This window comes from Mus caroli, unplaced genomic scaffold (assembly GCF_978045245.1).
Source record: "Mus caroli unplaced genomic scaffold, Mus_caroli_1 scaffold_13, whole genome shotgun sequence".
Lineage (NCBI taxonomy): Eukaryota > Metazoa > Chordata > Mammalia > Rodentia > Muridae > Mus > Mus caroli.
In genome coordinates this window covers 92,633,504-92,921,861 of record NW_028227268.1, presented here as the reverse complement: position 1 = coordinate 92,921,861, position 288,358 = coordinate 92,633,504, and the positions used below count along the sequence as shown (strand labels likewise).

Here is a 288,358-nt window from a genome sequence, read left to right as displayed (position 1 = left end):
ATAAAATTCAAGGGTTTTATTGGGAGATACATGAGGATAAATCCACAATAGAGGACCTGACTGCCACAACACTCCTGTTGGTTGACGGAATGTCTTCAAAATGCATAAGGGGATGTCCTCTCCCTCTTTCCATCTATACAGTTTGGCCTTTTCTAAACACCTTTCTACCTTTTCTAATGCTACTCGGGCCTCAGGGGTGAGAGCACGAGGTGACGAAAGCTGTGGATCACCTTTCAATATATCAAAAAAAGGGATTAATTCAAAATTTGATAGCCTCATATATGGATGAATCCAATTTATATCACCTAGCAATTTCTGGAAATCATTTAATGTTTTTAAATGATCTTTCTGTAATTCTATCTTTTGAGGTGTAATAAAATGTGGAGTAATTCGAGCACCCAAGAACTCTCCTAAATTTCCCATTTGAACTTTATCAGGAGCTATAAATAATTGTTTCATTTCTAATTCTTTTACTAGCTTAATATAGGCTTCATCTAAACTTTCTTTATTCTTTGAGGCAAGAAGGACATCATCTACATAATGTACTATCCTTAACTTTGGGAATGCATCACGGACAGGTTGTAGGGCTTCTCCTATAAAACGTTGACACATAGTAGGACTGTTTGCCATCCCTTGAGGTAAAACTATCCATTGATACCGTTTATCAGGCTCTTCATTATTTACAGAAGGAAGAGTAAAGGCAAAGCGCTCACTATCACACAATGCAAGGGGAATAGAGAAAAAACAATCTTTAATATCAATGATTATAATAGGCCACTCTTTGGGCAAACTAGAAAGTAGGGGTAGACCCCTCTGTATGGGGCCCATAATCTGCATTTGATTATTAATGGCTCGAAGATCCTGCAGGAGCCTCCATTTGCCTGATTTTTTCTTAATCACGAATATGGGTGTATTCCAAGGTGACTGGGAAGGTTGAATATGTCCTAATTTCAATTGTTCCTCTACTAATTCTCTGGCAGCTACTAATTTTTCAGAGGAAAGAGGCCATTGAGGAACCCATACAGGCTCCTCTGTTTTCCAAGTAATGGGTATACCACCCTCAATGGCCCCTAGGAAAAACCCAATCCCTTTCTATCTTGTTTGAACTTTGTGGGCACTAACCTAGTCCTGCCTTGTAATGACTTTCCTAACCCTTTTCCTGGGATGTAGCCCATATTAGACATAATTTCTCGGGCCTGTGGGGAATACTCATTAGTTAATATAAGATCCATTTGGGTTAAGACATCCCTACCCCATAGGGTCACAGGAATATCCACAATATAAGGAAAACATTTCCCTGACTTACCTTCCTCATGTTTCCAAGTTAATTCCTTAGCACTTATAAGGGGAGCAGTCTTATAACCTAGACTGTGGAAGCTTTGAGATGATGTTTGCGAAGGCCATTTTGGTGGCCAATCATGAGCGGAGATAATACTGCGATCTGCACCTGTGTCTAGCAACCCCAGAAAGGATCGTCCTTCAACCTCCAAAGTTAACATGGGGCGATCTCCTAATTCCATTGATAAGAAAGTGAACCGAGAACCTGTAGAACCTAGTCCACTCTCTCCTCTTATTTTATTATTTGCTGGAAAATGTTTATGCAAACTTGGCAATAGTAATAATTGAGCAATTCTATCTCCTGGAGAGATAGCTGAAATACCACTGGGGGAGGCCACTAAGATTTTCACAACCCCCGTATAATCTGGATCAATCACTCCAGGGGTAATTTGTAATCCTTTTAAAGCAGAAGATGAACGGCTAAGCAATAGTCCTACAGTATCTTTGGGAAGGGGGCCTTTAAAATCTGTATCTATGGGTTGTACCCCCATCTGTGGGGTTAATACGAGTCTGGTGGTGGAGTGGAGGTCCAATCCTGCGGAGCCAGTAGTGGCTCTCCGTGGTCTCTCGGATGACGGAGAGACGGCCAAGATCTCGTCTGGTCTTTCTGAAGAGCCCCATATATTTGAGAGCCCTGGGGACGTGGGCCCCGCTGTCTGTTTTTTGGCCTAGTGCCATTATATCTTGCTTGTAATGGTCGGCCTTCTATGTCCTTAGTATATCCTGCTTGTAATGGTCGGCCTTCTATGTCCTTTATTGATCTGCACTCATTAGCCCAATGTTTTCCTTTTCTACATTTATGGCATATTCCTGGCTGTCTAGGTTTATCTAATGGAGTCCTTTTCTCATTTTCGGGGCATTGTCTTCTAAAATGTCCTCTCTGGCCACATTTATAACAAGTATCAGTATTAGATCTACCCAATTGTACCACAGCTGCCGCCAGGCCTGCATTGGTTAACGGGCCCCCTAGTTCTCTGCAAACCTTCATCCAAACTTCTAAACCTTTATGTTTATAGGGTGTAATAGCTGCTCTACACTCCTTAGTACATTGCTCATACACTAGCTGTTTTACCAAAGGCATAGCTATATCAGGATCTCCAAAAATTCTAGCGGCTGCTTCAATGAGGCATGCTGCAAAGTCTGAAAATGATTCTGTGGGACCCTGCAAGATTTTCATAAGATTGCCTGAGACTGTGCCTTTGTTCGGCAATGCCTTCCATGCTTTGGTAGCTACCTCATTTATTTGAGCATAGACTGCTTCAGGATAATTAGTTTGATCTAAAGCAAAACGTCCTAAACCTAGAAGCATATCTGCATCCCAATGTCTCTGAGGATCTTGTCCTGTGGCTAAATTTGCTGCTGCCTGACTGTTTGCATATTCATAGGACAAGGACTTCCAATCTAAACACTGTCCGGATGACAAACAAGCCCAAGCAATATTATTCCAGTCCCCCGGGGTGAGGCAATATCTAGCAAGCCTCAACCTGTGCAACTACAAAAGCTGCACTCACCCCATAGGTACGGACTGACTCAGCCAGCTGCTTAATAGTTTTAAAATCTATTGGCTCATGATACCGTCGTCCCTGGCCATCTAAGAATACAGGGAAAGTCAGTTCAGCTTCCTTCCAAACCTCTGGGCACAATGAGGTACCTTGTTTACCAGCTTTTGTGGATTCCTTTTTTCCTGTATACTCAGGGTTAAGAGGTGCAGCGGTCGGCACTTTACTCCTTTGCCAGCCGACCCCCCTTTTTTCGTACCTATCCCTCTCATACCGAGCTGCCTCTTCTTCTAGGTCAGCTTCCTCATCTTTATCAAGCTCTGAGTCACTGGAGTCAGAACTTGCTGAACTTATTGTTAAGTCTTTTAATGAGGGATATCCTTTTGCTATTTCCTTTCCTTTCTCATTAATTCCTTTTCCCTTTAAATTTTCCTTTCCTCCCTTTTCCTTTTCTCTCTCTTTTTCGCCCCCTTTCTTTCTTTTACTTATATGTTTCCTATCTTCCTCTGACATACTTTCTTGTTCCATAAAAATTTTCTGTCCTGCCTTAACTGCTCCTATCACCCAAAAGCAGAGGCCAGAAATTACAAAAAACAAAACAAAAACACTAAGAGCTACCCACACTGGGTCTATGGGCAAGAGAATCATATCCCTCCTTTTAACCAAGGATCAATTTTGGGAGACTTACCGGTACTGCCGTTCCTCAGCTGAAGAGTTCTGAATCCTGCAATCCTCGTTCCCCGTACGGGCCACCACTTTGTTGTGCTCACCTTGTACAGCAAGAAAAGATGCAACACGGTCGGATTCTTCTCAACAGCTCTCTTTATTTCTGGAACACCTCCATGCTACTCGGGAACTCTGGAAACCCCCGGGAGGACATCTATCTCCACCCCAGCACTGGGGAGAGCTATGTGTCCTCCTGGGATTTGTTAGTCTGTCGGCCCCTTTGATATGTAACGCCCACTCAGGAGGGGTTGGCGCCAGATTCGGGCTGGCGCCTGCGCAATGGCGTTGTTTACTGCGCCAGTGTACCGGAGCTCGGCGCCATCTTTTGGGCATGTGGCTGCCTACAACTGTGTTGCTAGATTAGCCTCAAATTTATGAGTAGCCTGTGTCTAGTACTTGAGGTTACAGACAAGCCACACTGTAACAGGCCTGCTAAATATAAAACTATGGGTTGATGTTGGGAACATAGCTGGAATTTATTTGATTATTTTTATTAGTCAATTGTTTTCAATTGATATATATATATATAATTTTCTACTTCTCTTTCTTTCCTCTAGCTCCTCCACTGTCAAAATGATAGTGAGTTTGCCTTGATTATTATTGTTACACACATAAACACACACAAACACACACTCATGCGTGTTACACATGTATGACTGCAGTCACATGCACACATAAGCACACACACATGTATGCACACATGCATACACACAGAGACAAATATACACTCATGCACACATGCATGAAGACATACACAGTTACATATTTAAATACAAGCTTCGGAGTCCATCTTTGTATATGATTTGGGAGCTAACTGCTTTGTATTGGATAATCAATCATTGGAGAATTTAATTTGCTCTCTTTCACCAGTCATTAGTTGCCTATAGCTTTCCATCTTCCATGTTATCAAGTCTCTTGTTATTGTCATTGCTCAGGTCTTGTTTATGAAGTCAATTATTTTCTTTTTAAGTTTTAATTAGATATTTTCTTTATTTACATTTCAAATGTTATCCCTTTTCCTAGTTTCCTCTCCGAAAATCCCCTGTCCCCTCCCTGCTTCCCCTGCTCCCTAACCAACCCACTCCCATTCCTGGTCCTGGCATTCCCTTATACTGAGGCATAGAGCCTTCACCAGACCAAGAGCCTCTCCTCCCATTGATGACTGACTAGGTCATCTTCTGCTGCATATACAGCTAGAGCCACAAGTTGCAACATGTGTTTTTGGGTTTTTGTTTATTTGTTTGTTTGTTTGTTTGTTTGTTTTTTATTGATGGCATAGTTCCAAGGAGCTCTGGGGGTACTGGTTAGTTCATATTGATGTTCTTCCTATGGGGCTACAGACCCCTTCAGCTTTCTGGGTCCTTTCTCTAGCTCCTTCATTGGGGACCTTGTGCCCCATCCTATGGATGATTATGAGCATCCACTTCTGTATTTGCCAGTTACTGGCAGAGACTCACAAGAGACAGCTATATCAGGCTCCTGTGAGCAGGCTCTTGTTGGCATCTGCCATAGAGTCTGGATTTGGTGGTTGTTTATGGGATGGATCCCCAAGTGTGGCAATCTCTGGATGGTAGTTCCTTCAGTCTATAATCCGAACTTTGTCTCTGTAACTCCTTCCATGGGTACTTTGTTCCCCCTTCTAAAAAGGATTCTGAGCTTCTGGGCTAATATCCACTTATCAGTGAGTGCATATCATGTGTGTTCTTTTGTGATTGAGTTACCTCACTCAAGAAGATATCCTCCAAATCCATCCATTTGTCAAAGAATTTCATAAATTTATTGTTTTTAACAGCGGCATAGTACTCCATTGTGTAAATGTACCATATTTTCTGTACCAATCCTCTATTGAGGGACATCTGGGTTCTTTCCAGCTTCTGGCTATTATAAATAAGGCTGTTACAAACATAATGGAGCATATGTCCTTATTACATGTTGGAGCATCTTCTGGGTATATGCATGAGAGTGGTATTGCTGGATTTTCCAGTAGAACTACATCAAATTTTCTGAGGAACCACCAAACTGATTTCCAGAGAGGTTGGTTGTACTGGCTTGCAATTCCACCAGCAATGGAGGAGTGTTCTTCTTTCTCGACATCCTTGCCAGCATCTGCTGTCACCTGAGTTTTTGATCTTAACCATTCTGACTGGTGTGAGATGGAATCTCAGTGTTGTTTTGATTTGCATTTCCCTGATGATTAAGGTTGTTGAACATTGTTTTAAGTGCTTCTCAGCCATTCAGTATTCCTCAGTTGAGAATTCTTTGTTTAGCTCGGTACCCCATTTTTTAATAGGGATGTTTAGTTTTCTGGGGTCCAACTTCTTGATATATATGTATTGGATATTAGTGCCCTATCAGGATTTAGGATTGGTAAAGATATTTTCCCAATCTGTTGGTTGCCTTTTGATCTTAATGACAGTGTCCTTTGCCTTACAGGAGCTTTGTAATTTTATGGGGTCTCATTTGTCAATCCTTGATCTTACAGCACAAGCCATTGGTGTTCTGTTAAGGAATCTTTCCCCTGTGACCATATCTTCGAGGCTCTTTTTCATTTTCTCCTCTATAAGTTTCAGTGTCTCTGGTTTTATGTGGAGTTTGATCCACTTAGACTTGAGCTTTGTACAATGAGATAAGAATGGTTCAATTTGCATCCTTCTACATGCTAACCACCAGTTCAGCCAGCACCATTTATTAACGATGCTGTCTTCTTTCCACTGGATGGTTTTAGCTCCTTTGTCAAAGATCAAGTGACCATAGGTGTGTGAGTTCATTTCTGGGTCTTCAATTCTGTTCCATTGATCTACCTGTCTGTTGCTGTACCAGTACCATGCAGTTTTGTTTGTTTCTTTGCTTTTTGTTTGTTTGGTTTTTTTTTTAAATCACAATTGCTCTGTAGTACAGCTTGAGGTCAGGCATGGTGATTCCACCAGAGGTTCTTTTATTGTTGAGAATAGTTTTTGCTATCCTAGGATTATTGTTATTCCAGATGAATTTGCAAATTGCCCTTTCTAACTCTGTGAAGAATTGAGTTGGAATTTTGATGGGGATTGCATTGAATCTATAGATTGCTTTCAGCAAGATAGCCATTTTGACTTTATGGATCCTGCCAATCCATGAACATGGGAGATCTTTCCATCTTCTGAGATCTTCATTGATTTCTTTCTTCAGACTTAAAGTTTTTATCATACAGATCTCTCACATCCTTAGTTAGAGTCACACCAAGGTATTTTATATTATTTGTTACTATTTTGAAGGGTGTTATTTTCCTAATTTTTTTCTCAGCCTGTTTATCCATTTTGTAGAGAAAGGCCTCTGATTTGTTTGAGGTAATTTTATATCCATCTAACTGCACTGAAGCTGTTCATCAGGTTTAGGAGTTATCTGGTGGAATTTTTGGGGTCACTTATATATACTATCATATCATCTGTGATATGTGTAAAAATAGTGATATTTTTACTTCTTCCTTTCCAATTTGTATACCCTTGACCTCCTTTTGTTGTCTTATTGCTCTGACTAGGACTTCAAGTACTATATTGACTAGGTAGGGAGAAAGTGGGCAGCCTGTCTATTCCCTTATTTTAGTGGGATGGCTTCCAGTTTCTCACTATTTAGTTTGATGTTGGCTACTGGTCTGCTGTATATTGCTTTTATTATGTTTAGGTATGGGCCTTGAATTCCTGATCTTTCCAAGACTTTTATCGTGAAGGGGTGTTGTTCTTTGTCACATGCTTTCTCAGCACCTAATGAGATGATCATGTGGTTTTTGTCTTTGAGTTTGTTTATATAGTGGACTACGTTGATGGATTTCTGTATATTGAACCATCCTTGCATCCCTGAGATGAAGCCTACTTGATCATGATGGATGATCTTTTTGATGTGTTCTTGGATTCAGTTTGAAAGAATTTTATTGAGTACTTTTGCATCGATATTCATAAAGGAAATTGGTCTGAAGTTATCTGTTGCGGCCCGCCCGCGGTCCACAACACGAACGGTTCACTGAGAATGGCAGTTCCCTGCAAAGAGAGGAATCTAGACGGGGTGGAAGAAACAATGGAGTCAAGACAAGACTCTGATCAAGACTCAATTTAATATTTCCAGACACTCAGTTTATAAAGGAAGGGGGAGGGAACCCAATTTCCCGCCAAGTAACTCAGGGTCCAGTAGCAGGACGAACACGTGTGTGACTCCAGGCAGCAGAGGCAGGTTCCAGCAGTGGGCGTGGCAGGACGAATGAGCCAGTAGCTCCACCCTTGAGCAGGCAGGTTCCAGGCTGGGGGGAAGGGAGGCCACATTTCCCCCCATTAGATAACAAAACAAAAATAAAATAAAAAAAAAAAAAGGGGGTGGCCTGTGGCAGAAAAATTATCTATGTTCAATAGTTCTGCCTGAGTTCCTAGGGCTAAAGAAAAAAAAACTGTATCTGGCTAAGACTGTCTTAAAAGCACTGACTGAATAGCAGCATTGGGCTGTAGGCTCTGACTTTATAATGCTAATTAGTGCTGAATAGGTAGCTACCTGTTTGCCTTTTAAGTAGGGCGTTGGAACCCTGGCTGAGTTTAACTAAACAATTTAGAATAACACTGAACTGATAATTATCCACAATTTTGGGTGACAGGCAGGGGAACAGTGAGAAGGGGTTAAGACCAGCTCTTTAGTACAAGGCCAATTGGCTTTTTTATTATTTGGGTGGGAGGCAGTGAAGGGCTTGCCCTTACGACAGCAAGGTCTCCAATCTCTCTCCCCCCTATTAATTAAGTTTAAATAGGCAATGCTTAACAGAGGTGATCAAATGATTTTCTCATCCGTAGATGAGTGGGCCTTTAACCTTGACTTGGGTGGACATTAGCCTGATTCCTCCCGTGAGCATTGTAACGACTCACATCTGTGGCTCTTGGTATCTTTTGGGGAGGGGAGGCAGAGCCTTAAGTATTTTTGGTTTTTAGCTGGAATCGGATACCAACCTCCGTCAAATCAGGTGTGTCCCACAGGGAACTCAGAAACGGTCAAACTGGACCTTCCCTCCGCAGTAATCTCCTGCGCCAAGCGGTACCCATACCGTATTCATATGATTATGAATCAGTATCGCAATTCTGAGTTATTGCGAGGTCTCTATATGAGACTTGTCAACCTCAGATTTAGCAAGGCCTAGACAAGAATTATGTCAGTATTAACACCATTAATTTTGGTTAAAATAGGAGCTGAAAGTCTTTCCTCTTCATCTCTGTTATTCCCAGTAGCCTGAGGAACTAAGGACACCTTGCAGTAACAGCAAGGTTGAAAAGCCAGAGGCTAGCTAAGGGACTAAGCCTATATCTATCAAAATAAGAACTAATCTTTGTAAATATATATGAAATTTCTACTTCCCTAGCTCTCCTGGTAAATCTAAATCTTATCTTAGACTGAAAAGCCACATGCTGGGATGTCCCTGGAAGGGAGATTAGCAGAACCACCTGTTTGCTCGTAGGGGCGGGGCGGAGAACCGGAGAATGTAGATTGACCTGCTTGAGAGAAGGAAGAATTCTAAACAATGAGAGTGTAGCAATGTAAATTTTCTGTTTGGAGAAGTCAAGGTACTTTATTTAGATGCAAATTGTAAAGCTAAAGTTAATCTCTGGCCTCTTGTAGGGGAATTGGCTTAGAGGAAACAGTGTTTTTTGAGAGCTTCCACTCCCAGCTCAAGAGGAATTTTAGTCTTTAGAATGATACTTACGAGGAGAGACAGAATCTGTGTTTACCTGACGAATTAATCTCTCTGGTAGCCACCGTGCTTCATCTTCATCTCGTGAAAAAACACAAACCGAGCCTCTTCCCCAGATTAGAACTGGATCTGGACCCTTCCATTTATTAGTCAGGGCGTCCTTCCATTTTACCAATGCATAAGAATTAGAAGTAACTGGGTGCCAGTGGCGTTCCGCTGCAGACTGACCTTTAATGTCAGTTTGCAAAAAGTTTAGGACAAATAAGGTAAAGGCAAGGTGAGCCTTTGGTGACCTTGGGGCAAATGCTCTGAATTAACTTTGGTAGGTAATTTAGAATATAGGAATCTCTAATAATTGAACTGAATATTAGACCAGTCTAAGATTGAGTTAGAATGGCTGGTCACACTGAAGAAGAGTGAAAAATCATTATGACTCTATTAAATGACTAATTTTACTAAGTCTGAATATACAGTCTCTGATGTACTATTGCCATAAAGTTAAAAGGCTAGAAGCTAGTCTAAACTGGAAAAATGACAAGCAAGGATGGATCTAAAACATGAATTTAATCTTTTAGTCCTTTTAATCAGGACACTGAGTTAACTTACCTGTCAGCTCAGCACACGAATTACCAATATGCTTCTGTAGAGTTCTGTGGAGAGAACCTGTTTTTCCCTTTCCTAATAAGGTAGCTGTTTTAGGATCAATCTATAAGCCAATAAGTAGATCCTTTTAAGATACTAAAAAGCATTTATTAAATTTGACATTTTAATCTCAAATTTTGAAAATAAAGGTATGTTTTAAATAGTGTGCATGGAAATGCACTAAATAGTATATATGGGGATACAATTTCTCTCTTTTGTCTTTTAAGAGGTTAAAGTTTAAAATTTTACAATATCTAACCTTTTGAATTAATAACTTTTTGGACAAAACATTTTAAATATTTGGCTGTAAAGGGGCAGTGACTAATTGTACTTTTAATTATTTTTCTTAAGGAACGGTTGTAACTAGAAGGCTAGAAAAGTTATTAAGAGTCACACGTGCATAATTTATTTATTTATTAACTAGAAATATGTATAAGCAATTGTAAATTTGAGAATTAGTAGTATCTGAGGGACGAACAATTTTAAGTAATTATGAGCTCAGAGATATAGCATTGACTATCAATATATAAATTAAGGTTTGATTGTTCAGCATTTTAAAACACCATCTACAGCACACAACCAGATTATTTGTGCTGGAATAGGGGCAACTGTGTGTCTTAAGACTCCGCTCCACAGCAGCTAGTTGGGCCCACGTGGGCTAACGATTGGCTGGGAGGATGAGAAAAATGACTTTACAATAATGTTTTTTCTGGCCAAAGAATTGTCTTGGGCACAACTAATTTTCAATTACCAATTAACAACAATTATAAAAGCTTTCTTTATTTTTTGTAAAACCTTTTGCAGCAAACCAAAACACCAAATAACAAAAGGATACTGTCTCTGAATCTTTTGGGTGAGAGCAAGGATTTAAGGTAAACTTCCCTTGAGAAGCATTAGTTAATAAAATACTTTCCACTTAGGAAACAATATATACTGAAAGATTAAAACTTTTGGCTTCTTGTAAAGAAGCAGAAACAATAAACATTTTTCTTACATAATGTAAAGCTATATTAGCCATACATAGAGGCAAAATTTTCTAGTGATTACCAGTTTACTAGAAGCAAAAATCTTTGAATTTAAGCATTATTTTAAACATCTGAATAGATCTGTAACACTGTTAAAAGGAAATTTTCTTGAACACAGGGAAAAACTTTTTTAGGCATTGTTTGCAAAACAAAAGAAAAGGCCACAAGCCGCTCTGGGACTGCCCAGAGCCCTGTATTGACTCAAAGGTAAAATACTTTTTAATCTGAGCATTAATCTTAAATTTGCAATCAAACTGCAAGCTGCAGTCAATGGAACAATGGCAGTTTTAACCATAATTTTTAAGTTTTTGTGCAAGGTTAGGATAATACCTACAACTTTGGGAAAGCAAAACCTATGTTTAAAACAATTTATCACTGTTAAAATCAATATTAGAAGCATTACTATCATATTACGAAGTTTGGATATCAATTAATACCTATGAATACCTATTAAAGCAAGCTTTAACGCTTTAATAAAGAGGCATTGCTTTATATCTTGTCTTAAATTTTACTATTTAGGATAGGAACCACATTAATCATTATCTAAACTAGAAATATCTTAAGAGACTCAGCCTCTGAAGCTTAATCTCAAACTTTAACTTGCTTCAGGGCCTCACCAACTTTCTCCCAGGTTCCACAATCTATCGTTTCTTCTTCTTTGAACCATGGACAACAGCTATCTATCTTATCTAAAAAATTTCTGACTTTGAACCCTTCCTTCTTCCACCTAAGCAGTTTTCTAAAAAACTGCTGCACACCGCCTGTCTCCGTATCTAGTTCCGATTAACGAAACTGCTGACCCCAAGCAGAAACAGTGTTGGGTCAGCACTGCTTCAAACTTGTTCGTATCCTACCGCATCCTCAGCAACACTTTACAAAACTGAAATTTTTTAGGCTAGCGCTAGCATGTGTACCTGTCCGTTGCTCCGATGCTCCTCCGATACGAAGATTCTTTCCTTTCTTGTGGAGCTCCACACAGCAGTCGTTTCTCTTAACATCCCTCTGCCATTCTTCAGGTCCCAGTTCTGGCGCCAACTGTTGCGGCCCGCCCGCGGTCCACAACACGAACGGTTCACTGAGAATGGCAGTTCCCTGCAAAGAGAGGAATCTAGACGGGGCGGAAGAAACAATGGAGTCAAGACAAGACTCTGATCAAGACTCAATTTAATATTTCCAGACACTCAGTTTATAAAGGAAGGGGGAGGGAACCCAATTTCCCGCCAAGTAACTCAGGGTCCAGTAGCAGGACGAACACGTGTGTGACTCCAGGCAGCAGAGGCAGGTTCCAGCAGTGGGCGTGGCAGGACGAATGAGCCGGTAGCTCCACCCTTGAGCAGGCAGGTTCCAGGCTGGGGGGAAGGGAGGCCACAGTTATCTTTCTTTGTTGGGTCTTTGTGTGGTTTAGGTATCAGAGTAATTGTGCCTTCATAGAATGAATTGGGTAGAGTACCTTCTGTTTCTATTTTGTGGAACAGTTTGAGGAGTATTAGAATTAGGTCTTCTTTGAAGGTCTTAACTAAACCCCTCTGGTCCTGGGCTTTTTTTGGTGGGGAGACTATTAATGACTGCTTCTACTTCTTTAGGGAATATGGGACTGTTTAGATCATTAATCTGATCCTGATTTAACTTTGGTACCTGGTATTTGACAAGAAAATTGTCAATTTCATACAGGTTTTCCAATATTGTTGAGTATAGGGTTTTGTAGTAGGATCTGATGATACTTTTGGATATCCTCTGTTTCTCTTGTTATATCTCCCTTTTCATTTCTGATTTCGTCAATTAGGATACTGTCCCTGTGCCCTGTAGTTAGTTTTGCTAGGGGTTTATCTATCTTGTTGATTTCCTCAAAGAACCAGCTCCTGGTTTGGTTGATTCTTTTTATAGTTCTTTTTGTTTCCTCTTTGGTTGATTTCAGCCCTCAGTTTGATTATATCCTGCCATCTACTTATTCCTCTTGGGTGAATTTGCTTCCTTTTGTTCTAAAGCTTTTAGGTGTGCTGTCAAGCTGCTAGTGTATGCTAGCTCCCGCTTCTTTTTGGAGGCACACAGAGCTATGTGTTGTCCTCTTAGGAATGCTTTCATTGTGTCCAATAAGTTTGGGTATATTGTGGCTTCATTTTTATTAAACTCTAAAAAGTCTTTAATTTCTTCATTTCTTCCTTGACCAAGTTTTCATTGAGTAGAGTGTTGTTCAGCTTCCTTGTTTATGTGCGTTTTCTATTGTTTATGTTGTTATTGAAGATCAGCCTTAGTCCATGGTGATCTGATATTGTGCATGGGATTGTTTCAATATTTTTGCATCTTCTGAGGCCTGTTTCATGGTCAGTTTTGGAGAAGGTACAATGAGGTGCTGAGAAGAAGGTATATCCTTTTGTTTTAGGATAAAATGTTCTGTAGATATGTGTTAAATCCATTTGATTCATAACTTCTGTTATTTTCATTGTGTCTCTGTTTAGTTTCTGTTTCCAGGATCTGTCCATTGATGAGACTGGGGTATTGAAGTCTCCCACTATTATTGTGTGAGGTGTAATGTGTGCTTTGAGTTTTAGCAAAGTTTCTTTAATGAATGAGGATGCCTTTTTATATGGAGCATAGATGTTCAGAATTGAGAGTTCATCTTGGTAAATTTAACCTTTGATGAGTAAGAAGTGTCCCTCCTTATCTTTTTTGAGAACTTTTGGTTGAAAGTTGATTTTATTTGATATTAGAATGGCTACTCCAGCTTGTTTCTTGGGATCATTTGCTTGGAAAATTGTTTTCCAGCCTTTTACTCTAAGGCAGTGTCTGTCTTTGTCCCTGAGGTGGGTTTCCTGTATGCAACAAAAATTTGGGTTCTGTGTACATATCCAGGCTGTTAGTCTTTGTCTTTTTATTGGGGAATTGATTCCATTGGTAGTAAGAGATATTAAGGAAAAGTCATTGCTTCCTGTTATTTTTGTTGTTGTTTGAGTTGGAATTCTGTTCATGTGGCTATCTTCTTTAGGTTTGTTGAAAGATTACTTCCTAGCTTTTTGTTGAGCTTAGTTTCCCTCATTGTGTTGGAGTTTTCCCTTTTTTATCCTTTGGAGATCTGGATTTGTGGAAAGATATTGTGTAAATTTGGTTTTGTCATGGAATACCTTAATTTCTCCACATATGGTAATTGAGAGTTTTGCTGGGAATAGTAGCCTGAGCTGGTATTTGTGTTCTCTTAGGGTCTGTATGACATCTGCCCAGGATCTTCTGCCTTTCATAGTCTCTGGGGAGAAGTCAGGTGTAATTCTAATAGGTTTGCCTTTATATGTTTCTTGACCTTTACCCCCTTACTGCTTTTAATATTCTTTCTTTGTTTTGTACATTTGGAGTTTTGATTATTATGTGTTGGGAGGAATTTCTTTTGTGGTTGAGTCTATTTGAAGTTTTGTTGGCTTCTTGTATGTTCATGGCCATCTCTTTCATTAGGTTGGGGAAGTTTTCTTCTATAATTTTGTTGAAGATATTTACTGGCCCTTTAAGTTGGAAATCTTCCTTCTCGTCAATATCTATTATCCTTAGGATTGGTCTTCTTATTGTGTCCTGGATTTCCTGATATTTTGTGTTAGGATCTTTTTGCATTTTCTTTGATTGTTGTGTCTATGTTTTCTATGGAATCTTCTGCACCTGAGATTCTCTCTTCTATCTCTTGTATTCTGTTGGTTATGCTTGCATGAATGTCTCCTCACTTCTTTCCTAGGTTTTCTTTTCTATTTTTGGAGTGGTTTCCCTTTGTGATTTCTTGTTTCTACTTACATTTTTAGATCCTGGTTGGTTTTGTTCAGTTCTTTCACCTGATTGGATGTGTTCTCCTATATTTCTTTAAGAAAGTTATTTATTTTCTTTTATAGTACTCCATCATCATCATCATAAGCAGTGACTTTAGATCCATATCTTGCTTTTCTGGTGTGATGGTGTATCCAGGACTTGCTATGGTGGGAGAATTTGCTTCTGATGATGCCAAGTAACCTTGGTATTTGTTGCTTCTGTTCTTATGCTTGCCTTCTGCCATCTGATTATCTCAAGTGCTTGCCTCCCTCAATATATCTGATTGGAGCCTGTCCTTCCTATAATACCAGTTGATTCAGGACTCCCCAGAGTCCAGCTCTCTCTGTGATCCTATGACTCTGGGATCCTGTGAACCTGAGATTCTGGATGTATCAGAGTTCTTGGCAGTCACGCTTCCTCTGAGACCCTGAGATTCTGGTGTGACCAATCTCCTGGGATCCTGGGATCCTGGAATCCTAAGATTTTGGGCGTGTCACAGCACCTGGATATGGTATGTCCTTTGGGGACCGTGAAACCAAGGTAGACCAACACAGACCAGAAAGAACCCGAGCCGCTGGTCAGGCCAGGCTCCTGTGTCCCCTGCTCCTGCTGGCCCAGGCCTGTCACAATTGTTTTGGAACAGATGTTGCATTCCACTCACCAGTGATCCTAAGATCCTGGGTGTGCTAGGGGGACTCTCCACTGAGTTTACGCCCAAGGTGGCCCATGAAGTCAATTCTTTTTTTTTTTTTTTTTTTTTTTAACTTTTTAAAAGATTTGTTTATTATTATATCTAAGTACACTGTAGCTGTCTTCAAATGCACCAGAACAAGATGTCAGATCTCATTACGGATGGTTGTGAGCCACCATGTGGTTGCTGGGCTTTGAACTCAGGACCTTCAGAAGAGCAGTCGGTGCTCTTAACCACTAAACCATCTCTCCAGCCCTCGAAGTCAATTCTTAAACAAGAAAGGCAAACAGCAGAATTCCTGGTATGCTTAAAATTTAAAGGTATTAAATCAATCCATGTCACTGTAAAAAAAAAAAACAATTTTGAAGCAATGATCTAGCCTTGTTTTGAATACAGTACTCAGATTGTACCATAATGTAGTTCAAGTTCCTTGCTACAGAACATTAAAGTTTTCTTTAATTAGTTGCAATTAATGTGACACAGCAAGTAGATGTCCTTGATTACTTGTAGTTATTTCTATAATTAGCATATAGTAGAGTGAATTTACAAATCTGATAATTTTTATGACTTTGCCTTCTGAAAATTTGCTCCTGGATTATAACAAATTATTTCCCCATCCTTACCAATACATACATCCTTGCCAATGTGTATGAACAATGTTATTTTTAAAACTGAGATGAGTTTGACATATAAACTTAGCTGGGTTGAAACTCACTGTCTAAATCAGGCTGTCCTTAATTTGTGATCTTTCTGTTTTATTTGTCATTCTGAAAACTGTCTTGTTTGCTTACTAAGATTATCTTCATATATTCTTGAGATCTTAATCAAAAGTCTCAAAATAAAAAAAATCAGTGAGGGTGTTTCACTGATCTGTAGCTCTGGCTGGCTAGATTAAGTGGTCAGTGAGCTCCAGGGAACCACTGGTCTCTGCTACATCTCTTGCCCTCAAGGTAATGCAGCTACAGATACAGGCAATGTGGCTGGCTCTTACGTAATTGTACTCATGTTTGTGTAGTTGCCATTTTACCAATTGATCCATCTTCCAAAACTCCTATAAAAAAAGTGTTTGCTTATTGCAAACATGAGTATAATTGTTTCCCTGATTTCTTTCTCAGCATGTTTGTGGTTACTGTATCAGAAAGCTACTGATTTTTGTATGTAAGTTTTGTATCCTGCTTTTTTCTTTTTCAGAAAGAGTTAAATTTTAAGAGTTTTCTGGTGGAGGCTTTATGGTCTCATGAATAAAATCATTTTATTTGCAAAAATTATATACTTTTAAGTCCTTCATTTCTTATTTATGTCCTTTGATTTCTTTCTCTTGTTTAATGGTTCCAATTAAGTCTTCAAGCATTATATTGGGCAAGAATATCCCTGTTTTGTTCCTGGTTTTAATGGGAATACTTTGAATTTTTTGATATTTATTATCACATAGGCTAGGTTGGTCATATAGAGCTTTTAAAAAAATTTGTTTTTAAATTCATTTAATTTTCAAATGTTAGCCCTGTTTTCCTTCCACAAACCCTTTCCCCTCTCCCCTCTGCCCCTGCCTCTATTAGGGTGTTCCCTAATAGGGTGACCAACCCACTGCTGACTCAGCACCCTAGCATTCCCCTACCCTGGGTCATCGAGCCTCCACAGGACCAAGGGGCTCCTTTCCCAGGGATGCCAGATAAGGCAATCCTCTATTCATATCCAGCTATAGCCATGGAACCTCCTATGTTGGTAGTTTAGTCCATGTGAGCTTCGGGGGTGTGTCTGGTTGGTTGATATTGTTGTTGGTTTATTTTTCTTGGATATTTTATTTATTTACATTTCAAATGTTATCTCCTTTCCCAGTTTCCCCTCTGGAAACCCCCATCCTATGCTCCCTCTCCCCCCCCCAGTTTCTATGAGGGGGCTTCCCCCCTCCTGCCTCTCCACTGTGGCTTTCCCCTACACTGGGACATCAAGCCTTCATAAGACCAAGGGGTGCTCCTCCCATTGATGTCTGACAAGGCCATCTGCTACATATGTGACTGAAGCCATGGATCAGTCCCTGTGTACTCTTTGGTTGGTGGTTTAGTCCCAGGGAGCTCTGGGGTGGGGGGTGGGGGTTCTGGCTGGTTGATTGTTGTCATTTCTATGGGTTGCAAACCCCTTCAGCTCCTTTTGTCATTTCTCTAACTCTTCCATTGGGACCCCATGCTTAGTCCAATGGTTGGCTGCAACCATCAGCCTCTGTATTTGTCAGGCTCTGGAAGAGCCTCTCAGGAGACAGCTATATCAGGCTCCTGTCAACAAACACTTCTTGGCATCTGCAATAGTGTCTGGGTTTGGTGTCTGTATCCAGGGAAGTCTCTTGATGGCCTTTCCTTCAATCTCTACTCTACACTTCGTCTACATATTTCCTTCTGTGAGTATTTTGTTCCCCCTTCTAAGAAGGACCGAAACATCCACACTGGCTTTCCTTCTTCTTGAGCTTCATGTGGTCTGTGAATTGTATCTTGGGTATTTTGAGCTTTTGGACTAATATCTACTCATCAGTGAGTGCATACCGTGTGTGTCCTTTTGTGACTGGGTTACCTCACTCAGGATATTTTCTAGTTCCATCCATTTGCCCAAGAATTTCATGAATTCATTTTTAATAGCTGAGTAGTACTCCATTGTGTAAATATACCACATTTTCTGTATCCATTCCTCTGTTGAAGGACATCTGGGCTCTTTCTATCTTCTGGCAATTATAAATAAAACTGCTATTGTTGTATTAGAGTCGCAGCTCATGGCCATACAGACTACCCCAGGCAAATACAGTTACATGTGGAGTTTATTGTGGGAGAAGAGGGCAAAGGTGGTGGTGAAGACGAAGGGGAAACGGGGGGGGGAGAGAGAGAGAGAGAGAGAGAGAGAGAGAGAGAGAGAGAGAGAGAGAGAGGTCAGAGGGTTCTACCTTCTATTTGGATTGTGAAGTAGCTGCTCTCAGCTGCTCTCAGGTAGAGGTGGGAGGTGAGCAAAGTGGATTCTGGGAATGTATGGCAGTTGCCATAGCAACACATACATCGGTCCCTGTCACCTATGTGTGATGTCACTGGATTTAGAGACGATCTGCCTTGCTGGTTCCTGATACCAACATACCCTCCCTTTTCTTATCATAAAGAGAAGGAAAAAAGGAGGGAGCATTTTGGAATAGGGGAATAGGGGAATAGGGGCATTTTGTCTTTTAAACTGCTTCCTGCTGTCTAGGAGCATTGTCAACTTTGGGGTGTAGCTGATTTCACTATTGGGGTCCACCTGGTAAACTTTTGCATTAGGTTCCTCCGTGAACAGCATCTGGTAATCCTGTAACAGGAACTGATTAATAGTTTGGTTAGAATTTTTTTTTTTTTTGTATTTGTCACTGAAGAAATGTAGAAACAAGATTTATGAGGCAGGGAGCAAGTAACATCAGGAAGATGACTAGGAGAGGTGTTATGAAAGGAAGTGTTCACTTCCATATAGGGTTTTCAAAAATCCCAGATCTGGAGGTCTCATGTTCCCTGAAATTCTTTGTCTGATTGTAACTCCTGGAGTTTATTTTTCACTATCTTGGATTTGTTGATGTAGAAACAGTATTCGTCTTGGAGGAACAGGCAAAGACCACCTTCTTTAGCTATTAGGACATCAAGCCCCTGTCAGTTCTGAAGCACCACAGTGCCAAAGAATAGATCTGTTTGTGGATAGTAAGCATGGTTTCAGACATTTTTTGAAAACTGCTGTCAAACTTGGAAGTGAACTCATTATATTGGGTCATGGAAGTTTGTTATCCCCACAATTCCAGTACCAGTACCTATGGCTACTCCCGCAGCGACTAAAGTGGTACAACTTGAACTGTCCTCTTATGTTGGGCAGCTTTCATATCTACAACTGGGATTGGAAGGGGCTCATTTCCCTGGATTACTCCTAGTTCAGGGAAAAGAAGTACAAACATGCAAACTCCTGACCAGAAGGCAGGTAGGCGATGATATAACTGAGTGTCACAAAGAATTGATGTATTTTAGACTGCAGGGCATTGTGGTAGAGTTTAGAGAGCTTAGCATTCCTAGAGAACAAGTCCTAGAGGTCTTAAAACAGTTTGCCATGCCAAAAAGAGGGATAGAGGAAAGGTTAGGAGTCATGGCAACATTTGAGTCAGGGCAACTGACAAATGGTGAGGTAAGGTTACTTGGCAGTATCACCAGAGAGGCTGTAAGTGGCAATTGTTAGTTAGTTGCAGGGAAGACTCATAGCCAACAATCTTTGAAGTGACCAGGTCTGGTAACATTAAGGAGTTGGTAGGCTATGAGGTAAGGACCTTGGAGAGGAATGTTTGATTACTTCCTCTACTTTTCTGATATCTGAAGGTTAGGCAATTGAGACATATTTTCTCTGGATGCGGGTAGTACTTACTGTGGACTGAGAATGACATTTTCTAGTTCCATCCATTTGCCTGTGAATTTCATGAAGTCATTGTTCTTAAGAGCTGAATAAATGTATAAATGTGCAACATTTTCTGTATTTATTCCTCTGTTGAGGGACATTTGGGTTCTTTCCAGTTCCTGCTATTAAAAATAAGGCTGCTATGAACATACTGAACATGTGTCCTTGTTATATGTTGGAGCATATTCTGGGTATATGCCCAAGAGTGGTATAGCAGGATCCTCAGGTAGAACTATTTCCAGTTTTCTGAGGAACCATCAGACTGATTTCCAGAGTGGTTGTACCAGCTTGCCATCTCACCAGCAATGGAGGAGTATTCCTCTTTCTCCACATCCACACCAGCATCTGCTGTCATCTGAGTTTTTGATCTTAGCCATTCTGATTGGTGTGAGGTAGAATCTCAGGGTTGTTTTGATTTACATTTCCCTGATGACTAAGGATGTTGAACATCTCTTTAGGTGCTTCTTGGTCATTCGATATTCCTTAGTCGAGACTTCTTCGTTTAGCTCTGTACCCCATTTTTAATAGGGATATTTGGTTCTCTGGAGTTTAACTTCTTGAGTTCTTTGTATGTATTGGATATCAAATCTTTTTCCAATATGTAGGTTGAAGTTTTGTCCTGATGACTGTCCTTTTCCTTATAGAAGCTTTTCAATTTTATGAGATCTCATTTGTCTATAGTTGATCTTAGAGCCTGACCATTAAAGTTCTGGTCAGAAAAATTTCCCCTGTGCCAATGTTTTTGAGGTTCTTTCCCACTTTCTCCCCAATTAGATTCATCATATCTGGTTTTATGTGGAGGTCCTTGATCCACTTGTACTTGAGCTTTGTACAAGGAGATAAGAATGAATCAATTTGTATTCTTCTACTTGTTGACCACCAGTTGAAACAGCACCATTTGTTGAAAATGCTGTCTTTTTTCCACTGGATGGTTTTGGTTCCTTTGTCAAACATCAAGTGATCAAATATGTGTGGGTTCATTTGTGCATCTTCAATTCTATCCCACTGATCTACCTGCATGTCTCTGTACCAATACCATAGAAGGAATTAGTCTTGTTCCCTCTGTTTCTATTTTATGAAATAGTTTAAGAAGTATTGGTATTAGGTCTTCTTTGAAGGTCTAACATAATTCTGTACTTAAACTATCTGGTCCTGGGTAGTCCTTGATAGTACTCAAACTATCTGATACTGTCTCTGTGCCCTCTGGTTAGTCTGGCTAAGGGTTTTGTTGATTCTTTGTATAGTTCTGTTTCTACTTGGTTGATTTCAGTCCAGAGTTTTATTATTTCCTGCTATCTGCTTCTCTTGGGTGTATTTGCTTCCTTTTGTTCTAGAGCTTTCAGATGTGATGTTAAGCTGCTATTGTATGCTCCCTCCAATTTCTTTATGGAGGCACTCATAGCTATGAGTTTTCCGCTTAGGACTGCTTTCATTGTGTCCCATAAGTTTGGCTATGTTGTGGCTTCATTTTCATTATATTCTAAAAAGTAATGTTTCTTTTACAAATGTGGGTCCCCTTGCATTTGGCCATATGTGTTCAGAATTGAGAGGTCCTCTTGGCTGATTTTTTTGATGAGTATGTAGTGTCCTTCATTATACTTTTTAATACCTTTTTGTTGAAATTCAATTTTTTGGATACTTGAATTGCTACTTCAGCTTGTTTCTTGGGGCCATTTTCTTGGACATTTTTTTTTTCTAGTCTTTTACTTTGAGGTAGTATCTGTTTTTGTCACTGATATGTGTTTGCTATATGCAGCAAAGTGCTGGGTCCTGTTTACATATCCAGACTGTTAGTCTATGTATTTTTATTAGGAAATTGAGTCCATTGATGTTGAGAGATATTAAGGACAAATGATTGTTGATTCCTGTTATTCTTGTTGTTAGAGGTGGAATTATGCCTGTTTGGTTCTCTTCTTTTAAGGTTGTTGTGAGATTAGTTTCTTGCTTTTTCTTGGTATAGTTGCCTTCCTTGTGTTGGAGTTTTCCTTCTATTATCCTTTGTAGGACAGGATTGGTGGAAAGATAGTGTTTAAATTTGGTTTTGTCATGGAATATCTTGGTATCTCCCTTCATGGCAATTGAGAATTTTGCTGGGTATAGTACTTGGGATGGCATGTTTGTTCTCTTAGGGTCTGTATGACATTTTCCCATTATCTTCTGGCTTTTTAGAATCTCTGTTGAGACGTCTGATGTTACTTGACCTTTTCCCCTTACCACTTTCAATATTCTTTGTTTTGTGCATTTGGTGTTTTGACTATTATGTAACAGGAGAAATTTCTTTTCTGGTCCAATCTATTTGGAGTTCTGTAGGCTTCTAGTATGCTCATGGGCATCTCTTTCTTCAGGCTAGGGAAGTTTTCTTCTATAATTTTGTTGATGACATTTACTGACCCTTTAAGTTGGGATTTTTGCTCTCTTCTATACCTATTATCTTTAGATTTGATCTTCTCATTGTGTCCTGGATTTCCTGGATGTTTTCAGTTAGGAGCCTTTTGCATTTTGCATTTTCTTTGACTGTTGTGTCAATGTTTTCTATAGTATCTTCTGCACCTGAGATTCTCTCTTGTGTCTCTTGTATTCTGTTGGTGATGCTTGCATCTATGACTCCTGATCTCTTTCCTAGATTTTCTATCTCTAGTGTTGTCTCCCTTTGTGATTTCTTTATTGTTTCTATTCCATTTTTAGATCCTGTACAGTTTTGTTCATTTCCTTCACCTATTTATTGTGTTTTCTAGTATTTCTTTAAGAGATTTATGTGTTTCCTCTTTAAGGGCTCATACTTGTTTACCTGTGTTCTCTTGTATTTCTTAAGGGAGATATTTATGTCCTTCTTAACATCTTCTATCATATTCATGAGATAGGATTTTAGATCTGAATCTTGATTGTCTCATGTGTTTTGGTATCCAGGGCTTGGTATGGTGGGAGAACTGGTTTCTGATGTTGACAAGTAGCATTGCTTTTTGTTGCTTATGTTCTTGTGCTTGCCTCTCATTATCTGGTTATCCCTAGTGCTAACTGCCCTTGCTATTGCTGACTGGATCCTGTCCCTTCTGTGATCTTCGCTGTGTCTGAACTCCTGGGAATCAAGCTGTCTCTGTGATACTGTGATCCTGAGGTCCTGGGTGTGGCAGAATTCCTGGGAGTCAAGCTGCCTCTGGGATCCTGAGATCTGTTGTGTCAAAGCTCCTGGGAGTGAAGCTTTCTCTGGGTGTTGCAGGAGTTGGTGGGTCTGCTCTAGGCAGAGGTGCAAGCTGGAAAGTATGTGTGCCTCTGGCTGGGTGTGGGGTCCTGCTTCCCTGTTTTCCATTGGAGGGGGAGTTCCAGTTTCACTGGGTGTTGGGGCAGATGTTGTGGCTTCAACTGTAATCTTGGGTGTATTAGAGCTCCAATGATCCTGGGTGTGTCAGATCTCCTGAGAGTTGAGCTTCCTCTGGGTGTTGTAGTAGTGGATGGGGAGCCAGAAACCCTGGTAGGCTCTGGGCAAACATTCAAACCACCATATGGAGCTTTAATATGTTGAAATATGTTCCTTTTATACACAGTCTCTTTTAGGGCTTTTTTTTTTTTTAAATCAGGAGAAGATACTGGATCTTGTCAAATCCTTTTCTGTGAGATGAACATGTGATTTCAGTCCTTGCATCCATTATGTGATGTATTGCATCTATTGATTTGCATATATTGAACCATCCCTGTATCTCTGGAATGAAGTCAACTTAATCATGAGGACCTTTTTGGTGTGTTCTTGAATCTGGTTGACATCTCTTTTATTGGGAATTTTTCAACTATGTTCATGAGGGAAATTGGTCAGTTATTTTCTTTTCCCCACATGCTTTTATTTGAATATTACTGCCTTTTCCAAGTGGGTCTACAATTTGATAGAAACTATTTTTGCAAATAGAGTTCCATTCTCAGAGGAGAGCCTCATGCTGCCTACACCAATCTAGAAGAGGAAAATGATACCTTAACTCTATATTACAACAGGGGCTTTGATCTTAGCATGACTGACTGCATGATGGAAGTACCATTCAGGCTGTAAAGCTCAGCATGTAGACAGCAAAACAAAGACCTAATTTATTAGAGTTCATAGTTCTGGGAATGTCTCTAAATGTACTCTGCTTCTGGCTCTGTTCTTGTTAACTGAAGTATGTCAGTCCAGGATATTTGTATGTGTGTGAGTGTGTGTGTGTGTGTGTGTGTGTGTGCTTAAAAACTCATCTTGAGAAAGGCTTGAGGCAATTTTGGGCAAGGGAGAATGAAAATATAGAGGAAAAGAAATTCAGTCAGGGGTCCAAACAGTCACAGCTCTGATAAGGTTGAGACATAGTTGACCTATTAAGTAAAAGACAAAAAAATGTGAAGGACTGAGAGCTGGATGAGGTCTAGGATCCAAATGCTGTATTATTGGCTGTTTTCAGTCTTGGCTCTCAGCCACCTGACAGCCTCATAAGTGCTTTGTGAGGATGAGTCACAGAGGCTGTCCCCATTTCTGGGTATTCCTTTGTGAGTTAGGTCTTAGGTGCTCACCGTCCTGTATGTGGTCCTTCAGGTGTATGGTTTTGAATGCTGACCTCAATACTAGTTGGCCATTTCCAGTGTTGGGCATGGAACCTGTACTGATGTTCCCTTGAAGACTCTGGCTCCTACCAGGTTTCCAACTCATTGGATACTGTGTGGTTCTAATTTAAAGCTTATGCCTGTAATCTCAGCTTGATCTAGAATGAGATCTTATCAGAGAGAGAGAGAGAGAGAGAGAGAGAGAGAGAGAGAGAGAGAGAGAGAGAGAGAACGTCAAATATTTTTTTTCTTTTTCCAATTTTTTATTAGGTATTTTCATGATTTACATTTCAAATGCTATCCCGAAAGTCCCCTATGCCCTCCTCCCCCTGCTCCCTACCCACCCACTCCCACTTCTTAGACCTGGTCTTCCCCTGTACTGGGGCATATAAAATTTGCAATGCCAAGGGGCCTCTCTTCCCAGTGATGGCCAACTAGGCCATCTTCTGCTACATATGCAGCTAGAGACACAAGCTCTGGGGGTAGGGGGTACTGGTTAGTTCATATTGTTGTTCCACTTATAGGGATGCAGACCCCTTTAGCTCCTTGGGTGCTTTCTCTAGCTTCTCCATTGGGGGCCCTGTGTTCCATCTAATAGCTGACTGTGAGCATCCACTTCTGTGTTTGCCAGGCACTGGCATAGCCTCACAGGAGGCAGCTATATCAGGGCCCTTTCAGCAAAATCTTCCTGGCCTATGCAATAGTGTCTGCATTTGGTGGCTGATTATGGGATGGATCCCCGGGTGGGGCAGTCTCTGGATGGTCCATCCTTTAATCTCAGCTCCAAACTTTGTCTCTGTAACTCCTCCTGTAGGTGTTTTGTTCCCAATTCTAAGAAGGGGCAAAGTGTCCACACTTTGTTCTTCATTCTTGAGTTTCATATAATTGCAAATTGTATTTGGGTATTCTAAGTTTCTGAGCTAACATCCATTTATCAGTGATTACATATGATGTGAGTTCTTTTATGACTGGGTTACCTCACTCTGGATGATGCCCTCCAGATCCATCCATTTGCCTAGGAATTTCATAAATTCATTGTTGTTAATAGCTGAGTAGTACTCCTTTGGGTAAATGTACCTCATTTTCTGTAATCATTCCTATGTTGAGGGGCATCTGGGTTCTTTCCAGCTTCTGGCTATTATAAATAAGGCTGCTATGAACATAGTGGAGCATGTGTCCTTATTACTAGTTGGAACATCTTCTGGATATATGCCCAGGAGAGGTATTGCTGGATCTTCCAGTAGTACTATGTCCAATTTTCTGAGGAACTGGCATACTGATTTCCAGAGTGGTTGTACTAACTTGCAATCCCACCAACAATAGAGGAGTGTTCCTCTTTCTCCACGTCCTCGCCAGCATCTGCTGTCACATGAATTTTTTATTTTAGCCATTCTGACTAGAGTGAGAATCTCACGGTTGTTTTGATTTGCATTTCCCTGATGATTAAGGATGTTGAACATTTTTTCAGGTGCTTCTCAGCCATTCGATATTCCTCAGTTGAGAATTCTTTGGTTAACTCTGTACCCCATTTTAATGGGGTTATTTGATTTTCTGGAGTCTACCTTCTTAAGTTCTTTATAATTATTGGATATTAGACCCCTATCTGATTTAGGACTGGTAAGGATCCTTTCCCAGTCTGTTGGTAGCCTTTTTGTTTTATTGACAGTATCTTTTGCCTCACAGAAGCTTTGTAATTTTATAAGGTCCCATTTGTCAATCTCAATCTTACAGCACAAGCCATTGCTGTTCTACTCAGGAATTTTCCCCTGTGCCCATATCTTCGAGGATTTCCCCCACTTTCTCCTCTATAATTTCAGTGTCTCTGGTTTTATTTGGAGTTCCTTGATCCACTTAGACTTGACCTTAGTACAAGGAGATAAGAATGGATCAATTTGCATTCTTCTACATGATAACCACCAGTTTTGTCAGCACCATTTGTTGAAAATGCACTCTTTTTTCCACTGGATGGTTTTAGATACATTGTCAAAGATCAAGTGACCAGAGGTTTGTGGGTTCATTTCTGGGTCTTCAGTTCTATTATGTTGATCTACCTGTCTGTGGCTATACCAGTACCATGCAGTTTTTAATCACAATTGCTCTGTAGTACAGCTTGAGATCAGGCATAGTGATTTCACAAGAGATTCTTTTATCATTGAGAAGAGTTTTTGCTATCCTAGGTTTCTTGTTATTCCAGATTGCAAATTGCCCTTTCTAATTCGTTGAAGAATTGAGTTGGAATTTTGATAGGGATTGCATTGAATCTGTAGATTGCTTTCGGCAAGATAGCCATTTTTTATTATATTGATCCTGCCAATCCATGAGCATGGGAGATCTTTCCATCTTCTGAGTTCTTCATTGATTTCTTTCTTCAGAGACTTGAAGTTCTTATCATACAGATCTTTCACTTCCTTAGAGTCACACCAAAGTATTTTATATTATTTGTTTCCCTAATTTCTTTCTCAGCCTGTTTATGCTTTTTGTAGAGAAAGGCCATTGACTTGTTTGAGTTAATCTTATATCCAGCTACTGCACTGAAGCTGTTTCTCAGGTTTAGGAGTTCTCTGGTGGAATTTTTAGGGTCACTTATATATGTTATCATATCATCTGCAAATAGTGATATTTTGACTTCTTCCTTACCAATTTGTATCCCCTTGACCTCCTTTTGTTGTCTAATTGCTCTGGCTTGTACTTTAATTAATGTTTTGAATAGGTTAGGAGAAAGTGGGCAGCCTTGTCTTGTCCCTGATTTTAGTGGGATTGCTTCCAGCTTCTCTCCATTTACTTTGATGTTGGCTACTGGTTTGCTGTAGATTGCTTTTATTATGTTTAGGTATAGGCCTTGAATTCCTGATCTTTCCCAGATTTTATCATGGAGAGTTGTTGGATTTTGTCAAATGCTTTCTCAGCATCTAATGAGATGATCATGTGGTTTTTGTCTTTGAGTTTATGTAGTGGATTATGTTGATGGATTTCCATATATTAAACCATCCCTGCATCCCTAGAATAAAGCATACTTGGTCATGGTGGATGATTGTTTTGAAATGTTCTTGGATTTGGTTAGCGAGAATTTTATTGAGGATTTTTGTATCGATATTCATAAGGGAAATTGGTCTGAAGTTCTCTATCTTTGTTGGGTCTTTCTGTGGTTTAGGTATCAGAGTAATTGTGGCTTCATAGAATGAATTGGGTAGAGTACCTCCTGTTTCTATTTTGTGAAATGGTTTGAGGAGAGTTTGAATTAGGTCTTCTTTGAAGGTCTGATAGAACTCTGCACTAAACTCAGCTGGCCTGGGCTTTTTTTAGTTGGGAAACTATTAATGACTGCTTCTATTTCTTTAGGGGATATGGGGTCGTTTAAGTCATTAATCTGATCCTGATTTAACTTTGGTACCTGGTATCTTTCTAGAAATTTATGCATTTCATCCAGGTTTCCCAGTTTTGTTGAGTATAGCCTTTTGTATAAGGATCTGATGGTGTTTTGGATTTTCTCAGGTTCTATTGTTATGTCTCCCTTTTCATTTTTGATTTTGTTAAGTAGGATGCTGTCCCTGTGCCCTCTAGTTAGTCTGGCTAAGGGTTTATCTATCTTGTTGATTTTCTCAAAGAACCAGCTCCTTGATTGGTTGATTCTTTGAATAGTTCTTCTTGTTTCCACTTGATTGATTTTGCCCCTGAGTTTGATTATTTCCTGCTGTCTACTCCTCTTGGGTGAATTTGCTTCCTTTTGTTCTAGTGATTTTAGGTGTGTTGTCAAGCTGCTAATGTGTGCTCTCTCTAGTTTCTTTTTGGAGGCACTCAGAGCTATGAGTTTTCCTCTTAGAAATGCTTTCATTGCGTCCCATAAGTTTGGGTATGTTGTGGCTTCATTTTCATTGAACTCTAAAAAGTCCTTAATTTCTTTCTTTATTCCTTCCTTGACCAAGGTATCATTGAGAAGAGTGTTGTTCAGTTTCCACGTGAAGGTTGGCTTTCTATTATTTTGTTATTGAAGATCAGCCTTAGTCCATGGTGATCTGATAGGATGCATGGGACAATTTCAATATTTTTGTATCTGTTGAGGCCTGTTTTTGACCAATTATATCCTCAGTTTTGGAGAAGGTACCATGAGACGCTGAGAAAGGTATATCCTTTTGTTTTAGAATTAAATGTTCTGTAGATATCTGTTAAGTCCATTTGTTTCATAACTTCTGTTAGTTTCACTGTGTCTCTGCTTAGTTTCTGTTTCCAGGATCTGTCCATTGATGAGAGTGGGGTATTGAAGTCTCCCACTATTATTGTGTGAGGTGCAATGTGTGCTTTGAGCTGTACTAAAGTTTCTTTAATGAATGTGGCTGCTCTTGCCTTTGGAGCATATTCAGAATTGAGAGTTCATCTTGGAAGATTTTACCTTTGATGAGTAGGAAGTATCCCTCCTTGTCTTTTTTGATAACTTTGGGTGGGAAGTCAATTTTATTCGATATTAGAATGGCTACTCCAGCTTGGTTCTTCAGACTGTTTGCTTGGAAAACTGTTTTCCAGCGTTTCACTCTGAGGTATGTTTTTTTCCCTGAGATGGGTTTCCTGTAAGCAGCAAAATGTTGGGTTCTGTTTGTGTAGCCAGTCTGTTAGTCTATGTCTTTTTTTTTTTTTTCTTTCCGTTTTTCGAGACAGGGTTTCTCTGTATAGCCTGGCTGTCCTGGAACTCACTTTGTAGACCAAGCTGGCCTTGAACTCAGAAATCTGCCTGCCTCTGCCTCCCGAGTGCTGAGATTAAAGGCATGGGCCACCATTCCCAGCTAGTCTATGTCTTTTTATTGAGGAATTGGGTCCATTGATATTAAGAGATATTAAGGAAAAGTAATTTTTGCTTCCTGTTATTTTCGTTGTTAGAGTTGGTATTCTGTTCTTGTGGTTGTCTTCTTTTAGGTTTGTTGAAGGATTACTTTCTTGCTTTTTCTAGGGCATAGTTTCTGTCCTTGTTTTGGTGTTATTTTGTTATCTTTTGAAGGGCTGGATTCATGGAAAGATATTGTGTGAATTTGGTTTTGTCATGGAATACTTTGGTTTCTCCATCTATTTTAATCTAGAGTTTTGCTGGGTATAGTAGCCTGGGCTGGCATTTGTGTTCTCTTAGTGTCTGTATAACATCTGTCCAGGATCTTCTGGCTTTCATAGTCTCTGGTGAGAAGTCTGGAGTAATTCTAATAATCCTGCCTTTATGTATTACTTGACCTTTTTACCTTACTGCTTTTAATAGTCTGTCTTTTTTTAGTGCATTTGTTGTTGTTGCATCTCTAAGGGATTTTTGTGTTTCTTCTTTAAAGGCTTCTAGCTGTTTACCTGTGTTTTCCTGTATTTCCTTCTTAAAGTCCTCCATCATCATCATGAGAAGTGACTTTAGATCCATGTTTTGCCTTTCTGGTGGGAGAGTTTGGTTCTGATGATGCCAAGTATCCTTGGTTTCTGTTGCTTCTGTTCTTATGCTTGCCTCCTGCCATCTTATCTCATGTGCTTGCTGCCCTCAATATATCTGATTGTAGCCTGTCCTTCTTATAATCCCAGTTGATTTAGGACTCCTCAGAGTTCAGCTTTCCTTGAGATCCTTTGATTGTGGGCTCCTGTGAACCTGTGATTCTGGGTGTGTCAGAGTTCTTGGCAGTCAAGCTCCTCTGAGACCCTGAAATACTTTTGTGACCCAGCTCCTGTTATCTTGGGATCCTGTTGTCCTAAGATCCTGGGCCTGTTACATTGCTTGGAAATGGTATCTCCTTTGAGGACTATGGAGCTGTGTGGTCTGTTCGAAACCAAGGTAAACCAAAACTGATCAAAAGAAACCTGAGACTCTGGTCAGGAATGGCTCTGGTGTCCTTATTCCTGCTTTCATAGGCCCATCACAATTGGATTGGAACTAATGTTGTGTTCCACTTACCAGTGATCCTAAGATCCCGTGGAGAGTCCTGTAGGGACAGTGGGGGTGTCTGCCGACTCTGCGCCCAAGCTGACTCGGTGCTGGTGCCGACTGGAAGGTACTTGTCATCAAATATTTTATTAACTATTTTAGTAAGCAAAAACTAGAATGGTTTTTGCTGACAAGGGAGAAACCAATGCAGAAGCTACATTGAACTGTGAGCACTACAACATGAAAGGTAGAGAGTGAGGAAGACAACAAGACACAGGAAGGATGACAAGTATGTTTTATCATGGAATCTATGTGCAAAATTCAGCACTCTTACCTTGCCTTTATTTACCATATGAAAAAGAAAAAAGGATAATTACAAGTGTCCTGAATGCTTTATGTTGGAAAGGTGACTGACAGCAATCAAGTTCAGGCCAATATGACATTTTTCCTGATGCACATTTAAAGTGAATATATATTCATTTTATTCTCTATCTATCTATCTATCTATCTATCTATCTATCTATCTATCTATCTCAGCATGTGCACATGGTAGGAAAGTACACTGCAACTGAGCTACATGTTCAGCTGATTAATTTATTTTAATGGGAACAAACTATCCTGTTATTGTGAAAGAACTTTACCACTCCTTGACCGTCAGTGCATACTTAGTTTTTTTCTAAGCAATATTGAATTGTGGCTTAAAATAATGAAATCTTTATGGTTCTATTTCCTCGTGATTGTTTTTCATATTGTTTCAAAGAAATGAGGCAGAGTATTTGAGGACACCCAATACTCTATGACCTTCCCATCCCTGCATAGGTTGCCTTGTTTGCAGACACATGCATATAGCATACATGAATACACATGATGCACACAGACTGTCGCTGTTGCTCTTAGATGCCCATCAGAACTAGGATGGTGAGACTGACCTCAGCAATACACTTTGGTTGCAGGACATAAAGAAATCAAGCAAGAATTGAACCAGATGTTTCCACCCTTTAGAATAGCTTTTGTAGTACCTCATGGTGCTATGATAGAAGCTCGGGGAGAAAAGTCATCAGCAGTCTACCCAGCAGGAACCCTCTTATGTTGTGATACTGACTTGCCAGACAAGATGTGCCCACTACTGTAATAGTGACATGACAACTATAGAGGAAATTAATTGCCCTCTGATTGGACTTGAGAATCACTCCAAAGGAGTTAATTCATGCCTGATACTGTGAACATAGTCAAAAGTTCACAGCTAGGAAGGTGGGGGTGGGTAGGTGGATAGTATTGCTAAATGGCTAAATGAACATGGTGTCAAACTTGTTTCTAAACATATATAAATAAGTGCTACCCACAACTTTGATCCTAGACATATTTATTTATTTACTTATTGCAGTAAATGATGGTGAGTGCAGAGACTCATAGTTGGTCAAGGTGCTGAGAACTAGTCATTACTGAGTGCTCAGTCCTACATGGGGCATTTATATCATCCTTACTAATGCTAAGGAAACATCATGAAAGAAGGGTAGAAATAATATAAGAGCTGGCTGATGAGAAAGAAGGGCTATTATAGGGAGGGGGCTATGTTGGAGAGGAGAGCTATTTTCTGGGCATGACATGCTGTCACAGTCATGAGTCCATAGCAGCTATGGTTGCTTACAATAGACCAGTGGCAGGCTGAGCTAGTTAGTGTTCAGTCATTGACAGAATAGAGGCTCATACCCTCCTTAAGGAACTTTATTGTTGGCTGCTGTTGATGGCTGCTAGGAGAGGATCCTTGTCTTCAGTGGTGTAGTCCTAATTGTCTTTCTGTGCTCCAGTAGACAGCTACATGTCTATGTCCATGCTCACATAGACTTCTTTGGCTACACACAAGAGATATGAACATGAGAGGGGGACTGTAGGAAAGAGGACTGGTTAGTGAATGCAGGAGGGGACAAAGAGGGTAAAAATGAGGGATGACTAGGTAGTCAGAGCTGGACAGTGAGCTACAAGAGCCTCTGTGGGCTTAGTACTTGGGTGGGGAAGATGAGAATCCTGAACTAACTGGACCAGCACTGCTGGGTGAGAGACTCACATGTGCCCTTTCCACCTCAGCAGCCTCAGGGGAGTAATTTCCCACAGAGTCTGTAAGAACATGTACTGAAAGCATGTAAAGTGACCTGACATTAGAAGTCTTAAATGATTGTTTCTAACTGACTCTGTTGTTCTAAGCAGTCACAAAGCTTGCATGATTATAAAGGAGGCCCAAAGCCTCCATAATTCAGAAGTGTCAGAAGGTTCAGTGTTTTCAAGCTACCACAGTATGTGGGAATAAAGGACAGCTAAGAGATCCAAACAGACTTCAAAGGTCTCAGAAACCAGCATTGGGCTAAGGAGGAGGGAGCCTGAGGTGAATTAGGACATGTTACATTGCTGGTGTGATGGAGTTTTGGGTAGCTGACTTCACTGCCCCTCTTACCCACTGCCACATCTTAATGAGTACAAGAGTAAGCTACTTCACACGTTGATCAGGATTTTTGTTAAGATATAAGGCTTCTAATACAGCACCAGACATTGCCCCAGTGAATACACTTAAGCAAATTTTGTTTACAATGCACTTCCATAAACATTAGCTCATTTATTTCTCACCGGACACATCTGTTGCAGCTGTTCAAATTACCATCGTGTAACAGATGAAGGACTGTGACCCTGAGAGGTCAGGTAACATTTTGAATGTCACACAGCTGGGGGCTGTGGATAGTGATAGTAATAGTGGAGGCTTGGAAACTTGTTTTCCTACTCTCCAGAGTCAACCCTTCCCATGGCTGTGCAGCTGCTTCCCAAATAGGAGCATGCTTTGAGACCACTCCTGTGCCCACCCACACTGTGGGACCAGGCTCCTGGCAAAACCACTGTATTGTTGACATTTCGGCTGTTCTCCCAGCAGATGCCACTGAAGCTGCCTCCACCCTCACCCACCATGGGCATGTCTGAAATGTATTAGCTGTGATAGCAGGAGTGTGCCTGCAGGCACCCAGCTGCCATGCTGGAGATGTAGAGACTGCTGCTTTTGTTCTGGAAAAGAGGAGTATGTATGACCTTTTCTCCGTGGCTAAGAACAACACACAAGTCAGACACATCAACGTACCGCTATTCTCTAGAAGAATATACCAGGCCCAGCTGTGCCTGCCCCAGACAGCTGCTAGAAATCCTGAAGAAGGACATGCCTGACTTTCCTGTGATCAACAAAGCTCTTCTCACTTCCTGGGAGTTCCATCTCAACCTTCCTCAATTTTCTGTTCTGGGAAGAGGGGTTCAAAATTTACAAGGAAATATTCAAACTGACATTTTTGCTTCCTGAACAGCCCCCCAAACTGACTAATATGAGAATAGTCATCAATTGACCCATCGGAGACTGCAAATGCCCAGAAAGGACTAGCATGTTTGCTGCTTCTGATTAAAGGTCATCCCCACCCCAGGCTCTGAGGAATTTTTTCTGAATCCTGAAGAAGGAAAAGATCTAATTCCTGTCATAACACACTTCAGAAAGCAAGGGGCAGCCAGAAATTCTCATTCATCAGAGGGATCTTTGAAAATCCTGCTTTGGGTGGAGTGACATTTGCTAACAATGACAACAGTGAGGTTGGCAGGCAGCCCTGGGTGCAGCCAGAGAAATCCAAGCATACTGTTTCTTTGGGGTCTGTGTTTCAACACTTCCAGGAAGTTCCTGAGATCAGCAGGAACTCTGTCCTGGCTTGGGGAATCACCCCACCCCCAGGCTTCCTTTGCAACTACACCACAACAGAACTTTGTTCTAAAAAAAGCCCAGTGGGGCCTCTTGACCTTGCCACAGCTAATGAGGAATCTGTGTGCACAACCACTCACAACCAAGTTCACTTCGCTCCTTCCCAGTATATAATGGGAGGAATAGGAGCCTTAGACAGTAAAACCAAATCCATCCTATTAACTGTGCTATGATAGGTCTGCATTTGCAATTTACTAGTTTTTACACATTTTAATAACTAAAAATGAGTAATATACACAATACAACTTAAAAGGATTTTCAAAGCATTTTTAGAATTAACAATGCATAATTTCCACAACACTCCTTCCTCCTATGAAAATGTAATTTCAACATAATAAAATAAAACTGTAGCTGACAATATACACATTGTAAGCTAAATTATGGAACTACTGCTCTGTGCTATGGTGAAGTCAACAACTGTGCTGGAAGCAAGGTGAAAGGACAAGCCACTCATCATTGTTCATGCAAGCAAACGTCCACAGCTCTCAAGAACTCTGGCATCATTTTCTGATTGGCACCAGGACAAACATCAGCTTGACATTGATGCACAAACTACCCAGGGGCCTGGGAAGGCAAATACTACATATTAGAAAAACAGAAAACAAACACACTTCAGGGGTATGCCTTTCCTGTCCTTCAAAACAGTGTTTCTCCAGAACCAGTTTTTGCTATCCTAGGTTTTTTGTTATCCCAGTTGAATTTGCAAATTGCCCTTTTTAATTCGTTGAAGAATTGAGTTGGAACTTTGATGGCGATTGCATTGAATCTGTAGATTGCTTTTGGCAAGATAGCCATTTTTACTATGTTGATTCTGCCAATCCATGAGCATGGGAGATCTTTCCATTTTCTGAGATATTCTTTAATTTCTTTCTTCAGAGACTTGAAGTTCTTATCATACAGATCTTTCACTTCCTTAGAGTCACACCAAGGTATTTTATATTATTTGTGACTATTGAGAAGGGTGTTGTTTCCCTAATTTCTTTCTCAGCCTGTTTATTCTTTGAGTACAGAAAGGCCATTGACTTGTTTGAGTTAATTTTATATCCAGCTACTTCATTGAAGCTGTTTATCAGGTTTAGGAGTTCTCTGGTGGAATTTTTAGGGTCACTTATATATACTATCATATCATCTGCAAAAAGTGATATTTTGAATTGTTCCTTTCCAATTTGTTTCCTCTTAATCTCCTCTTGTTGTCGAATTGCTCTAGCTAGGACTTCAAGTACAATGTTGAATAGGTAGGGAGAAAGTGGGCAGTCTTGTCTACTCCCTGATTTTAGTGGGATTCCTTTGAATTACTCTCCATTTAGTTTGATGTTGGCTACTGGTTTGCTGTAGATTGCTTTTATTATGTTTAGGTATGGGCCTTGAATTCCCGATCTTTCCAAGACTTTTATCATGAATGGGTGTTGGATTTTGTCAAATGTTTTCTCAGCATCTAACGAGATGATCATGTGGTTTTTGTCTTTGAGTTTGTTTATATAATGGATTATGTTGATGGATTTCTGTATATTGAATCATCCCTGCATCACTGGGATGAACCTACATGGTCAGGATGGATGATTGTTTTGATGTGTTCCTGGATTCAGTTAGCGAGCACTTTATTGAGGATTTTTGCATCGATATTCATAAGGGAAATTGGTCTGAAGTTCTCTATCTTTGTTGGGTCTTTCTGTGGTTTAGGTATCAGAGTATTTGTGGCTTCATAGAATAAGTTGGGTAGAGTACCTTCTGCTTCTATTTTGTGGAATAGTTTGTGAAGAACTGGAATTAGATCTTCTTTGAAGGTCTGATAGAACTCTGCACTAAACCCATCTAGTCCTGGGCTTTTTTTGGTTGGGAGACTATTAATGACTGCTTCTATTTCTTTAGGGGATATAGGACTGGCTAGATCATTAACCTGATCTTGATTTACCTTTGGTACCTCGTATCTGTCTAGAAATTTGTCCATTTCATCCAGGTTCTCCAGTTTTGTTAAGTATAGCCTTTTGTAGAAGGATCTGATGGTGTTTTGGATTACTTCAGGATCTGTTGTTATGTCTCCCTTTTCACTTTTGATTTTGTTAAGTAGGATGCTTTCCCTGTGCCCTCTAGTGAGTCTGGCTAAGGGTTTATCTAACTTGTTGATTTTCTGAAGAACCAGCTCCTAGTTTGGTTGATTCTTTGAATAGTTCTTCTTGTTTCCACTTGGTTGATTTCGCCCCTGAGTTTGATTATTTCCTGCCCTCTACTCCTCTTGGGTGAATATGCTTCCTTTTGTTCTAGAGCTTTTAGGTTGTTGTCAAGCTCCTAGTGTGTACTCTCTCTAGTTTCTTTTTGGAGGCACTCAGGGCTATGAGTTTTCCTCTTAGAAATGCTTTCATTGTGTGCCATAAGTTTGGGTATGTTGTGGCTTCATTTTCATTAAACTCTAAAAAGTACTTAATTTCTTTCTTTATTCCTTCCTTGACCAAGGTATCATTGAGAAGAGTGTTGTTCAGTTTCCACGTGAATGTTGGCTTTCTACTATTTATTTTATTATTGAAGATCAGCCTTAGTCCATGGTGATCTGATAGGATGCATGGGACAATTTCAATATTTTTGTATCTGTTGAGGCCTGTTTTTGACCAATTATATCCTCAGTTTTGGAGAAGGTACCATGAGGTGCTAAGAAGAAGGTGTATCCTTTTGTTTTAGGATAAAATGTTCTGTAGATATCTGTTAAGTCCATTTGTTTCATAACTTCTGTTAGTTTCACTGTGTCCCTGTTTAGTTTCTGTTTCCATGATATGTCCATTGGTGAAAGTGGTGTGTTGAAGTCTCCCACTATTATTGTGTGAGGTGCAATGTGTGCTTTGAGCTGTACTAAAGTTTCTTTAATGAATGTGGCTGCCCTTGTATTTGAAGCATAGATATTCAGAATTGAGAGTTCCTCTTGGAAGATTTTACCTTTGATGAGTATGAAGTGCCCCTCCTTGTCTTTTTTGATGACTTTGGATTGGAAGTCGATTTTATTAGATATTAGAATGGCTACTCCAGCTTGTTTCTTCAGACCATTTGCTTGGAAAATTGTTTTCCAGCCTTTCACTCTGAGGTAGTGTCTGTCTTTTTCCCTGAGATGGGTTTCCTGTAAGCAGCAAAATTTTGGGTCCTGTTTGTGTAGCCAGTCTGTTAGTCTATGTCTTTTTATTGGGGAGGTGAGTTCCCAATTGTTAATTGATATTAACAGATATTAAGGAAAAGTAATTGTTGCTTCCTATTATTTTTGTTGTTAAGTTTGGCATTCTGTTCTTGTGGCTCTCTTCTTGTAGGTTTGTTCAAGGATTACTTTCTTGCTTTTTCTAGGTCGTGGTTTTCGTCCTTGTATTTTTTTTTCTGTTATTATCCTTTGAAGAGCTGGATTTGTGGAAAGAGAATGTGTGAATTTGGTTTTGTTGTGGAATACTTTGGTTTCTCCATCTATGGTAATTGAAAGTTTGGCTGGGTATAGTAGCCTTGGCTGGAATTTGTGTTCTCTTAGTGTCTGTATAACATCTGTCCAGGCCCTTCTGGCTTTCATAGTCTCTGGTGAAAAATCTGGTGTAATTCTGATAGGCTTGCCTTTATATGTTACTTGACCTTTTTCCCTTACTGCCTTTAATATTCTATCTTTATTTAGTGCATTTGTTGTTATGTTTATTATGTGTCGGGAGGAATTTCTTTTCTTGTCCAGTCTATTTGGAGTTCTGTAGGCTTCTTGTATGTTCATGGGCATCTCTTTCTTTAGGTTTGGGAATTTTTCTTCTATAATTTTGTTGAAGATATTTGCTGGCCCTTTGAGTTGAAAATCTTCATTCTCATCTACTCCTATTATCTGTAGGTTTGGTCTTCTCATTGTGTCCTGGATTTCCTGGATGTTTTGACTTAGGATCTTTTTGCATTTTGCATTTTCTTTGATTGTTTTGCAGGTGTTCTCTTTGGAATCTTCTGTACCTGAGATTCTCTTTTCCATCTCTTGTATTCTGTTGCTGATGCTTGCTTCTATGGTTTCAGATTTCTTTCCTAGGGTTTCTATCTCCAGTGTTGCCTCACTTTGGGTGTTCTTTATTGTGTCTACTTCCCTTTTTAGGTATAGTATGGTTTTGTTCATTTCCATCACCTGTTTGGATGTGTTTTCCTGTTTTTCTATAAGGACTTGTAACTCTTTAGCAGTGTTCTCCTGTATTTCTTTAAGTGAGTTATTAAAGTCCTTCTTGATGTCCTCTACAATCATCATGAGATATGCCTTTAAATCTGGGTCTAGGTTTTCGGGTGTGTTGGGGTGCCCTGGACTGGCTGAGGTGGGAGGGCTGGGTTGTGATGATGGTTCATGTTTTTGGTTTCTGTTAGTAAGATTCTTACATCTGCCTTTCGCCATCTGGTAAACTCTGGAGTCAGTTGTTATAGTTGTCTCTGGTTAGAGCTTGTTCTTCTGATGATTCTGTTATTCTCTACCAGCAGACCTGGGAGACTAGCTCTCTCTTGAGTTTCAGTGGTCAGAGCACTCTTTGCAGGCAGGCTCTCCTCTTTCAGGGAAGCTGCACAGATATATGGTGTTCAGACTTGCCTCCTGGCAGAAGATGAAGGCCTGAAACAGGACCTGTCCCAGAATCTGTTAGCTTCTGTAGTCCACACTCTCACCTGTGCAAGACTAGTCTCGGTGGAGTCCGGGAACCAAGATGTCTCCCGCAGATGCTCAGGCAAAGCCCTTCCAGGCCGGGTGGACACCTCTTCTGGCAGGGAAGGTGCCCGGATGTCTGGAGCCCGAAAAGGGCGCTGCCTCAGAAGCTCTGTGGCTCCCGCCTGTCCCAGAAGCTGTTAGCTTCTGCAATCCACACTCTCACCTGTGCAGACTATGCTCGGTGGAGTGGGATTCTGTTCTTCTGGCTATCTTCATTTAGGTTTGTTGAAGGATTACTTTATTGCATTTTCTAGGGTGTAGTTTCCCTGTTAGTGTTGGAATTTTCCATTTATTATCTTTTGAAGGGCTGGAATCATGGACAGATATTGTGTAAATTTGGTTTTGTCATGGAATATCTTCATTTCTCCATCTATGTTAATTGAGGGTTTTGCTGGATATAGTAGCCTGGGTTGGCATTTGTGTTCTCTTAGGGCTTGTGTAACATCTGTCCAGGATCTTCTGGCTTTCATAGTCTCTGGTGAGAAGTCTGGTGTAATTCTGATAGGTCTGCCTTTATGTGTTACTTGACCTTTCTCAATTACTGCTTTTAATATTCTATCTTTATTTAGTGCATTTGGTGTTTTGATTACTATGTGATTGGAGGAATTTCTTTTCTGACCCAATCTATTTGGTGTTCTGTAGGCTTCCTGTATGTTCATGGGCATCTCTTTCTTTAGGTTAGGGAAGATGTCTTCTATAATTTTGTTGAAGATATTTACTGGTCCTTTAAGTTGGGAATCTTTGCTCTCTTCTATATCTATTATCCATAGGTTTGTCATTGTGTCCTGGATTTCTTGGATGTTTTGAGTTCGGATCGTTTTGCATTTTCTTTGATTGCTGTGTCAATGTTTTGTATATTATCTTCTGTGCCTGAGATTCTCTCTTCCATTTCTTGTATTCTATTGGTGATGCTCACATCTATGGCTTCTAATCTCTTTCCTAGGTTTTCTATCTCTAAGAGAAAGAGCTGTTTCCCATTGTGGTTTCTTTATTGTTTCTACTTCCAGTTTTAGATCCTGGATGGTTTTGTTCAATTCCATCACCTTTTTGGTTGTATTTTCTTGTAATTCTTTAAGGGATTTTTGTGTTTCCACTTTAAAGGCTTCTACCCATTTTCCTGTGTTCTCCTGTAATCCTTTAAGTGATTTTCATGCTTCCTCTTTAAGGACTTCTACCTGTTTGCCTGTGTTCTCCTTTATTTCTTTAAGGGATTTAAAAAAAATGTCCTTAAAATACTCTATCAGCATCATGAAATATGATTTTAAATCCACATCTTGCTTTTCCAGTGTATTGTGGAATCCTGGACTTGCTCTGGTGGGAGCATAGGGTTCTGATGGTGCCAAGTAGTCTTGGTCTCTGTTGATAAGATTCTTGCATTTGCCTTTTGTCATCTGGTAATCTCTGGTGTTAGATGGTGTTGCTGTCTCTGTCTGAGCTTGTCCCTCCTGTGGGTTTGTAAGTGTGTGTCAGCAGTCCTGGGAGACTAGCTTTCTCCTGGTTGAATTTGTATACAAATGGCTCTGGAACTGCCCAAGTTCTGGGTGCAGATGGTGATTGGAAGGATCCTGTCCCAGCTGTTCCACTGATCTTGGGCCTAGTGTACTCCTGGCCAGGCCCACTCCATACAGTTATTGGAGAGAAAGTGTCTATCTCACCTCTGATCCCAAGAGTGAAAACACTCCCAGGAAATGAGCTCTCTCCTGGTGGGACTTGTGTACAGAGGGCTGTGGAACAGCCTCAGCTCACAGGTGTAGATGGCAGACCCATGAACCATTCTTTTATATTTTGTCAATATAAAAGCATTTCACCGGGTGGTGGTGGCGTACGCCTTTAATCCCAGCACTTGGGAGGCAGAGGCAGGCGGATTTCTGAGTTCGAGGCCAGCCTTGTCTACAAAGTAAGTTCCAGGACAGCCATGGCTAAAAGAGAAACCCTGTCTTGAAAAAAACAAAACAACAACAACAACAAAAAAGCATTTCATCCATAAATCTTAAATGAGTTGTCAGTAGATCTCTGTGCTGTTATGTTTCTCATTCGCCTTTCGTACATTCTGACTGACAGCATTTCTTTGTAGGGCCCAAATGCAGCTCCCCAAAGACTAAATGCAGCTTTTCTCTGTTGGGTCATGAATACAAATCTCAACAAAATGTCCTATTATCAATAAATGCTTATTTTGTATTAATTTTTAATTTATTAATTTTAAATTAATTTATTAATTATTAACTTACTAATTTATCTTGCAAATCTACTTTTAGAGACCTTTATTATATAATAGGTCCAATATTTTCCAGATTTTTGGAGACATCTACACAGACTAACCAGTCTAACAGACTAACCAAATATTTTGATGGGTCTAACAGAACGGTTAACTCTTGTCAAAAATACAACTGCAGGGGCTGGATAGATGGCTCAGCTGTTAAGAGCACTGGCTGCTCTTCTGAAGGTCCTGAGTTCAAATTCTAGCAACCACATGGTGGCTCACAACCATCCAAAATGAAATCTGATGCCCTTGTCTGGTGTGTCTGAAGACAGCTACTGTGTACTTACATATAATAATAAATAAATCTTTAAAAAATACAACTGCAAGTGGGAGAAAACTTAAAATCTATTATATGAATTGTTTCATAAATGAATATTTTCATAGATATCATACAAGTTAATACATATGATATCCTGATTACTCTAACTTATTTTTCTCTTGTCCCCTATTTTTGTCTAGATTAATTTCAATCCCCCCCCCTTTGGTTTTGAGATCAGGTTTCTCTATTGGCTGTTCTGGAATTAATTTTTAGACCAGGCTGGCCTCAAACTCATCTGCCTCCCAAGTGCTGGGATTAAAGGTGTCCACCACTATGCCTGGCCCTAATCTCAGTCTTTTAAATATCATCCTAGGATATTTGCCCCAGTGGAGACTTGTAGATTGTTCTATTTTGGTCATGGAGGTGGCATAGCATAGTAAATAGGCATGACTATAGAGCATTCCACTTCGGCCTAAATCCCAAATGACCACATGATAGCTGTGTGACCTTGGTTAAGTCACTTCTTGATGCATTAGTTTCATCCTCCCTAAGACTATCAGATGGGTAGTATCTATTTCATAGGGTTGTTGAGGGATTGGTAAGATAAAATAGGCAAAGTTGTTTAGAAGTTCTTTGTTCCACTGTTTCAGAGATGTGCATGGTGTGACTTCAAATGTTAACACTTTGCCCTCATTCATGCATGCACTTTGGTGTTGGCCATTGTCTTCATCATTGTTAATATTATTCCATTATATTTACATATATTGTTCTGGATAAAAAGTCTCCCAAAACTGTGATCCTTTCTTTAAAGCTAAGAATTTTGGAAGGATTACTCTTTATATTTAATGTTCTGTGCTTTCAGTATTATTTGTATATCATATTCTAGTGCTTATTTGCATATTTAAAATGCATTTGTTGTACCCCCCCTCCTGCCCCCGCCATCTATGTGTGTTAGAAATGGTGAGTTCCTCATGTGGTAGTTTGAATAATCCCCATAGGCTCATATATATTTGTTTGCTTAGTACCTCCCCGCCCCATTGAATTGCTTGGAAGGATTAGGAGGTGTGTCATTGTTGAAGGAAGTGGTCACTGGTGTAGATTTAAGGTTTCAAAGGCTCATGTTAGGCCAGGCCAAGTGTTTTTCTTTCTGTCTGCTGCCTGCAAATCAGGGCATCAATGCTCTCAGCTACTTGCTCCAGTGCCATGCCTGTTTGCTTTCGACCATGATAATGAACTAACCCTCCCAAACTGTAAGCAATCCTCCAACTAAATGCTTTCTTTTATAAGAGTCACCTCGGTCATGGTATCTCAGTTGCGAGTGCTTCTTTGGTTATGAGATTGGCAATCATCAGTATAATGTTTCAGTACTATAGCTAGCTTTGGAACGGGTTGAGATACACAGGTGAAATCTGAGGATGATTTGACTAATGGGTACTGTATATGTAGTCAGCTTTACCCTGACTCTAGAGCTGTTAAGATGATGAGGTAATTTATGTGTTTTGACACCAAAGTTCATCCTCACTTACCCTGACTTTTTTTATTAGTGATTTAAAGGCCCGTGCCTGGTGAAAAGAGCTTGCCCTACAGTTGAGAACAACACTCTTCCAGTCATCTCCCATACCCAGGCTTCTGGGCTGGGCTGCCTTCTTGTTCTGATAAGCTGTTCTAAGTCTCCAGCAACTCTTGGGAATTCTGTTGGCACAGGCCTGGTGAGGTCACTTTGTCTCCTGATGAATTTCCTTTGTCTGTTTTTTGGGCTGTTCTGATGAACCTGACTCTAGAGTGTTCAATAATACCTCCGGTGCCTTAGGAACTATTGGCATAGTCCCTAGCTTTATCTCTCTCTGCACGAAGGTTCCGTGTTTCTGGAAAGGAAAACAAAGATGACATTAACCAGGGAAACAAGAACTGTAGCTGAGTGTATGGGGTTGTTCAAGTTCTGCGGATGGAACTTGTTTCCCTGCCACTTCAGCCCCACTCTAAAGACAGCACCAGAATGTCAAGCCTGTAAACAGGGAGAACAAAATTGAAAGCAGGGAAGTAAAAAAGTCAGAGAAGAGCCTGTGCTTTTCTATTGCTGGAGTGCACGCAATGGTTTTTATCAAGTTTTATTTTTATTTTTTGGCTTTGTAGGTTGCTATGACTGCAAATGATAGAATTGATGATTGTGTTCAGGGTCCAAAAGGATTACTCACAATAAGCTATAAGGACAAGCATCTGGACAAGAGAAAGCACTTCAGCAATTCCGATTCAATCCTGTTCTTATAAACCTCACATATATTAGTTAGGGAAGCAGAAACCTGCCTGAGTAGGGCCACAGGCCTCATCCAGCCAGATCAGCGCCAGGGTAGCAGGAGCGCAGGGTTGCCTGACACCCGCCAGCTACCCACGACCCCCGCCGCAGGATTTTGGGACTGCTGGTGAGTGGAACACAGCTTCTGCTCCAATCCAATTGCGCGGGACCTGAGACTGCATTAGTTAGGGAAGCAGAAACCGGCCTGAGTAGGGCCACAGGCCTCATCCGGCCGGATCAGCGCCCGGGTAGCACAGGGTTGCCTGACACCCGCCAGCTACCCACGACCCCCGCCGCAGGATTTTGGGACTGCTGGTGAGTGGAACACAGCTTCTGCTCCAATCCAATTGCGCGGGACCTGAGACTGCATTAGTTAGGGAAGCAGAAACCGGCCTGAGTAGGGCCACAGGCCTCATCCGGCCAGATCAGCGCCGGGGTAGCACAGGGTTGCCTGACACCCGCCAGCTACCCACGACCCCCGCCGCAGGATTTTGGGACTGCTGGTGAGTGGAACACAGCTTCGGTTCCAGTCCAATCACGCGGGACCTGAGACTGCTCTGGTTGGGGAGAGAGAAATCCGGCCTACATAGGGCCACAACCCTCTTCCGGTCAGAAAAGCACCGGGGCAGCTGGCGCGCAGGGTCTGCTGACACTCGCCAGCTACCCACAACACCCACCACAGGATCTTAAGACTTCTGGAGAGTGGAACACAGCTTCTGCTCCAATCCAATTGCACGCAGGACCAGAGACTGCATTAGTTAGGGAAGCAGAAAAACGGCCTGTGTAGGACCACAGGCCTCTTCCGGCTGGACCAGCACCGGGGTACCGTCAGCTACCCACGACCCCCTCCGCAGGATTTAGAGACTGCTGGTGAGTGGAACACAGCTTCTGCTCCAATCTTTAAACAGTGACAACAATAACAACTAACCCCAGAGATTACCAGATGGCGAAAGGTAAACGTAATAATCTTACTAACAGAAACCAAGACCACTCACCATCATCAGAACCCAGCACCCCCACTTCGCCCAGTCCAGGGCACCCCAACACACCGGAAAAGCTAGACACGGATTTAAAAGCATATCTCCTGATGATGATAGAGAACTTCAAGAAGGACTTTAATAACACACTTAAAGAAATGCAGAACACTGCTAAACAGGCAGAAGACGATAAAGAGAAAGCACAAAAATCCCTTAAAGAATGGCAGGAGAACACTGCTAAAGAATTACAAATCCTTAAAGAAAAACACGATAACATAATCAAACAGGTAGAAGTCCTTACAGAAAAACAGGAAAACACATCCAAACAGATGATGGAAATGAACAAAACCATACTAGACCTAAAAAGGGAAGTAGACACAATAAAGAAAACCCAAAATGAGGCAACACTGGAGATAGAAACCCTAGGAAAGAAATCTGGAACCATAGATACCAGCATCAGCAACAGAATACAAGAGATGGAAGAGAGAATCTCAGGTGCAGAAGATTCCATAGAGAACATCGGCACAACAATCAAGGAAAATGTAAAATGCAAAAAGATCCTAACTCAAAACATCCAAGAAATACAGGACACAATGAGAAGACCAAATCTACGGATAATAGGAGTGGATGAGAATGAAGATTTTCAACTCAAAGGACCAGCAAACATCTTCAACAAAATTATAGAAGAAAACTTCCCAAATCTAAAGAAAGAGATGCCCATGAACATACAAGAAGCCTACAGAACTCCAAATAGACTGGACCAGAAAAGAAATACCTCCCGACACATAATAATCAGAGCAACAAATGCTCTAAATAAAGATAGAATACTAAAAGCAGTAAGAGAAAAAGGCCAAGTAACATATAAAGGCAAGCCTATCAGAATTACACCAGACTTTTCACCAGAGACTATGAAAGCCAGAAGATCCTGGACGGATGTTATACAGACACTAAAAGAACACAAATTCCAGCCCAGGCTACTATACCCAGCCAAACTCTCAATTAACATAGATGGAGAAACCAAAGTATTCCACGACAAAACCAAATTCACACATTATCTCTCCACGAATCCAGCCCTTCAAAGGATAATAACAGAAAAAAACCAATACAAGGACAGGAACCACGCCCTAGAAACAACAAAAAGGTAATCCCTCAACAAACCTAAAAGAAGACAGCCACAAGAACAAAATGCCAACTTTAACAACAAAAATAACAGGAAACAACAATTACTTTTCCTTAATATCTCTTAATATCAATGGACTCAACTCCCCGATAAAAAGACATAGACTAACAAACTGGCTACACAAACAAGACCCAACATTTTGCTGCTTACAGGAAACTCATCTCAGAGAAAAGGATAGACACTACCTCAGAATGAAAGGCTGGAAAACAATTTTCCAAGCAAATGGCATGAAGAAACAAGCTGGAGTAGCCATTCTAATATCTGATAAGATTGACTTCCAACCCAAAGTCATTAAAAAAGACAGGGAGGGACACTTCATACTCATCAAAGGTAAAATCCTCCAAGAGGAACTATCAATCCTGAATATCTATGCTCCAAATACAAAGGCAGCCACATTCATTAAAGAAACTTTAGTAAAGCTCAAAGCACACATTGCACCTCATACAATAATAGTGGGAGACTTCAACACACCACTATCACCAATGGACAGATCATGGAAACAGAAAATAAACAGGGACACAGTGAAACTAAGAGAAATTATGAATCAAATGGATCTGGCAGATATCTACAGAACATTCTATCCTAAAACAAAAGGATATACCTTCTTCTCAGCACCTCATGGTACCTTCTCCAAAATTGACCACATAATTGGTCACAAAGCAGGCCTCAACAGATATAAAAATATTGAAATTATCCCATGCATCCTATCAGATAACCATGGACTAAGGCTGATCTTCAATAACAAAATAAATAATAGAAAGCCAACCTTCACGTGGAAACTGAACAACACTCTTCTCAATGATACCTTGGTCAAGGAAGGAATAAAGAAAGAAATTAAGGACTTTTTAGAGTTCAATGAAAATGAAGCCACAACATACCCAAACTTATGGGACGCAATGAAAGCATTTCTAAGAGGAAAACTCATAGCTCTGAGTGCCTCCAAAAGGAAACTAGAGAGAGCACACATTAGCAGCTTGACAACACACCTAAAAGCACTAGAACAAGAGGAAGCAAATTCACCCAAGAGGAGTAGACGGCAGGAAATAATCAAACTCAGGGGTGAAATCAACCAAGTGGAAACAAGAAAAACTATTCAAAGAATCAACCAATCAAGGAGCTGGTTCTTTGAGAAAATCAACAAGATAGATAAACCCTTAGCCAGACTCACTAGAGGGCACAGGGAAAGCATCCTAATTAACAAAATCAGAAATGAAAAAGGAGACATAACAACAGATCCTGAAGACATCCAAAACACCATCAGATCCTTCTACCAAAGGCTATACTCAACAAAACTGGAGAACCTGGATGAAATGGAGAAGTTCCTAGACAGATACCAGGTACCAAAGTTGAATCAAGATCAGGTTAATGATCTAAACAGCCCTATATCCCCCAAAGAAATAGAAGCAGTCATTAATAGTCTCCCAACTAAAAAAAGCCCAGGACCAGATGGGTTTAGTGCAGAGTTCTATCAGACCTTCAAAGAAGATCTAATCCCAGTTCTTCACAAACTATTCCACAAAATAGAAACAGAAGGTACTCTACCCAACTCATTCTATGAAGCCACAATTACTCTGATACCTAAACCACAAAAAGACCCAACAAAGATAGAAAACTTCAGACCAATATCCCTTATGAATATTGATGCAAAAATCCTCAATAAAGTTCTTGCTAACCGAATCCAAGAACACATCAAAACAATCATCCATCCTGACCAAGTAGGTTTCATCCCAGGGATGCAAGGATGGTTCAATATACGGAAATCCATCAACGTAATCCAGTATATAAACAAACTCAAAGACAAAAACCACATGGTCATCTCCTTAGATGCGGAAAAAGCATTTGACAAGATCCAACACCCATTCATGATAAAAGTCTTGGAAAGATCAGGAATTCAAGGCCCATACCTAAACATGATAAAAGCAATCTACAGCAAACCAGTAGCCAACATCAAAGTAAATGGTGAGAAGCTTGAAGCAATCCCTCTAAAATCAGGGACTAGACAAGGCTGTCCACTTTCTCCATACCTATTCAACATTGTACTTGAAGTCCTAGCCAGAGCAATTCGACAACAAAAGGAGATCAAAGGGATACAAATTGGAAAAGATGAAGTCAAAATATCACTTTTTGCAGATGATATGATAGTATATATAAGTGACCCTAAAAATTCCACCAGAGAACTCCTAAGCCTGATAAACAGCTTCGGTGAAGTAGCTGGATATAAAATTAACTCAAACAAATCAATGGCCTTTCTCTACACAAAGAATAAACAGGCTGAGAAAGAAGTTAGGGAAACAACACCCTTCTCAATAGTCACAAATAATATAAAATATCTTGGCGTGACTCTAACTAAGGAAGTGAAAGATCTGTATAATAAAAACTTCAAGTCTCTGAAGAAAGAAATTATAGAAGATCTCAGAAGATGGAAAGATCTCCCATGCTCATGGATTGGCAGGATCAACATTGTAAAAATGGCTATCTTGCCAAAAGCAATCTACAGATTCAATGCAATCCCCATCAAAATTCCAAATCAATTCTTCAACGAATTAGAAAGTGCAATCTGCAAATTCATCTGGAATAACAAAAAACCTAGGATAGCAAAAACTCTTCTCAAGGATAAAAGAACCTCTGGTGGAATCACCATGCCGGACCTAAAGCTCTACTACAGAGCAATTGTGATAAAAACTGCATGGTACTGGTATAGTGACAGACAAATAGACCAATGGAATAGAATTGAAGACCCAGAAATGAAACCACACACCTATGGTCACTTGATCTTCGACAAGGGAGCTAAAAACATCCAGTGGAAGAAAGACAGCATTTTCAACAAATGGTGCTGGCACAACTGGTTGTTAACATGTAGAAGAATGCGAATCGATCCATTCCTATCTCCTTGTACTAAGGTCAAGTCTAAGTGGATCAAGGAACTTCACATAAAACCAGAGACACTGAAACTTATAGAGGAGAAAGTGGGGAAAAGCCTTGAAGATATGGGCACAGGGGAAAAATTCCTGAATAGAACAGTAATGGCTTGTGCTGTAAGATCGAGAATTGACAAGTGGGACCTCATGAAACTACAAAGCTTCTGCAAGGCTAAAGACACCATCAATAAGACAAAAAAACCACCAACAGATTGGGAAAGGATCTTCACCTATCCTAAATCAGATAAGGGACTAATATCCAATATATATAAAGAACTCAAGAAGGTGGACTCCAGAAAGTCAAATAACCCCATTAAAAAATGGGGCTCAGAACTGAACAAAGAATTCTCACCTGAGGAATACCGAATGGCAGAGAAGCACCTGAAAAAATGTTCAACATCCTTAATCATCAGGGAAATGCAAATCAAAACAACCCTGAGATTCCACCTCACACCAGTCAGAATGGCTAAGATCAAAAATTCAGGTGACAGCAGATGCTGGCGAGGATGTGGAGAAAGAGGAACACTTCTCCATTGTTGGTGGGATTGCAAGCTTGTACAACCACTCTGGAAATCAGTCTGGTGGTTCCTCAGAAAATTGGACATAGTACTACCGGAGGATCCAGCAATACCTCTCCTGGGCATATATCCAGAAGATGTCCCAACCGGTAAAAAGGACACATGCTCCACTATGTTCATAGCAGCCCTATTTATAATAGCCAGAAGCTGGAAAGAACCCAGATGTCCCTCAACAGAGGAATGGATACAGAAATTATGGTACATTTACACAATGGAGTACTACTCAGCTATTAAAAAGAATGAATTTATGAAATTCCTAGCCAAATGGATGGACCTGGAGGGCATCATCTTGAGTGAAGTAACACAATCACAAAAGAACTCACACAATATGTATTCATTGATAAGTGGATATTAGCCCAAAACTTAGGATACCCAAGATATAAGATACAATTTGATAAACGCATGAAACTCAAGAAGAATGAAGACCAAAGTGTGGACACTGTGCACCTTCTTAGAATTGGGAACAAAACACCCAGGGAAGGAGTTACAGAGACAAAGTTCGTAGCTGTGATGAAAGGATGGACCATTTAGAGACTGCTGTATCCAGGGATCCGTCACATAATCAGCTTCTAAACGCTGACACCATTGCATACACTAGCAAGATTTTGCTGAAAGGACCCAAATATAGCTGTCTCTTGTGAGACGATGCCGGGGCCTAGCAAACACAGGAGTGGATGTTCACAGTCAGCTATTGGATGTATCACAGGGCTCCCAATGGAGAAGCTAGAGAAAGTACCCAAGGAGCTAAAGGGATCTGCAACCCTATTGTTGGAACAACATGATGTACTAACCGGAACCCTGGAGCTCTTGTCTCTAGCTGCATATGTATCGAAAGATGGTCTAGTCGGCCATCAATGGAAAGAGAGGCCCATTGGACTTGCAAACTTTATATGCCCCAATATAGGGGAATGCCAGGGCCAAAAGAATGGGAATGGGTGGGTAGGGAAGTGGGGGGCGCTATGGGGGACTTTTGGGAAAGTATTGGAAATGTAATTGAGGAAAATATGTAATAAAAATATATATATAAAAAAAAAATAAACCTCACATATGCCTTCCTGGCACACATAAATCAAAAACATCTAAAAGTTTATCAATATTACTTTAGTAAGTGCTTTCAGGAAATAGATTTAAAACCCTTGCAGTTCAAAATCATGATGCCATTCCTTGTTTTTTATGACACGTTGCTAAGTTTAGTCTACTTATGACTATATTTGTTTAGATGAACTTTTAGAAAAGTGAGCATGACTTAAAAGGCTTAAAAGTTCTCCCATAAATCTATTCCGTTCCACAGCACTGAATAATTAGTTTGGAACAATGCCTTACCTTTCCTTGGATGGGTTCATTGGGAGTTCTCCTGGCATCATATTGATGTATAAAAGAGATGTATTCTACAAAATTGTTCTCATGTTCTCCTGATACATCCAGACTGGTAAGTGGAACTAAGAAAAGCAAGAGATAGTTCAGTGAAATCACTACAATTATTAGATTTGTGTATGGAAATATAAATATTGTAATATTTATGCTTTATGAAACCACCAACAAAATGTCAGGCATACTAGTAGACTCCTATCATCCCAGAGTTCAGAAGGCAGAGGCAAACACCTCTGTGAGTTTGAGGACAGTGAGGACAGCCTGCTCTACATAGTGAGTCCCAGACCTGCAAGGTGAGACCCTTTCTCAAAGGAAAAAAAAATCAAGAGAAATTCCAAAAGTTATCTCCCCATAAGTGTGTATTCTAAATTTGGATTCAGCATTTATTCTGCACAAAAAAAATCTAAATCAAAACAGCTCAAATTAGCTCCATATATGCACTTTGTACTTTAAAAATATTTTTAAGAATTTTATATGTCTGAGTATTTTACCTGAATGTATGTATACGTACCCACGTGCCTGATGATTTCAAAGGCTAGACAAGGGCATCAGATCCCCGAGGACTGGAGTTACAGAAGGTTGTGAGCTGCTATGTGGTGCTGAGAATAAAATCTAGGCAGTGTTCTTAACCATTCAGCCATTCCTTTAGCTTCTATTAGATATGCTTATTACACAGATAGCAATATGCCTTAATAAAAACAGAAGTTATTTGTCAAATTATTTTTGACAGCTAGAAAGGGTATGAAAAAGTTTCTTCTGGATGTCTGGTCCTGACTGAGTAATTAAGAGGGTGGCCAAAGAAGTCTGTGCTGAAGTCACTGCAGCACCCAGTGTGGCTGGCATTGATGAACACAGATTCTTTACACGTCAGCCTAAGTAACAGAGGTTCTACCCACTTGCAAGAGCAGTAAACCTCTAACAAGCACCTAAGCTTATCTTCCACAGTTTGGGTGATGGGTATGTAGTGTTCACTGTGAGTGGCTCTCTAATGCATGTGGGTTTAAAATAACTAGAACTTTACTGGCCTTACTATCAAAAGCGGTTAAAGAAAAAGAGCAGTGTTCACCTGCTTTGAATTCTGTCAAAGAAAATACTCTCGATTCTCCCTTTTACAAATATACACACAGACATAATATTTGCATATCCTTGGCATCTCTATGTAATAATATGTAAGAAATTGATTCCGGTGTTTCCTAAGGGGAGAGAATTGTGTGGAAATGTGAGGAAAGAGGTAGATTAAATTTTTATTATATATTTTTATAGCACTTAAATTATATAAATTATATATAAACTATTAAAATGTAACAAAACATAATTTTTGCAAATGACACTTTTTGCTGGAAGTGGTGGTATATGCCTTAATCCCAGCAGTCAGACAGGAGGACTAACACAAGTTTAAGGCCAGCCTGTTCTATATGATGAATTTAAGGTCAGCCTGGGATATATAGTGATATTCTTCCTCAAACAGAACAGAACAAAACAAGATAAAATAACACATGTTTTTTCCAGTGTGACATATTGTTGCCTAATGTGGTAGTACACACCTTTAAGCACTCAGGAGGCAGAGGCAGAGGCAGATGTAGCTCATGAGTATGAGGCTAGCCTGATCTTCATGACAAGTTTCAGACCAGCAAAGATGACATAAAAAGACCCTGTCTAAATAGTAAATAAATAAACATGATCTAAGTTAGGGGAATAAATAAGAATGAAAAATACATTATAAATATATACTTATTAAGCATTCATAAATTTGATTTTGTATGTTGACATAATTTTTTCTAGTAGGGATGAATATTCAAGTACTTATAATAATAGATGATATAGTTCCCCACTTAGCAGACTAGAATGTAAAGTGATAAAAATTTCTTGATTTCTAACTGAGATCAGCACTAATTTCTCCTTAGTAGTTACCATTCTTGAAGGACTTATGGGCACACCAATGAAGAGCAGGTGCCAACGGCATAGTAACTGCAGGACTGAGAAAAATCCAGTAATTTATATTTTTCTTATAAATTAAGAAAAGAAAACTATCTTTTTATGAAGATCATATTTTCACTATCAGAACATTGATACCTTCTTAGATAAAATGAAGCACCTCTACATTTTAGAATTAACCAGGGGAGTTAGTGGAGAGGTCAAAGCGTAAGCGGTAGAGGACAGACACATTTTCAAATTCAGTCTCTACCACATATAGAGGACATGTGTGACTTTGGTGGAGGTCATTTAATTTTTTTGAGGATAAAATTTCTCCTTTCTAAAATGTACATAATATGTGTCCTAGTTTTATTTCTGTTACTTTGCTAAAAGTACTTCAAACAACTTTAGGGCTTGCTCAGTTTACAATCCTGGGTCACAGCCCATTGTTGCAAAGAGGTCATGGTGGCTGCAACTTAAAATGCTAATCACATCTCACCCACAGGTAGAGCAGAGAGAACTTAGTCCACAGCAGGTTTTAGTATTTAGCTCACTTTCTTGCCTCTTAGTCCATGACCACAAGCCCAGGGGATGGCGCTGCCCACTGTGGGTTGAATTTCCCCATACTGATTAGCATTACCAAGATGATCTGATATAGACATACCATGGTTTAACTTGATTTAGACAGTCCTTTTCTGAGACTTAACTTTTCAGGTGATTCTAGATTGTTCCATATTGACAATTAAAAAACTAAAATCAGAATTTGCTTTCAGGATTATGGGATCAATGGGTAATGTTCATATTTTTATAAGATGCTGGGATCAAAATTTGGTGGAAAAACCATAGATGGGAGAAAGATAGGAATCTGATTCCCTTACTGTGAGAAACTGGTATGAAGAGTTTAGTAAGCTGATTAAAGGATTGATGACCAACCTAGGGTGGAGGAAAAAAAAAATCATATCAGCTAAAAAAAGAACAGGTTGGGAGACAGCTTTTTTGTTTGTTTGACTGGTTTGTTTGAAACAGAGTTTTACTATGTAGGTCTGGCTGTCCTGGAACTCACTGTGTAGATCAGGCTGGATTTGAACTCTGCTTCCTGAGTGCTGGGATTAAAGCCATACCATACACCACCATGCCTGACTAGAAGACAGCTTTTAAACCTTCTTTTGATGTTTCCCCACACTGAATCTGGAAGATCACTGTGACCCACGGCCATCAACCACCTGCTAACACCTGTCAACAGAGTAACAACACCATGGAAATACCTTCAGAGGGTTTGTGGGAGAGCACAGAGTATAAAGGCACTTAGTGAGGAGCATGGTGACATTAATTTGGTCGCTGGGACATATACTGTGAAGGGAAAGAACAGTCTCCTATAATTGTCCTCTTAATTTCACATATGTGCTGTGGCATGCCCCAAATAAACAGATACATAAATAGGTAGATCGGTAGATAGGTAGATAGATAGATAAATGTAATAAAAACTTGTAAGTTCTTCCAGAACAAATTATTGATATAAATGCTGCCTACTGTCCTCCTGGGCAACTTCTCTATAGCCCACTCCAGCAAATATTAGTGTTGTTCTTATTTAAAATATAAGAGGTTGCCTTCTGATGGTATTCCTTTTCACTTTAAGGATGGTGGGGGTAAGCCCTTCAGTGGACTGGCCTGGTAGAGCAACAGCAACTGCTAATGATCACAACTAGCTTTGTGGGCTGGAAAAGCAGCTCAGTCACTGGAGTGTTCACTTAGTATGCACAAAGCCTGGGTTTGATCCTCAGCATCACACAAATGGCCTTCTTGAAGGTATGTCACTAGAATGGGGCTTTGATGTTTAAAGAGCCCTCTGCAGGCTCAGTCTTTCTCTCTGCCTCCTACTTATGGATCAGGATGTGAGCTCTCAACTCCAGCTCCAGTGCCATGCCACCCTTCCTGCCACCACTCTCCCTGCCATGATGATTATGTACTAATTCTCTGAAACTGAAACCAAGCTTTCAATGAAGTGCTTTCCTTTTTTATAAGCTTCCTTAGTTGTGGTGTTTCTTCACAGCTATAGAACAGTGATCAAGACAGTAGGGAATGCATGAAAAGAGGCTGGGGAGGCACAGACCAGGCAAGACTTAAGGTGGTGCCTGCATGGCATAGTGGAAAAGCCTTCTTAAATTTCATCCAATGTTTCTTGTTTCTCTCTTATTTCACTTTCCACCCAGTCCTGGGAGGTATAGAAGGGAAAGGTAGCATCTCTTCAGAGAAATCTAAGACTTCCCAAGAAAAAAGCAAATTACAAAAGCTGTTGAAGAGACATGTTATTCTCAAATATAGTAGAGCAACATCACATGTTTCAAAAGCAACACTGGACACAAGATGACTGAGCAATACTTCAAAATATTAAAAAGAGAAGAATTAAGCATTAAAGTTTTATAGTTGATAAAATTTTCAATAAATTATTAATTCAAATAAAAAAATTCTTGGGAGGCAAGAAAAATCTGAAAAGGTTTTCCTATAAAACAGATCACTTTTTCAAGTAAGCATTCAGATAAAACTACAAATAAATCAAGGAGAAAGCCTAAGAGTTTTCTATCTATGAATCTGTCTGTCTGTCTTTTCTATCTATGAATCTGTCTGTCTGTCTGTCTGTCTGTCTGTCTGTCTGTCTGTCTGTCTGTCAGTCTGTCTGTCTGTCTGTCTGTCTGTCTGTCTGTCAGTCTGTCTGTCTGTCTGTCTGTCAGTCAGTCTGTCTATCCATCCATCCATCCCCAAAGAGACAAGATCTAAAGAATGGAAAAGCAAGTATTATTTCTATGAAAAGCCAGAACATAGTTTCAATAAGACTGGGCAGGTCTTGTGATTAGATGTGACCAATATGATGCTGCAGGAGGGACATGATGCAAACTCCCAATGTAAACCTCAAGGAAGCTTTGCAGTTTTTGCCCTTTGCATTCTGGGAAACTTGAGGTGCCAAGTAGGAAGTCCAGACACCTTGGTGAACAAACTACATGAAGAGACCATAGAAGAGGGCCAGCAATCCCAGGTTGCCAGCGGAGTGTGATTCTCAAGCCTGTTTCTGCCAACTGAATGTTACCACACAACCCAGGCCCAGATTGCAGAGCACTGAGCAAATAAGATGAGTGCTCTTTTAGGAAACTAAATTTAATGTAGCTTGTTATGGAGATACTGAAATAAAAATACATCAGAAGAAAGTAAATTGAATTAATTAGAATGAATCACCTTGTGTCCTACTTTGCTTTTTATTGCTATGGTAAAGACCATTACCAAAAGCAACTCGGGGAAGACAGGGTTTATTTGGCCCATATGTCCTGATCATAGTCCATCTTGAAGGGAAGCCAAGGCAGGAAATCAAGCTGGGCAGGAACTGAAGCAGAGACCATGGAGGAATATTGTTTACTGACATTGCTTTCCGTAGGCTGCTCAAGACTATTTTCTTACACTGCACATTGTGGACTGTGATGGGCCTAACCACACCAATCATTGATCAAGAAAATGCCCACAGATTTGCCTACAGGCCAACCTATTGGAGGCAATTTCTCTGTTGAGGTTTTCTTGTCTCAGACAACCCTAGCTTGTGTCGAGGTGACAAAAAAACTAACCCAGGCCACCTTGTAAATTGTGATCTAGAGTGTTTCATAGCTACAAAATAATGAGTTTAGAAAGTATCCATTTAACCATAGGGACCAATAAAGGACTGTCATTTTATCTATTATAGAGGGACATCTAGTACTCAAACATTATACTTATTAAAACTATACATAATTATCAGTCTCAACTGTGTGAACATGAGACTTTCTAAAAATTCACACAGTGGGCAAAACTTAAGTGAGAGAAAAGGAGAGAAGACTTTCAGGTTCTTGGTGGTTGTGCCATTTTATGAGTGAAAATGGAGGGCTGAAGAGATGACTTCAAGGTTAAGAGCACTTACTGCTCTTGTAGAGGACCTGAGTTTAGTTCCCAGCATCCATGTCGTGAGTTACAAGTATCCGTAACTCCAGCTCAGGGGATGTATAAACTCATGATGGTGCACCTAAACTCACATAAGCAAACATGCATAACATAAATAAAATACACTTAAAAAAAAAAGAATTCAAGAGGGCTGGAGAGATTGCTCAGTGGTTCAGAGCACTCACTGTTCTCCCAGTGAATCTGGTTTTGGGTCCCAGTACCTAAATCAAGAGGCTCACAATCCTCTATAAGTTCAACTCCAGAGTATCTGAGGATACTGGCCTCTGTGGGTACTCGCACTTACATACCCCAAAGCAGAAAAATCACACCTGCATATAATTTAAAATAATAAATTAAATTGAATCCAACTAATTGCTTAAATGAAGCCTTATTAAATAAGAACTACCAACATGTTAAAGTCTATGAAAAATGTTTGAAATCCACTTTTAGAAACTTAATTAAAATAGGAATTTTCTAAGCAAATTGGTATCTAGCCATTGGTATTTTCACCAACAAAATATGAATTACATATTCCAATACGTAATGTGTCCCTTACATTGGTGTGAGGTTAGCAGTTTTAATTTGAGAACATTTTTAACTTTTTATTGCTATGTAGAAAATACCAATAAATATTTTCCTCTTAGAAATTGTACTTTTCTCAGTAGAATTCCCTTGAGTCTAATATAAAAACTGTAACTCTCATAATATATTTTGAATATTTTAATTTTAATGTGTGTGTATGTAGATATGTATCTTTGTATCTTTGTGTGTATCTGTGTATATGTGTGTTTGTATGGTGTGTCAGAGTGTGTGTCAGTGTGTTTGTTAGTGTGTGTATGTATATATATGTGTATATATATGTACATATATATATGTGTGTGTGTATGTATATATATATGTATATATGTGTATGTGTGTGTGTGTGTGTGTGTGTGTATAGGGGTTGGGGGCATATGTTTGCAGGTGTCTATGGAGGTCAGAAGGGTTTCAGATTCCATGGGTGCTGAAGTTGCAGGTGGTTATGAGTGCAGAATATGGACAGTAGAAGCTGAATTCAGGTCCTCTATAATACTAGTAAGTGTTTTTAACTGCGGAGCCATCTCTCCAGCTCCATGTAGTGGTTTGAATAAAATTACCCTTAATATGCTCATATATTTGAATACTTGGTGAATAACTGTTTGGGAAGAATTAGTGGGTATAGCTTTGTTGGCTGGCAGAGGTATATTACTGGGGACTAGCTTTGAGTTTTCAAAAGCCCAAGGCATTTCCTCTTAGCCTCTTGCAGCTTTGTGGTAGATGTCTTAACATGTAAGCTCTCAGCTACTGCCCCAGCACCACATCTGCCTGTCTGCTGCCATGCCACCACAGCGATACGTTGCCTTGATCATGATTTTTCTTTACAGCTATAGAAAAGTAACTAAAATACTCCATATGTCAGATATAAATAAATAAATAAATAAATAAATAAATAAATAAATAAATAAATACAGCAAGAAAGCATACCCCTCGGTACAAAAGAAACAACAAACTAAAATCCATCTTAGAAAAGTAATTTTTACCACTGGGTCTGAATCTGTAACTCAAAGGAACATTAAAATACAAACCTTAGTAGGTTAGCAGCCAAGATTTCCTTTCAACTTTAAACATCATCCTTCATCAATTAAATCGACCTTTCCAAATTACAAATTCTTATGATATAAATCCAAATATGATTGGTTTTTAGAAAGACTCAGATACTATGAAGCATGCCATATGTTAGCTAACTGTGGCATCCAGGAAACTGTGTGGTGGTATGAGACATAAAGGGCACGTTTATTGTTCACAGAAGATAATACTGTTGAAATGCTAACAATGAGACGGAATTGAGTGGGCTCATGGAACAGAATGACTTTTAATTGGCCTTAATACATGCTGGTATAGTTTGTATTCTATAAATGGCTGGTACATAGCTGAATTTTACACAGCCTAAAATCTTACAGTAAAATATTTTTTAAAATAATTTTAATTTAATATCAAAACATTACATAGGAATTATTTCAGGCCAATGTTGGAGCTTTTTCTTTGTTAGTCTAAATTAGATTATGACTTTGAATTAAACTTAGAGTAATTCTTTTTTTGTTTTTGTTTTTGTTTTTTTGTTTTTTGATGCAGGGTTTCTCTGTGTAGCCCTGGCTGTCCTGGAACTCGTTCCGTAGACCAGGCTGGCCTTGAACTCAGAAATTCGCCTTCCTCTGCCTCCCAAGTGCTGGGATTAAAGTCAAGCGCCACCACACCCGGCATACTTAGAGTAATTTTTTTTGTTTGTTTGTTTTGGTTTGGTTTGGTTTGGTTTTTCGAGACAGGGTTTCTCTGTGTAGCCCTGGCTGTCCTGGAACTTGTAGACCACTCTGTAGACCAAGCTGGCCTTGAACTCAGAACATTTGAGACTGCCATTCATTTGGTTATTCAAGCTCTTACTGAGTTTCATCATTATAGTAGATCTGAGGTTATAATAATGAAGTTAGTAATGGGAAATACTGATAGAAGAGAGAGAGGGAGGGAGAGAGATAAAAGACACACACGCGCTCGCGTGCACACACACACACACACACACACACACACACACACACACACACATATACACACGGAGACCGGGAAACAGAGCGACAGAGACAGAGAGACAGAGACAGATAATATGACAGGTTTTAAAAACCAAACTCTAACTTAGTGCCTAACAGTACAATACAGTGGTTAATAATTCAAATACACTATGACTTACTATTACTCTATATAAGCAGTGTGGTATAACTTTAAATGTTTTATTTAGTTCTAGATACAATGCTACAATATTATCTAATAAGATTTTTGTTCACTTATGAGCCAAATAACTTCATTTCTTTCTTATTAAGTTCAGTGTCCACTGCCCCTGGAGAAAGTGCTCAGTGTCCAAGCCACACAAACCCACTAGGTTAAAAAATTATTTTCCCTAAGAATCTATAGGGCTTATTTTACACTTACACCAGAGCTGATTGAGTGCACATGGATTGTTTCATAATTGGTGACATTTCTCATTTCTCTCTCTCTCTCTCTCTCTCTCTCTCTCTCTCTCTCTTTTAATGGAAAGTTTGAGGATCTTCTCTTTGAACTGTTGTTTTACTGTTTCATGATAGGCAGGTATGTGCCTTTTTTCATATCTGGATATACTCAATGGGTCCTTTTCAATGCCCTTTAGGGAGATTTTTCTTACCATTTTAGAGACTGAACAGAGGGTTACATATGAGCATGGACACTAGAGCCAGCTATCTGGGTTCAAATGCTAATCACCTGTCCTGTGATAGCTGAAGGTGCCATCCTGAAAAACGCCGTCCTACTATATTTTTATTTAATTGAGCCTGAAGAACAGTAGACACTATGCAAATCATTATGGAGGGGTCAGGAAAATTAAAAATGGAGATGTCATATGACCCAGCTGTACCAAACTTGGACATTTACCCTACGTTCTCTGAATCAGCATGGCATGGAGACACTTGCATGCTCATGTTTATTGCTGCACTTCACAATAATCAGGAAGTCATCGAACCTGTTTAGCTATCTACAGATGAATGCATGATTGTGTAGTTCATATACACAAAGAAATATTATGGCCCATACAAATGAAATCATGACATTTTCAGGAAAATGGCCAGTATAAAAAAAAATCATTAAGTGAAATGACCCAAACTCAGAAAGAAAAATACTATATGCTTTCTTTCACATGAGTAACCCAAATTTAAATTTTTATGTGCATGAGTACGTAAATGTGTGTGTATATGTAAATCATAAAGTGAGAAAAGGGGTGATGAAAGAAGACACCTTGAGGGTGGGAGTGGAGGAGGGGTGGATTGGTTTAAAGCAGAAGGTTGGAACTATTTGGGAGAAAGAGAACTGGCTAGAGGGAGTGAAGGGGGAGGGAGTGAAATGAAGGAGATTAGTCAGAACAAAATGACATAACCTCTCTCCATATTGTATGATGGATGCAAGAAAAACATTCTGAGCTTCCTAACGCAGATTATTAAATATTTTTAGATCTAAAATGATTTTACCTGACAATGTCATTCTAGTAAACTGAGTTACATTTTTATCAAAACCACAGCTCTATTAAGAGTCAACAAAAGATTTCTTTTAGAAATCACTGATGCTCCAACCTCTGTGATTTGGTCAGTCTAGTTGAAGATAGATATCAGCCAGACCAAAGGTCATGACATTAGAAGATAGAAAGTGATAGGATGCAGCATGAGATAAAATTACATTGTAAAGGGGGTCATCCATCAACCAGGTGGAAAGTCTAGTTCGCATTGTCACTCTTGGAAATGGGGCCCAGAGGGTATCTTTACAGGGAAGCCTCATTAACCTAACCCTTTCCTACCTATTACTAGCGTCTCCACCCAGTTAACCCTTTGCCTGTTCTCGTCTTCACAGTTTACAGCTCTGTCCAACTCAGAACACTGAGAATGTTATATGTCCCTGGATCTTCATCTTATGAGACTCTAAGGTGCCACAAAAAGTGCTTTTAAAATTTGTTATGCTTCTCTCTTGTTGATCTTCATGTTAATTCCATTCGTAGGCCCAACAAAAGACCCCAGCAGGGTAAGATAAAATTTTGCAGTATTTTATTTTCTTACTTGAAAACTGAGAATGTCAATTGTATCACTGCATCCCTACACTCTATAGCAGTGGTTCTCAGCCTTCCAAATGCTGTGATCCTTTAACACAGGTCCTCATGTTGTAGTGACCTCCAATCATAAATACTTGGTATTCAGGATATCTGATATGTGACCCTTGTGAAAGGGTCACTTGACCTCCAACCTCAAAGGATCATGAGTCACATGTTGAGAACCACTGCTATATACAGTTAATTTAAGAATAAAATGAGTTTATATTTGGAAAGTTTCATAAAGTATGCTTGAAATAAATGTTATGTTTTAGTCACTATCTCATCTTCATTTTATCCTTTTCAGAAAAGAGCCCTAGAGAGAATGGACCTCCCAATGTCTTCTCTACCTGGCTCTTCTTCTCTCAAAGTTTCAAGGTTTTTGTTTTGTTTTAAGGTCACAATGCTTCCTTGCCTTGGCATAATTCTACTTTTTGGCTGTCCATTCATGATTAAAAATAGGATAAAGACCAGAATAATTTTCCAAAATAACTACTGTGGTAGTTATCATTTGGCTACAAATCTAGGCTGTAACTGTCTTCATTTTTAAAAAAGATTCCTCTATTCCTCTATGTGTGTGCCTATGTGAGTTTATATGAACCAACAAGCCAGAAGATGGTGTCAGGTCTCTGACGGTGGATGCTACAAGTGTTTGTGAACTGCCAGGTGAGTGCTAGGAGCCAAACTAGTGTCTTCTACAAGAGAAACAAGTGCTCCTTAGCCACTGCACCATCTCTCCAGCTATTAGTAGTCTGTCTCTCCATCCCTCCCTTCGTTCCTCCCTCCTTTGCTCTCTTCCGTCCTCCCTCATTCTCTTTTTTCCTTTCTTTATTTATTTTGAGATGGAGTCTCACTACATGGTTCCAGTTGGCCAGGAACTTCCTATGTTCACCAAGATGGCCTCTAATTCAGAGATCCACCTGCTTCTAACTTCTAAGTGTTGGGATTAAAAAAGTGTGCCATTGCCATCATGTCTGGCTCTTTGGTCATTTATAACGTTAAGACAGGGTGGAAATTGCTGTTAGTGAAACCCTGACTTGGAGCAATGTTTTTCTGTTCTCTTCATTCTTGCCCTCACCTGTGTCTGCTGATATGCCTGAGGGTCTATTACAAAGGTCATGTTGTCTTTGTTATGTTTCTTTCTAGGCATTTCTTTATTCTCTTTGGCCTACCTTCAGAATTTCTCCCACATGCTCCAGAAAAAAATTTCTTCTCTTGTTTTCATCTTATTATTGCTTATTTCTCTGCTACTATTCCATAGACTATTTGTAGAGTCTTAGGAGGCAGAAAATCTCTGCACTTGTTCTACAACATCAATCATAAGCACAAAATTTCTTTCTAAAGGAGAGGCCATGGTCATTGATGGCTTGTTAGCCTTTTTCATGAACCCTTACCCTCAAGGTAGGAATCATGCTGCATATTATTATTTTCTATTTTTCTAATGCCATGACCTTCAGTCTAGCTAAGAGTCAACTAGACTGGTTAAATCACAGGGGTCAGAGCATTAATGATTTCTATGGAGTCATTTGTTGACTGTTATTAGCACTGTGATTATAAGAGAATATAATTCAATTTACTAGAAAGCCATGGTCAGGTAAAATCATTATAGATCTGAAAATATTTAACAATTTGTGTAATATTATTTCTCAAGTTATGTATTTTAAGACAGTAATTTGGAGACACAATCTAAAAATAAGAGTGAGATGATAAAAAAAGAGAAGATATCTTTTGGAAATCATGCTTATTCTTAGAATAAGGCTATTCTACAGGTCAACTTTTGTATTTAACTTTTAAATTCATGTTGCACAAAACTTACTTGACTATTTTTTTCTTTTGAAAAGCACTATATACAAAGATAATTAACAATTAGCATCTTAGTTTCCTTTTCTGGTATTGTGACAAAATACTCCAAAGTAAGAGAAAAAGGATTCATTTTGGTTGACAGTTCCAGAAGAATGGAGCCCATCATGGCAGGGAAATCATGCTGGCAGATATTTGACGCTAGATAGTCACACTGTATTGACAGGAGGTAGAAAAAGAACAGGAAGAGAGATTGGGCTATCCTAAGTGTGGGATAGTGTGCAATGTAAAGGCTCTACAAACATATGACTGGCTGGAGATCCAGTGGCTTCCGAGGGACATTTCACAAACCACAGCAATCAGTGCCCCTCAGAGTATACTTTGAGATACTGCCAGTTAGAGTCAGATTCTATTTTAATAGTTACAGTTTTTATAATTTGATGGGAAAGCTGAGCAGATTTCTCCTAAGTTTCTGACTTTGAAGTTGGTGTAATCAATGGTTTGTACAGTATCTAGAGCTACTGGACTGGAGAGACTTCCGCTGGGAAGAAATAACAGGCTTTTAGAGGACTATATATGTTGTGTATGTGTTTTCAACTTCTATAGAGAAGTCTTTTTTCTCAGGAGGTGCATATGCACTGAATGTATCTTAATTCAATAGCAGGAAAGAGAGTAATAAAGTTTTTGCATGGATAACCTTACCTATTCCACAAGAAGGCTTTTGCATCCGGCTGTGTTTGACTGGCAAAACCAGTGGGCATGCTGGCTTCTGGAAGTCACTCCGCTGGACACTCTTGGTGTCATAAGATGGTTGGGAGACATGTTTTGGTGCTTCACTATGGAACCACCATTTTCTCTTCACAGAAAAAAATGGAAATGCACTGTCAAATAATGATGGAAATTTTCATTTGATGCTTAAAGTCTATGAATATTCAGTGATTTAATGTAACAAGATATTAGTATAGAATTATTATTCACTTTGTGTATGGTTCGTTCATATGACGTATATGTGCATGCAATACTCATGAAGAGGACATGCCATAGGGTACCTTCCTCAGCTGCACTTCCATTTTGTTTATTGCGACAGGGTCTACCACTGAACCTGAAGCTAACCAATCCAGCCCAGCTGGGTGTCTAGTGAGCTCCAGGGATCTGCTTATCTCTGCCTCCTCCTCTCATTACGTTCCCATCCTAGTCCCCCAGCAGTGTTATTACAAGCATTTCTATCTTGCGGATCCAAGCTCAGATTCTCGTGGTAACACACAGGTTACTGAGGAAATGTTCCCCCTGGCTCAGGAGTTTGAACACTTGGTTCCAGTTGGTGTTGCTGTTTGGGGAGATTGAGGAAGCAAGACCTTGCTGGAGCTGTTCTGTGTTGTGGTAACATTGAAGCCTCTCAGCTTCTTATTCTTGCCACCCTGACTGCCCCTTGATGCCCCTGCTTCTCTTCCTACAATAGATTCATATCTTTAAAAACTTAAGCCAAAATAAATTCTTCCATAAGTTGCTTTTGGTTGTGATGTTTTGTCACAGCAACAGAAAAATAACTATGAAGCAAGCAAGCCTAGAAATCTGAGTTTCATCTCCGGAACCCACAGTGTAGGGATAGAACTGTCCCCTGAAATTGTCTTCTGAGCTCCATAAATGCATTGTAGCACTCTAACCTGCTCACACATACAAATAATAAAATAAATGTCTTTAAAAAAAAATCAGCTCTGACTCTGTAGTAAGAGATGTCTGTAATATGATTTAAGAGGAATGGGTACATATATTACAATAATAAATTCTGACAATTGAGGCTCCATTGATACACAATGGGAGAGGTATTCCTAGGGTCACCCCACAGAGCTGCACAGAACCTCTTAAATGAGCTCAGCTTCTCGAAAGACAAGCAAGGAGCCGGGCGTGGTGGCGCACGCCTTTAATCCCAGCACTCGGGAGGCAGAGGCAGGTGGATTTCTGAGTTCGAGGCCAGCCTGGTCTACAGAGTGAATTCCAGGACAGCCAGGGCTATACGTGAGAAATAACTGTATACTGTATGTCTAACAAGGTCAACTTATTGATAGAGACTGTTGATAAGCTTAGAAATAGAGTAAATTTGTGAAAAGGCCAAAGAGAGCAAAAGTATCTTGTGGGGATGGGAAGCAAGAAATCAAGAAATGATGAAAATAAGGAATGCGAACATTGTTCTAGGCTGAAGGCACAGCTACTAATCCTGGTGGATTGTAAGAAGTATTCTTAGACTGGACAAGATGGGATGCACAGAAAACAGAGGATCAAGAACTGAACAAGGGAAGCAGATCTCAGCTTGTTAAATCAGCACCAGTTTTAGGCCAACAACTTGCAGCCAAGAATAATAAAACAAAGGGCAATTATAAACACATTTCACAGAAATTGAGCAACTAGGAAATTCAGGACAAGACTGAAATTGACTAATGTTTTATATTTCCAGAATGAGCTATAACATGGATTTTTAAGTGGACTACTTGCTCTGGGTCTTAAGAAAATTCTAGAACAGATTACTAAACAGATGGTATCTTCTCACTATCTGGCTAAAAAGTCGTTTGCTACTGGTCTTGGATTGCCTGCTTTCTCACAGCTCTCTATCCCATAATTATGACAATGCTTATTATGGCAAACTAGAATATGCTTTCTTTTACTTTAAGAATAATTCTGAAGTGGGCACATCCCTTTACAGACAAGAAACATATAGAGATTAAGAAATACCTCCAGGTACAGTGCTGTGGCAGCCACCAACACCTACCTACCTGTACATGCCCCAAATTCTGTGTTCTGTTGTCACTGGCTAGGGCAAATAAGCACAGGTTTAACCACACCATCTCAAAGTGCTAAGTGTCTTCGTCCATACTGTGTAGGTGGACTCTCATGGATGGGGCAATTCATAATGTAAGTTCATTGACTTTCAATTCTGGAGCCTATGAAATGTAATAAGAAAACAGCCAGGCTCCAGCAGGTTTGGCAACTCTAATTCAACAAGAACCTCCACTCCTCAATGTGGCAGGGGTGGGAGAGGTAAAATAGAGGCCTGATAATGATAGGCTTGCCCTTTTATGCCAGAATTGAGCTCATCATGAGGCAGTGCCTTCAAGGCCTAGGTCACATCTCTCAACACAGACAGCGGCTTTTAAATTTCAATATACATTTTAGAGGAAACAAACTTTGAAACCATAACTGTAAGTGCCTCGAGGAAGTTTTCCTATATAAAGGTTATCAGGCATATACTTAAACCATAGACTCTTTGAGGAGAAGGAGCTTATTTTGCTAATACTCAAGTAACTGAAAAAGTAACTTTGGGCAAGGGAACCATTAGGGAATGTCTTGGGCCTTGATGTTGTCTCCTATAGTATAATGCAAGCAGAGATCTTGAGTTCACCTTAAAGAAAACTTCTGTAATTTCACAAGAATGAAGTATGATTGAATTAGGTCTCTGTAGTTAGATTGCTCCATGAACATTAAACATGGATACGTGTTCTTCCCTGTTACTTTCCTGTTTGGGGCCTTCCTCCTCATATCTGCAAAGTGTGCTCTTGAGAACACATGTTCACGTATGAAGGATCCATGCCTTCCGATCCAGGTGTTTTCTTACAAGACACTATGACACCAATGAAACAGAGGCTTCTTGTCTCACTTATGTGGTTTTATCTCACTCTCAGGTGAAAAGCTAATAGAAAAAGTCACTGTTCCATGGCTCACTCTAGTGTTCATTGATTGGCTTTGCCATGAAAATTAGTTTATGGCAAAATAAACCAAACGGGAGAAGTAGCAGGGTGTGATGGTTTTGTCTGGGCTTTGGAGGGTGGGCTCCATTTTGCAGGTTGTAAACGGAGTACTGCCTAAAAAAAATGTAACTATTTCTTTTTCTTATTCTGAGGCCTATCTCTTATTATGTCTGTCCAAGGACACTATTCTCTGGGGCTCCTTTTAAGGGAAATGCCTATATATTCTCGACAGCAACAATCTCCCTAACTCTGACCTGGAGAGCTTCATGACTGTTGTCCTATGAACCCACTGGTCACACTTAGAAGTAATTCTAAGGAAATGACTGTGTTATATACCTATTAACCTATTAACTGGGACATAACTCACACTATGGAGGAGGTTGTTGTGATACAGGCCTTTAATCTCAACTCTTAGGAGTCAGAGCCAGACAGGTCTCTGTGAGTTCAAGGATAGCTAGCCAGCCAGATATAAGCAGCAATTTCCTGTCTAAAACCATCGCCTCCACCACTACCACTATCACTACAACTACCATCACATCACTTCCACAACCACCTCCACCACCATCTCTACAATCACCACCTCCACCCCCATTTCTACAAACACATCTACCACCACCTCCACCAATACCACCACCATCACATCACCTCCTCTACTACCACCACCATCTCCACAACTACCATCACACCATCTCTACTTCTAACTCTACCACATCCAACTCCACATCACAATCTCTACAAGCAAATCTACTACCACCTCTATCAATACCACCACCACCTATACCATCTCATCCACCACCACCACCACCACTACCACCTCCATCACCAACATCCACCACCACCACTACCACATTCTGGGGATTCCCAAGGACACGGATTTCTGCCAAAACTTTACACAGACCATGGAATTTAATTTGTAGAGCTCAGTGGCTTAAAAAAAAAAAGTGGAAGTTTTATCACAATGATTAGGCAGTCAAGGTCATGTGAGTTACAATGTTCTCAAACTGGTATCTCAATGATACCAGGGATGCGGAAAATTTGCTTTTTAAAAGCAACTCTTAAAGTCTCTTATGACAGTTACTTCTAAGCTGTGTTCTGTGGAACAACAGTTCTCTGGCCTATTTATTAATAGATGTTATTCAGAAGAAGTTCTATGGATAAAGCTATCTTGGAAACGAATATTTTCAAGCAAATTCAAGCATGCTTATCCCAAGATTTCTCAAAACTGATATAAATGGTGACTCTCTGAAAAAGGTATTTGGAAATAAACCTTTGACTTAACTTTGGAAATGTATTTTTTCAAGGAGATGAACAATGGCTAGTGTTCTGAAACTATACGTTGGAAATATGTTTTAGTAAACACTAGAAAGAAGGGTCACTGTGGGAGGGATGGGAGGGGGCAGCATTGGAATGTAAATAAATAAATCAGTATTAAAAAAAGAAAGTACCTGAAGGGACCCTGGTTAGCTAAGAGTATGGCAAGCATAGCTCTGGCAGGCCACGCCCTCTTTCCCATCATTCCCTCTGTGTTTCTAAAAATTCTTAGATTACATTCCTGAACCTAATCACCAAGGTCTATTCCCTTATTTGTCTTCTTTCTCCTCTTGAAACTGTCTACCAGCTATCAAAGTATTGAAGTACAGCAATTAAAAGACCCCTTTGACTGCCCTAATTAACATGCCTAATCAAAATTAAATACTTCACCCACACACAGGGTTTTCCCCCTTGTACCTTTATAAACCACCCTTTGCCTGCGGGCCACATCTGTCTCCTATCTATCCAGAGGCAGTCCTTTGTCCCTTGGGACAAATACCCCTCCTCCCTCTTCTTTGTTCTTTACCCCTTCTCTCTCCTGTCTTTGACTCTTATTCCCTGACCTCTTTTCTGCTGAAGCAAATGAATCTTCTTTGTACTGAGTACTTGGTCTTGGAGGTCAAGGGCTGATAATTTTTCTTTTAATACCAATTGTTCCTGTTAGATTAGCTTTTAACAAAATTAAACAAACAGCAGCAGCAGAAAACTAGCTTTACTTTTTCTAGCACCCAAATTTTATGACATTAGGTAGAAATGCATATATGATCATTTCATTTAAAAAAAAAAATCTTGTAAACCAATAAAACTAAAAGCCAGGTGTGGGAACACACTCCCATGATTCCAGTACTCAGGAATCTGAGGAAGAAGGCTTGGGCTACCCACATAGGAAGATACTACCCTACGTAGGGGTCCTACCAGACTAACCAACCAACCAAAGAAAACATATCTTGAGATCTCAGTGTACAATCATACCAGTAAACAGCAGTTAAAATATTTAGGCAGCTTAATTTTACTTGAAAGCCAGTATTACTATATTTTAACTAACCTAACTTTTAAAAAGAAATGTCATCTTGAATAAAGGAACAAATTTTACACATGTGAAATAAAAATGAGCATTTTTTAGGTTCCTGGAAATGAAGGCATTAGCAAGTTCATTGTTGCTTTCCTTTTATTTTTGAAATACGAATATTCCCTTCATCCCTTCATGTGTACACCAATCCCTCTGTAACTGTGATGCATCTTGCTCATGTCTGTCCTACTCAGCTTCACACTTCCTTGGCCTGGCTCTCATTGGTCTAGTGAGTGTGTAACAACTGTCAGCTAGCCTTCCGGATGGCAGTGGCTAATTTTTGTTGTTGTTTTCCACAATATTTATAATACAAACTATAGTAAGTCATTTTGGATTAAGTTTTCAAGCTTCAACCTTTCCATTTTCCGAACTAGTTTCACCCTCTTAGTGTCTCCACCGTGCAGAGAAATGACTTAAGATATAAATCTGAACTAACACTTGTTCACTGTTAACAGAGGAATGTTAGATGGTGTTAGTATGGAGGACCCCACAGACAATTTACATTTAAATATGTGAGAGCAGAACTCCACCTAACCATCCATGGGAAAGTAATGGAACAGGGTGAGGTGTCTGAGACCATTCACATGACACACCTCTCCTTCCACAAAAGTCATACTGGAAAACACTTATGTGAGAAAATGCAATGGCAGATTATGTTGTTCAGTTCCTAGACTCAACACTGTGTTAGGTCTCCTACTTTAGAATCCAGCTTTAAGTAGGATACAGTGATATCCTCAGGCCCACAGCTGTGCAGATCAGCAAAATGTGCTACTAAGAACAATTGCTTCTAACATGCTTCCTTTGTGAACCAAGAATGTTCAATATGGTAGTCACTTCCTCACTTAGAACCTTATTCATGTGACTTTCTCTGATCACCTATTCAGAACTACAACTCTGGGCCAGCAAGAGGGCTCAGAAAGTACATGCACTTGCCACTAAGTCTGATGACCCAGGTTTGCTCCCCACAGCACTGACACATGGAAGAGAATAGGTTCTTGCAACACACACACACACACACACACACACACACACACACAGAGAGAGAGAGAAACAAAATTAAAAGAATAAGGTTGCAATTCTAGCACCAGCAGTCTTCCCTGTCCTCCATGCAAGCCCATACCATTCAGCATCCTAATTAGTTTACTTCTGTTGCCCATTCCTCCATTAGAATATGAGCAGCCTAAGACCAGAGCATTTCCACCATTTATTTGACTCAGTGCTGAATCTCTAGCATCTAGAAAAGGACTTGACCAAAAGTATCTATTTTAAGCCTGCTGCATAACAGTTTCCTCAGAGACTAAACAGGAAACTCCTAGGGCAGGAAGGTATATAACTCAAAATAGCTCCAGGAAGTCCCTGAAATTGATGAGATTCACTAGGTCCCTCTTGCCTGAGTAACTAATAAAGACTGAGGTGAAGTCCCTTTCAGAAGGAAAGAAGCTGAGCTGCAAAACAACAGAACAAAACAAACAAAATACAAGACAAAATAATTAAAACATCAACCTCTGAGATCAGACTAGCTGCCTAGAAGAAGCAGAAATTAGCCTTGTTGACTGGAAGAGGTTTAGGCCAGAGTCACTTGAGAGGGACACTCCAACCTGTTGAGCTGCCTGCAGGCTGTGTACTATGTTCCATGTTTTCTAGTTGTATTTTGGTTTTGGGGTTTTTTTTTGGGGGGGGGGTTGTTTGTTTGTTTGTTTGTTTGTTGTTTTTGTATTTTGCTGTCACCCCATGCTGGGGTGGACCTTGGTGATGAAGCTGTCTCTGAGTCTTTCCGGTAAGTAAGCCCAATAGAACTCATCGATACACTAAGTTGGTTTTTCATGGGATCCCTACTGTGGTTTGTCACGAGATCCCTATGTGGGATGAGTAGATATGCATGCTGCATCTCCACAAGAAACATTTTGTTACACAACAAATCCTCACAATAAACTATCCTCACTCTATAGATAAGGAAGCCGAAGCTCATTTGACCAGAGTCATGAAAAATATACAGTGGCAGAGAAAGGGTGAAAAAAACGAGAATGCAGCAGAGAACAGAACTGTAAATGCATTTTTTCCCCTGAGAGGATTTTCTTTAAAGCCACAAACTATATTAATTAATTTCTATGGCTCCCTAGAAAAGGATAAAACTATAGAAAACAGGTCAGTTTGGCAACTGTCATTCTGTAGCGAGAGAAAAGGTTGTGTACAAAGGAGCTCAGGGGAAGTTTGCAGGATGAAGGCAAAATTCCACAGTTGGCTTTGTGTGGCTGACATAAGAATTTTTGTGTGGCACCTTTGGCAAATGGATAGGACTACACACTTGAATTGGTGAAATTCACAGTGTAGACAGAAACATGTTCCTCTGACCAGCCAAATACATTTTGTCTTAACCTCTGAGCTTGTGAATAGTTGTGCCACACTGCAAAGGGGCATTGTTGGCAGGAATTTTGAGATGTGGGGTAGGGTGGGTTATCCTGGAGTATAGGATGGGCCTACAGTAATTTCAAGGGTCCTTCTATGGGAAGGGCTTGAAAATTGTCCAGAGGAAAGAGGTGAAGGTGTGCTGCTGCTGACTCCGAAGAGGAAGATGCCTTGAGTCAAGATCTAGAGGTAGCTTCTTCATGCTGGGAAAGGCAAGAAACAAGTTCCCCCTTAAGACCCCTGCTGAGAACCAGTGAGGCTGTCTTGGAACTTCCAAGCTTCAGGACAGCCTGAGAGTAGACCTGTGTTTCTTTAAGTCAGTACTGAAGCTTGTAACTGAAAACAGCAGCAATAGGAGATGACTACAACTATCTAACAAATCTGACTCAAAAAATAATGTACTATATTTATTATGGTAGATAGAGTGAGAGGAGCTTGGCTTACCCAATAGTCCTGGGCCAGAAAGAAGACTGTAATATTTGTTTACTATGTAACCACCCAGGAGTATTATCTATAAAATATTTTAAATACCATTTTATACAGATTGTAAAGATTAAAGAATACAATTTACATAAAATTTAACTTATTCCTAGCAGTGGAAGCTAGTCTTTTGTAGAAAGGCAGAATTTCGGAACATCATGGGAAGTGCTATGTTAGCACATGACAGAAACACAACCCTACAGAGAATGCTGTTCAGCAGTCCTCAGGCAGCACTTACTGGCTACAGACTGATGCTCTAGAAACATTAGCTGGATTCTTCCTTCCATCCCCCTACCCACCCACAGAGAGCTTAGATGCCATGGTTCTCTACTAAACCCTAGGTTACTGCTTTAACTACTTGTAACAACAGCAATGCTCTGAGATGTGTCATGACCTTTAAATAGACTGTAATCAAATTGCCCTGCAAAACAGCTTCCGAATCTAATTCTACATTTATATATAGTAAGCGTCAGTCCAACCTGCTTTTCTGGCCCTTTATTATCAATGTAGGGAACTGGCTCGTTGTATGTTCTTGCATTTGTGTATATGAATTTAGCATAATTTACACGTCTTCTGTCCACACATGGTTTTGGGTGTTGTGTGCTTTTCCCAGGACTTTTTTCATTTTTGATTTCTACTTTTCTTTCAGCTACACATGCTATACCAGCATCTTCTGTTTCATGCTGTCTGAAAAACATAAGTGGTAAATCGTTTATCCCAATAAGCATCTCAGTAATTATAACTAAATGAGATAAGATATAGATATATTTCAAGCATTTGGTAGAGTTATGCTATTAAAATTTGAAATTGGGGTATCTTCTCACTCTAAATCCTGCAGCAATGAAAGGAGTCTGTGTTAATAGTGATTATTATCATGGCATACTAGTATACTGAACAAACTATCATTTTTTGAAGTAAAGAGTAATGACTTGATTGTGCTTATAAATCATGAAGTATTTATGCACATGGGTAGTTACATGCTAATCTGAACATATCTTTTTTAAAAGTTTTATTATTGGGCTGAGGTGATGGCTCAGTTGACAAGAACAGGTAAAATATGTTGCCTCACATGTACCTGAGTTCAAATCTCAGCACCCATGTAAAAATCAGGGTATGGCTGCAAGTGTCTGCAGCCTCAGAGCTGTGGGAGATAGAGACAGGAGGATCACTGGGGATTTCTGATAGCCAGCCTAGTTATAGGTTCAGGGAGAGACTTTTCTCAAGGGAATAAGGCAGAGAATGGTAGAACAGTGTACGCCAATATCACTCCCACATTAGCACATGTAGATAGATAAATAGATAGATAGATAGATAGATAGATAGATAGATAGATAGATAAGATAGATGGAAAAGTTCCGGTTAGCAGCTTTTTACACTGTATGCCTAGATAATTCAAGCTTCTTTTTAAAAATTATTTATTTATTTATTTATTTATTTATTTATTTATTGCACTCTAGATTTTATTCCCTTGCTCCTGTCTAGCCTATGACTGTTCCACCCCCCATACCTCCTCCCCACACCCTGTCTCCACAAGTATGTCCCTATAACCTACCCCCCACACAACTAGACCTCTAAACTCCCTGGGGCCTCCAGTCTCTTGAGGGTTAAGTGTATCTTCTCTGACTGAACCCAGACCTATCAGTCTTCTGCTATATATGTGTTGGGAGCTTCATATCAGCTGGTGTATGCTGCATGGTTGGTGGTCCAGTGTTTGAGAGATCTCAGGGGTCCAGGTTAGCTGAGACTACTGGACCAGGATCACCCTCCTCCTCAGCTTCTTCCAGACTTTCCCTAATTCAACCACAGGGGTCATCAGCTCTGTCCATTGGTTAGGTACAAATATCGGCATCTCCATTGGTTAGGTACAAATATCGGCATCTGACTCTTTTAGCTGCTTGTTGGATTTTCCAAAGGGCAGTCATGATAGGTCCCTTTTTGTGAGTGCTCCACAGCTTCAGTAATAGTGTCAGGCCTTGGGACCTCCCCTTGAGCTGGATCCCACTTTAGGCCTGTCACTGGACCTTCTTTTCCTCAGGCTCCTCTCCATTTCCATCCTTGTTCTTTCAGACAGGAACAATTATGAGTTAGAGTTTTGACCATGGGATGGCAATCCCCTCCCTTACTTGATGCCCTGTCCCAAGATACAGTCCACAGAACTCAAAAAAGTCAGCAAGCTGAAGAGCCCAAGTGAGGATGCCTCAGTCCCACTTGGGAGGGAGAAGAAAGCAATCACAAGGGGGGAGAGAGGGATGAACCTGGGAGGGAAAGTGGACAGGTGTGGGGTTTGGAGGAGGGGAACCTGAAGACCTAGGAAACAAACAGCAGAAGAAATCATGAAAACAATTGAAGATATGAAGAGAAAACTGAATAAGAAGATAGAATATCTGAAGAACAAACTTAAATAAAGCTTTAAAACTCAGGAATCCAAACAAAAGGCTCTAAGGAAAGTGTCACCCATGGATCATGTGGAAAAGAGAATATCTGGTCTTGAAGACATGGCAGGGACTCTGGGTCACTATATATAGACAAAATTTATGAATAATAGGTATAGAACAGTAGTTCTCAGCCTAATGCTATGACCATTTAATACAATTCCTCATGTGTGGTTTCCCTTCCCCAACCCTGGAACCTGCTTGCTCAAGGGTGGAGTTTCCTGCTCATTCTTTCTGCCACGCCCACTGCTGGACCCTGTCGCTTTGCTGCTTGGAGACACACACGTGTTCATTCCTGCTACTGGACCCCGGGTTACTTGGCGGGAAATCGGGTTCCCTCCCCCTTCCTTTATAACTGAGTGTCTAAAGAAGTAAAATGGAGCTTTGATCAGAATGCTGTCTTAGCTACATTTCTTTCTCTCGCCGCCTAGCCCCTCTTCTCTTCCAGGTTTCCAAAATGCCTTTCCAGGCTAGAACCCAGGCTGTGATCTGCTGGCAGGACACAACAGATCTGCTGGCCGGACACAACACTCATGTTGTAGTTACCCCTAACCATAAACCTATTTTCATTGCTACTTCATAACTTTAACTTTGCTACTGTTATGAATCATAATGTAAATATCTGTATTTTCTGGTGATCTTAGAAGACCCCTGTGAAAGGGTTGTTCAACTTCCAAAGGGGTCATGACTCATGGTTGAGAACTCCTGGATACAAAAGAATGAGAAGAAACCCAGAACAGGGACATAGAAAACATTTCAACAAAATCATAAAAACATTTACTAAATTTAAGAAAAGAGATGGGGCAGAATCGGTGGGAGATAGGAGAGAAACCAAGAGGGTTAGGAGAATGAAAGGAAACATGTATATTTGGGGGGTGGGAGAAAGTGGGGGAGGCCTCTAGAAAGTCCCAGAGATCTGGGACATGGGAGGCTTCCAGAACTCAATGTGGGTGACCATAGCCAAAACTCCCAATAGTGGGGAGATAGAACCTGAAGGGACTACCTCCAGTAGTTAGACAGGGCCCCCAGTGAAGGGATGGGGACATAAACCCACCTTGAAAATTTTTGATCCAAAATTGTTCCTATCCAAAAGTAGTGCAGGGACAAAAACTTGAGCAGAAACTGAAGGAAAGGCCAAATAGTGACCTGCTCAATGTGGGATATATATTTAAGCTATCAAAGTTAAATCAAATGAAGTAAATAATTTAAGTAGATATACAACAACCATTGAGAGATAAAGTAATTAAGGATCTAACTGAAAAACAACAACAACAAAAAAAAAAACCAGTAACATTTTGATACAGATTAAAAGTTCACCAGAACTTCAAAAATGAATTGACTCCCAAATTATTCTGTAAAAAAGAAAAGGAGGGAATTATTCTAAATTATTTTTAAAATCCAGTATTACTCTTGCATAAAAAGACAAAAAGGAGTCAAAGACTTAACAACAACAACAAAAAAAAAAGAAAGAAAGAAAGAAAAGAAAAAAGAAATATGTAAACATCTGTATTTTCTGATGGTCTTAGAAGACCCCTGTGAAAGGGTTGTTCAACTTCCAAAGGGGTCATGACCCATGGTTGAGAACTGCTGGATACAGAAGAATGAGAAGAAATTATAGGCCAATCTGATGAATATAGACACATAAATAAAATTTCTCAATAAAATATTTCAAAACAAAATCTAAAAGCACATAAAAAAGATCATCTTCCATGATCAAGTTAGCTTTATTCCAGAAAGAGGCAGGAATGGGTCAACATACAGAAATTACTAGATGTAATCTGAGCCAGGCAAGGGGGCACACAACTTTAGTGAAGCTAGAGGTAGGTATATCTCTGAGATTGAAACCAATCTAGTCATCATAAAGAGTTCCAGGTAAAACAGAACTACACAGTAAGACTCTATTTCATAAAAGCATAATACAGAGATAAATGAATAAATGTACTCCATATTTTCCATATTTTATGTGTCCACCACATAAAAAAGATTCAAGTAGATCCGTTCCGGTCGGGGTGAGCCCCACCATCTTCTGCCTGAACCAGGCGGAGGCCACCAAGGGCTCCATAGTACCTCCCACGCCACAGGACCTGGGGATCACCTCGAGATCAAGAATCGCAGAGGGTCTTGTGCCAGCAGAAACAGGGACAAAGGAACCCCGCCCAACCAGAGGCTGGGATTCTTTCCAGTCGGGGCCAGCCCGGACATCTTCTGCATGAACCTGGACAAGGGCATCAAGGGCCTCAGAGGACACTCTATGACTCTCCACACCGCAGGACCCCTAGCATACCCAGGACCTCATAATCACGGGAGAGAACATGGGCGACAGAAGCAACAGAACTTCTTTGACAGGGTCCCTTCTGGCCTTCATCCTCAGCCAGGAGGCAGATCTGAGACACCTTCCTTGCCAGAGGAGAGTCAGCCTACAGGTAGGGCTCTGACACCAGGACTCAGGAGGTAGATCAGAGCTCCAGACTTCTGGACACCTGCCCCATAAGAGGAGAGCTTGCCTGCAGAAAGTGCTTGGACCCACTGGGACTCAGGTGAGAGTTGGACTTCCAAGAGTGCTGACAGAGGCTAACAGAATCACAGGAGGAACAAGCTCCAGCCAGAGACAGCTAGAACATTAACACCAGAGATTACCAGATGGCGAAAGGCAAATGTAAGACTCTTACTAACAGAAACCAAGAACACTGTGGATCATTAGAAACCAGTACACCCACCACAGCAAGTCCTGGATACACCAACACACCCAAAAAGCAAGACTCAGATTTAAAATCATATCTCATGATGGTGGTAGAAGATTTTAAGAAGGGCATTAATAACTCACTTAAAGAAATATGGGAGAACACTGCTAAACAGGTTGAAGGCCTTAAAGAATAATAGGAAAACACTGCTAAAGAGGTAGAAGTCCTTAAAGAATTACAGGAAAACACTGCTAAACAGGTAGAAGTCCTTAAATAATTACAGGAAAACACAACCAAACAGGTGATGGAATTGAAAAAAAAAACATTCAGAACTAAACAAAAAATTCTCACCTGAGGAATATGAAATGGCTGAGAAGCACCTGAAAAAATGTTCAACATCCTTAATCATCAGGGAAATTCAAATCAAAACAGCCCTGAGATTCCATCTCACACCAGTCAGAATGGCTAAGATCAAAAATTCAGGTGACAGCAGATGCTGGCGAGGATGTGGAGAAAGAGGAACACTCCTCCATTGTTGGTGGGATTGCAAGCTTGTACAACCACTCTGGAAATCAGTCTGGCGATTCCTCAGAAAATTGGACATAGTACTACCAGAAGATCCAGCAATACCTCTCCTGGGCATATATCCAGAAGATGTCCCAACCGGTAAGAAGGACACATGCTCCACTATGTTCATAGCAGCCCTATTTATAATAGCCAGAAGCTGGAAAGAACCCAGATGTCCCTCAACAGAGTAATGGATACAGAAATTATGGTACATTTACACAATGGAGTACTACTCAGCTATTAAAAAGAATGAATTTATGAAATTCCTAGCCAAATGGATGGACCTGGAGGGCATCATCTTGTGTGAGGTAACACAATCACAAAGGAACTCACACAATATGTATTCACTGATAAGTGGATGTTAGCCTAAAACTTAGGATACCCAAGATATAAGATACAATTTGCTAAACGCATGAAACTCAAGAAGAATGAAGACCAAAGTGTGGACACTGTGCACCTTCTTAGAATTGGGAACAAAACACCCAGGGAAGGAGTTACAGAGACAAAGTTCGTAGCTGTGATGAAAGGATGGACCATTTAGAGACTGCCGTATCCAGGGATCCATCCCATAATCAGCTTCTAAACGCTGACACCATTGCATACACTAGCAAGATTTTGCTGAAAGGACCCAAATATAGCTGTCTCTTGTGAGACGATGTCGGGGCCTAGCAAACACAGGAGTGGATGTTCACAGTCAGCTATTGGATGTATCACAGGGCTCCCAATGGAGAAGCTAGAGAAAGTACCCAAGGAGCTAAAGGTATCTGCAGCCCTATTGTTGGAACAACATGATGTACTAACCAGAACCCCGGAGCTCTTGTCTGTAGCTGCATATGTATCAAAAGATGGCCTAGTCGGCCATCACTGGAAAGAGAGTCCCATTGGACTTGCAAACTTTATATGCCCCAATATAGGGGAATGCCAGGGCCAAAAGAATGGGAATGGGTGGGTAGGGAAGTGGGAGGCTCTATGGGGGACTTTTGGGATAGCATTGGAAATGTAATTGAGGAAAATATGTAATAAAAATATTAAAAATTAAAAAAAAATTCAGGTGACAGCAGATGCTGGCGAGGATGTGGAGAAAGAAGAACACTCCTCCATTGCTGGTGGGATTGCAAGCTTGTACAACCACTCTGGAAATCAGTCTGGTGGTTCCTCAGAAAATTGGACATAGTACTATAGGAGGATCCCGCAATACCTCTCCTGGGCATATATCCAGAAGATGTTCCAATCGGTAATAAGGACACATGCTCCACTATGTTCATAGCAGCCTATTTATAATAGCCAGAAGCTGGAAAGAACCCAGATGCCCCTCAACAGAGGAATGGATACAGAAAATGTGGTACATTTACACAATGGAGTACTACTCAGCTATTAAAAAGATTGAATTTATGAAATTCCTAGGCAAATGGATTGACCTGGAGGGCATCATCCTGAGTGAGGTAACCCAATCACAAAAGAACTCACATGATATGTACTCACTGATAAGTGGATATTAGCCCAGAAACTTAGAATACCCAAGATACAAGATACAAGGCACATGAAACTCAAGAAGAAAGAGGACCAAAGTGTGGACACTTTTCCCCTTCTTAGAATTGGGAACAAAACACCCATGGAAGAAGTTACAGAGACAAAGTTTGGAGCTGAGACAAAAGGATGGACCATTTAGAGACTACCATATCCTGGGATCCATCCCATAATCAGCCGCCAAACGCAGACACCATTGCAGACACTAGCAAGATTTTGCTGAAAGGACCCTGATATAGCTATCTCTTGTGAGACTATGCCGGGGCCTAGCAAACACAGAAGTGGATGCTCACAGTCAGCTATTGGATGGATCACAGGGCCCCCAATAAAGGAGCTAGAGAAAGTATCCAAGGAGCTAAAGGGATCTGCAACCCTATAGGTGGAACAACAATATGAACTAACCAGTACCCCCTGGAGCTCGTGTCTCTAGCTGCATATGTATCAGAAGATGGCCTAGCCGGCCATCAGTGGAAAGAGAGGCCCATTGGTCATGGAAACTTTATATGCCTCATTACTGGGGAACGCCAGGGCCAATAAGTAGTAGTGGGTGGGTAGGGGAGTGGGGGGGAGGAGGGTATGGGGAACTTTTGGGATAGCATTGGAAATGTAAATGAGGAAAATACCTAATTTAAAAAAAAAAAAAAGAAAGAAAGTCAGAAGATACTGGACAGATGTTATGCAAACCCTAAGAGAACAAAAATGCCAGCCCAGTCTACTATACCCAGCAAAACTCTCAATTACCATAGATAGGAAACCAAAATATTCCATGACAAAACCAAATTCTCACAATATCTTTCAACGAATATAGCCCTTCAGAGGATAAAAAAGGGAAAACACCAACACAACGATGGAAACTACGCCCTAGAAAAAGCACGAAAGTAATCCTTCAATAAAAGTAAAAGAAGACAGCCGTAAGAACAGAATCCCAACTTTAACAACAAAAATGACAAGAAACAACAATTACTTTTCTTTAATTCTCTTAACGTCAATGGACTCAATTCCCAAATAAAAAGACATAGACTAACAGACTGGCTACATAAACAGGACCCAACATTTTGTTGCTTACAGGAAACCCACCTCAGGTCCAAAGACAGACACTACCTCAGAGTAAAAGGCTGGAAAACAATTTTCCAAGCAAATGGTCCCAAGAAACAAGCTGGAGTAGCCATTCTAATATCTAATAAAATCGACTTGCAACCCAAAGTTATCAAAAAAGACAAGCAGGGGCACTTCATACTCATCAAATGTGAAATCTACCAAGATGAACTCTCAATTCTGAACAGTTATGCTCCAAATGCAAGGGTAGCCACATTCAATAAAGAAACTTTAGTAAAGCTCAAAGCACACATTGCACCTCACACAGTAATAGTGGGAGACTTCAAGAACCCACTCTCACCAGTGCACAGATCCTGGAAAAAGAAACTAAACAGAGACATATGGACACTAACAGAAGTTATGAAACAAATGGATTTAACAGAAAGCTACAGAACATTTTATCCTAAAACCAAAGGATATAGCTTCTTCTCAGCACCTCATGGTATCTCCTCCAAAATTGACCATATAATTGGTCACAAAACAGGCCTCAATAGATACATAAATATTGAAATTATCCGATGCATCCTATCAGATCACCATGGACTAAGGCTGATCTTCAATAACAGCATAAATAATAGAAAGCCAATATTCACGTCAAAACTGAACAACACTCTACTCAATGATACCTTGGTCAAGGAAGAAATAAAGAAAGAAATTAAAGACTTTTTAAGAGTTTAATGAAAATGAAGCCACAACATACCCAAACTTATGGGACACAATGAAAGCAGTCTTAAGAGGAAAACTCATAGCCCTGAGTGCCTCCAAAAAAAAAAAAAAAAAAAAAAAAAGAAAGAAAGAAAGAAAGAAAGAAAGAAAGAAAGGAAGAAGGAAAAAATTAGAGAGAGCATACACTAGCAGCCTGACAGCACACCTTGAAGCTCTTGAAAAAAAAGGAGGCAAAATCACCCAAGAGGAGTATACAGCAGGAAATAATCAAACCTAGTGCTGATATCAACCAAGTGGAAACAAAAAGAACTATTCAAAGAATCAACCAAACCAGGAGCTGGTTCTTTGAGAAAATCAACAAGATAGATAAACCTTTAGGCAGGCTAATTAGAGGGCACAGGGAAAGGATCCTAATTAACAAAATTAGAAATGAAAAGGGAGACATAAAAACAGAACTTGAGGAAATCCAAAACATCATTAGATCTTACTACAAAAGGCTATATTCAACAAAACTGGAAAACCTGGATGATATGAACAACTTCCTAGACAGATACCAGGTACCAAAGTTAAATCAGGATCAGATTAATGAAATAAACAGTCCCATTTCTCCTAAAGAAATAGAAGCAGTCATCAATAGTCTCCCAACCAAAAGAAGCCCAGGATCAGATGGGTTTAGTGCAGAGTTATATCAGACCTTCAGAGAACACCTAATTCCAACTCTCCTAAAAGTATTCTACAAAATAGAAACAAAAGGTACTCTGCCCAATTTATTTTTATGAAGCCACAATTACTTTGATACCTAAACCACACAAAGATCCAACAAAGAAAGAGAACGTCAGAACAATTTCCCTTATGAATATCGATGCAAAAATACTCAATAAAGTTCTCACAAACCAAAACCAAGAGCACATCAAAAGATCATCCATAATGACCAAGGAGACTTCATCCCAGGGATGCAGGGATGATTCAACATACGGAAATCCATCAACGTAATCCACTATATAAACAAACTGAAAGACACATGATCATCATGTTAGATACTGAGAAAGCATTTGACAAAATCCAACACCCCTTCATGATAAAAGTCTTGGAAACATAAGGAATTCAAGGCCCATACCTAAACATAATAAAAGCAATCTACAGCAAACCAGTAGCCAACATCAAACTAAATGGAGAGAAATTCGAAGCAATCCCACTAAAATCAGGGACTAGACAAGACTGTCCACTTTCTCTCTACCTACTCAATATAGTACTTGAAGTACCAGGCAGAGCAATTCGACAACAAAAGGAGATCAAGGGGATACAAATTGGAAAGCAAGAAGTCAAAATATCACTATTTGCAGATGATATGATAGTATATATAAGTGACCCTAAGAATTCCACCAGAGAACTCCTAAACCTGATAAACACCTTCAGTGAAGTAGCTGGTATAAAATTAAGTCAAACAAATCTGTGACCTTTTTCTACACAAAGGATAAACATGATGATAAAGAAATTAGGGAAACAACACCCTTCACGATAGTCACAAACAATATAAAATACCTTGGTGTGTGACTCTAAGGAAATGAAATATCCGTATGACAAGAACTTCAAGTCTCTGAAGAAAGAAATAGAAGAAGATCTCAGAAGATGGAAAGATCTCCCATGCTCATGAATTGACAGGATTAATATAGTCAAAACGTCTATCCTGCAGAAAGCAATCTTCAGATTTAATGCAATCCCCATCAAAATTCCAACTCAATTCTTCACTGAGTTAGAAAGGGCAATTTGCAAATTCATCTGGAATAACAAAAAACCTAGAATAGCAAAAACTATCCTCAACAATAAAAGAACCTCTGGTGGAATCACCATGCCTGACCTCAAGCTGCACTACAGAGCAATTGTGATAAAAACTGCATGGTACTGGTACAGGGACAGACAGGTAGATCAATGGAATAGAATTGAAGAACCAGAAATGAACCCACACATCTATGGTCACTTGATCTTTGACAAAGTCCCTAAAACCATCCAGTGGAAAAAAGACAGCATTTTCAACAAATGGTGCTGGCACAACTGGCAGTTATGATGTAGAGGAATATTAATTGATCCATTCTTATCTCCTTGTACAAAGTTCAAGTCTAAGTGGATCAAAAAACTCCACATAAAACCAGAAACACTGAAACTTATAGAGGAGAAAGTGAGGAAAAGCCTTGAAAATATGGGCAGAGGGGAAAAATTCCTAAACCAAACAGCAATGGCTTGTACTGTAAGGTCAAGAGTCAACAAATGGGACCTCATATAATCCCAAAGCTTCTGTAAGGCAAAAGAAATTGTCAATAAGACAAAAAGGCCACCAACAGTTTGGGAAGGGATATTTACCAATCCTAAATCTGATATGCGACTATTATCCAATATATACAAAGAGCTCAAGAAGCTGAACTCCAGAAATTCAAGTAACCCCATTAAAAATGGGGTACAGAGCTAAACAAAGAATTCTCAACTGAGGAAAACCGGAGGGCTGAGAATCACTTGAAAGAATGTTCAACATCCTTAATCATCAGGTAAATGCATTTCAAAACAACTCTGAGATTCCACCTCACACCAGTCAGAATGGCTAGGATCAAAAATTCAGGTGACAGCAGATGTGGAGAAAGGGGAACACTTCTCCATTGTTGGTGGGATTGCAAGCTTGTATAACCACTCTGGAAATTAGTTTGGAGGTTGCTCAGAAAATTGGACATAGTACTACTGGAAGGTCCAGCAATACCTCCCCCGGGCCTATACCCAGAAAATGTTCCAACTGGTAATAATAACACATGCTCCAGTATGTTCATAGCAGCCTTATTTATAATAGCCAGAAGCTGGAAAGAACCCAGATGTCTGTCAACAGATAAATGGATACAGAAAGTGTGGTACATTTACACAATGGAATACTACTCAGATATTAAAAACAATGAATTTATGAAATTCTTGGACATATGGATGGATCTGGGAGATATCATCCTGAGTGAGGTAACCCAATAACAAAAGAAGTCATTTGATATGCACTCACTGATAAGTGGATATTAGCCCAGAAACCTAGAATACCCAAGATACAATTTACAAAACACAAGAAAATCAAGAAGGAAGACCAACGCATGAATACTTCAGTCCTCTCTAGAATAGGGAACAAAATCACCATGGAAGGAGTTACAGAGACAAAGTTTGGAGTTAAGACGAAAGGATGGACCATCCGGAGAGTGCCTCACCCAGGGATCCATCCCATAATCAGCCACCAAATGCAGATACTATTGCATATGCCAGCAATATTATGCTGAAAAGATCCTGATATAGCTGTCTCTCGTGAGGCTATGCCAGTGCCTGGCAAATACAGAAGTGGATGCTCACAGTCATCTATAGGATCGAACATAGGGCTCCTAATGCAGGAGCTAGAGAAAGCACTCAAGGAGCTGAAGGGGTCTGCAACCCTATAGGTGGAACAACAATATGAACTAACCAGTACTCCCAGAGCTCGTGTCTCTAGTTGCATATGTATCAGAAGATGACCTAGTCGGCCATCACTGGAAGAGAGGCCCCTTGGTTTTGCAAACTTTATATGCCCCAGTACAGGGGAATGCCAGGGCCAAGAATTGGGAATGGGTGCATTGGGGAGCATGGCAGGGAGAGGGTATAGGGGACTTTTGGGATAGCATTTGAAATGTAAACGAAGAAAATATCTAATAAAAATTTTTAAAAAGTTTCAAGTACAAAAGAAATACACAATTATCTCATTGGATTCAGAAATGGCCTTTGACAAAATTCAAAATTCATTCATGACAAAACTTTTGGAGACTCTAGGATAAATGGACCTATCTCAACATATTAAAGGTAATCTATAACAAGCCTTCCCAATATCAAGAACACAAGGATGACTACTTTCTCTATCACTATTGAATATAAGGCTTGACATCTAAGCTACAGCAATAATACAAGTGAAAAGATGATATGAAAGAAAGTCAGTGTTTTCTTACTTGCATATATGATTCTATATATGAAAGATTCTAAAGACTCCACCAGAAAACTTCTAAAACTGATGAACACATTTTTAATTAACACACAAAAAATCAGAACACATACCAAAAAGGAAATCAGGGAAGCAATCACATTTCATCAACTATGTGTCTGTGTATGTGTGTGTCTGTGTGTGTGTGTAGAATAATATATATGAATAAATTTAACTAAGGAAGTGAAAGACTGAAAATACAAGAAGATGGACATATCTGCCATGACTGGAGATTGGCATAACTAATATTTTGAAAAAGGCCACCTTAGCAAAAACAATTTACAGATTAAATGTAATCTCCTTCATAATTCCAACCCAATTCTTTTAAAAAAATTGAAAAAGAATCTTAAAGTTTACATAAACACACACACACACACACACCAGAAAAGTTAAAAGAATTCTGAACAATAAAAAAATGACTGGAGGAATTAGCACCCCTAATTTTAAACTATAGTCAAAGCTATATTAATAAAAACAGTATAGCACTACTATAAAAACAAACATAATCGATGGAATAGAATTGAGGAACACAATATAAGTCCACACACCTATAGGCATGTGACATGTAGCTGATAAAGATTTTTTTTCTCCATTCTGTAAGCTGCCTCTTAGCACCATCAGAAACAAACAAAACAAAACAAAACAAAACAAAACAAAACAAAACACAAACCTGTGCTGAGCCAGACATTGGTGCCTGAGTCTGATAGAAGAAAAATCGAGTACTAGGTTTGAACTTAGTGGCACTGGAAAGGACTTTCTGAACAGGGCTGAGATAGCACAGGCACTAAAATCAGCAATTGATAAATAGAACATGAACACCATTAATTATTGATGAGGCAGCTTACAGAATGGGGAAAAAATCTTTACCAGCTACACATATGACAGAGGATTTTTATCTAGAACATACAAAGAACTAAAAGCTAAATATAAGGAAAATAAACAATCCAATTAAACAATAGAACATGGGATTTAATAGTTCTCAAAAGATGAAACACAAGTGACTGAGAAACATTGCAAAAAATAGTCCAACATCCTTAGAGATTTAAAAGTACATTGCGATACTCTCTCAACACAGTCATAATGGCTAATGTCAAAGAGCAAAGGGCAGAAGAACTGTTTATAAATGTTGAGACAAGAGGACAATGAACTGCCAGTGCGAGTGGGAAATGGCAATGCCATTATGGAAACCACTGTAGAGTTTTCTCAAAAAGTGAGAAATCCACCTACCACACAACTCAGTTCTAGCACTCTTGAGCATTTCTCATACAAAGTACCCTGTATCTTACCACTGCATCACCTGCTAATCCATAGTCAATGCTGTTCTATTCATAATAGCTTAGATTCTAGAAGGTTGCCTTTTAGAAAAGTCATATGAACACATATTAGTTTGCTTTTCTATTGCTGCAATAAGAAATTCTGACTAAAACTAGCCTGGGGAGGAAAATGTTTATTTCAGCTTACACATCACAGTTCATCACTAAGGGAAGGCAGAAACCTGGTGGTAGGAACTGTGAAGGAATGCTGCTTATACTACATGGTCAGATCTGTCACAGCAATACCCTATCATTTCTGGTACAGATTTGTCTTCATTAGGGTTTCTATTGCTTTGAACTAACACCATGACCAAAAGGCAAGTTGGAGAGGAAATGAATATGGCTTACACTTCCAGATCATAGTCCATCACTGGAGGAACTCAAATAGGGCTGGACCTGTACGCGGGAGCTGATGCAGAGGCCATGGAGCAGTGCTGTTTATTGGCTTGTTTCACATGGCTTGCTCAGACTGCTTTCTAATAGAACCTAGGACCACCAGTCCAGAGATGGTATTGCCAGCAATAGGCTGTACCCTTCCCCATTGATGACTGAGAAAATACTCTATAGCTGGAACTCATGGAGACATTTCCTCAACTGAGGCTCCTTCCTCTCTGATGACACTATCTTGTGTCAAGTTGACACACAAAACCAGCCAGTACAGGGAGTGAAGACTCTGGGACTTTTAACATTATTTATGTTTTTAATGTGAGATCTTTGGGATGTATAAGAAAATGTCTGTGTGTCAAATAGACTAGGGGTCAGTTGTACTAGACACTCCTTTTCTTGCTCAGTTTGATTTCTTATACAACCCAGGAACAACTGCCCAAAAATGGTATCACCCACAGTGAACTGAAAGAAAATGCTCCTACATAAAGAAAATGCTTAATGAACATCCCTACACGCCAGTTGATGGAAGCAACTCCTCAATTAAGGTACCCTCTTCATACATGAATCTATTTGAAACAAGTTGGCAAAACTAACCAGCACACTACCATTGTGGAAGCATCCAAAAATATATGCATATACAAATCTAGTAAAAGTTTAAATGAATTTGCCTGATAATGGTAGAGAAATACACAAACTAGACACAGGCTACCAAAGAAAATTTCAGCACCAATAATGAATTATCTTTAAAACATTTTTTTCTTTGTGGCCAGTGGGATTTCATAGACCTTCAAGCATCATGGGTTATTGTTTTTACTTGGTTACCTCCTAGATCTTGATGGCAAGACCCTATTGCTCAAGACATCACATACTTGAGTCATAAAACATAAAGCAATTAAGCTCATATTGACTTGGAAGCTTTGTCCATGGACTAGCTAGCTTTTATAGTGCTGAAAATTGCCATATACGATACTAGAGGAGAACAGTAATCATGAGTATTATTCATTGCAATTTCTTTTTTTGTTGGTTTTTTTTGTTTGTTTGTTTGTTTGTTTTGTTTTGTTTTCAAGACAGGGTTTCTCTGTATAGCCCTGGCTGTCCTGGAACTCACTTTGTAGACCAGGCTGGCCTTGAACTCAGAAATCTGCCTGCCTCTGCCTCCCAAGTGCTGGGATTAAAGGCATGTGCCACCATTGCCCGGCCTCATTGCAAATTCTTTGAGTTAACATAATGGCTGTCTTGTTAAGTTATACACATGGGTTCAGGGGTATATATGTTACAAGAGGGTGTTAGTTTAAATGTGAGTGGCTTCAATAGTGAATTCAAAACTCATATGTTTGAATACTTTTTCTACAGTTGTTTGGCGTTGTTTGGAAAGGATTAAAAGGTGTGGTCTTATTGAAGAACAGGTGTTACTTGGGTCAGACTTTGGGGTTTCAAAAGACTTGTTCCATTCCCACTGTGCTATTGTTCTGCCTCCTACTTGTGGGTCAAGCTATGAATTCTCAGCTGTTTCTGCTACTATGCCTTTACTCTGCCATCAGTGACTAACCATCTGAAACTCTAATCCTAACTAAATGCTTTGTTGTCTAAGTTCATTTTTGTGTTCTGTCACAGCAATAGAAAGATGACTAATATAAGGAGCTTACTGACTACTTTCTAATTAGATTTAATCCTCACTCCATGAATTGGAAGCCATACCTGGCACCATTAATGGGGCTAAGAACATGTAACCAGATACGTTAGAGGCTCTGGAGAACCTATTATTTTGCTAAGTGGGCATAATATTAAAATGATTCCTAATGATTAATTGCTATACCTATAGATCTTTGCATCTCTCATAAGAGAACTACCTCTTGCAATACCAGGCAGTTAACAGAGACCCACAATTGGCCTATGTGCTGTGAATCAGAGACGTCAAAATAATCAGTTCTAAGTGGGACATCTGTACTGAAGTTTCAGAGATTTGAAAGTTATCAACAACAAGAAGTGTTAGGTGACTACAAGGAAAGAATGTTTCTTGGACACACCTGGAGAACTACACATATGAACTCACAGTGATTCTGACAGCATGCACAAGACCTGTGCAAACTCAACCAGACAAATCCCAGCATGGAAGGGGCTAAATGGGCACAAAGTCCCACCCCTACCCAAGGAGCTATTGGTAAACGAGAGTTGCTAGGCTCAAAAAGTCGGGTTTTGTTTTTGTTTGTTTGTTTTGTTTTGTTTTGTTTTGTTTTGTTTTGTTTTAATGGTGTGACCCTGGTAGGATGACCATGCTCCAGGGCAGGCCCCACACCCAAGAGTATTTGGGTGACAGTAACTGGACTCAACGGGTTAAAAAAGAGGAGAAAAGGAATCAGTGAGAGCCCATGAAGCTGGGTAGATAGGAAGGAGAGGGTGGATTTGGCAGGAATTAGGGTGGGGGAAAATATGATCTAAATACATTGTATGGTATCTTCAAAAGAATAATAACGTGGTTAAAACAATAACAACAAAGATTCTAGATTTATACTGACAAATGGGTAGTTTTGTTTCGCCTTATCCACAACCCTTAAAATACACCTATTACCTTACTTCAAAATGAATCCAGTCATTTCTGAGTTCGAGGCCAGCCTGGTCTACAAAGTGAGCTCCAGGACAGCCAGAGCTATAAAGAGAAACCCTGTCTCAAAAAACCAAAAACAAAAAACAAAACAAAAAAAAAACCAAAAAACAAACAAACAAACAAAAAACCAAAATGAATCCAGTCTATCATTTCTATTGTAATTTTTCAGTTAACATCTCGGATAGCTTTCCATTACACTTATAGTAAAACCTAGTCTCCTGATTATATTGAGTGTGCACTGAGGCAGCTCATCTCTTCAATCTCATTCAAGCTTCTTCCCTGTTTTCACTTCTTTTCTCCTCAGGCCACCCGCTCATGCTCTTCCTTCTCCAGCACCACTGGTCTTTCCCAGCTCCCTAGCATCACTTGGGTATCAGTTGAAAAATCATTTCCCAGACACTTCCTAGAGTCCCCTCCCCATGATGCTCTAGGCTTGTACATCCTTTTGTGGCTCTAACTATAACTCAAATTGCATGCATCTAGCTCTTTGTCTTTACTAAGCACCAGAAGCACCCTTATGGATCAATATAAGTTCCATGCAGTGGTGACTATTAGTTCATCGATCACTGCGTGCCTGACACCCATGTTCTGTTCAGCTTAGGTAAATGCTTTGTGTTGTACTCTTTATACACTTCAGTGAATGTCCTAGACTTATTTTTCCACTCTGCCTTTGCTTTAGCTGAACACCCTTAACCCTCACTCCATTCCACAGAGAAACATTTTTCAGGTTCTTTGTGATCTTATTGCCTTGATTTGTAACAAAAATTGCTGCTTTGCAAAGGATTTAGAAGAACGGATTACTAGAAAAGTGTAAGCAACTTCTAAGATGTTTCTATTATATTCTCAGATCTGTGTATTTACTTAAAAGCTGTAACTTTCTGGTCTGAACTCCTTGGTCTCGGCTTTCTCCATCTGTTTCTCATGGTTGAACACCAACACATCTCTATCAGATCCTTGAAGGAAAGGACTGTAGATGTTGGTTTACACGTTTATGCATTTACTTGGTCCTGTATTTCAAGGTGTGGATAGCTACAGATAAATAAATGTGAAATGCCTGATTCTGTAGAAACATCTTTGTACAATGAAACACCTTATACAGACAAATCACTAATGTGCCTGAGACCCTAGGTTCTATATCAGCAATGCAAACAGTAGCAACAAAACAGAAAGCAGTCAGGCTTGGCTTGGAACCTCTGCCACTTAATATCTAAGGTTCCATTCCTTGATTTATATGAAAGAACAATAGCTACTGTAATTGATGTGAAAGAAAGAGCACTGCTAATGCATTCAGCGGGTCTCTACATGCCAGGTGCTACATGAGGCTCTGAGGATTCAGCAGGGAAACAGATGAAAACTCCTGTCTTCATGGGGATTACATTCTAGGGAAGGCAGAGAAGAAATGAAATGGGGCATACACACTCTATTAGATGGTGCCACATGATAAGGACAATTTCCAGGGAGGGAGAGGCATGTAGGTATGTGGGAGGAGAGGCTACGTTTGGGGCAGGGTATTGTGAAGGTGGTAATTGAAAAAAGCAAGGGAGGGATGGGTACAAATTAAGGATATTTGAGAAAGGAACATTCCAGCCGAGCCAACTGTAACTGTCAAACTCTTATCAGAAATGTGTCCATCTTTAGACATAAAGCATGGTCTCCAAAATTATCAGTCAACCAAATCTAAAGGTATCAAGTAGTAATCTTTGAGGCTTGTTCTTAGGAACTTGTTTCAACCAGTTCTCTAGCTGGCCTACAGTAAGAGCCACTGTTCTGACAAGAATACCACTTTGGAAGCAGGTGTCCCTGGCACCATGTCACTCCTTGTAGCTGTCCTATCTCCATTCCACAGTTCACCAAAAGTGAACCACCTGGGCCTTATCAAACCACAGATTATCGGGGTCCCAGAGTTTCTGATTCAGTGTTTCATGTGGGGGACATCCTGAGAGTTTTTGTTTTTATGTGTTCTTAAGTGGTGCTGATACATGTCTGGGGGTCACTCTGAGGGTCCCTACAGATGATTGCTTGTGGCTGTATGCAGGTGCCAGGGTGATCTAGAGGGCTGTAGCAGGTGTGGTGCGGCAGGAGGAGCCTTGGCTTTACTGTATGTATCCTGTGGAAAACATATTTTTCCCCCTTTTAAAAAGAGGCCATGTTGAAAAGGCTGCAGAGATTAGGGAAGCAAAGTGATGGCTGTATCCATGAGAAGCTGGTACTTGAGACTGAGTGAGGACAAGAGAGGAAGCAATGAATTCAACACTGGAGCCGACAGGATTTGCTGATGAGTTAAATGTGGGGTATGAAGAGTGATTATTTCACGATGGCTTCAAGAATGCTCAGTAAACGCTGCATTAGGGAAAAAAAAAAAAAAGATACCGTAATCACTCAAACCTTGGAAAGCAGGGGAGGAAACCTATTGGATGTATGTGGCCTGGATCTTACGTGCTGAGCCACGCCCTTAATCTTTTGCAAGAAATAGAAAAGGTTTTCAGAAGGGGAAACAGAAAGCTGAACCCTGGCACTTACTGCTGCTTCTCCTCTCCCTCCATGGCCCCCTCCAGCCTGCCACGTGGCAGCTAGGAGTGTCAAGAGAGAACACTGACCTATTCTTGCTAGAAAGGGGCTCCAGAGCGCTGCCACTGTGACTCCAGTGTTGCTAGGCGACTGAGAGCTCAGGAAGAAAAACACAAGCGGCTGGGGACTGTGCGCAAGCGCAGTAAGGGTGCTCTGTTGGGCTTTCGCAGCTGGGAGTGGCTTGCTTCAATCCGGGAGGGAAAGAGTCCCTTGTTTTTTAACTACAGCCTTAGGTTGGACAGTGAGTTTGAAGTTGTAGATCCCTAAACCTAGTGGGGAGTCAGCCCTGTTGGGTTTGAGGAGTGAGCAAGGAAGGCTTCCAGGTCTCCCCCGCTGCCTGTGGAAACCTGTTTTCCATGAGCACTTCAGAGCTGTGCAAGTCCCGATTCTCGTGGGGAAGCTTGGCTATCACATTTTGACAGAATCTCAAGCTTTAAAATAGAACAAAAGAACGCTGCTCTGCAAATGAGTCTACCTGTAGTTTGTCTGAGCGAGGGTTCAGGAGACTGCAGGTTTAGGCAGACTCCCAGCTTGCATGGCTGCACTTTTCCAAAAGCCCAAGCTCCAGGGAAAAGACCTGGACGATCATCTAGCACCTTGAGCCTGGAAATTTTTACTCCATTTTCCAGTTTCCACTACCAGAGCCAAATGCCCTTGGCACGTGTGATAACTAAACCGTTTTTCTGTATAGGAAAGGAAATGGGATTAGAGATGTTTCTGTTGAACTGAACTCTGCTGTGTATGAGGAATGTGCATAAGCATGGTAAGCCAAAGTCATTTTGTAAATTTATATTCGCGTGGGACAGATGTGGTGTACTGAAGGCTGGCCTTTGTACTCAGGTCCTAAAGTCCTGTTAGGGAGAAGAGATTGTGGATAAATTTGACATCCAGCAACCTACTTACTTGAGTGTGGAATGTATGTGTCTCTGGATAGGGAGTTATGGGTCACCAAATATGAGGGAAATGGCTTGGAGAACCAGAAAGCTAGGAAGGGAGGGGACGGCATGCATGTTTGCTGAGCCAAGCATTCATTGGACCCACTATCCACAGGGAGAAACGTAGTTGAATCCTAACCATCAAACTGAGTATGCACATAGGCCCTGGGAGCAGCTGGTGTTTGCCTTGTGGATTCACCTCTCGCTAGCTTGTACATAAGGGAGACATTTAGTATCTCAGAGCCCAAAGTTCTTCATTCACAAAATCTGAAAACGCCTAGGGAACTGGCTGGTTTTGTGGTTAACTGTACACAAGCTAGAGCCATTAGACAGGAAGGAGCTTCAGTTGACATGCTTCCATGAGATCTAGCTATAAGGCATTTTCTCAGTTAGTGATCAGTGGGGGAGGGAACAGCCCATTATGGGTGGTGCCATTCCTGGGCTGGTGGTCCTGGGTTCTGTAGGAAAGAAGACTAAATAAGCCTTGTGAAACAAGCCAGTAAACAGCACCCTTTATGGCCTCTGCATCAGCTCCTACTTCCAGGTTCCTGCCCTGCTTGAGTTCTTGTCCTGACTTCCTTTGGTGATAAACAGTGATGTGGACGTGTAAACCAAATAAACCCTTTCCCCACCAACTTGCTTTATGGTTATGGTGTATTGTGTGATAAGACCACAACTGAGAGATCCAGAGTTACTGTCAAGTATAGATGGTTTAATAGATACAGTGTTCTAAGAGCAGTGGCTTACTGCTTTATTTTATGACCTTCATGCCACATGCCAATGAAACTTTTCAGTCATAAAGAAGAATGAGGTTGTGGCTGAAGAGATGGCTCAGAGGTTAAGGGCACTGGTTGCTCTTCCAGAAGTCCTAAGTTCAATTCCCAGCAACCACATGGTGGCTCACGACCATCTGTGAAGGGATCTGATGCCCTGTTCTGGTGTGTCTGAGGACAGCTGCAGTGTACTCATATACCTAAAATAAATGAATAATTCTTTTTTAAAAAGTTCTTTTAAAAAATGAATGAGTGAGGTTATGTTGTTTGAAAGAAAAATGGATGCAAGTAAAGAGAATCACTTACTATAAGCTAGTCTCCGATAAAAATTATATATATATACACACACACATCACACACAGATATATATATATATATATATATATATATATATATATATATATATCAAAAGTAGAATAGTCTAGAGATCAACAGCGTGGGGATGAGGAAAATGGAGGGTGGGGAGGCCCAGGGGAGTATGCTCACTATGCAATATAAACCAGAACAAATTGTGGGTGGGGTGGGTGGGTGGGGTGGGGAGGCCCAGGGGAGTATGCTCACTATGCAATATAGACCAGAACAAATTGTGGGTGGGTAGGTGGGTGAGTGCCATCTTACATTCATGAAGGGACCAGAGAAGCACATCATGTATATTCCTCTCCCATACCCTCCTGCCTTCTTGCCTGGACACAGGGTCTTTCATTGAGTAAGAAGAAACTTACTGATTTGGAGTTGGCTAGCCAGAAGGCTCACAGGATCTGCTAGTCTCCACCTTTCAGTACTAAAGAGGTTAAAGGCATGTATAGTCATGTCTGATTTTTTTATGTGGGGGCTAGCAATTTGAACTCAAATTTCATTTACATAAGAAGCATCCTTGCCCACTGAGGCATCTCCCTCAGGCCCACTGTATGAAAAACAAATAAATACACCATGCCTACCACAAGGTTGTCATAGTCTTGGGTATCTAAACCTTTCAGATAGGAAAACTTTGACTACAAAATAGTATTGTATAATCAATTGACAGTTATGGGTATTGCATTTAGTGTTGATAATAATATAATATTCCAGTTACCCTTGGTGTGTTCTCTATAGGGCATTGCATATTATAGATTTGATAATTACTGACTTTTTATACAGAAAAAGCACTGAGTAGCTGTTACTGGTTTTTCCTTATAATGATTTGGAGAGAAACATCAATCTCGGTTATAAATACAGAAGTAGCCAGATTGCCATCCTTACAATCTTTTTATATGCAAATCAATTTTCTGGAAATCAATGACCATTAGCCTAAATGACAGATGTCTCATTCAGGATAGGAGATTCTTTTCAACAACAAACCATCCAAATCCATCTATTCACCAGCAGTGTCAAGTTAAAGACACCAGAACTAACAGCATATGCGTGGGACCACAGGAAGGAGGAAACTCCTCATCCACAATTTTAGAGATGCAGAAAACTATTGATAATTTTTAAACCACAGCAAAGGGCTAAAAATTTTCAATGATGCTATATCACATCCTTATATTAAACCTGCAGCTGAAGGAGACACACTTCCTTTTCTCCATCAGTGTGCTTGTGATAGAGGAGAGGGTCTCAAACACACGACTCAAACAATTGCCAGTCTAGATTCTATTTTTTAAAGTCTAGGTAACTTATTTGCCTTATACACATGTGGTATAGAACTTGACCGAGAAGATGGCGATACTCATCAAGAGCTAGCTGTCAATATTCTTCTTATATTTATGGATTAGTGAGATAGATTTTTTTTGAGTATATGCACCACCTGGTGTTTACTAAAGTAAACTTGGACTATAAGAGTTTTATGACTAAAACATACTAATTTTAAAGCAATGGAAATAAATGATATGTTGGCTTATCTTTGAGAATAGACTAACTCAAACGAGTCACAGGTAGGAAAGTATCCCTGAGGCTTCCTCTGGATCAGGTTCAAACTTATATGAGATGTACTGGCTAGTTTTGTGTCAACTTGACACAGCTGCAGTTATCACAGAAAAAGGAGCTTCAGTTGAGGAAATGCCTCCATGAGATCCAACTGTAAGGCATTTTCTCAATTAGTGATCAAGGGGGAAAGGCCCCTTGTGGGTGGGACCATCTCTGGGCTGGTAGTCTTGGGTTCTATAAGAGAGCAGGCTGAGCAAGCCAGGGGAAGCAAGCAAGCCAGTAAAGAACATTCCTCCATGGCTTCTGCTTCAGCTCCTGCTTTCTGACCTGCTTGAGTTCCAGTCCTGACATCCTTTCCACAGCAATGTGGAAGAGTAAGCTGAATAAACCCTTTCCTCCCCAACTTGCTTCTTGGTCATGATGTTTGTGCAGGAATAGAAACCCTGACTAAGACATGAGATATGAGATATTGCCTGCCTGCCTGCCTGCCTTTCTTCCTTCCTTCCTTCCTTCCTTCCTTCCTTCCTTCCTTCCTTCCTTCCTTCCTTCTTTCCTTCCTTCTTCCTTTCTTCCTTCCTTCCTTCTTCCTTCTTTCCTTTCATCTTTCCACCTCCTCTCTCCCTCCCTCCTTCCCTCCCTCCCTCCACCCCTCCCTTCCTCTCTCTCCCTCTCTGGGTTTTTGAGACAGGGTTTCTCTGTCTAGCACTAGCTGTCCTGGAATTCACTCTTTTTGGCCAGGCTGACCCTGAACTCAGAGATTTGTCTGCCTGTACCTCCCAAGTGCTGGGATTTAAGGTGTGTACCATCACTGGCTGGCCAAGATGTTACATTTCTTAAAAGCTGAACTTCCTGGGTAAATTAGATCAGTTCTTGCACAATGGTCTTCTGTGTATACATGTGATAGGCATGTAGGTAAATAAAGAATAAAATCTTTTATGAATTTCCCAGAAATGGAACTACCATCCATGGGTCACTGAGGAAATAATTGCTAGTTTGGAAATTCATCATATTGAGGAGAGAAACTTGCATTTATAAACTTGGATGGTTCTAGATACTTCTATGATTCCATGACTCAAAATCCATATAAAAATAATACTAACTACAATTACTTATACACAATCCATAAATAACCCAAAGACAAAGGAAAAACTGGTCTCTGATGGACAGAACTGTGAAAGGCCATTGGGTGGCATGGGTAAGTAGAGTGCTGTTGTACAGATTGCCTGAAAGAATGACTATATCTGACCTCTTTGAGGGAGGGATTTTGTAAATGAATCCTACTATAAATTTTATCATCCTCAAAAAGGCTGGGGTTCACTGAAGTTTTGAAGGTATTTTACATCTTCTAGTTTCTTTTTAAGGCTTTTTTAAAACAAACAAACAAATAAACAAACAGTTATTCCTGTAGAATCCCCAAGGTCTAATCATCTTCCACACAGTGGTTAGACCTTATTGTCTAATTACTGAGCAATTTCTGTATTCTGACCTATTATTTCTGGACTGAATAGATAAACATTTATTTATTTATCTGAGCCGCAAGGGCCTAGAAATGAAGTCTCTGTGTAATGGCTATTCCTGGTTTTCAATTTGACTATATATGGAATGAATTACAATCTAGAATTGGAGGGCTCAACTGTGATCCTGATCTTGAGGATGGAAGACACAAGTGTCTGACCTGGATCTTGGGATATAGATCTTGAGGCATAGTGGCCATGAAAAGCTTAGACCCAGTCAAGATAGTACACACCTTTAATCCCAGTAGACTAAGGTAGGGAGATCTCTTTCAAGGTCAGCCTGGGACAAAGCAAGTCCCAGATCCAGGCAAGGTGGCACATACCTTTAATCTCGGCCACACCTTCTGCTGGAGACCTACATCAGGACATTGGAGAAGGAAGACTCACTCTTCTTCACCCGTTTGCATTTACTCGCCACGCATCTGTTGGAACCTAATTTTATAGACTTGATCAGATGAATCAACTAGCCTAGTGGGACTGAGCAACTACTAGATTCTTGGGCTTCCCAGACACAGCTGACCATTGTTGGGATAGTTGGACTATAGACTGTAAGTCATCACAATCAATTCCCTCAGTATAGAGAGACATTCCCTAAATTCCGTGATCCTAGAGAACCCTGACTAATACACTCTATAATAACAAAACCTTGAATGAGATTGACATAGAAAATCCTTTCTTTTGCAAATACTTATTTTTTCATTTTATTTACTTTGTAGGAAACTATGTTAGCCTATTAAATCTATACTACTTCTAAATTTTCAGTGTTTTTTGTAGTCACACATAAAAACCATTATGGTATTCCTTAGAGAGTCTCCACATTTTAAACATGATAACTAAACGTTCTTTTAAGCTGAACACTTAAGTCTTTGACACCTGCCCATAAATTTTACTTAGATCCCTGTCTTTGATGGTGCAACTCGCCATCTCTGTAATTTCCAGGGGAGGAGTACGATTATTATTTTTTTTTTTTGAGATTAGACCCATGTTGAAATCCTTGTTTTGTGTGTTTGAAGAACCTGTTTAAATTCTTCCAGCCTTCAACTTTGAATATTTTGGTTGTTAATTAAAAAAAAATTATCTGAACTCAGTGGTTCATTCCTTTAATCCAAACATCAGGAGGTCAAGGCAGAAGATTCAAGGACAGGCTGAGCTGTCTGGTGGCATCTTCAAGGCCAGCCTGAGCTAAGTGCACCTTCTCTCAAAAAATCAAGGACTGAGGTTAGAGTGCTCATTCAGCAACCAAAAAATAACCTTAAAATGAAATATATTAATAGACTATTTAGGATTAGTTGGTGGGCAATGCTCTTATAACCACTAGAACAAGAAAGGACCATACACTGGCCGTGAGTCTTCTGCCTGAAATGCAGGGTTCAGAACATTAGCTAGAAGACTCGGAAGCTAAGCTCACGGGGACTACAGAGCTTCAGGCTAGCCTGTGCTATACAGACAACAGATCATCCTCTGCCTCTCTCACACACACCATGGAACAAGCTTGGGTAGGTGCAAAACCACCCACTCAAAATGTTATAAAAATTATTTTTAAAAACGTACACCCCCAAACCCAAATAAGCATGCAGTAAGTATTTCTTTCTGTCACCCTCACTCCCCTCACCTGGTCTAAAGGTGGAGGTGGCCAGCTAGAAAGTGAAGCTGCAGTCATTTGCTTTGTGCCAACTTTCTTCCTTTCAGACTTCATGGCCTCTCACTTACACTTGCTACCTCTTGCTCTAAATCCTGTGAATAACAATGGGACATGATATCCCCAGCAAGGCCTTTCTCATGTATACTAGATTGGAATGATTAGGAGCACTGTGTTGTGAGATTCAGTTTTAAATCAGTTTAGTCATAGAGTTAGAAAGTTAAAATCAAATTGTGTGATGAATGAATGGTGAGTGAGGTCTGAGGCCTGAAGGCCTTGACAATGGAGATTGTTAGCTATTTGGTAATGGCTGCAAAGGGTTAATTAAGTGTGCTGCATCCACTGTGGAAAGCCTGAGTTCACAGTGTGCTCTGATGAATATACAGGTGCTGAGGTCAGCTGAAAAGAAGCAATGATAATTCAAGAATAAGTATGTAATCGCAAAGGCTATAACTTCAGTTTGTGAATTTGTCATGCCACAGTTTGACACTTGGCCACTGAGCTGATGAACAGTAGTGACTATTTTGATATGGGTGGATCGATACTTTTCTTCTGTAACACAAGTAAAGTTGAGAGATAACAAGATTCCCTTAAAGGAAAAAAAAAAAAAAAAGAGACTAAAAGTATGAGCATGCCTAAAGAATTACAATTGAGAGCTTCAAGAAGACAGGGAGCTGCTTGATTGACAGCATAGTTTACCTCTGATGCCTCCTATGCCAATGCCATTCTTTGGAAACTCCTACTGCAAATTAAGCTTCCACCAGTCTTTTAAACTATTAGTCTATCCCATCCTTCTTCTTTATATAATTGTGTGTTTCGGGTTGACATTAATCACTGCAGCCTTTATTTGTCTCTCCAGATTTTGGAAACTCGGCTACAGGTTGAATCCTGTTATAATAGGCCTGAGGTGAACTACGTAACCGATTTAAGTTTCCCTTTTAGTTGCTTTCTCTTCCAACTGATGAGGATTGAATAATTGGCTATAAACTCAGGAAAAGAAATCTTAGGAGCTTTTCTTATATTTTAAGAGAAGAAGAGCTGGGCATGGTGGCTCATGCCTTTGATTCCAGCACTCAGGAGGCAGAGGCAGGCTGATCTCTGAGTTTGAGACCAGCCTGGGCTACAGAGTGAATTCTAGGACAGCCAGAGCTGTTACACAGAGAAATTCTGTCAGGAAACCAATGCCAAAACCCAAAATCCAAAGACCACTGAAGAAGAAGAAAAAGAAGAGGAGGAGGAGTTGTGATATTTCTATGCTTTTCCTTTTTTGTTACCCAAAGAATAGCTTTGGGGAGTGTCATGGATGATCATCGCTCCTGTGTTAGCAATGGTCAAGTGGGTCTGCAGGGAAGCTTCAGTCAGCAGCCAGAGTAAAGGAGAGTATGTGCTTCCCTGATGGACATGCTAATTCAGACCACTCTTTTTGTTTGTTCTTCCTGAGACCACTGGAAAACCTGACCCCTCTGAGCCTCTGGCTTTACTGTCCACAGGGGTATCATCATTTAACCTGACCGTTGGGTAAAGTTTAGGAAATAGTTCCATGGGAAAGAGCTTTGTGAAACTGCTACAAAAATTCCTTTCCTGTGGGGGGTATGTAAGTAACCCTCCTCTCTTCAAGGTCCCAAGGACAGACAAATCAAGGCATGATTCCAACACATTTCCCCCTGATGGGAACAATAAGTTCATTAGATTTACAGGATAGTGGGTGAGAGTTACAGGCTGGAGCAGCCACAGGAAGGTCTGCACTCAGCATGGACAATGAGTCCCACAATGCCTCATAGAAGTAACCATCCTCTCTAGTCCTTCCCAGCCTATGTGCTCTGGTCCCTGCTCCAGACAATGAGCAATTAAGGCAGAATTGCATATGAAACTGGTCCAGAGGAGTGACTGAACACTCCTGCCAAGATCCATGACTCTCCCCACTCCTTCTATGACAGAATGTTGACCTTCAGCAAGGAATGCTGGGATGATCCTTTGTGAGCAGACCCAGCTGCACTCCTGAAGGTGGCCACAGTTTGGCTGGGAAGATAATGCTGCAGAACAGACACTGGCTTTGTTTAAGAACATATATCATTTATTCAGTCTAATGTAGGTTGTTCTAGTGTCCTAACGTCATCCTCCTGGCAGGAGTTTCAGAATGAGTGCTCCCCAAGTTTGTGTCCATTGATGTGTACTTTGATGGGCAGTTGCCCTGCAAAACTAGTATTTCCTTATTGTTTATACTTTAGGTTCTATTTGCTCACTGAGCTTGTGACTAATGTTCATTTAAAGTAGATATCACTTCTGCAAGAATCTTAGGCTGAGGACAGTCTAATCTACTTCAGACTCATATTTATCTCTTTAAACATGAGCCTGAGTCATATAAAAGATGGACCCAAATAATTCATTTTAGATTTTTGTTTTAGTTTCAATATGGGTTTCATTAGTTTGGATGAGAACAGAATAGAAATATATAATGATTCTAAGTATATTACTTTCCTAATGAATGCTTGAGGTTTTTGGAATACATGAAGGGCATATAATTTCATTTTAGGCACGATTTACAGCTGTCACACAAACTTTTTTCTATCACTTTTGTTCATATGTGGTAATTTGAAATTTGTGTTACAATCCATGATTACTGCTCTCCATACTTTTTATGTTCTCATTCTCTGAAGAAATCTATGCTTATTTTGCTTAAATGAGGTACAGACAGAACTGAAACCTTGTTCTGTATTTTTAATATTCTCCATTGCTTCTCATTGAGCATAGCAGTTACACACTGGGTCCTTTAAACAATGTCTTTTAGGCATTGTCTTATCTGCCAGTTGATCCTGACTACAGACCTTTCCTCATAGGGTTTTCTTGAAGCTCAGGCATGGTGGCCTTGGTGTGCTAACTGGTAAATAGTAAGCACCACCAGATGCTGTTTTCAAAAATGTTTGAAAGCCTACAGGGTCTCTTTATCCCTGAGGGGCCCAGCTCCAGGAATAGTACTGGTCTCAGTGGTTAGTTCCTATGTAAATGAAGTTTTACACAATACTCTCCTTTTCTACTAGACCACTGGTATCTCCCTCTTTCTGGAATTTTTCTCAAGGAGTTATAGTTACTAGATATGCTAAGGTCTTTGGTGATAGGCAAAAATTTGTTTTTTCTTTTCCCACAGGCTGTATCTATTTTCTTGGCTGCTGTTCAGCCTCTTTTGTCTTGAACTTCCCAGAAAGGCCCACACATCTCCAGATCAGATCCTTTGCTCCAGATGATGTGTTCTTTTCCCATAAACAGCACTCATTCGAGTTTTACACTGCCGGTCTGATTAAACCTATTTTGAATACTTTCAATATAAGTTGAGAAGAGAAACTCGTTTTAGCCTTAGTTGTATTGGAAAGAAACTGGGGCTTCTTTTTCTAGCACCCCTCTCACCACCTATACTTTTACTTGTTTAAGGTCTCATGTGGTCTTCATACTCCTGCCTCGACCTCCCACGCTCTGGGATTATAGGTCTATACCATCACACCAAATTTGATGCTGTGCTAGAGATTTAACTAAAGCTGTGAGCTATGCCCCCAACCCCTGGCTACTTTATCTATTGGAAACAAACTTGCTAATAAATTTGACAGCATTAGACTCTGACAGGGAGAGTACTAGAGAGTACTACCAGCTCAGAGGCAGCACACACCCTTACCCTGTTCTTTCTAAAGGGATTGTCAGGACCCTACTAAGATGGTGATCTTAGTTCTGTTTACTGGTGTCATCAGGGAGCCAAATTCAAGCAGCTAGAGATCTGGATGGAGAGAGCAGGTCACAGAAGAGAAGTTCACTCATTCCTCTCCTAACTCAGAGTCTGTCATCACTTCATCTGAATCTCTATAGCCCAGCTAAGGAAATCATAGCTTTGTTTGCTATTTGACTATAATTTCTAGTTTATACAATTCTTTGGCAAAGAATTCTAGAAGACAGAATTTACATGTAAAAACAAATCCCTAGTACTGTTCTCCACTCAGGCTAACCTATTTTATGAGAGCTATGAATCTTTTTCCTAAACTTGTCACAATGTGAACAGAAAAGTCCTGATTCTGATAGTCTGTGCTCTCCTGTTGGTGAATGAAAGATTTCTACTGTGGAGTTATGAGACAGCCAAATACATGCCTTGTAGGCACTGGGCAGATGAGATTGGCTCCGTTTACAGCCACAGGCACTAGTAGTGGTGTGGATGAGGGCACTACTTGGGGGGTGGTGCATGAGAGCTGGATGAACAACCAGAGGCTGTGCAAAGCAGGGTGGGTATTAAGAGAGTGAGGTGACTTCAGGTTTCTAATACAGGATCTGGTTAGCTTGTTCCAGTGACTCTCAAGGCTAACAAGGAGCCAAAGCCAGCTATATAGTGAGAAGCAAGCAGCACAACCAGGCCTTTGATAAGGAGGACTGTTTGGTTTAGGGGACCTTTTCTCCTCCACGAACAGATTTAGAGGGAAGAAAACTTTAGGCCTTTGAGGCCTTCCTGATTTCCCCAGATAGCAAAGCAATGCATTAATTTAAGATTCATGCCACATGGATGGCAGTCTATAGCATCATCTATTTGTTATTGCCTTAGAGTTTTACTTGAGATGTGCCTGTCAATATTTTATTTTCTAAACTGTGGGCTACTCAGGTATAGACAATATTTAAATTCTCTACTTTAATATAATCACCTTTCTGATTTTTAAAGACATAATTAGCAACAAAATGATCCATTTTAACACATTTTCAAGAGATGTTTCAAAATGTGAATATGAATAGCATTTCCTATACTGAAGTTTTGTCACTATAAAAAGTAGTTACATTGTTAGTTCTAAAGGGTGTGTGAGGCAGTATTTAACCTACATTTATAGACTCTGCATGCTTGGATGGCAGTGATGCTCATGAGCACCCATACTAGTTTAAATCCTATGATGTGCTGTGGATTGCCAGCTCAGAACAGATAATGTTGCCAAGGTTTGCTTTGCTGGCATCTGAGAATAGCAAAAATTTCCAACACTCTGCTTTTAAACTACTGGCCAAACAATAAAAGGATGGAATGTTGACATTCCTTCTTTAGTCAGAGTAAGCTACAGCCTGAATAGAGTATGCTGATACCTCAAATGTGTTGTGCACACTGAATACTGTAAGCCCTAATGGGGCCTCTGAAGAGACTCCTTACTGTTGCTAAATTCAAACAAATTGGTTTGGGGGAAGACCAGTAAGAAAGAGGTCATAAACAAATCAGAGCATTTATTGTATGACCTCTCTGCCTCCTAAATCATCTAATTCTATATCTTTTATTTATTTCAACTTCTATTCATTTGATTGTGTTTTCTGTTTAGTGATATATTTGTTAAGTGGTATAATATCATAAAGCCAAATCTCTTTCTGTTAACATTAACACAGACAATGAATGAAAGTTTCAACATTTTAATTTACTTTCTTTTTTTCCTTTAGAATAATCGATTATGTTCTTAAGATGAGAGATCATGTCTAATTTATAATCCTATCTAGATTTATCCCACTAAAATGTTGTTATGGACAAATGAGATGGCTCAGCACATAAGGGTGCTTGTTATTAAGCCTGGCAACCCCAGTTTCAAGCCCAGGATCGATATGGTAGAAGAAAGCCACAAAGTTGTTCTTTGACCTCTCTACATGTGTTCTCTCTCTCTCTCTCTCTCTCTCTCTCTCTCTCTCGCTCCCTCTCCCTCTCTCTCTCGCTCCCTCTCTCTCACACACATACTCACTTCAAATGTTAAAAATGAAAACTTCCAAAAAAAAAGTCTTAACAATGAAAGAAATGACCAATTTCAACCCAACATGAAAACTTAAAACCAATTTACTTAATTTAAATGAATTTAAGTAAAATGATTCAAAAGGTTTCGTAAGGAAACATCTAGAGTAAACGCAGCTTTGAAGGATTATGTGCTAATTAGGTTTATATTCTGGTAGGATTACTTTTTTAAAATTCTAGTGAAATTATTACTTTCAAATTAGGCAGCAGGATTTAGTGAACAGTTTACAATAAGTTATTTTTCTATTATAAAGAAATACATGAACTATCCCTGCTGGACCACCATTCTCCCTACACCTTTCTGCCCACCTTCATCAGATCCTGAACCATAGAGGTTAGCTTCCCTTCCACAACCCATCTTCCCTGCTTGTTGAGTCTTCTAGGGCACCACAAGCTGCCCTAAGCAGCCTGCTATCCCCACTGGATAACATTCCCCCTCAATGTCACCACTGGACTTCATCAGATGTGGAGTTCCTGAACCATACAGACCTCCTAATCTGGAAGCATACAGCTCAAGGATTATGCATCAGAGGCCTGCCATTCCAGGACCATCAAGGTTAACCCCCTTCCTAATACTACTACTACAGGACCATTCAGGAGCCAAAGCCATGAAGATGGCCTAAGGCCCTTTGAAAGATGCAGTCAACTAAATTGAGGGCAATATGACACTTTCAGAGCACAGCTACTTTACCCTGGATAACCACACAACCAAAGCGCGTGTGCGCGCGCGCGCGCGCGCACGCGCGCACACACACACACACACACCTTAAATCCATTCTTATAAAGATGATAGAGTCCCTTAAAGAAGAAATAAATATATCTATTAAAGAAATATAGGAAAATACATTCAAACAGGTAGAGGTATTTAAAAGAGGACCAAATAAACCCCTAAAGGGACCTGGGTTATCTTGCAGCCTCTAAAACCACAGATGTCAACTTAGACCAGTATACCCAGCAAAACCCATTCAGCTCCTTGAGTACTTTCTCTAGCTCCTTCATTGGGGACCCCTATGCTCTGTCCAATGGATGACTGTGAGCATCCACTTCTGTATTTGCCAGGCACTGGCAAAGCCACTCAGAAGACAGCTTTATCAGGCTCCTGTCAGCATCTTGTTGGCATCTGCAATAGTGTCTGCGTTTGGTGGTTGTTTATGGGATGGATCCCTAGGTGGGGCAGTCTCTGGATGGTCATTCCTTCAGTCTCTGCTCTGAACTTTGTCTCTGTAACTCCTTCCATGGGTATTTTGGGGAACCTATAACTGTAAAACAAGCATTGCTAAAACTTAAATTGCACATTGAACCCCACACATTAATAGTGGGAGACTTCAACTCTCCACTCCCACCAAATGACGTGTCACTAGTCAAAAACTAAACAGAGAAGCAATAAAACTAATAGACATTATGAATCAAATGTAGCTAACATACATCTATAGAGTATTTCACCCTAACACAAAAGAATCTACCTTCTTCTCAGCACCTCAGGGGTCTTGTATCTTATTAGACAACCATGGATTAAAGTTGGACCTCAACAACAACAAATTAAAAGGTCAATTCAAGTAAATGCCAAGGTAATTTTTGACTGGTGACCAAGTGAAATGGGGGGAAAAAGCATCCTTAAGATCTAGGACAGAGAAATTGGAGGCCTCTGAGGCATGGTGGAGAGGATAGGGGTGGGATACTGTCTTAGGGTTTTACTGCTGTGAACAGACACCATGATCAAAGCAAATCTTATAAAAACATTTAATTGGGGCTAGCTTACAGATTCAGAGGTTCAGTCCATTATCATCAAGGTTGGAGCATGGCAGCATCTAGGCTGTCATGGCGCAGGCAGAGCTGAGAGTTCTATGTCTTCATCCAAAAGCTGCTAGTGGAAGACTGACTTCCAGGCAACTAGGGTGAGGATCTTATGCCCACACCCACAGTGACACACCTACTCCAACCAGGCCACACCTCCAAATGGTGCCACTCCCTGGTCCAAGAATATACAAACCACCACAGATACTATGGGATGAAGAGGAACCACTACTGAGTTGGGGAGGCTGAGATCCTGAACCGATTGGAAAATTTCACCTCAGGTATGGGAATGTTGAAGGGGGAAGAAGTGGGATGCAGATGACTTTTTCTTAAGAGTTTGTCACAGGCTTTGAAGAGAAAGTGGGTATGGAGCCTGGGTGATACATTTGGTAAGGTTTTATAGTTGAATGATGTGAGATGGATGTGGTGTCTAACTATAGAATGTTTTTGGGTGTTCCATACGCATGGATCCACCTGGGCAGTTGGTAAAGGAAGAGGTGAGTCAGATTGTGTGATTTTTGAAGAGGAGGATGGGAATGGCTGGTACATCTGAGGTCAAGCCTATGGGGAGAGTAAAGGAAATAGAGGCTCTGAGGTCCCTTTTCAGCAAGGGAACTAGCAAGTGGTGGAGTTTGGTGAGTGTGGTAAAGTGTGCTGACATTAGGGGAAGGATAAGGAGAGGTGTGTCCCTAAAACTCTGTCAGGACCCAAAAAGTGTCCTCAATATCCAGAGAAAGATGGATTGCTCTGATACTGTGATGGCTACCTGAGGATTACTGTTGGAGATGGTAGTGGTTAGGCCAAGGGAGTTCAAGCTCCCTCAGCCACCCATGGCCAGACATGGAAGGGCTTGATGTTCCCATGTCATGAAGGACATAGGGGTGGTCAATGCCCCAATATACCTCCTGATGGCATCTTGGATGAGGTGGCTTACACAGGCTTGGACAGATTCAGGTCCAGTGATCCTTTTTCCAGATTTGAAATAAGGAACCAGAGGTTCTCAGGCTTTGGCAGTCCAAGGAACATGGACAGCTTCTGTGACCAGTCAAAAGGCCTTTGTTAGCATCAGGTATTTTTGTTTGGGGGCTTTTTTCATCTCTCTCATGGTATACCATAAAGACCACAGCTAGGAGCTCTGCCTGTGGCCTTTCTCTAGAAATTTAAGGGTTCCTTTCTCCAGACATTTAATTTTGGCCCTAATATTATGGAAACTCTGGGAGAATAGGTCAAAAGGACTTGTTTCCCATCTGGAGTCTTGGGATCCAGAGGGCCTTTGTAAGGTAATCTAGAGATTGAGGCAGGTTTTCATGTTTTTCTTGGATGACTTCTTGGATATTTTTAAGGACAGTTAACTACTTTTAGGACAGCCTTACAGAGGCTGGCCAGGAGGTAAGTTATAAATCGGTCTCTAGTGAAAATGCCCCAAGAATTGTAGCCTCACTCAGGGTCCTAGTTAGAGACTGCCTCAGCCCAAAATGGGTAGATGGCATTAATTTGGTGGATCTTATCTGCCTGTGGGCCAGTCAGTGGGAAGTAAAGGTGGCACCGTGGCAGAGCAGGAGTAAGTAGTAGTAGTAGGAGAAGTAGGAGGAGGCTGCTGGTAGGCTGAAAGTAGGCATCAGCGAGGGTTGATGGGAAATCTATCACTGAGAAGAGAGAGGAGAACCAGAAAAAGAAACCAGGAGAGGGGGTTGTCAGGGGAGGCTTATTAGCTTGATTAAAAGTAGTGGAGGAATGATTTTGTTCAGACTTCATGGCTAGAAAAAACTGAGTAGGGAATACAAATAATTACAATGTGGGTGTTTATGAACCCACAACTTTAGTGAAGAAGTGGAAGCTCCTAGATGGCAGGGATGGGTAAGGCTTTCTGTTTACCTGTTCTGGACAAAACCCACTCCTATAGTCTGGACATAACCACTGTCCTTGTTTTGCAACAAGAACCCATTGCTTTTCTTTACTTCTATTTCTGTTGCCAACATCCTTCAACACAGTTTCTCCTACACTCTGCCACTGAGGCTCTTTTCTTTGCCTGAATGCCATGCTTTCACAAAATATCACCCATTATATTACCATTGGGTCTTCTTCCTTGGGTGCTACATCCATTCCAGTGCAGTCTTCTTGGTAGGCCTAAGGGCCTAAAAGCAGTCACAAGGCAAAGGGTTTCAAGGAAACTATGCCTCCTGGAACCTTGGCATTCCCATAGCCCATATACTTAAACCCTGTCTCCGTGTTAGCCTGATGTATGGATCTGAGTGCTTTCTTGTATTATAGGTGCTTCCAAGAAATGATTTTACAAGTACTTAATCAGGTTAAATTTTACTCCCTGGTTTTCATCACTGTCCTAGACAGCCCTTGAACCTACCCTGAGCTTGGAATTCAGTAAGAATATTACCTATTCAGTAACATTCAAATTCACTTCTAGTAGAGACTTTGAAACTAAATAAGCATTACAAAGAACAGAGCTAGAAAAGCTCAGTCCTAGTCTGCATAGTAATTACTTAGGACAATAGCTGAGTCACACCCAAACACAGGAATACACAATGGCCTAGCAAATAGGTGGGTTCTCGCATGAAAGGGTGGAAGGGAATTCCCCTGGTACAGGTTTCTTCACTAGGCCCAGAGGAATAGCATAATCAGGTATTTACTAAAGAACCCCTGGTGGTGGGTTTAACAATAGACTAGCATTGCATCAGAGCATTCACCTGGCTCCATTTTAAGTGGTAAGCACAGCCTGGTCCCCACCCCACCATAATTTTATGTATGCATTCTTTTTTTGTTTTGTGTCAATGTAACTTGGCAGAAGTGTTCGCCTGGCTTTTCTTGGTTTTCTTCTGTATTACAAGTCTGGTGTTCGTTTGGACAAAATACATTCAGAGCCACACTCCCTTGTGTCGTGTCTGTTTGTCACCCCCTTCTCACCGACTCTATGTCCACCTGCTGGAACCTGATTCCCACTGATTGAGGGGGGCCAACGAGGCCCGGTCCGTGGCACTTGGGTGCTGTGATTTAGGTGATCAAACTGTGGTGCTTAGGATCAGTAAAGAAATAGCTGATTCTTCTATTACTTCCTTGAAAAATCATCTCTCACAAAGATCCTTTTTTTTTTTTTTTTTTTTTTTGGTTTTTCGAGACAGGGTTTCTCTGTAGCCCTGGCTGTTCAGGGACTCACTTTGTAGACCAGGCTTGCCTCGAACTCAGAAATCTGCCTGCCTCTGCCTCCCAAGTGCTGGGATTAAAGGCGTGCTCCACCACGCCCAGCACATAGATACTTTTGCTTTAGTGTTTCCCTTCTGTAGTGTTGATATCTACACTATATTTCTAAAGAATTAGCACACAATATACTCTCTGTACAGATTTCTTAATAGAGTTTTGTATGCATGTTCTTCATCCAGGTTGACCTGTAAAAAACTTCCTAGAAATGTTGCATTTGTCCTTGCAGAGAAAAACAATGGTAATTCTCACTTTTTAAAAAGTCTGAAATAGAAAGTCCATCTTTAAGACAGTGGATCTACTGAATCTTATAATCTTCCTCATCTTCCTCCCAACAACATCTAACATTTGTGACAAATGATGAGAGGAAAGGAAGAAAGGGAGAAAGACTGCATTTGTTGATACTTTAAGAATCTATCAGGGAAATTGGAAATAAACATGTACTTTGAAGATAAAAGATGCATCTGGGACATCCAACCAAGAATGCACTCTGATTTTTTTTTTTTCCTAGCAGAGGAGAAAGGGTAATATACATTCCCTGGAAAGAGGAAAGCAAGCCACTTCCCATCTGCTGGTAAGCTCATTTAAGAACCAGATATTTACATTTTAATTTTAAAAATTATCAGAACTTGGTTCTATTCTCAATCACAAACCAAAGCCAGAGGTATGATTCAGTGGTAGAAAGCTTACCTAACATGTGCATGGAATAAAACAAACAGAAAAAAAAATCAATATTTCTCACCAAGATCTGTGAGTTAATTAAGGAAAAGTTACCTTCTATCCAGGATTCTAAATATTAGGAATCACTATGACATTTAAAAACATTTAAATTAACATTTAAAATATTTAAAATTTAATTACTAATTATATATTTGTATTTCTCCTTACATAATCTCCACCTTTGTTAAAATAAAAACAGAAATAAGAGAACAGAAAAACAACCTTGGGGACATGAGTCTTTATGATGGCTACCATAAGACATAAGAATTTGTTGGCACAGTGCTTTTTGTATTGCGTGTTCTTGATGCAAATGACTATGGTTCAGTTTACATACCATGCCAGTCTGACAGAAGGAAAACTCAGAAAATACCCATGTTACTAAGCCCCAGTGTCTGGAGGCTAAGATTTTTCAAAACTGATTTTAATCATGGTTCTTTAATGCTTGAACCTCCCTTTTAGCCACCCCCCCACACCTCCAAGAGGTAGGGAGAAAGAATCGTTAATAGGAAATAGGGGGTTGTGGACCGGTTTTGAAATAGTATTTTGTGGGTTATTTCAATCATTCTTGTCAGCAGGCCAGTACACAGCAAAACACCAAACAGGAATCATCAATGGCAGTCTAGTACTCAGCAAACATGAATCAGTAGCAGCAGCTTTATCCAGAAGAAACCAAGAGGCTCCACTGATTCTCACAAGTCCATGGAAGTGGCAAGAACCAGCCAGAATAACCAGAAATTCTTTGGTGTGTTTCTCTCCACAAAGTCATGGCACACAACGCAAGAGTATCATCCCTAAAGACCAGCATCAGGGAAGCCCAATCATGACCAGCAAAGAGTGGCAAGGTGAACCAATGCAAGAATGTCTGTTGGGTTATACTTATACTCTTTCCAAACATCATATGCCCTTTCACCAGGCAGCTTCCAGAAGAACACCACATGCGTCTGTTCTCAGCAGAACATTCTTTCATGTATCTGCTTCAGCAAAACATCCTCTCATGAGACAGTTTCCAGAAAAAACATCAAATGACACAATTGAGTCTCCAACAAAACCAGAAATTCCCACTTCAGGTGTCTTGTTTTGGGTTTTGTTTGCTTCTCTGAAGTACTGGAGATGGGGTTCAGGCCCACACATGCTGGGCAAGTGTTCTACCTGAGCTTCACCCCTACGCCCAGGATTGGCTTACAAGATGTCAGGAGCAATCCTAACATGTGGATAGGATGAGAAGTGGTGCTGCTCTGGTTTTATCAGCCCAGGGACCAAGTACCAACCTGTACATGTCTTTGGCATAGAACTTCTGTGGATATCTCTTATCACCCCTGGGTTGTCCCCTGGTTACCTGCATCTGGTAAATATGTAACTTCTGGACTCTGCAGCTGAGGATCCCAGGACATTGCTAACTAGTTTTGGACTGAGCCCAGAATGCAGGTCTCATGACTCACTTGCTCTCTGCATTTAGTTCCTTGAATGAGTTACAGTTATGAGGAATCTTCCTTTTTATGTAGAAGTGAACATCTTTGATACCTGTATCTGCTGTCATGGGGGAAATATAAAATATATACCATATTGGTCACATATACTTCCAAAAAATCATAATGTATTTTATGGAATATCAGTTAATAAAAAAGAGGTCATAGGTTTAAAAAGGTGAGCAAGGGGATATATGGGAGGATTTAGACTGAGAAAAGAGGGAAATGATGTAATTAGTGTCAAAAGTAGAATAACTTTAAAAAGCCATAATGGTCAGCAGATTCCAACAAAATCAAATTAATGGACATTGTTGCCTGGCTTCTCCACTCTTGCTAGTTCTCTCTTTTGCTGTGTATTTGTCCAGCTACAAGACCTTCTCTGATCTTGAGATCCAGTTTTAGGTGAACTTTGAGTTTATTGAAACTCTTATGATTAGACACCTAATGTCCATAATAGAAGCATTCTTTCTCAGTTCTTGGTTATTCCCTGTTAGGTAAGATCCATTCATTACCATTTTTCCTCCTATTAACAAGGTCCTACTGAGCTTTCCTTGGTTTATGTATTTGAGTGTCCTGTCCATATGTCCCTGGAACTGAAGGTACAGCCAATTGTGAGTTGCCATGTGTGGGTTGAGAGCTGAAACTAGATCTTCTGCAGGAGTACTAAGTGCTGAGCTAATGCTATGGCTACAGACCATTGACTAAGTTTCTTTTTAAAGGTAGAAACTTTTATATGAATACATAAACATTATTTCAATTCTTCTGTCAGTCATACTGCTCAGGATTCTGGTTGCTTAAGGGACAGAGAGTGTGGATATGAGGAGTGTTGAGGCACCAGTTGATAGTCACTTAATTAAATATCTTTCCCTTAGAACTTTTTAGGTTTATAAAATGTCTAATTCTGACAAAACTTTTCTTATTACAATATTTAAATAATGTATATATGTGCCCTCCCCAGCCTTAAGCAGTTTTTTTTTTTTCCAGTCCTGAGCAGGCTGAATAGACCTTAAGTGCTTGCCACAATGGACCTTAAAGATCTAGGTGGAGTCATCTGCCCTGGTTACTTGGGCAGCTTCCTACAGGAACTTAGAAGAATAGACCATCTGCTGAGCTTGCTTTGCTACATTATCCAGCTGAAACAAAGGATGAGTTTTGTGGTTTTACCTTTATAAGCTGGAGCTACATAGTTAAACTTTGAGCCTTGATCAGAACCTTGTCTTGGCTTCATCCTTCTCTCACACCCTGTCCTTTTCATTTCCATCCCTTCCAGGTAAACACAGTTCTCCATGGATGCTAGACGGCTATAGGTGGCGCCCAAATGAGAGGGCTGAAAACGGGAGACCCACTGAGAAATGCTGTCTTGGGTGGAGTTTCACATAAAACAAAAGAAGTAACAGTATCCTGCATGGTAAGCAGCGAACAGCATTAATGCTAGCGCTAGTTATAAAGTTTATTTTTTGGAGGCTGTTGTTGCAGGAGGTATATTAAGGAGATACAGCTAGGCTGAAGAGGTGTTGACCTGATGCCAACTTTACCTAGGGGTGACATCGCAATGGGACAGGAGAATTATATATAGACGTTTGTCCATAGCCAAGAGCTGCATCAAGTGGGAGGAATAGGGATTAAAAAACAGATGTTAGAAAAAATTCTTAGCTCAAGTGGATTTATGCTGTCCATGGTTCCCAGAGGTAGGGATGGTAAATATACAAATGACATGAGAAAGAGAGAATAGGTTTCTTAAAAGCAATTGTCCCCTGTCCAGACGCATTAGCAAAAGAGAAGGAAAATGGATATAAGCTATTTCAGAGCTCTCCTAGGGACAGGAGGAAATCGGGAGACATCTTGCTTCTTTTCTGGCTCCTACTGGAGATATTCTTAGTTGTGGTTATATCTAGGTTCTTTTGGGACATCAAGTTCTCTTTCCTATTATCTGTCCTTGATGCACTAATCTGTCCATGAGTATCAATTTATGTCTGGTTTTTTTTTTTTTTTCATTGTTTGAATAATTGTTGGTCAGTGTTGAAAAAAGTGTTGAAAAGAAAAAATAGTTAAAATTGTATCTGCTGGCAGTCCATCCCTTGATTTAGTTTAACTTGTTTAAAAGGCAGTCTTAGTTTGCACAGCAGAAACTGATAAGTTACCCTGCACTGTACTTGGGTATTAAGCACAGCTGGGGATGAAAAGGTCAGCTCAGGAACTTTGGGAAGGTCATGAAACACTGGAAGGGAGAGGCTAATTAACATTCCTCAGACCACAGGGTAGAACCGACCTGTGGGTGGGGATGTATTCCACAGCACAGACCCTTGCTCACTTTCAGACAATAGAAGTCCTTGTCACCTCATTCCCTAAAGACTAATCAGTTTAAAAGTTGCACTGTTCCATCACAGTCATACTGTGCCTAGTTGCTGATGCTTTGTTCTGCCCCTGAAAACCATATAAAAGCTTGCCAAATAGGCACCAGGGGTCGTAGCCTCTCCTTTGGGTCTGGGATGACCCCAGGGCACTGGAACAATAAATTCCTCTTGCTTTTTGCATCGATCCCCGCTCCACGTGATTCATTCAGGGTGTCCCCAGTAATCTAAGACTCCCCAGAGTGTTACAGAGAAGCCTTACTAGGGGCTGATTACCAAATCACTTTTTTTTTTTTTTTTTTTTTGGTTTTTTCGAGACAGGGTTTCTCTGTGTAGCCCTGGCTGTCCTGGCACTCACTTTGTAGACCAGGCTGGCCTCGAACTCAGAAATCCGCCTGCCTCTGCCTCCCGAGTGCTGGGATTAAAGGCGTGCGCCACCACGCCTGGCCCCAAATCACTTTTAAAGGGGCCCACAGCTTTTCAGAATCTTTGGTAAGGGAGCTGATGGCTGGTTTCTCCTAGAAAAATCTCTGTAATTGTGTTTATTTGGTTTAGTAAAGGACAAGGTGTTTCTTCTCTTGAAATTACAGCTAGAAAGGATGAGAAATGTTTGTTTGGTCTAAATAAATAAGATGTGTGTAGCCACTTCATCTTTGTTTCTTACTGGTTTTAAAGGTATAAATATGTTCTGCATATCTTGGTTATAGAGTATTGGCTTATAAGTTATTGGGTATGATTAGAAATTTGTTACATTGGTAACAGAAAATTAGCTTAAAACTGGCAACTCAATGTTGGAGTCATTCTAAAAAACAACACTTGGCATGAACCAACCCAGAAAAACAAGTCTCTAAAGATACTTCTAAGTTGGGGTTTTATTTAATGTAATTCTTATCCTAGAAACTAGTAAAGGACAGGATTTAAAACAATGTCTCTTTAATGAGGTATTAAAAATTGCACTGTCATGCATTCATATATAAGAACTGGTAGCCAAACTTTATAACATGAAAGCAATGCTCTTGGTATTGATTTTTTTTAAAGAGAATGGATTGTTTACACTGTTGAAAAAAATGGGTTTTGTTTTCCAAAATTATGGTTATGCTCTAAATTACAAAAGAAACTAAAAAATTATAGTTAAACTGCCAGTGTTCCATTGGCTGCAGTTTGCAGTTCGATCACAGGTTCTTGATTTTTCTTGATTTTTAAACTCAGCCATATTTGTAATTAAGAAAAAAAAATCAAGCAAATGGAGATGATTGCAAGGGTAATAAAAGAGTTTAAAACAGCTGTAGCACAGTACTGGCCTGCTACAGTAATGGCCCCTTTTATACAAGCTTTATTGGATACAGTGGTAGAAGGAAATTTACCCCCCCCCCCCGCCCCCCAGATTGGAAAGGGAATCTCAGTGGGAGTTTACCAGGGATCAAATGAAGTCTTGATGAACTGTTTCAGGAATTTGTGGACTGACTGCTTAAAGCAGCTGGTAGAATTTTTGGAGATCCTCAGGCCAGAGCTCCTTTTGTTACACAATTGGCTTATAAGAATGCTAATGCAGTCTGTGTGCCGCCATTCGGTCATACTAAGCCAAGACAGACTTATCTGGATACATTTGTCTGTGTACAGAAATTGAACCCTTATATAATCAGGGTCTGGCTTTTGCTGCTGCCTTGCAGGGGACTAGAGTACAAGCAATGCTTTCACAGCACCAAGGTGTTAAAGAATGTTTTAAGTATGGAGACATAGGTCATTTTAGGAAAGACTGTCCAAAATATAGAGGCATACGCAGGCAGCAGAATCACTCTCCTGGAATCTGTCCTTGGCACAGGAAGGGTAATCATTGGGCCAGGCCTCAGGAGGTAGGCCCAGATTAAGAACATTTACATTTGAGTTAATGTAAAGCTCAGAGCAAGTTTATCAGAAGCTTGTGTAGCATTCCTTTTGTCTTGGTTATCCTGACTAACCCCTAGAAAGTTGTTTACTAAATTTTGTTTATTGACTTGCTTGTTCCTTGGGGAGGAGGGATCAGCCTCAGATCCCAAGGCACTCACAACAGGCAGCTTTTGGGGGCCATGAACCTGCTTCTAGCCAAGAAAATCCATTTCTGGACTTATCAGAACAACCCCAGGAAGCACAGGATTGGACCTTGGTTCCACCACCTACACAGTACTGACTCCAGAAACCCTGCCTTCAGGAGTTTTGGGGCCCTTGCCTTCAGAGACCTGGGGGTTACTTTTAGGCCGAAGCAGCATTATTATAAAAGGATTACAGATCTATCCAGGTGTTATAGATAATGATTATGTGGGAGAAATAAAAATTATGGCTGCTTCCTCCCATGATATTATAACTGTACCTGCTAACAAAAGAATTGCTCAACTTCTTTTAGTTCCCTTATATCTGCTACCTTGCAAATTTGTTAAGAGTAAGAGAGGACAAGGTGGCTTTGTACTGATGTGTACTGGGGCCAACATATTACTAATAAGAGAGCTAACCTTAAATTGCTAATTAAAGGGGAAAAAAAGCTTTGAAGGATTAATAGACACTGGAGCTGATGTACTCACTCACCTCCAAGGGATTGATTATTCCATTAATTTAAAACAAAGTTCCAAATTTAAGATTTATGAAAGGTTAATGAAGCTAGGGACTTATGAAGGCATTACAACCTGGCCTACTACTCAGATGCCATTCCAAATAGATTCAAAAGATTGTTTTTATACTATTCCTTTGCATCTTGATGGGTGGAATAGGTTTACATTTAGTGTGCCTGCTTGTAATTTTGAAGAACCCACGAAATGATATCATTGGAAAGTTTTGCCTCAAGGAATGGCCAATAGCCCTATATTATGTCAAAAATTTGTTTCTGCTTCAGTACAAGAAGTTAGGACTTTGAATCCTTCTGTGTATGTTATTCATTATATGGATATTTTATTAACTGATCCCTCTGAAAGAGTTTTTACTACAAGCCTTTGCTATTATACAATGAGCTTTAAAATCTTGGGGAGAAAAAGATTCAAAGACAATATCCTTCTCAATATTTGAGACATCAATTATATCCTAAACAATTGTGGTACAGAAAATTCAAATAAGAAAAGATAGTTCACTTACTTTAAATGATTTTCAAAAGTGTTTAGGAAATGTTACTTGGCCAAGACCTCACCTTAAGCTTGTCACAGGAGAACTTAAAATGCTCTTTGATATTTCTCAAGGGGAATGCAAATTGTTCCCCTGGACAATTAACTGATGAGGCACAAATGACTTTGCAGAAGGTAGAGGAAGCTATTAGCCAATAACAAATACATTGTATAGACTATGAGCATTTATTGACTGTTTCATAGCAGTCTTTTGGCAAAAGGGATCATTAACGTGGATTCATCTTTCTTTATCTCTAAGTAAATTTTGAACACCCTATTATGAAGCTGTTGCTGCATTAACACAGAATTGTAGGATAGAATCATGAAAGTATTTTGGAAAGAATTGAAAGAATCTAGTGGGGAAACCCCCACTCAATTCCTGAATCAGCATGCACTCAAGGAATCACGAGATGCCGTCTTGATGCAAACACACGAGGTAGTTTAATGACGGAACTCCGGGCCAACAGGTATCTCACACAGGAGATAGCAGTTGTCAGCCACGAGGCTCGAAAGCTAGGGGTTTTTAAAGAAAAGGGTCTGGGGCTGGGGGAGGAATTGGCGTGGTTTCACACGATTGGTTCATTTAAACATACACATCAGAAAAAGAGTACGTGCAGGTCAGGGCATCAGGAATTCTGAGGACCAGGTGCTTATCTAAGTCAGCAGAGCATCTGGTTAACATTTAACCCAGGTCAGAAGGGTGGGAGATAGGGAGGTGTCAGGCCAGTCCAGACATTCTTGTATGTCTTCCCTATCTTTATGGCTAGCCAGTTCCTGGGATGACTTTACAGCCTTTGTTCTGTGCTCTAGGCCCAAAAAGTCTTCCTAACTAGCAAGCTGCATGAGTCATGTACCTTGAATTTTAATTTTCTTTCAGAATGTCTTAAGAACCTGATGAAATGTTTATTCTTTATTCCAAACAGCAATTACATTGGTTATTAAAGAAAACTGATATTTCGCCTATTGCATGGAAACATTTTAGGCAAATCTGATAATCTTTATCCAAAAGACAATAGTTAGAATTTGCCTCTATACATACTTTTGTATCTCCTGTAAATTTACCCATGCAGCCAATAAAGAATGCATTTACTGTATTTATAATCAACTCATCTAATGGGAGAGAAGCATTTGTTTATTCTCCTGAGTTTCCCCCTTGCTTCACAAATAATTGAATTATGTGTTCTAACCACTGTTTTTGAAATGTTGAGAAAATCAAGCTTTTAATTTGTATACTGATAGCCGAAATATAGCTCATGGTTTACAATTGCATGAAATTGTTCCATTTTTAGATACTGCTAATTCTCAAATTTTACAGTTATTTATACAAATACAGCTTAATTTAAGAAACATGTACTGTTCCTTACTTTAGAAGACATTTAAGAGCTCATACATGATTGCCTGAACCCCTGGCCAATGCCACAGCACATTTGTATCAGGACTTACAGGAACAATTAGCCAAATAACCTCATTCTTTATAACATCAAAATAGTAATAGTTTGAGACAACAATTTGATATTTCTAGAAATTATACACATCAAATTGTAAACACTTGTTCTCAGTGTCCTCAATTTCTTCATGTACCACATAATGGTGTTAATTTTTGAGGATTCATACCTAATCAATTATGGCAAATGGATGTTACTCATATTTCCTTATTATCCTAAAGAACAAGGTATTATGGAACAGGTCCATGGAACTTTAAAACAATATCTTCATAAAAAAACAAAAAAGGGGGGATTATATCCCCATACACCACATTATTTAAAACATGCTTTTTGTTTTTAAAATTTTAAAATTTTTGTGCCAAGGAACTCTCTGAGTGTGGGAGGAGTAGCTACTGACACTTCTGCCCTGGTTTTGCAAGTAAAAAATTATGAGCTCCTTGGAACAGTAATAGATATAGATACAGAAAAGATAGAAACCTCTATTTCCCATTTGCAAGAATCTCTAACCTCCTTGTCTGAGGTAGTTCTTCAAAACAGGAGAGGACTTGATCTTTTATTCCTCCACCAGAGAGGACTATGTACAGTCCTTCATGAAGAATGTTAAAGCATTTTATGGCTGAAGTTCGAGAAGGACTAGCCAAAAGGAAAAGAGAAAAAGAACAGAATCAGATGGTTTGAATCCTGATTCTCCACTTTCCCATGGCTTACAACTTTAATTTCTACGCTGCTTGGGCCATTAATTATAATCTCATTGCTTTTAACTTTTCAAACTTATATCTTAAACAGATTGGTTGCTTTCATACAAGATTGCTTTCAGCAAGCTTAGCTATTTTACCATGGCAGTTATTCATCACTATGAAATGCATTGAGTGCATATTCATGTGTCCTTTGTGACTTTGGTCTGAATGGGAAAGAGTGTGCTATAGAAGGCCATTAGTAGAGATGGGTAAGAGTGTTCTTGAGCTCCTATCGACTTAAGACAGAGACATACATCAATCCTATGTTTGTCCTCCATGACAATATAGACTATAGATTACCTAATATAGGCCCGGTTGCCTGGCCACACTTTACCCTAGATAAGATTATGGAAAACAAGTATATTTTGTGCCCCAGTCCAGCTATAAGTACTGCTTATCTTTAAAAAACAAGAAAGGGGGAATTGTGCTCTCCCCAGCCTTGAACAGTTTTTTTTTTCCCCAGCCCTGAGCAGGCTGAATAGACCTTACTTGCCACAGTGGACCTTAATGATCTAGGTGGAGTCTTCTGCCCTGGTTACTTGGGCAGCTTCCTATAGAATAGACTGCCTGTTGAGTTTGGTTTGCTACATTATCCAGCTGAAACAAAGGATGAGTTTTGTGGTTTTCCCTTTATAAGCTGGAGCTACATAGTTAAACTCTGAGCCTGATCAGAACCTTGTCTTGGCTTCATCCTTCTCTCACACCCTGTCCTTTTCATTTCCATCCCCCTTTCAGGTAAACCCAGTTCTCCAGTCTCCACTGGATGTGTACATATATAAATTGAAAATCCTCATGGATGTTCAGCATGGAATTTGACAAATTACAATTTAAAGTATGTTATCTGATTTCACATTTGTATATTGCTTTATCCTATCTATCTTGCTTTCTACCCATTCATATACACTTAGTTTTCAATCATTACCTACATTTCTACCCAGTAGTCAATGTTATTTATACATAAATTTTTAGTATGGCTTACTTTGTGCAGATGGAAGATTATTTCAGCAAAGTTTAATTTTTTTTAAAGAGTTAAGAGAACTACTAAAGGATATAAATAAAAAGTCATGTATCACTGTCACAATTGATCTTATATACATATTAAAACCTTTCTATGCATTCCAGTATTCCTAAAGAAGTACAGATCTTTTTTCTTCTTCTTCTTCTTCTTCTTCTTCTTCTTCTTCTTCTTCTTCTTCTTCCTCTTCTTCTTCTTCTTCTTCTTCTTCTTCTTTTTTTTTTTTTTTGGTTTTTCGAGACAGGGTTTCTCTATATAGCTCTGGCTGTCCTGGAATTCACTTTGTAGACCAGGGTGACCTCAAACTCAGAAATCCGCCTGCCTCTGCCTCCCCACTGCTGGGATTAAAGGTGTGTGCCACCACCGCCTGGCTTCTCCAGATCTTTACTCCAAACATGAATATGAAGACATATCTATCTTCCACTTTCTAAACTAAATGGATCCTCAAGCTGTCTGTGAGCTGGGAAGTTGACTATTTTTCATGGTGTTTTGCATTCTTTCACACAAGGAGCATACACAATGCCTTAAGGTGAGGAAGCATTCAAGGCTGATCCTTCTTGTCTGGAGTACATGTCAGTTACTATGACTACTCCTTAAGATACTCCTATAATTGTAGATGCTTGGCAGTACTTTGGAGATAGTAACATCATTAGGGTTGCGAATCCCTAATTCTGGCATGCCACGGATCCCCTGTTCACCATCCCTAGAGGTGCTTCAGGAAGAAAGGTACAGGTCTTTGTGACCGGGGAAAAAGTCAGCCTCTTGGCCATTTCCAAAGTCTGGGATAATCCTTTGCTCCCTTAGGTCTCAGCATTTCTACTTCTCTTTTACCCAATGAAGATTCGGCATGTATCTGCTCCACACCCATAATACAATGCTCCCTTAACTTATCATAATGTTAGTTTCAAATAATAGGAATGTGCTTCTTTTCTTTTAGATTATATGGAAGGTCACTTGCCAACATTGCACTGTGCCATGCACTCTGGTCAAGTCTGCTTGACAGGCTGAAAAGTCTGTAAGCACTCAACGAGGAAAAAAAAGTTTCGTGGAAACTCACCTCCTGGAGCTTTGACGTTCTCATTTACCCATATACTCATACCCTATTTCTGCGTTAGTCTGGTGTATGGAACTAGGAGCTCTCTTTTAATATTTTATTATAAATGCCTTTTAAGATTAAATTCTGAGGGCGTGGTGGTGCACGCCTTTAATCCCAGCACTCGGGAGGCAGAGGCAGGCGGATTTCTGAGTTCGAGGCCTGCCTGGTCTACAAAGTGAGTTCCAGGACAGCCAGGGCTATACAGAGAAACCCTGTCTCGAAAAACCAAAAAAAAAAAAAAAAAAGATTAAATTCTGTTATAGTTAAGTCTCCCCAGTGTTCCAAGGTCCCAGAAGCTGAGTTTAGAATCCTGTAAGAATGCAGTAAGGAAGTTACCTATTCAGTAACTAATTAAGCATTACAAAAGACGGAGCCAGTAGCTCAGAGCCGGTCTACAAACTATAAAGGACAGTAGCAAATCTCACCCAAACAAGGGAACACCATAAGAGAGCTAGGGAATCCCACTGAGACAGAGATCTTTTCTACAGCTAGGTACAGCAAGCTTCATATTAGAAGCAAGTTGGTAAATTCTTCTGTAGATCCAGGAAATCGGGTGTTGGGGTACTGCAGTATTCATGAAAAGGTCTGCTAGTGCAGAACCCCTGGTGATGGGTTTAACAATAGACTAGTTTACACCTGGCTCCCTTCTTTGCAGCAGCAGCCTGGTCCCCACCTTTTTTTGATGTATACATTCCTTTGTATTGCATCACTGTAACTTGGTGGATTGTATTTTGTCTGGTTTCTTGTTATTTCTTTGGTATAAAAAGTTTGATGCTTAAACTGACAAAATACATTCAGATTCTACACAATCTCGCATGTTGGTCTGTCTGTCACCCACCGAAGCCTTGTCCACCTGCCCCAGAGACCCGTTCCACACAGACAAAGGAACCCAGAGGGTCTGCAGCACTTATGTATATGTAATATGTTATTATAACCCACAAATGAACTTTTCAAGCTAACAAACACCCCATGTCTACTTCCTTCCTTCTTTCTTTTTTTTTGTTTGTTGTTGTTGTTGTTTTGTTTGTTTGTTTTGAGACAGGGTTTCTCTGTATAGCTCTAGCTGTCCTGGAACTCACTTTGTAGACCAGGCTGGCCTCGAACTCAGAAATCTGCCTGCCTCTGCCTCCCGAGTGCTGGGATTAAAGGTGTGTGCCACCACCACCAGGCCTACTTCCTTCTTTCAATTCATACCATGCAGCAGGTAGGGGAGAGGCCTGAATACAAACTTGTAGGTAAAGGTCATGCCTTGGGCCATATATAGCTGTGGAATTTGCTTCACAGATAGGATGGTAGTTTTCTTTCTCTATGTCTTTTTCTTCTCTTTTTTTAAAAAATGAAATGGAAGTTTACTTTATCTTTAAATTTATTCTTCTATAATATATTATATCCCCTTCAGTTTCCCCTCCCTCCACTCCTTTCAGTCCCCCCTCCACCTACAATCTCCCCTAGATCTACTCCTCCTCCATTTCTCTTCAGAAAAGGGCAGGTCTCTCAGGGATATCAACTGAGTATGGCATAACAAGTTACAATAAGACTAGGTACTCTCATATCAAGGCTGTATGAGGCAATCAATAGGAAGAAAAGGATCCCAAGAACAAAAAGGGAGTCAGAAACACTTCCCACTCTCAGTGTTAGGAGTCCCATGAGATCACCAAGCTACACAACCATGACATACCGGCTCCATGATTGCTGCTTCAGTCTCTGTGAGCCCCTTTGAGTAGTGCATAGTTGATTCTGTAGGTCTTGTCCTCCTGTTATCATTGAACTCTCTGGCTCCTACAGTCCTTCCTCCTGCTCTTCTTTGAGATTCCCCTGGCTCTGCCTAGTGTTTGGCTACAGGTCTCTATATCTGCTCTCATCAGTTCTAGATGAAACCCTTTTGATGACAATTGAGCTAGACACAGGTGTAGCAGAATATCATTAGGAATTATTTCATTGCCTTGTTTTTCTTCTCATCAGTTGTGTTTGGATCTATCTTGGGTCTCTGGTCTCTGCAGCCTCTGGTTCCTAGCAATCCATGGATTGTCTGGCATAGGCTCCCACTTGTTGCTAGTGGGGGCCTCAAGTTGTACCCATCATTGGTTGGCCACTCTCTCAAGTTCTACACTACCACTTCCATCTTCTGTAACCAGGCAAGGTTTTCAGGGGTGGGACTGGTACATCAACCCAACCATGAAACCTTCTACCTACAATTTGTTATGCCTTCAAGATGTACTTGGATGGTCATTTTTAACTTGTTTTCCCAAGGGATTTGAAGTAGACCAAAATACAAGGAAGGAGAAACTAAGTATGAGGGACCTCTCCATTCCAGTTCAGTCACACCAGTTGTGTTAAAACAGAACAAAACAACAAACAACCAACTTCTTTTATGTATTCAGTTCTATGTAAAACTGTGTTTTAGTGGAGGGTTCCATTGTTATTAAAAAAAATGTGAAAATCAGGTCTATGAAGATAAAGGTACTTGATGCCTGGGACACAAGGAAACAAGATACAAGATAGGAAAGAAATGACTTATGACCTCTACATACAAATCATGATGCATTTTTGTAATCACACATAACCATACAAGTATATACACAATAAAAATAAATAAAATTTAAAATAAGAATCTGTTGTGGGTGGCTCAGTGCTGTTGTATTTTGATGTTAATTCTGCTTTCCTAGGAGGGGTTGTCTGGAATAAGTAATGAGTCACATACTCAGGTGACTCCTTGTGAACCATCCCCTAATGAATAATGGATTCAATAGTAGAGAGGAAGAGAGGAAGGAGGAAAGAGATAGGGTCCTTTTGAACTTAGATAGCGAGAGGACAAAATGTAGCTACTAGTGTCTCCCTGCCTGTTTCATTGGCTTATGGCAAATCTGCTAAGATTCACCACCAGAGGATTTAGATTTAATATGGTTTACGAGATTAGGATTCTAGATATTGTACCCAACGAATGAGTTACCACTGTTTCTGAACTAAGTTTGTGTGGCATTTTCCTTCACGTGGTGGTTCAACTGGGTTCAAGAGAGAAAGGTACGGCCACAAAGTGTGGGTTTGCCAGATGTGCACCACAAAGGCCATGGGGGTTTTGAAACATGGGTCAGACATGGTAGCGACCCACCAATGGGAACTTAGTGAGCTGGGTGGAGAGATTTTGGAGCTCTGGGCAGAAAGTCTGCTGAGATGAGAATACCCAGCTGGAGCCATGTAGCCTGCTGGTGCCCAGTGTATGTGGGAACTTGCCATTCTTTTCGATATTTCCCACAACAGAAGTCAGTGGAGTACATATATAATATATGTGCAAGTGAAATCCTGCTGTATTTTCCATTAAAGGCCTTTCCTATTCAATATTATAATTCCTTGTACAATATTGCCTGTTTATCATTTGAAGATCCCCAAATAATAGTTCAAGTTTAGGTGATTTATTTAGACTCTCAGTGTTTTTAGTCATAGGGTAATAACTGAAGGGAGTAGATTAAAAGTTTCAAAGCTTGCTATACTGAAACTAGATCTTCTAGCTCCTATCCCCAAGCTTGCCTATCCAGACCACAGAACAATGAAGTCAAGGATATCAAGTCAAACTTTGCACTAAATCAGGTTTGAGTTTAAGCAGAGTTTTGCATACTAACTCTCTGTTGCTATTACTTTCTGGTTATGGTGATTATCATACAATTTTATTTTAACTGTTTTTAAGACTAATCACTCAACCGTTTTGTTTTGTTTTTTGATTTTTGATTTTCAAGACAAGGTTTCTCTGTGTAGCCTTGGCTGTCCTGGAACTCATTCTGTAGACCAAGCTGACCTCAAACTCAGAAGTCCACCTGCCTCTGCCTCCCAATTGCTGGGATTAAAGGCGTGCGCCACCACTGCATGGATAATCCTCACTCTTAATAGTAAATTATTATTTAGAAGACATTAAAAGTCAGCCTACTAGGCAACAGTACACAAAGGTAATTTTAGTTAATTTTATTTTATGTCTAGCCAAAATAACATATATACTGTAACATAAAATAACATATATACTGTAATATTTTTATATGACTCCATAAAACAACATTGTACTTGAATGTTCATATCAGATAATTTATAATGACATTTTATTTTATAATATTTAGTTTCTGCTTGCTAAAACATAGGTGAGTAAATGTTTTCAGTTTCAGACATTTCAGTAATGTATAATTCCAGAAGAGACACTTTCCATTTTTAACTCTCCTACTATTATAAATCTAAGAATGTTTTATTTTCTATAGTATAAGCATTGCAATTGATATTTTTCTTCCATTAATATCGAATACTAAAATCAGAGTATTCCAATTTAGAGATTGTTTTTTCGTTAGAAAAGTCGGCCCGGTCGATGCGAGAACTAGGACTCCCAACCTTGCTCAGCCAGGACTTCCTATAAACAGAAACAAATAGAAATGAGTATACAGAGTACACGCAGGGTTACTAAAATATGCCATAAGGAAGTTGACATTTGCAATGTAACTTTTGCATAAAATGTTTTATAAGTTGTCTTACATGCTGATGAAAATGTTACAATGAAATACATTACTCATTATATCAAACTTAATTAAAATAAACGAATAAATTTGCTTACATTGTATATGTTGTTGTAAGAATATAGTATTAATAGTATAATACATAGTTACACATGGACAAAGAAAGGAAATAATTTAAGCAACTTAGTTCATGTTAGGGTTATTCTCCCTACCCATCACCCCAATAACAGCAACAAAACCAGCCAATCAACCAACCAAACAAACTCTTCATGGTCAGTATTACCTTGCTCTTAAGTTTCAAAATAGTTTTATAAAGTGGTCAGTAATAAAAGCAATTCCCCATTCTTTTCATTACCAAATATATGGTAGACTCATATGTGTATTATGTATGTGTGCGTATGTATGTATGTGTATGTGCACATGCTATATATAGAGAAAACATTATGAAAAAGAAAAGACATAATTTCTGTAAAACATCAGATAAAGTTATATGATCTTTCTTTCATATCTAATACTGTTCTTACCATATACATTAGCAAAGTTACTGCACTGCATGAAATAATCTAATTGTTCTGAAAACATTTTTCTGCTTATTCAGAGAAGTTGTTAATCCTAACGTATTGGAAAGACCTATGATTTAATTTGTGCATTTGAGTACTGTGGACACATGACCTGGTCCTCTGGCCTTACAGTCTTTCCATTGTTTCTTCTGAGATGCCCCCTGGGCCTTAGGTGTACAGATTGCATTATAGATAGATCATCTGGGGATGGGTTCCTGAGGTCAGCTTCTGTAACTACCTTATTTGGCACCACCTTTTACTACCAGGCTCTGAGTGAAGACACTAGCATCTAGACTGTCAGGCCTGTTGGAGGAAGCCTGCTAATCTTGAGTTGGCTTGCTTTGGCTTTTTGAGGTCTCTTGTTTAAGTGCCTTGTTCTGGCCTTTCTGGGTAACCTGGGCACAGAAGGAAGGAGGGAATGTTGAAGGAGGAAATAAATTAAAAGAAAAAGGCACGAGAGAGAGAGAGAGAGAGAGAGAGAGAGAGAGAGAGAGAGAGAGAGAGAGAGAAGGAAACATTACCTTTGATAGGCTCTTTAGAAAGTCTAAAATCCAAGTAATAAAAATGAAAAAAGAATGTAAATCAGAAAAATCTATTGACAGAATGATGTTATTTGATAGCCATTCCACTGCGATGTATTTTAAGTGTTTTGTGTAGAGATTTTTTTTTTTTTTTTGGTTTTTTTTCGAGACAGGGTTTCTCTGTATAGCCCTGGCTGTCCTGGAACTCACTTTGTAGACCAGGCTGGCCTCGAACTTAGAAATCCGCCTGCCTCTGCCTCCCGAGTGCTGGGATTAAAGGCGTGCGCCACCACGCCCGGCTGTGTAGAGATTTTTTAATGAAAATAATTTTTTTTTTTTATTTCTTTACCAAAACCACATTGGCTTTAACAATGACACATTAGCAACAGAAGGAGTATTTTCATTATATATGTATTTCTTACATGTTTGATGAGGATTATAGATGTGAGAAGAGTTTTTAGGGAAGGAAAATCACAGTGATCTTGCATGAATGACTTCCAAGCAACTTCAGGCCATCTTTGCATTGTGAATAAGTAAAACACAGTGTTGGTGAATATCAAATGACCAGGGAAAGAGCTCTTTGTCTAATACATTATATTATAATATAATACTATATATAATGCTATGTATTATTATTGTTTTTATTATTATTATTATTATTATATTGTGTGTTCATGCATGAGTGTGTTTATATATATTTGTGTGTGTATGTATATGTGTGTGACCGTGTATTTGTGTGTGTGTGTTTGTTTGCATTACCATTCAGGCAGTCAACAACCCTCAGCCCCATTGCAGTTTCTGTAACATTCTCTGTAATTCTTTGTGGCAGATGGTGGATATTTAGCCGTCAGATACAGTGAGTGCCACACATTCATGGACTTGGCAGCAGCAAAGCAGCCATCTGTAGCTTTTGAAAATAAGCTTAGGCTACTGACTTCCCAGGGTCAGGGTAAAAGGGCCTTGCTATGTAATTGCTTATGTGTTCTTGGTGATGTGCCTCCTTGACACTAGTATGCATGGTCTAAGACAGAATCAGTTTTGTTATTGGATTTTGATGTCATTACTAGATAATAACATTGAAGGAATGAGTCTATGTCTTCTTCAGGTCTATAGATCTCATGCCTGAGTGGGTTTTCTAGGTCCTGTAACATACACATGCAGAAAGAAACCCTGAGTATTGACTCAAATTTGATTTTATATCACATGAAACAAAAGCTTTAAAAAATACTGTTTGAAAGCTAAAAAGAACTTTTGCCCATGGTATTCTTCTATGAAATAACATAAGTAATGGGCATAGTTGTCCTCTCAAAGGTTGCTGGAGGCCTTGGGACTGACTAATGACCCCTCTGCCCCACCCCCCACTCCCACTTATGCCTGTGAAACAAGGTGATTCATTGCAATTAGTTCATTTATTTTTAACAGCTCTTCCAATTTTCCTTCATTTCTTGTGAGTGAGTTTATGCAGAACAGAAATAAACACAGTGACTGGCTTTACTTGGTGCCATTCTCACAACATGGCAAGGGTAGCAAGTTCATCCTGCAAGCCCAGCCACAGATATGCTGCTAACTTCTAAGAATAGCATGTGGCTGTTAATGAGATATATAAAAGTCTTAGTGTATTTTCCTTAGTACTTCAAAAGATAGACAAACACCCACTCAGTATTTATTGTATCAATTGAGGGTTTTCAAGCCTTTTACTGGACAAGGTCTCCTTTTATAGTATTTTTTTCCTCAGTTGAGAATTCTTTGTTTAGCTCTGTACCCAATTTTTAAATAGGGTTATATGATTTTCTGGAGTCCAACTTCTTGAGTTCTTTATATATATTGGATAATAGTCCTTTATTGGATTTAGGATTGGTAAAGATCCTTTCCCAATCTGTTGGTGGCCTTTTTGTCTTATTGACAATGTCTTTTGCCTTACAGAAGCTTTGTAATTTTATGAGGTCCCATTTGTCCATTCTCAATCTTACAGCACAATCCATTGCTGTTCTGTTTAGTAATTTTTCTCCTGTGACCGTATCTTCGAGGATTTTCCCTACTTTCTCCTCTATAAGTTTCAGTGTCTCTGGTTTTATGTGGAGTTTTTTGATCCACTTAGACTTGAACTTTGTACAAGGAGATAAGAATGGATCAATTAATATTCTTCTATATCATAACTGCCCGTTGTGCCAGCACCATTTGTTGAAAATGCTGTCTTTTTACCACTGGATGGTTTTAGCTCCTTTGACAAAGATCAAGTGATTATAGGTCTGTGGGTTCATTTCTGGGTCTTCAATTCTATTCCATTGATCTACCTGTCCATTGTTGTACCAGTTTGTTTGTTTGTTTTTTTAATCACAATTGCTCTGTGGTACAGCTTGAAGTCAGGCATGGTAATTCCACCAGAGGTTCTTTTAATGTTGAGAATAGTTTTTGCTATCCAAGGTTTTTTGTTATTCCAGATGAATTTGCAAATTGCCCTTTCTAAGTTTGTGAAGAATTGAGTTGGAATTTTGATGGGGATTGCATTGAATCTGTAGATTGCTTGCGGCAAGATAGCCATTTTTACTGTATTAATCCTGCCAATCCATGAGCATGGGAGATCTTTCCTTCTTCTGAGATGTTCTTTGATTCCTTTCTTCAGAGACTTGAAGTTCTTAACATATAGATCTTTCACTTCCTTAGTTAGAGTCACACCCAGGTATTTTATATTATTTGTGACTATTGTGAAGGGTGTTGTTTCCCTAATTTCTTTCTCAGCCTGTTTATCCTTCGTGTAGAGAAAGGCCATTAATTTGTTTGAATTAATTTTATACCCAGCTACTGCACTGAAACTGTTTATCAGGTTTAGGAGTTCTCTGGTGGAATTGTTAGGGTCACTTATATATACTATCATATCATCTGCAAATAGTAATATTTTGACTTCTTTCTTTCCAAATTGTATTCCTTTTATCTCCTTTTGTTGTCTAATTGCTGTGGCTAGAACTTCAAGTACTATATTGAATAGGTAGGGAGAAGGTGGGTAGGCTTGTTTAGTCCCTGATTTTAGTGGGATTGCTTCAAGTGTTTCTCCATTTAGTTTGATGTTGGCTACTGGTTTGCTGTATATTGCTTTTATTATGTTTAGGTATGTGCCTTGAATTCCTGATCTTTCCAAGACTTTTATCATGAAGAGGTGTTGGATTTTGTCAAATGCTTTCTCAGCATCTAACGAGATGATCATATGGTTTTTGCCTTTGAGTTTGTTTCTATAGTGGATTACGTTGACAGGTTTCCATATATTAAACCGTCCCTGCATCCCTGGGATGAAACCTACTTGATCATGATAGATCATGTTTGATGTGTTCTTGGATTCAGTTTCTGAGGATTTTATTGAGTATTTTTGCATCAATATTCATAAGGGAAATTAGTCTGAAGTTCTCTTTATTTGTTGGGTCTTTATGTGGTTTAGGTATCAGAGTAATTGTGGCTTCATAGAATGAATTGGGTAGAGTACCTTCTGTTTTTATTTTGGGGAGAGTTGGAATTAGGTCTTCTTTGAAGGTCTGATAGAACTCTATACTAAACCCATCTGATCCTGGGCTTTTTTTGCTTGGGAGACTATTAATTACTGCTTCTATTTCTTGAGGGTGTATGGGGCTGTTTAGAAAATGTTCCAACTTTTAATAAGGACACATGTTCCACTATGTTCATAGCTGTCTTATTTATAATAGCCAGAAGCTGGTAAGAACCCAGAAGACCCTCAACAGAAGAATGGATACAGAAAATGTGGTACATTTACACAATGGAGTACTACTCAGCTATTAAAAAGAATGAATTTATAAATTCTTAGGCAAATGGATGGATCTGGAGGATAGAATCCTGAGTGAGGTAACCCAATCACAAAAGAACACACATGGTATACACTCACTGATAAGTGGTTATTAGCCCAGAAACTTAGAATACCCAAGATACAATTTGCAAAACACATGAAACTCAAGAAGGAAGACCAAAGGGTGGATACTTCGCTCCTTCTTAGAATGGGGAACAAAATACCTATGGAAGGAGTTATAGTGACAAAGTTTGGAGCTGAGATGGAAGGAAGGACCATCCAGAGACTGCCTCACCTGGAGAACCATCCCATAAACAACCACCAAACCCAGACACTATTGCATATGCCAGCAAGATTTTGCTGACAGAACCCTGATATAGCTGTCTCTTGTGAGGCTATGCCAGTGCCTGGCAAATACAGAAGTGGATGATCACAGTCATCTATTAAATGGAATACAGGGCCCACAATGAAGGAGCTAAAGAAAGTACCCAAGAAGCTAGAGGGGTCTGCAACCCTATAGGTGGAACAACAATATGAACTAACCAGTACCCCACAGAGCTTATGTCTCTAGGTGAATATGTAGCATCCCTAGCAGGCCATCAAAGGGAGGAGAGGCTCTTGGTCTTGTGAAGATTATATGCCCCAGAACAGGGGAATGCCAGAGCCAGGAAGTGGGAGTGGGTGGGTTGGGGAGCAGGGCTTGGGGGAAGGTATAGGGGACTTTCTGGATAGCATTTGAAATGTAAATGGAGAAAATATCTAATAAGAAAATGTAAAAAAAGAAATAAAACCACCCAAAACCAATATTTTATAAGAAAGCTTTATGATTTACATAACAGTTTTTTGTCTTTGAAACAGCATAATGTAGTGTGTGTGTACAGAAAACCAGTCTATAATTAAAGGAACTCAGAAGCATTTCACGCTGTGAACTCAGTTTGAAAACTGCCCTATTAACCTACCATTGAGCAAAGTTACAGAAAGTAAAGTCTATGGAGAAATCATATACGGAAACAGCACCAGCAACACTGCCTCCCCTGTGTTTCAAGTGAGTATTGCCTGCAGAAAGTAGGAATGTGAGTTCCTAGAATGATGTGAAAACTGCTATCTAAGTACTACTCTTGACTGAAACAAGGAGATGAAATTAAAGCACTAGAAAGCTAACATTAGCAATAATTCATAGCAGTTCTATTTCCTGGAACTCAAGTGGAATTATCCTTTCAGATATCTCTGCAGCCTGAAGTGAAGAAGCAGACAGTAAGAAAAGACAGCAAATTAATTAGAAGCTAATGTGGTACTTGCCAATCTCAAGCTTTTAAGCTAGCATTAATAGTGGAAAGACAGTGCATAACATTTGTGTTATTCTTGCTTATCAAACAGGCTTCTTTATTCAGTTATATGTGAATAAATATTTTATTATAAAAATAAATTTTTAATAGTATTTTGATAACATGTCTAAAAATTTGTCCAGGAAACCCCAAATCATGCACCACTAACCTGAAACTAGACTCTTCATCTTTAAAAAGAGAGGACCATTACTGTCATCACAGAGATCATGAAAAGGCTGAAGAGGGTGTTTGGTTGTGAATCACTTAATCGAACATCTAGGTCACATAGTAGGCACTTAATAAGTGTTACTGAAGTTAAGTGTCCACTGCCTTTTCTCATTTAGAAAGCTCTGGAATCTCCAGAGTTATATACTTCTAGGGAAATTCCATTCCCAAGGCCCCCTCATCTTGGCAGAAGCATTTCTCGGCTGTAGTGTAGACTGTCACCCAACATCTTCAATTAATAAGTCTGGGAAACTATCCTGGGATAATTCAGGTCAAACTTCAAACTTCATGTAAATATCACTGACTGTAAAAGCATAAATTACATTTGAAATCTTAAGTCCAAGGCAATTCAGGGAAATGTAGCTCCTAATTTTGTTGGGTCTGAGATAAAAGAACAGCAAAAGGAGTTTGGACTGGAAGTTGAGGAGGTAATAAACATACCGTGCTACTGTTGTTCAATAAAACCAGATGCTATGGGATTCAGAAGTAGTAGATGTCTTTTGTTTGTTACCAGTGTTCAGTTTTACTCTATTATTTTGCTGGAGCTACCTCCTCATATCTGAAGGAACACCAGCATTGTTGAGTCAACTGAATAGAAGCCGAAACACACAGGTAAAGGAACTTCCAAATGCTGCTGGGACCAAGTAAAAAGTAAACTGAATAGTGGTTTGTGAACCGTAGCAAGACAGCATTACTGATGCAGTTTGAGTGGAAACCAGGTTAGAACTGTTTCAGGGGTGAGGATGGAGCAAGAAATGGAGACAGCAAGAACAGACAAAGCTCCTGAGCTGTCTGACTATAGAGGAGGAGAGACTGTAGAAGAGGAGACAGAACAGCTTCAGAGAGCTTCAGAGTTCTGCTGATGGCCAGTCCAGCCAGCCTAGATTTCGAATTCAATGCCTTTGGATATCTCTGAACATCCTGTCCCAGAAGTGTACTGAGGAGGGCTGTATTAAGGACACACAGTTCAGTATGTTCTCTGTCCCAGATATGTTAAGATCTATTCCTAAAGGAAGCCAAATGAAAAATGAGTTGGCCAGACACTCTTGTCTTTTTAACCTTTACCCTGACTTTTCCATTTTCCTCAAAAAAATGCTATTAAGTAAATTGAGGCTAATGCCATTAGCAGATGGAGGACTATTAGACAGTTTAGAGTCAAGTGCAAGCCCACCCATAGCAGAGGTCCTATGGTAAGCATCTTTATGGCCTTCTTCCTAGCTCTATTTTGTGCTCCTCCCTTATTTTCATTCTTAAGTATCCACTCTCTTGTTAGCAGCTTAATATGTTCTTACACATCATTTAAAAATCTATAGGGAACAAAACAACAGTATAATAAATATATAAAGATATGATCCCTTCCCCTCCCCTGATACTAATTCTGTAACTTTCTCAATGGGAACCACAGGTTATCTATAGACTTGTGTTTTACGACCAACTTTGCTAGAGACCCTTTTCCACTAAAGGAAGGAACACAATGTTCTTCTATCACAAAAACATGTAGTTTTAGGACAGTGGGCTCTGCAATTGCAATCCAGTTCTTGGTCCAGAAAGACTGGAGTCAGACTGGACTGATTCTCTGAGGGCTGTGCCTGTGTGCTAGCAGTTGCATTCCCTTGGCAATCAATCACTCTAAAAACAGTTTGCAGACAAAGGAATCTCATGACCTAACAGATAGTTTGTACAAAATCATTATGTGCATACTTACACTTTTATTTTCAATCATTCATTCAGCCCCACATGTGTCAAGCTAAATATGTCACATTCTGCCCCAAATGTGTCATATGCAGCTCCAAATGCATGAAATAGTGAAAACACAATTTAAGCCCAACATTGAGGCAAATACCCAGTTAACATGTGCTTCATTTCCAGGGAAACTTGGGTCTCCTGGGCAGAAATTATAAAGAAAAATACTAAAAGTTCATAGCCAGATAATTTTAGCTTAGGATATTATAGCTTGCTTTTAGACATAGGATATAAATCAAGAAGCATATAAGCAAAAACCATAAAACGGATGCGTGCTTGCCTCTGTTACAACTCACTTATTCTAAAAAAGAAAATAATTAGCTTGTAGGGTCTAATTACTATCTCTTATAACTTTTGTTTAAATACATTTAATTGAATTTGTCTAGAGAAAAAATACAGAGCTTGAAGCATTTTCCACAATCATGTTGATTTTTCCGTCAAAGCGCCTGGCTTTCTCACCAGGCATTCTAAGTCTCATTTGTAATAATACGGTCCTATTTTTCATTTTAGGCTTTACCCCATAGTTCCAGAGTCTAGAATTAACCCCATATCACAACACTGAGCACAGGAGCTTCTCCAAACCCTCCTATGACTTCTGTCACATACTCTCTTGCTGTTCTAGTTCTAAGATAAATTTTGTTTAGCCTCCACTATCAATTCATCTGTACCTGTCTTGGGTATTGTTCATCTCCTAGCCTATTTACCCACATAGTTATTTATGTTCACATAAAACCTATGAATGATGCATCTGTGAGCGGTGCATCTGTGAACCATGCAATGTGCACTCTGGTACCACCATTGATATAGTTTATATATGCTACTTAATTTCAGATAAATTGAATTCATTTAGGTAAGAAGCTTTCTGAAATCTGAAGTGTGAGATTTTGGGGAATTGAAATCGAACCTTTTGTTTTAAGCTCCAACAACACGGTTAATTATAACTGAACTCTGTGGTGCCAATGATCCTTCTTAGCGGGAGTTCTTTTTACTTTGCTGAGACCTGTGGCTTAATTCATCTCCCTCTTTACTCCCCGATTTAGCATGAAAGCTTTAGATAGATGTATGCCCACTGAGTCCACTTGATTGTTCAGATCTATCACCTCTACCTGCTTCCATGCCTCTGCCCATTCACATACCCCTTACCCAGTGTGTTCTCTTGCGTCCTAGAACCTGCCAGGATGTCAATAGTTATAGGTTGTTAGCCATCTGTACAGCCCATCAACTTTGGTTTGAATTTTATTTTTATGTCTCTCTTCTTTTTCATCCTTATCACACCCAAAGTCAAGCTCTTATCTGTTTGCCAGAAATACAAATTAAACTTGCTTCTGAGGCACAGAGAAGTCTTAGCAGCTGCTATGGAAGACTTGAAATTTGTCCCTTTCCTACTAGTGTTTGGCTCTGTACATCTTTTATTGCTGGATCTCAATGGGTTGCAGTGAAGTCTTAGAAATAAAGTAAAAACCCAAAATCACAATTTGTATATCATCTTTATTACAGTTAAAATTTATCTTAAAATAGCCACAAAAGATGTGTCAGACGCTTAATAAGAGTCATTAAAGGGGCTGGAGAGATGGCTCAGAGGTTAAGAGCACTGACTACTTTTCTAGATGTCATGAGTTGAATTCCCAGCAACCACATGGTGTCTCACAACCATCTGTAATAGAATCTGATGCCCTCTTCTGGTGTGTCTGAAGACAGCTACAGTGTACTCATATAAATGTAATAAAGAAATCTTTAAAAAAAAAAAGAGTTATTAAATACCTATTCTGTGCTCTGTGCTAGGCAAACAAGGCAATCAGGAAGACTGCCTGTCTCCAGTGAACTCTAGTCTGATGGGAGAGACACATGATTATAATATGGCAAGATGACACAATGACAAAGAATGCATGACATGTGGGATGCTGGGGAGCATAAGTTATGTTGGAAGACTTGTATATTGCGATGAAAACTTAGGATTTCTGGAAAGGATAAATTAGACATTTGAAAACAAGGAGTATGCCTGGAGAATGTATGTTTGTAACCTCTTTAAAGGAATTTATCTACACAAGGATGGGAAAGGAGAACTGTGTAATCATTGAAGTTTCAGCTTTTTCTTACAGCAAGGATGTATGCTGTATAAATGTAAATGTAAGATATATAATAAGCAATATAGCAATTGTTTTATAAGCTACTGTAATATGTAGGTCTAAGGATATGCTTAATGTTGCATTTTATTGATTAAGTGCTAATTAATAAGAATTTATATTGTCAGAACTTACTTGCTCTTACCAAATGTTCTATTAGTCAAGCCAAGCAGGGCTTGGATGTTTGTTATCAAGCAGAGTATGTTGACACTCCCATTTACATACACGGAATTCATTTAGTATGTTAGTTTTTATAAATCTGCTCCATCATTGCTGTGTTTGGTATTTCTTAGTAAGGTCAATGTTCAATACTGAGGCCATCTATGCATTGACAGCTATCAGGTTTTCTGGCAGCACAGCCCTAAATGTGTTGAAATAAAACACAGAATTTGCCACTCTAAAAATATTCTATAATTTTAGGGAAAATTGAAAAAATGTTTCTCTTGACTTAATATTGGAAACTAGAAGTCTAATGGCAGTGTTCTCTTTTCTTTTCTTTTTTTCTTTTAAAGAATTATTTGTTTTTTTTTTTTTTTTTTTTTTTTTTGGTTTTTCGAGACAGGGTTTCTCTGTGTAGCCCTGGCTGTCCTGGCACTCACTTTGTAGACCAGGCTGGCCTCGAACTCAGAAATCCGCCTGCCTCTGCCTCCCGAGTGCTGGGATTAAAGGCGTGCGCTACCACGCCCGGCAAGAATTATTTGTTTATTGTATGTACATTTGTATACTGCAGCTGTCTTCAGACACACCAGAAGAAGGCATCAGATCCCATTACAGAGAGTTGTGAGCCACCATGTGGTTGCTGGGATTTGAACTCAGGACCTCTGGAAGAGCAGTCAGTGGTCTTAGCTGCTGAGCCATCTCTCCAGCTCCATGTTCTCTTTTCAAAGTTAACAGTTGCTGAGACTTATCCATGTCAGTTCCCATGGTACTGTATCTTTTTTTTTTTTTCTTAGTTCTGAGACAGGGTTGCATTTAGCCTAGGATGGCAAGGAACTGACTATGAAGCTAAGGCTAAATTTCTGATTCTCTTGCTTTCACCTCTTAAGTGCTGCAGTTACAAGCATGCATCACCAAGATTTACAAAAAGCCTTACCTTAGTAAATACAGGGAGAATGGCTACATTGAGGTCATGTAGTAGAGCTGGATCATTTCAAAGCACATTTGATTAGAGTACTTAGCAAAATCAAGTTATTTAGGACAGGAAGTTCTGTTTTCTTCTTCATGTACTATCTTACAGAGAACTTTAAAATAATATTAGGGACCGTTAATATGGTTTAGAGAATTCTAGACCATTTCAGTTCAGGTTACCATGGTGTTATTTATTTATTTATTTTTAAAATAGCTGAGCCCTGTTCTTTCTTTGGTACGGTAAAATAGCATTAAAAATATAAAACATGTCCATATTATAAATACCTTATTTCTCAGATTTAATGAACATATTTTTCTTTTCCTGTGCTTAGACAAGAATGTTTAACCCATTGGAATATGGTAAACAAATTTTAGCAAGTAAAGCCAATTCTTTTTTTTTTTTTCCTTTTTCCTTTTCCCTTTTTCCTTTGTTTTCCCCTGTAACATTGTTAGGTTGCTTTGAGTATTTCAGCTTGTCACATGACATTAAAAGCACCATGCCCATGGAAGCAGAAACTACACCTGAGATGCCACCCTCCTCTTTTGTGTCTATGTTAGATACTGCCCCTAGCCTCTATAATGTTTTAAATTCCCACATGTAAAGTGGCTTATATAAAACAGATTGACTATTGCTCTATCCACTATCCATCCATTGGTGCAGGAACTCAATAGGAAAAAAAAATGATATCCTAATGTTAGTTCATTTTCAACAAGAAATGGTTTACGTCCCCTGGGCTTTTCTTTTAGTTTAGAGAACAAAGGTTTTATGGTCTCAGTATGATGTTGATCTTTATAAAGCTCAAGAGATCTTTATAAAACTAAACATTTGTGTGCGCTGCAAGTTCTTGATTTTAGTTCTTAAAATAACTGCTGTAACTATTGGTGATACAGCTCTTCCTTCCCTGCTTTCATTGGCTAAGGATGAAATATGCTCAGGAGTATTCAGGTGTAAAGATGTAGCAATATCAAGTAATGATGCCTGAGATAAACTGTGTATCTCCTAGGCACTGTGTACCTTCCTTTGGATTTTTTTTTTTTCATAACAGAAGAACATTCTAGGGTCTCAGGAGGTGGCAATAAGAACAAGTTAAAATACGGAAAGTATGACTGTTGTGAGCAATTTGCAATCTTTAAGATATTTAGAATGCACATTTAACATCAGGATCAGTCTGTATAAATTGGATTATGTTATTGAACTCTTTTATATATGCAGATTAGGAAGATGAAGTGGCCCAGATAAACCATGTCAGAGGCATGACATAACCAGAATGTAGACTCCACCTGCTATTCAGGGTAAGCCATTTGTTCATAATTCAGTGTTTAGATAATTTTGGACACACTTCTTAACCACTGAGACATCAAAGAGCTAGCATTGTTTGAAGGCAAGCACAGGGAGAATGCAGTCCTGACATAGACTCAAGACTATCTTCTCTTAGACTTACTAAGAAAGGAAGAGACACATGCTCCTAGAATAAGGATGCAGGTGAGCTGGCCTAGCTCCTCAGTCATTTCCTAGTTTCTAACAGCCTCTAGCAAAATCCAAGGTCAATCTAGTTTCTAGGAAATAAAAAGTCTACCAGGTCACAGAAGACTAGAGCCACAGCTATACACAGACACTTCCATTTATTCCATTTCTCATGGCTTCTTCAGACCTACCATGGGCAGGCTACACCTGTTAATACCTGTTTCCTCAACCCTGATATTTAATTATTTCAATACAATAGTAACAATACAATCACTGATCACTGATCACCATAACAGATGTAACAATAATTTAAAAGACTGAAGCATTTTGAGAATGATCATAATGTTTCCCTAAGGCTGTTAAAATATTTCAGTGGGTGAGGACACTTGCCACCAACCCTGATGACTGAGGATCAGGATACACATGCTTAAAAGAGAAAAATCAATGCTTATAACATGTCCTCTGATCTCCACATATGCACTGTGGCATGTGCATATGTGCACATATACACAAATATAAATGCAAAAACAAAATCAAAATGAAATGCCCAGATACAAACATCCTTTGCATACAAAACATGTCATTGAGGAAATGGTGCTAATGGTTTTATTAGAGGCAAGGGTTGACAACCCTCTAGTTCATAAAAGCATAACAAAATGGGCCATCTCTATGTACTTCATAGGCTTGTTATAACTCTTGATCACGATGGCTCATATGGAGTGCTCAGCATGGCACCTGACGCACAGGTTAAGAAAGAGGTGTTTCACAGATGACCTCCTCAGGTAAGGGACTGAAAGTTGCATGCAAACTTTCTGACTCTCCAGCCTAGTATTCTTTCCAGTACACAAACAAGGACCACTTTCTTTAATAAGAAGACGAGATTAAAACATGATCATGCAGTATTCTGTGTCTAGAAATCCTGTGACATCTATTAAATTTATTACCGTATGTGAAAGTGATTGCATTATTATAATATTAACATAATTAAGGTCTTTATCATATTAACTACCAGCTAAATAATACAATAAAAAGGATAAGAACAAACCCTGTTTGAATTAGCAAAATAGGGGCTGGACAGATGGTACAGCAGTGAAGAGCACTAGTTGCTCCTGCAAAGAACTCAGGTTTTGTTTTGCAGCACCCACATGGTTGTTTAGCACTGTACTGGCTATTTTTGTGTCAACTTGACACAGCTGGAGTTATCACAGAGAAAGGAGCTTCAGTTGAGGAAATGCCTCCATGAGATCCAACTGTAAGGCATTTCCTCAATTAGTGATCAAGGGGGAAAGGCCTCTTTTGGGTGGGACCATCCCTGGGCTGGTAGTCTTGGGTTCTATAAGAGAGTAGGCTGAGCAAGCCAGAGAGGCATGCCAGTAAAGAACATCCCTCCATGGCCTCTGCATCAGCTCCTGCTCCCTGACCTGTTTGAGTTCCAGTCCTGATTTCCTTTGGTGATGAACAGCAGCATGGAAATGTAAGCCGAATAAACCCTTTCCTCCCCAACTTGCTTCTTGGTCATGATGTTTGTGCAGGAATAGAAACCCTGACTAAGACAAGCACCCTCCACAACTCCTGTCGCAGGGGACTCAGCACTCTTCTAACTTCTGCAGGCAACAGGCATCTATGTGGTACCTATATGTACATGCAGGTAAAACATTCATATACATAATATAAAAAAATCAATCTAAATAGGGAGATAACCTCCATATAACATTTATAAAATATTTCTTTAAAAATGTATGTGCTGTATATAAGTAAAACTGCAAAGTTTATCAATTTTCACTGTGTTATTTACTGCTTGTTAAATAATACAGTTTCACCTTAACAAAAAGACTATGAGTTAATGTTAGTTTAGCAATCTGTGAATTATGACAATAATTAAATAAGTCATGACTGGGGATGGCCAAAGGTAGATGCTTGCCTGAGCATGTATGAAACTGTGTTCAATCCCCAGCCTGGAGGGGATCCCCTAATTCTTTCTGAGAAGCCAGGGCCAGAAGTACATTAGTTCCCTTCATTTTTTTTTAATTTTTAATATTTTTTATTACATATTTTCCTCAATTACATTTCCAATGCTATCCCAAAAGTCCCCCATAGCGCCCCCCCACTTCCCTACCCACCCATTCCCATTCTTTTGGCCCTGGCATTCCCCTATATTGGGGCATATAAAGTTTGCAAGTCCAATGGGCCTCTCTTTCCAGTGATGGCCGAATAGGCCATCTTTCGATACATATGCAGCTAGAGACAAGAGCTCCGGGGTACTGGTTAGTTCATAATGTTGTTCCAACTATAGGGTTGCAGATCCCTTTAGCTCCTTGGGTACTTTCTCTAGCTTCTCGATTGGGAGCCCTGTGATACATCCAATAGCTGACTGTGAGCACCCACTCCTGTGTTTGCTAGGGCCCTGCATAGTCTCACAAGAGACAGCTATCTTTGGGTCCTTTCAGCAAAATCTTGCTAGTGTATGCAATGGTGTCCGCGTTTAGAAGCTGATTATGGGATGGATCCCTGGATACGGCAGTCTCTAGATGGTCCATCCTTTCATCACAGCTCAAAGCTTTGTCTCTGTAACTCCTTCCATGGGTGTTTTGTTCCCAATTCTAAGAAGGGGCACAGTGTCCACATTTTGGTCTTCATTCTTCTTGAGTTTCATGCGTTTAGCAAATTGTATTTTATATCTTGGATATCCTAAGTTTTGGGCTAATATCCACTTATCAGTGAATACATATTGTGTGAGTTCCTTTGTGATTGTGTTACCTCACTCAAGATGATGCCCTCCAGGTCCATCCATTTGGCTAGGAATTTCATAAATTCATTCTTTTTAATAGCTGAGTAGTACTCCATTGTGTAGATGTACCATAATTTCTGTATCCATTCCTCTGTTGAGGGACATCTGGGTTCTTTCCAGCTTCTGGCTATTATAAATAGGGCTGCTATGAACATAGTGGAGCATGTGTCCTTCTTACCGGTTGGGACATCTTCTGGATATATGCCCAGGAGAGGTATTGCTGGATCCTCCGGTAGTACTATGTCCAATTTTCTGAGGAACCGCCAGACTGATTTCCAGAGTGGTTGTACAAGCTTGCAATCCCACCAACAATGGAGGAGTGTTCCTCTTTCTCCACATCCTCGCCAGCATCTGCTGTCACCTGAATTTTTGATCTTAGCCATTCTGACTGGTGTGAGGTGGAATCTCACGGTTGTTTTGATTTGCATTTCCCTGATGATTAAGGATGTTGAACATTTTTTCAGGTGCTTCTCTGCCATTTGGTATTCTTCAGGTGAGAATTCTTTGTTCAGTTCTGAGCCCCATTTTTTAATGGGGTTATTTGACTTTCTGGAGTCCACCTTCTTGAGTTCCTTATATATATTGTATATTAGTCCCCTATCTGATTTAGGATAGGTAAAGATCCTTTCCCAATCTGTTGGTGGTTTTTTTGTCTTATTGATGGTGTCTTTTGCCTTGCAGAAGCTTTGCAGTTTCGTGAGGTCCCACTTGTCAATTCTCGATCTTACAGCACAAGCCATTGCTGTTCTATTCAAGAATTTTTCCCCTGTGCCCATATCTTCAAGGCTTTTCCCCACTTTCTCCTCTATAAGTTTCAGTGTCTCTGGTTTTATGTGAAGTTCCTTGATCCACTTAGACTTGACCTTAGTACAAGGAGATAGGAATGGATCGATTCGCATTCTTCTACATGAAAACAACCAGTTGTGCCAGCACCATTTGTTGAAAATGCTGCCTTTTTTCCACTGGATGGTTTTAGCTCCCTTGTCGAAGATCAAGTGAACATAGGTGTGTGGGTTCATAACTGGGTCTTCAATTCTATTCCATTGGTCTATTTGTCTGTCACTATACCAGTACCACGCCGTTTTTATCACAATTGCTCTGTAGTAAAGCTTTAGGTCCGGGAGGTGATTCCACCAGAGGTTCTTTTATCCTTGAGAAGAGTTTTTGCTATCCTAGGTTTTTTGTTATTCCAGATGAATTTGCAGATTGCACTTTCTAATTCGTTGAAGAATTGAGTTGGAATTTTGATGGGGATTGCATTGAATCTGTAGATTGCTTTTGGCAAGATAGCCATTTTTACAATGTTGATCCTGCCAATCCATGAGCATGGGAGATCTTTCCATCTTCTGAGATCTTCTATAATTTCTTTCTTCAGAGACTTGAAGTTTTTATTATACAGATCTTTCACTTCCTTAGTTAGAGTCACGCCAAGATATTTTATATTATTTGTGACTATTGAGAAGGATGTTGTTTCCCTAATTTCTTTCTCAGCCTGTTTATTCTTTGTGTAGAGAAAGGCCATTGATTTGTTTGAGTTAATTTTATATCCAGCTACTTCACCGAAGCTGTTTATCAGGCTTAGGAGTTCTCTGGTGGAATTTTTAGGGTCACTTATATATACTATCATATCATCTGCAAAAAGTGATATTTTGACTTCATCTTTTCCAATTTGTATCCCTTTGATCTCCTTTTGTTGTCGAATTGCTCTGGCTAGGACTTCAAGTACTATGTTGAATAGGTATGGAGAAAGTGGACAGCCTTGTCTAGTCCCTGATTTTAGAGGGATTGCTTCAAGCTTCTCACGATTTACTTTGATGTTGGCTACTGGTTTGCTGTAGATTGCTTTTATCATGTTTAGGTATGGGCCTTGAATTCCTGATCTTTCCAAGACTTTTATCATGAATGGGTGTTGGATCTTGTCAAATGCTTTTTCCGCATCTAACGAGATGACCATGTGGTTTTTGTCTTTGAGTTTGTTTATATACTGGATTACGTTGATGGATTTCCGTATATTGAACCATCCCTGCATCCCTGGGATGAAACCTACTTGGTCAGGATGGATGATTGTTTTGATGTGTTCTTGAATTCGGTTAGCAAGAACTTTATTGAGGATTTTTGCATCAATATTCATAAGGGATATTGGTCTGAAGTTTTCTATCTTTGTTGGGTCTTTTTGTGGTTTAGGTATCAGAGTAATTGTGGCTTCATAGAATGAGTTGGGTAGAGTACCTTCTGTTTCTATTTTGTGGAATAGTTTGTGAAGAACTGGGATTAGATCTTCTTTGAAGGTCTGATAGAACTCTGCACTAAACCCATCTGGTCCTGGGCTTTTTTTGGTTGGGAGACTATTAATGACTGCTTCTATTTCTTTGGGGGAAATAGGGCTGTTTAGATCATTAACCTGATCTTGGTTCAACTTTGGTACCTGGTACCTGTCTAGGAACTTCTCCATTTCATCCAGGTTCTCCAGTTTTGTTGAGTATAGCCTTTGGTAGAAGGATCTGATGGTGTTTTGGATGTCTTCAGGATCTGTTGTTATGTCTCCTTTTTCATTTCTGATTTTGTTAATTAGAATGCTTTCCCTGTGCCCTCTAGTGAGTCTGGCTAAGGGTTTATCTATCTTGTTGATTTTCTCAAAGAACCAGCTCCTTGATTGGTTGATTCTTTGAATAGTTCTTCTTGTTTCCACTTGATTGATTTTGCCCCTGAGTTTGATTATTTCCTGCCGTCTACTCCTTTTGGGTGAATTTGCTTCCTTTTGTTCTAGTGCTTTTAGGTGTGTTGTCAAGCTGCTAATGTGTGCTCTTTCTAGTTTCTTTTTGGAGGCACTCAGAGCTATGAGTTTTCCTCTTAGAAATGCTTTCATTGCGTCCCATAAGTTTGGGTATGTTGTGGCTTCATTTTCATTGAACTCTAAAATGTCCTTAATTTCTTTCTTTATTCCTTCCTTGACCAAGGTATCATTGAGAAGAGTGTTGTTCAGTTTCCACGTGAATGTTGGCTTTCTATTATTTATTTTGTTATTGAAGATCAGCCTTAGTCCATGGTGATCTGATAGGATGAATGGGACAATTTCAATATTTTTGTATCTGTTGAGTCCTGTTTTGTGCCCAATTACGTGGTCAATTTTGGAGAAGGTACCATGAGGTGCTGAGAAGAAGGTATATCCTTTTGTTTTAGGGTAAAATGTTCTGTAGATATCTGCCAGATCCATTTGATCCATAACTTCTGTTAGTTTCACTGTGTCCCTGTTTAGTTTCTGTTTCCATGATCTGTCCATTGGTGAAAGTGGTGTGTTGAAGTCTCCCACTATTATTGTATGAGGTGCAATGTGTGCTTTGAGATTTACTAAAGTTTCTTTAATGAATGAGGCTGCCTTTGTATTTGGAGCATAGATATTCAGGATTGATAGTTCCTCTTGGAGGATTTTACCTTAGATGAGTATGAAGTGCCCCTCCCTGTCTTTTTTGATGACTTTGGGTTGGAAGTCAATCTTATCAGATATTAGAATGGCTACTCCAGCTTGTTTCTTCCTACCATTTGCTTGGAAAATTGTTTTCCAGCCTTTCATTCTGAGGTAGTGTCTATCTTTTTCTCTGAGATGAGTTTCCTGTAAGCAGCAAAATGTTGGGTCTTGTTTGTGTAGCCAGTTTGTTAGTCTATGTCTTTTTATCGGGGAGTTGAGACTATTGATATTAAGAGATATTAAGGAAAAGTAATTGTTGTTTCCTGTTATTTTTGTTGTTAAAGTTGGCATTCTGTTCTTGTGGCTGTCTTCTTTTAGGTTTGTTGAGGGAATACCTTCTTGTTGTTTCTAGGGCGTGGTTCCCGTCCTTGTATTGGTTTTTTCCTGTTATTATCCTTTGAAGGGCTGGATTCGTGGAGAGATAATGTGTGAATTTGGTTTTGTCGTGCAATACTTTGGTTTCTCCATCTATGTTAATTGAGAGTTTGGCTGGGTATAGTAGCCTGGGCTGGAATTTGTGTTCTTTTAGTGTCTGTATAACATCTGTCCAGGATCTTCTGGCTTTCATAGTCTCTGGTGAAAAATCTGGTGTAATTCTGATAGGCTTGCCTTTATATGTTACTTGGCCTTTTTCTCTTACTGCTTTTAGTATTCTATCTTTATTTAGTGCATTTGTTGTTCTGATTATTATGTGTCGGGAGGTATTTCTTTTCTGGTCCAGCCTATTTGGAGTTCTGTAGGCTTCTTGTATGTTCATGGGCATCTCTTTCTTTAGATTTGGGAAATTTTCTTCTATAATTTTGTTGAAGATGTTTACTGGTCCTTTGAGTTGAAAATCTTCATTCTCATCCACTCCTATTATCCGTAGGTTTGGTCTTCTCATTGTGTCCTGTATTTCCTGGATGTTTTGAGTTAGGATCTTTTTGCATTTTCCATTTTCCTTGATTGTTGTGCCGATGTTCTCTGCAATCTTCTGCACCTGAGATTCTCTCTTCCATCTCTTGTATTCTGTTGCTGATGCTCACATCTATGGTCCCAGATTTCTTTCCTAGGGTTTCTATCTCCAGTATTGCCTCATTTTGGGTTTTCTTTATTGTGTCTACTTCCCTTTTTATGTCTAGTATGGTTTTGTTCATTTCCATCATCTGATTGGATGTGTTTTCCTGTTTCTCTTTAAGGATTTCTACCAGTTTGGTTGTGTTTTCCTGTTTTTCTTTAAGGACTTGTAACTCTTTAGCCATGTTCTCCTGTAGTTCTTTAAAGTCCTTCTTGATGTCCTCTATCATCATCATGAGATATGCTTTTAAATCCAGGTCTAGCTTTTCAGGTGTGTTGGGGTGCCCTGGACTGGGCGAAATGGGAGTGCTGGGTCCTGATGATGGTGAGTGGTCTTGGTTTCTGTTAGTAAGATTCTTACGTTTACCTCTCACCATCTGGTAATCTTTGGAGTTGTTATAGTTGTCTCTGTTCAGAGGTTGTTCTTCTGGTGATTCTGAGTATCGTCTGTCAGCAGACCTGGGAGACAGGCTCTCTCCTCTGAGTTTCAGTGGTTAGAGCACTCCCTGCTGATAAGCTTTCCTCTTAAAGGGAAGGTGTACAGATATCTGGCGTTTGGACCTTCTCCTGGCCGAAGAAGAAGGCCGAAAACAGGAACTTTCCCAGATGCTGTGTTGCTTTGGCAGGTCACAGAAGCTGTCAGCTTCTGTGGTGCACACTCTCAGCTGTGCAGACTACGTTCCTAAGTTCAGAGGAGTCCTGGATCCAAGATGTGCTCCCTGCTCCTGAGGCAGAGGGCTCCTGTGCAGGGCAGAATACAGTCTTCCAGCTGGGAGGGTGCCAGATGTCTGCGGCCCCAAAAGGGTGCTGCCTCAGCGGCTCTGTGGCTCCCGCCTGTCCCAGAAGCTGTCTGCCTCTGTGGTCCTCACTCTCACCTCTGCAGACTAAGTTCGGCGGAGCCCCGGATCCAAGATGGCGCTCCCTGCAGGGCAGATCACTGTCCTTCGGCTGGGAAGGTGCTGGATGTCTGCAGTCCCAAAAGGGTGCTGCCTCAGCGGCTCTGTGGCTCCCGCCTGTCCCAGAAGCTGTCTGCCTCTGTGGTCCTCACTCTCACCTCTGCAGACTAAGTTCGGTGGAGTCCCGGAGCCAAGATGGCGCTCCCTGCAGGGCAGATCACTGTCCTCCGGCTGGGAGGGTGCCGGATGTCTGCGGCCCCAAAAGGGTGCTGCCTCAGCGGCTCTGTGGCTCCCGCCTGTCCAGTTCCCTTCATTTAAGAGATGATGGAAAGCTGGGCGTGTTGGCGCACGCCTTTAATCCCAGCACTCAGGCGGCAGAGGAAGGAGGATTTCTGAGTTCGAGGCCAGCCTGGTCTACAAAGTGAGTTCCAAGAACAGCCAGGGCTATACAGAGAAACCTTGTCTCGAAAAACCAAGAGAAAGACAGAGAGGGAGAGGGAGAGAGAGAGAGAGAGAGAGAGAGAGAGAGAGAGAGAGAGAGAGAGAGAGAGAGAGAGAGAGACAGAGACAGAGAGAGAGACAGAGACACAGAGAGAGAGAGACAGAGAGATAGAGAGACAGAGAGAGAGAGAGGTTGGAAAAACTACAATAAACATTTGGATCTTCTGGAAATTTTACAACTTTTTTCTCCATGCTACCTCCTTTTTAAGGAGCATCACTAGAGATGAGAAAAGTTGTATTTCACAAATTCTGCTGTAATGTGTTTAAGGAGATTAAGAGAATACAAATTTGCAAAGAAGAAGTCAGGTATCATTATTTGCAGATGATATTATATTACACATAAGTGACACAAAAAATTCTACCAGAGAACTTATACAGCTGATAAACAACTTTATTACAACTTGTTAATCAAACAAATAAGTAGCCTTCCTTTATACAAATGATAAACTTGCTGAGAATGAAATTAGAGAAACAACATCTTCCACAATAGTCGCAAATAATGTAAAATATCTTGGGGGTAATTCTAACCAAACAATTGAAAGATCTGTATGACAAGAACTTCAAGTCTCTCAAAAAAGAAAACAAAGAAGACCTCAGAAGATGAAGAGATCTCCCATGCTCATGTATTGGTAGAACTAACATAGTAAAAATGGCCATCCTACCTGTCTTAGTTAGGGTTTTACTGCTGTAAACAAATACCACGATCAAGGCAGTTCTTATAAAAACAGCATTTTGTAGGGGCTGGCTTACAGGTTAAGAAGTTCAGTCTATTATCATAAAGACAGGAGCATGGCAGCATCTAGGCAGTCATGGTGCAGGCAGAACTGAGAATTCTACATCTTCATCTGAAGGCTGCTAGTGGAAGACTCAATTCCAGACAGCTAGGAGTACAGTCTTAAGGCCCATGCCCACATTGACACACCAACTCTAACAAGGCCATACCTGCTTCAACAAGGCCACACCTCCAAATAGTGCCACTCCCTGGGACAAGCATATACAAACCATCATACTGCCAAAAGTAATCTACAGTTTTAAAGAAATCCCCATCAAAATTCCAGCACAATTCTTGAAAGACACTGAAAGAGCAATTCTCAATTTCATATGGAAAAACAAAAAACTCAGGACAGCAAAATCAATTCTTTTTTTTTTTTTTTTTTTCTCTCTTTTTCTTTTTTCCAGACAGGGATTCTCTGTATAGCCCTGGCTGTCTTGGAACTTACTCTGTAGACCAGGATGGCCTCAAACTCAGAAATCTACCTGCCTCTGCCTCCCAAATTAAAGGCCTGTGCCACCACTGCCCGGCAGCACAAACAATTCTTTGTTTTGTTTTCTTTTTTTTTTTTTTCTTTTTATTGGATATTTTCTTTAGTTAACCTTTCACTTGTTATCCCCTTTCCCGGTTACCCGCCCCCCCCCAAGCCCCAATCCCATCCCTCCTCCCCCTGTTCTATGAGGGTGTCTCCCCACCCACCCACTCCTGCCTCTCCACCCAGGAACATCACTGGACATCACTTACACTGGGACATCAAGCCTTCACGGGACCAAGAGCCTCTCCTCCCACTGATGCCCCACAAAGCCATCCTCTGCGACATATGCAGCTGGAGTCATGGATCCCTCCAAGTGTACTCCTTGGTTGGTGGTTCAGTCCCTGGGAGCTCTGGGGATTTGGTTGGTTGATATTATTGTTCTTCCTATGGGGTTGCAAACCCCTTCAGCTCCTTCAGTCCTTTCTCTGACTCCTCCCTTGGAGACCCTATTGGGGACATATATCAGGCTCCTGTCAGCATGTACTTCTTGGAATCCATAACAGTATCTGGATTTGGTGACTGCATATGGGATAGATTCCCCATGGAGGACATTCTTTGGATAGCCTTTCCTTCAGTTTTTGCTCTACACTTTCTCTCCATATTTGCTCCCATGAGTGTTTTGTTTCCCTTTCTAAGAGGGACCGATGCACATACACTTTAGTCTTCCTTCTTCTTGAGCATCATGCAGTCTATGAATTGTATCTTGGTTATTCTGAGCTCTTGGACTAATATCCACTTATCAGTGAGTGTATACCATGTATGTTCTTTTGTGATTGGGTTACCTCACTCAAGATGATGTTTTATAGTTCCATCCATTTGCTGAAAAATTTCATGAATTCATTATTTTTAATAGCTGAGTAGTATTCCGTTGTGTAAATGTACCACATTTTCTGTATCCATTCCTCTGTTGAAGGACATCTGGGTTCTTTCTAGCTTCTGGCTATTATAAATAAGGCTGCTATGAACATACTGGAGCATGTGTCCTTATTACATGTACTCTTCAGTTGATAATTCTTTGTTTAGTTCTGTACCACATTTTTAGTAGGGTTATTTGGTTCTCTCAAGTGTAACTTCTTGAGTTCTTTGTAAATATTGGATATTAGCCCTCGATCGGATGCAGGGTTGGTAAAGATCTTTTCCCAATCTGTTGGTTGCCCTTTTGTCATATTGACAGTGTCCTTTGCCTTATAAAAGATTTGCAATTTTATGAGGTCCCATTTGTCAACTCTTGATCTTAAAGCATAAGCTATTGGTGTTCTGTTCAGAAAAATTTCCCCTGTGCCCATGTGCTCAAGGCTCTTCTCCACTTTCTCTTCTATTAGTTTCAGTGTATCTAGTTTTACGTGGAGGTTCATGATCCACTTGGACTTGAGTTTTATACAAGGAGATAAGAATGGATCAAATTGCAGTCTTCTACATGTTCACTGCCAGTTGAACCAGCACCATTTGTTGAAAATGCTGTCTTTATGTCACTGGATGGTTTTAGGTTCTTTGTCAAAGATCAAGTGACCATAGGTGTGTGGGTTCATTTCTGGGCCTTCAATTCTATTCCATTGATCTGCCTGCTGTCACTGTACCAATACCATGCATTTTGTTGTTGTTGGTTTTTTTTTTTTTTTTTTTTTTATCATTATTACTCTGTAGTACAGCTTGAGGTTAGGCATGGTGATTCCACCACATTTTCTTTTATTGTTAAGAGTAGTTTTCACTATCTTGTTTTTTTGTTTTTTTTTTTTTTTTGTTCCAAATGATTTTGCAAATGGCTCTTTCTAACTCTGTTAAGAATTGAGTTGGGATTTTGATGGGGGAATGCATTGAATCTGTAGATTACTTTTGGCAAGATGACCATTTTTACTATATTAATCCTGCCAATCCATGAACATGGAAGATCTTTCCATATTCTGAGGTCTTCTTCCATTTCTTTGTTCAGAGACTTGCAGTTCTTGTCATACACTTTCACTTGCTTGGTTAGAGTCACCCCAAGGTATTTTTTATTACTTGTGACTATTGTGAAGGGTGTGTTTTCCTAATTTCTTTCTCAGACTGTTTATCCTTTGAGTAGAGAAAGGCTACTGATTTGTTTTAATTTTATATCTAGCCACTTTACTGAACTTATAGCTGTAGGAGTTCTCTGGTGGAATTTTTGGGGTCACTTAAGTATATGATCATATCATCTGCAGATAGTGATATTTTGACTTCTTCCTTTCCAATTTGTATTCCTTTCACTTTATTTTGTTGTCTAATTGCTCTGGCTAGGACTTTGAATACTATATTGAATATTGGACAGAGAGTGGGCAGCCATGTCTAGTCCCTGAATTTAGTGGGATTGCTTTTCAAGTTTCTCTCCATTTAGTTTGATTTGGCTACTGGTTTGCTGTATATTGCTTTTACTATGTTTAGGTGTGGGTCTTAAATTCCTGATCTTTCCAGGACTTTTAACATGAAAGAGTGTTGAATTTTATCAAATGAATTTTCAGCATCTAATGAAATGATCATACATTTTTTCTTTGAATTTGTTTGTATAGTGGATTATGTTGATGGATTTCCATATATTCAACCATCCCTGCATCCTTGGGATGAAGCCTACTTGATCATGATAGATGATTGTTTTGATGTCTTCTTGAATTTGGTTAGCAATAATTTTGTTGAGTATTTTTGCATCAATATTCAAGTTTATATCTCTTCCTTGGCATTGCTAAAGACCTTAAAACATTGCTGTCCTGGAGTTCCTATGGAAATTACGGGTCTAATGACTGGTGAATTTGTTGATGTGTTTGAGTGATTGATGTGTTTGCTATGCCACAGTCATGAATTGGTGTCAGTGTAGAAGCAGTTGATCCAGTGTTCCAAGACAAAATGTTGTATATGATGAGACAAATAGGAAGGCCCGAGATGGTTGTTGGTTGGTATCAGTGTCCCCCTGGATTTGGCTGTTAGCTTTCTGGTGTGCATGTCAACACTCAGCAGAGCTCTGAAGCCTTGTCAGAGAGAGCTGTGGCAGTGGTTGTGGATCCCATTCAGAGTGTAAAAGGAAAGGTTGTTATTGATGCCTGTTACTGATCAGTGCTAATATGATGGTCTTAGGATATGAACCAAGAAAAATTACTTCAAATCTGGGCCACTTAAACAAGCCATCCATCCAGGCATTAGTTCAGAGCTTAAACAGACATTATTACTCCATCAATATTAATTACCAGAAAAATGAACTGGGACAGAAGATGCTGTTAAATTTGCATAAGAAGAGTTGGATGGAAGGATTGGCACTTCAGGACTACAGTGAACACTGTAAAGACAATGAATCAGTGGTAAAAGAGATGTTGAAATTAGCCTAGAATTATAATAAGGCTGAAGAAGAAGGAGGAAGGAGAAGGAGGAGGAGGAGGAGGAGGAGGAGGAGGGGGAGGAGGAGGGGGAGGGGAAGGGGAAGAAGGGGAAGGGGAAGAATGGGAAGGGGAAGGAGAGGGGGAGGGGAAGGGGGAGGAGGAGGGAGAGGGGGAGGGAGAGGGGGAGGGAGAGGGAGAGGGGGAGGGAGAGGGGGAGGGAGAGGGAGAGGGGGAGGGAGAGGGAGAGGGAGAGGGAGAGGGAGAGGGAGAGGGAGAGGGAGAGGGAGAGGGAGAGGGAGAGGGAGAGGGAGAGGGAGAGGGAGAGGGAGAAGGAGAAGGAGAAGAAGAAGAAGAAGAAGAAGAAGAAGAAGAAGAAGAAGAAGAAGAAGAAGAAGAAGAAGAAGAAGAAGAAGAAGAAGAAGAAGAAGAAGAAGAAGAAGAAGAAGAAGAAGAAGAGGAAGAGGAAGAGGAAGAAGAAGAAGAAGAAGAAGAAGAAGAAGAAGAAGAAGAAGAAGAAGAAGAAGAAGAAGAAGAAGAAGAAGAAGAAGAAGAAGAAAGAGACGACACCTGAACAGCTGACAGTAAAGAATGCTGGCAAGCAGGATCCCAAACATCATTTGGAAGAACACGTGGATGTGCTTATGACTTCAAATATTGTCCAGTGTTTGCTAGCAATGTTGGATACCATTGTATTTACATAAAGTGATGTAGAAAGCTATCAGTGGCACTCTGAGTGCATTGTCCTTCCTTGTTTGTAACACTCATAGTCAAGGGACCTGATGGTGGTCTGGTGAAGTATGAGACAGCTGTGCCACCTCCCATCTCAGTTGTGCACTTGCTTCTGTTTATTTTATCTGGGTTTTGCAGATTACAAAGTTGTTCAGTGAACAAATTTTATTAAGATCCCATTTATTATTCGAAAAAAATCAGTAGCACAAATATATTTTGATTGTTGCTTACAAAATAAAATACATTTACAATCCACAAAGAAAAAGAAAGATAACATCACATTCTGCTATTGAGTTTCTACCCTTGTATTTTTTGTATGTTTTGTGTCAGTATGTATTTTTAAAAATACCCCCTTTATAAAAAAAAATTCATAGTGCTTCTGTAGCTGTAGCAGCCTCTCCAAAGAACTCTTCTTGTTTGGACAAATGATCAGAACTTTAATGGCTTCCTCAATCTGTCTCCATGATGGTGTCTGGGTTTGTCGAAGAGAAATGGATTAGTAATCTCTTGGCTCTGAGGGGGAAGAAAATTGCATGGTTATATCATCAGCCCTGAGTTCCATTGCAAGGCTTGTTCTCTATCTGGATCTTTGGAGCCTTGGTGACTTTGATGCATAAATCCTTGGATGACGAAGGCCAGGTGTCCCTTCCAGTTGATTCTGTATAGTTCAGGGAAGCTCTTGGATTCTGGTAGTCAGTAACTGTTACCAGCCTGGGGAAGCTTTATAACCTTCCTGCCCTAGCTTTCCAGCCACCTTTGAATTATGGTTTGCTGCATCTTTTCAGTGTGACAATCAGGGGTAGCACAGAGTGCTACTTCAGGTTGCCTCTGTTCAGCAGACTGCAGCTGTTCTGTTGATTCTCTTCTCCCTGTGCAAGTGGGAGTAGATGTCTATGTTTGGACATGCCCTCTTGGCTTTCTTAGCTCATTCTCAGACCCCCTATGGAGTTTGACCCAGACAAGGAAAGGGCAGCAGATAAGTTCCTCAGCTCTGACTTCTGTCTTCTTCATATAGTCCCTTTGGAGAAGGAAGTAGGAGTCTTCCTGCATCCCCTCTGCTTCCTTAGCTTGTAGGTAGGTATGTCACAGAACATGTGTGGTCACAGTATAGCCTACAGGAGTCAGGTCTTGCCTTCCACTGTGTGAGGCAGGGGACTTGAATTTAAACTATCATATTTACCAGAGTCATGTCACAGGTCCAAGCCTTTTCAGCTTTTGTATAGACATGAATTGCCTGAGGACATTGCTAAGATGCAGGATCCAATTAAGGGAATTCAGGGAAGGCTTAAAATTGTACAATTTTAACAATTTTCAACAAGCTCCAGGTAAAGGCAATGCTGTTGAGTTTGGACTACACTTTTAGTATGAAATTGCTGGTTTTATGCCCCTTCATTTGAGAGGCATCCTTCTGCCTTTCTCTGTGGCTGTAATGGCAGAATGGCTCTGGGGCAAGGAAAAAATACAATCAGATAACATAATCTCTGCAATGCATGTCATCAATTTAATCATCATATCACTCCTTACAGACAGCATGTATAAAACAGATGAAGAAATCTTAGGGTCAAATAGGCTAAGTATTTGTCCAAAGTCCAACGGGTCATACCTGTGTCCTTTCTTCTCTCTTAGTTGCTTTTTGTCATCTGCCTCATCCAGCTTTAGGAAACAGGGCAGTGGCAGTGTGCTTGCCTCGCACAATCTATTTAGGACCTGGGTTCAAGCCCCAGCACTACCCAAAACCAAAAACAACAAAACAATTTCTTTGGACCAGTGAGAGGGCTCAGTTGGGGAAAGTGCTTGCTTTTTAAAAAGAGGATAGTAACTATATTCTGACTCTCATTCTAATACAGATTTTTTCATACATATACCAAAACACAGAAGAAACAATAGGATTAAATGGCTTTTTCTGTGTGAATGCATTTGTTTGTGTGTGCATGTGTGTGTCTTGCCAGTTAACATTCACTATACTTGCTTTCATTTCCTCCAGCTCTCCATTCATTCGATTAAATACCTAATATTCACTGGGGCTGGAGAGACAGATGAGCAGTTAAAAGCACTTTCTGCTTTTACAGAAGACCTGGATTCAGTACCCAGCACCCACATGATTGCTCACAACCATCTGTAACTCCAGCTCTAGGGGATTCAATGCCTTCTTCTGACCTCCCCAGGCACCAAGCACACCATGTTATGCACATAGACACATGCAGATGCACACACATACATATAAGTATTTTTTTAAAATCTAATATTCAGCCAGAACTCAAATTTTCCTCACTATACCCAGTATCTTTTATAGCTTTCCTGCCTCTGGAAATTATAGGTCTCTGAACCAAAATTATAGATCATTTCAAAACAACTTGCCATCTAAATGTACATTTTGTTTCATTTTAAAAGCATTCATTGTTTAGTTTATTTAGTTACACTTTTGTGAGTTCTCTAAATAGGGACAACTGGCATAAAGGCTGCTGTTTGGGCATTGTGTGGGAAGAGCACTGTAACAGTGTGGCATTTTGCTACTCTATGGCATTCACAGGAGGAGACCATTGGCAATGGTCACTGCACAGGTCTATTCATGGGCCTGTGTCTCTGCTTACCCATGGCTACCTTGGGCTAGCTCTACCATTTGCCTCTGCCACCTTGGAGCTGGTCAGCTAAGGCAGAACTTCGAAGACCTTCAGTATCTTACATTTTCAGGAGGCAATTACCTGTGTTGCTGTTTGAGCACATTAGAAAATAGTTACTCGCAATTATTAACTTTCCTAAGGTAAATCAGTACCTAAATTGTAGCAACACCCATGCTTCCTATATTTATATGATCCGTATGATCTTTTTAAGAGGCAGGAGCCTCTGCCACAGCAATAAAGCCACTGGGAAACCACTTACAATGTCTATGTAACCATTCCCTCTACAAATGGTCTAATAAACTTTCTGTGGGAAACAGGAAATTAACAATGTGTTTCTTCTCTGGCCTAACACTAGTCTTTTCAATTTCTCAATTTCCAAAACTGGGCAGCCTAGTCCAATGAACAATAGTTCTGAACAAACAAGGCTATTTAAAGAGTCAACTGACCTGTGAGGGCTCTCGTTCAGAACAAGTGAGAACTCAGTAACACTGTTAGAGGAGTCAAGGAAGAACATGGCTATAATTCACAGGGTCTTTTCTTTCCTCCTACACTGGCTTTACCTCTGTAACATGTTTTTGTTTGTTTGTTTGTTTGTTTGTTTCCTGGAGATTTTAAAGATGCCAAGAATTCTATGTGATGATAAATGAAGTCTTCCCTAAAAGCCTCCTTCTTTCCTTCCTTTGCTCCACTCTTCTTCTCTATTGACTGCATTTTCAAAATCCTGTAAGAGTCTTATTTACTAATACTAAAAACAATACAACAAAACCAATAAACGCAAGAAGTGTGTTTCAGCCCTAGTGTCACAATGGTTCTTTTCAATAATTCCTCATTCCTAGTCTAGGAACTCCAAGTGGAAATAGCTCAGAGTATTATCAGCATTCACTTTTTTTTTTTAAATTTTAAAAAGGCCACATGGTCATAAATTTTGATTCCCTATTATATATGTGTATAGTCTTCTTCTAGGCTCTTTAAAAATAGCATATAGCTGAATCTGTGAAATTAGAAGTATGAGATTCTGACTGTCTGCCTTCCCATAAGCCAAAGTTTACCCAGAAGTGGTGAGCCTGCACCTTAGCTCTATAACACAGACACAGCCTTGAATGTTCCGATGATGCAGACAAGTTTACATATGGCTAGACACATGTCATTCCCCACATGTATCAAGAATGTTGGTTCTGGGCTCAGTCCTACTTCTCCCTGGTCTTCTCTTTCAGTGATTTCAATATAAACACAGAAGATCCTTCCAATCCTGGCATCATAGTTTACTTGCTTCCAACCTGCAATAACCTTGAATAGGTCTCATGATAGCCTAACATGGACTGAAGAGTAGGATTCTGGCAAACCTCATGTCCTCACTTACTTCTTTTACTTTTGTGACCCATCAGCATCCTAGCTCTTGCCCCAGAATCAGAACACCTTTCCACTGGCCCTTTCCTCTGTGCATCTAAAACCAAATAGTGTGATGTTATTCTTGCCATTCTTGTTTCAGTCAGCTCTGACTAAGTACTCACTCACAATCAGCCACCTATTTACTCTCACAGCAACTCCATCACACTTTTCTTCTCTCTCCTCGGATTCCCACAATCTCTTGTCATTTCCTCATGCTTGGTCTACAATCTTCCTTTCTCCATTTCTGAGACATCAAAGCAATCAGAGGCAATCCCATGGACTTAATGATCATTTCTGTCACCTGTGTGCCCATCCACACGCCCTGCCTTCCTGTCAGCTATAAGAGATGAAGTTGTTGTGTTTCTATAAAATACCTGACTCCTGGTGCATTCTGGCATGGGCTCCATCTCTTGTACTGTTTCAAGAAATACCTTTAATAACTCTCCTTCCATCTCCTACATTGTTTGGTTTTGTTCTCTGTTAGCTCATCCACAGAAGTAGATACAAGTGAATCTTTTTCTCAAATTTAATTACTGTATGCATGATGTATGTATGAGAGTGTGCCACAGAAATCAGTGTGAGGGAAACAAATATAGGAGTCACTTTAGTAACCTGGGAGCTCCATTTAGTTTTGGGTTATGTATCTTGCATTCTTTTGGTAATGTACTTGACAACCCAATTTCTTCATATGCACTGTCCTCTAGAAATATTTTATGAAGCATTTTCTACTTACCATCTATGCCTATAAATAATATGAGTGTGCATACAATTATGGGGAAGAGCATGTGCTGTAAGACCTAATTTATCAATCAAAATAGAGAGCCATTCAAATTAAAACCCTTAATAACTGAACCCATCCTTCTCTCCAGCCCCTTAAAAGAAAGTCCCCAAACAATAGTCAGGGCCCTTGGGATATTCTCATTTATGCGGCCCCATCAGTCTTCAGTGTATCCCTCTGTAATGTTCACTATCGCTCAACTCCAAAAGATGTTGTCTTGCTTCTTTTTGCAACTTGCTATAAACCTCAATTTTCAGCTCTTCAGAGTATAAACGAAGAATCTGGAAACACCCAGCCCAGTTCCCAACCACCAGTAGCAAGAACATAACTTTCAGGACTTGGTTTTCTTCTATACTCAAGAGTTCCAGCTGGACAGTGGTGGCGCATGCCTTTAATCCCAGCACTCAGGAGGCAAAGGCAGGCAAATTTCTGAGTTTGAGGCCAGCCTGGCCTACAAAGTGAGTTCCAGGACAGCCAGGTCTATACAGAGAAACCCTGTCTCAGGAAAAAAAGAGAGAGAGAGTTGGAAAAAAATTGGTTGTCTCCTAAAAGCAACATATCAGACTCTTGTACCTTGAATGTCTTACTGAAAAGCAGTAAGGAAAAAAGGTCAAGTAACATATAAAGGCAGATCTATCAGAATTACACCAGACTTCTCACCAGAGTCTATAAAAGCTAAAAGATCCTGGGCAGATGTCATATAGACCCTTAGAGAGCACAAATGCCAGCCCAGGTTACTATACCCAGCAAAACTCTCAAATACCATAAATGAAGAAACCAAGATATTCCGTGACAAAACCAAATTTATAAAATATCTTTCCCCAAATTCATCCCTACAAAAGATAATGGGTGGAAAATTCCAACACAAAGAAGGAAACTAAACCCTAGAAATGCAAGAGGGTAAAACCCAAAAGAAGATAGCCACACAAACATACTACCTCTAACAAAAAATAACATGAAACAACAATTACTTTTCCTTAATATCTCTTAATACCAATGGACTCAATTCCCCAATAAAAAGACATAGACTAACAGACTAATTACATAAACAGGACACAACATTTTGCTGCTTACAGGAAACCCACCTCAGGGAAAAAGACAGACCCTACCTCAGAGTGAAAGGCTGGAAAACAATTTTCCAAGCAAATGGTCCCAAGAAACAAGCTGGAGTAGCCATTCTAATATCGATTAAAATTGACTTTTCAAAAAAAGAAAAGGAGGGACACTTCATACTCATCAAATGTGAAATCTACCAAGATGAACTCTCAATTCTGAACAGTTATTCTCCAAATGCAAGGGTAGCCACATTCATTAAAGAAACTTTAGTAAAGCTCAAAGCACACATTGCACTGCACACAATAATAGTGGGAGACTTCAACATCCCACTCTTATCAATGGACAGATCCTGGAAACAGAAACTAAACAGAGACACAGAGAAACTAAGAGAAGTTATGAAACAAATGGACTTAACAGATATCTATAGAACATTTTGTCCTAAAACAAAGGATATACCTTATTCTCAGCACCTCATGGTACCTTCTCAAAAACTGACCATATATTCTGTCACAAAACAGGCCTCAACAGATACAAAAATATTGAAATTATCCTATGTGTCCTATCAGATCACCACAGACTAAGGCTGATCTTCAATAACAACATAAATAATAGAAAGCCCACATACTCATGGAAGTTAACACTTTACTCAATGATAACTTTTGTCATAGAAGAAATAAAGAAATTAAAGACTTTTTAAAGTTTAATGAAAATGAAGCCACAACATAACCAAACATATGGGACACAATGAAAGCAGTCTTATGAGGAAAACTCATAGCTCTGAGTGCCTCCAAACAGGAATTGGAGAGAGCATACACTAGCAGCTTGACAGCACACCTAGAAGCTATAGAACAAAAGGAAGGACATAGACCCAAGAGGAGTAGACCATCAGAAATAATCAAACTCAGGGCTGAAATCAACCAAGTGGAAACAAAAAGAACTATACAATCAGCCAAACCAGGATCTGGTTCTTGGAGAAAATCAACAAGATAGATAAACCCTTCAGTAGCCTAACTAGAGGGCACAGGGACAGTATCCTAATTAACAAAACGGAAATGAAAAGGGAGACATAACAACAGACCATGATGAAATCCAAAGCATCATCAGATCCTACTACAAAACCCTCAACAAAACTGGAAAACCTGGATGAAATGGACATTTTCTATACGGATATCAGGTACCAAAGTTAAACCAGGATCAGCTTAATGATCACATATCCCCAAAATAAATAGAAACAGTCATTAATAGTCTCCCAACACAAAAAAAAGCCCAGGAACAGATGGATTTAGTGCAGAGTTCTATCAGACCTTCAAAGAAGACCTAATTCCAATACTCCTCAAAATATCCTAGAAAATAGAAACAGAAGGTACTCTACCCAATCCATTCTATGAAGCCACAATTACTTTGATACCTAAACTACACAAAGACCCAACAAAGAAAGAGAACTTCAGACCAATTTCCCTTATGGATATTGATGCAAAAATATTCAATAAAATTCTTGCCAATAGAATCCAAGAACACATAGAAAAAAAATCATCCATCATGATCAAGTAGGCTTTATCCCAAGGTTGCAGGAATGCTTCAATATATGGAAATCCATCAATATATCCACTATACAAACAAATTCAAAGAAAAAAAGCACATGATTGTTTCATTAGATGCTGAAAAAGCATTTAACAAAATTTAACAACCTTTCATATTAAAAGTCCTTGAAAGGTCAAGAATTCAAGGCCCACACTTAAACATAGTAAAAACAATATACAGCAAATCAGTAGCCAACATCGAACTAAATGGAGAGAAACGAAGCAATCCCACTATAATCAGGGACTAAACAAGACTGCCCACTCTCTCCCTACCTATTCAATATAGTACTTGAAGTCCCAGCCAGAGCAATTCGACAAGAAAAGGAGATCATACAAATTTAAATGGAAGAAGTCAAAATATCACTGTTTGCAGATGATATGATAGTACACTTAAGTGACCCCAAAAATTCCACCAGAGAACTCCCACAGCTGATAAACAGCTTCAGTGCAGTTGCTGGATATAAAATTAACTCAAACAAAACAGTACCCTTCCTATACTCAAAGGATAAACAGGCTGAGAAAGGAATTAGGGAAACAACACCCTTCACAATAGTCACAAGTAATATAAAATATCTTGGGGGTAACTCTAACCAAGCAAGCAAAAGATCTGTATGACAAGACCTTCAAGTCTCTGAAGAAAGAAATGGAAGAAGACCTCAGAATATGGAAAGATCTCCCATGCTCATGGATTGGCAGGATTAATATAGTAAAAATGGCCATCTTGCCAAAAGCAATCTATAGATTCAATGCAATCACCATCAAAATTCCAACTCAATTCTTCATAGAGTTAGAAAGAACCATTTGCAAATTCATTTGGAATAACAAAAACCCAAGATAGTGAAACTGATTCACAATAATAAAAGAACTTCTAAGTAAATCACCATCCTTGTCCTTACGCTGTACTACAGAGCAATAGTCATAAAAACTGTATGGTATTAGTAAAGAGAAAGGCTGGTAGATCCATGGAACAGAACTGAAGACCCAGAAATGAACCCACACACTTATGGTCACTTGATTGTTCACAAAGGAGGTAAAACCATGCAGTGACAAAAGACAGCATTTTAAACAAATGGTACAACAAAAGGATCCTGTCACAGCCTTCTCCTCTGTTTCTACATCCTGAGGACTCTAGGCTGGTCCCTCTGAGCAGAAGTGTTGGTTCTACCTGTGCTCAGATGTGTGTCAGCACTCCTGGGAGACCAGCTCTCCAGAGCTGTGGCACAGGGTGTATTCCAGGTGCAGATCGAAACTGGAATGCTATAGGTCCATTCTTATTTCCTTGTACAAAGCTCAAGTCCCAGTGGATCAACAACCTCCACATAAAACCAGATACACTGAAACTAATAGAAGAGAAAGTGGGGAAGAGCCTTGAACACGTGGGCACAGGGGAACTTTTCCTGAACAGAACACCAATGGCTTATGCTCTAAGATCAAGAATCATCAAATGGGACCTCATAAAATTTCAAAGCTTCTGTAAGGTAAAGGACACCATTAATTGGTCAAAATGGCAACCAAGACATTGGGAAAAGATTTTTAGCAATTCTACACCAGAGAGAGGGCTAATATCCAATATATATAAAGAACTCAGGAAGTTAGATTGGAGAGAACCAAATAACCCTATTGAAAAATGGGGAACAGAGCTAAAGAGAGAATTCACAACTGAGGAATACCGAATGGCTGAGATTCACCTGAAAAAATCTACAATATCTTTAGTCATCAGAGTAGTACAAATCAAAACAACCCTGAGATTCTACTTCATACCAGTCAGAATGGCTAAGATCAAAAACTCAGGTCACAGCAGAAGCTGGTGAGGATGTGGAGAAAGAGGAATACTTCTTCATTGTTGCTGGTATTGCAAGCTGGTACAACCACTCTGGAAATCAGTGTGGCAGCTCCTCAGAAAATAAGCATATTATTACCCAAGTACCCAGCTCTACCACTCCTGGGCATATCCCCAAAAGATTCTCCAACACATAACAAGGACACCTGCTCCATTATGTTCATAGTAGCCTTATTTATAATAGCCATACAACTGGAAAGAACCTAGATGTCCTTCAACAGAGGAATGGATACAGAAAATGTGGTACATTTACACAATGGAGTACAACTCAACTTTTAAAAACAATGAATTCATGAAATTTTTAAGTAAATGGATAGAACTAGAAAATACCAACCTGAGTGAGGTAACCCAATCACAAAAGAACACACATGGTATGCACTCATTGAAAAGTGGATATTACCCCAAAAGCTCAGAATACCCAAGATACAACTCATAGACTACATGTAACTTAAGAAGGAAGACCAACATGTGGATGCTTTGGTCCTTCTTAGAAAGGGGAACAAAATACTCATGGGAGGAAATACGGAGATAAAGTGTGGAGCAGAGACTGAAGAAGAGGCCATCTTGAGACTGTCCCACCTGGGGTCCATCCCATATACAGTCACCAAACCCAGACACTAGTGTGGATGCCAGGAAGTTCTTGATGACAGTAGCCTGATGTAGCTGTCTCCTGGGAGGCTTTTCCAGATCCTTACAAATACAGGGGTGGATGCTTGCAGCCAACCATTGGACTGAGCACGGGGTTCCCAGTGCAGAGCTTATAGAAAGGACTGAAGGAGCCGAGGGGGTTTACAACCCCATAAGAATAACAACAATATCAACCAACCAGACCCGCAGAGCTCCTAGGGACTAAACCACCAACCAAAGAGTACACATGGCTCCAGTTGCATATATAGCAGAGGATGTCCTTGTTGAGCATCAATGGGGGAAAGGTCATTGGTTCTGTGAAGGCTGGTTTTTCCATTTCAGGGGAATGCCAGGGTGGGGAGTTGAGAGTGGATGGATGGGTTGGGGAACACCCTCATAGAAGCAGGTGGAGGCGGGATGGGATAGGAAGTTCCTGAGGGCAGGGAATCCAGGAAAGGGGATAATAACATTTGAAATGTAAATAGAGAAAATATCCTATTAAAAAAAAGGAAGCCGGGCGTGGTGGCGCACGCCTTTAATCCCAGCACTCGGGAGGCAGAGGCAGGCGGATTTCTGAGTTCGAGGCCAGCCTGGTCTACAAAGTGAGTTCCAGGACAGCCAGGGCTATACAGAAAAACCCTGTCTCGAAAAACAAAAAAACAAAAAAACAAAACAAAAAAAAAGGAACATAATAAAGTTCTACAACACAAACACTTTTTATCTTCTGTAGTATATGAATCCTATTAGTCAATGTCACATTTGTTGTATGAACTACAGATTTCAATTGGCTGATGAAAGTTAAGCATTTCTTTAGCCCTTAAGGATTTAGAGAAACACTAATTGACATAGTTTCTTAAATAATTCCTTAAGAAAGTAGAGGCTGCATGGAGAATTCTATTAAGTTCTAACAAATATTAGTTCTATCTCATTGAGTAGGCTATGTAGATAAATGAACTGCTTTGCAATTATAGGTCCCAATTGAGTTAAGCTGTTACATTTTAATTTCTGAAGCAAAAAGAACCTAAGGGGTGTTCTTAAAGCTCTTAACAATCACCTAGAATGATATTTATCATTCACTGAGCTTTCTGTGGTGCAAGGCATTTTTTTTTCTGAAGACTGTATATACATTAATTTCTTCATTCTTGTGCAATTCCATGAGGTAGTATTAACCCAAGTTTGCAGACTAGCAAAGAGACTCAGTTTCATATAGCTTTAGACCAGTCATCCAGCCTAGAAGTGGAAAGCTTCAGTTCAAATCCAAGTCTATTTGTCCCCAGATTGTGACAGCTATGTATAGATAGAAATGATAGTTTGTTTTGCAGTAGAAAATTAATTAAAAATATAATTGGCTTAGATTTTCCCAAGTTGTCTTAGTTTTGCAATAATTCCCTTAGTTACTTTCTAGTTTTGGGCAAGAACACCATAACCAAGGCAACAATTCATAAAAGAAAGCCTGTACTTATGCATGTACTTTGAGGCTTATATTTGGTTTTAGAGGGGTAGCATCCAGGATCATCATGGTGGGGAACATGGCAGCAAGCAACAAGCAAGGACATGGAGTATACAGGGGACAAACAAAGAGAGCTAACTGGGAATGGTGTGGGCTTTTGAAACCTTAAAACCTGATCCCATTGACATACCTCCAACAGGGCCATACCTCCTAAGCCTTCCCAAACAGTTCCATTCCACTAGGTTGAGGCAAGGTATTTAAACTTAGAGTCTGTGGAGGCTCATTCAAACTACCACAACAATTTTTCTTAATATGAGTGGTTTACTAATTTTGATATTCTGTAATAATGAAGTTAAGGCAGGAGACTAATGTAAAACCACAAGGGCAGTGCTAGAAATACATACTCACCACTTTTGGGGTTGGAGGTAGCCATTGTTGGTTTTGTTTTGTTTTGCTTTATAGGGTTTCACTATGTATCCCTGGATAGCCAGAAACTGATGGTCATCAACCTCTCACTCCTAAATGGCTTAGCTGTTGTATGAGAGGATGTTTTTGCTGAAGTACACACATGGGAGGATGTTTTACTAAGAACAGGTCCCTGGTGTTTTTCTGGAGGAAGCCTGGAGAAAAGAACATGTGATGTTTGGCTAGAGCAGATGCTTAAGAAAACAAGTGATATTTGGAAAGGGTATAAATATAACCCAATGGACAGTGAACAGTGCTGGATGGTATTGGTATGCCTTGCCATTCTTTACTAGCCACTGTTGGGCTTTGCTGATGCTGGTTTTCATTGATAATCCTGGGTTGTATTGATACACCATACCATTCTTTGCTGCTCATCATTTGTCATGACTTCCTAGAGAGAAATGCCTCCAAAGAAGCTCTGGTGGTGTTCTGGCAGCTTCTTACCACTTCTGTGGACTTGGGCCTTGAAGTTTCTTCTGGATCAACCTGCCATTGCTGATTCATAAATGCTGTTTGAGAGTGAATCAAGCTACCACTGCTGATTCATGTGAACTGAACTGCTGATACCCTGACAATGCAGACTGGATTTTTTCAAAAGAAGTATTTCTGAACAGGTCCATATTCTTTTTTGCTCTATTAATCTTTCCTTTCCACTACCTCTGGTGGATGGTGGGCCAAAAGGGAGGTTAAAGCATTTAAGAACACTTACTAAAAGTAGGTTTTTAAAAAAAATTAAGCCTATGACTATGCTATGAAAACAATGTTTATAATGATGTGCATGGATTTGGACACATTAACTGAAATGTTATCAATACAACAACCTGCCCTTACCTTTTCCAAGCATGCAATATTTAGGCACATTTATTAGGCATCTGGTAAGTAGCTCATTTCTTTTCTGTGCTGCATAAAGTGGTTTCATACTCATAATTTGCAACATATTTGATTATGAGATTTGTTGCCAGTTTATTCTTTAAACTAAGACTTCATTTCATTATTCAAAAGAATGATGTTGGGCTCGAAAGATGGTTCAATGATTAGAGTATGTACCACTCTTTCAGGTGACCTAAATTAAGAGGTTCAGAATCAACTGTAATTCCAGCTTTAGGGATCTGGGACCCCTGGTCTCCATAGGCACCTGCACTCACATTAATATACATGTACCCATAATTTAAAATAAATAATTTAAAATAATTTAAAGTAAATCTTTTTTTTAAAAAAAGAGTTATGATTATTCTATTTCTGAAATACAAAGAGTCAAAAGAGAAGAAAAAATCCAGAGAACTATTGCAACTCCAGTCCACTGTTTGATGCTAGAGAAAGAGCATAATAGCCAAGGTCTCAAGGTGTTCTAAAACAGTCTGATAGGGCCCAGGGTGTTGTTAATCTTTCTCAGTATACCATCTCAAGTGTACTTCCTAAGCACCTGAGTACATATTTTAGTACATTTTATTAGTAGAGGATTTATTGCTCAAGGCCAATGTCCCACTTAAATGTGGCAGTAATTTAGAAGAATCCAAGAACATACTACATTAGAAGAGTGTTAGTTCCATGGAAATAAGATGAGGGTCAGTTGACATCTTTTACAATGTGTCAAGATATGATTAAATTAGAGATTAATACATTTATAATTGAATGGCTTAGTTTAAAATACCTTTTTTGTTACTTTTCAATAACAAGCATTTGCGAGGTGGGAAGGGTAGGTTCTCTCCTACCATCACGTGGTTCTTGGGTTGAACTTAGATCTCCAGGCTTGGCAGCAAGTGCTATTCTGGTATTCCTTACTCTAAAGCTAACAAAAATTTATTCTTTAGACAATGTCCGTAACACTTGCTCTCCAGTTAGCCAAAAGAATAATAGAAAAAAAATAAACACCCCACAAATAAAGACTTCTGAATGAAAGTGAAGGAGAAAGAAATGGACAAAGCTCTTTACCCTAACAAGAACAGATCCCCCCAATCATCTAAGCACCTGTGTAAACTCCTGAGGGAAAATAAGTTCCCTGCAACTCCCATGTCAAATATGAAAGGGGTCTTATTTTGCAGTTTAAGCCACTGAATCTAGGGACCAGGATGAAGGAAAATGATGATTACTAGGTACCAGAGGCTCCAGGGGCTCCAGTTCTACCTTTGGTGCCATTGTGTTCCTATCCTATCTGCTTAGAACACTATTCCGGTTGCTTACCCAATTGTATCCTTGTACACTTGGAGATTTATCTGGCCAAAGACTTAGAAATTTTAGCTCATTATAGGCATGATAAAGAAGGGGATGCATTTGCTTTAAAGACCAGTCAAAACAAGAGAACTCAATGCTGGGAAATGGGAATGTATAGTGTGCTTAGATAAAGTACAGTAGTTCTAACAAAGGAGACATTCAAGGTACAAGAGTCTGATGTGTTGCTTTTAGGAGACAACCAATTTTTTCAGTTGGGTGATTATGTCAGGAAATGTAGTCCTGAGGGGATAGTGGCAACACTTGGAGACATATCCTCTTTGACCACCCTCATCCCACCTCCTGCACTGCAGGAGCCCCAGCATCTACTGACCACACAGAGGAAAACAGTCAACTTCACCATGAACAGAAATTCCCATATCTCACGACAAGACTCCAGGTCACAATCTGTTTTAGAAATACTCTAAATTTTAAAATTGCACATACATGCAATTTTTGTTCTAAATATCTTATATAGATTTAGGAATTAGAAAAAAAGTATATCTCAGGAGAAATTTTAAAGAAATTCACAGCATTTAGAACTACATATACATTATTTCTTCTTTATAAATAGAAATAGCACGTTTAGCTGTTTGGTTGACCATGAGAGTTTAGGCGCCATACCACCTGCCCATGTCACCACAGGTGGTAAAGAATCACAGTGAATATGTGGTGATGCCCTACCTTTATAAGCCTGGTGGCTTAGATAACTCCCTGAGCTTCTTAATCATTATGAGCTTGGTATTTCTAACAGGGAAGCCAAACACTAACAATCATATTTCAGAGGTGGAGAATGAGAAGTGTGGTGTGTTGGTAGATGGTTTGCTCCTCAACCTTCCTAGGAGGTCTTAATCATTAGATTCTTTCTAGACTAGAAAATATGTGGGTGAGGTGGGTGAGGCTTTCTGTTGATGACTTCATCAGCTCTATTTCTGGTTTTAAACTGGGTGTTTGTTTGAAGTTAGATAAAAGAACAAGACAGAGCTCATTCTTGTTCTCTTTATAAGTAGCAAAATGTCACAGCATGGCATCTTTTTTTTTTTTTTTCAAGCAGGATCTCTTTGAGATATTCCTGAAAAAGCAAAATAGCCCATGAGGATCAGCATGGCAGCTGAACTCTGGAAATCTGGCAAAAGACTGAGCTACACTGAGGTCAAAACATTCTTGGCAGATGTTTGTCAAGAAGCTTTGATGGCAGATCCCTTTGAGGGAACATCAGTGCGTCATGTGTAAAGGCACCATGGTGAATTTATAATTTAGGGATGAGATTTACAAAGATGTCTTTGGAGATCAGAGATTTTCTTTTCCCCATAAAAAAATAACAAAGACATTTGAGTCCCTAAGTATATACACATAGACAGCCCCATAAGTTACAGAAGAAATAGGCCAGAAAGTAAGTGCCCAGGTGCTACTAATTTTCAGCTTTTATAGTCTTAATTACTCATATTTTAATAAGGTTCTTTAACAAATTTTAGCCACAATCAGAATGAGAAGCCAAAGGAAAATGGAATATCTTCAAAGCAGTTAATACATACACACACACACATACACATGTGCACACACATACATATGTATGCCCCTAAATTCCCTACCTATGAAATGAAATTACTCCTTAGAAGCAGAATGTTTTTCACTTTATGTAAAGGAATTTTATCAACATTTATATTAACGAAATATTCAGCTCTCAAGTGGAAAAAGCTAAGACTTAAAATGAGTAAAGAACAATTAAACGGCATATGTGGATAAACTTTACAGAATTTAAGTGAATATTATAATTGCTATAATTTCAGGAGATCTTAAGTATGTATTATATGAAAATATGTCAATATCATATAACATTTATATATATAGGAGACAAAGGTCAACATAAGGAAAAAACACAATTAGACATAGGTATATTTAGAAATTAAAAATGCTGAGCTCTGGATCAGCAAAAAATTTAAGAGATGGGGGTATTTGTCATGAAAGCCTGATGAGAAGTTCAGATGCCACAATGAAAGCAAGAATAGACTCCTTATAGTTGTCCTCTTACCACATGTGTGCTGCAGCACATACATGCCACATTTGTGCGCATATCATACATACCTGAGCTTCTGCACAAACCTACACACTAATAATGAATAAAAATTAAATTAAAAGCGTTGAGATCCACTGTAGGCAATACTAAATCTACATTTTAATGTTCCTAATAGCGTGATCTAAAGTTACATATCAAATGATATTGACCAAACAAAACAGAAGTAAAAACTCACAGTGAGAAATAAAAATGTAATATCTTTTAGTTTTGTCAGACAAAATTATTTATAGGATGAATAAAATTTGAATATGTAATAGTAATAGTAATATGCAACCATACTTCAAAGTTGCAGTATGTATACATTGCTTTTGAATTGGGATAGATCATTAGTTTTTAAAAAATCAAGTATATGTGAAAGCAAATTGCAACAAATAAAAAATCTATTTTATGTAAAATAAAAGCTTTAAAATTTTTATTTTTATTTTATGTGTATGAGTAACTTCCTGTATGTATGTGCACTGTGTGTATTCCTGGACAGAAGAGGGCATTGGATCCTACATCCATCATGGCTTCAGAGATAGGCCTGACTAGGGCAAAGGGATGAAGAAATGACACATAGACACAGAGAAAATCTGAGGTCAAAAGGTCTGGTCTCTAAGATGGAGAAACCACAGTACCCTGGAAGCTCAGCATATTTATTTTACAATGTTGAACAGGCAGCGTAAGTTCTGAAGCGTAATAACTGAAGTAAGCTCAGTTATTGCATACTGATAAATAGACAAGGTTCATTTGTGCAGCTGGATTAAGGAATCAGGGTGAACTCATCTCTGCAGGAGCATTTTGTGTAAGGGAGCAACCGTCTTCTGTCTGTAAATATCTGGTAGAGAAAGCTCTGGTGGACATTTCCTGTACATACTACAGGGACCAGAGGAAGGTTTTACCATTTTCCAGAGCCTAGGGCCTGGGAGTGGGGATCAGCTCAGCTATTTCTCTGAATCTCAGATGAGGCACAGGTGGGGATGAATCTCAGGTGGGGAAGGGCTTTGTCATTTTCCTCTGGGACCATGACAGGGTCATATCCTTGTCACCGAAATATTCACTCAAGACGTTGGAGATTCTGCTGTTTCCTACAACATCCCCTTAAACTGGAGTCACCACCATTGTGAGATGCCATGAGAGTCCAAAGGATGCTAGGAACCAAACCTAGGTCATCTGCAAGAGTAACCAGTACTCAGGCATCTCTCCAGCTATCAAACCCCTGCAAAATAAAATATTTGATTGCAAAAGAATCAGACTAAAAATCAATACCAAAAGATAGTTAGAAAACCTATAATAAACCTAAAATAATTGTAACAAGAGACACTTAGAAAACCTGCAATAAGCAAATCAATATAGTTACTAATAACATATGGGTGAAATAAATACGTTACAGAGGCAGCTCTACAGTGTCACTTGCAGCAGCCTAAGGGAATTAGCATAGTGTGTTAGAGACCTTGATCAGGTAAACCTACGAGTCCTGGCTTCAATGTATAAAAGAACTTGAAGATTTGCCAGTATTATGAAGAAAGCTTTAGTATAGACTTTAGGTAGGAGAGTTAAGGAAATGAGGCACTCAGAAAGAGTAAGGTGCACCCCAATCAATAGCTCCAATTGTCTTACTGTCTACAGCAGTCATAGACATGATTTCTTGGTGAGTATGGACATAGTTGCAATTGATAAGGTCGTGCTGTGGAGCACAAGATTAAGAAGGGCATGCTGTCTTTATCATAAACAAAGCTAAAGGACTTGCTTGAGATTCTCAGAAAATAGTGGGTTGGAAGGAAGAATAGGGTATACCAAGGACATAGACAATTAGGCATTAAACCTGTTTTACTGATATTTGTCAAGAATATCTACATATGAAATCTACGGTTAGTATATGCAACGTGCAGTTTTAGAAAAAGGGAAAATCAAACTGAGCCATAACATATGTGAAACAAGCCCTTCAAAATATGTACTTCATCTTTCTACTCCATTGCCCTTGGGCAGCTAATGTCATTGCTGCTTGGTTCCATGTCCTGCAGAAACTGTCATGAGGGAAAAAAAAAACAATGTTAATAAAATTAGTAAAATGACTCTTTAGTCTGGAACTTTATAGCCTGGTGCCCTTGCTTCTCCTGAGTGGAATCTATGAAATTCACCCAAATTCATAGCAGTGCATCTGACTGCAGCTAAACCGGAGTCAACAGGAGAGATAAAAGAAGTCCATTATCACGAGTGCCCTACCCATGCCCTGATTTTACTGCAATCTCCAGTGACAGTGTTTGTCGCCTGTACCTCAGTGTTCACTTGCTGAGCTTGCTCTTAAGACTATGTATTAGGATTGACACTCCATAGGAAGCACAACAGTACTCAGTACTTAATGCCTGTTGGAATAGACCACTCTGCTTCTTACTGTTATTCATCTATTCATTCTTTCAATTTTAGAATTATGTAACTGTTTAGAGTATTTTCTAAACAACTTAGAACTAACACTCAAGGCTTGATGCCAATAGCTCCTCTAAGTGAATCTATTTTTAAACTCCTAAGGGCAGCATAGGATACCAATTAAGAGGGGCTTCTGCTTGCAGGTTCCATATCTGAAAGTTAGAACAAGTATATATGACCTTGTGTACCTTTTTTACACCTTGACCCTTTTTCTTCAAAATGAGGGTAATGACAGACTCCATCTCATACACAACTATACAGATGATCCACAATGCTGGGTTAAACATACTATTCAATAAATGTCAGCCATTACATGGTCCTTGTTTATCCTGTTTCCTAGGCTTCACTGCTATCTCTCAGTTTAGTGATGAAGATCTTCTGGTCCCCTGTATCTGTTCCTTCCAGATCTGCTTCTAAGATGCAAATCTGTTCTTTGTAATGAGGGCATAGTAAATAGGATCATTTCCCAAACACAGTTGCTGGCGTTATTTTCTTTTTCTTTCAGAAAGAGACAATAGTCAAATATCTAAGCCTGTTCATACTACTCTGTATTTAGGAGGTGCTAAACACAGGTTTGAAAGTTATGTAAAATCAAAGAAAAAAATTGGGTTGTAGCTTTGAGTACTGGCCTGGTTCATTCCTACATGGTCATTTTGAATCTCAATCCCGAAATTTCAAATTCAAATTAATGACTAACATTAATAGACATTAGCATGTCATAGAGAATACTTACCAAATATGAATGGATACATTTTAAAGGTGTGAATATGTATGAAGATAAAATGCTAACAATAGTCATTTTCACAATTCTGTTCTATGTAATGTCTCTTACTCACACAGAGAACAACACTGTGGTTTGATAAAGCCTTAAATATACCATTTCCGATATTTTAAGGTTTTATCACAAGATATTATATATGACTTAATTGAGAGCAAGGAAGCCAGAATTAATGTATATGTTTTGATAGTAGAATAAAACAGATGAGAGACAAAATAAGTGACTTCTCTGCCAATTTCTATGGGAGATATGGACAAGATCCAAGCTCTCAACACCTTCTGCTCAGCTAAGCCCTTTGGTAAAACAAGAACTTGTTCATTATTTGAAAAAAGATACTCTAAATGCATAGGATTTGAAGTCACATATACCCCAACACTAATTAAACTTAAAGCCATGAAGCAAGTCCCTAATTTTCAAATTGAAGTTAGCATTTGATATTTGCAGAATTCTCAAGAAAATATGCACCTTCAATAAAATAGCAATATAGACAAGGATTTTAAACCAGGATACACACACACACACACACACACACACACACACACACACACACACACATCATTTCTCTAAGCATCAAAATAACCTGGTTCATCTGGGTACCAGGAATAATTCATGATTTTCAATATTATTTCAAGTTCCAATCTAGTAGTAATTCTGGCCTATGCTGATTTCAACCATATTGATAAGTGTTGACACATAGTGTAGGAATGGGGTGTAAGGACTTCACAGCAAAGTAGCCACTGCCCAATTTAAACCTGGGAAAGGACTGTGGAATTGTAAAGGACTCTGTGTTCCACTTCAGGGCTGACCTCTGTCACTTCCTCCAGTATTCGCCTCTTCTCTCTTTGGTTTCACTTAGGGATTGGTTACTAAAACTAATCCTGTGACTTATAGCCCATGAATTACTCTGTGTTACTTTGCAGGAGCCATCACAGAAAGTACATTCATAATGGCTTTAAATTAACACTTGTTTCTTATCAGAAATGACTCTGACTCTTTTTCTGACATCAACACATTATTGGAAGTTCAGTACTGAAAATCCTTTGTCCTGCCTAACTCTGCCCTTTCGAGCCTGCAGCTAGAATAACAAGGAACTGTCTATCAGAAAATCCAAGTCCTTCCAAATGCATAAAAATTCCCAGTGCTCAACTTCTTCAAACATTGGTCCAGACTTATCTTGAAATTTGGGATCCAAATGTGGGGATGACTTATTTCAAAGCAACAAGGACAAGATATGAATTTATAATAACACAGTAGGCCACACTCCTGCCATGCTTGGATTTCTGCAGCAAATTAATAACAATGAAGTTCAGCATGTTTATATAAGATTTCACTTTCTCACAAACTGGACCACATGCTCTCTAAATATTTAGCAGACAGTAGGCACCAAAGTAGCAACTGTAACCAGATACAGTGCGGAGTTTAATGCCGTGTTAGATTGATATGAGTTAGTGCCTCTCTCTACTTAGCATCTTTCGGGATGTTTTCTTCTCTTATCCCACATACTCCATTTACACAACTGAAAGCTTGTTTTATAAGTTGTCCAGGAAAGAAGTAAAAAAGCAATCCTTAAGGTGTTCCAGAGTAAAAAGTGATTACCACTAGTTGGGAGAAGTCCTTATTTGTACGTTTTATCTTTTGTGTGAATGCTATATTACCTATTTCCTGTAAAACCTATCAGATAACACTTGGGATGTGGCTCAGCATGCATTAAAACCTGGGTTTTATCCTCTAGAGGTGGAGTGGAGAGGACCAGAGGTTCAACGTTATCCTCAGCAAGTTAGAGGCCAACTAGGGCTAGATACAAGCATTCTACCAGAGGTAAGTATTACGAGCAATTTGAAAATAATTTAATACAGAATATGAAGTTAAAATTATGGTCAAAAAGATAACAATGCAAAACTGCAACAAAAATAAATAAGTAGAATTTTGTTGTAACAATAATGTCTATAAAATGTGAAAAGATCTCCAGGGATCCATCCCATAATCAGCTTCTAAACGCTGACACCACTGCATACACTAGCAAGATTTTGCTGAAAGGACCCAAATATAGCTGTCTCTTGTGAGACGATGCCGGGGCCTAGCAAACACAGGAGTGGATGCTCACAGTCAGCTATTGGATGTATCACAGGGCTCCCAATGGAGAAGCTAGAGAAAGTACCCAAGGAGCTAAAGGGATCTGCAACCCTATTGTTGGAACAACATGATGTACTAACCAGAACCCCGGAGCTCTTGTCTCTAGCTGCATATGTATCGAAAGATGACCTAGTCGGCCATCAATGGAAAGAGAGGCCCATTGGACTTGCAAACTTTATATGCCCCAATATAGGGGAATGCCAGAGCCAAAAGAATGGGAATGGGTGGGTAGGGAAGTGGGGGGGCGCTATGGGGGACTTTTGGGATAGCATTGGAAATGTAATTGAGGAAAATATGTAATAAAAATATTAAAAATTAAAAAAAAAGTTAGAAAAGAAAGAAGGAAAAAAAATGTGAAAAGATCATATTAAAAATCAAATGTGACAAACTGCTGAGGAGACGATGATTCTGCCACTCATTTGCTTTTATTAAAGTTATAGAATTTTGTTTGCAACAAACATTTAAAAAATATCCATTTATTTTATATGTATTTGTGTGCTTGAAGTCAACATTAGATTCTCTGGAGCTGAAGTTACAGACAGTTGTAAACCACCATGTGGGTCCTGGGAACCAAACCCAGGTCATCTGGAAGAGCAGTAAATTGCAACAAACATTTTAAAATAGCCTATCCCCCCACCCCAATCTCTGAGCCTAAAATAGTTAAAAATAAAATGGGTGGTTTATAAATAATGTCTTTCAATGAAAAATCACACACACTGTTCTTTTGTAAGGGCTAAAGTTATGTATGTTTTAATTACAGTAGTGCTTAAGAGATCTAAAAAACAAAAATGCCTCTAACCTGTAAGCCCCACTTGCCCGAGGACAGATAACTTCCTGGAGTACTGGGGGTGTTGTTCATATAGGATAATAAGCCCCGCATATTTTCATCTCTGTAAACAAGGTTGACTGCTCTAAGTACACAGGATGTGCTTCATGATTTGAGGACTGCCAACCTCCAGTCATGCTGGAAGCCACTGATAGACAGTGGCTATCAGATGACCTTTTGTTCTACCATAGTCACTCACAGTTCTTGTTTTCATCTGATCCCTACCAACATTCCTTCCTCCTCCTCCTCCTCCTCCTCCTCCTCCTCCTCCTCTTCTTCTTCTTCTTCTTCTTCTTCTTCTTCTTCTTCTTCTTCTCCTCCTCCTCCTCTTCTCCTCCTCCTCCCTCTTCTTCTCTTCCTCCTCCTCATTATTATTATTATTATTATATTTTATGTATTCATATGTGTGTACTGTGTGTCTCTCTGTGAGTACACATATGTGTGCAAGTACCTTTCATGAGGCAGGCATGAATCCTGAGGATAGAACCTAGGTCATCAAGTGCCTTTACCAGCTAAGTCACCTCACCAACTCCCTTACTAACAGTTTCTAAAGGAAGCAGAGCAGCACACTTTGGATTAACATGTAAGGAATAAGAGGTAAAACATGGCGCTCTGAATATACCTCACATACAGGATCTGCCTTGTCTTTCTCAGTCTGTTACTTTACTATTGCTTATATATTCAAATATTCCCAAATGCAATGCTTTGTTTAATAAGTGGAATAATGTTTGCTCAGTTACCGCCCCACCCCATCCCCGGAGACCTCTAGGATCATGGAATATGAGAAAGAACAAGTTTCTCAAAATGCCAAGCCTGACAAATTACTAGGGATTGGCCCCTAAATTAAAGATAAATAAATTAAAATTATAGTAGATATAAGAGATAAATCAAGTTCTTCTGGCCAAATGGTAGTCAGCTTTCTTCCACTAAAAAAAATTAATCCTGCTAAGAATTAAAATTTTAGTGGCAAATGATGTGAGATGAGATGGTGGGCCTGGCCCTGCCAGAGGCAGAGAAGAGCTCTTTAGCTATTTCTGAGAGTCACAGAACAATGTGCCTTACAGGATTTAAAATTGTGTCAGTGTCTAAATTCTGGCCTCACAAACAAAGACGGTTCTCAAACTCCTAAAATTCACTTTGAATAGCTAATGGGGAATGTGGTCTGAAAATGTCAGCTTCAGGGAAATGCTGACATCCAGACCAATTCTGTAATTTTTCTAAGTCACATTTTTAGAAAAGAGGTGGGAAGCAAGCAAATTCTAAAGAAGCCTTTTTCGTAGTTATGTAAAATCAAGTATCATTTCTAATCTAAGAACAGAGTAGAGCTTTCCTATATTAGACGCTTTCTCTTCTCACCATTTAAGGCTAATTGAACAGTCAATGTTGAGAATTCTATGCAATTCAATTTAAAAAAAAATCTTTTTGGTTTTTCCAGAGCTGTATAGCTCTGGCTGTCCTGGAACTCACTTTGTAGACCAGGCTGGCCTCGAACTCAGAAATCTGCCTGCCTCTGCCTCTGCCTCCCGAGTGCTGGGATTAAAGGCGTGCGCCACCACGCCCAGCTTTAAAATTAAAATTCAGTTCAGTAGCGGTTGTCAGACCAATGGACTAATTCCAACTCATACTCTTTTCCAAGGGGCTCACTGATTGTGCTTTTAACGAGATACAGAGAATGCACATTCACATTGATACTTCAGTTGGGGATGTTAGTCCTGAAGTTGAGTTCTAGACTACCAAGGCTTCAAAAAAAAAAAAAAATGTTTCCAGAAAACAGAAGAAGAATTCAAGGAGGTGAGGATACTGCAATCCATGGGCAAAGTGTGGACAATCTATGGAAGAGGATGCTCAGCAAGATAAGAGATACTTGACAGTGAGCCAGAAAAGGCAGAGAGGGTGGGGCTCTGTGTTTGTATTACACGTCAAGTTAGTGTCACTTCCTGGGACACTGAGAGGGAACACCAGAGGATAAGGCCTGGAAATTGGTGAAAATGGGTAAGTTCTCAAGGTTAGACAAGGATTGAAGGGTTCAGAACTCAGTGCACATTGAGTTCTGAATGCTGAGGAAATTCTTGATGCCATCAAGATTGTGTGGGATCTCTCTCTCAAATGCTACATGTATTGCTTTATAAACTATATCTCCTTAGTTCCACCAGGCTGAACATAAAGCATACAATTATAATAATGGGGTGATCTTTTTTAGTGAGACATACCCTGTCAGACCCTAAGGCTACCCTTTCCTAGCTATGAAACTTGAGTCAGTCACTTCCCTCCCCTGACCCTATTTCTCAGTTCAGCAATGCCTGGCAAACATTAAGTGCTCAGTAACTATGTGCTGACTACCTCACATATGGGAAGGTATGCCACAGATTCTAAGCCACTTTACCCTATGATCGCTCATCCTCATGGATAGGATTGATTATTCAAAAAAAAAAAAAAAAAGCAAACAAAGCCAAGTAACAACAAAAACAATATCTTGTTTCAGGTATTTTACTCTTTGTAAAATTTACAGCTGCCACCAGCCAAGAGAAACTCTCAATTAGTATAATGTACTATTATGTTTCAATTAACTTGGCAGAACTTAGCAGAAGTTAGTAATATGTTTTATCTTAAAAGATATATGCACATATTTCAGGATAATTTTTGGTCAGCTATTGCCACAGTAATCCTCTATAATGAGACACACTGAATTTAGGGACTTTAAATAACATTGTCCTCATGGTCACAAGTCTGTATTCTAACCACAGACCAGCCAATACAGGCTGTAATTAAATGAAAGGCTATTAGATGCATAGTAACTATAATGTGTGTGTGTGTGTGTGTGTGTGTGTGTGAGAGAGAGAGAGAGAGAAGGAGAGAGAAGGAGAGAGAAGGAGAGAGATTCCGACTGCCTAGCTGTCTAACTCATCTAGTGTCTTCTCTTCATGAGAGGATTGGAGTGGAAGGGGGTTTTAATTTCCCCACTACAGGGGAAGGAAATTTCTTTGTAAACAGAAATTGGTACATTCCTCCTCCTCCTCCTCCTCCTCCTCCTCCTCCTCCTCCTCCACTTTCCCTGCCCTCCACTCTTTCTCCAGATCTGTAATGTATGGAAGCAGAAAGGACCTGCATTTTCCTACACTCAGGACATAAGGTGAAGATGAGGTATGGAAGAGGTGGTTAGATCTGAAGAGAAACAGGGGAAGGAGAGTTGAGAGGCTAGCTAGCCTCCACCTGGAAGGGACAAAGGAAGGCCAGAATTTGGGGTTTGTATCTCTATTCTGGACTGGCTAGAATAATTTTCTGCTATTCCTTAAGTGAAGTCCTGAGTGCCTGTGGACCTTCTTTTATGTCCTTGTTATGAGCCTGGGATTATTATGAGTCAGAAATCTTAATGAGATAACTACTATATTCTTTCCTGGCCCCAGAGATCAAACTCCATGGACAAGCCAGCATGTAATGTCCCCAACTTCTGCTCTGGAGAGACTATGATGGAATCATGCATTACCAGGCCTGAGATAAGGGTACAGGTAGAGCCAGGCTCACTTTCTACTCCCCTGTTTCTAAATACTGTTGAACACACTAACCTTGAGCCTAGGGAGATTGGGGAATGAGATCCTTAAGTTTTATCCCCAACCTGCCTTCACTTACAGGGTCACAATATGTGTATTGTAGGCAATCTTCCTATTTTCTAGTTTAGATTTCCCCCAATGAAGAAAGAAGTTAATTAAAGTGTTTCTTTTGCACTGACTACCACCCCAATTCAACCCAGGAAGGGATGGGTAACCTTTCTCATTTGGGTTTGTGGATGTCTCACAGCAAATTCACTAGAGTACAGTGAGGGAAGCCAGCCTCCTACCTGTTCCAAGATATCCTTCCCCATCTTGATCATGCCGTGTGCACATATATACTCTCTCTCTCTCTCTCTCTCTCTCTCTCTCTCTCTCTCTCTATATATATATATATATATATATATATATATATATATATATTGTGGTTTTTAGCTTTAGCTTATTGTCTAGGCCATAGGGGGAATGGGATGAGGGTACTACAGTAAAAGGAGTGGAGAACCAAATTGTTCCATAGTCTAAACAGAAAAGAAGGCATTTAAAACACAAAGAACTGCAACAAACATTACATTTACAAGTAATCTCAGGAACTATTTAGAGAAAGTTGAAGGTGGGAGCTTTTAGGATATGGGGGCAATGCTTTTCAGGGAGGGGGCAATGCTTTTCAGGGAGGGGAGGACTGGCTGTCAGAAGAGTGAAGAAGCCAGACAGGCTAGAGCATCCTCAATTCCTAGCTGAGCCCAGTCTGTCCATTTCCTCTGACCACTGCTGCAGAACTTGGTTTAGGGAAAAAAAAAAAAAAAGAACTTGGTTTAGCATATAACTTGAAGACTCCAGTTTTGGCTTGATGGTCCTTCCTAAGTCCTGACCGGCTTCCCCTTTAAGAAAAAAAGTGTACTTGTACAACTGGGAGAAAGGAAATAAGCATAAATCATCTATCTGGAATGTTATATGAGAGCAGGAGGGAGATGATGTTTTTCTTATGGAAGAAACAAGAGAAGAGAAAAATGTGCTTTTCAGCAGTTTCTCCAAATGGCAAAAACTACAAACCTTAAATATTCTAACCTGCCCTAATACACTTATCTACCCTGCTGCCCATGTGCTGCAATGAAGTTGCTCCTAGCCTGTGCTCCTTTGTCTACAGTGTGCATGGCCTTATTCTAACCCTGGAATAAAGGTTACTGACTCTGTACACACACACACACACACACACACACACACACACACACACACACAAGAAAAGAAAAAGTCCCATGGCCAAATCCAGCCTGGGGGCAGTGGGGCTGAACAATAACTCCCAACAATGGGCACTAACATTGTAACTAGCTCAGAGTAATCATAGGAGATGTTTATGTAATCAGTGTGCTTACTTGAAGTTAAATTCCTATGGGTGAAACTTTGACAGAAAGGTTCTAAGGTAATTGAAGAGAAAATTCTAGAAAGAGGAGATATTTGATATTCTGAAAAGAAAGTCTCTGATATTCTAGTTGGTAAAGAAATGTATGTCAGACTTCAGTTGTTCATTTATGAAGTAATTTTAAGTAAATTTTACATGTTTTCAAGTTGTCTCTACTAAAACCTTCAAAAGCAATTGATACCATTATTAAAGTAAAATGTGACAAGCCTCAAGTGCTTTATGTTATTTTCAATTGAACACATATCTATCATTTTTTTAAAAAATTATTAGGTATTTTCTTCATTTACATTTCAAATGCTATCCCAAAAGTCCCCCATAACCTCTCCCCCACTCCCCTACCAACCCACCCACTCCCACTTCCTGGCCCTGGCGTTCCCCTGTACTGAGGCATATAAAGTGTGCACAACTAATGGGCCTCTCTTTCCACTGATGGCCAGGTAGGCCATCTTCTAATACATATGCAGCTAGAGACACGAGCTCAGGGGGGGTACTGGTTAGTTCATATTGTTGTTCCACCTATAGGGTTGCAGATCCCTTTAGCTCCTTGGGTACTTTCTCTAGCTCCTCCATTGGGGGCCCTGTGATCGATCAATAGCTGACTGTGAACATCCACTTCTGTGTTTGCTAGGCCCCGTCATAGCCTCACAAGAGACAACTATATCAGGGTCCTTTCATTGAATTTCTTCACTTTGACATTCAGAGCACTGGGCAGAAATCATTCCCCTGTACTGGGGCATATAAAGTTTGCATGTCCAATGGGCCTCTCTTTCCATTGATGGCCGACTAGGCCGACATGATACATATGTAGCTAGAGTCAAGAGCTCCAGGGTACGGGTTAGTTCATAATGTTGTTTGCACCTACAGGGTTGCAGATCTCTTTTAGCTCCTTGGGTACTTTCTCTAGCTCCTCCATTGAGGGCCCTGTGATCCATCCAATAGCTGACTGTGAGCATACACTTCTGTGTTTGCTAGGCCCCGGCCTAGTCTCACAAGAGACAGCTATATCAGGGTCCTTTCAGCAAACTCTTGCTTATGTATGCAATGGTATCATCGTTTGGATGCTGATTATGGGATGGATCCCTGGATATGGCAGTCTCTAGATGGTCCATCCTTTTGTCTCAGCTCCAAACTGTGTCTCTGTAACTCCTTCCATGGGTGATTGTTCCCAATTCTAAGGGGCAAAGTGTCCACATTTTGGTCTTCGTTCTTCTTCACTTTCATGTATTTTGCAAATTGTATCTTATCGCTCGGGTATACTAAGTTTCTGGGCTAATATCCACTAATCAGTGAGTACATATCATTTGAGTTCTTTTGTGATTGTGTTACCTCACTCAGGATGATGTCCGCCAGGTCCAACCATTTGCCTAGGAATTTCATAAATTCATTCCTTTTAATAGCTCAGTAGTACTCCAATGTATAAATGTACCACATTTTTGGAATCCATTCCTCTGTTGAGGGGCTTCTGGGTTCTTTCCAGCTTCTGGCTATTATAAATAAGGCTGCTATGAACATAGTGGAGCATGTGTCCTTCTTACCAGTTGGAACATCTTCTGGATATATGCCCAGAAGAGGTAATGTGGGATTCTCCGGCAGTACTATGTCCAATTTTCTGAGGAACCACCAGACTGATTTCCAGAGTTGAGCCCCATTTTTAATGGGGTTATTTGATTTTTCTGGAGTTTACATTCTTGAGTTCTTTATATATATTAGATATTAGTCTCCTATCTGATTTAGGATAGGTAAAGATCCTTTCCCAATCTGTTGGTGGCCTTTTTGTCTTATTGACGGTGTCTTTTGCCTTGCAGAAGCTTTGCAATTTTATGAGGTCCCATTTGTAGATTCTCGATTTTACAGCACAAGTCATTGCTGTTCTATTCAGGAATTTTTCCACTGTGCCCGTATGTTCGAGGCTTTTCCCCACTTTCTCCTCTATAAGTTTCAGTTTCTCTGGTTTTATGTGGGGTCCCTTAATCCACTTAGATTTGACCTTAGCACAAGGAGATAGTAATGGATCAATTCGCATTCTTCTCCATGATAACCACCAGTTGTGCCAGCACCATTTGGTGAAAATGCTGTCTTTTTTCCACTGGATGGTTTTAGCTCCCTTGTCAAAGAACAAGTAACCATAGGTGTGTGGGTTCATCTCTGGGTATTCAATTCTATTGCATTGGTCTACTTGTCTGTCACTATACCAGTACCATGCAGTTTTTATCACAATTGCTCTGTAGTACAGCTTGAGGTCAGGCATGGTGATTCCACCAGAGATTCTTTTATCCTTAAGAAGAGTTTTTACTATCCTAGGTTTTTTGTTATTCCAGATGAATTTGCAGATTATCCTTTCTAATTCATTGAAAAATTGATTTGGAATTTTGATGGGGATTGCATTGAATCTGTAGATTGCTTTTGGCAAAATAGCCATTTTTACTATATTGATCCTGCCAATCCATGAGCATGGGAGATCTTTCCATCTTCTGAGATCTTCTTTAATTTCTTTCTTCAGAGACTTGAAGTTCTTATCATAGAGATCTTTCACTTCCTTAGTTAGAGTCACGCCAAGGTATTTTATATTATTTATGAGTATTGAGAAGGGTGTTTTTTTTTCCTAATTTCTTTCTCAGCCTGTTTATCCTTTGTATAGAGAAAGGCCATTGATTTTTTAAAGTTAATTTTATATCCAGCTACTTCACTGAAGCTGTTTATCAGGTTTAGGAGTTCTCTGGTGGAATTTTTAGGGTCACTTATATATACTATCATATCATCTGCAAAAAGTGATATTTTTACTTCTTCCTTTCCAATTTGTATCCCCTTGTTCTCCTTTCGTTGTCGAATTGCTCTGGCTAGGACTTCAAGTACAGTGTTGAATAGGTAGGAAGTGGGCAGCCTTATCTAGTCCCTGATTTTAGTGGGATTGCTTCCAGCTTCTCACCATTTACTTTGATGTTGGCCACTGGTTTGCTGTAGATTGCTTTTATGTTTAGGTATGGGCCTTGAATTCCTGATCTTCCAAGACTTTTATCATGAATGGGTGTTGGATTTTGTCAAACGCTTTCTCTGCATCTAAGGAGATGATTATGTGGTTTTTGTCTTTGAGTTTGTTTATATAGTGGATTACATTGATGGATTTCCGTATGTTAAACTATCTCTGCATCCCTGGAATGAAACCTACTTGGTCAAGATGACTGACTGTTTTGATGTGTTCTTGGATTTGGTTAGTGAGAATTTTATTGAGTATTTTTGCATCTATATTCATAAGGGAAATTGGTGTGAAGTTCTCTATCTTTGTTGAGTCTTTCTGTGGTTTAGGTATCAGAGTAATTGTGGCTTCATAGAATGAGTTGGGTAGAATACCTTCTGCTTCTATTTTGTGGAATAGTTTGTGAAGAACTGGAATTATATCTTCTTTGAAGGTCTGATAGAACTATGCAATAAACCCATCTGGTCCTGAGGGTTTTTTTTGTTTTGTTTTGTTTTGTTTTTTGTTTTTAGTTTTTGGTTTTGGTTGGGAGACTATTAATGACTGCTCCTATTTCTGTAGGGGATGTAGAACTGTTTAGATCTTTAATCTGATCCTGATTAACTTTGGTACCTGGTATCTGTCTAGAAATTTGTCCATTTCATCCGGGTTTTCCAGTTTTGTTGAGTATAGCCTTTTGTAGAAGGATCTGATGGTGTTTTGGATTTCTTCAGGATCTGTTGTTATGTCTCCCTTTTCATTTCTGATTTTGTTAATTAGGATGCTGTCCCTGTGCCCTCTAGTGAGTCTGGCTAAGGAAGGTTGATCTATCTTGTTGATTTTCTCAAAGAACCAGCTCCTCGTTTGGTTGATTTCTTTGAATAGTTCTTTTTGTTTCCACTTGGTTGATTTCACCCCTGAGGTTGATTAATTTCTGCCATCTACTCCTCTTGGGAGAATTTGTTTCCCTTTCTCTAGAGATTTTAGGTGTGCTGTCAAGCTGCTAGTATGTGCTCTGTCTAGTTTCTTTTTGGAGGCACTCAGAGCTATGAGTTTTCCTCTTAGAAATGCTTTCATTGTGTCCCATAAGTTTGGGTATGTTTTGGCTTCATTTTCATTAAACTCCAAAAAGTCTTTAATTTCTTTCTTTATTCCTTCCTTGACCAAGGTATCATTGAGAAGAGTGTTGTTTACTTTCCAAGTGAATGTTGGCTTTCTGTTATTTATGTTGTTATTGAAGATCAGCCTTAGTCTATTGTGATCTGATAGGATGCATAGGACAATTTCAATATTTTTGTATCTGTTGAGTCCTGTCTTTGACCAATTATATGGTCAATTTTGGAGAAGGTACCATGAGGTGATGAGAAGAAGGTATATTCTTTTGTTTTAGGATAAACTCTTCTGTAAATATCTGTTAAATTCTTTGTGTCATAACTTCTGTTAGTTTCACTGTGTCCCTGTTTATTTTCTGTTTCCACGATCTGTCCATGGATGAAAGTGGTGTGTTGAAGTCTCCCACTATTATTGTGTGAGGTGCAATGTGTGCTTTGAGCTTTACTAAAGTCTCTTTAATGAATGTGGCTGACCTTGCATTTGGAGCATAGATATTCAGAATTGAGAGTTCCTCTTGGAAGATTTTACCTTTGTTGAGTATGAAGTGTCCTTCCTTGTCTTTTTTGATAATTTTGAGTTGGAAGTTGATTTTATTAGATATTAGAAAGGCTACTACAGCTTGTTTCTTCAGACCATTTGCTTGGAAAATTGTTTTCCAGCCTTTCATTCTGAGGTAGTGTCTGTCTTTTTACCTGAGATGGGTTTCCTGTAAGCAGCAAAATGTTAGGTCCTCTTTGTGTACCCAGTATGTTAGTCTATGACTTTTTATTGGGGAATTGAGTCCATTGATATCAAGAGATATCAAGGAAAAGTAATTGTTGCTTCCTATTATTTTTGTTGTTAGAGTTGGCATTCTGTTCTTATGGCTCTCTTCTTTTAGGTTTGTTGAAGGATTACTTTCTTGCTTTTTCTAGGGCATGGATTCTGTCCTTGTATTGTTTTTTTTTCTGTTATCCTTTGAAGGGCTGAATTCGTGGAAAGATAATGTGTGAATTTGGTTTTATCGTGGAATACTTTTGTTTCTCCATCTATGGTAATTGAAAGTTTGGCTGGGTATAGTAGTCTGGGCTGGCATTTGTGTGCTCTTAGTGTCTGTATTACATCTGTCCAGGATCTTCTGGCTTTTATAGTCTCTGGTGAAAAATCTGGTGTAATTCTGATAGGCCTGCCTTTATATGTTACTTGACCTTTTTCCCTTACTGCTTTTAATATTCTCTTTATTTAGTGCATTTGTTGTTCTGATTATTATGTGTCGGGAGGTATTTCTTTCCTGTTCCAGTCTATTTGGAGTTCTGTAGGCTTCTTGTATGTTCATGGGCATCTCTTTCTTCAGGTTTGGGAAGTTATCTCCTATAATTTTGTTGAAGATATTTGCTGGCCCTTTAAGTTGAAAACCTTCATTCTCATCTACTCCTATTATCGGTAGGTTTGGTTTTCTCGTTGTGTCCTGGATTTCCTGGATGTTTTGAGTTAGGATCTTTTTGCATTTTGCATTTTCTTTGATTGTTGTGCCGATGTTCTCTATGGAGTCTTCTGCACCTGAGATTCTCTCTTCCATCTCTTGTATTCTGTTGCTGATGGTCACATCTATGGTTCCAGATTTCTTTCCTAGGGTTTCTATCTTCATTGTTGCCTCACTTTGGGTTTTCTTCATTGTGTCTACTTCCCTTTTTAGGTCTAGTATGGTTTTGTTCATTTCCTTCACCTGTTTGGATGTGTTTTCCTGTTTTTCTTTAAGGATTTCTACCTGTTTGGTTGTGTTTTCCTGTTTTTCTTTAAGGACTTGTAACTCTTTAGCAGTGTTCTCCTGTATTTCTTTAAGTGAGTTATTAAAGTCCTTCTTGATGTCCTCTACCATCATCATGAGATATGCTTTTAAATCCGGGTCTAGCTTTTCGGGTGTGTTGGGGTGCCCAGGACTGGCTGAGGTGGGAGTGCTGGGTTCTGATGATCGTGAGTGGTCTTGGTTTCTGTTATTAAAATTCTTACTTTTGCCTTTCACCATATGGTAATCTCTGGAGTTAGTTGTTATAGTTGTCTCTAGTTAGAGCTTGTTCCTCTCGTGATTCTGTTAGCGTGTATCAGCAAGACCTGGGAGACTAGTTCTCTCCTGAGTGTCAGTGATTAGAGCACTCTCTGCAGGCAAGCTCTCCTCTTGCAGGGAAGGTGCACAGATATCTGGCGTTAGGCCTCCTGGCAGAAGATGAAGGCCCGAAATAGGGCCTGTTCCCAAAGCTGTTAGCTTTTGTGGTCCACACTCTCACCTGTGCAGACTAGTCTCGGTGGAATCCGGGAACCAAGATGGCTCCCCCAGGTGTTCCTGCAAAGCCCTCCTCAGCAGGCTGGACACCTCTCCTCTGGCAGGGAAGGTGCCCAGATGTCTGGAGCCTGAAACTCGGTCTGCCTCAGAAGCTCTGTGGCTTCTGCCTGTCCCAGAAGCTGTTAGCTTCTTTAGTCCACACTCTCACCTGTGCATACTAGTCTTGGCGGGACCCGGGGACCCATATCTGTCATTTTAAAAATTTATAAGTATATTGAGGGAAGTTCTAAGATATCTCACCTATTTTAAATGAACTACAAAATGTATTATGGTTGGTTTTAAAAGGAAAATGAAGTTGAATATGGTGGCAGATGCTTGTAATCGCAGAACCAAGGCAGGCAAACCACAATTTCATAGAGTCTGAACTACTAATAAGACCATGTCTAAAAAAAGGAGGAGAAGAAGGAGGAGGAAGAGGAGGAGGAGGGAAATAATGAAAGAGAAAAGAAAAATCAATCAAATAAATAAATAGAAAACCATTAAGATAACACATATGCTTTGAAGTGTAAGCATCTTCAATAAACAAGACTTTAAATAAGAGATAACAAGAGCACACTTAGTCAAAGTAACAACAGTGTGTTCTCAATCATTATTTTATAAATTATTCAATGCAAACTTAGAAAAATGATTTTAATTAAGAAAATTATATTTAGCTATTAACATGAGAAAACAGACTGATAATATTTAAAGTAATTATCAGAATGATAAAACATACATACATACATATATACACAAACATACACAGACATACATTTATATGTACATATATATAAGTGTGTATTTATATGGCTATATATGTATAAGTGCACATATAAATGTATGCGTGTCAATTCCCCACTAAGTCTTTATATTTCAAATAATTCTAAAAGTTCAAGTTATAAGCTATTTTTAATATGACTAATTATTATTAAACTTATGTGGAAAATCATGACTCCTAGTAATGGGAGATACAGAGACTGAATCACCCAGGCAAGGCTATTTTTAGCAGTAGGACTGGGGATACCAAATCACCCACAAAACCTTAGACCTATAATTCGATCTACTTCTAAGATATGCTGGGGTTATGATGGCACAGAATTTGTGGGTGTTGTTAACCAATGGTGTGACCAATTTGAGACCCACACAACAAGAGGAAGTCCATGACTGACACTGCCTAGATGACCAGGAACCAGAGACTGGATAGCTCAGAGATTCAGAATAGAACCAAACATGACTTGGAGTAAAAAAAAATAATCAGTGAAATGATTACCAATGATTCTTTGCTATACTCATAGATTGGTACTTACCCCAATTGTCATCAGGGAGGCTTCAATTCAGCAACTAATGGGAGCAGATGCAGAGGACCATAGCTAAACACTAGGCAAATCCAGAGGAATCCTACAGAAGATGGGAAGGAAGGAGTGTAGGACCCAGGGGCTTGAGAACACCACAAAAGCAAGGCCCACAGAATCAACTAAGCAGGGCTCACAGAGACTGCAGTGGCAATTATGAAGCCTGCATTGGCCTGCATTAGGTCCTCTGTGTATGTCATGGTTCTATAGCTTGATGTTCTTGTGAAACTCCCAACAGCAAAAGTGGGGGTCTCTCTGGCTCTTTTGCCCACTCTTGGAACCCTTTGCATCCTATTGGGTTGCCTCATCCAACCTTGATATGTGTCAAGTCTTACTGTAATTTGTTATGCTGTTTGGTTGATATCCCTGAGAGGCCTGCTCTTTTTTTTATTATTTTTATTTTTAAAGGAAACAGAGGAGGAGTAGATCTGGGGAAGATGGGAGGTTGAGGGAAGGGAAGACTTGGAAGAGTAGTCAGGGAGGGGAAACTGTGATCAGGATGTAATATAAGAAGAAGAAGAGAAAAAATAGAAGCAACTACTAGCTTTTATTAAGGTGAGTCCATTTCTATTGTCAGGTTATAGGCAATTTTTTTTTGCATCTGAAAAAAATGTTAAGTTTAATATTTGCCACATACGCTAGGAAGACAGAATCAGGAGCATCAGTCTGAGGCCAGTGTGGGCCACATAGGAAACTACACAGACAACAAAACAAATCAGTTACTACAGACATACCAGAAAAATCAGCTAAAAACTATGATAAAGGGATAACAATAGCTATTTGTTTGTTTATTTGTTTATTTATTTATTTATTTATTTAATAAAGGATCTGTGCAGCCTGGCTATCTTGGAACTCTCCTGTAGACCAGGTTGGCCTCCCAAGTGTTGGCATTAAAGGTGTGTATATTATTACATAGTACTCAAGCTGGGGTCTTTTATGTTGTAGGAATAAACAAACTTCATAGTTCAGCACCATATTCAAAGTAAAGCTGGCTGAGCATCTCAAAGCCTCGTATTTTAGTTCTAGGAACCACATAGACTGGGTATGATGGCCCATGGGTGCAATCTTAGCACCTGGGAGATAAGAGACAAGCATTAGAAGTTCAAGGTCATCCTTGGCAATACAGTGAGTTTGAGGCCAGCCTGGGCTGCACAAGACTGACAGAGAAGCAAGAGAGACACTAATATAACATCTGCTCATGAGGGTATGTAAAATTCATTCCTTAATATCATAAGAAAAAAATCTCATTGCCCCTGCTCTCATCTTCTAAGAAAAAGAAATACTGAGCAGTCTCCTTGAGCCTTTCTAGAAACTCAGAATGACAGGTCAGACAAAAGCATCTTTACTCAGAATGCCTCAGTGCAGTTGTTTCATTTCCAGAACAGTAAAATAATTTTAAATGTGAAAACCAAAATGGACATTTATTTTTTTCTTAAACTCAAATGCAATACCAAGTAGATAGGATAAGAAATTAAATATAAACACAAGGAACACCTAGTCCTATTTATCCAAGGCAGCATAACCAAATGGACTCATAGAGAGACCATCTGGTCAACAGAGGATTTATCAACAGCGTTTCTGGTCAGGACTCCTGCTTCGTTTTTGGCCTCCTCTCCTCTTGCCCTTTGGTGGACCTCGAACAAAACACCAGTCGACACTGATTGGCTGTCCCATCAAATCTTAAACTTTTAGTTCCTCCACGGCAGCCTGAGTCGTTTTATATGTTTCATACTCAACTAGAGTATACCCCTTCAAGTATACCATGCGCCTGTTCAAATTAAAGTGGATATTTTTTATTTCCCCATATTCAGCTAATTTGTCATGGATATCTTCAGCGGCTTCTTCGTCGACTCCAGTAACAAAGAGAATCCCACCTTCAACAGAGCACTGTGGTCCAGGTTCACCATCTTGCTCCACACTGTCATAATCTTCCTGCATCCGCTCTTGGGACTCCTCTGGGCCAAAGCTGTGGCCCTTCTGTTTCTTTGCTTTTTCTTTTAGTTTGTGGATGCTTTCGTCACCATCCTCATCCATGGCAAAATCCTCGTGAAGACCCAGCACATCTCCAATCTTGCTTCTCTCGGTGCTCTCTGTCAATTAATCTTTTTTTTTTTTTTTTTTACTTTGGGGAGATTAATTTTATAAGGAATGCACTTACTCCTTTTGTCAAAATTAAGACAAACTTAACTTTTCAACTGTATTTGGGATAGGCAGCTATAGATCACAAACTTGTTTATAAAACAGAATTTACTGCCCCAGTGAGTGAAGTGTCTAATGGGGACACACACACAAACCCACCTCTCTTCCGTGTCCTTGATGTGTGGCCACACTCAGTTGTCAAGAGCCATACAGGAGGAACAACAAATGGTTCTAGAACTCACGGAATGCAGCCCACCAATTAGCACCCTCACGATGGGTACACCTCAGTTGAGGTATGGCCCCAAGGACCTGAGAACTTTGTGCTGTTACAGAGTTCTGCTCTGCTTGCTGCCCTCACTTTCCTTTCAATCTAAGAATTGTGTGAAAAATCTAAGGGGCTTCCAGTCCCTCACTGAGGAATATCTCTGGCATTTACAACAATAATGCTTGGTCTTTTTCAGCATTACTGCTGGAGCAGATAAATAATTCAAATCACCACCCTAGGAAAGAACTTAGTGGAAAAATAAAATTGTTTATGAATCTAGGTTAAGATGCTTTTGCTACTGGCTCTGATGCAGACAATCTTAAACAATTTGAAGTTCAGAAAAGCACATTCTTTTTTTTTTTGTCAATCAATTTAATATATGTCATAGGTAGTTCATATGAATGTTTGTTACAAAATTAGCTGCCACAGTCTGATGTATGGGATTTTCAGAAAGCTTATATTACTTAAACGATAACTAAGCACATAAATTTTTATTCTAAATGTATTTTAAAGATTTGTAAAACAATGTTAAGTCTAAAATTATCTGGCCTTAAGTGATTCAATTTTGTGTTATTTTTAATAACTTGAACTTGTGAACAATTAAAAAAAATTACACTTGAATATCCCAGTGCATATATTTCTGTTAACCTACACAAAGCCATGTGAAAAACTCCCTATAATTCCCAAGGCAACAGCACACACAGTTTTCACCACAACTCACTGTTACTGCATCGGAACACAGAAAGCATCAACAAAACCCCATTACCCGCTCCCAAAGAAAAAACAACCCTTTCCCACCTCAGCAAAAATTACCTGGTACAAGCAGAGACTTAAGAAATGCTTTCTCAGTAGGAAGCATTTATAAAATGCAGAGATCTCAACAAGCCAAATGCTTATGCACAGAGAGGAACCTCTCCCTACTATCGCTTCTGCCTCATGAGTCAGACAAAGTTCTGATTCATTTAAAAACACTCACTTTTTAAAAGCATATTTGTGTATATCGACTGGTTACTTGTTTCAAGAAAGTACAAACCGGCCTTGTGGACAATATAAAAGCAGGCGTGGAAGCAAAGTGCCCTCCTAAGACAGAGGTCAGCTCCTCCGTGAACAGCTAACAGGCTGCAGCAAGCAAGCCAACCACTGTGACCTCACAGAGCCCAGCCACCTGACTGCTGCTGAGCGGAGGGAGCTAGGTGAAGCACTTCACCCTGTCATGCATTTCTTGCTCAAGAAAAATAAGCACATAACTACTCAAATCCAGCACTCACAGTGTCATTAGCTCATAGTATCAGACAATGAGAAACTGCTCCTGTACTACCTGCTTCTAGAATCTTCCATGAACTTACAGTATGCTAACACCGACAGATTTCCTCCTATAATACTGCCACCAGCACCACCCACACACAAACCATGTACTATGCTCTAAGTCTCTGAATTCATCATCATATAGTGTTCTACATTCCACTTTTTCACAAGTTTAATGTGGACACAGAAAAAACAAGCAATGTTTATTGTGCAATTCCAATAGATATTCTTAGGGTCTTGGTTTAGAGTCAGCCTCCATAGTTATTTCAACTGCCCAGTTTAAACAAAAAGCAACAACCTACCCAGAAATTTCACGATCGCTCTTCAAACACCAAAGTAATGTACTGATGATTCACATTATAATTTAAATATATTTTAAAACTACACACACTCTCTATACCGCTCCTTTTATAAAATAATCAAAAATAATAATAATTTGATTATCTGGAAGGAAATAACTGAAAGAGCCCTTTCATTGTATCTATAACCTCTGTAGAACTCCAAACCAAGAGGAGAGGGTGAAATAAAGATCTCTCAGTCAGCAGAAACATATGACTGTTAGGTGCAGACTCCTGCTTTCCCCATCTCTGGTGGATGGAGAGCTAACGGAGGCAAGGGCACAACCTCTGCGAAGGCTTTCACTTTGATTTGTTTCATTTTCATTTGCTTCTTCTCCAACTTCTTTTGTTCTCTCCTCGAAGCAGCTTCTTCCAGCCTGCGCTGCTTCTCAGGGTCCTCCTAGTTCCTTCTCTTTTCTTCTCCTCACGCTTAGACTGTGCAGCCTCCTGTCTGCACATGTGTCCGCTTCAGAAAGTTCTCTTCCACACGAGCCCGGTTCTTATCTGCTTTTTGGTTCCCTTCTCTGTTGAGTCAGAACTTTTTGGCTTTATCGATAGAATAAATCACCATGTTCATCAGGGATAGCAAAGACTCCATATCCTTTGGGTACGTGTTGCCTGAGCCAGGCACATTAAATGTAAACAGTCGTGTCCTCTTGCTGTTAGGCAGCTTTAAAGGCTGACCTTCCTCTTGCATAACCTTTGGACCAGAGAACTGGTCTGAAAAATGAGCAGATTCAATCTTGTCAGCATAGTGTGTAAGAACGCAAACCATCTTTGTAGCCATCATTCCCTCTGTGACTTCTCCTGTTTTTGACAGAATGGCCAAAGATTCTGGCGGTCCATACTTTGCTCCAGACTTAGGTTTATCACTACAAAACTCACTCAGATCCTGCATCTCTTTCTGTAGTCGCAGCAAAGCTTTGCGAGTGCCGACAGCGAACACGTATGTGTCCATGTCCTCGTCATTCATTGTTACTTTTATTTGCACGTGATCACTCACTGGCCTCATCATCCGGGCCAGGACATTAAGTCTCATTCTCTCTCTCTCTCTCTCTCTCTCTCTCTCTCTCTCTCTCTCTCTCTCCCTCCCCATCTCTCCCTCTCTCTCTCTCATGGGGGGGGGGGGCAGGGTTTGAGACAGGGTTTCTCTGTATAGCCCTGGCTGTCCTGGAACTCACTTTGTAGACCAGGCTGGCCTCGAACTCAGAAATCCGCTTGCCTCTGTTTCTCGAGTACTGGGATTAAAGGCGTGTGCCACAACGTCCAGCAAGTCTTGTCTCTTAAGGAACCTCAGCTGGATAACCATGCCTTCACAGCACACTCGGCCAGAACACCACAGGTTATGGATGTGCTCATTCTCCTGATTCAACTTCCCTGTGTTTGTGGCTTGTTAGTCCCATCATCCCCCACTAAGGTAAAATTGCTCTCCAAAAGCTCTCTATGAGAGTTAATCCAGGCCTGAGAAAGTCGGCTGTTTTTATTCTTCCCAATGATGTAGTTCGTGATATAGGCAAGCAGACCAGTCACCATCAAAATTTCTAGGTAATATCTCTCCCAACTGTTCTGGAAGTGTGCAGGAACATCAACAATTGTTATTGGTCTTTATTTTTGTTAGAAGAGGTATCTGGTTTGTCTTCGTAACCCTCAAATTCCTCATCATCATATGGCTCACTTTCTGTATCTCCCTCCTGGGTATCTGCACTTCTAAATCACCTTCTTGGCTTTCATCGTGCCCTTCCAACTCCACAGTGGCCTCGTCCTCATCATCTTCAGTGCTGATCACTCGCTGAAGAGATTCCGTAACAGAATCTTCCATGACGTCCTCAAATAGAGGATGATTTTTATAGACTGATTTTTATATGAAGTTTAGATTTGTGATTCTTTTTCAATTCTTGTAAGATTACTTTTAAAGATAAATAATAAAATAATTGATCCTTTCTTTGTAACCGCAAATTGCTGCCTGCCAATAGGAGAAACTGGCTGAGAAAACTACCTTGCTTGCATACATTTTGTTCTATAACAAGTTGCATAGTTACTATGGTGCTTTGAATATGCTTGGCCCAGGGAGTGGCACTATTTGGAGGTGTGGCCTTACTGAAATATGTGTGTCCTGGTTGGAGGAAGTCTGTCACTGTAGGTATGGGCTTTAAGACTCTTATCCTAGCTACCTGAAAGCCAGTCTTCTCCTAGTGCCTTCAAATGAAGATGTAGAACTCTCAGCAATTCCTGCTCCATGCCTGCCTCGGAACTGCCATGCTCCTGCTTTGATGATAATGCACTGAATCTCTGAACCTGAAAGCCAGCCCCAATTAAATACTGTCCTTATAAGAGTTGCCTTGGACATGGTATCTCTTCACAGCAGTGAAACGCTAAGACAGTTACCAGTGCACGTGTGTTCTTGGGAGAAATTTGCTTTCTTAATCTGTACTACATAATGTTGTACAGGTATTGAGGAACATAGTGGTTTTTTTTTTCATAGTCATTCACTAGAAAAAAACTAAAACATAATCACACCGTAATTTTCTACTGCTTGAAAGATTTTGCTGGGATATATAAACTATTAAAGAGAAAATAAAGTGTGTGGTTCTTTTCACTCATCAACTATGTGTATATTCATATGTATGTATGTATGTATGTATGTATGTGTAACTATGTATAATGTATATGTATAAAGTTTGTGTGGGAATGCATTGGAACTCTGTTCTAGCCGTCAGATCTGTGTATGTATATAACATGTAAAGGTTGTCCAGATATGTGTTGTATGTAATATGTCCAGATATATGTTGTATGTAATATGTCCAGATATATGTTGTATGTAACATGTAAAGGTTGTCCAGATATATGTTGTATGTAATATGTCCAGATATATGTTGTATGTAACATGTAAAGGTTGTCCAGATATATGTTGGAGCTTTTTCCATCTACCAACTGTGCATGTGAACCTGTATCTGTCTGCCTGTCTATATGTATTTATGCATGTGCATATATATGTATTTATATGTATGAAATTATTAAAGTCTGCCTTTTGCTTCATCCACTCAGTGTGTACAAGTGTGTAAGAATTTTCTGTTTTTCATTTTCTTTCCTGATGGACCCTAAGAGTTAAAAGAGTTAAGAGATTTTACTGGCCACAGGGAGTGCTTGTCCCAGCAAATTAAACTTTGTTCCTTCAGAGAAAAAAATCGGCTCAATAATTTCTATAATCCCTGGCTGTCACAGGCAGCAGCATCTGTCAGTACCTGGACTACTCCCCTGTCAACTGCTGTTAGCACTGACTCCCACGAGCTACTTGCCTCAGTTTACTATATGGTGTCAAAGCTGGTCTTTGCAGTCAGTGACCTATATACAGACTAGCGAATAAGGCTGTTTTCTTTCTGTTCTTTGATTGTTGGCACTCTTGATGCCAACAGCACAACCTATGAAATTATCATGACATTGTTGCTTCATTCATTGGCAAGGTCAGGGTAAATCTCAGTCAGGTATGCAGGGCAAAGCAGAACACGCTGGAAATGCCAGGGTGACAAAGAAACTGAAGTACAATTTTGAAAGCATAGCAAGATGAAAGCCTGTATATAGTTTGATATACAGCTAGAAGGATTGTTTCCTATAATCAGCCCATCAATATGGCTTCTAGACAGCATGCTCATCACATCTGGATCAGTCAAAGGAATTAACATTTCCAAGTGATTCTTGCATCTCCCCCAGATAATAAAAGTGTAGGAATATGAAAATCTGTACACAAATTCTCCAGCTTCAAATGGGAAATCCAATTTTGATTTTGCTGAAAAACAAACAAGCACCCACAAAAAAAAAATCACAAATAGTAACTGAAACCCATTCATTCTTTGTGTTTTCCTTAATTTGCCTGTAATGTACTCTGACTGTGTACCAAGCACTATGGAGGAAATTATAATCATCCTGGCCTAATGCAATTATGTTATGCCCCCAGCTTTAAACTCCATCCCTAACAACTTGGCAAAAAAAAAATGAATTAGGGAGAAAGAAGAGGAAAAAAGGGAAAAATGAAGAGAAAGGAGAAGGAGGAGAGTACAGACTTCCTGGTACCAGGAAGCACAGATTTGTTCTACTTGAATTTTCAAGTGTTGTTTCCTACACTGCTTCAATAAGGATAGATATGAGGGATTATAACATTGTATCACAGAGAAAGCACCATAGCTGAAGACTGTGATCTTTGCATCTGGCAGGCAGAGGCAGAAGAATCGGGAGTTCAAGTTGAATGCTGCCATGTCTAGCTGGGAATGTGCTGTCATGAGTGCTGGGGATCTGGGCTCGATGCTCATGCTGATACAAGTACTTTAATGACAAAGGCATAGCTACAACTCCAACATCGAATCCCTATGTGTGTGTACAGATGTGAGTGATTAAAAACAAACAAACAAATAAATAATAATCCAAATGACATGACATTGAATTTTAAAGCATTATGATAAGTTCAATCTTCAGTATCATCAATAAAAAACAGAACACATGATGTCTAAATCTTGTTAATCCTCCTGGTTTTCAGTGGGTAAATACTTGTCAGAGTCTGAGATTAAGTCTATTTGCCGTGACTAGATGACTACTCTCTGCTTGATCTATGCTGACTTTTCAGCTGTGGAATATTTACAAGAGGAAACAAATTCAATAGAAATCACCTACAATGACTATGAACATTTTAGTCTTATACTTGGATTAAGCATCCTTGATTCAAAAATTGAAATCCAAAATGCACCAAACTCCAAACTTTTTGAGCTTCAATATGCAAAGTTCAATACCTGACCTTCTGTGATGGTTCTTAGCCAACATACAGGCACACTAAAAGATTATGTGTGTGAGGTATATATGAACCATAACTGAATTTTATGGTTAGAATGGTTGGGTCCTATGGTGTTTTGAATAGGTTTGGCGCTCATAGATTCATATGTTTGAATATTTATCCATAGGAAGTAGCATTATTAGGAGATGTGGCCTTATTGTAGGGGGTGTGACCTTGTTAGAGGAAGTGTATCACTGTGAAGGCACAGCTTTGCAGTCTTAAATACTCAAGCTATGCCCAGTGTGAAACATAAGCAGTCTCCCCCTGGCTACCTTTGTTTGGATCAAGATATAGAACTCTAGGCTCCTGCAGCCCCAAGTCTGCCTAGACACTGCCATGCTTCCTGCCATGATAATAATGGACTAAACCTCTCAAACTGTAAGCCAGCCCCAATTAACTATTTTCCCTGAGATCCAGCTGTAAGGCTTTTATTTTCTCAACTAGTGACCAATGGCAGAGGGCCCAGCCCTTTGTGGGGTGTGCTATCCCTGGGCTGGTGGTTCTGGTTCTGTAACAAAGCAGGCTGCACAAAATTTATGAAACAATCCGGTAAGCAGACTTCTCTATGTTCTCTGTATCAGCTCCTGCCTCCAGGATCCTACTCTGTTTGAGTTCCTGTCCTGGCTTCCTTCAACAATGTATAGCAATATGAAAGTGTAAGCCAAATAAACCCTTTTCTCTCCAACTTATTTTTTGGTCATCATGTTTAGTAGCAGTAATAGAAACCCGAACTAAGACAGTCTTTAACTTTACCTTCAAATGATGATGTTTTAGAGAGTTATCATGTCACACATCTTCTACATGTCTCTCTAAGACAGCAGAAGTCTGCTAGAATAGACTTTATTACTCAACTTCCAATCAAAAACAAATATACAATATTGTTTTCAGTCACATACTATGAAAACTGGCATTTGTTGGCTAATTTTTTTTCTTTTTTTCTTTTTTTTTTCAAGACAGGGTTTCTCTGTGTAGTCCTGGCTATCCTGGAACTCACTCTGTAGACCAGGCTGGCCTCGAACTCAGAAATTCTCCTGCCTCTGCCTCCCAAGTGCTGGGATTAAAGGCATGCGCCACCATGCCCGGCTTTTGTTGGCTAATTATTATCAAAATCCCAATGCAGAATCAGATGAGGCACAGAATTAGACTGCTAGCAGCACCTTTCCACTAAACCTCACCCCTGTGTCATCAACTAAAGTGCTCACCCTGGTAAATGAATGTTGATCTAAACTGAGTTACAATCCTGAATTATGTTTGAATTATTATGGTTTTGTAGTCCCATTTGTATTTAACCTGTAACTTTATTAATTGTATTTTGTCCAGATTTATAAGCATTAGATTATATGTAGTTTTATCACCACACATAAATAACACAGTAGTAAAAATAACTGCGGTCAACACTAGAAGTCCACAGGAATTATTTATTATTCAAGAGTGTGGGCTGTACTCCTCAGCTTAGAGACCACTGCTATGTGGCACACATTAGCTCTATCAAGGATTTTAGAGGAAAGGACAGGAAATGCAGAGGTGACTCAGGGGTGAAGAGCTCTCGCTGTTCCTCCAGAGCATCTGATTTCCCAGCACCTAAATTGTGTGCCTTACAGCTGCCTGTAACTCCAGCTGTAGAGGATCTTCTAGTCTCGCCAGGAACATGCACATGGAAACAATAATAAAATAAGTCTTAAAAAAAAAGATAGAGGAAAGCATGGTTTAAATTCTTAAATTTTTTAATTTCAAAGTAGATTTTTTTTCTATGACCTTGCTTCTGATTTGTTTCTCAACTTCAAAGCTCAGTGCAGCACAGAGAGTGCTCTCTCTTTCAAGGACATTGGAAGCACAAGCAGGGAAAGGACCCATTTCTGTAACAGTTGTGATCCTGGACTGTTTTCATTTTTTTATGAAACTGTCAGTTTTTAAGGAGACAGGTTAGTGCCTATGCTCATTACAAGTGGGAAGCTGAACAAGAATGTTTGCCAAATGAAGAAAGCATCCATGGCAGGCTGCTCTTTTGACTCACATCACTCTTGTCGGATTCAAAGAATCAGAGACGCTCTGTGAGGAGTATACTTGTGGACCAGTAAACCACAAGTCCCACTGGATATGAAGAATCAACACCCTGGGTAGACTCTGAATAAGAGAAATTGTAAAACAGTATGAACAGTGTCTTAAAATTTTCCAGGAAAAAACTAGCCATGAACCACTTTTATCTTCTTTCCATGTAAACTACTAACTAAAAACAACTATCCCATCAACCCAAAAGGAAAGTCAAATGCCAATCTAGAACTAAGTATACACACTGGAAAACAGCAGTATTTTGCTTGGAATACTTAAATGCCACTTAAACATTTAAAATGTATTACCTAAAAGTTTTAAACTTAACAATTGACAAAAATTAAAAAGATTCTGTACCTCCCACCATCAAATACCATAATTTAAGAAAACTTTTTTTTTTTCGGTTTCTGGGTGGTACAAACCTAGAAGCCAGAAAACATTCCTTGCTCCATTCTTAAGAGTTGATGAAATACATCTGCAAAAACAGTTTGAAAAACTGAGCCTGCCAAAAAAAAAAAAAAAAAACAAAAACAAACCTTGAAGTGTTTTCTCATTTCCTCAGTGCTCTTCAAGAGAAAGCAAAGTGAAAGCCAATAGCTTTTAGAGAAACAGCTTCAGCGACTGTGTATTCATCCATACACACAGCCACAGAGTGAGCTGTAGCAACACCAGTGGACACTTAACTAACCCCAGAAAGCTGATGGATCACACAGAGTCTTACTCAACACCTAGGCAAGCGACAATGTTCCTTCTGCTTTCCCTTTCAACTGGAAACCAACTGAGTCCTAAAAAAGAAATTATCTTTTCTTCCAAAGACTAAACATAATTTCTTATCAGCAGGCTGTCTAATGAATTAAATGAATCTGTAGGCCACTACATTAGTTTAGGCCTCAGCAGTAAGAAGTCTTTAGAGCTAAGAAAGTCATTTCTGTTGTATCTTGCTACTCTGGACAAAATCTAATTTCCTGCCCAATCATAGAAGCCATATGATGCCAAATGAAAGGAAGTCAAACTCTGACAATTAAAAAGAAACACAATAAACTACCATTCACAGTTCTAAAGATCTAAAAAGCAAACAAGAATAACCTTTAAAAAGAAAAAATACAATGAAGGCTTCCATGTAACGTGAAAATAAGAAATATAAATGGAGAATAGCTTATTATTATCAACGCTCGGATTATAACTAATCAAATTTTAGCATTAAAAAACAAACAATGAAGGGGGCATGCTACGGCTGCAGAAGAAGATGAGTAAAAGAAAAATTTTTAAATGTGAGTTAAATTAGAAAGACAATAATATGAGGACAAAAAAGAAGGCTAGAGAGTAAGCATGCCTGAAAGATCCCCTAACTAGATGGTGGGGGTCAGAGTAAAGAGGGAACAGTGTCTCCCTGGGCTGAAGGCACACATAAACCATATGAGGAACACACCCCATAAGAGTGGATCTGTGTAAGGTCCTGGAACACTCTGTGCTGTAACAATTTTAGCAATGCAGAAATCAGGTGTCTAGATGGTTAGTCTTCTCTTTTTAATCCACATTGTATGTATATAAAACTGGCCAATACAGAATGTGTGGAAAAAACGTAAAACCCAAGTTTCAAAGAACAAAGTATTGAAAAAATGATGAATAAACTGATAAGAATTATTGTGTATGCTTTGTGTTTTGTATCCTGTTCATTCACTTCAGAGTACTAAGGTCTAATTTAGAATCTTCATTACTGTAGTGTTGTATAGACTATTGAACCCAAGTTAGAAAAATCTCTAACCAAGAGCTTTAATTTGGCCACTGCTACATTCACAACAATGATACAAGATGCATTGTTGATGGCAAATTTTGTTAACTTGGCTAGACTTAGGTGCTCAATTGTTTGGTCAAAGTCTAGGCTGGTTCTTTCTGTAGAGGTAATTTTTAATTGCTTTTGTTTTATTTTTTTAATAGTCCAGTCATTATCCCCCTCTGACAGTTACTCATCCCATTCCCCATTATTTCCAAGATGCTGTCCCCACTGCACCAATCCTTACCAGACCTCCCCACTCCCTGGGGCCTCAAATCTCTCAAGGGACTAGCCGAATCCTCTCTCACTGAGGCCAGACCAGGCAGTCCTCTGCTGTATATGTGTTGGGGCCTCATACCAGCTAGTCTATGTTGCCTGGTTGGTGGCTCATTGTCGGAAAGATCTCAGGGGTCTGGGTTAATTGAGACTGCTGGGCTTCCTATGGGGTCGCCCTTCTCCTGTAGAGGTATGTTTTGAATGTGACTAACATTTGCAATCAGTTAATGTCAAGAAAAACAAGTGTCCACAATGCGAGAGAAGTTTATCCAATAGGTGAAGAAATGAAAAGCAAGGACAGTCTTCTGAGACCAAGAATTTTGTCTCCAGATTGTGACACTGAAATTTTGAGTGTATAGTCTTCAGACTTAATAGAAAACAATAAATCTTATCTGAACTTTTACTCTGGTAGCCAGTCCAATAAACTTCACATTGCCAACCCCACAAAATGCACAAGTCATTTTCTTCAAATCATTCTTTATACATATATACATATATGTATGTATTCATATATATATAACAACAGTCTGGATCTAGGGATATGGTGTTATCACTAAACTGCTTACTATGTACAAGCCTGAATACCTCATTTCTAGTCTTACGTGTCCACTTAAACCTGGACTAGCTAAATTGATGTGCTCCAAGTTCAGGGAGAGAACTTGTCTCAATCAATCAATCAATCAGTCAATCAATGAAAGAGCAAGCAAGGAAGGAAGAAAGAGGGAAGGGAGGGAGGATGTGAGGAACAATTGAGGAAGGAAGACACCTAACATCAACTTCTGGCAGCTAAACACCCACACACATATACATACACTATATATAATATAAAGTAAAATTACAACATGACATATATTTATACATCTATTTATATCATTCTCTTTCTGAACAATACATACTTTATAGATAGAATAGAATAGATAATAGATAGATAGATAGATAGATAGATAGATAGATAGATAGATAGATGGATAGATAGAGACAGAGACAGTCAGTTATATAGATGTAGATGTAGGTATAGATATAGAGCCCCAAAGAAACCCCCAAGCATCATAGACTACTGCCAAAGATATTGGTTACACTATACAACCTAATGGTAAGGCCCTATTGATAAGGACAACAGTTACATATGTCACTGAGGCTGAGCTGGTACCTAACTAGAAGCTTGACTCCCACTGACTACTTTTCTTGGTACTGGAAGGCACTCTGCACACTACCAGAAGAGAAAGGTGATTATCAATCTCCCCCAGCTACAAACCCTGAGACCTATAACAGTGTTTTTCCTGCAAGATATACTGATGCAGTAGTGGCACAGAGGTTATGGAAGTGACCAACCACTTTCTTTTTTTTTTTATTACATGTTTTCTTCATTTCCATTTCAAATGTTATAACCTTTCCTAGTTTCCTCTCTGAAAATCCCCTATACCCTCTCCCCTCCCCTGTTCCCCAGCCCACCAATTCCCACTTTCTGGCCCTGGCATTGCCCTATACTGGGGCCTAGAATTTTCCCAAGACCAAGGGCCTCTCCTCCCACTGATGGCTGACAAGGCAATCCTCTGCTACATATGCAGCTAGAAACACAAGCTCTGGGGGTACTGGTTAGTTCATATTGTTTCTCCTATAGGGCTGCAGACCACTTCAGATCCCTCGGTACTTTCTCTAGCTCCTTTATTGGAGACCCTGTGTTTCATCCAATAGATGTGAGCATCCACTTCTGAATTTGCCAGGCACTGGCATAGCCTCACAGGAGACAGCTATATCAGGGTACTGCCAGAAAAATCTTGTTGCTATATGCAATAGTGTCTGGGTTTGGTGGTTGTTTATGGGATGGATCCCAGGGTAAGGCAGTCTCTGGATGGTCCTTCTTTCAGTCTCAGCTCCGAAATTTGTCTCTGTAACTCCTTCCATGGGTATTTTGGTCCCCCTTCTAAGAAGGAACAAAGTAGCTACACTTTGGTCTTCCTTCTTCTTGATTTTCATGTGTTTTGCAAATTGTATCTTGGGTATTCTAAGTTTCTGGGATAATATCCACTTATCAGTGAGTGCATATCAAGTGTGTTCTTTTGTGATTGGGTGATCTCACTCAAGATGATATCCTCCAGATAACATCCATTTACCTAAGAATTTCATAAATTCATTCTTTTTAATAGCTGAGTAGTACTCCATTGTATAAATGTACCACATTTTCTGTATCCATTCCTCTATCGAGGACATCATATAAGTCTGCTATGAACATAGTAGAGCATAGGTCCTTATTACAAGTTAGAACATCTTCTGGGTATATGCCCAATAGTGGTATTGCTGGATCTTCCAGTAGTACTATGTCCAATTTTCTGAGGAACCTCCAGACAGGTTTCCAGAGTGGCAGTACCAGCTTACAATCCCACCAGCAATGGAGAAGTGTTCCTCTTTTTCCACATCCTTGTCAGTATCTACTGTCACCTGAGTTTTTCACCTTAGCCATCCTGACTGGTGAGAGGTAGAATCTCAGGGTTGTTTTGATTTGCATTTCCCTGATGATTAAGGATGTTGAACATTTTTTCAGGTGCTTCTCAGCCATTTAGTATTTCTCAGTTGAGAATTCTTTGTTAGTTTTGATGTGTTCTGGGATTAGGTTAGCAAGCATTTTATTGAGTATTTTTGCATCAATGTTCTTAAAGGAGATTGGTCTAAAGTTCTCTTTGTTTGGTCTTTGTATGGTTTAGGTATAAACATAATTGTGGTTTCATAGAGTGAATTGAGTAGTGTACTTTCTGTTTCTATTTTATGGAACAGTTTGAAGAGTATTGGTATTAGGTCTTCCTTAAAGGTCTAATAGAATTCTACACTAAGCCCATCTGGTCCTCATCTTTGTTTGGTTGGAAAACTTTTAATGACTGATTCTATTTCTTTAGGTGTTATGGGACAGTTTAGATGGTTTATCCTGTGGTAACTTTGGCAACTTGTATATGTCTAGAAAATTGTCCATTTCATGCAGATTTTCCAATTTAGCTGTATATAAACTTTTGTAGTAGATTCTGATGATTTTTTGAATTTCCATGGTTTTTGTTGTTATGTCTCCCTTTTCACTTCTGATTTTATTAATTTTGATGCTGTCTCTCCGACCTCTGGTTAGTCTGGCTAAGGGTTTATCTATCTTGTTGATTTTCTCAAAGAACCAGCTCCTGGTTTTGTTGATTCTTTGTATAGTTCTTTTGGCCTCAATTTGGTTGATTTCTCAATAAAATACTTGCAAACTGAATCCACTTATACATCAAAAAGATCATCTATCATGATCAAGTAGAATTGATCCCAGGAATGCAGAGATGGTTCAATGTACAGAAACCCATCAACGTAATCTACTATATAAACAAACTCAAAGGAAAAAAAAAAAAAACACGTGATCATCTCATTAGATGATGAAAAAGCACTTGACAAAATTCAACATCCCTTCATGGTAAAAGTCTTGGAAAGATCAGGAATTCAAGGCCCATGCCTAAACACAGGAAAAGCAATATAGAGAAAACCAGTAATCAACATCAAAGTAAATGGAGAGAAACTTGAAGCAATCCTACTAAAATCAGGGACTAGACAAGGTTGCCCACTTTCTCCTAACCTATTCATTGGATATTTTCTTTTTTACATTTTAAGTGTTAACCCATTTTCTTGTTTCCCTTTATCCCAGAAACTCCTTATTTCATCTCCCTTCCCCTTGCTTCTATGAGGCATTCTCCCACCCATGCACCCATCCACTCTCATCTACCTGCCCTCAATTCCCCTACACTGAGGCATCTATGGAAATTTGATAGGACCAAGAACCTCTCACATTGATGCTTGACAAGATCATCCTCTGTTACATATTGAGCTGGAGCCATGTGTATTCTTTGGTTGGTGGACTTGGGAGCTCTGGTGAGTCAATTCACTATAGTACTCGAAGTCCTAGCCAGAGCAATTAGACACCAAAAGAAGGTCAACGGGATACAAATTAGAAAGGAAGAAGTCAAAATATCACTATTTGCAGATGATATGGTAGTATACTTAAGTGACCCCAAAAAATTCCACCAGAGAACTCCTAATGCTGATAAACAAGTTCAGCAAAGTGGCTGGATATATAATTAACTGAAACAAATCAGTGGCCTTACTCTACTCAAAGGATAAACAGGCTGAGAAAGAAATTAGGGGAACAACACCCTTCACAATAGTCACAGATAATATTACATACCGTGGCATGACTCTAACCAAGCAAGTGAAAGATCTTTATGACAAGAGCTTCAAGTCTCTGAACAAAGAAATCAAAGAAGATCTCAGAAGACAGAAAGATCTCCCATGCTCATGAGTTGGCAGGATTAATATAGTAAAACTGGCCATCTTGCCAAAAGCAATCTACTGATTCAATGCAGCCCCCATCAAAATTCCAACTCAATTCTTCATAGAGTTAGAAGGAGCCATATGCAAATTCATTTGGAAAACCAAAAAAACAAGATATTCTCAACAATAAAAGAACTTCTGGGGGAATCACCATCCCTGACCTCAAGCTGTATTACAGAGCAATAGTGGTAAAAACTGCATGGTATTGCTACAGAGACAGGAAGGAAGAACAATGGACTAGAATTGAAGACCCAGAAATAAACCCACACACCTATTGTCACTTGATCTTTGACAAAGGAGCTAAAACCATTCAGTGGAAAAAAGACAGCATTTTCAACAAATGGTGCAGGTTCAAATGATGGTCAGCTTGTAGAAGAATGCAAATCTATCCATTCTTATCTCCCTGTAAAAAGCTCAAGTCCAAGAAGTTCAAGTACCTCCACATAAATCCAGATACACTGAAAATTATACAGGAGAAAGTGGGGAAGAGCCTCGAACACCTGGCCACAGGGGAAGATTTCCTGAACAGAACACCAATGGCTATTCTCTAAGGTCAAAAAGACTAATGGGACCTAATAAAATTGAAAAGCTTTTGTAAGACAAAAGACATTGTCAATAGGACCAAAAGGCAACCAACAGATTGGGGAAAGATCTTTACCAATCTTAACACCAGATAGAGTGCTAATATTCAATATATACAAAGAAATCAAGAAATTAGGCTCCAGAGAACCAAATAACCCTATTAAAATATGTAGTACAGGGCTGGGCAGTGGTGGGGACACCTTTAATACCAGACTTGGGAGACAGAAGCAGGCAGATTTCTGAGTTCAAGGCCAACCTGTTCTACAGAGTGAGTTCCAGTCTGGTCTATACCGAGAAAACCTGTCTTGAAAAATAAAAACAAACAAAAAATGTGGTACAGAGCTAACAAAGAATTTTCAACTGAGGAATATCAAATGGCCGAGAAGCATCTAAAGAAAATTTCAACATCCTTAGTCATCAGGAAGATGCAAATCAAAACAACCCTGAGATTCCACCTCACGCCAGTCAGAATGGCTAAGATCAAAAACTCAGGTGACAGTAGATGCTAATGAGGATGTGGAGAAAGAGGAACAGTTCTTCATTGATGGTGAGATTGCAAGCTGGTAACAACAACTCTGGAAATCACTCTGGCGGTTCCTCAGAAAATTAGACATATTATTACCTGAGTACCCAGCTATACCACTCCTGGGCATATACGCAAAAGATGCTCCAATGTATAATAAGGATACATGCTCCACTATGTTCATAGCAGCCTTATTTATAATATCTATAAAGCTGGAACAAACCCAGATGTCCTTCAACAGAGGAATGGACACATGTGGTACATTTACACAATGGAATATTACTCATCTATTAAATACAATCAATTCATGAAATTCTTTTTTTAAAAAAAGATTTATTTATAATTATACATAAGTACACTCTATCTCTTTTCAGATGCTCCAGAAGAGAATGTCAGATCTCATTACAGGTGGTTGTGAGCCACCATGTGATTGCTGGGGTTTGAACTCAGGACCTTTGGAAGAGCAGTCAGTGCTCTAATCCACTGAGCCATCTAACCAGCCCCTGACTTAATGCAATTCTTAGGCAAATGGTTGGAATTATAAAATATAATTCTTTTGTGACTGGGTTAAGTGAGGCAACCCAGTCACAAAAGAATACACATGGTATACACTTGCTGATAAGTGGTTATTAGCCCAAAAGCTCAGAATGCCCAAGATACAATTCACAGACCACATGAAGCTCATAAAAAAGGAAAACCAAAGTGTGGATTCTTTGGTCCTTCTTAGAAGGTGGAACAAAATATTCACAGGAGGAAATATGGAGACAAACTGTAGAGCAGAGATTGAAGGAAAGGCCATCGAGAGACTGCCCCATCTGGTGATCCATCCCATATACAGTCACCAAACTGTATTGTGGATGCCAAGACGTGCTTGCTGACAGAAGCCTGATAGGGCTGTCTCCTGAGAAGCTCTTCCAGAGTCTGACAAATATAGGGGTGGATGCTTGCAGCCAACCATTGAATTGAGCACGGGATCCCCAATGGAGGAGTTAGAGAACTGAAGGACTGAAGGAGCTGAAGGGGTTTGCAACCCCATAGGAGAACAACAATATCAACCAACGAGACCCTACAGAAGTCCCAGGAACTAAACCACCAACCAAGGAGTACATATGGAAGGACCCATAGCTCCAGTTGCATATGTAGCAGAGAACATCCTTGTTGAGTATCAATGAGAGGAAAGGTCTTTGGTTCTGTGAAGACTGGATGCTCCTGTGTAGTGGAATGCCAGGGTGGAGAGGTGGGAGTGGATGGGTGGGTGGGAGAACAACCTCACAGAAACATGGGGAGGGGGGATGGGATAGGAGGTTTCCAGAGGGGAGAGGACTGGGAAAGGGGATAACATCTGAAATATAAATTTAAAAAATTCAATGAAAAAATTAAAAAAAATAAAACAGACTACTTTCTCTGCAGGGGAACACTTAGTTTGCATTTCTAAATTATATTTTGATGCAAATAAATGAATTTTATTTGCAACAATGAAAATCACTACATAGAGAATTAGAGCTAAATGGAAATGGGCCAACACATTTACTTGCAAGGGAATAGAAAAGAAGACACCAAAATTATGAAGAGTATAGTATGTATAATGGCTGACACTTGTGACAACTGAGGCTTATGTCTGTCAAAGAGAAGTATATCTCATTTTGGAAGTTCCTTTTTAGTTCATTTATCTTGAATTAACATCAAGAGTTAATAAGCACCCTAATTAAACAAAACCACATGATAACATGATTTTAGAAATAGCATAAGATTTGGGAAAAATCTAATTGGATAGAATATAGTTCAAAGTGGCTTCTAAGCATGTCCAAAGCTACTAAAGAACAAATCTGCATTGCAACCATGGCGCCTGCTTCAATTCGTGTCATTTATTTACTCAAGGAAACTGTTTACAAACAAATACATTGCAACAATACCTTAAGCCCAAGATCCTAATTGTGTTCAAGGGCAGGGAAGTAAATAAAAAGGTTAGGAAGTCTCTCAAGTATGAGAAGAAAGCACATCTCCATTCTTGCCACCACAGAAGGAAAACTTATATTAAACAATGCAAGAAAAATTAAACAATGGAACTGCTCAGGAAGAATGCATCAGCTCAATGGGAGTTCTGCAAACTGCCAGCTGTGGGCTTTGACTAAGCAAGAGGCATAAATTATGAAGAGAGTGAATTGTTGGTCATGTGTTGCCAAATATATTTTACATTATCCTTTTCTCCATGTTTTTGATTCCAGAAATGTTTTCTGCACAACCCAGCGGCCTGCTTCAGTGGCAGTGGTTAAAAACACCCACGGTTCATTTGCTTCTCCTTGCATTCACTAAACAATGGGGGCTGATGGACATCTGTAATTGTGGTAGATTATGAGCCACAAGCAAAAGTGTTAAATCAATTGAATTTTGTTTGCCCATAACTAAGAGAGCATAAAAAGCTCTGAATGCAAGCTCTTGGCTGTTACTAGCCATTGAGGAAAAAAGAGTTTTATTAATCACACACTATTTACTGGACTCTGCTAGGTGTGGTTCACATAAACCTGTACAAGGCAAAGCTCAATCCTGGCTCTTCTAGAATTTAAATTTCATGACAAGTTAAAGAGCATATTTTTGAGGAACTAAAAAAATTTACTTGTTGGAACAGAAGAATTGGGGGGTTGTAATCATAATGCAAGTTTGGTATGGGATGCTCTTAGACTTTAGCAAAGACCTTATTTTTTGCTTATTTATTAGACAGAGCTATCTTAACATAGATCATTCCAATTCCGAACTTACTAATTTCAAATGGTACCAAGCCAAATTGGTAGCTTAAGTTAAGAGGGTTTATTACCCAGAAAAAGAGGAGTCTTGTACAAATATGGCCAGAAAATTAAAACTCGACAGGCTTCAAGGAACTGAAGCAGAGTCAGAGGGAGCCATCTCTACTAGGGCTGTTCCTGTCCTCTTCCCTATCACTGCTTCTCTCCATCTTTATGAGCCACATTTCTGATTTCATCATGTAGGTAACAGACCAGTTCAGTCCCTAGAGCTCAGTGTTTTCTTCTCAGATTCTCACCTGCTCAGTTAGAGCAGCAATTAAGCCTCGAGTTTTCCTTTATATTTTGTCTTGTCTCACTCCCATCATAAGTAATAAGGACCAAATGATCCTTAAGCCTTATAAAGATATCATCAAGACTAGTGGACATTCTCTTCCTCATCAGACCACTGATATAGTCACAGAAATATGTCATGGTATACACTCGTCTGAAAAAGAGCAGAGAGAAAACGAGTCCAGCCATTTCTTAACCATGACTCTCAACACTGGCACCTATGGTGGGCCTTCATACAGGTGAAAGTTAAATTCTAAACTCTATGTGGACCTAAGTTTGACTGTGCAGTATGAGCTTTTTTAACTCTGTATCATCATTATCTGAAAGTTTAATACTCCCACCATGGCTTAACCTAGTATCTACCTTTACAAAAAGGAAGAGAGATATAGATGCTATTGAAATGCTCCTGACAAGGTGGGGGAGGTGACAACCACTAGTTTCCAGACAAGGAAGTAGCTGAAAAGACTGACCCATTTGTTCAGTGGAGGACATTGCTGGAACAGTCTTTATAAGAACAGAACATTTCAAACATTTGTTATATAATGATCTTATCAAAACAAAACAATTGGGAACCGAGTCTATGATACCCACAGACACCCAAATGTTAGGGGTTCCCCTGGAAAGTAGCTTGATCACCCAGGAAGTATGATTACTTTGCTTAGCTTGTTTCTTTGAATTATAACTTTTTAATATCCCACCATGATAGCATAGAAGAAATCATGTACACAAGCAAGCATTTGTGCGTCCTCTACGACATGCCCATCCCAGATTCTGCTGTGTGTGAAATCAGAATGGCTAATGCAGAATCCGGCACTACCTTCTGTGGAGAGGGTGGAATTTGTAAACTCACTGAATGTCAGCAAGGTGAAAACCACCTTTGCTTGTTCAGCAAGTAAAACCAATGCTTCCAAGAAGTAAAAGGCTTCAAGGTCTCCATTATCAAATGCAATTGTTCAAACAGAAACTCTGATTGTCCAGGCAGAAACATTACCAAGACTCTCTTTGTCTGTCTCTAATTAAGTCCATTTCCAGACCTCAGCTTTATTCATCCAGCTTGGAGAAACGTGTGTGTGATGAATCAGCAGGCAGAGACTAGCTGCGTCTGTTTGATGCACCATGGTCTTGTTTTCTGACAAACCTCGCTGATTGTCCCCAGACCCCCCACTCCCATCAGTAGACAATTCCTATGGTAAATTCAGGGCTTAATGGCCTCTACTCCCCTCAACTGTTACGCTGGAGGTATTTCTTCTTCTACAACCTCACCACCACACCCTTCTACTTAGCGCCTGCCTAATTAATGAGATATTACTCAGGTGCATACACTCTCCTGGAGAATGAGAGTACACCAGGAGAACTATTTGCATGGCTCTAACTGGGATATCAGCATTTTCTTGCTTGCAGTATGGCTGCCTTCTCAGTAGATAAAAGCCCTCTGTGGGTGTGTGGAATTTTCTTAACCCTTCATTTGTAAATGAAGGGCTTCCCTGGAACACCAGTAAGCTGGGTATGCTGATACATGTACCTTGCACATCCCCTGGGAGACCATGAATAACAATTTGGATTTGGATTTGCTTATTATTTATAGAATTTTCTGCTCACCAGTGTTAGGGAGACACCTGATCACAGTCTAATTTGATTGCTCTGCCAGTACTTGTGTCCTGGCTACACAGTGAGTCTGAGGCCAGTATGGGCTACATAACAAACCCTGTCTCAAAGAAGACAACGTATTTCACAGTCTAAGAAACATTTAACATACTGTGTGCATCTTAATGGGGTGGACAACTGTCAGTACAGCTCACGGGAAAGACTAAGATCAATAAGTAGATGAGACTGGCACGTGGTAAGTGCTCAATAAATATTTGATGAATTAATTGATTCAAAGATGTATAGGCCCCTTCTCTGAAATCAGGTCACCAGGAAATGGCTATTACAGAATGTGTGTTTGAGGTGAGTGTCAGCTTTGCTTTATTCTGTGGTACTCTCAAAACAGAATGATTCAACGGCTTTTAAAAAAATTTTATATCACACAAAATAAATTAGACAAATAAATAAATTAATGGAAAAAATAGATGGAACAAAACAACCTCCTGTCACTACTGAAAAAACAACTTGAGGTACATGATTGACCCAAAATAAGTCATGTTTTAGAAAGGTGTTTATTGGGAATTTTAATGCATAATAAGTACTTTCTATTTTGTGATAACAATCACTAAAAAAAAATTATATATACAAGCCAAACTTGGTGGCATATTCCTGTAATCCCATCACTTGGAAGTTGTTGGAAAATGGTCCAAGAATGGAGTCATGTAAAACGGAATTCTGAGTGCTTGTGAAAAAACAAAAACAAAAACAAAATAAAAACGAAATGCCAAGGAAACAAGACAACAACAGTCTTATGATCCCAGTTTCTTCAAAAACACAGAATTGTTCTTAGAATTGTTCTTAGTATGTGCTTTTGTGCCCCTCTCAGGTGTATGGGATAGGAGTGAGTTTACTTTAATGATTCATTACAACTGGCTATTGTTACTTGTTTATATGCCGCTATAGAAAAACACATTTTTGCAACATTCAGCTTTCGTGCCATATTTAGCTTTTCCTGGTGAATGGACACTTTTCTGTGACTCTTAACTCTCTGGGTATAAATTCTCTGAAACTCTGAGTAAAGTTGGCAATTAAAGCCAGGCAGTGGTGGTGCATGCCTTTAATCTCAGCACTTGGAAGGCAGAGGCAGAGGTAGGCGGATTTCTGAGTTCGAGTCCAGCCTGGTCTACAGAGTGAGTTCAAGGACAGCCAGGGCTATACAGAGAAACCCTGTCTCGGGAAAAAAAAAAAAAAAGTTGGCGATTAAGTGAAACTTTAGTCTGCTTCATTTTTAGGCTTTACTTTTTCAGGTTCACACAAACAATTGGAGTGGTAAATAGGGAGGGAGATGCAGAAGGGTCAAGAGTTCAAGCCCACGGTCAGAGTGGTTACATAGCAAGTTTGAAGTCAGCCTGGGTTACATGTGTGTGTGTGTGTGTGTGTGTGTGTGTGTGTGTGTGTGTGCGTATTTCAATGATAGGAACAAATGTGGTGGGGCAGACTAACAATGCCAGAATTGAGAAGGTTGAGGCAGGAAGACTGAGAGTTTGAAGCCATCTTGAGCCATGGTCATATAAAATTGTATCTCAGAGGATGTTTACAAAACGGGGGCTGCCTTCTGTACAACTTTATGTCAGTAATATTCTGTCAGGGATAGATGGCACATCCAATGTAAGAGCAAACTACTTGCAGAACTATGAGCAAGGATAAAGGAAGGTGAGATGAAGCATCCCACAGTGTGCAACAATGGAGACTCACTATCACTCCTAGGCCTTAAAGATCAGGGAGAACTAGTTGCCCAAAGAAATATCCTAGTACTGTGCAGAGGACCTCATGTCAGGTGCCATGGATTTGGTAGTATGATGTGACTCTTGAGCTACAGCCTGGAAAGGAAGGCATTAAAAACAAATACCCTGTCTTTCTAGTCTTCCACCATCAGAGGTTTCTGTTTTGCTTAAAGGGGTTCTGATCACATGATATTTTTCCTACAATGTCTGCTCTGGTTTTGGTGTGATCGTTGGTATATTCTTGGTCCAGGGAGTGGCACCATTTGGAGGTGTGGCCTTGTTGGGATAGGTGTGACATGGTTGGAATAGGCGTGTCACTGTGTGTGTGGGTTTAAGACCCTCACCCTAGTTGCCTGGAAGTCAGTCTTCTGCTAGCAGCCTTTGGATGAAGACATAGAACTCTCAGCTCTGCCTGCACCATGCCTGCCTGGATACTGCCATGTTCCCGCCTTGATGATAATGGACTGAACCTCTGTCTTAGTCAGGGTTTCTATTCCTGCACAAACATCATGACCAAGAAGCAAGTTGGGGAGGAAAGGGTTTATTCGGCTTACACTTCCATGCTGCTGTTCATCACCAAAGGAAGTCAGGACTGGAACGCAGACAGGTCAGGGAGCAGGAGCTGATACAGAGGCCATGGAGGGATGTTCTTTACTGGCTTGCCTCCCCTGGCTTGCTCAGCCTGCTTTCTTATAGAACCCAAGACTACCAGCCCAGGGATGGTCCCACCCACAAGGGGCCTTTCCCCCTTGATCACTAATTGAGAAAATGCCTTACAGTTGGATCTCATGGAGGCATTTCCTCAACTGAAGCTCCTTTCTCTGTGGTAACTCCAGCTGTGTCAAGTTGACACAAAAATAGCCAGTACAACCTCTGAACCTGTAAGCCAGCCCCAATCAAAATGGTGTTTTTTTATTAAACTTGCCTTGGTTGTGGTGTCTGTTCACAACAGTAAAACCCTAACTCAGACAGTGAGTTTTACATATAAGATGAATGTTATCATTTGAATTCAGGTATTAGAACTTACAGGCTAATGAGATGAATGGCATTCAATAGCTTGGAAACTTTAAGAAGCAATTAGGCTCCTCTTTCATAATGCAGAAGAGACTGCGTTCAGCATTAATGAACTTGGTTTTACCTTCTTGTTGCATGTAATTTGGGAGCCCTCCCAGAGCGCCCAGCTATGCTCCAAGAACAGCTGCCCCAAAGCATCCTCTCACTCAGTCCTGCTAGTTGCCAGCTGGTGTTTCCCGAGAACACTGCCCATTCCTCTAGTAACCACCTTTCTTGAAAATGCTGGGAGCTGTTGTTTGTACAGCTAACTGCCTCCTCCCCTCTCGCCACCCCTCCCCCACTCTCTTCTCCTGTCCCCTTTAGCCCCAAGGAAAGAGAACACTAGAGACTTTTATTATTTTAAAACTGACCAGATAACTCAATGGCTGGAAGAATTTGCTATCCTAATTTAACAGTAGCTTTTCCCATCCTGCTTGGCCTCCACTGGTGGCAGAGGCTACATACTATAGGTGCCCCAAGAGACCTACATGTCTGCAGCTTCCTATCTGCTCCACAGCCTGGTCCAAATTTTCCTCTCTCCTCCCCTCGTCTTCCTCCTGGGACCCAGAAATCCCACCTTTTTCTCTTCACCCAGCAATTATCTTCTGCCATTTTTATTGACATAATCAATGAACAATTGGGGAACCAAAATTTAGTTATCAGCTTCTTCCCCTCCCTACACCTTCTATCCTGTGAGGAGACAGTGACCCCATCCTCCAGAGGACACAGCAACAAGGCACCACATTAGGAGCTACGAACAAGCACACCAGAGCTTGTCAGCACCTGCTCTTGCACTTCATAGCATCCTGAATGGTGAGAAAATACACTTAGTTCTTTACAGATGAGTCCACCATGGGTATTTAAAAAAAAATTGTTATGGGTTATTTTATTTATTTACATTTCAAATGTTATCCCCCTTCCCAGTTTCCCCTCCACAAACCACCTATCCCCGTTCCCTTATGAGGGTGCTCCCCGACCAGCCTACCCACTCTTGCCTCAGTGCCCACCATGGGTAATTTATGTTTACGACACCACAAATGGAGTCCAGCAATGAATCAAAGTATTTCAAAGAACAGAGCATTGGGCTTATGAGTTGTTTAAGTGAACTACTTTGAGCTGTTAATGTTTGACTGATAAATACCTACAAGAGAAGCTTTATTGACTCTTGATGATAAAAAAAAAAAAGATTTACCATAGTGTGTCAAGAGATAGTCCAACTTTCATGGGCCTTTCATTCTGGTGGGAAACAGACAGGAAGCAGTTAGAATAAAAAAGAATTAATGACAATAACTGCTTGTAGTGAAAATAAGAACGAAGGTGGTGCCCTGGGACACTAGTAGGGTTCTTTCTAGAGAAGAACAAGTCTGAGCTAAGACCTGAATGAAAGACATCTTTGTGAAGATGGGTGAAAATGTTCCTGGTAAAGGCTCAAAGGGGACTCCCCAAACATGGAGTGTTGCAGCACAAAACAGCGAAGGCAAAAGAGTACGTATTTATCCTCTTTAAAACCCACAGATTACTATGGCCAATCAGAATGGTTTTGAAAACTGGTGACAGCAACAGAAGAGCCATTAATAACAGCTTGGCCAATCCAAAAGGACATCAGAAGGGATGAAGGCTTAGAGAGAAAGATTTCCCTTGGTTCATACTCAAGAAAGAGGCAACAATCACATAACAAATATTTCTCAAGTTTTCATCTCTTTGTGTGTGCATGTATGTTTGTGTATATATAAATCTGTGTACATGTGCATAAACTTGTGTCTTCAAACATGGAAAGGCCAAAGATCACTAGGTCTTCCTTGGTCACTCTTCATTTTAGTTTATATGAATCTCTTGAATCTTGAGCCTGCTGATTCCTCACATTGAGTGACCATCCAACCTGGGATCCTCCTCGCTCTGCCTCGCAGTACTGGGCTTGCAGGTGTGCCCAACTGCACCTGTTTTTCTTTAATGTAAGTCCTGTTTTTAATGTAAGTCCTGGATATACAATCTCAGACTTGTATGGTGAGCCATTTACCAACTTAGCCATTTCTCTAGCCCCCAGCTTTCATCACTAAAGTAAATCAGAAAACATGTAACTTCATGGACATCCATTAGGATAAGACATAAAGCTGCCAATATACAAAGCCCAGGAGCTACAAACTTATAGTACAGGCAATAAGAGATTAATGAAGTTCAGATTCTACTGCCCACCCCTTTCCACTCAAACGCATACTGTTCCTTCTCCAGTTACAGAAACAAAGCTAATAGGTTTGTCTCTACACCCATTCCCTGCGATGGGTTACACAAACCCTCATGCAACATCAGTCAGTGTGGCCAATAATTTGAGGAGAAGGAATTTCAATGTGGAGTGTCACTTCAATTGCTAAAATCAACCAGAATGCTCATGATCATGCTAAATAACTTCAATGATAAGAGCTTTGCCTGGAGCACCTGACTTCTGTGTGTAAGCTCTTTGAAAACGTTTATATAGAGATTTTTAATGGCCATGCTTGGAGGGGATATGAATTTTTAAAACCAATATTCCAACTAGTATAAGGAAAAACACATGTATCTTTTTAAAAAGAAAACAAGCCTTTCAAACGAGGAGAAAGAAATGTAATTAGAAATTCATGAAGGACTAAAAAGCTGTTTTTAACTTGTTTCCTAAGAAACCAAAAATAGAACTGACAAGTACAACTTCCAAAAAAAGCTTAGATCCACTAACTCTATTATTAAATTATCAAGTTCAAAAATTTTAGGATCACTAATTTTAGGAGGGGAAAGCATTCCATGGTTAACTTTGTTTTAAATGCTTATTCTCATGGAAGCTGATATTTATGAACAAATAGACTAAGAGGCTGTACTTAAACAGCACATTCAGCAACCATAACTCCATTCTGATCCATGACATTTGGCCAGTGTCACTATGATGACAAATAATAGACTACAGAACATAACAGACAAAGGGGGGGGGCAAAAACCTAATACTATTTTTAATGTATAAATTGAATGATGGGCTATAGGTATTCATTGTATTTTATAATTTATAGTATATTTTTATAGATATTAAATATTACTTATATATTTTTAAAATCTGCTCTCATGGAAATAAATGCTGATATCTTCCTGAAAGAAAATCTATTTCTGGAGAATAAAACCAGGATTCCCTGACAAGAAACTGTCCTGTGGGGAGGACAGAGTAGGTCCTTGATTAACATGGGCTGTTTTCCTGCTGTTCCTAAGGATACATCTGGAGTGTCTGTATCCTTCCTGTTGGTGCTCCCTGACTTGCAGCATCAGTACCATCTCCTCTGTTAATCTAGCCTAACACCACAGTTCTGGCTAGGTCCTGACACATGTATGACAGGATCATAACATCTGGTGGATGTAAAATGAATGTAATGAAATGATTTTGGGGTCGGGGATCACCTTTATGTCTGTCCAACCCCAATAAGCCTGTGTAAAGAACACACAACCCAATTATTGTATTTATAAGCTATATGCCTAGATTGGGCAGATCCACCACTACACTGATCTAATGCACAGCTATGTCATCTCTTGCTACTTGTGGCTCCTCCAAGCCATGTGGTTCCGTTCCATCTTCTTTCCACCTCTTCTTCCTCTGTCCTTCTTCCTCTGCCTCCCCACCCTTCCTCCACTCTCTAAAACCACACCTTTCCTTTTCACTGCCCAATCACAAGCTCTAGCCTGTATTTGAACAGTTAGAATGGGGAGAAGGTTCACATGAAATCACCTAAGTATGTGATATACTCCTCCTTGGGTTAGCCCCTCTGGAAAAAATAGAATTCACATCAGAATACAAAGAGCACAAGGGCATGCATAACAGTTTTTGTCAGACAAACTTACTTGATAAAGAGATATGCACTTAACATCAGCAATGTTAAGTTTAAAATGTTCCACTTAACTTAGGGTTTTCTACCATGCTCTATTCCCTCTAAATGTTTTATACAGAGAAGAAGTGTATGATTGCAAACTGAGCTTATGTGACTATTTTTAAAATCCTTTTGGGGAATTTTATAATTTCTGAATCTGAGGATGGACAGAACAGATGTGAAGAGAGGCTTATATGAGCCTTTAGGAATATGAAATTAGCCTATGGTCCTCACAGGGGCCCTCAAGCATTCACACCATTCTTCCATTTATAAGCTATAGGCAGAGGCAATGTGAAATTAACCATGGCAGATAGATACTTCCTCTTAAGTTCTTAAGATACTTCAACATAACAACAACATATGCCTACAACATAAAAGGCAGCACACAGAGACAGCTCAAATACTGTGATGCACAAAGCCCTCCATATGCTCTTTCTATCCTGAGAGAGCCAGCTGCATCAATGAATTCATTCTGATGTTTCCTCCCATGGTATTGAGGAGTACCTCACAGCTATGGCAGAGTGTGGATAACGTCAGGCTGTGGAGAAGTACTGAGTCCTACAGCATGTTCTTCAAGGCAGAGAAAGAGAATGTTAGAAACCCCCCCTCCTGAGAGACCCCTGGGCCTGAGGGTGTTCAATACCCCAGTGCAGGGGAATGCCAGGGCAGGAAGACGGGAGTGGGTGGGTGGGTTGGGAAGCACTCTCATAGAAGCAAGGGGAGGGGGAAGATATAAGGGATTTTCAAAGCGAAAACCTGGAAAGGGGAAAACATTTGAAATGTAAATAAAGAAAATATCCAAGAAAGAAAGAAAGAAAGAAAGAAAGAAAGAAAGAAAGAAAGAAAGAAAGAAAGGAAGGAAGAGAGAGAGAGAGAAAGAAAGAAAGAAAGAAAGAAAGAAAGAAAGAAAGAAAGAAAGAAAGAAAGAAAGAAAGGAAGGAAGGAAGGAAGGAAGGAAGAGAGAGAGAAAGAGAGAGAGAGAAAGAAAGAAAGAAAGAAAGAAAGAAAGAAAGAAAGGAAGAGAGAGAGAGAGAGAGAGAGAGAGAGAGAAAGAAAGAAAGAAAGAAAGAAAGAAAGAAAGAAAGAAAGAAAGAAAGAAAGAGAAAAGAAAAGAAAAGAAGAGAGAATTTTCCTCCTACCTTTCACTACATTCCAGGACTCCCCAGGCTCAGTAAAGAGACAAGAATATAAAGCTTATCATTCCTTCTTATGCCCACCCAATACTAACCATTCCTTCACAATTCCATATATAGATCTATGTTGTACAGAATGGGAATGGATGGGGTTGTTATGAAGCTCAAGCTTTTAATGATCCTCCTGCCTTATGTTCCCAAGTACTAGGCTTACAGATGAGTGTCACCATGCCTAGCTTTAATTCCCTATTTGTTGAAGAACCACACCATACTCCCATCCCTGGAGATGTCATAGTCTAGCTCAACCACACCATACTCCCATCCCTGGAGATGTCATAGACTAGCTCAACCACACCATACTCCCATCCCTGGAGATGTCATAGACTATCTGGACCACACCATACTCCCATCCCTCAAGATATCATAGTCTATCTGGACCACACCATACTCCCATCCCTGGAGATGTCATAGTCTATCTCAACCACACCATACTCCCATCCCTCAAGATGTCATAGTCTATCTGGACCACACCATACTCCCATCCCTGGAGATGTCATAGTCTAGCTCAACCACACCATACTCCCATCCCTGGAGATGTCATAGTCTATCTGGACCACACCATACTCCCATCCCTCAAGATATCATAGACTAGCTGGACCACACCATACTCCCACTCCTGAAGATGTCATAGCCTAGTTGGACCATGTCATACTCCCAGCCCTCAAGACATCATAGTCTAGCTGGAGATGTGAACAAGCTTTTAACCCTGAGATTGTGGTTATTGTGGGATGTATGCTACTACATACTTTTGTGACAGAATTTGAAGATAAAACATTTCCTATGACCTATAATTGGTAACCATCTGTCACTAAGTACTAGCAAGTTCCCAAAGGAAGACTGAACCATATGAGCCAGGGTCTTCCTTGTGACATCTTGGATGAATGATTAGGAACTGTACCTCTTTCCAGACAGTAGAGAAACAACCGTATCCCACAAGGCCAGATTTGAAAGTGCCATGCTCCTGGGGAACATGAAATTTTGGCTAGTAATCAACACATAATCCTACAACTATAAAAACCTGGAGCTTGAGATATGGCTCAGTTAGTATTTCCATGCAAGCCTAAGGATTTAAATTCAGATCTCCAACACCCACATGAAAAGCCAGGGATGGCAGCCTGTGTCTATTCCCTCCAGATCTGAGGTGGGTTTAGGCAGATTGCTGAAGCTTGCTGGACATCTTGCCTAACAGCACTATGAGTTTCAGGTTTCATGACACGATGTCTCAAAAAATATAGTAGAGAGCAGCTAAGAAAAATACCTAATGTTGACCTTTGGCCTCAACATATATATATGCACACACATTAAAACATGTACTATGTTCATAAATAAATTAAGGTAACACTTAAAAGGTAATTTTTCTTTTGCATTTATGTATTCATTTGTGGGTTTTGTATGTTTGTGTTTATGTACAAATATCCACCCATGCCCCCACATCACAGTGTATATGTGGAGGTCAGAGGGCAACTTGTGTAAGTTGGTTCTCTATTTTCACCATGTGGGTGGAATCCAGGGATCAAACTCAGGTTATCAGGCTTAGTGGCAAGGTCTCCTCCCTGCTGACACATCTCACCAGCCTGACTGTTTCATTTACAGGAAGTCATAAAATGAGGGGGAAAGTAATAAATGTATATTCTATCATCATCTATCATAAGCAACAATCACTATAAAATATCTATGGGTAATAATTTATCAGCTACAACTCATTTTGAAGTTAGAAGGAACACCCAATGAAACCATTAAAACAACTCTTGAGAAGTAGGATCAAACAGGTTCAAGATGAATGCTTGCTGTTTCTCCTGGGGTAATTTGTTATTATTGTTGTTGTTATTTTAAAGCACTATTTGCTATTTTAAACATGCATCTAATAACTTTGTTGAGAATAAAAAATTGTAATGAAATAAAAGACATTTTTTTCTTTAGAAATGAAACACCTAATAATTTCTGTGAACCTTTTCTGTGGCTGTATTTAAAGTAACATAAACATACTTAGTAGGTCACAGCTAGTCTTAAACTAAGCCTGAGAGCTGCTTACCAAGTATTCTCAAATAGGAGCCATATAAAAGTGAAGGTGTATGTGTTTATTACAGTAATGTCTGCAGAAGAGGAAGTCAAGGAAGTATGGAGAAAAGGCTCTCATAAGAATGCTCCAGATGCGATAGAAGCAAATAAAACCAGATGGTCAGACACACTCTGGACAAGGCACTGGCTACTTGGTGCTAACACAAATGGCATTGTCAGCTGGCCCTAGAGTCATTCACTGCTGAAGGCAGACTGGAGCTATGGAGGTGCATGGGATAGGGTGGGAGTGGGGTTGACCTTTGCTAAACAACTTTCATCTTGGAATGGGTCAGTATAGACTGACTAAAACACTTTACAAATGTATCTTCTAAAATGGCACAGATAGAAAAATCCTTCCACAGCTTTCCTAAGTGGCTCTGTTGGTAGAAAACCCAAATGGCAAATTCTGAATTTAAAGGACTGGAACCTGATCCCAAACTAAAACTGATTCATCTCACCACTGTTCACCTTCACTGCCCATTTTCACATCACGTAAGTTAAAGCATACACCAACAATTGTGCTTTTGCCATTCTCAGCCAGGAGAAATAGCAGGGATCTGTGTGCAGTCATCCACCTAGTGCTCCCTACAGCACCAGAATGTCACTGTCCTCTCTGCATTCTTCCTCTTTATTGGCTTCATTGAGTCTCTAGGTTTAGTGCAATGATTAACTCAGCAGCCATGAGAACTGACTTCACTATATCTTAATATATATAATACTATACATAAATTCTACCCTAGAAATACATCTAGATTATATTAATAAACCTTCCCTTGGTTCCAGTTCACTACTCATGGTGCTTGTTTCTTTGTTTGTTGTTTTCTTTCCTGAAAAATCTGATGTGGCAGATTTGACAGTGATTTTTGGCTCAGTAACATTTTGACAGATGTTTGTCAAACTGTTTTAGAAGTCTGCATATATATATATATATATATATATATATATATACACACACACACACCTATATGTACACACATACAACTTTTATTTTAGGTCTAACAACAATCAGGGTGGGGAATGGAATAGCGTAAGGCTCAGAGATGGCATGAAGCCAGAAAGGAAGGCCTTCTTTGTTTTACATATTACAGGACAATTGTTACCTAGAATCTATCAAAATATTCTAGAATCAGCATTTCCTGACACGAAATCATGTTTCAACTGTATCTGTTCTCTATAGACATTTCCATCTTGTGATGGTTTGTATATCCTTGGACCAGGGAGTGGCACCATCTGAAGGTGTGGCCTTGTTGGAATAGGTGTGACCTGGTTGGAATGGGTGTGTCACTGTGGGTGTGGGTATAAGATCCTCACCCTAGTTGCCTGGAAGTCAGTCTTCCATTAGCAGCCTTTGGATGAAGACATAGAACTCTCAGCTCCTCCTGCGCCATGCCTGCCTGGATACTGCCATGCTCCCACCTTGATGGTAATGGACTGAACCTCTGAACCTGTAAGCCAGCCCCAATTAAATGTTGTTTTTTTATAAGACTTGCCTTGGTCATAGTGTCTGTTCACAGCAGTAAAACCCTAACTAATTTCACAGCAGTAAAACCCTAACTAATACAGAAATTGGTACCGGGAGTGGGGTATTGCTGTGATAGGCCTGACCATGCTTTTATTTGAAAGAATGTGGATTTTGGGACTTTGGATTTAGAAAGCAGTGGAATGCTTTAAATGGGGCTTAATGGGTCATCCTAGTAGGAATATGGAAGACTTTGTTGCTGGGAGTAATTTGAACTGTGTTGACCTGGCCCAAGAGATTTCAAAGGAGAAGAATTTCAGAATGTGTCATAAAGACTGGTTTTGTGGTATTTTGGTGAAGAATGTGGCTACTTTTTGCCCTTGTCTGAAAAGTCTGCCTGAGGCTAAGGTTAAGAGACTTGGATTAACTGCATTAATTGCATTGACAAAGGAAGTTTCAAAGAAGCCCACCAGAGACTTTGTTCTCTGGTTAAGTATTATGAAGAGAAGTTTGAACAAGCATAGCAAGCTTAGAAAGGAAAAATATAAAATATATGGTTTGAGTATTAAAGGAGTACCAGGAAGTGAAATGGAGCAAAATCTTGTGTTCTAGGAGATAAAGATTAAGGGAGTGGGACCTTGGGGCAAGATCCTACCCAGCTAAATTAGATCCAGACATGGTGGTACACACCTTTAATCCCATGAGACAAGCATGCTGATCTCTACATTCAAGGTCAATCTACAGAGCAAGAACCAGGATAGTCAAGCTTAGGCAGTGAAGGATTTAGAAAACATAAAGCTAGTGATAATACAAGGGGATCATGTTCTAGTTCCTGTAAGCAGCAGAACTCGGCAGCTTCAGCCATGTGCCTCTGGCTCTAGAGTTAAGAATGGAAGGAACTACTGGGAAAATTGATCCTGGTTAGCTGGAGCTAAGGAATTAGTGGTGATTAAGAAGAAACCAGCATCGTTGAGGTGAAATCTTCTGGAAATTGTTTTCTGGGAGCACAAAGAAGTTGTGTTCCAGAGATACCCAAGGTTGTACCTCATGCTGCGGCTGGACTTGGTAATGTTTAAGAGTCACTCAGGTGGTACTGCCTGTGAAGGAATGAAGGGATCATGGAGAGAAGCTGAGGCTTTGCACTGTGAGAGGCCAGGGAAGCCCATTGGAGAAGGTGAAGCCTCAGCTGTAGTTGATGGCCCAGGACTGAAGGGGTCATGCAAAGGATTTGAGGCTTGGCACCCTGAAGAGAGCCTATGAGAGGCTATTGGTGAAGCCTAGTTGGAGTGGAACACCCCAGTGCATTGGAGATGTCAGTACCATGGGATGATCACCAAGAACAGCAGCCGTAATGGAGTGGATCAACCTGAGCATAGAGTGCTACAGAGGACAGAGATGGAGAAGTGATGTCAGCCCTTAGGAGGAGTCCAAAAGATCAAGTGGAATCCCAGACACTGAAAGAAGAAGCTGTAACATTGAAATTGCCTTGGAGACTCAAAGATGTTAAAGATGCCAGGGCCATGGGATACATGCTGAGGAAAGCTGCTAACAGGGAGTGGAACCAGCCTAGGAGGAAGCAGTTTGTTGCAGTCAAAAAAGATGATAAAGGAGTGGAGATCTGAAGACCACTTTGACATCAGCCATGGAGATGCAGAGTTTGGAGTGTGCCCAGCTGGTTTCCTGCCTTGCTTTGGGGATTACAGTTAATTAAGTTGAATGAATCTCAGAAGAGACCTTGAACTTTGGACTTTTAACATTGTTGCAACTGCTATAGACTATGAGGACTTTGAAAGTTGCACTAAATGCATTTTGCATTATGCTATGTTTAAGTATGGCCCCCATAGACTCATGTTTTTGAACAAGTCTATGGGGACCAGGGAGTGGAATGTGATGGTTTGTATATCCTTGGACCAGGGAGTGGCACCATCTGAAGTTGTGGCCTTGTTGGAATAGGTGTGACCTGGTTGGAATGGGTGTGTCACTGTGGGTGTGGGTATAAGATCCTCACCCTAGTTGCCTGGAAGTCAGTCTTCCACTAGCAGCCTTTGGATGAAGACATAGAACTCTCAGCTCCTCCTGCGCCATGCCTGCCTGGATACTGCCATGCTCCCACCTTGATGGTAATGGACTGAACCTCTGAACCTGTTAGCCAGCCCCAATTAAATGGTTTTTTTTTTATATAAGACTTGCCTTGGTCATAGTGTCTGTTCACAGCAGTAAAACCCTAACTAATACACATCTCAACTATCTTCCCATTGGACTTTTATGATTGTCTGAGTATTTTAAATAAAACTACAAAAAATATCACATTTCACTCAATACTTCAGGAAAAAGCTGTAAAACTGTAAAGCAAAATATATATAATTATGATACTATTAGCACACCTAGTAGATTTAGGTCCTTAGAATCCTTTAATACTCTGACTATATTCAAATATCTCCAGTAGTCCTTCTGTGCCCCTTACAGCTATTTTATTCAAATCAGGGAGAAATAGAGTCTATTTGTGAGAAAATTGATGTACTTCTGTTAAGAGCTAGAAACAAAAGACACAAGGGTCCTAAAGATCATAGGCTTTCATATAGGATGCTGCACAATTGAGCCTTTAGACTTCAAAACCTGGGAAAATGGGTGCCACCAGATCTAAAACCAAAAAATTTATACAAATTGGTCTGAACTCCCTATGTCCAATTTTGGGGGATTTTACACTCTTAATTCTCCCCCTCCTTTACAACACAGCTTCAGCAGTGGAGCATACACACACACACACACACACACACACATACACGAGTGTGTGAGCACAGTTTCAAGTGCCACCTAGCCTTGCTCTGCTATCTCCCATACATGGCCTCAGAGGCAATGGTGAAAACAATGATGGTGGTAAGGGAGCAGCCTGCTCACTTTAAATCTCTGCCATGGCTGCTTGGCTACACCCCTGATAGTGGCTGTGAGAAAGAAAGAAACAATATGTGGCCAGTCACTATCTTGACTATGAGATAAAATAGGTGGAACCAGGGCTTCACTGCCATCTGAATTTAGAATAGTCATATCGGCTATGGGTTGAAGAAAGTTGCTTGGGGGCTCTGACAGCCAAACCTTGTAACATAATAGTAATCCACTTGGTATTAATTTTGGAGACATAAATTGTTTACATTTGTTAGAACTTGGTTTTTGTCTTCTGAGAATTATGGTTATGCTCTGTCTTCACTCTTAAAAAGGCACTAAGTTTGTCTATTCAAATATCCTTCAGATAGATAGATGGTCTTTAAGCACCTCATAGACCTGCTAAATATGGCATTTAAAATGGTTAAACTTATTATGACAGAGACTACCAAATCCTATCAGTGACCTAACTAAGGTCTCCAAGAAGATATGGGCACAATGACAAAGGAATCCACCTGGATTGCGGTACAAATCCACTGGGTATAACTGCCCCAGTGCCTTGCCTACTGCCAGGACTCTGCTCAAACTGTGGACAAACAGGACATCAGACACATCTCAAGGTCAGTCTCCCAAGTTCCTCCCTCATAAGAAGGCCTCGCACATGTGCTCATTCTAGCAGCCAATGACTGATCCTGCCTGAGACCTGTGTCCTAACGAAGCCATCAACACCAGAGGATTCTAGTAGGGTGGCCGTCTAGGTAATGGGTAAGTCAGTCATTTTAATTGATACATAGGCCATCTGGATTATAAATTCCTGCTGACTCAGGTAAAACTTATCTTTATCAGGTCTCTGAGGGGTTTGAAAACTAGACTAGTAAAAGAAGTAATTTTTTTACTACTCCTTTATCTAAAGGAATTCACTTTACAGTGACTGCACCTAGTGATCAACTACCTGTGTCTCATGGTGAATAATTAGACAGGAAAAAGTGTAAAGTTTAAAGTTTACATAAGGTCTGAGTATATGAAAGCTTCTGAGAAAGTGTTTGAGGATCTAAGAAAGTGTTTGAGAGTCTAGGAAGGCATCTTGAGGTTGGTAAATGCAAGCTATCAAGGTTGGAGGATGTGAAGAGCTTGACTGGTGATGGAAAAGTGAGTTACCGTATGTGGGAGGTATGGAAACGTTTCAGATTTCCCCTTGCTGTGCTGCTGTTGTATTGAAACTTCACAGTTCTGAGCTTTGACATTAATCAATGGAGTTCTCATAAATTATTAGTCTAACTCTGGTAAAAACAGTCCACTAGAGACCCACTATCATATCAGATCTTTACATTGTTTCCCAAGCTTCTATTATGACTCAAAGGTATGAGTCTGCTGATCTTTCTACAATGTGGATTTCAGTACAGATTACAAACAGTGGTGATACTAACGTATCTAAAATTTATCTCTTTTTTGTAAATTTTAAAAGATTCTTTTAAAAATTTAAAAGGAGCCGGGCAGTGGTGGCACACGCCTTTAATCCCAGCACTTGGGAGGCAGAGGCAGGCAGATTTCTGAGTTCGAGGCCAGCCTGGTCTACAGAGTGAGTTCCAGGACAGCCAGGACTACACAGAGAAACCCTGTCTCAAAAAACCTAAATAAATAAATAAATAATAAAAATTTAAAAGGGAATTCACTTGAATCCACTTCTCACAGGTCAAATGGACTCTAGATAAGTATTGCCAATCAACAGCCTGTTTCCCTACTTATCTGTCTATTCCTGGGGGTAGGATATATTCCCCTTTCCCTGGTCCTGGGACCAACCCACTCTAACCTCCAAGATCATGGGCCTAAAAGTTTCAGACGTACACACAAGAAAGTTTTTATCCTAAACTCCTTAACTTTATCTTCTGCCCTAACACAATTTACACACACACACACACACACACACACACACACACACACACACACACACGTTCCTCCAGCATCCTGCCTGGTCCAGGTGTTCCTTCAAAGACTGCATACAGCACAGCTTCAAAAGCAGGTAGTCCCAGATGAACACAACCTGAACAAGTTAAGCACCCTGCTCTTCCTGGACTTGGCCAACATTACAGCTTTTTGAACTCCCTCTCCAAATAGCACCCCAATGCCAGCATGAAGTAGTCACAGATGATCACAGTGCCCCTTATTCATTATCAACAAAAGGCAGGGATGTTGGGATTCTGACCTGGGGAAAAAAATGGCTGAAGTGCATATTTTACATACCAGAGTGGACCTGGCCTCCAGGTTCTCCAAACATCCTTCAGTCCCTACCTGCTACAGGGCATAGCTGGCATACTTCACCCTCTATGCTGAACTTTTCCAGCCCAGGGGATGGGCTTCTCCTCCTCCCCCACAAAGCTCTTCCCTTTATAATTAAGACATTTTTGTCTCTTTCCTTCTCTCTCTGCATTTTCTCTCTCCTTGCAAGTGCATGCTTTTTTTTCTCTTTCCTTCCCCCCTCCCATGGCAACTTCCCTGGTCTTGTTCCTTGGGACCATTGAACCTGCCTGGGAATTGCTTCCCAATAAATCTGCCTTTACATCCTCTAATTTGCTTTGAATGGCTCATTTTATCAGCTGAGAATAACTTGTCACAGACTAAGTGTCTTCAGCACATGACAGGACTGATAAAATTATCAACTCATAATAGCTGTTGCTGTCTGCATAAGACCTACAAAATATCAAACTGCTCAACATTTTAGGATGAAGGGATATCTTAGTTACTGTTCTATCGCTGTGAAGAAGCACTATGACCAAGGCAACTCTTATAAAAGGAAGCATTTAATTGGGGCCTGCTTACAGGTTCAGAGGGTTAGTTCATTATTATCATGGTAGGAAGCAGACAAGCATGACCCTGGAGCAATAGCTAAAAGCTTTACATCCTGATCCACAGACAGAAGGCAGAGAGAGACAACAGACCAACTAATGACCAAACATTCAAATATATGAGCCTATAGGGGCCATTCTCATTAAAACCACCACCAGAGGGGAGAGGATCGTGAGCCCCATCTGACTGACACGTGATGGCTTCGGGAGGAAGGAAAATTAGTTTTCTTTATACATTTGGCCTCTGATAGGTTGACTATACTCCTGTGATGGCCCTACCTCCATCAGTTTATGGGCAGCACAAATTGGATTCAGTGGTTTGTATAAAAGAGTACACAAAATGGGGAAGGGTGGGGGAAATGAGGGGTTGAGAGGAGTTAAAGGGAGGAGTCAGGGGTATTATGAACAAAATACATTGTATACATATATAAATTTCTCGAAGGATTAAAAAAAATACATTGATGGGGCTGGTGAGATGGCTCAGCGGTTAAGAGCGCTGACTGCTCTTCCAAAGGTCCTGAGTTCAAATCCCAGCAACCACATGGTGGCTCACAACCATCCGTAATGAAATCTGATGCCATTTTCTGGAGTGTCTGAAGACGGCTATAGTGTACAGTGTATAAATAAATAAATAAATAAATAAATAAATAAAATACATTGATAAAATATTTAAAAATTTTTAGACTGCCCCTAGGAGAGGAAATGAAGGCTCCATGGAGGTAGCAATGGAGCAGTAAATGCAGCCTCAGCATTGCTGAAAAAGTGCCTAGTCAGCAAGGGAGGAATGGTGTCATCTGAGTGCTGTGCTAGGTTGTACTCTTGACAACAAGTCAGGCTCAGTGACTCTTACTCACTACCCCAATGTGGATTTGAAGTTATTTTAGAGAGATAATATGAAAAACTGGCTATTAAGTATTGATAAAGAGTTCTCTGGATTTTCTGCCTGAAGATTCATTAATCTAGGGCCTAGGGTACAGTGGCTTTGTCTTAAGGTGGGTCAAAAGATGAAGATTTATTGAAAGACCAGTTCAAATAGCTTTATTGTCCCTTGGTTAGTTGTCTACATGCATAATATTTCCTATTTTCATTCATTCTAAAAACTAATTCAGTAGTCTGTTATGTTTCTGCCCTCCGCCCCCGTTCTATTACTTCAACTCATCCTTTACATTGCATTAATGATTGTTCTTAGGGACAAACCATTTTGATAACCTTCCTCCAGCTAAAAGCATTCTTGAATGACTCCTTAAAGCACATGAACTGTTAAAATTCCCAAGCCTAGCAGGTAGCCTTTACTTTTAATGTCTTTCACCAACAATTCAAATTCTATATAATATGTTCCTATTTCCTATAAGTATACTATAAGTATAGTATAATTATATAAGTATACATGGTTCATTCCTGGATGTCAACTCCTCTCATATAGAGCACGTCCTCCTTCCCTACACTTTAATATCCAAATTCTACTAAAGCCAGATTCCACATCTTGAATCTCTTCAACCCTTAGCTGATCTTCAGTCCATGGAGGTGCCTATGACTCCTTACCATTTGTCAAAATTCTGGTAATTAGCTTTTACAGTCAAGGATACCTGATTGGACACAGGTTGTCTAGTCTAGGACACTAATCTCAAAATTAGGACTTTGTCATATTTGTTATAATTATTTCCTAACACTGTGGCTAATACTTTAAATGGCAAGTGCTCAATAAATAGTGAAAAGTCAATGCAGGTTTCCAAACATATATGAAACTCCTCTTGTTGTCTGAAAGTATCTCAAAAACTCAGTATTTTCTCTCTAGTTCATAATAGTACGAATTGGTTGGACTCTATTTTGATTGTGATATTTATGTGCTCCCTGCTGGTTAATAACAGACACAGATCCTCTCAAGTAACATCTTGTGTCATTCAGTAAGGGTGAGTTAGCTTAAAGCAGAAAAATGAACATTATATTCCAAAAAAAGTGTCTTGTCTTACTGTTAGCTTACTGTTAAAAGACTACACTCCCCAGCTTCCCTTGAAGCTATGCAGACCAAGGAGGTTACATGCGGCAAACATTTACTCTCCTCACCCCACCCATTATAAAAGGTAGCAGCTATTTTTTTCTACTGTCAGTTGGCTCAGCTTCCCACAACTTTGGATATATATCCCCTTGCATTGAGAGGTCAGATGGCTCTTTTCTATCTTCTAAAGCATCTAGAGCTCCAACAGGCAGCCCCAAGCCCACCTTATGGAACCCTTTAACTTCCTCACTATCCTTGCTAATGCTTGGAACCTGTTCTTTCAAGAGCACAGACAACCAAAGAGCTCACTATATAAGCTAAACAGCCACCAGTCTACCTGAGACCTCTGGATTTTATGGCTCCTACCTCCATGAGTAAAGTCATTCATGTAGATGAAGCCTCTAGCTCTGGGGGCTTTATTGGTGTTCTGTGTAAACCCAGTTTGGAACACTGAGTAGGTCTAGCAGGACCACTGGTCTCTCACAGGCAATCATTTCTTTTCACTCTCCATGTCTGCCCTTCTCTCCTCTCACTTTCCTCTGTCATTCTAACACAGCCTGCCCTTTTACGCAGGAGACCATGTTCCATTCAACAAGACCACACATGCAATACAGCCAAAATATAGGACAAGGTAACCCATGGAACCTAACTTGGTGGCACGCCAGTTTAGGTCTCATTGGCTCACAGGATCACCCTCCCCTTATCTCAGTTTGAAATTCACTTGGTTGAGAGCTGGGACATTCTACCAGTTGTAAGAATGTTTGGCCCAAGAATTCTTGGAATTCTCTCCCTTGGACAGTGTGACAAAGCTTTCCATTGCCCCTGTAGTCTCTTGACCTTTCCAGATGTCTCTGGTCAATTCAAACTTGGTGGAGAGGCTGGATTCTTATCCCTGTTTTACTTTGGTCCCGAACCCATCATGTGTCCCATCCAAAGGACATACTTTTATCTTGGCTGTAGTCTAATCTAAAATAGCTCCATTTAGGAGACCTCATACCAGGTTCACTTGTTTGGATCTAAGTCCAAATCTGGTTTCAATATGCATTGGTCAAATGGTCACTGTCAGCCCAAATTCAGAACTTTTTATTTTAATGTCTAAATTGATTTAAAGAACTTCAAGAGGTGGAATGGTAGTATAGTCTGAGCCATCCACTCCCAAACATAATGCTCAGCTCAACTCAACCTTTTTTGTCCCTGCTACTCAGCTCTAGCTTGCAAATGCATCTAGAGCCAAAATGCCTGCCATTTTTCTACTGGATATCCAAGCCTGGACAATCCTGTTTTTATCTCTACAATTTCTAAAATATTTGTAAAGCTTTCAGGGTTGTCTGTTCCCATATTCAGACACTGGTTGTGCATATGGGGAACACTGAATTTGGTCTTATAGGGCTTAAAATGTTTTCTGGATATGAATAATATCAGAAGTGATTAAAATGTCTTCTGGGTATGGATAATATCAGAAAATGATTAAAATATCTTCTGGCTATGGATAATATCAGAAAGTGATTAAAATGTCTTCTGGGTATGGATAATATCAGAAAGTGATTAAAGTATCTTCTGAGTATGGATAATATCAGAAAATTGTTACATGGTGATTTAGTAAATTGGAAATCTAGCTCTGGACATGGATTAGACTTGCCCACCTTAGATCTAAGAAAATGTGTCTAAAAGTTTCCTCTAGTCCCCTATCCTGGCTCTGGATGGATTCTCTTGCCCAGAGGAAGATCTTAGAGTCTGCACATACATTCTAAATTTCTAAAACAACCAAGAAACTACTCTGTGTCCTCAGTGTCTCCTGAACTGACATATGAGGATGTTGTGAACAGGGAACCCCTGTACCTAAGCCTGCCACCATCTCATATGTGATGTCCATGCTAGTTCAATTGGCCTTGCCCTTTACACTGGCATTCAGTTCTTCCTCTTAGCAAAGGTCTATAACAGAACCACCCATGTTCACTGATGAAGAGGCTGCCAGATCATCAAACACACAGCTTTGGAAAGTTACTCAGGCTATCCAAGTGGTGTCTTCTGAACTTTGCTAGACAATCCTGTAAAAATGACTCAAATAACATTCTATTTCTTTTTTAAATTGTCATGTAGAACATGAATTTAACTGACTTCCTTAACAAAGTTTCCAGGCACCTGTTCCTTCTGCAAGAGTCTGATATAAATAAATTATCTTTACCTTATCCTTCTATAGAATGCTGGTATAGGGTCCAGCCAGTTATACAGTTACATGTAACCTTATGTTACCTTTATATTTAACCGTTTATTAACTTATCTAATCATGGTGTAAAATTTTCCCTCATTAACTTGGTCTCTTAGTGTTTCCCACAAAGTTGTATAACTATTACTTCCTGGCTTATATTCTGAGCCATCTATTAAGTTTTGTTGTGGCCCTGTGGCTGATTCACTTTCGAGGCACTCTAACTGCTGCCCCTTCTACATGGCACATTTGCCAGTTTGAAGCAGTTAGAGTGAAATTGGTGCTCCCAAATCACTGGAAGCAGTTTGGATGACCCCTGGAAGGAACTAATGAGCCATGAGCCATCCAGTTCACCTCTCTTCTTGCCCTTCTGGGCATTGTTTTCAAGGCTTAGAACTGAAACACCTGGTCTAAAGCCTTCTTTGCATCCGTTAACCTTTCTGTCTCATCGACTCTCAAAAAAAAAAAAAAAAAAAACAAAAAACAAAAACCCTTAGTTAAATCTCAGATCAGCTTAACATCCTTCAGAAGTAACTCCAGTTTTGTTTTCCCGCTACAGTACTCTGACTAGTCCTAACAACCATTATGGATGGGATTTGTGCTCTCCTCCAAGAACAATGCTGCTTCCACACCAACAAATCCAAACTGGTTTAAGATGAAGTCTCAAACATAGGAACCAGATAAGATTTCAACCAACTGTCCTAATGTACATGCACCTGGTCCCCTCCTTCTTGGCGTCTCCTCAACTTACTTCATTCTGCTTAACTGTCCTTATATTTATGGTCTTACCTTATATTGTATGGCTCTCACAATATAATACCTCCGTATATTCCACTTTTTATCTATTAAATCTACAAAAGAGCCTTCTACAAGCTGTTGAGAACCTGACTACAAAGGGACTTCATCCCTTTCACCCCAGACCAAACACAATTCTTTTCTTTTTTCTGGTTTTTCGAGACATGGTTTCTCTGTATAGCCCTAGATGTCCTGGAACTCACTCTGTAGACTAGGCTGGCCTCGAACTCAGAAATCCACAAACACAATTCTTTACATTACTCTTCTATTTTCTCCTTTCCCTTCTTTCCATGCTCTGTAGCTCCCTGTGGCTATTGCTAACTCATTTTGATACAGCATTCCTGACTAGTCATTGTTACCTAGGATCAACTCCTTTTACTGGCTCATTCCGTCTCTTCCATCCCCCCCCCCCCCCAACTTCCTGGGCAATCTCTAAGTTTTAATTGGTAACCAAATCATCTGTTTATAACCCTCTAATGATATTTTTCAAAACACTCCAAAAAAGCAGGACAGCAACTGACCAAGACTCCTCAGGCAAGTGAACAGAGGACCCCTGTGAGGGCTCAAGTTGTGGTTTAAGTTTTAATTATTGTGCTTAAGAGAGTTGTAATCAAAATGCCTCTAACTTGTAAGCTTCACTTGCCCAAGGACAAATAACTTCCTGGAATGCTTGGGGCTGTTCATGTAAGATAACAAGCCATTTGTTTCCACTTCAATAAATAAGGTCTGTTGCCCCAATTGCTCAGGATGTGCTTGATCACACATAGGCAGGAGGTAATAGACAGAAAGTATGTCAGGATGTATGCTCTCCCTGATTGGTAGATGGCAAGAACCTTTTCAATTTTGCCTTTAGAAATACACAAACCATTTTATGGATTAAAAAATAATTATTTTGTAGTAAGTATATTGAAATATGCTTTAAGTTTTTAGAAAATAGAGAAGTTTTTAAAAATGTTTATGTTCCCCTTATTACACTATAAATTCACACACACATATACAGACACACAAATATATATATATATATATATATATATATATATATATATATATATAGCAAAGTGGTATACATAGCCCTTGGAAAGCTAAAACAGGAAAATCAGGGATTCAAGGCAAACCAAAGATATACAGCAAGACCCTGTCACGAAACACAATGTGAACAACAAAAATTGTACAAAAAGTTTTGTTTTGTCTTATTTTTTGAGACATTGCATCTGTATCCCAGGCTGTCCTCAAACTCATAGCAATCCTGTTTCAGTCCCCAAGGATTTTTGGTGTGAACCACCACACCTAACTCACAGTAACAAGTTTTAGGAAACTGAAAGAAGGAATGTAGTTCAAGTGGCAGAGTGTATTCTTACTATGCATGAAGGCCTGGGTTCCATCTCTAACACAAAAACAATATTAATAATTTGATAGTAATTAGTGTGTAATTGAGAAAACTTAAACAAGAAGGTTTTCTTTAATAAGAAACTATGGCATACACAAGCAAGGGCATAGTATTCAGCAATTAAAAGTAAGATGACTATTAAGCCGCAAAAAAATATGAAGGGCTCTAAGGTAAAAATGTACTTTTGGACCAACATGAAGATGACCTACTGGGTGATTCCAACTACTATGAATGACATTCTGGAAGAGGAAGAACTATGGAAACAGTAAAAAACCAGTAGTTGCCAGGGCTTAATGGAGAGGAGAGATTAACAGAGGCAGACACACAGGAGATGATGGGGCAGATACATGCTATATATCTAAACTGGAAATAGCATCAATAGTGAACCCTGAATATGTAGTGTCTACTCAATGATGATATTGTATACTAAAGGTGCTCAGCAAGTGCACAAGCACATCATGCTAACACTGAACTTGGAGTTACAGAGGCCCTTGAGAGGGCTGTGTGAGCAAAGGATTTTCTATACAAACAAGCCTGAGAAACTGAGGCCAATCCTAAAAACCCATTGCAGGAGAGGACCAGCTCCTAAATGTTGCTTCTAGGTTTCACACACATAATCATATCTATATTTTTCAGTGTCATAATTTGAACATACATGCACTAAAGAACAATCATATAACAAAAAATATCTGTCATCTGAGAGGTTTCATTCAGCAGATGGTGGAAACAGATGCAGAGACCCACAGCCAAACATTAGACAGAGCTCAAGGAATCTTGTGGAAGAGTCAGGGGTGGAAGGGAGGATTGAAGGAGCTGGAGGGGTCAAGAACACCACAAGAAGACCTACAGAGCCAGCTAACCTGGGCCAAGGGGACTTACAGAGAATGAACCACCAACCAAAAAGCATGCAGGGGCTGGACCTAGACCCCCATACATATGTAGCAGATGTGCAGCTTCATCTTCATGTGGGTTCTCCAACTTTTGGGGGGAGGGGCTGTCTCTGACTCGGACTCTGTTGCTTGCCTTTGGATCCCTTTGCCCTAGCTGGGCTTGTCCTTGTCTGTCTCAGTGGGAGAGGATATGCCTAGACCTGATAAGACTTAATGTGCCAGGGCACAAGGTGTGAGGGGGCTCTCCTTCTCCTTGGAGGAGGGGGAGAAAAAGTGGGAGAAGGGGGATGGGAGGGTGGGACTGGGAAGAGAGGAAGGAGGGGGCTGTGGTAGAAATGTAAAGTTAATTAATTAATTAATGAAAAAAGAAAAATAAATAATTTTTTACTGGGTGTGGTGGCACTTCTTTTAATCCCAGCACTCCATACTTGAAAGGCAGAGGCAGGTGGATCTCTGAGTTCAAAGCCAGTCTGTTCTACAAATCAAGTTCCAGGATAGCCAGGACTATGTAAAGAGAAACCCTGTCTCAAAAGCAAAATAAAATAAAATTTAAAAGTCCATGCCTTTAATCCTAGTACACAGGAGGCAGAGGCAGGTATTTCGCTATAAATTGAAGGCCAGATTAGTTTATAAAGTGTCTTGAAAGAAAGAAAGAAAGAAAGAAAGAAAGAAAGAAAGAAAGGAAGAAAAGGAAGGAAGGAAGGAAGGAAGGAAGGAAGGAAGGAAGGAAGGAAGAAAAGAAAAAGAAAGCAAGCACTTTTTTTTTTTTTTAGGGCTGGAGAAATGGTGCAGCAGGCATGTTTGCATGTTGTTCTTGCAAAGGGCCTGAGTTCAGTTCCAAGCACCCATATCCAGTAGCTATAGCTCTCTAGGAGATCTAACATCTTCTTCCGACCTCCCAGGGCACCTACACTCATGTGCACATGTTCCATGAAAAAAATGCCCAAGTTGTCTATATTTTCAGTGAACAGCTTTAAAACCCACCTATTTGCATAAAAGCAAGCAAGCAAGCAAGCAAGCAAACAAACAAACAAACAAAAACCCTTCATAGAACCATGAGAAAAAAATGTTAGCAAAGTGCTTTGAGATTCTCTCAAAAGAAAAAAAAAACTTGAAAAATCTTATTTATTTGCAAAGAAACTCATGCCATAGTCTACCAGGGAAAAGGCTTTTTAAGTGCTAAATAACTGAACCAAACACCATCTAATTGTTCAAAAAATAAAATCTATTGCTTAATTCTAATTTACTACTCCAGCAGACAGAAACTCAAAACAAAGTCATATACTGATTAAAGCAGGATATTGTTTGTGTTTCATATTTTATGCAATGTTACATGTCCATGGAAGAGGTACTAATTTTAATTTCAACTGGGAACTCATGTACTTGCATATATATTGTTAAAGCTATATTGTTAAAAGTACAGAAGTACAGAATCCTAGTGGGACAGGATACTAGAGATCAACCAGTCAAACATACCAAGCAGGAGGTTTGTTGTTTTACAACAAAATATCTACATAGGAGTCAAAAACTCTTATATTTCAAACCCTAGATAGTAAATATTTTAGGCCACATAGTCCTCTCGACTGCTGCAGCAACTTGACTTTGCCAATGAGCCACAGAAAAAGCAACCATTAAACACAAATAAATGTTTGTGGCTGTGCAAATCTTCGCTGGCAGAACAAGCAGAAGGTCAGATTTGAGGCCCAGGCTGGGTGCTGCAAAGCTTTGACCTACCCAGCTGGTTTCTGAGACAGTTTGACTATTGGAGGGTTTTAGAGGAAGTGTGTTTGCTAGTGAGCCAGCAGGATTCCCTGAAGCACTTCTTTCTCTCCACCTACCCAGTCCCCATGCTGTCAGGCACTCCTTGTATTATGACGCAAATTTCCAGACTATGGAACCTTTTGATCATTCCCTCAGACAGATAACAAGTCTTTGAAGTTTGGGAGGGAGATATGTGACACATGGCTTTAAATATACGTAGCAATCAAGATATAATTTTAATTCTAGAAATTGGCTCACTGTCTCCGAGTGTAAATGTTCTTTGTTTTACAAGACTACCTTTTTGAGTTTAAGAAAAAAATGTATTTTTGAAGTATTTAATAAACAATTCATGTCCACTGTTTTAACTCTCTATATTAACTTAAAACAATTAGTAAAAGTAAGATGTTTTAAAAAGTTTAACCCAAAAACTAGGTTTAATAATAGAATCAAAATGGTTCTTATCAAAAATGTTGACAGAACTCACCTCTACAACTGGATTCATACAATCCAATTTCAAAACAAAAAACCATCAGTCTTTTCTTCTAAGAAAATAAAACAAAGAAGGAAAAGAAAACAGGCAGACATCTGCAGTATGGCCTTCAGGCCTCTGGCATGTTAGAGAAAACAGCAGGGAGCAGGAGCCACAGCCAGGCCTCTGAAGTCATGGCCCCAGCTGTGTTCTACATTTCCATATCTTGGGATGAAAGCAAAGAAACTAAAGATGACTTAGCACTCATAGCCAAAGAACTTTCAAAGTAGGGTCTTTTCAATAGCTTGAACACAATGGAACACTATGAACATAACCACACTAAGTCTGGGCTTTCTAGCACGTCTCTTACTATGCTTTGAATTTCTCATAACGTAGTGTATCTTACCACAGAAACAAATTCATTCTTTTATTCCTAAATATGTTCATTTCTGATAACATCATAATTTATGTTGACTAAGCTTAGTTAGCATTCCCTACTGTCTTCTTTCTCTTGCTTGGATATCATTACACAAACTCTTCTTGGTTAATCCTAATTAAGTGTGTGTGTAAATATATATATAGACAACAACCAAATTTATTTCTCTAGTCCAGTTCTTCAAGGATAACACAGACAGCTAGGAGCTAGTGGCATATTAGGACAGCCAGTTCAACTGCCACTGAACATGTACAAAGCACAGTATCACTGGTCATTTATTAGCAGTGAGGCTTGTTGGTTTCATGCTATTTGCCAGGTATCATGCTAAAGTGTTATCATGGATTTTTCTCCCTTTATTTTCACATTGAATTTAGACATTTCATGTTTATCTCTTTTATCTGAAACCCCACAAGAATGATATAAGCAATACATAACCAGACACTGTCACTGACTTCTTAGTCCCATTTCTTTGTCCTTTTGCCCACCTAAGAGGATATCAATTCTATTCAAAGCATCAGTATCCAAAAATAATATGGTAGTTTTCCTTGTAGTACATCAAGGAGTATGACCCTATATGACCCAATGAAACAAAGAGTTATAGAGTGGTATAGTGTGTAGTTTTGTCTATACCACTTTGTGCTCCTGGCTGGTCACTTGCACACACCTGCCCAGGAACTATCTCAGATCGGCACATAGAAAACACATACATATGTCAGTTATTTTTAAATAACTACTTGGCTACTCAATGACTGGGCTTTCCTAATCCTTCCCTTGCTATTCCAGTTCCAGTTGATCTGACCACTTACCTGAAAACTCATATTGGTTGGCTTTTCTCCTCTGCTATGGCATCTCCTTCTCCTCTTCCCCAGTCTTCTGATTCTCTCTCTGACTCCTACCCACTCAATTGTTAGTGTCCTGCCCCATGCTCAGCCATTGGTTACTGGCAATTTTATTGATAGATCAAAAACCAATTGAGGGTGAGAACCTTCAATGTCAGTAAACATCGATTTCTGATCACCCCACTACATTTCACCTTTTCTGTCCAATTTAAAAGCAAAAACAAAAACAAACAAACAAACCCTCTTCTCTCAGACATAAATTGAACAATAACAATCATGTACATTTCAAGATAGGATATACAATTAGTATCTAGTCTATCATATTTGTCAATTAGATAAAGTATTCTACCATCATTCCTAACTTAAGAGTTACAATTTTGTTCCTGAATTATTTTTAGATTTTAGCTGTAACATCATCTGAAAACCATATTTTTATTTCTGTATCATATCTTTAATATTAAACAACTTAAGTTTGCTGATGGGGTTATAGTTCGTCTTCAACCTCATCCAATATTGGAGAATGAATTAAATATTATCTGAGTATATAGGAAGCACAAAATATAGCTTCTAAAACTTAAACAAATTGTAGAGACAGCTGACTGCTGGGACAGTCCTCTAATTTCTTAGAATGTTGGAGCATCTGTCTTTAGCCTTTTAGCCTAGGGCCATCTGACAGACCTTTGTAAAGTAGGATTATAAAGGATTGTTTATCCTGTATTGGCAGAACTATCAGTTGACTATTTGGCATAGAGTGTTCATTTTGGACAGTATTTTGAAATAGGCAATTTCTGTCTTGTGGCTACCTTGCCATGGTAAGTAAACTCATCAAGAGGTAAAGATGTTGAATTCTTCTTTGAAGGAGAATGGGGAAGCTGTCGGGAGCAGATGTCTCATTGTCAAATGATCTTTAATAATGAAATAACATTAAATATCATATTCTGTGTATTTCTGATGTTTTTTAAGACTATCTATCTAAGTATATTTGAACTGTTAAATCTCAATAACTCTTAGCCATTTCTATTTGAGAAAACTTGTGTTACTTAATCCTCTGAAACAGTTTATAATAGAGCTATTAAAAGGACTAGGTCAAAGCCTTGTATTCTTAAATGTGTTGTATCGACACAATGCCTATCTAAGAGTGTGGGGAGCAGGTGTGGCAGCAGTCCCAAGAAGGCGCCAGGGACTGCAGCTAAGTCTTATGACTTGCACCTGACTTCCTCATACATCTGAATATAAGCCACAAACATCGTGAGAGCTGCGCAGGTGTACCAGGTTACTGGCGAAGCCATTTTGGTGGAGATATGCCCCTGCTGCCCTGATTAGCTGAAGCTGCGTACCTGGTGAGGTGATGTGGCCTGCTCTGAGTGGATGGGAACTGATAGTATATAAGAGTGAGAGGCCCAGGGTTCGGGGTCTTTCTCCTACACAGTCAATGCTCTCCCAATAAACGTGTGCAGAAGGATCCTATTGTGGTGTCTGTCTTGCTGGCGAGTCAGGCGTCCCACAAATGGTGCCGAAACTCGGGAAGTAACATCTTCAGGCATGAGCGAAGACCCCCTGTTACAGGGAGGATTCAGAACTGCATCACGGGGAAGGAGCGGTTAATGAAGTGTTCCCACAACACAGACTGTTGAGAAGGATTCAACTGCGTGGATTCAAAACTCTTCAGCTGGGGAACAGTGGTACCGGTAAGTAAAAAGAAATTAATGTGAGTCTCTGAGATATGCTTTCTCATGCAGTAGGTCCGGTAATTGTCGCTTGCCTTGATAAGGGTAGCAACTTTTGCAGAAGCACCAGGGAAGCATATCAGAAACAGAGAGAAATGAAAAAGAAGGCATGCGCAGAAATATAAGTAAAATAAGAAATATAAGAAGAGAAAAATGAAAATAAGCTATTTCAGAGCTCTCCTAGGGACAGAAGGAAAACGGGAGACGTCCTGTTTCCTCTCTGGCTCCTATGGAGATATTCTTAGCTCTGGTTAGGATACCTGGGTCCCTTTGAGACACCAAGTTCTATTCCCTGCCTATTATCTGTTTTTGGTGCAACAAATTGTCCATATGTCTGTCAATTCGTGTTTTTGTTTTGTTGTTTTAGAGGCAAATATAAAGTTGCCAGGAAGCAGGCACAAAGTAATGATAAGGATCCTGATTTTGGGACAAGTTAAGGTTCATGGTTTTGGAACAAGTTAAGGTTCACGGTTTTGGGACAAGTTGCACCAAGCACCATGGGGAATTGAGGTTTGCAGAGGAACAGAGGGTTTTACCAAAAGGGGTTTTGCTAGTCTGGAAGTTAGTGAGAAATTGCATAGAAGATAGAGAAAGATGTGGCATAGAACTCCAGAGAGGTAATGAGGCGCTGAATCAGGTGAGAGAGGAGTGCTCTCAATTGGTTTGGGAGAGAGGGTCTGTTTGTGTTTCCTCAGGATCATCTACAACAGCTGCAGGTCCCGGAGTGGCTGACCAGAGCAATTCTGGGCAGGTGGAGCTGTGAGGATGTGGATGTTCCTGTGGCTGGGAATGCTCCCGCTAGTGAGAACTGAAGAGCTACGTTGGGGCTGTGTTCCTGAAACCCATGTCATTGACGCATTCAAGTGTTTCCTCAATTCTTTACATCTAATGCTTCACTACAATTGCCTTTTTTCTACGCTGCTTCAGCTAATGGGATTGTTGTTTTCAGATGATTCAAAATATTTCACAGATGAGTGATTGTGTTCAGCTGAATGGATTCGAGGGGTGTGGCCTGCCAGTATATCCAAGGGCATTGGCACTATACCCTCCCAACCTAGATGGGCCCCTCTTTCCTTTTTGTAGGAGTGTTCCTGATTCCCTTCCACCTTGGGCAGTGCCCCTTATATGTATGGTTGTTATGTGGGGTGAATTGTAGTTGCACTGATCTTTCCCCCCAGGCATGGTGGCGGGAGGGGCCTGGGGTAATGCAAATTTTATTGGAATGGTTCTAATGTGTTTGAAACTTCTGTATTTCAATTTGCTGGAGGAAGGAATGTTTCTTTTCTGACTATGCCTGTTTGTATGTGATCTCCTTTTGTGTTTATTGTTTAGAAGAATAATGTTAATTGTAGTAGTGATATTCGTTATATCATTCGGCTGTTGTGACTAGGATGCCTTGATTTGTACCTTTGCCTTTTCAAGTTATTTTGTTTACAAACTGTCTATCCCTTGCTTCAGGACTGATGAGCGGGAATGGGAGCCCTGGGATGTATGCTTGTAATAGTGTGTGTTGTGTGTTTGGCACATGTGTCAGGTGCAGTGTGTGCAGGCCCGCACTTTCGCCATGGTAGCGTAAGCTTTTGCTGCAGTGGAGGCGGGACAATCTCCTCAGATTCGGTTTGCCACTCTAAAAGAAATTATGCTGCATTATGCCATGGGTTGCGAGGCTAAGCACTGCACAGAGGATAGCTTGCTGTTGGCATCCTGTGGAAGGCATGTCTGATTGCATGAAGGTTCAGTGTCCTAGTTCCCTTCCCCCAGGAAAAACGACATGGTAGCTGGCCAAGACCTCTCTGGGTGATGAGCCCAAGGGATGGTTTTGTGTAAGGCCCCTATGCTTGCACACTGGGGATCAAACCTCTACCTTCACCCATGAGGCTTGTTTGCAGCAATCAAAATCTGGCCATAGATTAATTAACATCCTGGCCTTTTGATGCACCTGCCGCAAGCAAAACACAATCTCCCCAAGTGTGGCTTGGCATGACAGAGTAGTCAGTGATGGATAAGACTCCCTGGGCATGTCACCAACCTAAGACAGGGATCAAACCAATGCTGTTTGTCTCCCAAGGACGGGTAAGGGACATTGCTGCAGGGGGTAATCTAAGACATTCTCTCTGCCAAAAAAAGAAAAAAGGGGGAAATGTGAGGAGCAGGTGTGGCAGCAGTCCCAAGAAGGCGCCAGGGACTGCAGCTAAGTCTTATGACTTGCACCTGACTTCCTCATACATCTGAATATAAGCCACAAACATCGTGAGAGCTGCGCAGGTGTACCAGGTTACTGGCGAAGCCATTTTGGTGGAGATATGCCCCTGCTGCCCTGATTAGCTGAAGCTGCATACCTGGTGAGGTGATGTGGCCTGCTGTGAGTGGATGGGAACTGATAGTATATAAGAGTGAGAGGCCCAGGGCTCGGGGTCTTTCGCCTACACAGTCAATGCTCTCCCAATAAACGTGTGCAGAAGGATCCTATTGTGGTGTCTTTCTTACTGGCGAGTCAGGCGTCCCACAAAACTAACAATATTAATTTTAAATTTTGTATCAATATATAGATTTATATTAATGAAAACCTTAATTTTATATCATTGTAAATTTCATACCAATGTATGAAATTATAACATTAATTTGTATAAATTATAAAGATTTCTATCAATGTAAGATTATGACTATATAATGTTTTGTTCAAGAATAAAATTAGTAATCCATCCCATCTATTTCTTTCCAGTTCGAAATTATGACCATTTCTAAATTATTTCTTAAAACGACAACCTATCTATAATTTATAAAATAACCATAACCAGACACCCAAACCCAAGGGATCAGAATGACGACTCTCCACAACTTTTTCCTGTTGAATAGGGGTGACAAAAAGTCTTTAAAGGTGTGGGGAGGGGTAGGAAAATTAGAAAATTTGGTTACAGTTGAGAAAGCTACCTTTAGCATCTGTTATGTAGTCTCTGTATGGTTTGTTTTTTTTTTTTTTTTTTTTTTTTTGGTTTTTCGAGACAGGGTTTCTCTGTGTAGTCCTGGCTGTCCTGGAACTCACTCTGTAGACCAGGCTGGCCTCGAACTCAGAAATCCGCCTGCCTCTGCCTCCCGAGTGCTGGGATTAAAGGCGTGCGCCACCACGCCCGGCAGTCTCTGTATGTTTAAAAAGCTCAGGGCTTGACTGGATCTGTCTGAATGTTTGGATGAAGTGAGTTCATCTGGAATCAGCAGCAATCCTAAAGCTGTTCTGGAAGCAAGTCTCTGAACAACATCAGGAAGGAGGGGGATGGAACAGCAGGTCCATTTAGTGCCCCAGATGGGATGGATTACTGAATCCTGTCAGAGGTGTAATATATGAATCTCATAACCCAAATTTTACTATCATTAAGATTTTCATGTGGGTTGTGCAGGGTGTATAGATCAGTAAAAGATGAAATTTTATTTCTTTTTTAAAAAATTGGGTATTTTCTTTATTTACATTTCAAATGTTATCCCCTTTCCTGGTTTCCCCTCTGAAAAACACCCTCCCCTTATCCCCTCTCCCCTCCCCTGGCTCACCAACCCACACAATCCCACTTCCTGGTCATGGCATTACCCCACACTGGGGCAGAGCCTTCATAGGACAAAGTGCTTCTCCTCCCATTGATGTCCCACTAGGCCATCCTCAGCTGCATACACAGAGCCATGAGTCCCACCATGTGTGTTCTTTGGTTGGTAGTTTAGTCCCTGGGAGCTCTGGGGGTCCTGGCTACTTCATATTGTTGTTCCTTCTATGAGGCTGCAAACCCCTTCTGCTCCTTGGGTCCTTACTCTAGCTCCTTCATTGGGGATCATTTGCTCAGAGGTCCAATGGATGGCTGAGAGCATCCGCCTCTGTATTTGTAAGGCACTAGCAGAGTCTCTCAGGAGAGAGCTATATCAGGCTCCTGTCAGCAAACACTTGTTGGCATCCACAACAGTGTCTGGGTTTGGTGATTGTAAATGGGATGAATCCCCAGGTAAGTCAGTCTCTAGATGGTCATTTCTTCAGTCTCTACTCCACACTTTGTCTCTGTAACTCCTTCCATGGGTGTTTTGTTCCCCACTTCTAAGATGGATAGAAGTATCCATACAATGATCTTCCTCCTTCTTGAGTTTCATGTGGTTTATCTTGGGTATTCAGAGCTTCTGGGCTTCTGGGCTTTTGGGCTAATATCCACTTATCAGTGAGTGCATATGATGTGTGTTCTTTTGTGATTGGGTTACCTCACTCAGGATAATATACTCCAGATCCATCCATTTGCCTACGAATTTCATAAATTCATTGTTTCTTGTTTAAGCAGGTAAAAGACAACTGTCTTTTTATGAGTTAGTTTTATCAATAACCAAATGTAATAAATCTTCACTCATGCCATGTGAAGGAGGGCATAAAGAACCTTAGGGATTCCATAACCAATAAGATTTATTGTCTCATTTAGTTGAAGTTTTGGCTAGAGACATTTTTATGTCTACGCCAGTTATTGGGCTGTTCTCAGATCAATTTATCGGTTTTGTTTTAATTTCTCAAAAAATTTGAGATCTTTAGGTGACCTTTTCTTGTCATATCTGATCTATATCTTTCTGGAAGTTGTCTAGAGCCTATTGTTCTTTCTTGTCAATACAAGTATAGAGCTTTTTTCCCTTTGATATTTAAAACAATCTAAAGTAATTAAACCAATCTAAACAAATGTTAACCATTGAGACAGTGTTTTTATTGTCTCCTGCCCTGACCTTCATGAGATTAAGATCTAAATTATTTATCTGTGTAAATTTGAATTCTCCCTATTATAGGGGTTAATATCTCTCTGGTTATATATTGTAGTATGCCTCTTTTTTCTCTGTACAGTTCTCAAGGCCTACATTTCTACTTTCTGAGATAGGCTAAGCTCTCTACATTCTGCTTTCAAAATATATATTTTTAAAGATCAAAAGCCTCAATATTTACATATCTCTGTATTTAACTTTAATTAAATTTCTTTATTTATTTATAAGCCTATTTATAGGCTTTAATTTTTATCATATTAAGTGGACAATCTCAGAAATCGTGTGTTGCACATGTTCAAATATCCCGAGAAATTGTCCTGGCAAGACATTTATATATCTTTAAATCATTTATTCATACATTTTACATAACTTCTTTCTTCTGTGAAGTTTAATAAATGTTGTTTCTACTGTCTGACTCTCTGCTTCTCATCTTAAGCTCTTTGTATTACTTTTAAAACTCAGGGAGAAATTCCCACTGGCTCAGGCAAAATCTGTATATTCCCTTCTGTCCTTAAAAACAAATCAGACTTATAAATCTCTATCTGTTATTTATCTGGTGGATGGAAGTAGGTAGCTTTATTGTTTGTCTCTCATTGTCTCTTCCCAGGAGGGTAAATCCCTGCCAGGGGCTGTGTTTCTTTGCTATATAGTTTTTGCACGTTGGAACCACATGACTCAGTTCTGCTCACTGAGAAAGCAGTTCTCACCACTCCTAGACTTATATCATTTGTGTGTGTGCCCACATATTCCATCCCAGAATACTTAAATTATTAGTAAATTCTTACCCCATGTTGAGCGCCATATGCAGTGTACAGTTTTTTACTATACTGCTTTGTGTTTCCAGCTGGTCACACATGCACAGGAGCTATCTCAGATCGGTACATAGAAAACATACACAGGCTGGTCTGCACTGGTTTAACTTTGGCACAAACTCTGCAGCCAGTCCCACAGCACACAGAAGAGGCTCAATTCCCAGGTGCTTTAGCAAGCCCAAGATCATAGTATCAGGGGTGAGTATGACACAACATCTGTTCCAACACCACCAGGAGTAACTGTGACCAGCAGGATCCAGGAACATAGGAATCCCACCTGACCAGTGGCTCAGGTTCCTTCCAGGTTCCCTGGTTTTTTTAGGCACAAACTCTGCAGCTAGTCCCACAGCACCCAGAGGAGGCTCAAATTTCAGGAGCGCTAACACAGCTTGAATCACAGGATCCCAGGATCCCGGGATCCCAGGATCATAGGAATTTGGTCACACATAGATGTAAGAGTCCCAGAAGCAGCTTGACTCCTAATACTTTGACATTTATGTTCTTGTGCTTGCCTCTTGCCATCTGAAGATCTAGGGACACACCCAGAATCTAGGATCACAGGATCCTAGAATCACAGGATCACAGAGACAGGTGGACTCTGAGGAGTTCTGACAACCAGGATTACAGGAAGGACAGGCTCCAATCAGATATATTGAAGGAAGGGAGCACTTGAGATAATCAGATGGCGGGAGGCAAGAAGAAGCAACAGAAAGCAAGGTTACTTGGCATCATCAGAACCCAACTCTCCACCATAGCAGGTCCTGGATACACCATCACACCAGAAAAGCAAGACTTGAATCTAAAATTACTTCTCATGACAATGACAGAGGGCTTTATGACAGACAAAAATAACTCCCTTAAAAAAATACAAGAGAACAGGTAAACTGCTAGAAGCCCCTAAAGAACAAACACAAAAATCCCTTAAAGAATTACAGTATTTCCTTAAAGAAAACATAGTCAAACAGGCAAAGGAAATGAACAAAACCATCCAAAATCTAAAAATGGAAATAGAAACAATAAAGAAATCACAAGTCTGAAAGCAATCTACAGATTCAATTCAATCCCCACATACATTCTCACAATTACATACACACACACACACACACACACACACACACATCCATACTTACATATGCATATGGAGCAAAAGACCAAGCACTGGTGCCGAAAGAACTCACTCATTCTGGATGAAAAACTGCGCTCCAATCTTTATTACATACAGAAAGAAAAAATTCTTCCTCTTTAATGATAAATGAATTAAACCCATGTTTGTAAGAAAAAAGCTTTGTTTCTTTTAATAAGACTAAACCTGCTTTGTCCTTACCATGGGACCTGTTCTGTCCCATGGTAAGGAGAAGCCTGCCTGCTCCTTCTGCTCTCTGTGACATCTTCTTTTTTCCTCTTTCCCTCTACATTCTGCACATTGCTCTCTTAGTATTTTATGTTACCTATAATTCCTAAGTTACTCCACTCTGCATTCTCCTTCTAATCTAAAAAAATGTTGTCTAAAAACTTCTACTCAACTCAGTTCCTATCTCAGCTCAATTCTCACCTCCGTTCCTCTCAGTTCGGACTCTTCTCTTTGTCCTCAGCTCTTAAAACATCATTCAGAATACATGATCATATATTAAAAAGTTCATCACAAGTTCACACAAAAAATCAAATCATAAATTGAAATAGAAGTTTACAATGGCGAATGTTTACATGCATATCCATTAGGAGTAATTATCTGGCTAAACATCCATCACTCGGCTCAGCTCCACAGGTTCACTGAAGGTTTAAAACCATAAGTTACTAGTGAAGTTTTGTATAGATAAACCCAGTCAATATTTTATCTTCTGTCCTAGCACCTATAATAAATCATTAGTTCCCTTTCTATGATCTTTGGTTAATTGTTTTACACCCTCTTGGAATGTGCTCTGAGTAGGAGAAAGTCTGGTTACCATCTAAGAGCAATTAACTGGTGACACTTGAGAGACTGGCAGAGTTCTCATTGCAGCTTTGACTATCAGAAAAGGACCTAGTAGCAGTCCCATTAATAAAAGAGCTTAATAATCACAGATATAATTTTAGGAATTCTTATAGGATCATCATTAAGATTTAAGTCATTTATTTGTCTATATAGCATCACTACAAGATAGTACAACTTCGTGGATCTGCAGAGATCTACTTCAAAGGGGGTGTGCTACTACTTAGTGATTGTTATATATGTTTAATAATAACAGGAAAAGCATATTAATAGCAGGAATCTTTCCTAAAATTAGTCCCTCACTGACTTGCTTAATGAGGGCTCACCTGTCTCAGATTATATAATAATCCAAGGCAGGCCACTTCGGGATGATCACCTGATAGTTATTAGCTTTTCCCATTATGGCTCCTGACAGTTACCCCAATACCCAAACTATGTAATGGCTCAAAAAGAAAGGAAATAAAGACCAATTTCCCTTATGAACACAGATGCCAAAATACTCAATAAAATAATTGCAAACAAAATCCAAAAATACACCATAAACATCATCTACTGTCCACACACTCCATACAGTACAGTAGTTGAAGTTCTAGAGCAATAAGACAACTAAAGGAGATCAAGCAGTTCAAAACTGGAAAGGAAGAAGTCAAAGTATCATTATTCAGAGATGGTATGATAGTAAACATAAGTGACTCCATAAATTATACCAGGGAACTCCTATAAATACCTCCAGCAAAGTGGCTGGATACATATTTAATTAAAACAATTCAGCAACCCTTCTATATACAAATGACAATCCAGCTGCAAAAGAAAAAAATAAAAAGTTCAGAGAAACAATAGCCTCAAATGATATAAAATATCTTAGGGTAACTCTAACAAAGCAAATGAAAGACCTATATGATAAAAAACTTCAAGTCTTTGAAGAAATAAATTTAAAAAGATATTAAATAATATCTTTTGATCTCCCATGCTCATGGATCAGTAGGATTAACATGAATTAATAATGGCCACCATACCAAAATCTATCTACAAATTCAATGCAATCCTCCTGTCCAAACTCCAACACAATTCTTTATAGACCCTGAAAAGACAATTTTCAATTTCAAATGGGAGAGAAAAAAAAAGAGCCACCACCAGAAAAACAAGAAATCCAGGATAGCTAAAACAATCTTGAACAATAAAAGAACTGCTGGAGGTATCACTGTCCCTGATTTTAAGCTGCACTACAGAGAAATAGTAATCAAAACTGCATGGTATTGGCATAAAAACAAACGCATTAATCAATGTAATGAAATTGAACATCCAGATATAAATCCATACATCTATATCTGATATTTGATATTTTTTAAAAGTAAGCCAGAAATACAAAGTGAAAAAAAAAGAAGAGAGAAAGCATCTTCAACAAATGGTACTAGTCAAACTAGATAGCAACCCAAAGAAAGCACAAATAAATCTATATTTATCATCTTGCACAAAACTCCAGTCTAAGTGGATCAAAGTGCTCAACCAACATAAAACACAATGAACCTGATTAAAGAGAAAGTAGGAGCCGGGCGTGGTGGCGCATGCCTTTAATCCCAGCACTCGGGAGGCAGAGGCAGGCGGATTTCTGAGTTCGAGGCCAGCCTGGTCTACAAAGTGAGTGCCAGGACAGCCAGGGCTACACAGAGAAACCCTGTCTCGAAAAACCAAAAAAAAAAAAAAAAAAAAAAAGAGAAAGTAGGAAATAGCCTTCAACTCACTGGCACAGGAAAAAACTTTGTGAATAGAACAACAATGGGCAGGTATCAACAATTAGTAAACAGGTCCTCATGAAACTGAAAAGTTTCCATAAGGCAAATGACACCATCAACTGGACAAAGAGAAAGTGTGCAGAGTGGGAAGAAAATTTTACAAACTCCACATCCAGTAGAGGGCTAATATCCAACATGCATAAAGAATTCTAGAAACTAGATATTAAAAAAACCAAACAATCCAATTGAAACAAGGCACAGATCTAAACAGAAATTCTCAATAGAGGAATCTCAAATGCCTGAGAAACAAAGATATGTTCACCATCCTTAACCATCAGGGAAATGCAAATCAAAACTACTTTGATATTCCATCTTACACCTGTCAGAATAGCTAAGATCAATAACACTTGTGACAGCTCAGGCTGGTGAGGATATGAAGCAAGAGAAACGCTACTCCACTGCTAGTGGGAGAGCAAACTTGTACAACCACTGTGAAAATTAATATGGTGGTTCCTCAGAAAGCTTGGAATTGATCTACCTCAACACCTAGCTACCTGGGGTCAGGTAGAAAAGAGAGCAAGAGGAAACAGGCTGAAAGGAGGATGGAGAGAGAGAGAGAGTGCAGGGAGAGACAACTGGAATTGGGAGGGGGCATTTGGAGGGGAGTGGTGTGAAGATCTAGTGTAGTGAAAACTTTCTGGAATCTGTGAATGACCTTAGTGAATACCCTAGGTATTCGTACTATCACCTAATAGTAGAGGATACAGAGTCTGAACTGGCTAACTTTTGTAGCCAGACAAAGTTTCCAGTTGTGGGACTGGGCTACCCTTGTTGAGTTGTTGACTAGGAAGGTTTCATGGAGATCCCTAAACAACCCAGGTTGATGCCAGGACAAAAGGCTGTTCTCTGAAAACAGACAGCAAGGCCCCAATGTAGAAGACAGCATTCACACAGGTCATTGAGTGTACAGAAGTCACGCTGGTGTGGGAGGAGAGTCTTCACTCTTATGATCTAGTAGTCTCTTTGGCATGAGAAAGTACTCTGTAAGCTATGAAATGAGAGGTTAGGACACCAACTTAGCCACAAAACCCTCCACCTACAATCTGCCCTGCCTGCAAGATGTAGTAGGGCAATGGAGGAGAACTTGTAGGAGTGACCAACCAATAGTTGGCTTAACTTGAGGCCATGAGAGAGCCCATGCCTGATGCTGCTTGGTTGGTCAGCAGCCAAACACTGAATAGCCCAGAGACCTAGTGTAAAACTAAGAATAAAAACAAAACAACACTGAAATGATTCACAGATTAGTGCCTTGCCCAGTTATCATCAGAGAGTCTTCCTCCAGTAGCAGATGGAAGCAGATACAAAGACTCACAGTCAGACATTATGCTGAGAGAGTCTAAATTGAAGGTCTCCCTCAAGTCCCAACCTCCAGATACTGGGAATTTTGTCAAAGAGAGGGAGGAAAGATTGTAGGAGTCAGAGGGTATTGAGAACATGGACCATCTAATCAGCTAAGCAGAGCTCACATGGGCTCACAAAAACAGAAACACAAGCACAGGGCTCTACACCAGATCTTCTACATATATTATAGCCATTAGCTTGATGGCTTTGTGGGACTTCTAGCAGTGGGAGCATGTGTATCTCTGACTCTTTTGCCTGCTCTTGAGACACTTTCCCTGCTATTGGGTTGTATTGTCCAGCTTCAGTGTGGGAGCTTTTGCCTGCGTGATCATTGTTTTGTCCTGTTTGGCTGTCATCTCTTGGAGGCTTGCACTTTTCTACAAAGGAAACAGAGGAAGAGTGGAGAGGGGATGTGGGGAGCTGAGTGGAGAGGAGAGAGGGGAAACCGTGGTTGTAATGTAGTGTATACAAGAAAAATCTATTTTTAATAAAAATAAAAAAGAAAATAAATATCAAAAAAGAAAGGAAGAAAGAGAAAAAGAAAGTAGGTTTAAAAAAAACAAAACAAAACAAACAAAAATACCAGTGGGAACTGGAGTGACAGCTGAACAGTTAAGAATACTGGCTGCTCGTGGAGAAGACCCAAGTTGGGTTTCCAAAATCCACAGGGCAACTGACCAGTCTATAACTCCAGTTCCCAAGGGACCCAATACCCTCTTCTGGCCTGTAAAGGCACTGCATACATGTGTTGTACTGACATACCTGGAGACAAAAACTCATTCACAAAAAAATGAGAACAAATAAATCATATTTTAAAACTTTTCAAAAAATAACAGTGAAATGAAGAATACCACAAAGTGGCTGTGACTGAATCAATCATGACGTGGTATGGTGATTAAAGATAAGTGGGGTAGAACAGGATCCAAAGAAAAAAACTTAGCTGAAAAGTATTTGACAAAAATATATTTTGACTCAATGGCATAAAGCACAATTAGTTAATAAATGATGCTGGCACAACTGGCTACCCATTTTGTAGAAAATGGTTCCTTATCAAAAATTCCAGATAGGGGCTGGAGAGATGACTTAGAAGTTAAGAGGTCTGCTCTTCCACAGGTCATGAGTTCAATTCCCAGCAACCACATGGTAGCTTACAACCATTGGTAACAGGATCTGATGCCCTCTTCTGGTGTGTCTGAAGACAGCTACAGTACTCATATACATAAAATAAATAAATAAATCTTAAAAAAAATCCAAATAGGGTAAATGTTTAAGTACAATAAATAAAGCATCAAATACTAGGGGGTAAAAAGTCCAGTACATATGCTTCTTAACCAGAAAAAAAAAAGCATATCTGAGCTTATAAATTTTAAAAACAACTATGCTTTAAACATGTTTTATGTGCAAAAAAACTATTATAGACAAAACTAATAGGCAAATGCTATGGGTTTGTAATCTTTAGCAGTATACAAGAGCCCCTTAATATTGGTAAGAGAAAAGCACTACAATGGGAAAATGGGGAAAAGATGGGTGTGGTGGTTTGAATAAGTTTGGCCCCCTAGACTCATGTGTTTGAATGCTTGGCTCATAGGAAGTGGTGCTACTAGGAGTTGTGGCCTTGGTGGAATAGGTGTGGCCTTTTTGAAAGAAGTGTGTCACTGTGGGGATGTGTGGAAAGCCGTGCAGCGTGCAGCGTGCAGCGAGCAATCGCTGTGGAGAGCCGTGCGCGTGCCGCGAGCAATCACCATTATAAGATGGCGCTGGCCTCCGCTGTGACAAACTAGTAAACAAGCCTTGTGCGCAAGTGCGAGAGTGAACTCACTCCTAGTCACTGCCCATTCTCGGGGTGTAATAGTGGTGTGATGAGCGAGCAACGAATCAAGAGCTGTCACGCCACATCAGGTGCTGAAACGTCATGGCTGAGTGCTATATAACGGACTCCATTTTCTGGGGTCAAGATCTTCCTGAGAAGTAAGCAATAAAGCTTTGCTGCAGAAGATTCCGGTTGTCCTGAGTGTGTTCTTGCCGGCGGGGACAAAAGCTCGGGATAAGTGGCGCCGAAGACCCGGGAACTTTATACCATCACACCGGCGCAAGCTACTTACTCTCAGTGCATCACACAGTCTCCTGCTACCTGCAGATCAAGATGTAGAACTGTCAGATCCTTTCCAAGCCTTCCTGCAGTCTGTCATGCTTCCTGCCGTGATGATAATGGACTTAACCTCTGAAACTGTAAGCTAGCCCTAATTAAATGTTTTCTTTTATAAGACTTGCTATGAGCCTGGTGTCTCTTCACAGCAATGAAAACCTGAAATATGAGAATAATGGGAAAATGGGGAAAATGTGAGAATAAACCTGGGTAGCCACAGAATAATACTGCTTGAACTAATTAATAATTAAGAAAGTGTTAATTAATGTAAAACAATAGCCATTCCAAAGCTAATTAGATAAAGGAAAAATAAAGCAATAATAGCAATTGGTAACAGAAAGAGGACAGAAAATGCAAATTTCTATATCTAATTCTAAAAGCAGTCCATTGTGCTTTAAAGGGGGAATGCCACAATAGGCTCAAGTGTTTGAACAATTGGTCCTCAGCTGGTGGTAAGGTTTAGGCTATGTTTAGGAGGTGGAGCCTTGCTGGCATATGCAATAGTGTCTGCGTTTGGTGGCTGATTATGGTATGTATCCCCAGATAGGGCAGTCTCTGGATGGTCCTTCCTTCAGTCTCAGCTCCAAACTTTGTCTCTGTAACTCCTTCTATGGGTATTTTGTTCCCAATTCTAAGGAGGAATGAAGTATCCACACTTTGGTCTTCCTTCTTCTTGAGTTTCATGTGTTTTGCAAATTGTATCTTGGGTATTCTAAGTTTCTGGGCTAATATCCACTTATTAGTGAGTGCATATCATGTGAGTTCTTTTGTGATTGGCTTAGCTCACTCAGGATGCTATCCTCCAGATCCATTCATTTGCCTAAGAATTTCATAAATTCACTGTTTTTAATAGCTGAGTAGTACTCCATTGTGTAAATGTACCACATTTTCTGTATCCATTCCTCTGTTGAGGGACATCTGGGTTCTTTCCAGTTTCTGGCTATCATAATATGCTGCTATGAACATAGTGGAGCATGTGTCCTTATTACCAGTTGGAACATCTTCTGGGTATATGCCTTGGAGAGGTATTGCTGGATCCTCCGGTAGTACGATGCATATGCCAGCAAGATTTTGCTGACATGACCCTGATATAGCTGTCTCTTGTGAGGCTATGCCAGTGCCTGGCAAACAAAGAAGTGGATGCTCATAGTCATCTATTGGATGGAACACAGGGCCCCCCAATGGAGGAGCTAGAGAAAGTACCCAAGGAGCTGAAGGGGTCTGTAACCCTACAGGAGGAACAACAATATGAACTAACCAGTACCCCCTGAGCTCGTGTCTCTAGCTGCATATGTAGCAGAAGATGGCCTAGTCGGCCATCATTGGGAGGAAAGGCCCCTTGGTCTTGCAAAGGTTATATGCCCCAGTACAGGGGAATGCCAGGGCCAGGAAGTGGGAGTGGGTGGGTTGGGAGCAGGGTTGGGGAATGGTATAGGGGACTTTCAGGGTAGCATTTGAAATGTAAATGAAGAAAATATCTAATAAAAATTGTTTAATTGAAAAAAAGAAAGAAAGAAAGCAAAATAAACAAGCCATGGGGAGGAAGCCAATAAACAGTGGTCCTCCATGGGGAAAAAAAAAGTAGGTGGAGCCTTAATGGAGGAAGCCCATCACTAGGGGCAGGCATGAAGGTTGTATAACTTGTCCTACTTCCTACTTTCTTTCTACTTCTGACTACTGAAATGATGGGTCCTCAGGCTCCTACTGCCATGTTTTCCACAGCATGGTGGTCTGTATATACTCTGGAGCTTTAAGCCAAATAAGCTCTTTCTCCTATAAGCTGCTTTTGTCAGTATTTTATCACAACAGAATTGAAACTAATACAGAGTCTGATGAATACTTTTACACTTCAACAAATCACAATCCTGGGAATCCACCCAATAAAAACAAAATCACCAATAAAAGGCTTATGGCAGCAAACTCCTACTGCAAAGAGAAAGTAAGAAAAGCAAGCACTTGAAACAATGAGGTAATCCTGTATGTGCACTATTAAGCCAACATTGAGAATACAACATTTGACTCAGAAGGATTTTCTTTAAAGCATCTTGAGTGATAAAAACATGACATAGAAAACTGTGGCTTTATTTTTTAAAATAAAATCTTGATCAAAATTCATTATGTATATGTGCCAAAGTGTGTCTGTATCTTTGTCCATTTGTCTGTCTGGGTGGTTGTAAGGAACAGAGAGAAAGAAAGAAAGAAAGAAAGAAAGAAAGAAAGAAAGAAAGAAAGAAAGAAAGAAAGAAAGAAAGAAAGAAAGAAAGAAAGAAAGAAAGAGGAAGGCAGGCAGGCAGACAAGAGAAGAGGGAGGGGGAGGGGGAGGGAGAGGGAGAGAGAATGTGTGTGACTGGAACCCAGAACAAAAGGTTACAAGCCAGCTTGCTAACACTCAGTACTTTCAAAGTGTATGAAGAGTGTAGTTTTAAAAAGAAAGGAGACAGGTACATGATTTTACTTATGTTAACTACTTATTCTACTTATGTTGACTCCACATTTAACTAAGAAGTAGGAATGCAACATAATTTGTGTGAGCTTCCTTCCATCCTCCTTGTAGTTTTTTCTCTTAAACCACTTTATGATCATCTAGCATCTTTTCATTCTTGCAACAACCAGTTTTGTACAATGTCTCACCTATTTTCTATATTTTATGAGAATTCTGCTGTTAATGAATGGTTAATTGTTAATGCACGTATTGTGTAAGATCACTCATTTCCAGCGGGTGGTTAGCGGCTTTGGTGGTTTATGAGAATGACACCCCGCCCCCCAGGCTCATGTATTTGCCTGTTTACTCCTCAGCTGTAGAACTAAGGAAGACTAAAGGGTGTAGATGGTGTGGCCTTGTTGGAGAAAACATGTCACTGGGAGTGAGCTTTGTGGTTTCAAAAGTTCATCCCAAACCCAGTGGCTCCCTAAATCCTCTGCCTGCAGCTCAGGATGTAGCTCTCACTACTTGTCCAACACCACATCACCCTGACTGCCTGCTACCATTCTCCCTATCATGACAATAATGGGTAAAATCTCTGAAACTATACGTAAGCCTCCAATTAAATGCTTCTCCATTTACAAATTACCTTGGTCATGGTGTCTATTCATAGCAGTAGAACACAAAGAGAAGGAACAGTATAGTTTTATACATAAATACAAATACATAGCATACACAAATAAATTAGAAATCGCAGAGTTTAGTCATTAGAAACTTACTATCAAATGGGTATCCAATGAGAACATATTACCGACAATGTGACTGAGTTCCAGTGAGTAATAATAAATGAGATATTAATTACAAATATATACTTTAAGGAAACTAGAGAGATGGCTCAGTGGTTAAAAAGACTGGTCATTCTTTCAGAAGTTACCACCTGGAGGTTCACAACCATATACAACTCCAGTTGTAGTGGCTCTAACCCCATCCTATGGTAGCATTTGGCACCAGGAATATGCATGATATACAGATATACATTCATGCAAAACACCTGTACACATAAAATAATTTTAATGTACACTTAAACATTTTTGAGTAAAGAACTGTTGAAGGCCACTGGGACAGGTTCCATTCAGGGGAAAGAAACAGGAAGAGCAGGTGACTAACTAGTATCTAACTCACAGAGTTTGTTGCAAAGACTATATATAATAATTCATGCAAAGTGATAACCATGAAGCTGAAAAGTCAAAACCTTTGAAAATGGTATTATGTGACTTGGGTGACTGTCACCCCCACTGCTAACTCTGCTCTTCTTTATACCTCGAGGGCGTGCACTACAACAACAATAAACAATTCTATTATGTAAAAATGAAACTGCAATTAGGTAAATATTGCACAATAGAAAAGAGATGGCAATCTTTTTGCTTTGAAGATTTGATAAGAACTTCAAGAACCATCTAAAGGCACTGTGCTCAGTCTTAACATTTGAAATGATAAATACTTGGGTCCTGAATATGGGCCCCATGTTGGGGGAGACCTGAGATGACAGATTGGTTAGCAATACAACAGCTCGTCTTGAATCCTGCCCAAGAGGAAAAAGTTTATTCCCAACAAAGAAGTGCCACGCTAACAATGGCCCGCCTGCAAATACTCCAACCTATTTATAATCCAAGACAACTGAATACCATTATTAATACTGTTACCAATGAAAATCAAAATATGAAAACAGCTTCATAAATGTTGTAGACACGTTGGTCTTACTACTCACATGCCATCAACCTTTTCTTCGGGGCCTTGAACTTGACCTGTCACTGTGCCTTTGCTTGTGTTCTTCACCCAGCCAACCAGACCTCGTTTCTTAGCTTCTCCTTCTGTGTACTGATTCAGGAAAAACAAAGGAGCTCAAGTCCATCAAGAGAAGTCTATACTCATAACACAACTTTCATATTCAGAAACTGCTAACCTTGTAATATTTATCTATTGAATTTCTAAAATGTAGTCTACAGACTGCAGAGATGGCTCTGTGGTTAAAAGCACCGACTGCTCTTGCAGAGGACTAGGGTTCAATTCCTAACACTCACATAGTTTGCTAATAACCAACTATAATTCATATTCCAGGAGATCCAATGCCTGTTTTGGCCTCTTTGGGCAACAAGTGTGCAAGTAGTACATAGACACACATGCAGGCAAAGGACCAATACATATAAAATAAAATAAAATAAAATAAAATAAAATAAAATAAAATAAAATAAGCCTATGCAGTTATGTAGCTGACCTACAGTGATACCACTATTTATAAGATCAGTGCAATTAGAGAAAATAAATCAATAGTGAGAATTGTTTCAGAAATAGTTTCTATTACATTTCTCAGATCCATAAAATGTGTGAATGTGTTGTGTTTTCCTCCCATCCATTAATGATGAATTACATTGCTAATCTGGGCTTCAAAGTCTGGTGAATCCAAGATTCACAATCATTGACTTAAAAATATGTTTATGATCAACATAAAATACATACAGGCAGAAATGGACACTGAGTCATTTCAAAAGTTCCAGTAAAAATAGAAATAATTTTCATAATAAAATCAAACCATCAAGAACACCAACGGCTAACACAAGGTCAGGGGTTTATGGTGATAAGCTGACTCTAAACTAATGCAGGTGTCAGTCTGAAAATCAAGAAAATAATGAAAATGGGTACAATGAAATGTTAACAGGATTATCCTGAAATACAGAGAGGCTTGACTGATGGGACATGGGGGGACTCTCAGGGTTAGCAACCAGAGATTTAAACAGCAATGCCAACTTCATAAAATATAACTTATAATTAACTTTTAGGAAAAGGGTGCTTTTAAAATAAAACCAAAAGTGTGTATGGAGAGGGTTATTGCTAAGATGTGCGACACTAGCACCCCTGACTTTACAGTAAGAGATGTACCCCTGGCCCAAGAAGGTTTCTATCTAGAACACAGGAGAGAACCATAATTTTATCTAGTACACTTACACAAATGCCTAGTTAGAACCACTTGCCAGAATACTTTTGAAATTCATAGAAAATGCTAGCTAAAACACAGGACGGCTGTAATAAAACTTTAAAGGCACTTTTAATCACAATCAGTAATTTCAAAATGTATGTCAGTCATCAAGGACATGATACAAAAAGTAGGTTAGGACTGGGAAGAAGACGGCTCTGTGATTAAAATCACTAGCAAAAATAAGGTAGAAAAATAAGAGACAGATTTCACTTACCATTCTGAAGCAAACACCTGTATGAAAGGACAAAAAGAAATGTCAGCTTGTTTGCCTCTAACAAACTATGCATTTTCTGCCATAATTTGACTCAATTAAAGGCTAAGTAGCAAAATGAATGAAACAGTCAGTATCTGAATGTACTCAATGGGTCTTCTTAAAAATTAATCCCAGCACTCTCAGGAGGCAGAGGCAGGCCTGGTCTACAGAGGGAGTTCCAGGACAGCCAGGGCTACACAGAGAAACCCTGTCTCAAAAAAAATTTATATATATGTGTGTGTGTGTGTGTGTATAACTATATATATAATAACTATAACTATATATATATAAAGTTTTTTTGGAAAAATATTTGAAAGCAAAGTATGTAATGAGATGCTGAATTATACTTTCATCATATTCTAAAATGTTTATTAAAAACACAGTTCATCTGGTGGTATAGGCTTATAATCCTGGCTACTTGAGAGGCTGAAGGATAACAAGTTTAAGTCCAGTCTAGGCAACACAGAGAGTTCAAGGCCAACCTGGGCAATTTTGTCTCAAGATAATAAAGATAAGAGCAGAGAAAAGGTCATCCATGCATGCATTTTCCCAGCATGTGAACAGTCCTAGACAGTCCCCAATTCCACAAAACTGAATTAATTAATGAGCTAATGAACAGTTGAGATAGAGTAGGTGTTATAAAATTTACTTTTCCCCAGTTTTTAGAATTTCTTTTTTTTTAAATAGAAGAACTAATTCAAGTTTAAATAGCTTACATTGTTTCTAGTTATAGTCAGCATCAGGAAATGAAATGTGTTTGACCTCAGCTGGGTTCCCAGAACCTCATCATTAAGGGAAATTAATGCAGATGAAAATGACCCCTGTAGGCTCTTTGGTGTAGCTGATATTACATGAATACTGTGGATCACGTGGTTGATTGGTATTGTTCATGTTAGTTATATTTTCTCTTTTTAGACTGTGGCAGACAAAGCTGTTCCATTTGTGGTTTGGGGATTTGGCTTAGTGGCAAGGCACTAGTATAGCATGCTTGAGGAACTGGGTTCCATCTTCAGTGGCATAGCTGCACTTGTATATAGATCCAGACACCCATCCACAAAAGGAATACTAGCAATTTCATATCTCATGTTTTATATCTACAACCAAACAGTGATACATGGAGTACGGAGTTTTTCATGGGAATGGAACAAGATGCTAGATGGTTCCTAATTATTCTGAAGACTTGGATCCACCACAGAAAGCCTAGAAATTATGATGATCCTAAACAACAGATCTTAGGTCATCCCCTCAAACTGCAAATATGAAAATAATTGATCAATTATCCTAGATAGGATCTCCATATATGTACCATGGCATGTATACTCACAGACATACACAAAATAAGTAAATGTAAATATTTTTTTAAATACCAGCCTGAGCTACAGGTAAAAACAAAACAAAACAAAAAAACCCTATCAAACACACCAAACACATAACACACACACACCACCACTACCACCACCATCACCACTACCACCACAGTAGATCCACACAATAGAATACTATTCAAGAACACAACAACCAAATACAATATGCTAAGCAAAAGAAGCCAAATTTACACATAATGTATAATTACATTCTGGAAAGGCAAAGCTGCAAAGGCTGAAAATAGACTGTTGCTAAGGCCTGGAAGGGAAAAGAGTGCTAACAAGAGGTTCAAGGGAATTTTCTGGGGTCATGGAGCTATTCTCTGAACTGTGCTGGTGATTCTATGACCTCACACATACCAAAAGAAACTGAATGTAAAAAAAAGGAAAAATATGCCTTGGTGGAAAACAATTAGGAAAATTTTTGATTGGGAAGTCACCAAGAACAGATCAAAACACCTCTGAGAAGGTGAAAATATGGAGCTTGTACACGGAAGCAGACCCTAAGTAGGATCCTGTGAAAGCTCAGAAAGGTGTTTTATACATCCTAATGGCAGTAGACTGTACAATCAAATAAATGGAGCAAAAAGAGCAGTAAGGGAATGAAGGCAGTGTTATGTCACCAGTGGAATTTTCTGAGACTATAAAAATATTTTTAAAATACACGTAGAGTGTGGAGGAATGATGTGTGTGAAGAATTGATGAGAAGAAGAGCCAGAAGGCAATCTATTATCCATGAAGGGAAAGATGCCAGCCGGTGGATATACAAGGAAACAGCAGAAAGTCATGCTGTTGTTCCACAGCACAAGCCAGGTGCCTCAGAATACAGTAAGTGCTTACCAAGTACACAGCCAGACAGCTCCAGGCTGTGTTGAACATATTCCTCTGAGCTGCTCAACCTCAACAACCCTGTGTATGAACACTGTGGAAGGAAAGGCCAAGAGCAGCTGAAATTAAAAAAAAAAAAACTTGGAGGGCTGGGGTTTGGTCAGGGACAGAGCACAGTCCTAACATGCGCAGGACCCCAGGTTCTTTTCATCATGAAAAGACTTTAAAAATGACATGATCTCTTTCTTATGTAAGTCAGAGTCTACAAACCAAGGGAGTTTACATAAAGATAGCTCTTCAGACTAAGAGAACTCCGTGCCTAGAATCCAGGGAATCCACTGTTACATAGTAAAACACGCAGCCAGTAGCTGGGAGGCAGGTTTGTGGGAGGCTTGCAAAGAGTTTCCACTTCAGGTCGAGTCACATTCCAGGACAGGTATGGAGTCTAGCAGTAAAGCATTTGGCTATCATGAACAAGGCCCTGGGTTTAGGCCCTAGTGATGGCTTTTTATCAGGGTGGTTCAGTTGGTATGGATGAGAAATGATATGCTTACTTGTCAAGTCTGTCTCACTAGCTTGCAAATCAGTAACATACAAGAAGCTTTGGATGATGGATGGCAAACCCTAATCTCCTATACCCTATCATGACCTGGAGTTGGAGCTGTCCAGATGACCTGGCAGCTCAGGCTGTTCCCTCCACCCTTAATATGTACTACCCTAGAAAGGGAAACCATGTCACTTCTTGCCCTTAAAACGAGCAACATCTTTTCAGTATTTATGAACAACAAAGACAAATGAAGGCTTATCAGGCAAACAGGGGCTGAGAATATGTCTCAGTCAGTAAAATGTTTGCTAGACAAGCAAGAAGACCAGAGTTTGGATCCTCAACACCCATGTAAAAGCATGTATCCTATTCATACCTGCAAACCCAGCTCCAAGAAGAACAGAGACAAAAGGGTCACTAGAGCTTGCAAGCCCTGGGTTTGGGGGAAAAAATTGCCTCAAAGGACAGATGATGACAAAGAAGAAAACAAATATTTTCTTTGGTCCTCCATGTGTGCACAAACACACATGTGCAATACATTCACACATATAAATAAACAAATCCTTTAAAAAAAAAAAAGACAGGGGCTGGAGAGGTGACTCAGCCATTAAAGGCTAGGCTTACAATCAAAAAAATAACAGCGAAGTTAATAGAGGAAGACACCTGACATCAACTTCTCCACACAAACAAAATGAGACACATATGAAAATGCCATCAGGAAACATGTTATGTCTGCACCGGAGCTGATCCTGTGCTACGGTGCCCAGAACTGATCCTGTGCCACAGCTCTCCATACCTAAATACCTCCAGGAGAGAGCTGGTCTCCCAGGAGTGCTCACACACCTGTGAGCACAGGTAAGACCACCACTTCTTCTCAAATTCCTGCCCCAAGAGGTACCTTCCCAGAGCCATCAGGACACAGGAATGGAGGAACAGCCAGGGACAGAATCTTTCCTGTTTCCATCTGCACCCCAGAGCTGACCCTGTGCTACAGACATCCATACCCAAATTCCTCCCAGAGAGATTTGGTCTCCCAAGAGTACTGACACACAGGCTTGCATGAGGGACAAGCCACAGTCAGAGACAGCAAGACCAGCTAACATCAGAGATAACCAGATGGCAAGAGGCAAGCACAAGAACCTTACCAACAGAAACCAAGGCTACTTGGCATCATCTGAACCCAGTTCTCCAACAACAACGAACCCTGGATACCCCAACACACCAGAAAAACAAATATCTGATTTAAAAATCACATCTCATGATGCTGACAGAGGACTTTAAGAAGGACATAAATAACTCCCTTAAAGAAATACAGGAGAACACAGGTAAACAGGTAGAAACCTTTAAAGAGGAAACACAAAAATCCCTTAAAGAATTAGAGGAAAACACAACCAAACAGGTGGAACAATTGAACAAAACCATCCAAGATCTAAAAATGGAAATAAAACCATCCCTGCATCCCTGCCTGGGATAAAGCCTACTTGATCATGGTCAGTGATCATTATGATGTGTTCTTGGATTCAGTTGGCAAAAATTTTATTGAGTATTTTTGCATCAATTTCATAAGGGAGAATGGTCTGAAGTTCTCTTTCTTTGTTGGGTCTTTATGTGGTTTAGGTATAAGCATAGCTGTGGCTTCATAGAAAGAATTGGGTAGAGTTCCTTCTGTTTCTATGTTTTGGAATAGTTTGAAGACTATTGGTATTAGGTCTTCTTTAAAGGTCTGATAGAATTTTCCACTAAACCCATCTGGTCCTGAGGGGTTTGTTTGTTTGTTTGTTTGTTTGTTTGTTTGTTTGTTTTGGAGACCGTTAGCGACTGCTTCTATTTCTTTAGGGGTTATGGGACTGTTTAAATTGTTTATCTGATCCTGTTTTAACTTTGGTACCTGGTATGTGTCTAGAAAATTGTCCATCTCGTTCAGATTTTCCAATTTAGTTGAGTATAAACTTTTGTAGTAGGATCTGATGATTTTTTTGGATTTCCACAGTTTCCATTGTTATTCCTCCCTTTTCACTTGTGACTTTATTTATTTTTTTAAATTTATTATTTATTTTGGTTTTTTGAGACAGTGTTTCTATGTATAGCCCTGGCTAACCTGGGACTCGCTTTGTAGACCAGACTGTCCTCGAACTCAGAAATCTGCCTGCCTCTGCCTCCCAAGTGCTGGGATTAAAGGCGTGCGCCACCACACCCAGCTCTGACTTTATTAATTTGGATACTGTCTCTGTGTCCTCTGGTTAATCTGGCTAAGGGTTTATTTATTTGTTGATTTTCTCTTTATTTCTTCCTTGACCAAGTAGAATTGAGTAGAGTGTGTTCAGCTTCCATGTGTATGCATGTCTTCCATTTTTGTTGGAATTTAAGACCAGCCTTAGTCCGTGGTGATCTGATAGGGTGCATGGGATTACTTCAATCTTCTAGTATCTGTTAGGACCTGTTTTGTGACCAATTATATGGTCAATTTTGGAGAAGATGCCATGAGGTACTAAGAAGAACTTATATTCTTTTGCTTTAGAATGATATGTTCTATAAATATATGTTAGATCCATTTGGTTCATAACTTCTGTTAGTTTCATTGTGCCTCTCTTTAGTTTATGTTTCCATGATCTGTCCATTGCTGATAGTGGGGTGTTAAAGTCTCTCACTATTATTGTGTGAGGTGCGATGTGTGCTTTGAGCTTTAATAAAGTTTCTTTTATAAATGTGGGTGCCATGGCATTTGGAGTGTAGATGCTCAGAATTAAGAGTTCATCCTGGTAGATTTTTTCCTTTGACCAGTCTGAAGTGTCCTTAAAGGAGAAACTGTTAAAAGTAACTTTCCAGTAGAGAAACTATCAAATACTATTTCCTGAGATCAAGGTCACCATGAACTGTGATGAGTTTCCATGACACCTCTCACACACAATGGAAGTGGGACATTACCTCTGCAGTCTTTTTTCCTCAAATCCAAAACCTAGTCTTCTCATGTCAAAACTGTCAGGTAAGTGCTGGCAAGGTGGTTCACAGGAAAAGACTTCTTTAAGACTGATTATTGAGTTCAATCCCCAGGACCCACAAGGTAGAAAGCAAGAAACTAATTCTCTGTGCTGAAGAAATGATATAGTGGTAAAGTGTACAAATGTACTATTTGTCTAATAAACCTGAGTTCGGATTCTAGCAGCCAAGTCCACTATCTCACAAATGCCTATAACACCAGTGCTAGGTAGTCCATTGACCTCTTTGGCCTCTGTTATCCATGCTCACATGCACACACTCATATACATACATGCATATACATCCTCTAAAATAAAGATACACATTTTAATTATTTAAAGATTAGAGTAAATCTTTTTTAAAATGGAAGTAACTTCCCTAAGTCCCCTACATGAATATCATGGAGTGAACAGAACCAAATACTTTCATCTGGGCTTTACCTCCATCCTCATATTTTATATACTGTATTTCAGTGACTTATTGTGGCATGTATTAGTCATGGTTCCAGATGTACTCAAGTTGACAACCAAAAGTAGCCATCACAAGTTCACCCTTGACACACAATCATATCATCTTATGTCATAATTAACTTACAAATGAAAAAATAGCCAGGTCATAATTATGTCTAAATATGATATAACTATCCCATGTACAATTGCAAATGCATTATATATTTACTAAGGTCATAATTATACCTAATATGCTATAATTATTGCTCATACAACTACAAATGTATTATACATTTTAGAATAGGTGGCAAAATACTTTCAGGGACATTCTTTTAACATCTCTGTGGTGATTTGAAAAGGGTTCACTCCGATAGATTCATGTGTTTCAATGTTTGGCTAATAGGGAGTGGGACTATTAAGGGATGTGGCCTTATTAGAGGAAGTGTGTCACTGTAGAGGTGGAGCTTTGTTGTCTAAAATGTTCAAATTATGCCCAATGTGAAACACATCCAGTCTTCTCCTGGCTGTTTTTGGATCAGATGTAGACTTTCACCTTCTCCAGCACCGTGTCTGCCCGCCCTGCTTCCTGCTGCCATGCTTGCTGCTGCCATGCTTACTGCCATGATGATTATGACCTAAACCTCTGAAACTGTAAGCCAGGCCCAATTAAATGTTTTCCTGATTAAGAGTGGTCTTGAAGAGACTTGATGTGACAGGGTGAGGAGGATACCTGGGGCAAGGTTGGGGGAAAAGAAGAGGAGGGGGAGGGAGGAAGACCTGTGGGAGAAGGGTACTGGGTAGAGTGGCAGCGATTAAGATGCAAAGTGAATAAAAAATAAATAAAAAAGAATTGCCTTGGTTATGTTGTCCCCTCACAGCAATAAATCTTAACTAAGACATTCTCAACCTTAAATATGATAATCTTTGATATTCTCTTAATTAATGATATATCACATGATAAAGAAGTTGAGGAAAGAAAACACAAAGATCTGTACAAATGCAATCTTAACAACATATGATAGAAACACTCATGACAATTAAATCCATGTTTCTGCAAATGGTCACGTGGCCTCAGCTGGTATTTATAACTACCTTTCTCTACTACCCTTTCTGTATTTCCCTAGAACTCAGCAAATACCTCAGCAGATCTTGGCTCTTTTCTGGGAAGAATGACCCATACCATCATGTCTGAGGGGGTCTACCCTTTGTTATCCTATCTACTTGATTACTAAACTCCTCCTCAGTAGAAGTCACTTTTTGATAAACAATTACATTGTTCACAAGTCTCTTCACATCCACCACCTGGTTGGTGAGATCTACCCATATACTTCTTTGCTAGATGCCTTTCTCACCAATATTCCAATCATGTTCTTTCCAAGTCCTAACCAGTCAGCCAGTCAATCCACTACAGTCTATTAATCAGAAAAAAATGCATATCTAGCCATTTCTTATTCCAAACAAAATGTATGATGTGTACTGCCTGATGTTCTGCCAACTGGAAAGATTTCCCTTGATCAGTGTCTTTCAGGGTTGCCTCAGAATGGGATTGTAATGTTGCAGCTGTCCAGTTCTAGGTGGTGTCTGCATAACATGCAGACCTATCACAAATTAGACCCTTGTCTTCTCTTCCTCAGTCAACAAAACATAGGGCAAACCCATGAGGCTAGAGGTGCATGTTTGATAACAGTCAGCATTGTAATAAGAATAGAAATCCTAGGCATTTCGGCAGCTTCTCCACATAACTTGCTTATGCCTTCAGGAACTGCTCAGGTCTGATATATACTACTTCCATTTGATAACAGTCTGTTCCTTGCATGTCCTACTTAATAACTTGATCACTCAGATAACATTAACTCATGATGGACAGCTCAGGCTGCATGGGAACTTGGTGGCCCATTATAAACATTCAGTTTCCATTAATAACCAACAGCAGGTCAAGAGCTGTTTTTCAAAGAGAGAGAATAGTTGTCTGCAGATAGTGCACATGGAGCTTTGCTCAAAAATCCCAAAGGTCTCTTCTGTGATTCACTTATAGGGGCCTGCCAAAAGCTTCAAATAACATCCCTATATGCCACTGACACCTAAGTATCATTGAGCCTGCTTGATCATATGCTCCAAGTAGTAGAGCTGCCTGCACAGCAGCTTGGACCTGATGAAGAACCTTCTCTTGTTCCAGGCTCCATACAAAGCTAAAAGCTTTCTGAGTCACGTGATAAATGGGCCAGAGGAACATACCTAAGAGAGGAATGTGCTGCTTCCAGAATCCAAACATTGTGCTTCTTTCTTGGTTCTGGGAGAGACCAGGTGCAATAATTTATCTTTAGAAGAAATATCTCCGCATGCCCCACACCAATGGACTCCTAAGAAACTCATTGAGGTAGAAGGTCCTTGAATTTTGCTTGTATTTATTTCCAATTTTCTGACACCCATGTGCATTACCAATGAGTCCAAAGTTGATTATGCTTACTTGATCCAATCAGCATAATGTCATCAATATAATGCACAAGGTTATATTTTGTGGAAAAGATTGATGATCAAGATACCTTCTAATTAAGTTATAACACAGGGCTGAAGAGATAATATATCCTTGAGATAAAATTGTAAAGGTGTACTGCTGGCCTTGCCAACAGAAAGCAAATTACTTCTGGTGGTCCTTGTGGACAAGTTCCAAGAAAAAAGTATTTGCTAGATCAATAGCTATATACCATGTACCAGATGTGTTAATTTACTTAAATAAGGACAACACATCTGGCATAGCAGCTACAATTCTAGACACTACTTGACTGATTTTTTCAATAGTTAACTGCCATTCTCCACAATCCATCTGTCTTCTGCACTGGCCAGATAGGAAAGCTAAAGATAGATGTGAAAATTCACACCCCTGGATCTTTCAAGTCCTTCCGTGATGGTGGCACTAATTTCTACAGTTCCTCCTGTGATGTGATACTATTTTTGACTCACTCTTTTCTTTTACAGAAGCAACTCTAAAGGCTTCCATTTAGCCTTCCCAACTATAGTAGCCTTTACCCCATAAGTCAGGGATTCAATGTGAGAATTCTGCCAACTTCTAAGTATTTCTATCCCAATTAGACATTCTGGAACTGGGAAAAAGACCACAGGATGAGTTCCAGGACCCACTGAACCTACTGTGAGTCAGACTTTAGCCAAAACTTCATTAATCACCTGGCCCCCATAACCCTCTACTTTAACTGAAGGGCCACATGTTTTTTGAGACCTCCCAGAAACAGTGTCAATTCAGAACAAGTACATAAGAGACTCCAGAAAGTCTGATTGTTTCCTTTCCCCCAGTATACAGTTACTCCACAGGTTCTTTTGAGAAAGGACTGGAGAAAGCCTAACAATAAAATTTTCAGTGTTTTATGAAGGTCCTTCCTCAGAGAAACCTGGCTGTCTCTTTATTCAAAGGGCCCTCAGTCTGCAAACTGGCTTACTCTGGAAATTGACTACCTTTTGCCACAATCCGAAGTAACCCTTTTCTTTCTTCTTTGAGAATTTTTCCACATATAGAGATAAACAAAAATTCAGTAGGTTTCTTCTCTCTTTCATGTCTGGAAACACCATAATTGATTAGCCAGTACCAAAGGTCCATCCATATAAGTCATACTCCCATAAAATTCACTTTGCTTGTACTATTACAGAGTAGGTCATTACAGACATTGCTTTGTATAGGCTTCCCATTACAGTAACCAAGATAACCTTGCCTTTGATAATTCAGTGCTGCCACTTGGTCCCTACTGCCTTGGGGCCTAATTAAACCCATTGCATTTAATTCATCCAACTGAGCAGCAGCATTTCCAATCCTAAACAAAGAGGGTGACACATGTTGTTTCCGCCTTACTGTTATGTCTCTAGGTTAGAAACAGTGTGCTACTAGCATTGCAATTCTCTGAGCCTAAAAATCCCCCTTCATTAACACTAAGTCAAAGGCTACCAGGCATGTCTAACTCCTTTTCAGTAGAACATTTTTTTAACAAATGCTTTAGCCAATCATTCAAACTAACTTCTGTTAATTTTTAAAAACTGTGTGAACAGTCATATTCAACCTAAACCTCCACTCTAAGGAACTATATCAATAAACTCAGCTTGATCCAGATTTATGTTCACTCTACCATTATCCTTTACCCTTAAAACCCATTTCCACACATTACCAGATTCTGCTTGAATGAATTAGCAAACTCATTAAGCTCTTTAGTAATATAGCATACCTCTTCATGAACTATACTCGCTACCTCTCCTCTAAGAGCCTGCTCTACTTAAGTCTAGTTATAGGTCTAGAGGCAACGATTGGTGGGCCTTGAAGAATACCAGTATTGCCTCTCCTGGCATTTCCTCCAAAGAAAGTCACTGCTGATTTAGCAGACAATGAAGGATTAATTTCCTCACTCAAAGGAAGGGTATAGGTTGTGAAATCATCTTCTGCTGAGGATGGAGACACTACTTTCTCAAGTGAGATAAACCCTTGAGAATTCAAGGGTTCAAAGTTCTCAACTTAATGGGGTCCTCCCACACATCCTCATCCAAAGCTACAGGATCCCATTCTTTACTAATCAAGGCCCTTACTTAAACACCAATACTCCTTCAAAGCTGGGACTTGTAATTCAGTTAACCTTATAATAAGGACCTCGGTTTGATTTTGTGAAACTTGAGCTCTGTAGCTGCTGGAGAGAAAAATTTCTCCAGGTCACATTTAGAAACCTTTAGACTGTTTGTGTGCATCTGGAGCTGGTCAGTTTTATCACTGAGTGCATTGTTGTCCTTCACCATACTCGGAGATACTAGGAGCTGGTCAGTTTTATCACAGAGCTCATTCCTTTCCTTTATCAATCCAGAGATCTAGGAGCAACAGCCAGCATTGTCATTTTCCTTATTTTTCCATAGATTGTCAAAAGTTTTATATACAGAGTCACCAAATCCTTTACATCTTACAATTTGTGAATCAAGATAACCAAATGCATTTACCTCAAGTTCGTAAAATAGGTCATACCATGGATTTTCATCTTTCTTCCAGGAGGAGCTTTAGTAATTGTAGGGGCTGGCAAATTGGAAAGCCTATTCCAGATACTTAAAAAATTCATCCTTGGGCTGGAGAGATTGCTCAGTGGTTAAGAGCACTGACTGCTCTTCCAGAAGTCCTGAGTTCAATTCCCAGCAACCACATGGTGGCTCACAACCATCTGTAATGGGTCCCGATGCCCTCTTCTGGTGTCTGAAGAGAGCAATTGTGTACTTATATACATAAAATAAATAAATGGGGTAGAGGTGAGCAGAGCCGAATCGAGAGAAAAAAAAATTCATCCTTATACTTCTATTGCCCTACAACCAATTCTAATACCAAAATCTGTATTAATCGGGATTCTCTAGAGTAACAGAACTTACAGAATAAGTCTATGTATATAGAAAGCAAATTTATTAGAATGACTTACAGGCTGTGGTCCAACAAGTCCAACAATGACTGTCTATGACTGAAAAGTCCAAGAATACAGTAGTTGCTCAGACCACAAGACTAGATGTCTCAGCTGGTCTTCAGTATACACCAGAATCACAAAGATCACAAAGAATCACCCTAATGCCAGTGAAGGAATGGACTTGCTAGCAGCCATTCGAAGGCAAGCAAGCAAAGACAGCAAGCTTCCTTCTTCCATGCCCTCCCTGAGAAGGCAAGGCCCAGATTAGAGGTGGGTGGGGGTTTCTACTCCAAAAAAGTTGAATTAAAGATGTGTCTGATCATCTCAAAGATCAGGATTAGAAGTGAATCTTCCCACTTCATATTAAGCAAAACCCCCCTCAGGTATGCTCTCCATTTTTAGGTTTTAGTTAATTCCAAACATGGTCAGGTTACCAGAGTATCAAAGGTACTAACCAGGCTTAGTACCACTTATCGTATGGCCATGACTCCTAGTATCCTTTCTAAAAGTGCAAACTCACCAGTAACTTTTCAAATGTTCTGCTTACTCATGCAGTCTTTCCTAAACCTGACCTCACACTTGTCTGCTGTGATCTTCCTACCTCTCTTTTCACAGCAACTCTCTGAAACAAAGGCTCATTATAAACACAAACACCTTCATCCATCTTTAATCTTACCCTGTATACATTGCCACAAAATGTAAAATATCAACAGAATATCAAAATAAAAGGATAATATTCTTCCTCCCCCTTTAGACAAGGATCCATTTTTTTTTAAAAAAAAGATTTATTTATTATATGTAAGTACACTGTAGCTGTCTTCAGACACTCCAGAAGAGGGAGTCAGATCTCATTACAGATGGTTGTGAGCCACCATGTGGTTGCTGGGATTTGAACTCTGGACCTTCGGAAGAGCAGTCGGGTGCTCTTACCCACTGAGCCATCTCACCAGCCCAAGGATCCATTTTTTTAAAAATCCAGTTTTCCCACTTAGAAATAAATTTCCAATACAAACTCACATTTTAAATCTACTAATGGTTATCACTAAAGCTTATTGATAAAGGAAGTTAAGAAAAGTGTCCCATAGTATCCCCCACCCCAGGCACACACACAGCACATCTGAGATGGGATGGGGGATGGAGATAAAAGAAATTCTCATGCAGACCAAACAATGGAATAAAATTATATGGAGAATGTAGAATGGAAATCCGACTCAAACAGGAAGTAATATCCTCGTTAAAGGGCACATGCCTTTAATCCCAGCACTCGGGAGGCAGAGGCAGGCAGATTTCTGAGTTCGAGGCCAGCCTGGTCTACAAAGTGAATTCCAGGACAGCCAGGGCTATAGAGAGAAACCGAGTCTCCAAACCCCGCCCCACCCCAAAAAAAGAGAAAAAAAAAATAAAGAGAAAAAGAAAAAGAAAGAGAAAGAGAAAAAGGAAAAGGAAAAGGAAAAGGAAAAGGAAAAGGAAAAGGAAAAGGAAAAGGAAAAGGAAAAGGAAAAGGAAAAGGAAAAGGAAAAGGAAAAGAAAGAAAGGCATTACTTTTATGTTGAAGACCGGAACCTGCATTATAGGCTTATAAGGGCTAGCTCGCCCTTGATCTGGTGCAGAGCATCCATTCCAGGGCTTGGTGACTATTAAGCAAGCACTCTACTGAGCTACATTTCCAGTCTCAAAAAGTTTTCTTCTTTTAAATGGATGATATACTTAAATAGTTACAGTATTTATACTCCATTAGATAATTTTCTCAAGTGTATAGGCCAGGCTGGTCATGAACTCAAATATCCACCTTCTTCTGTATAAGGACTGCATGCACTACTATGTCAAGTTGCATTAGAAAAATTTAAAAGGATATTTTAACGTTTTAATTTATAAATATAAAGATTTAAAGTAAGTCAGATATTATATTCTATGCATCTATTTAAGCTTATAATCAAACAAAAATTTTAAAACTTCACTTAAATGGCCTGGGAGTGTACTTCAGCAATCTAGTACGCAAATGTAAGACTGTGTGTAAATATATAAGGTTCAATCTCCAATACCCAGGAAGGAAAAATTGCTAGTTGGAGAGGGGCTACAACCTCTGACAAAGTAAATCGCCCAGTATCATTCAGGTACCCTTGCTTTTCTGCCGCACTTAGGCGTCCCCCACCCCCATCCTATAGGCTTGCAGCGTCCTCTTTGGGAACCCAGGGTGACCTCCCTCCGCCCCGCGTTAGCCCGTCCTCCCCGCCCCGAACTGCTGTGTCATGGCTGAGCGGAAGTCTCTGCCTCAATGAGAAGAACCGTCCGTAAAATGGATGGCATAAGCTTCCTCCTCTCCCTCCCACGGCCTCGTCTTGGCATCCCAGGTCAGACCGTACCTTGCACTGTCCCGAACACTTCGTAGTCCACAGACTTGAGCTGCTCGGTCATGGCGGCCAGCCTTCTCGCGAGCAGCATTAGCCGGGTGTGTGGCGCGGAGACTGCGACAGCCGCCAGGGGAAGAAGACTTACGGGCTCTGGGACGGACGCCCAGAGGCCAAGACAAGAGCGCGCTGGGTCCTGCGTAAGAAGATGGCAAATGACCGTTGTACGCAGTGAGGGCGACGGGACACCCGGCGCTCGGGCTCCCAAGCTGGGTGCTCCCTCTCTGCGTTCCCCAGGACCCGGTTCTCTAAAGAAAACGGAGGTCGGGCATGTGAGGGGATTAAACCAACTAATATCTACCCACCGACATTTATTTGACACAAAAAAAGGTTGTTGTTGTTGTTTTTTTTTTTTTCTATAAGGATGAAAATAAGAGGGTGACTTGTTGGGAGGACAGAGGGGTAGAGTCTAAGTGAGAAGAGATGAGAAGGATAATAGGGGGAAAAATTACCAAAATTCATTATATGCAAGGATAAAATGTCAAAGAATGTTTAAGTTTTAGGTGGTTTTATATAGGTACACTGTAAAGAATACATAGTATACCCATGGGTACACTGTAAGGAGATTAATTCAAGCTAATTAACTTTCATCTCTGATTTCATTTAAGATTTCCGTTGAATATATATCATTCTTAACTATATTCACCATTGTGCAAATATGATAATCTCCACTTCATATGAAGAAAATGTGTGCCCTTGAAACAATATCCCCATTTCCAACATCCTGAGGTGGGCATTTGAAATGAAGGACCTGCTTAGCTTAGTGGCACAACGGGTATTTGGTCAGTGTGCTGGCTAGTCTTTGACACAAGCTAGAGTAATCTTAGAGGAGAGAACCTCAACTGAGAAAGTGCCTCCATAAGATCTAGCCATAAGGCATTTTCTTAATTAGTGATTGATTGGGGGGGGGGGGGGGCAGTGGAACCCAGTCAGTTGTGGGTGATGCCATCCCAGTGATCCTGGGTTCTATAAGAAAGCAGGCTGAGTAAGCCATGTGGAACACGTCAGTAACCAGTCCCCACCCCCACCCCACCCCCATGCCTTTACATCATCTCTAGGTTCCTGCCTTGTTTGAGTCCCTATCCTGATATGTACAGTGCTGTGGAAGTATAAGTCAAATAAACCTTTTCCTCCCCCAAGTTGCTTTTTGGTCATTGTGTTTCATGACAGCAATAAAAACCTTAACTAAGACAGTCAATGAATTAATTCTGAAATGTTCTGACAGTGCCAAATCTGTGGTGATTCTGAGATAAAGTTAGGCTTGATCTTTTCATTCAGGCTGATGAATCAGAAAGGTTGTGTCTTGTGGTGATTTGGCTAGCTTTGTTGCCCATACAGATTGTGTTTGAATACTTGGGCCCATGGGAAGTGGCACTATGAGGAGGTATGGCCTTAATGGAGAAAGTGTGTCCCTGTAGAGGCAGGGCTTTGAGGTCTCCTATGTTCAAGTTACGCCCAGTATGGAATCCTATCACCTCTTAGTTACCTTCAGACAAAGATGTAGAATTCTCAGTTCCTCTGGCACCATGTGAGCCTGCATGTTGCCATGCTTCTGGCCATGATAATGGACTAAATCTCTGAAATTATAAACTAGCACCAATTAAATGTTTGCTTCCATAAGAGTTGCCTTGGTCATGACGTCTCTTCACAGCAAAAGAAATCCTAAGAAATATCTCAATCTCTATTATAACTAGATGTGCTACCTCAATCTCTATTATAACTAGATGTGATACCTCAATCTCTATTATAACTAGATGTGATACCTCATTCTCTATTATAACTAGATGTCATGCTGTGTAAGATGAGAATTTTTAACCATTTTATCTAATGCCAATGGAAACAGACTTACAGTCATTCTGTCTGTTGTTATACAGTTTTGTTTTCATGGTCTTGATTATTGAGATATTTCAGTTGTCTGGGACAGTTAAAACAGGATATATCTGAAGAACTGTATTTCCTAGTGAGCTATTTGAAGTCTTCTAGTAACCTATCACTTCAGATAATCAGGATAGAATTTTCAATAATCTGCCTTCTAAATTTCAAAAATATATATATTGGTTTTTTCGAGACAGGGTTTCTCTGTGTAGCCCTGGCTTTCCTGGAACTCACTCTGTAGACCAGGCTGGCCTTGAACTCAGAAATTCGACTGCCTCTGCCTCCCAAATGCTGGGATTAAAGGCATACACCGCCATGCCCAGCTTCAAATACTTTTTACTTTAAAACTTGGGCAGAGTGTGGTTAAATCATTTTTTTTAATAAGATATGTTCTAGAAGGGCTAGCCTGAATAAATTTACCTAATGAAGGTCTTGATATTGCAGAGACTTCTCTTCTCATCTCCCAAGTCACTTCATGAAGACTATTGCTTTAAATTCTGTCCATTACATTCAGAACCAAATCTAAGGTGTCCAGCCTCCACTAACCTGTAATTGTGTCCTTCCCCAAATCCTGAAGATGTTCATAGTACAACATAATAAAATCTCTGAAACCTATGTTGCCTGGAATGCCCACCCAGCTCCACCCACCACCCCACCCCACCCCCTTCGTGTACTCCCTGTGGTGCTCTGGAATGCCTCCAAATGCTTCCAGATCTTCTCTGTGGTGCTCAGTGGTTAGATTTTGTCCTAGTTATTCACTGCATTTTCCCCATTAGTTGTAGATCTTAAAAATCAATGACTGGAAGGAGACATTTTCCTTTTCTTAATCAACCTTTAGCTTCTGTCCACATTTACCCAGGAGTGTCTCTGCCAGCTATTATGTACTTCTATTTTAACTTTAGAAGTGCTATAGCAACAACTGACATTTGCTTAGCTAAAAAATGGACTGTCTGTCAACAGCTGAACATTGGTGAATAGAAATTTTTATGTACAATTTCAGCATGGATTGCTAATAAAATGTGATTCTAAGACTAGAATTTTAAGCAAATGTTTCTAATATTAAGAAATTTTAGCTGGGCAGTGGTGGTGCATGCCTTTAATTCCAGCACTTGGGAGGCAGAGGCAAGTGGATTTCTGAGTTCGAGGCCAGCCTGGCCTACAGAGTGAATTCCAGGACAGCTAGGGCTACACCGAGAAACCCTGTCTCGAAAAACCAAAAAAAAAAAAAAAAAAGAATTAGAAAAAATTTAGAAAATAAAATCAGTCATCCATGATCTTAACACATCTAATGCATTTTCTTTCTGTCTCTCATATGTGTGTGTACACATATATGAATATAAAGCATACATGCTTTAAGTATGAGCTGAATTTTTGTTCTGTTTTTCATATAATAGTCTTTCTAATAAATAATTTTATGATATTAACTGTATATAACCATGAATTAACCTACAATGCATCTGTTATTGCACATTTGGGCTGCTTCTCATTTTCACTATCATAAAAAATATTATGAAAGAAATATGTACGTAGCTTCCTTTCTTTCTCTTTAGCATAGTCAGAAGCTTAGGTCTCACAGTGTAACCACCTAACCTTAGACCCTCAATCCTCCTGCCTCAGCCTGCCTAGTGTGGGATTATGGATATGTACTACTATATTCAGTCTAAAGAATTGTTCTTTTCTCTTTTTTGTTTTGTTTTATTTTGTTTTATGTTTGTTTGTTTTTGAGACAGGGTCCCTGGCTAGCTTAGAACTTGCTATGTAGATCAAGGTGGCCTGGAATTCACAGAGTTCTGTCTGCCTCTGTCTCCAAATGCTGGGATTAAAAGTATGTACCACTATGTCTTCCTGCATGCATTATTCTCTCTTTAAAAGATATATATATATATATATATATATATATATATATATATATATATATGTGAATGTTTTACTTGCATTTATGCCTATGTGAGCATGCCCAGGGCTTGAAGAGGCCAAGAAGAGAGCACTGCATTGTTTGGCATTAGAGTTAAGTGTAGTTGTATGTTGCCATGTGGATCCTGGAGACCAAACCCAGGTCCTCTGTAAGAACAATAAGAGCTCTTAACCACTGAGCCATGTCTCTAGCCCTGCATATATTGTTCTTAATACATATTCTCGAGTTATATGTAATATATACATGCTCTACCTAGTTAAACAGACTACTGCCAATCCTGTTTATGACTGACTCATTATACAAACAAATACATCCAGGATCTTCATATATGGAGAGGATTAAATTATATGAAAAGTTTGAATTTCATGATCTGAGCAACAGCTTTGGAATCAATAGGGAATAAATAGACTCTGTGTTAGTACATACTGAAATTAGTATTTAGTTGAATCATTCCCTTGACACAAACTTTTAAAGGAATCTGTGGGTCAGGAGTGGTGGCACACCCCTGTAATCCTAGCACTTCGGAGACCAATGGTTCTCATAGGTTCTTGTATTTCAACACCTGGTTGGCACTTGTTTAGTGTGTTTATGGAATCTTCAGAAAGTGGAGTCAAGCTAGAGGCAAGGGGGAAATTGAGGCTTATAGCTCAGTCCTGTTTCTGCCTCTATCAGTGTCCTCTTCCACTGAGGTGTGAATAAACAGCTGACACATACTCTTGACTACAGTTGCTTCTCACCATGCTGTCTTCACCATGATGCACAGTATTCCTTCAAACCATGAGCCAAGACAAACCTTCCCTCACTTAAATTGTCCCTCGTCACATATTTGGTTACAGAAATGAGAAAGGTATCCAATACAATAGATAAAGTTAGTAGAATCTTGATTTGAGGCCAGCCTGGGCTATATAGAAGGAACCTGTCAAAAAGGAAAAGAAAGGGAAACGGACAGGAGGGGAGAAGTTAAGTAGGGAGATGGGTAGAGTGTAAAGGGGACCTTATTTAGGGTATAGGACCACGTTAGGATAATACATAAAAGATGGAAAATCTGCCTGAGGTGTAGGACCATGTTAGGGTAATATACAGAGAAGGGAAATCTGCTGTATTGTGAGTATAACACACAGCCAAGAAGAGAGTCTGTGAAATAAAAGATAGATGACAGCCAGCTAGCTTTCTGAAAGAGGTTTTCTTCTTGTTACAATTTATCAGAAAATTGCCTAAGCATTTTATAAGGAGGCTTTTTTTTTCCCTAGAAGGGAATTCTGTCCCAGGTTTGAGGCAATTTTTATCACAACCCAATTTAATTTTGAAAACCTGAGAGGGCTAAGAGTGAAGTCATTTTACCTCTTCTACCTTAGTGCTGCTTAGACTAGAAAAGGGGAAGGCTTGGTTGATTCTGCCCCTTTTTCTAATACCCTATTACCTGAGAATTAGAAAGAACAAGTACCAGTGTGGCTCTCTGAGGTTGGAAAATGTTTAAAAAGCACCCACATTTAGAAAAGAAATATTACTAAACTTTAAATCACACACTGAACCTGACACATTAATAGTGAGAGAATTCAACACCCCACTCTCACCAATGGACAGGTGATTGAAACAAAAACTAAACAGAAAGATAATGAAACTACCAGATGTTATGAAATAAATGGGCCTAACCTATCTACAGAACATTTTGCTCAAAGATAAAAGAATATACTTTCTTCTTAGAACCTTATGGAACCTTCTCCAAAATTGACCATATACTCTGTCACAAAGCAAATTTCAGCAGATACAGGAAAATTGAAATAATCCCTTGCATCTTACCAGCTCACCATGGATTAAAGCTGGACTTCAACAACAACAGAAACAACAGAAAGCCTACAAACTCATGGGAACTGAACAACTCTCTACTCAGTGACAACTGGGTTGGAGAAGAAATAACAAACATAATAAAAGTCTACTGTTCAATGAAAATAAATGCAGAGCATACCCAAACTTGTGGGACACAATGAAAGCAGTATTAAGAGAAAAAAACGTTCATAGCACTAAGTGCCTTTATAAGGAAATTGGAGAGATCTAATACTAGCAACTTAACGGCACACCTGGGCCATAGAACAAAAAGAAGCAGACATACCCAAGAAGAGTAGATGGCAGGAAATTATCAAACTCAGGGCTGAAATCAGTAAGTTAGGAACAAAGAGAACAATACAAAAAAATCAGCAAAACCAGGAGATGGTTCTTTGAGAAAATCCTTACATAAACAAATGCTTAGCCAAACTAACTAAAAGGCAGAGAGACAATATCCAAGTCAAAAATTTTAGAAATGAAAAGGGGGGCATAACAATATACAAATTCAAAGAATCATTAGATCTTTCTTCAAAAGCCAGTACTCCACAAAATTGGAAAATCTAAATGAAATGGATGATTTTCTGGATAGAATCCATTTACCAAAGCTAAATCAAGAGCAGGCAAACAATCTAAATAGTCCTAGATGTCCTAAGGTAATAAAACTAGTCATTAAAAGTCTCCCAACCAAAAGAAGTTAAGGGTCAGATGGTTTTAGAACAAAATTCTACAAGACTTTCAAAGAAGAGCTAATACCAATACCCTATAAAGTATTCCACAAATTAGAAACAGAAGAAACATTGTCCAACTCATTCTATGAAGCCACCCACAGTTACTCTAATACCTACACTACACAAAGACTCAGCAAAGAAAGAAAATTTCAGACCAATTTCCCTTATGAACATTGGTGCAAAAATAATCAATGAAATATTTGCAAACCAAACCCAAGAACACTTCAAAACATCATCCACCAAATCAAATAGGCTTCATCCTAGGGGTGCAGGGGTGGTTCAATGTAGGAAAATCCATCAACATAATCCATCATATAAACAAATTGAAATTTAAAAAACATCACATGATCATCACATTAGATGCTGGAAAAGTCTTTAACAAAATTTAACACCCCTTCATTGAAAAATGTCTTGGAGAGATCAGGCATGCAAGGTGCACATCTAAACACAGTAAAGTTAATATACAAAAAAAAATCAATAGCCAACATAACAATTAAATAAAATATTTCCATTAAAATCAGGGACAAAATAAAGCTATCTATTCCCTCAGTATCTCTTTAGTATAGTACTGGAAGTGTGAGCCAGAGCAATAAGATAACTAAAGATCAAGGCGGTACAATTGTTAAGAAGAAGTAAAAGTAAAGCTATTCATAGATGATATGATAGTATATATAAGTGACCCCAAAAGTTCTTCCAGAGAATTCCTACAACTAATAAACACCTTCACCAAGGTGGCTGGATACAAAAATTCCTCAAAAAAAAAAAATCAGTAGCCCTCCTTTATACAAATGATAAATGGGCTAAGAGAGAAATCAGGGAAACAACACCCTTCACAATAGCCATAAATAATATAAAATATCTTGGTGAATCTCCAACCAAGCAAGTGAAAGACATGTATGACAAAAACTTCAAGTCTCTGAAGAGAAAAATTGAAGATATCAGAAAACAGAAAGATCTTCCATGGTCATGGATCAATAGAATTGATATAGTAAAATGGCAATTTTCCCAAAAACATCTACAGGTTCAATGAAATTCTCATCAAAATTCCAACACAATTCTTTACAGACCTTAAAAGAACAGTTTTCAACTTCATATGGAAAAGCAACAAATCTAGAATAGCTAAAACAATCCTGCACAATAAAAGAACTTCTGAAGGTATCACCATCCTTGATTATAGGCATAATACACCCCACAGAGAAATAGTAATAAAAACTGCATGATATTGGTATAGAAATAGGATGATGAGTGGAATCGAATCAAAGACTCAGGCATAAACCCACATACCTATGGACACTTGATTTTTGACAAAGAAGTCAAAACCTTACAATGGAAAAAAGAAAGCATCTTCAACAAATAGTGCTTGTTTAACTCTATATTTAGAAAAATGTAAATAGATACATATTTATCACCCTGTACAAAATTCAAGTCCAAGTGGATCAAAGACCTCCACATGAAAGCAGATACACTAAATGCAATAGAAGAGAGAATGAGGAATAGCCTTGAAAAAAATTGGTACAGGAGACAACTTCCTGGACAGAACACCAAAAGCTCAGGCACTAAGCTCAACAGTTAATAAATGGGACATCATGAAAACGAAAAACTTTTGTACAGCAAAGAACACTGTCAATAGGATAAATTAGAGGTATACAGAATAGGAAGAGATTTTCACCAACTCTACATCTGAAAGAGGGCTACTATCTAAAATATATAAAGAACTCAAGAAGCTAGACACCAACAAACCAAATAACCCAATTAAAAAATGGGGTAAAGAAATAGAGGATTCTCAACAGAGGATTCACTAATGGCTGACAGTCACTTAAATGTTCAATATCCTTAGTCATCAGGGAAATGCAAATCAAAATGACTCTGTGATTCCATTTATCAGAATGACTAAGATCAAAAACTCAAGGGACAACACATTGCTGGTGAGGATGTGTAGCAAGGGGAGCACTCCTCTATTGATGAAGGGAGTGAAAATTTGTACAACCACATTGGAAATCAACTTGGTGGTTTCTCAGAAAATTGGAAATATTTCTACCTCAAGACCCAGCTATTCCACTCCTGGGCATATACCCAAAAGATCTTCCATCATCCCACAAGGACACATGCTCCACTACATTCATAGCAGCTTTATTCATAATAGTCAGAAATGGGAAACAACCCAGATGCCCCTCATCAAGAATGGATAAAGAAATTGTGGTTTATTTACGTAATGGAATACTACTTAGCCATTGAAAACAAGAACATCATGAAATTTGCAGACAAATGGATAAGCTAGAAAATATCATCCTGAGTGAACTAATCCAGACCCAAAAGGACACACATGGTATATAACTCACTTATAAGTGGATATTAGCCATAAAATACAGGATACCCATGCTATAATCAACAGACCCAAAAAAGCTAAACAAGGAGGGCCCACAGGAGGATGTTTAAATCTTACTCAGAAGGGGAAATAAAGTAGTCATTGGGGGCTGATGAAGGGAGGGAATTGATTGGGAAAGCAGATCCAGAGGAAAACAGGACTGGAGAGATCAGGTGTAGGAAGAGCCAGGGAGAAAGGATCTGGAGAGTGAATGGAAATATGTGGCATCTGGGAGTGGGTTGGGGGTATATTTCTAGGATGTGCCAGAGACCTGGGATGGAGGAGGCTACAGAGAGTCTATGAGGGTGAATCTAGCTGATACTCTTAGCAGTGGAGGATATAAAGCCTGAAGTGGCCATATCTTGTAACCAGGCAGGAATCCCAGTGGAGAGAAAAAGACACCAACCCACCTACAAAATCTTCAACCCCAAATTTATTCTGTGTACAAGAAGTACAGGATCAAAGATGGAGCAGAGACTGAGGGAATGGGCAACCAATGACTTGAGAACCATCCCATGGGCAAGAACCAATCCCTGACACTATTAATGATACTCTGTTATAGGAACCTAGCATAACTGTCTTCTGAGAGACTCAACCCAGCTGATGGAAACAGATGCAGAGACCCTCAGCCAAACATTAGATGCAGCTTGAGAGGGCTTGTCAGAGTTGAGAGAAGAATTGAGGGATCAGGAACAGATAGGGACTCCATAAGAAGACTAACACAGTTAACTAACCTACACCCTTGGGGGCTTCCAGAAAATGAACCACCAACCAAAGAACATACATGGGCTGGACCTAAGGTTCCCCCAATCATGCAGGTCTCACAACAACTGGAACAGAGCCTGTCCCTGACTCTGTTGCCTGCCTGTGGACCCTGTTCCCCTAACTGGGTTGCCTTGTCTGGCCTCAGTTGGAGAGGATGTACCTAGTTCTGCAGTGACTTCAGGTGGCAGGGTGGGGCTTCCCCCTTCTCAGAGGAGAACGGAAGACAGGGAGGAGCCCTATGAGAAGGGATACAGGATTGTGATTGTGATGTAAAGTAAATTAATTAATTAATTAATGGAAAAACAAGAGTTGCCTTGGTGATGATGTCTCTTCACAGCAATAAAACCCTAACTAAGACACTGTCTAAGTACATCCTTTTTTTCCCTGTAATTTAAACCTTGACCACTTTAATGCCTGGGGGCCAAACCTTCACAATAGAAGTAGATCAAATATTAAACAGAATGGGAATTCAAATATGCCATACCCTGATGTCAGTTAAGAAGCATTAAAAAGTTCAATACTTAAAAGAGGTAGGATAAAGACTGGTGAAAAAAATCTAAAAGCCAGGCATGGTGGCACATGCCTGTAATCTCAGCACTCTGAAGAATAAAGCAGGAGAATCAGGAGTTTGGGTGTAGCCTTGGTTTTCTAGTCAGAACCTAGAGGTGTGGAGTAGAGAGGAAGATAAAGAATAGTAACCCTAACCCTCAATCTTCTGAAAACTAATGTGTTGAAATATTACAGGACAGGCTTCTGTAGGATACATTATTTGTTGTCTACTTTATTTGCAGGTATTTTATTTTTATAAATTAATAAAACATAAACATTAAGCAGAATCCTTCTGGCTGGGTGCAGTGGTACATTCCCTTAATCCCTGAACTAGGGAGAGTCAAGGCAGTGAGATCACTGCAAAGTCGAGGCCAGCTTGTATCAAATGAAACCTAGCTCTCTAAATACAAACGAACCAAGCACCTTTACGGAATGCTGCTTAGTGATAAAGCATAATTTTTGTTCTCTTGCTGCCACCTACCAACCATCCAAGGCAAAGCAGGCTATGAGTATTGGATAATTCCTTCAGAAATGTTAGCATCACTTCATGCTCTTTGGGCTAAGATCAAGTATAGAAATGAATGCAGCACCTCAACTGCCTCTCATTTCAAAGTTTCAAAATCACACTTCCAAACAACCTGTACACATAGCAATCCTTTCAATGACAAGCGTAATTAGGTACTGTTAGGGTTCTTCACTCAACAGGCGGCTTAAATATGGAAGAGTCAGCCTTGAATTATTATTAGATATGGGTGTTATAGATAAAAGAGGTTAAGGAATTCATTTAGTAAATGCTGGTTGACTGCCTTAATACGTCTTTTAAGATGGTTTTAATCTGTCTGTCTGTCCATCTGTCTGTCTATCTTATCTATCTATCATCTATCTATCTATCTATCTATCTGTCTATGAGGCATCCACATTCAACAGTGTCACTGTACAACATGTGAGCATTGATGATCTCCTACTACCATGTGGGTTCCAGGGACTAAAATCAGGTCATCACATTTGGTGACAAGTGCCTTTATCTACTGAGCCATATTGCTTTTATACAGCATCCATTGAAATCAGTCTATTTGAAACACAGTGTGTTTCAGAGGCATTTGTTATATAAGTAAGATGAGTTTACTCCAGCACAGGAAACGCTTTGCTAAATTTCATCTGAAATTATTTACCTTTCAGTTATAAAACCCTATCATAGAACTGTTAGCAGTGAAATGACTATAGCATTGCAACAATAATGATGATTTTTGTCAGGTCACAAAGAAACCTGGTCACTTGTGGCTCCTGCCAGCACTGCTCACCCTAGCCCCTGCTAAGGTTCAAGAATTGCTGAAGGAAGAACCCAGACTCAAATAGTATGCAAAAGTAAAGGGTGTTTCTTCTGCAGAAACAACCAGCAAGCAGGGGGTCAACCATTCATGAAAATGGCAACCACCAGAGAAGCTCTCAGGCTCCTTCTATGTGGGATTAGGGCAATTTTCCTAGCAGCAGTGATATTAGTACAATTTTAATAGGTTGCTATGTTAGTTCTACCATTTCTGGTGAAGCCTTGAAGAATTACAGAGACTGACTCAGCTCCAGCCTTGCTATCTCCTTAGGCCAGATATCCCAGGAACCAACTCAGCTCCAAGCTTATCTTTCCTATGTAAGGGCTATCAGTGATTAACGACCCATTGCTAGTGGCTTTCTTTGAGGAATCTTATACGCTTTTCTGGGAAGCTGAAAAAGTTTTATTCTCAAATTTCAAAACCTCTCACCTCTACCTTAAACCTCTCCAGCCCAGTAGCTGGACTTCCATTCTCTTTCTTCAGACTTCTTCTTTTCTTCCTTTTCCCATGTAATCCAGACATTTCAGCTCATAATATCTCTCTCTCTCTCTCTCTCTCTCTCTCTCTCTCTCGGTTTGTCTTTTCAAAATTTATTTATTATTTTATTTACATCCCAAATACTGCCCCCTCCCTGTCCCCCTTACATTTCTTCCCCATTGCCCCTCCCCTTCTCCTCTGAGAGGGTGCCCCCCTCATGTTTTCCCCGTTGGACCTCTCTCTTATCTTTCTCTCTTGCTCTCTCCCTCTTCTCATGGTATTGTCAGTCTGGACCCTTCCAAGTGCCCCCAGATATGCTTTCCTTCACATCTACAATAAAACCTTACCCTCAATCATACCTTGGAGAAATTCTTGTCTTCATTTTTATTCAAACTTAAAGCAGTTTCCTCCCATTTAATTTACTTTACAGAAACCATGTTGACTAAGTTAAACAAGTACTGCAACTATTTTAGAACAAAATAAATAGTCTCAGAACCTTTAAGGGATTGTTCAAGATCACCAGGAACAGAATCCTACACAGAGGCAAATCTCGCTTTCCGATGGTCTTTCATTCACTTGTTAGCAAATACTATAGTAAGGTGAATGTGTGCCAAAAGTGGGTATTGAGGAGAGTGTGATGTTCTATTTAAAGACTGGGGGTATGTTAGGGAGAGCCTGAGAAAACCACGCCTAAAGAATAGATCAAAGCAAATCAGAAGAGTAAATGGGAGGCATGAATCCAGGCAAAGGGAATAACAAGGTGATAACCCAAATTCCTCTGTGTCAGTGCCTAAAAAATTCCTTTCCCCAAAGCCTGGTATTTAGACAAAGGCCAAAACTCCCTCAGGGATGTAAAGATAGTTCCCACTTGCTAAAAGGAATCATTCTACTTATTTCTGGCAAAAGGAACATATAGCTGTCCCATTAACATGTGACTGTGATGCCTATTATCAGCATGTTTAGGTCAATACTAGCTTCTAGGTTCCCTCATTCCATAAGCAAAAGCCCCCACCCCAACTCACAGGTTCTTTTCTTCCCAAGAACCCATTCATTCCCATGCGCTCCTAGAGATCCTTCTCCCATTCCCTGGCCCCATCCCAGAACTTCTCTCTGATATCTCAAGACCTTGTAACCTTGGCAATCTGGAATAAACTTTCCCCTTTTCACCCATGGACCAGCTATTTCATTCATCTGGTACTCAAAACCTGGGAGGGTCATATATGAACCCCCTTCCAAGAATCTCAGCTTCTCCTAATCCGACCAAAGTGTCAATTTTTCCTTTCTGGCAGGGGATGACTTGTCTAGGCTGGCTTCTACCATCCTCTGTATTTGACTCCAAATTCTAGAGTTTTACTCTCCAGCCACTTCTTCCCTCTGCCAGATCTACCTATCAGTATCTTCTCACGTGCTCAGTAAATAGTGTCTCTGGCTCCTGAAGCCTACTGTGCCCTCCTGAGCACCTCTCACCTGGGCATCTCTCCATCTCTTTTGCTCCTGAAGATAATTATGTCCTCCAGGGTACCCACTACAAGAGCATCTCTCTACTAAGACACTTACCACTCTTCCTATATTGGAGCCTTCCTTTTTTCCCCCAAAAGCCTCTCCATGTTTCTCCTGACCTGCTCTAACGTATACTAATCTCTCCTATAGTACGTTTCACTCCTGAGTTTTGTCTACAATTACCATGAATTTCACATTGGTGTATCAGGATGCTCCTCTAGTCCTACTGAGCCCCCATCACATGGAAAGGTATCTTCTTCTGTGTGATTTAGGACATTTCTATCTGACAAGTCTCAGTCTGCTTGAGGACACCTAGATTGGAATTCTCATCGAAGCACTTGTCCTTCTCTGCTCTTCCTTTAATCCTTCTGGATGGAACTAAGACTGTCTCCCTTCCCCCTGATCTGCCTCTCTCACTGCCTTAGGATCTTCCCACTAAACCTAACCCCTCAACTCTGCTTGCTTTTCTATTCAAGTCTCTACCTACCCTAGGACTTAGTGACATTATTAAGCTTTGTCACTTTGTTTTTACTGCGACATGGGCCGGCCATAATACAAACTTGAAAATCAGTCTCAATGGGCAAAGGATGGCATATTTGACATCAAATCTTCACTGATCTTGACAAACACTGACACTGCATGGGAAAGTGGTCTGAGTCCACCTATGGATGGGCTTTCTTCACTTTTCATTCTCACCCTTCCCTCTGTACCTCACACCATGTTCACCAGGTTCTGAAAAAAGCAAGCCCCTTCCTAATCAGGACCTAGAGCCCTCTGTTCCAACTCTTTTAAGGTGGCGCACACCTTTAATCCCAGCACTCGGGAGGCAGAGGCAGGCGGATTTCTGAGTCCGAGGCCAGCCTGGTCTACAAAGTGAGTTCCAGGACAGCCAGGGCTATACAGAGAAACCCTGTCTCGAAAAACCAAAAAAAAAAAAAAAAAGACTTCAATATAAAGGATGAACCCTGACTCTGACCCTGGGCACCTCCTCAACTTAACTGTTTCTCCAGTATTCTTCATCCCCATCATAACTCAACCTCAAATGCAATGTCTTCATGGCTGGCCGCAGCTCACATCTGCTTCTTCACTGATAGACTTTACCCTCTCAGGGAAATGGTGGCCTATTCTGTGTACATAGTGCTTTTTCTATGGCTGGCTCTCTCCCAGATAGAAAGGCACCTTGGTTCTTTCTCTGCTGACCCTTCTAGCTTCACTAGAGTTCAGGTAGATTACTCAAACTTAAAGCCTCACCTGGCATGCAATTCTTTCCTTTATTCATATACCTGAGGAAAAGGAGATGGTCTGGTTGGCTGCTCAAGTCCATGCACATGGAGTCCACCACATGGTCAATTCCTATCTGGTGGAGGCAGACAAAGTGCCTCAGTTGGACTTCTACTGGAATTACCAGGTTAATGCTGAGAATTAGCTGCTGGCATGGTATCCTGAGACAAAATGATCACCTGCCTCCTAGCAAGTCTCCAAAAGGCCTCCTATAAGGAAATTAATTTTGATAAACTGAAGGAGGTCACCCAGAATCTAGATGAAAAACCTGCCCAGGTCCTCACTATACTTACACAATCCTTCCTTTAGTATGTAAAGCTAGATTGTCTAATTTTCAAGGGTAGCTTTTCCTTAACTCTCACTTTTCTTCAAAACTTAAGAGGCTGGATGATGGGCCTCCAACATCCCCTAAGAGATCTGTTCACTGTAGCATTTATAATGAAGGAAATGTACAGGAAAAGACAGAAAAAGCTTCCCATGATAGAGTACCAGCTCCTAGCTGTAGCCCTTAGGTCTTCTCCGAAGAAGATTGAGGCAGAGAAGAACGTTATCTGGAGCTTGCTTTAAATGTGGCAAAGCCAGAAACTGGGTGAAAATCTGCCTTCATTCTGCCTGACACCATGACCCTGTCCAAAGTGTGGACAAACAAGACACTAGAGAATTGACTGACCCTCTTTGCCTAGACAAAGTAGATGTTTTCCCCAACTTCCTCCTTTACAGAAAAGTCTCTTGGATCTTCTGGGCCTGGCAGCTGAAGACAGATGCTGCCCTTGGACTTCACTCCCAATAAAATCAAAATTACTACTGAGGAACCTAGGGTAACTGTCCTGGTAGCTGATAAGTCTCTGTTATTCTTAATAGATTCTGAAGCTACTTGGTCTATATTTCCTGCTTACTGCAGT

At 39.8% G+C, this 288,358-nt stretch overlaps 2 protein-coding genes and 4 pseudogenes across 2 annotated transcripts; 1 reads left to right on the top strand and 5 right to left on the bottom strand.

Moving 5' to 3' along the window:
* Window positions 1-42,248: 42,248 nt before the first annotated feature.
* Window positions 42,249-91,748, bottom strand: Cimip6 (ciliary microtubule inner protein 6). Its single transcript, XM_021178156.2, is given in 6 exon segments — window positions 42,249-42,982; window positions 42,985-43,093; window positions 50,498-50,613; window positions 63,588-63,741; window positions 72,371-72,578; window positions 91,706-91,748. Coding segments are annotated over 6 exon segments (699 nt in total). The 5' UTR covers window positions 91,729-91,748; the 3' UTR covers window positions 42,249-42,893.
* Window positions 91,749-125,185: 33,437 nt separating this feature from the next.
* Acyp2 (acylphosphatase 2) lies at window positions 125,186-273,144 on the bottom strand. The gene is made up of 4 exons (XM_021176827.3): window positions 272,805-273,144; window positions 258,816-258,832; window positions 257,336-257,445; window positions 125,186-125,635 (listed from the first exon to the last, which is right to left on the bottom strand). Exons 1-4 carry the CDS (start codon window positions 272,881-272,883, stop codon window positions 125,521-125,523), a joined length of 321 nt encoding a protein of 106 aa, XP_021032486.1. The 5' UTR covers window positions 272,884-273,144; the 3' UTR covers window positions 125,186-125,520.
* LOC110306159 (ubiquitin C-terminal hydrolase PSMD14 pseudogene) lies at window positions 149,747-151,964 on the top strand (annotated as a pseudogene).
* On the bottom strand, window positions 188,428-189,691 carry LOC115032312 (RNA-binding protein 8A pseudogene; annotated as a pseudogene).
* LOC110306164 (PAT complex subunit CCDC47 pseudogene) lies at window positions 191,712-192,692 on the bottom strand (annotated as a pseudogene).
* On the bottom strand, window positions 192,822-195,948 carry LOC147001570 (PAT complex subunit CCDC47 pseudogene; annotated as a pseudogene).
* Window positions 273,145-288,358: the final 15,214 nt, after the last annotated feature.

Excerpts from the sequence above, each read along its gene's own strand:
- Acyp2 (XM_021176827.3), bottom strand. The coding sequence starts at position 272,883 with ATGCTGCTCGCGAGAAGGCTGGCCGCCATGACCGAGCAGCTCAAGTCT. Across the intron at positions 125,636-257,335 it reads GAAGAAAAGGTTGATGGCAT|GAAGTCCTGGCTGAGCAAGG; the intron begins GTGAGTAGTAAG and ends TTCTGTTTATAG.